At 48.1% G+C, this 288,358-nt stretch overlaps 3 protein-coding genes and 3 pseudogenes across 7 annotated transcripts in view; 4 read left to right on the forward strand and 2 right to left on the reverse strand.

Annotated features, from left to right (window-relative positions):
- The window catches only part of LOC146205022 (uncharacterized protein C18orf19 homolog B), a 3,901-nt gene extending 3,215 nt beyond the window's left edge, over nt 1-686 (forward strand). For 2 of the 3 annotated variants that reach the window (XM_084589696.1, XM_084589695.1), the window contains exon 3: nt 252-686. In XM_084589696.1, coding sequence (XP_084445822.1) covers nt 252-507 — 256 coding nt within the window. In that variant the 3' untranslated portion in view covers nt 508-686. The remainder of the gene's footprint in view (nt 1-251) is intronic. The other variant, XM_084589694.1, reaches the window with a different exon arrangement.
- A 5,523-nt stretch (nt 687-6,209) lies between these two features.
- LOC146205023 (uncharacterized) lies at nt 6,210-9,293 on the forward strand (annotated as a pseudogene).
- Nucleotides 9,294-64,991: 55,698 nt separating this feature from the next.
- LOC146205024 (N-acetylgalactosamine-6-sulfatase-like) lies at nt 64,992-143,202 on the forward strand. Of its 2 annotated transcripts, none has more exons than XM_084586772.1 (14): nt 64,992-65,275; nt 76,861-76,984; nt 102,751-102,825; nt 104,062-104,164; nt 106,550-106,693; nt 113,584-113,650; nt 114,657-114,778; nt 115,585-115,721; nt 116,149-116,252; nt 135,209-135,351; nt 137,537-137,627; nt 142,317-142,438; nt 142,848-142,965; nt 143,026-143,202. In XM_084586772.1, the coding sequence occupies exons 1-14, from the start codon at nt 65,177-65,179 to the stop codon at nt 143,107-143,109; spliced, it is 1,533 nt and encodes a 510-aa protein (XP_084442898.1). In that variant the 5' UTR covers nt 64,992-65,176; the 3' UTR covers nt 143,110-143,202. The 2 variants fall into 2 exon arrangements, with proteins under 2 accessions (XP_084442898.1, XP_084442897.1); XM_084586771.1 differs by having other exon boundaries at nt 64,994-65,275; nt 143,023-143,194.
- A 17,158-nt stretch (nt 143,203-160,360) lies between these two features.
- Nucleotides 160,361-166,001, reverse strand: LOC146205025 (uncharacterized; annotated as a pseudogene).
- Nucleotides 166,002-166,011: 10 nt separating this feature from the next.
- On the forward strand, nt 166,012-168,207 carry LOC146205026 (uncharacterized; annotated as a pseudogene).
- A 2,852-nt stretch (nt 168,208-171,059) lies between these two features.
- LOC146205027 (N-acetylgalactosamine-6-sulfatase-like) lies at nt 171,060-240,909 on the reverse strand. Of its 2 annotated transcripts, XM_084589698.1 has the most exons (15): nt 240,766-240,909; nt 237,739-237,862; nt 236,496-236,570; nt 236,307-236,409; nt 233,704-233,847; nt 229,945-230,011; nt 223,244-223,371; nt 214,023-214,159; nt 207,131-207,234; nt 200,525-200,685; nt 200,079-200,181; nt 198,510-198,644; nt 197,280-197,290; nt 194,069-194,186; nt 171,060-171,175 (listed from the first exon to the last, which is right to left on the reverse strand). In XM_084589698.1, exons 1-15 carry the CDS (start codon nt 240,874-240,876, stop codon nt 171,089-171,091), a joined length of 1,608 nt encoding a protein of 535 aa, XP_084445824.1. In that variant the 5' UTR covers nt 240,877-240,909; the 3' UTR covers nt 171,060-171,088. The 2 variants fall into 2 exon arrangements, with proteins under 2 accessions (XP_084445824.1, XP_084445823.1); XM_084589697.1 differs by lacking the exon at nt 197,280-197,290 and having other exon boundaries at nt 198,523-198,644.
- Between the last annotated feature and the right edge of the window lie 47,449 nt (nt 240,910-288,358).

Raw genomic sequence — 288,358 nt, forward strand, 5'->3', positions numbered from 1 at the left:
ATCGTCTTGGTGCCATATATGTGGTGTGCATTTGTGAAGCCATACATTAACCATTACGAATGCATGCTCTATTTTAACAGTAAATGATTAGCAGTGAAGTTTAAATTCGCAAGTTTTGTGCCTTTGTAAATACTGTTTGATATTTGGTGCCATATAGTCCACATTGTGCATTACAGTGGAAAGCAACTGAGATCACAGCTGCAGTGCTACCTTGCTTAATACTTTCTTTTTTCTACTTTTTCTGTGTGCAGTGGTGTTGACGTTGTCCCATTATTAGAGTTCCTTGGACTTCCGGAGTCTGTCATCAGTCCTCTGCGGAAATCTGGGCTCAACTACATTGCCACAGCATCAGCCATGTACAAGTTGGCCACACCAGCCCGATACACTGTTACGCTTGGAGGCACATCGATAGCTATCCGGGTGCTTGTAAAGCGAGGTCTCATTAAACCCATGCCAACAAGTGGCAAGCTGAGACAGATGCTGCGAGACAAGATGAAGCCACAGTGACTGATGTAGCCCTTTGCACTGCTTTGTGGAGATTTTAAATAATGTCAAAATGGCATCATGGCCTGCAGTGAGTGCAGTTGTTGTCTTTGACATTGAAAGCTCGTTGAAAAATAGTGATATGGCTGTGACAGCCTGAAATAAAAAAAGGAAACTTTCATTTTAGCCTTCACTGTGTTGGCAAGGCATATTGCATATTTTTGTGACAAAGTTATTCGCCGAGAATAAGCCATTATGAAGGAAAATGTTTTACTAAGGGACGTTTTTCTTGCCTAGCCACGTTAAGCAAGGGATGACCTTGGGAAATGTAGCACAGGGGGCTTTGTGTTTTGTGGGAGGAGAGATCTGAGAGCGGATAGTGTGAAAACCCATTTCCATTATGCGAAAATCTGTTCTCATCGGCACTGCCAATATTTCAGGGTGTCTAGCAACCGGAAATTGTCAAATGTATTGCACCGGGAAAAATCAGGAAAATGTGAGGGAAAGCATGAAAACTTTCGCCAAGTCTGGGAAAATGGCACGGTATATTCTGCAGGGAATTTTCATTTTAAGCATGAATAGCAAGTATGCTAGCTATTCCTGCAGATTTTTTGTGTGTGCTGATCGCGCGGCTCCCGCCGCGGCTGTGCCGCAAGGCGAGGCGCGATATATTACTTTGACGCCAGCGCATGGCTGAGCTGCCACAATAGAAGAACCAATATGCACGTGAGGTGGGTACTCAATAAAATATGCGGAAGCGCTGCGTGAGAGTAGTACGCGACAAAAAGCAGGAATAATCGCGCCGGTAGCGATCGGCGAGCTGAGCTACAGTTGAGGTCCGTTGCGACACACTAGCGGTTCACCGCTCACGTCTTCGCGATTTTGCCGCAGGTTCCGCGCTTCGTGTGCGGAAAATGTCCACAATCACTAACTCTGTACTGGCATCGCATTCCGTGCTCACGCCTAGGTGAAACTCTTTAGGTCGCGGACTTTCCCGACAGAACGGACTTTGCGCCGACCACTCCGTAGAGTAGTACGCGGCGTGGCGTCAACAAGTGTACCGTGATCCGGGATGCAATTCGCGCTGTAATTTGAACCCGCGGTGTCATCGGGCAGCATGGTTGATCTCGCACCGGCTGTAACGACGGCACGCAATTGTGGCCGGCGTCTTCTGGTTTTTGTTCCATGCCCGTTTCTTACGGCTTCCAAAGGCTCGTTGCATGCATGCGGTTACAGTCTACTGTTTACTGGAATCTCGATCGCTACAAAAACTGCACAAAGCAGTGCCTCGAGAAACACGAGCGCAAACGGAGACGCGCATGAAGCGGCGGCCGCGGCGGCGAACGCAAAACAGCAAGAAAAAAAAAAAAAAAAAAAAAAAAAGACGCGCTGATGACGCCAGCCAGGGAGACGCGGAACGGCGCGGAACCAGGCCCAATATTACCAAGATGGCGGCAATCGGCCGGGTGTAACGCTATGTAACGCTAGTTTCCTAGCCACCATACGCTAGTAACGCTATGGTGGCTAGTAGTGGCTAGTATTGTGAACTATAGCGGTTAGTAACGCCGGAACAACAACGCCCGCAGCGCGCGCGGGAATTTCGAACAAAATCCCCCTTTTCGAAGGGCATTTCATGGCTGCCGTGCCGTTTTGAAAGCTGATTTTATCGTATTTCGTGACCGAATTCAGCGTTAATAATTTGAGTGGATGTGCTCGAAAGGATAAACGTATCGAAAATGATTTTTTTGTTTTTCAAAATTGATTTTCGCATGTTCTAAAACTCGCGTCTCCCCTTAATTAACTGTTCGGCTGTTTAAGAATTTTCGCTACTGCAAGTATTCAACTAATTTTATTTTCCAGCTGGTTGCGCATTTATCCACAATCTGAAAGTTTGCAACTTAGACGCAGACTACGCACAAGTATTGTAATGGGCTTGTAGATGCTATGTTGGGTTGTAGCGGTATGTACCCCTCGAAACAACAAAGAGCAAAGGAGAAGACGAGCTCAAAATCGCAAGATAAAGTTGGCATTTCAGCATCGTGCTCAGGTCCTCTGAAGCATCAGAAACATAAAATAAAACTAAGAAGGAAATTATGCTGTCATCAGTCCTGGGCAACAGACGACAATGAGGACTGACCGCCATTTCAGAAATCAGTCTATGTGTGTGAATGGTAAACGAGCCGATTTTGACATCATGTTTGGCTAATATATCTACGAAGCAAAAGCGTCAAGTGCCGCCTAGTTTCCGCTCTAATTCGCAATCTAAGGTAGCGATGGCTTAAAGCTCCTACGGCTGCTAATCAGAAACAGTGCATGCGCAAAAATCACTTTTCTTAAAAGTCAATTGGTCAACGAAGTGACTTGAGCGAAACATCGTCTTATATTATTGGCCATCAGCAGTTTTCATTAAAGGCCGGGAGATGTGACGCACGCCACATAACTCCTTAACACAATTCGAAATAGGAATGTGTCGGTAAACACACATTTGGAAGACAATGGCAAGAACACATAACTGAATGAAAAGATGTGAAAATAAAGCGTAAGCCAATAATTATTGCACGAACGCTTTCAACGCGTTTTAGTCTAATTTCAACTTCAGCGATAAAAAGCACCACGGATGCACCAGAACGTTTAATTATGTATATTTCCTTCGTTTTATTTTTCGTTTCTGATGATCGCTTTGCCCAGACGAAGACATGTCCACTTGTCGAAACGTTGGCTCGACCTGCGAACTGAGCCTTTCCCCCTCTACCCTTGTTCAGTGCTCCTACTGTGGGAGCCATCTTCTTCCTCTCGTTCTGCCTGATCATGGGTATAGATATATGCATTGTTTTTATAGAGGCATATGATACCAGATATGCACAAAACGTACAAGCAGTTATAAGAAATTTGCAAGTATTTACAATCTGTGCACGCTGTCATCGAAACGACTGCAGCCACATGCATGCCTATGTTTTTGCTTCCGCGTTCAGATTTGTCACTGTTGCTATTTTAGAGGTTTCATTTCTCACGAGGATCTGAAAGCGTTCTTTTCGCGAAAACACTTACAGTCTCTCTAATACCATGGCAGGTGGGGAAGCGATCAATACTAACGAAATACTGTCTTTTATGCGGGCCTGCAGTTGCGGAGCACCGCTTGAATTTTTGAGCAGCGCCTCTCTGCTACGGCGGGAAAATGTCCCAGCGTTTGTCCTCCTGTAATCAACTCTAGCTGAAAAACAGACTAAAAAAATTGCCGACGATTACGTTACTTTCCAATGCGAAATTTGAGCGCAGCTTATCAGCTGTTTCAGCTTTTCGATCGATTCAGGCAAAGAATTCGAGCAAGACATGCACAATTACAGGCAACGTTGAGGCAGGCGGTTCCCAGTGGCGAACGGCGGCGGCTATGCGTTTCGGCTCGGGCGGTGTACATATCGAGATCCGCCGCTACCGATCCGGCACTTTGATTGCCTGATTGCCGCCGCACAGGGGTGGAATTGGAGGAGGAGCGAAGAGGGCAATTAAGTTATCGGGAGGTCGCGGGAGGGAACGCGTAGGCTCATAGGAACGTTGCGCGGCGAAGAGAGCAACGACTGACTGATGCTGCTGATGCCGCTAGCGAGTCAAGTCAACGTGGCTCTGCATTTCAGCTTGGGATGTACGTACCGTGATCCGCTGATGCAGAGCCGGCGCTTCGGCAACCAGAGAGAAGAGAGAAGTGGTTCTTTATTGTGGAAGAAAAGGGGGATCGGCGCGTTCAACTGTCTCCTCAGGTATGAGGGATCACCGCCGTTGCGCCGAATTAAGGGGGAGGGGCGTAAAAGGAAGGGAGGATGACTGGGATAGTGGCAAGGAAGGAAGGTAAAGGGCAAGAGGATCCGGTGAGCCTTGAGCGCCGGGATAAGCGCGAGGCATGAAGACCGGATCACTGAAGGTCGGCCCACTGTTGGATGGGCGGACAATAGGAGAGAGCCGGTGGAGGGACCAGCAAAGGAGTCACTCAGGGGGATGGCGATCACTCTGGGAGGGCCACTGAGGTCACAGTCAGGGCTATAGTATAGTCAGGGCACAACACAGAGAACACCGTTGCCGCCACGCAGAAAGAGGGGGGGGGGGGGAGGTACACGCAGCGGCGAACGGTGGCGGCAGGAGTGCGTGCAGCAATCCGTGAATACGCACGGTCGCCTTCACGGAGGAAGAGGGGGGGGGGGGTATGGTAGACGCAGCGGCGAACGGTGGCAGCAGGAGCGCGCGCTGCCCCGGCTGCGGAGGTGCTTACGAGGACAACGGCGACGACGACGCGAAACGCAGTAACGGGCGCTGAACTTGCCCAAAAACTTGCCCAAGCTTCTGTTTAGCCAAACAGCTGCGCTCTAAAAGAAAAGTGAAGAAAAATTACAATCAAGTTTTTTATGATAATACGAGGGTTCAGAACCTAGTCGGTTTCTTCGCAGTGCGACTGCGGGCGATTTGCAGCTTGGCTTTGTGTAGTCGAGAGTCGGGCCAGTGGATGTAAACCATGGTTTTTAAAGCCCCTCGTGCTTGTAAGATGAAAGGGAAGTAGCACAAAGCTGATGTCAAATGAACGAATAGTGCGAGGAAAGTGACCGCAAGGGTGACGGAACGAAGCAAATCTAAAGCCGTCAATCAGGTGCAGGGGGCCCTTTGGCTTGCAACTGTGGCTTACGTCCGTTGGCCCAGCTGCATACCATACGTGGGCTCAAAAGCAACTCGCCCCCAGTCGCACCATGAAGTTATGTTAAGAATCGACTAGAAATAAGCGATTGCATTTTGTTGCATGGATTAAAAATCGAGAAATAACATCATTTTATTAGACACTGCGGTTATTAGAGAGTTTTAGTACTGCGTACGTAAGCATACGCAGAACCCTTGCGTACGTAGGCGGCCTGCGTGCTGCTTATTGCGCATGCGTCATACGCATCACGATTCTTGCGTACTGCGTATACGTTGCTCGCGTACGCAGAAATCCCTACCTCTGCGTGCGTTCGCTGAACCGTCTGCACGTTGCTCTCGCGTATGAGAAAGCTCGATAGACACGTTTGGCTATATGGCCCCGCATGATAAGCAGCTGTCAGCGCTACGCCGACTACGCCGACCAAAGCGCCCGTTTAGGCATTGTTTACCTTGACCATCGAACGCTGACGCCGCTATCCGACACCGTGCCCAGCCAAGGCTAAAACGAACTTTCTCACGGCCGTCGCCGCAGCACACGAAACCGTAGAGCAAGATCACGTGAGGAGAGAGGGCGAGCCGTCTCTGACGTGTGTGTGACTGGTGTACGTGCCGTAACCAGGATTCAACCGTGGGAAGAACGATGTGAAGGTGTGAAATGTGAATACCTAGAGAGTCAGTCGAAGCTGAACCGAGCTATAGAACGACACGCATCGCAACAGCGGAGTTCGCCAGGCGCGTTCTTCTTGCGGACTGACATCCGCCTAATTTCCTAATGCGACCTCAATAAATTAGTTCTTCTTGTTTACTTGAGTGTCTGCTAACATGGCGCAGTCGACAGGATGTCAGTCAGACGCAACCACTGAAGACGCAGCGGCTCAACGGCGAACACTCTCGACTCGCTCCGACTCAACGACCGTCAACTTTCCGCTGTCCTCGGTCGACCGCAACCGCTTGGGCACTGCTACGAAGAAGCAGCTTGCAGACGAGTTGAAAGCAAGACAACTGCCGTGCTCCGGAAGCAAGGATGATTTAGTCTCACGAATCCTCGAAGACAACATTGGTCGACGAGTCTCCGAAGATATGGACACGCTAACGCTAAACCAGGCTGCCAACGACTACGAGAGGCAGGCGTACCTGGAGGCGCTGTCTACAATCAAGGAGCTACGCGCCGAGGTGGAACTGTCCGAATGCTGCTTGCCCAGGCGACCACGGCTACCGCACCTGGAGTGCACGGGGGCGGCAACGTCAGTGCAGACGCCCCAACGCCAGCGCAAAACGTTACGAGTTCTGCACCAAGCCCACCACCCGCTCAAGTTCCAGCTGACGACACAAGAGCTGCAACTACGGAGATACCGATACCGATAAAGCCAACTTATGCCATTGGTGACGGAGGACCGAATATGGCTGCGATTTTAGCCATGATCGCCACCACGCAAGCACAGCTGGCCAACGCGTTGACGAGGACTCCCGCACCCACGGCACCAGTGCAGATCCATTCAACGAGCGACACATCATCCGCCATCCCTTTGTATGACGGATCGCCACACCAAAGTGTAAGCGGCTGGATTTCCCAAGTGGAGCGCATCGCTGCTCTAGCGCACTGGACGGAGTCACTAACGCTGGCTAGCGCGGCAACACGTCTAACGGGAGCTGCGAGAGACTGGCACAGCTCGTACGGGACAATGTGCAACACGTGGCCCGAATGGAAAGAAGCCTTCACCACCCGCTTCAAACGAAATCTCTCAATGCAAGAGTTCCTTGACCTCCAAGGGAAACGACGCCTTGAACCGTCCGAATCCATCGTGGAATACATGTATTCGAAGAACTCTGTCCTCGACAAGGCGCCGTACCCACTCGCCACCGAGGAAAGGATCTCCCTAATACTGAGTGGAATAGAAGACGACACCTGGGCGAATCCGCTTGCAGCGCAGTGTTGCACTACAGTGACGGAGTTGATCGACCGTGCAGCCCCACTTGACTCGCGACGCCTCACGACAACTTCGCCCGCTTTCAACGACAAGGACGCACGACCCCGCCTAACGAGTCAACGCAGTCAACTCTGGAGAACCAGCGGAGTGTCCAACGCTCCTCCAGATGACGGCAGGCCGCACGAAACCCGAAGACCTACGCAGTCGAGACAGCCTACCGCAAGGTCATGCTATAACTGCGGCGACACCGGCCACCTATCCCGAGAATGCAGCAAACCCAAAACCGCAGCTACCATCCGGGCGGAGCAGCGACGATCTGCCAGGTTCAACAGCGCCAACAGCGACACACCACCCAACAGGCAAGCAAACTGTTTCTTGCACTCCACCGGCGGCACATTGCCAATCGTTACGGGCCGCGTAAACAACAGGCCGCTCAAGATTTGTATTGACAGTGGAGCCAATGTGTCAGTTCTGAGTGAAGAGGCCCTTTGCGCGGACATTGATACGCACGCCCGGCACGCTACGGAGTCCATCCAGGTCCTAAACCAAACTATTAATCCATCACGCGCGGCAACGCTCAGTGTTGAGGTGGGAACAACGAAAGTGCTTCTCCGAGACGTAGTCGTCGCGCCGTTGCCGGAATCTATAGACCTTATCCTCGGATCCGACTGGCGCCGCACCGCCAACGTGGATGTGACCTTCCATCCAACTAATGATGTGACTCTTGTGCAAGTGACCGAAACTGCCAATGCGTCATCGAGCTCGTCAACCCAGCGTCCGAAATCCACGCAAAGAACGGGAGAGGCTCTGATAGTTTCATTCTGTCAGCAAGGCGCAGAGCCTGCTTCCTACGATAATGGCTTTGTGCGATTCAGTGCGAAGGACTGCGTTCCCGACGAAGATTTCAAGACTCTGGTAGAAGACGCGGTATCAAAAATGACCAAGCACGTAATGCTGGCGAAAAGGATGCGCTTAGATCTATCCTACACAAGCATCATGAGGCCTTCACGTCGAAAACGGACACTCTTGGCATGTGTCCCCACGCCGAACACAGCATCGAACTACGGGACAGTGTGCCAGTGACATCGAGACCATACAGATGCTCTCCAGCCGACCGGCAATTCATCAGAGAACAAGTGGAAGACTACCTCGCCAAGGGTATAATACGGCCAAGCGAGAGCGAATACGGAGCTCCAACAATCGTCGTGGACCAGCCGATGCATCCAACGACCCCACGAAGAATGGTGCACGACTATCGCAAGCTTAACGAGAAGACCATCGAGAACAACAGTGCAGGGAAGAAGCAATTTCCCAAAGCAACATTCGCTATTAACGCTGCCAAACACCGTCACGGAAACTACAGCCCCTTCTGGCTAATGCATGGCTACGACCCAAAAATTCCCGGAGAACTCAACATCGCTTCAGTTGAGAACGAGATCGAAGAAGCGGAGCGACTCCACGATCTAGCAAAGGGACGTGCGGAAACGAGGGACTGCCTTCTCGAGAGTCAACGAGAATCAACCGCCCGATATGGCTCAAGGCGACGGGCCCCAGAATTTCATCCCGGAGATCTCGTCGTGCTCGAAGCCGGCGCACGGAACACACTTGACGCGCGCTACGAAGGCCCCTTTGAAATTACAGAAGTGATCGAGCCAAACCTTGTAGTTATAGAAAGGCTACACCACGCACCTGGTAAAATCAACAGAAAAACAGTGAACGTTGAACAACTGCGGAGGTACAAGGAGCGCGACCTCGTCGCTAATGAGCTTATGCCATCTCCCCGAAATGCTTGCACCTGAGGACAGGCGCAAATTCGGGAGGGTCGTGTCAGCGCTACGCCGACTACGCCGACCAAAGCGCCCGTTTAGGCATTGTTTACCTTGACCATCGAACGCTGACGCCGCTATCCGACACCGTGCCCAGCCAAGGCTAAAACGAACTTTCTCACGGCCGTCGCCGCAGCACACGAAACCGTAGAGCAAGATCACGTGAGGAGAGAGGGCGAGCCGTCTCTGACGTGTGTGTGACTGGTGTACGTGCCGGTACCAGGGATTCAACCGTGGGAAGAACGATGTGAAGGTGTGAAATGTGAATACCGAGAGAGTCAGTCGAAGCTGGACCGAGCTATAGAACGACACGCATCGCAACAGCGGAGTTCGCCAGGCGCGTTCTTCTTGCGGACTGACATCCGCCTAATTTCCTAATGCGACCTCAATAAATTAGTTCTTCTTGTTTACTTGAGTGTCTGCTAACACAGCAAACACGCAGCGCGTGTTCGTTTCTTTTCTTTTCATTGCAGGCGGTTTGATGTTTCGCAAGAAGTAAAATCTTCTAATTCTTTTGTTGCTCCGCAGTATGCGTGGATTGCCTTATGCGACGCACAAATTGTTTTCTATGAATGCGCTGCGCGAACGCTCCAACTTCTAGCTGATGTATTTCGTCTCCAGGATATCTGAAACTTGAAGCAGTTAGTACCAAGTTTCCTGTGGGCTTTACACCTATAGACAAACGCCGTATTCACAAACAAATTGAGCGCTCGCGACTCCGCCGCAAACTGGGGTTGAAATGTATAGGCTTACCACCTATGAGAATATGTGGAAGCGAAAGATTTCAAAGCCATTGTATGTCTTCACGGGGGCACCTATGATTTTGTTTTTGGTATAGAGCAACAACAAACATCCTAGAACAGACTGAGAAAATATGAAATGCCATTTCAAAGGCGGAGTATCTATATAACGCTGCGTGACTTATAGGGGTACGAGCTGGTAGGGCCCTTAGAAAACATATAAACACAACTTACCGCAGTATCTTTCTTGTTTAGTACAGTAACAATGGAGGCTGCTTATCATTAAATGTTAGCGAGTGCTTTGAATAAATGTGTGACAAAGTATGCTGAGTCATTCCGCGGGTAATCTATTTATAAACGCCGCTAAATTATATGTTGTGAAGCCGTACATACCGCACACACGCTCGCTATGCGCTGGGTGCTTCTCCCAATCGCGGAAGCTTCTCGTATACAGCTGCCATATGTACTAAATTTTCTTAATACCTTTCATTCAAATTAAGCTGCCCATAGACAAAACTACATTCAAAAGGCATTTTTAAACTTCGGTGGGGAACGGTCCATTGCAGCAGACGGCGACGCAGCCGACGCTCTATTCGATCGCAGACGACGCCGACGACCGCGAATGACATTCGGGTGAGCAGACGGACTGTTCGTCGTCTGCTGTTGTGAACGGTTCGTTTTTCGTGCCAAGCGATGACTACTTTTAGCGTAAAAGCTTGTATCATTTGAGCGGCCGCCTTTCAGAGGGAACGTTGAAACTTTCGGAAGAGCAGACAGCTAAATTTCAGGCGTATGTAGGTTTTTACAACGCAGATTTATGGAGGCGCGTTAAATATTGTTTGGCTCCAAAAACACCGTAGCATATATTGTCATACTTTTTCTTCAAAACATTCGCTGACTGTTAACCATCTGCTGTGTTCATTGGGGCTGGCCTAAACCGGAAAATTATTTTGGTAAGTTTTCTTTGCCTATGGGCCATGGTGTCGACTTTTACGGCATACGTTTCGTGGCATTTTAAATATACTCCGCCTCTCTAATGAGACTTCGTATAGTGTATTCTCCCAGGTTCATAGTTACTTTGCACTGAATGATGACATCATAGGCGCACTGTTAACTCGGAAAACTGCTTTGGCATGACATTGTTTCTTTCGGAAAAACGGTTTGCGACTTCGGATTTAAAATTTGCACGCGGTTGTATTGTAAATTTTTGTTTTCTACTACGTTTGCTGGGGGTAGTGCTCCGATTCGGTTAAAGTTATTAATTATATCCTAATCCTCTGTAACAACGACGAACCAAATCAGCACCTTTGCAGCATGGGTTCCATCTCTCGCCTGTCGGAAAAACAAGGAAGCAGGAGTTCCTGCGCTGGAAAATTCAGTTCTTGAATGGCTGCGAGATGGCACTGTACAGGCCACTGCGCTTGCCGCGTTAGCTTTCAGACCCCTGCGTACGTATACGCTTCCGCCCTACTAAAAGTCTTTCTGTGGCATGTACGTGACCGTGGCGTAGCGTTCCGCAAAGTACGTGGGCTGTGCGTACGTAGCGCTCACTACGCAGTACTAAAACTCTCTATTAACATTTGAACGAATAATCTCTCTTGCTTGCGTCAACTTCGCATCTTCACAGCAGGCTTTTGTCGCTTTGGCGGCGGCCAATATGGAAACAAGATTGAGATCGATCGCGTTCGGTTTCCGTTTCTTTCATATATTTGGAGCATTTTCGGTCCAAATTGGTCAGCAGTAAAATGGAGTTAAGTGTGTGACTCGAAACCCACCGCCGGACACCCACCAGTAAAAATGGATACAAGCGTCCCCCGGCCTCGGCTTTTCCAGGGGTGTGCGTTTGGGAGAAGCCCCGTAAACCCCGCTGCGCGCCCCTCCTCCGCAGTGGGCCCAAACCCAGTTTCGAACCTCGCAGCCTGCAAAGGTGGTTCACTTCCTTTGAGCCTCACCTGAAGTGACGTGAATTTTACTTCACTCCAATTTTCCAACAAATGAAACTGAATTTTATAATTTTGCTTGCCATTTGGGGCTGGAAGTATAGTATACAATCGAAAGTTATCAGTGCTAAGGCAGCGCCGAAATCTAAAGAGCCAAAAGCAATATCTGACGCATCTGCTGTAAGACACGTTTATATATCCGCATAGTGATTGTCTAAACTTAAAGCAACTGCCCAAAAACCCAAATCTATGCGCGTTGCTCAAAATAGCTTTCAGAATGTAACCAACTATGGGGGCTTTTTGGTACCCCAAAGACATCTAGACATTAACGGCAATGTTGAATGCCACTCACGAATGTTTTTGCCGGAAATGCCTTTTCCTTAAAAAATAGCACAAAGGCCGGAAAAAAAGACGCTCCCTATGATTGAAATTAATCTAGAACTGCACTAGAGTCACAAAAGACAAAAATTTGTAGCTTTGTTACACTGATTGCAAGCTATAGTTTACCTGAATTTGTTTTCAACCTACTGCCTAATCCACCGTGGGATCAAATTTAGTGAAAATGGTCACTTAGCTATTTTCGTGATATAAGGAACAGAAGCAAGCGCGGTTAAACAAAAATAACTTGGTTCCTTAAATTTGGCGAGCGCTCTGCAAAAATAGTCTTTCGTCGGGACAAAGACTTCCTACGTTGTGCAGCCATTGTTTAGTACGCAGCGCGTCGCTTTTCGCTTGAGGAATTTAAAATAAAATAATTTTTCTGGCCTACCTGAGCGCCGAAAAGCACAGCCGCAAGGCATCAGGCACACGAAACAGTACGGGCGTGGGCCAGAGGAAACTGCCAGAGACAGTATAATGGCGACCGCTCAAAAATAAGAAACAAGCAAAACAAGTTTTTACTTTGGCAGAGGCAGGCGCGTGGCCATTACAACTTCAGGCCACGCGACGGCGCTTCGACACATCGATCGCCTCCAGCGCGCAGCGGACGGCGGATCGCTGTTGCAACATGGTTGCAGCGGTTGCGACAACTTCGCCACTCGGGCATGGGAGCGGCGCTGCTCGAGTACGAACAGCCCACCAGTGCAGAGCGGCCGTGGCAACGACCTCCTACGGCCTCCGCTCGCCCTGGCCCGCTGCTACGGAGGTTCAGCGAGAGATCGTCGGCATCGCGGGAAAACGCACCACACCGATCTGTGCAGTGCAGCAGCTGACCAGAGCGATCATCTACGATCATCTACACCGACAGCTCCGTGGCTATAGTTGCTCGCTAGCAGCGGCGGCTACCATCCCCGCCCTGCAACTGCACAGACAGCTGCAGCTGTCATTCCTGGGTTCTTCCACCATGGAGGAGCTGCTGGGTCTAGGCTAAGCTTAGATCTACTCCTTGAACTCACTCCGCCGCCACCCAGGTGTGCCGTGCTATGCGACTCCCGCCCCGCCCTCAGCCGCCTTCGAACCACCCGCCTTCGAACCAAGGCATACACTGAAGTTTTTTCTCGAAGCAACTTTGACCTCGGGCAATGTGGGGAAGTCAAATACCACATAGACACACGGGGCGCCTCGCCTCTTCTGTGTACCATAGGGCCTACCGCATTCCGTATGTGCAGCGTGAGATGGCCAAGCAAGTGCAGGATATGCTGAAAGCCGGAATCATAGAACATTCCAAGTCCCCGTGGGGTTCACCTGCACTATTGGTTGAAAAGCCAGAGGGGTCATTCCGTTTTTCAGTTGACTACAGGAAGCTAAGCAGTGTCACCAGAGTGGACCCGTATTCGCTGCCAGACATCCAAGATACCTTGCCACAGTTGGGATCGGCCAAGTACTTCTCGGTTGTGGACTTGGCCTCGGGCAAATCAAGATAGATCCTTCTGATAAAGAAAAAAAAAACGGCGTTTAACACGACCAGTGGTCATTATCAATGGGCGAGAATGCCCATGGGATTAGTAAACAGTCCTGCTGTTCGGCAGCGAACCGCCGACGTCGTGCTCGAGGGGCTGACTGGCCACATATGCCACGTGTACATGGATGACCTAATCATCTATAGCTCTACGATCGAGCATCACATGATAGATATTGAGGCAGTGCTGAGGAGACTGAAAGGCGCCGGGCTAAGTTGAAGCCGAGAAAGTGCCAATTTTTGAAGGCGAAAGTAAAGTACCTCGGGCATGTGGTGTCTGCCAACGGCGTGCGAGGAGAAAGTTTCGGTTCTTCGCTTTCCCAACCAAAGCGGCGTCAGACAGGTGCGAGAGTTTTTGGGCTTAGTAGGGTATTATCGGCGTCACATCGTAAACTTTGCGCAAATGGCTAAGCCACTGACATTGCTAAAAGCAAACATTTTTAAAAGCATATACATTTCGAATGTACGGCCGAGGCACAAGCTACTTTCGAGAATCTGAAAAGAAAGCTCGTTGAAGCGCCAGTACTCAAGTTATCCAAAGATCCAAAGATAAAGATAAGATAAAGAAAGAGTTTATCCTTCAAACCGATGCATCACAAAGCACGGTTGGAGCAGTCCTGTTACAAAGGTTAGAACAAAATGAAGATCCGGTGGCTTTCGCAAGTCGTCAACTAAATAAGGCGGAACAAAATGAGCGACAGAAAAAGAATGCTTGGCTGTTGTATGGACGGTTCGCCACTTTCGCTGTTACTTGTATGGTTACATGTATGTTACATGGGCAGGACATGTAGTGCGAAGAGAGGATAACCGATGGTCGCTGAGGGTAACAAACTGGATTCCAAGCGAAGGAAAGCGTAGCAGGGGGCGGTAGAAAGCTAGGTGGGCGGATGAGATCAAGAAGTTCGCAGGGGTCAAGTGGATGCAGCTAGCACAGAACCGGGTTAAGTGGAGAAATATGGGAGAGGCCTTCGCCCTGAAGTGGGTATAATCAGGCTGATGATGATGTATGGTCGCAAGTTTAAAATAGTGACAGACTGCCAACCGCTTAAGAGGCTTCTAACTAGCGATTGGCACGCTGGAACCTTCAACTTCAAGGCTATGACAGAGCATAGAGCGGGAAAAGTGCACGCAAACGCGGATGCCTTGAGTCGGGTGCACTCGGAACCAGTCCTTGAAGTAAGGACCCCAGATTTTATTCCGGTTATTGATGAAGAAACGCTGAAGCAAGAGCAGCAGAAGGACGCGAAATTTCAAGAAATGAGGGATAATCTAGCTGACGACCCAGAGTCTTCAAGGGGATACGCATTGAGCGCATCTGGCTTGCTCTTAAAGGTGTGCCCGTACCCAATGCAAAGGCCAGGCGCGGCTGCCAGAGAAGGATACATTGTACTGCACAGCCTGGTTAGAGATGCGCTATGTGCATACCATGACGCACCATATTCCAGTCATTTCGGGGCCAAGCAAATTAGACAGAAAATTGAATTGAAGTATTTCTGGCCAGAAATGAGAAAGTCGATTACCGAGTATTGCGCTGAGTGCGAATCCTGCCAGTTACGAAAAACAGGAAACGCACTCCTCTTCAGGAGTTTGGAGAGTTGAGCGCACCTTTTGAGAGAACGTCCATGGATTTTATCGGACCCTTACCGACAACCAGTAATGGGAACAAGTACGTGCTAGTATTCTCCGATCATCTGTCCAAATTCGCGGAAGCAATTCCAATGATTGACCAAAAGGCACCAACAGTGGCGAGGACTTTTGTTAAGAGAGTCGTTTGCACCACGGTGTGCCCAAACAGCTGCTTACTGACCAAGGAAGCAATTTCACTTCCAAGGTTACGACAGAAGTGTGTCAGCTTCTAAAAGTCAAAAAGCTGAAAAACAGCATACCACCCAGAATGTAATGGGGCAGTAGAACGGCTGAACCAGACTCTTAAGTAGCTGCTCACGCATGTTGTGGCACGCGACCAGAGAGTCTGGGATTTGTGGATCCCGTATGTAATTTTCGCATACAACACCTCCGTCCACGAGAGTACTCATGAGACGCCGTTTTCCCTAATGTATGGCCGAGACCCAGACATGCCGTAATAGGCATTTGAGGAGTGTCAGTTCAGTCGTTCAGTCGTGTCCGACTCTTCGTGACCCTATGGACCATGTCACGCCACGCTTTCCGGTCTCTCACTATTTTCCTAACATCACATAACTTCATCTGCAGTGCCTAGAGGATGCCATCTAACCATCGCGTTCGCTGCCTACCCCTTCTCCGGCGACCCTCAACCTTTCCCAACATCAAATCTTTCTCCAGCGACTCCTCTCTTCTCATCAGATGACCAAAGTAGCTGAGCTTTAACTTTAGAATTTGACCCTCCAATGAGCAGTCAGGGTTTATGGTCGACAATATTGACTGATTTGATCTTCTGGCAGTCCAAGGAACTCTCAAGAGTCTTCGCCAGCACCACAATTCAAACGCGTCAATTCTTCGGCGGTCAGCCTTTTTCACAGTCCAACTCTCGCATCCATACATCACAACTGGAAAGACCATAGCACGAGTTATACGGATCTTGGTTGGCAGACTAATGTCTCTGCTCTTTACTAGGCGGTCAAGGCTAACCATTGCTCTCTTTCCCAGAAGCAGGCGTCTCCTAATTTCATGGGTGCAGTCTCCTTCCGAGGTAATCTTGGAGCCCAAGAACAGAAAATCTGTCACAGCTTCCACTTCTTGTCCATTAATGCTCCAGGACTTGATAGGGCAAGACGCCATGATCTTTGTCTTTTTAATGTTCAGTTTAAGCCCAAACTTCTCACTCTCTTCTTGTACGCGCATCAGAAGTCTCTTGAGTTCCACTTCACTTTCTGCCATTAAAGTGGTATCATCCGCATATCTAAGGTTGTTGATACGTTTTCCAGCAATCTTCACTCCAGCTGAAGACTCGTCCAGACCGGCCTTCCTCATGATGCACTCTGCATATAGGTTAAATAGGCAGGGCGACAGTATGCAGCCTTGCCTCACTCCTTTCTCGATCGGAAACCAATCAGTAAGACCATGCCCAGTTCTGACAGTGGCCTCTTGCCCTTCATACAGGTTCCTGAGGAGACAGATGAGGTGAATTGGAACTCCCATCTCTTGGAGAGCTTGCCACAATCTGCTGTGATCTACGCAGTCAAACGCTTTCGCATAATCAATAAAGCAGAAGTAGATGGGTTTCTGGAACTCTCTTGCTTTTTCCATGATCCAGCGAAGGTTAGCAATTTGGTCTCTAGTTCCTCTGCCCTTGCGAAACCCAGCTTGCCCGTCCGGAAGCTCTCGATCCACATACTGCTGCAGCCTACCTTGGAGGATTTTCAACGTCACCTTGCTAGCATGCGAAATAAGCGCGATCGTGCGGTAGTTGGAACAATCTTTGGCACTGCCTTTCTTTGGAATGGGGATGTAAACTGACCTCCTCCAATCCTGTGGCCACTGCAGAGTTGTCCAAATCTTCTGACATAATGTATGCAGAATGCTAACAGCGTCATGGTTGAGGTTTTGAAGCAACTAAGCTGGAATGCCATCAATTCCGCTAGCTTTGTTCTTAGCAAGGCTGGCTAAGGCCCATTCAACTTCACTCTTCAGGATGCCCGGCTCGAGATCAGTAATCACAACCGTCTTATGTTGGGTTTGCACATTCGGGTCCTTCTTGTACAGTTCTTCTGTGTATTCCTGCCACCTCTTCTTTATCTCTGAGGCTTCAGTGAGGTCCTTGCCTTGTTTGTCCTTTATCACGCCCAGCATAGCACAGAAGCTTCCTTTGATATCTTTGATTGTCTTATACAGAGCTCTTGTGTTCCTTAATTGGCTGTTGTCCTCAACTGCTTGGCACTGTATGTTCAGGAAGGCATTCTTATCTCTCCTTGCTATTTTATGAAAATCCGCATTGAGAACCTTGTATCTTTCTCTTTCCCCCATAACTTTTGCCATCCTCCTTTCCTCAGCTATTTGCAAAGCCTCTTCAGATAACCAGTTTGCTTTCTTGCATTTCTTTTGCTTTGGAACTACCTTAGTAGCAACTTCTTGTATTATATCACGAACATCAGTCCACATCTCTTTGGGCTCTCTGTCTTCTAGATCTAATTCTTGAAATCGATTCCTCACTTCCACAGCATATTCTAATGGAATTTGATCCAGATCATACCTGAAAGGCCCTCTAGTTTTCTGCGTTTTCTTCAATCGAAGCTTAATTTTGGAAACAAGAAGCTGATGATCGGTGCCACAATCGGCCCCAGGCCTTGTTTTTACTGCTTGTATAGCGCTTCTCCATCTCTGCCGGCAAAGAATATAATCGATCTGATTCCTGTACAGACCGTCCGGTGAAGTCCATGTGTACAGGCGCCTCTTGTGCTGTTGAAAATGAGTATTCGCTATGGTCAGGTTGTTTTCTTGACAAAGCTCTACTAGCCTCTGCCCAGCTTCATTTGGCTCGCCAAGACCGAACTTGCCTATAATTCCGGATATTTCTTCACTCCCGACCTTAGCATTCCAGTCTCCTATGAGAAAAACGACGTCTGATGATGGGGTGCGGTCTAAAAGGCATTGTAGGTCCGCATAAAATCTCTCAACGTCAGCTTCTTCAGCAGCAGTGGTCGGTGCATAGACTTGCATAACTGTTATGTTGAAAGGGTGACCTTGGATCCGAAGTGAAATCATTCGGAGTGTGGGGGGTCCCAATTACTCCGTCATGGACGATTATCGGGCAGAGCGGGCGTTTCGACTGCAGCTTTTTTTTTTGTTTGTTTTACGCAAGCTTGCCATAAGACATATTATAGAAACTCATGTAAATTATTTTCGGTAAGGAACCGGCTCCCGCTCTTGTCGTTGTCGGTGAGCCATTTAGAGAAGTCCTCTTCCCTTGTTGTGGTTAGTCTCACTTCGCGCAGAATCTGTGTCCACAGCAGGTGGCGAACATCCACTTCTGCAGCTGGTGTGGAGCACTTCGGGCATGTGGTTGGTCCTATGTCTGCTTGAGATTGCCATCGGCATGCTACCGATGGGGTAAGGGCCGCCCAAGCTCTTATCCTTTTAAGGGAAACCTCCTTCAATCTCGTTAAGTTATGAGGGAGGGGAGGACACGTGTACTTTTCCTTAAAGAGGATGCTAAGATGGGAACAGTGGAGCGAGCATCAAAAGGGAGCCTGGTGGAGGGCGCATTAGTGTTTGGAACTTCGTGTGTGAGGTAGTCAACTTTTCTCTGCTCAGCGTTCTCAGCATCGTCTTGTGTCCAATGTATCTGGATGCGTACCTTTGTTTTGTTTTGTTTTTTTTTTTTTTTTGGGTGCGTGGATTTCCTGGGTTACACATAGCGTCTTTGTCACTTTTTTCAGTTGTTTTATGGCGGCTAAGGAGCCTGTATAGATGTGGACTTCTGTTATGGAATATATTTTATGGCCTCCATAGCATCGCGGATTGCATAGAGTTCCATCACAAGCGGGTCCGGGTATTTTGAAACATATTCTTTATGTACCTTTAGTTCACTGTGTGTTGGAATAGTAGCTGCTGTTTTACCGCCATTTTCTACAATTGATGCGTCCGTATATGCAATGCAAGTACCTGGAAGTCCATCAACCAGAGGTCGAGATGCCAGCTTTTCTTTGTGACGAAGCCGTGTGGTCTAATTGTTAGTCGTAATAGTCGTGAATTCCCACCGAGGGGGTCAGCCATTGGAGGTGTTTAAACTGCCACTTCGTTGTACAAGGATGCTATGGGCATAACGTACTTTCGCTTCATATCCCTTGTTGCCTCTCGTTGTTCAATTAATTCTGTCAACGTATTTATCTGTGCAAACTCTTGGAGAATAGGGACAGGGGTAAGTTTTGGTAAGGCCGTGATAGTGCGCATTGCGTTTCTATTTATTGTTTCCAATCTCGCCCTCTGCCGCCTCGTGAGCCTTTGGAATTGGGTCTGGTATAGTATTCTCGGTTGCATGCCCAGCTTTCCGGGACACGGGTCTTTAGTTCGGAAAACTGACACCACACGGGGTACCACCGTGAACTCCTCCTTTCCCTTTTCTTCTGCTCTTCCCTCTCTCGCCTAAGGGAGGACACGAGTAGCGGCCAGAGCTGCCGGGCTCAGCGGTGGGGCTTTTTTACGTCGCTTCGCAAACGGGAGGGCTGGGAGAATAGGAGACTCTGCACCACGCACTTTTTTTTTTCGCGCCCCCCCCCCCCCCCCCCTTTTTTTTTTGGACGCTCGACCACCGACCACCACCACCACAGGGGGTGGGATGCATGGGCACGGGGAGACGAAGCTCACGCGCGGGCACCAGTCCTTCGCTTTCTCGCCACTCGCATCGTCACGCGGTTGCTCGCCGCCGCCGTCTCCACTGTCCGAGCGGAGCAGCTAGGAAGTCGAGTCGGCAAGAAGGCTGGCACAACGACGATCGCGTCAGCGCTGCACTGGCGCGTTGTATGTACAGTCCCAGCCATAATAATATTGTAAAAGAAGGCTAGGTCGAGACGGCGAGGTCGTGACGGCAAGGACAGCGAAGCCTTGTCTAGCGTTTTTAATCCGATCACGAACCCAGGCGCGCGCCGGGGGCCGGCGCCGCGGGACGATGATGATGGTATGTACAAATGAAAGAAGAAGATCATGGCATGTACAAATGAAAGAAGGTCCACAGAAGGCTCACAATATGGAGCATGCCTCGGTGATAAAAACTCTCGCCACGCGTAACCTAGCGAATATTAGGAGGTATACAATTGCATATATTAGTACATGCCGCCGATGCATACACGGGAAAATTGCGTTTCAAAAGGAATAAAAAAAAAACAATGCCAAGTCTCAGATTACTTTCCAGTTATACATAAAAAACCAAAACGAAAACTAAGTGAACGAAACTACAACCACTCTCCAGATCGCATTTATTACCACTTTATTTAGCACAGTAGAGGCTTTTAAAACGTGCGTGAGGTGTGGAAAACCGCAGTAAGATATTTTCCGTAACGGCAATGAGCCGCCGAATCCATACTGCGCGGCAATATTAAAAATGTAATGCCAATTCAATAATGCCGCTCGATGTCCCAAGAATTCGTCTAATTTCTACTTCTAGCTTGAAATTTAGAGCTCACTGTTTCGAATTCCACAGCTTCCATACGTTTTTTTCTTATTTATAATAAGTTTTTCAATGACGCTGCATTATTTACTTCGCATTGATGAACTCACCCCCCACCCAAAAACACACACACACACACACCCCTTGTTTTCATTTGTGTGGGTAGTGGCTGTTGGCTCCCCTTGTATGTATCTCATTGCGAGCCCCTCATTGTGCTTTAATTTTCATCGGCGCACCATTGCATACAAACAAACTGGCTCTGTTTGGAGCTCCACCTGGAACCGAACTGCCATGACACTTTTTGTTGGGATACTATACGAGCAGTGGGTTCTCGTTTAATTTTGCTGCCCTTTATCGTGAACCGCTGGTATCTGAGCGCTGCGCACTACTTTTTTTTTTTTTTTTTGCCAACTTTGAGCCATAGGTCTAGAGTGCTGCGGACCAGGCCGAGCACATAGGGTGCCTGTTTGGAGCACAACCTAGTGAACCAACAAACAAACGAAACAAGTTGAGTCGCGTACGCAGAACTCTTTGTCAGTACGCCCCACGAAGATAACCGCAAGGCGAAAAGGGGCGGGAGGGGGGGGGGGGTAGAGAACGTAAGCAAACAAACGAAAAACGAACAAACAATTAAGCAAGGAAGAGAAGCGGACGCCACGCACGCGGAGTGCGCGTGGGAAAAAAAAAGAAAGAAAAAAGTACAGAAGAAACGAAACTGTTTGGGCGGCCATCAACACACGAAGGGCGCGCGGCGGATGTGTGTGCACACATATTCCTGCGGTGTTCATAGAGGCGATCACTAGGACACCTTTCAATTTTCTCTACACACTTTTTCCACAATACATCGGTATGCTATATGCCTCTGTGACCTGAAACAAATTGTTGCGAGTTAGCGCTCATGTGTATCCTGTCCTTCCTGGTCCTCACCTGGATGTGCGCTTATGATTCCATGTCATGTATTAAAAGCAAGTCCAAAGTGATAGTCCCGGAGCCCCTAACCATTTCATGCTTACATTTACTGTCGATTATGGGAGAGGCAGATAATTGTTGACGTCATCGTTCACATAATGTCGATTTTATAAAGTCGAACCCCGTCATAAAAGGCATGGATATAACAGGTAGTCGGATATAAGAAACACCGTTCACCCAAATAAATGGCACCCATATGAAATTTATTAATCGGACCTTTGCTTTATTAGACATTCTATGTAGAGGACAGTCGGCTATAAAGGACAGGCTAGCCTTGAATTTTGGTATACTCAGTCTCGCTTGTAACAGACATTTTTACATTAGGTGCGGCACCATCGATCGCCAGGTTCAGTTACAGCTATAGTGAAAACAAAAAAGAGAGACACGCTTGCGTCATGACGATTAATTACAACTTCAGTAAAAAAAAAAAAAAAAAAAGCAAGTCAGTCGCATATCAAATGACTAAAAGAAGCACCTGCAGTGGGAATGCAACGTAGATGAGCTCCTCAGGCTTGCCGCGAGGAGCACAAGCGCGACTGCACATGCGAGCTTCTGCGCAAGCTTACCGGGAGTGCCGTTGGGTTCTCCAATTATTGGAGCTTCCTATCAGGGATATACCGTAGATGTTGTGTCCGCTAGTTAGAAGAATACAGCGGGAATCGTCAGTTACGTTGACTTTCAGTATAAACAACAATCTATCCGAAGAAGGATAGACAATTGGGTATTGGTTCACATTGGAAAGGTGCAGCGCAAAAAGACACAAGGCGAAAAGAAGACGGATAGACGTACGCTGACTCGCAACTAAATTTCTTGGAAAGAAACACATTTTTATACGTCTTTCAAGCGATTACAAGAAGCCTATAGCACTTGCGCGAAGCCCATTGCAAGGGGTCAAAACATATCATACGTCATAAACACCGGATGATAGATTTTTGGGGGATGTTTTCCTCCCATCTCCCGTGAAAACTAAGGCCAAGATTATGAATTATCCAGGAACGACACCTCCTTATCTACTAATATAACCGAAGGCTGGCTTAAACATTGCGACTGTCTTTTTCGGATCAAGTAGGCTTCCATCAGCTCTCTTGTTTTATCTCGGTGTCGAAATAAAATCTTAGTGTTCACAACTAAAGGGCGGCAGTTTTTTTGTTTTCTTGCTCTTTTCATCTTTTACACAGTTGCGACAGTTCGTCTTGTGTCTTTTTGCGCTGTACCTTTCCAATATGAACAATCTATCCGGTAAATGCGAAGAAAGCGATCAGCTGGTGCTGCTGACGTAGACACACCATTGTGACTAGAAAGCAAGACATAGCCAAGCCAAATAAACAAGACAAATAAACTGCTCTGGTTACTATTCCACCATGGTTTCAACTTCACTCAGAAATGTCCTGTTAGCTTTTTATTTATTTTTCATCTCAGTAGCGGCATTCACAAGTTTGTTACTCACAGCCGATGTTACCCGTTGACAAACAAGCAAAACTTTCCGAGTGATATTTCTGCTGGTGATGTTTTGTAGTTCTGGCTACTTCTAGCACCTTGGTGGTAAGCTGGCTACATTCACAATAACGTGGCGCTTTTTTTTAGAGCGCAGCTCTTTGGCGTCCGTTCCTGGGTTTCGCGTCGGCGTCGGCGTCGGCTTCGTAACCAGCTCCGCCCCCATTTCATCCCCTCAGCGCTAGCAGCGACCGACTGATACCGCTGGATGCCGCTGACGCCGCTAGAGAGTCAAGATAACGTGACTGCATAGAACACCGTCGCCGCCATGCAGAAAGAGGAGGGGAGGGTCCCCCCCCCCCCCCCCCCCCGTTCCTGTGTGGCGGATAGGGTGCTCTTCAGTTGCCGACGCGCCGGTTATTTCACGTAGGCCCCGGCACGTCGACGAATACGCGACCACCTTCCTACGGCTAGACCTGGTTCTTGGCGCTGCGGAAGCGAGGGTATCATATTGTTTGCGTCGGCATCGGCGGCGTTGTCCCTGAAACCAACTCCGCAGCTGCGGTTGACTCACTATCGGCGTCAGCAGCATCAGTCAGTCGCAGCTATCCTCGAACTTAATTCCTTTCTTCGCTCCTCTGCTGCTGCTGCTGCTGCTGCTGCTGCTGCTGCTGCTGCTGCTGCTGCTGCTGCTGCTGCTGCTGCTGCTGCTGCTGCTGCTGCTGCTGCTGCTGCTGCTGCTGCTGCTGCTGCTGCTGCTGCTGCTGCTGCTGCTGCTGCTGCTGCTGCTGCTGCTGCTGCTGCTGCTGCTGCTGCTGCTGCTGCTGCTGCTGCTGCTGCTGCTGCTGCTGCTGCTGCTGCTGCTGCTGCTGCTGCTGCTGCTGCTGCTGCTGCTGCTGCTGCTGCTGCTGCTGCTGCTGCTGCTGCTGCTGCTGCTGCTGCTGCTGCTGCTGCTGCTGCTGCTGCTGCTGCTGCTGCTGCTGCTGCTGCTGCTGCTGCTGCTGCTGCTGCTGCTGCTGCTGCTGCTGCTGCTGCTGCTGCTGCTGCTGCTGCTGCTGCTGCTGCTGCTGCTGCTGCTGCTGCTGCTGCTGCTGCTGCTGCTGCTGCTGCTGCTGCTGCTGCTGCTGCTGCTGCTGCTGCTGCTGCTGCTGCTGCTGCTGCTGCTGCTGCTGCTGCTGCTGCTGCTGCTGCTGCTGCTGCTGCTGCTGCTGCTGCTGCTGCTGCTGCTGCTGCTGCTGCTGCTGCTGCTGCTGCTGCTGCTGCTGCTGCTGCTGCTGCTGCTGCTGCTGCTGCTGCTGCTGCTGCTGCTGCTGCTGCTGCTGCTGCTGCTGCTGCTGCTGCTGCTGCTGCTGCTGCTGCTGCTGCTGCTGCTGCTGCTGCTGCTGCTGCTGCTGCTGCTGCTGCTGCTGCTGCTGCTGCTGCTGCTGCTGCTGCTGCTGCTGCTGCTGCTGCTGCTGCTGCTGCTGCTGCTGCTGCTGCTGCTGCTGCTGCTGCTGCTGCTGCTGCTGCTGCTGCTGCTGCTGCTGCTGCTGCTGCTGCTGCTGCTGCTGCTGCTGCTGCTGCTGCTGCTGCTGCTGCTGCTGCTGCTGCTGCTGCTGCTGCTGCTGCTGCTGCTGCTGCTGCTGCTGCTGCTGCTGCTGCTGCTGCTGCTGCTGCTGCTGCTGCTGCTGCTGCTGCTGCTGCTGCTGCTGCTGCTGCTGCTGCTGCTGCTGCTGCTGCTGCTGCTGCTGCTGCTGCTGCTGCTGCTGCTGCTGCTGCTGCTGCTGCTGCTGCTGCTGCTGCTGCTGCTGCTGCTGCTGCTGCTGCTGCTGCTGCTGCTGCTGCTGCTGCTGCTGCTGCTGCTGCTGCTGCTGCTGCTGCTGCTGCTGCTGCTGCTGCTGCTGCTGCTGCTGCTGCTGCTGCTGCTGCTGCTGCTGCTGCTGCTGCTGCTGCTGCTGCTGCTGCTGCTGCTGCTGCTGCTGCTGCTGCTGCTGCTGCTGCTGCTGCTGCTGCTGCTGCTGCTGCTGCTGCTGCTGCTGCTGCTGCTGCTGCTGCTGCTGCTGCTGCTGCTGCTGCTGCTGCTGCTGCTGCTGCTGCTGCTGCTGCTGCTGCTGCTGCTGCTGCTGCTGCTGCTGCTGCTGCTGCTGCTGCTGCTGCTGCTGCTGCTGCTGCTGCTGCTGCTGCTGCTGCTGCTGCTGCTGCTGCTGCTGCTGCTGCTGCTGCTGCTGCTGCTGCTGCTGCTGCTGCTGCTGCTGCTGCTGCTGCTGCTGCTGCTGCTGCTGCTGCTGCTGCTGCTGCTGCTGCTGCTGCTGCTGCTGCTGCTGCTGCTGCTGCTGCTGCTGCTGCTGCTGCTGCTGCTGCTGCTGCTGCTGCTGCTGCTGCTGCTGCTGCTGCTGCTGCTGCTGCTGCTGCTGCTGCTGCTGCTGCTGCTGCTGCTGCTGCTGCTGCTGCTGCTGCTGCTGCTGCTGCTGCTGCTGCTGCTGCTGCTGCTGCTGCTGCTGCTGCTGCTGCTGCTGCTGCTGCTGCTGCTGCTGCTGCTGCTGCTGCTGCTGCTGCTGCTGCTGCTGCTGCTGCTGCTGCTGCTGCTGCTGCTGCTGCTGCTGCTGCTGCTGCTGCTGCTGCTGCTGCTGCTGCTGCTGCTGCTGCTGCTGCTGCTGCTGCTGCTGCTGCTGCTGCTGCTGCTGCTGCTGCTGCTGCTGCTGCTGCTGCTGCTGCTGCTGCTGCTGCTGCTGCTGCTGCTGCTGCTGCTGCTGCTGCTGCTGCTGCTGCTGCTGCTGCTGCTGCTGCTGCTGCTGCTGCTGCTGCTGCTGCTGCTGCTGCTGCTGCTGCTGCTGCTGCTGCTGCTGCTGCTGCTGCTGCTGCTGCTGCTGCTGCTGCTGCTGCTGCTGCTGCTGCTGCTGCTGCTGCTGCTGCTGCTGCTGCTGCTGCTGCTGCTGCTGCTGCTGCTGCTGCTGCTGCTGCTGCTGCTGCTGCTGCTGCTGCTGCTGCTGCTGCTGCTGCTGCTGCTGCTGCTGCTGCTGCTGCTGCTGCTGCTGCTGCTGCTGCTGCTGCTGCTGCTGCTGCTGCTGCTGCTGCTGCTGCTGCTGCTGCTGCTGCTGCTGCTGCTGCTGCTGCTGCTGCTGCTGCTGCTGCTGCTGCTGCTGCTGCTGCTGCTGCTGCTGCTGCTGCTGCTGCTGCTGCTGCTGCTGCTGCTGCTGCTGCTGCTGCTGCTGCTGCTGCTGCTGCTGCTGCTGCTGCTGCTGCTGCTGCTGCTGCTGCTGCTGCTGCTGCTGCTGCTGCTGCTGCTGCTGCTGCTGCTGCTGCTGCTGCTGCTGCTGCTGCTGCTGCTGCTGCTGCTGCTGCTGCTGCTGCTGCTGCTGCTGCTGCTGCTGCTGCTGCTGCTGCTGCTGCTGCTGCTGCTGCTGCTGCTGCTGCTGCTGCTGCTGCTGCTGCTGCTGCTGCTGCTGCTGCTGCTGCTGCTGCTGCTGCTGCTGCTGCTGCTGCTGCTGCTGCTGCTGCTGCTGCTGCTGCTGCTGCTGCTGCTGCTGCTGCTGCTGCTGCTGCTGCTGCTGCTGCTGCTGCTGCTGCTGCTGCTGCTGCTGCTGCTGCTGCTGCTGCTGCTGCTGCTGCTGCTGCTGCTGCTGCTGCTGCTGCTGCTGCTGCTGCTGCTGCTGCTGCTGCTGCTGCTGCTGCTGCTGCTGCTGCTGCTGCTGCTGCATTTCCCTTTTGATTTCGAAGCGCCCTAGTTAAAACCCTATGAGTCACAATAACCTCATAAAAATTATTGTACTAAACTCATACAAATCTCATATAATCTTATACTAAACTCATTTATCATATGAGAAATGTATGAGAATTAATGACATTTGTATCAGTTTAGTATGAGAAGTCACTATGAGGTTATTGTGACTCATACGGTGTTTTTCACTAGGTAGCTTCCCTCGATACAAAGGCCCAGACTGAATTCTGACCGAGTGCGAGTTCCGCACATACTTCCTATCTGTTTTATTCTTCCAGAGCCGCCGCGCACGTGAATACGCAGATTTCCTGGCTGTCCGGTTCTGAAGGTTCGTAGAAAGTATAGACGCGCTCCAAGTTTCCTTTCATCCACGCACTTATAACGGCCTGCTAACACTTCCCGGTACATTCTCAAGTCCTGCAGAATCAACATCGTCACCTCACCAAGCTATTAAAACCATGCAACGCGCAGGAACAATTGGCACTCCGCCAGCCGTTTTCGCAACGCAAAAATCTTTAACTTGGGCTTCTAACACCGAATACATTGGCGATGAGGTATGATGCTTCTCCTTTCACAAGCTTGACGCACGCCCCCGCGCAAGAAAGTCTGCGTCGTTTTCGTCGTTTCCACCCTCGTATCAGACATACAGTACATTGGATAGATTTAGATAAGGGCCCCCTATGCGTTACGGGAATATAGTATAATAGCGGGGCGAGAGTGCATGCGCATGCCCACAGTGATCGCCCCCCACCCCCTCCCCTTTGCCTATTCATCGCAGCACTCCGCGCGAGCCCATTGACGCCCCGCTATTACCCTGTCCCCCTAACCTAGCTCCCATTACCTCAATGCTCGTCTGATTGGCGGAAACGCCGGAATCGAAAATGGTGGCAATCGAACTGACATTCCAATGTTTCTAACAATCACACGACTCGAAGTCAGAGCGAAAACGAAACTTCTGAAAACGATCCAAAAACGTAAACTTCGAATATTGGCCCTGATGTAAGCATGAAATTGTTACGGGAATAGTGCGTTGTCAGCAGTGTGGAGCAGTCTTCTGCTGTTATGTATAACTCGCAAAGCGATCGCTTTCTTCAAGAACTACCTCTGCTTTCTTCAGCCTCCATGCTCGACTTAAAGCAGCTGCAGTGACGGCATTGAAATACAGAACACTGCAGAAGCGCGGTCGCGAAGAGTCGCTGGCCCGAGAAAACTGTAGGAGTTGTAGTAGCGTGTTCGAGTGCTCCTCAAGCGTGTATACTGTCATGTCTCGGTTGTAGAGGTCTTTTCAGGGTGGAGAGCAGGAATAACAAACGAAATAAGGCCAGTAACAGATTTAATCAGTGCTGGATGCCCCCGCTCACCAGACGATCTTGAGGCTGCGTCTGTACGCCCCTGCGGTGATCCGGTGCTTGAGGTAGGAGATGATGGCCATAGCTGCAGGCACCGCTGATGGCGACGGTTTACACGGCGAGCTCAATATACGCGCCGCCAGTACTAGCGAGCCGTCCCTCGGGAGACGAGGCTGGGTCGACCGGTTCTAGCGCGTCTCTCGTTCCTCTCTGCCCCACCCTCCTTCTGCTGCTTTCCTTGTCAAATCGGGTCCTTTCTTCACGTCCCCAGAACCCTCGCCGTTGCCTCAACAGCGCATGTGAAGCCGCCATTAGCACGTCGTCCCCACATTCCAGCGCGTCGTTCAGCGACCCTTCTTCGTATCCGGTTTTCGGACAAAAGGCTACATGAGCAGGTAAAATTGTGGAGAGGTCGGTGGTTCTCGGATCCCCGCGCAACCCGCATCGCAAGTTCCGGCATAGGCAATTAGCCATCGCATAGGCAATTAGCCATCATCATAGTTTTTCGAAAATAAAAACATTTTTTTTTCGAAGTCCGTGTACCGCCACATCAATTCTTGTGTCCATACGCCGTGGACCCTGAGCTGTATGCGCACTGCCACGAAAGCACATCACCGATGAGTTCAACCGCATCACCGTCCATACAAGAAGTCCGCATTTCACACACAACGGCGAGGTCATCCAGCTTCCTAACATCTGTTGAGAATCAACTGGCTCGACTGGTGACTATTTTACAATGAACAAGAAATGTGTGCACGCTCTCTTCTCTTTAGCAAAGCATTGCAACGGGTACACATTCTAAAAGGTGTCTGAAAATGGTATCACACAGGTTGGTATACACATAATTAAACTGAGTTCATAATATTCATACCTTAAGGGTACCTCATTGAAGCTCAGGTTGGTGTTCCGGTCGACCGTTTTACTAGCGCGTCAGTCTCTTGCGTCTTCTTCTTTGTCTACCGTCTTCTTTGTAGCACGCGCCTATCGACATACGCTCGTCGTCTTTGTCACCGTCTACAGTCACCGAGCGTTGGTGTGACACTACAATTATCCCCGGGAGAAAAAGGAGGCATCCTGCCGACTCATGGTGTGGACACAACAGGCGAGTCGTAACAGGGCTTGAGGTGGTCAACGTGCACTGCTTGACGTCCGCGGCGACGCATATCCGGTGTCGGTACAAGCGGTTTTATAACGCAGTTCACCGGAGAGGTCTGGCAAATAACCCGATATGGGCCATGGTATTTGGAAGCAAGTTTGGTAGAGAGGCCGGAGGGGGTGGCAGGAACCCAAAGCCACACGAGAGAGTCTGTGCTGTAAGAAGGAGCTGGACAAGGCGGTGCGCGAAGGAACTGCTGGTGACCTTGGTTCTGGGTTTGTAAATGATCGGGCCAACTGGCGACATTCTGCATATGCTGCTGCTTGACAGACGGTGGTCGCTTCGGAAGTGTCATGGCGATAAGGAAGTATCGTGTCCATAGCTGAGGTGGGTTCACGGCCGTATAGAAGGAAAAAGGGGGAGAAGCCGGTCGAGCTTTGTATGGCAGTATTATGAGCGTACGTGACGAATGGGAGAAGCCGGCCCCAGTTTGAGTGGTCGGACGCGGCATAGATGGCCAGCATGTCACTTGAGGTGCGGTTTAAACGTTTCGTCATGCCATTTGTCTGCGGATGGTAGGCCGAGGTAGAACGGTGGACAATGCGGCACTGCTGAAGAAGGGCTTCAATGGTCTCGAAAAGAAAAACACGGCCACGGTCACTGAGCAATTCTTTAGGTGAACCGTGGCGCAGAACGAGATGGTGCAGGACGAAAGACGCAATGTCTGGCGCCGACGCAGAAGGTAAAGAAGATGTTTCTGCGTAGCGGGTAAGGTGGTCAACAGCCACAATGACCCAACGGTCACCAGCTGGAGTGACTGGTAGTGGCCCGTAAAGATCAATACCAACACGATCGAAGGGCTGCATCGGAACGGTGGAGCGGTGTGGAGGGTTTTTGCGGCGTTGGCATTCCTGGCATGCGGGAACGTAATGACGCACGAAGCGGTACATACCCTGCCAGTAATAGCGGAGGCGAAGACGAATGTAAGTTTTCAACACTCCGGCGTGGGCACACTGAAGATCGGCGTGAAAAGCGGCGCATATTTCCGAACGGAGGTGCCGAGGAATGACAAGGAGCCACTTGCGTCCGTCGGAAAGGTAATTTCGGCGGTAAAGCATGCCGTCGCGGATGAAAAAATGACGAGCTTGGCGGCGAAGCGTTCGTGAAGCTGGGCGCAGAGAAGGTGTAGATAGAAGCCTGAGAAGAGAAGCGATCCAAGGGTCTTGCCTTTGTTCATTGGGCATGTCGGCAATTTCTAGCAAAGATGAGTCACTTATGGTGATAGCTGTCGAGTCAGAGCCGCATTGAAGAGGTGACCTAGACAGGGCGTCGGCATCAGAATGCTTACGGCCAGACCGGTGGGTGACCTGAATGTCGTACTCTTGTAAACGGAGGGCCCAACGAGCAAGACGGCCGGATGGGTCTTTAAGGGTGGACAACCAGCAGAGTGCGTGATGGTCCGTAACAACAGAAAAGGGACGACGTAGCGATATGGGCGGAACTTCCCAATGGCCCAAATGATGGCCAAGCACTCCTTTTCGGTTACAGAATGATTTTTTTCGGCCTTTGTTAAGGTGCGGCTGGCATAAGCAACAACGTACTCTGGGTTGCCGGGCTTTTGTTGTCCAAGGACAGCGCCGAGACCTACACCGCTGGCATCAGTGTGAACTTCGGTAGGCGCCGCAGGGTCAAAATGGCGGAGAATCGGAGGCGACACTAGAAGGCGCCGAAGCGTTGAAAAGGCTTCATCACAGTCGGATGTCCAAGACGAAAGAATGGCGTCAGCGGCGAGATATCGAAGCGAAATTGCGGACGAAGCGACGAAAATACGAGCACAGCCCGATAAAACTATACGTTTTATACGCAGCTCCTTTAGAGAAGTTGGGCGTGGAAATTCATCTACTGCACGGAGTTTCGCAGGATCTGGACGAACACTGTCTTTCGAAACAACGTGTCCCACTATAGGAAGCTGGCGAGCCCCGAAGCAGCACTTTTTCAAATTTAGTTGCAGGCCGGAATCAAACACTTTAGCATACGCTCGAGACGGTCCAAATGTGACGTAAAATCTTTTGAAAACACGACAACATCGTCCAGGTAACAAAGACAGTCATGCCACTTGAGTCCGCACAGAATTGTGTCCATCATGCGCTCGAAGGTGGCCGGCGCGTTGCACAATCCAAACGGCATGACGTTATATTCATACAGACCGTCAGGTGTCACAAAAGCGGTTTTTGGTCGATCGTCAGCTGCCATGGGTACCTGCCAGTAGCCCGAACGAAGATCCAGAGCTGAAAAAAATTCGGCACCTTGAAGGTAATCGAGATCGAGCGTCATCAATACGTGGAAGGGGGTATACGTCTTTTCGCGTTATCTTGTTCAAACGCCTGTAATCAACACAGAACCGTATCGAGCCATCCTTTTTCCTCACGAGAACAACTGGAGAAGCCCAAGGGCTGTGCGAAGGCTGGATGACGCCGCGCTGAAGCATGTCATTAACGTGCTCGGTGATAACTTGACGTTCTGCAGCCGATACCCGATAAGGGCGCTGGCGTACCGGGGCGTGCGTACCGGTGTCGATGCAGTGAGTGAATACGGATGTGCGCCCCAAAGATGTCCGAGGAAGGCCGAATGAGGAACGGAAGCGCCGCAGCAAGCTGACGAGCTGGTCGCGTTGATCTGCTGAAAGGCTGGCATCCAGACAGCCAGAAAAAGCTGCAGTGGAGTCGTCGTTCTGTACAGAAGCAGGCAAGCCAATAGTACCGAGCTGAAGTGGGGTTGGGTCTTCTGAGACGGCAGATGTCATAGCGTCATCAAAGGACTCGACATGACCAAGACGTTCTCCACGAAGAAGCGTTGACGGACAAGGCGACGGGTTAGAGACGTACAGTCGAGCGCGATTTGAAGGTTATCGCGCGAGCGTCGACCGGGAACATGAACAGCGCCATGGCCCAGAATTCTCTGCCGAGGCGAGGGAGGTATTAAACCAGCTTCCCTCACTCTTTTTGCTGTTCCTTCAGCAGCCGTCACTCCCTGCAGGGACGTCACTTTCTTTTTTTTCTTCTGTTGGTTCTGCGAACAGGCAGTGACCGTTGTGCGCACGACGTATTCTTCGGTATTATCTGAAATTGGACTCTTTATCGCAACAATTAGAAAGCTTAAAATAGAGAGAAAGGGCGGTGAGTTTGTTGCGGGGGTGATGGTTGTTGTATGGAACAGCGAACGAGGGAGAGAAGAGTGCGAAATGATAATTTTTCTTGTTCAAAACCCGGCCGCCAGGTGCCTGGAGTGCTAGGCTGGTCGACGCTCGCGCGATAACATTCAAATTGCGCTCGACTGTACATGGCGCTGTAGCCACCACAGAAAGTCAAAGGGCGAAAGGCAGGACTAAGCAATGGCGACGATTAGCGGCATGAGTCGGAGTGAAAAGAACTGTGGAATCAGAAAAGCAGGCGCAGGAAACGGGCACGAGGACGGTAGAGTAGGCGTGGATGTCAGTATCTTCGGCCACGGTTATCTTATCGACGTGGAGCGGTGTGTCAGACGAGGCGGCCGGTGAAAGCGGAGACAATTCGATGCTGGCTCGGGCACAATCAATAATCGCATGATGACTGGTGAGAAAGTCGCAACCCAGAATCAGTTCGTGAGAGCAGTGAGGCAGCACAAGAAATTCGGCGACGTAAAAAACACCCTGAATGAGTATTCGAACTGTGCACGCCGCAAGAGGTTGAATGCGATGTGAGCTGGCAGTTCGGAGAAAAAAATTTCGAAACAGGCGTCGTAACTTTACGAAGTCGGCGGCAAAGGTTGGCACTTATAACAGGCACAGCGGTGCCAGTGTCCACAAGCGCGAGAACTGCGACGCCATCAACAAACACTTCGATAAGGTTGGCCGGGGAAGACGGAGGACTTGCACAAGTAGAAGAAAACGCAGTTCTTGCCTCCGGAACTGCGGCTGTTAGTTATCCTCCGGGCCAGCAGGAGAGCGACGGCGCAGCGGCGAGAGGGAACGACGGCGGGGAGACGGTGATCGGCGGGAGGAGTGGGAGGAGCGGTCAGGATAAAATGAGTCCGTAGAAGTGCCAGCAGGGACAGGGGAAGGTTCATAGTTTGAACTGTAGTTGTAACTGTACAGGCGGGGGCTATTGCGGTATGACTGCGTGCGCTGGCGACAAAGCCGGGCGACGTGGCCAGGAACGCCACATGAATAACAGATTGGGCGGTTGTCGGAGGTCCGCCATGGATTGTTGACCGGACGTCGAGGAGGCAGATAAGGGCGGGGCGGAGGTGGTGGCGGTGGTAACGGCGCAGCATACGCGGCAGGGCAGGGTGGTGGTCTGGCGGAGACAGCGGCGTACGTTAACAGGGCTGTCACAGGCGTAATTTGAGTGCTTGGTGGTAAAACTTCTGCAATTTGCTCCTGGATGGTGCGTCGAAGTGCAGAATCTATCGACGGGGTGGTTGCGGAAGAAGCAGGGAGGAGCGACAGTTGGCGAGCCACTTCCTCCCGTATAAAGGCCTTGATCTCGGGAAGGAGGGAAGGTGGTTCAGAAGTGAGACCGCATGCTGTCGGAGGCACGAATAACCGATCGTTCACGAGAGAACGCCGGGTAGAAGCTCGTTGCCTCTTGAGGACGTCGTAACTCTGACAGAGCTGAACCACTTCGACGACGGTTTGCGGGTTTCTGGCCGTCGACATGTGAAATGCATCGTCGGAGATTCGCTTCAGGATTTTGGTGATCTTGTCAGCTTCGGACATAGAAGGATCAACACGTCTACAAAGATCAACAATGTCTTCTATGTAGCTGGTGAACGTTTCATCGGGATTCTGAGCGCGGGCTTCGAGGCGTTGTTCGGCGCGCAGTTTGCGCACAGCGGGGCTGCCGAACACCTCGGAAAAGCTCGTTTTGAAGGCCGACCAGGTGGGTAGGTCGGGTTCGTGGTTGCGGAACCATAAATTTGCTACATCGGTCAGGTAAAAAAGGACGTTGGCTAACTTGGTGGTGTCGTCCCACTTGTAGGCGCTTACGCGTTCGTAGGAGGACAGCCAATCATCTACATCTTGGTCGTCGGCGCCACTGAAAAAGCTGGGGTCACGCTGGCGAAGCCCACCAGAGCACAGGATGGTAGAGGAAGCGGTGGGATCAGTCGCGCGTGGAGTGGCGGTCTGGCTTGTTGCCTCAGGCATAGCGGATGGCGGAGCGAGTGTGCGGCTGCGAAGCTCCAGCGTGAGAGGAGGGAACGAAGAGCAGCCTCCACCAAATGTAAGGGTACGTCGTTGAAGCTCAGGTCGGTGTTCCGGTCGACCGTTTTACTAACGCATCAGTCTCTTGCGTCTTCTTCTTTGTCTGTCGTTTTCTTTGTAGCACGCGCCTTTCGACATACGCTCGTCGTCTTTGTCACCGTCGACAGTCACCGAGCGTTGGTGCGACACTACAATACAAGTAAAGCTAAACACAAGAGTACAAGAATAAAGGTTAGACAACAAAGCAGTGTTCAGAAAAGGGTATCATATCATGTTTTGTAAATGGATGAAACTTACTAGCAGGCTCACAGCGTTATCAACTAAGACGCAAGATAGATAGTACATATCCCACACATTGGGATGCACAATCAGCGCACGGTCTGGCTCTGTCGGCAGTTCGGAATATTCGTCCCTTTTCTCTTCCAGTGCCTGCAACCCTGTGGCCTGTGAATTATCCACGTCACCCTGGGCAGTGTTGCTGGTTTTAATATTACTGCCTTCATCATTTTGCGGCGGTAAATGTTGAGCATGTGTCAGAATGCCATGAACGATTTCGGATCTATAGAGCTGGTGGCCGCAGTTGGGATTAAGTCATTGCAACTGTTCTGATCCGGTGCGCTCTGTGTGCAAGCTTCGATTCTTTCCTGTTCTGAATCACTTTGAGGGGCCCTTTCTTGGTAGCGCTTCAGTCTGTTCGCATGCACGGTGAAAATTGGGTGCCAATTCCCTCACAGCTCTGGATACGAAATGTTACGGGGCCTAGTTTTTCCACGATGCGGTAGGGGCCTTTCCATTTTGGCGCCAGTTTATCTGACAGCCCCCTTTCACTGTGCTCAACTTTGAGCAAGACCCGATCTCATGCCATGAACTCTGCTTCCGCGGCTTTAATGTCATGTCTCGCTTTCCGGACCATGGAGGCGGAAGCCAAAGCTTTCTTCGCCATCTCGTGAGATAGCTGCAGTCTTCATAAGGTGAAAAAAGTAGCTGCGACTTCCTTAAACTTGATAAAACGCATTTCGTCTAGGAGAAGAGGAGCTCGTGTGGACATAGCAAGACGTCTTGTGCAATCGGTGTTACATGCCCAGCTTTCTGGGATGGATGGATGGAATGGATGGATGGAATATAGGAGCGTCCCCTTTGAAACGGGATGGTAGCAGTAGCTATCATGCTCATTTTTCTCCCTATATCTTAATTATTGATTTAGAATGGTTAACTAAACCATCATTCTATTTATTAAATTTTGTTCCTACATTACTAACATTAGTCACTTCTCTGCTTTTAAGCCACCAATCTTCCAGTCGTTTTTTGCTAGTTTCCACCACCGGTTTATTCACCCGGCCACTGTTATCTCTAAACCCCAGAGCTTCAGGAACAGTGATTGCGCCTGCACCGACTGGGACATGTACTACTCACGCCATCTACCGGAAGGTGGCGGCGACAGGGTGCGTCACTTAATGGGAACGGGTACAAAAAAATACGTAAAACATGAACAAAAGCACGTACGCAAAATGATTCCGGGATTTATATAATATATAGTTAGCCGAAGATTGTGCCGAAGTTTCAGCTCTGTGCTCTTGTTACACGAGCTTCCCAGCGCGTCTGAATATTACGCATTGCTTCCTATGGCAAGGCACCAAAATTTCCCTCTTTTTCAGACTTTGAAACTGTCTAGCGCCGTAACGCGGATAGATATCGAAAATGATTCCCGGTTTTAGGTACCCTAACATATGCTGATTAAACTATTTTGCGTCGATCTGGCATAGATTTAATCATGCAGCTTCCTGGGGCCGTTTTATGTGCAACCTGATGTCGCCTCACATATGAAACACGGCACCTGCAGTGGGCAGTTACGCAGAAGAGATGTTTGGGTGATTCCACATAATATGTATGAAAGCGTGGCTTGTCGAAATTTTTATGTGATGTTTCCTGATGTTTAAATAAAAAGATATCTTCAACTGGTTTTAATCCATTTTTGTTTTCTATAAGCACCGGGTATAATTAATGGTCAAGTGGCCTAGCGTCGCGATTAAATGCTCTGCTGTTTGGCTAAGTTTTTATGAATGACATAAAATGTTAAAGTTATGTAAATAAAATTGTTCGACTACATATCAAAATGTTTTTATTTCCGCTCAGTTATTTTTATTTTTGTTCTTTATAGCGAAATTTTTAACGAAACGTCAGCCCAAGGAAACTTTTTTTGCTATTTTGCGTATCTAAATAAAAAAAAAAAACGTTTATACAAAGCAGCAGTAATGCGCATTATGTTTCAGGGAAAGTTATCTATCAAACTGCCAGCGCTCCTATGTAACGTTTCCGATTAAGCGTTATGATCGGGCTAACTTCAACAAACGCTGCGCAATGGAAAATTCGGACAACAATGAAAATACTTTGTATTTCTTAAAATTTGTCCACATATTATCCTCTACATCAGCTTTCATAATCACTAAAAACTTATTGCCTAATTTCATTGCGCTAATAGTTACGGCTTCTTTAATGAGGTCCCTGCGCAAAGCTCAGTGCGCAATGCGGATTGTAGAGTCTACGGGGTCATTCCAAGCCAACTCATCCAGACTTTGCACACGACCATCTTCGATTTCTTTTTAAAAAATTATGGCCTGTTGTATTACTGTGATGAATATTATCCTGGCCTTGTTTTAGCGGAAAAACATTTTCCAACGTGGCCGCCGTTAGCAAACGGAGCGAAACCTAGCCGCACAATCAAATTTGTAAAAATTAAAGTTCTTGACGCACTTTTAAACTTTTTCATGCAAATAAAACAAACATGTTTCAAATGAGTGCGCATATAGATTATTTATTATAAATAAAACGCGCATAATTATGATTTACAAACATTTCAAGCTCTGAAAGTTACATTTCGTTCTATTGTATACCCTTTACAGGAGGCACTCGAAGCTGTGGAATAGGTCTCTGTCCAAGCCGTAGCAGTCAACCGCATCGCCCCTGTTACGCTAGCTGCTAGCTTTACTAAAAAAAGGCAGTTCGTTTTGAAAAAGGCAATATAGTGCGAACATAAAATATTTTATTACACACTGTCCTACGCAACAATCGGAAACAAAATTTGCGCAGTCAGAATCACCGCGTCATTACAATGTATTGCTGTTACATATACAACCTAAACAGTCCACTACAGATGTCGCTATAATGTGAATGTAGCTAAAAACATTTCACAACAGACAGGACACATAAAAGAAGCAATGCTTTAAGAAAAAAAAGGAAGGCAAACTTCTCGTCGGTTAGCAAACAATATCAGTCAGCAAAAGTTGACGTAATTTGAATATAAATATGCTCACGGTTTATACAGGCAATGCAGCTTATGTCAGGCAATGTAGCAATATCCTTGAGAGTTTCCAATCTTGTGGCTAGAGCTCCCCAGATGGTGCAGAAACAACGGCACAGAACGGCAGGACTATCACATGCAGGAACAAGCGGACAAAGGAGTCAGGCCCTCTTAAATAACCTCGGGCGTAGTTTTGGCGCCTTTTTTGCCTGACAGGAGTGCTTTCTTCTATTTTCAGTCCTGATGTGCCTGATTGGTGTATTTTCCCTCGCCGGAGACGGCTCCGCAGTCTCACTGACTTTAGATATTCAGCTTTCGGCATCGCAAGTATGCGTGTGTGTGTGTGTGTGTGTGTGTGTGTGTGTGTGTGTGTGTGTGTGTGTGTGTGTGTGCGCGCGCGCGCGCGCGTGTGTGTGTGTGTGTGCGCGCGCGTGCGTGTGTGTGTGTGTGTGCGCGCGTGCGTGTGTGTGTGTGCGCGTGCGTGCGTGTGTGCGTGCGCGTGCGTGTGTGTGTGTGTGTGTGTGTGTTGTGTGTGTGTTTGTGTGTGTGTGTGTGTGTGTCGCGCGGCCCTGGAGCCTAATATATGTATAAGTTTATTTATCCACTGCACAGACGAGAGATAGTTTCCTTCATGGTCTCAAATGTAGTGCGCCGCCTGTGCTACGCTATGAGCAAGGAGGGCAGGCATTCCCATTTCGTTTCTCCGTATGTGTACATGAAGCGCCCCTCTCCACCCACAAAAACTGGGCAGTAATCGTGCCTACTTAAAGCATTCGAATGCTGCACCCTTCGTTCTCTTCGCGCATTTGTCTTGACTCTTGGTGTCACACATCAATATGTCAGCGGGAAGGCCAAGTCAGGCAGCCATGTCAGTCACATAGAACTGACAAAACGAATGGCGATGCAGGGAAGAAAAAAGCGACAGTATGGTGCTCTTTGTTCTGGTGCCTGTGACGGGCTTAGCTGGGTTTTAAAGCGAAAAAAGAATAAACCAAGACCCGAGGATGAGCCCCTTTACCATGCGTTCAGCAGGGAATCTCAGAATGTGCGAATACGCTTCCAAGAAAAAAGCAATTCCCTTGCCCGCTGTGGCCCAAGTGTCCGAACTCCACTTTGCGGAGACAGACATCTCCGGTTTTTTTTTTCTTTTTTTAATATAGCCTTCGTGAAGTTAAGGAAATGCACGCGACCTCTCTCTGCAGCTGGTCGCGTGCTCGAATTCTTGGTAGCTGCAAGGAGGAAGTTTGTACACCAGTTCTGTAGCTTCAAGTCAAGCGCAGACGTTTCGGCCCCACATTCTTTACTTGAGCTTCCGATGTTTCAGGCTCGTCAGGCGAGCAGTAAGCTGGGCTTTAAATCAAGAGATGTCAGTTTTATTCCTGTCTCGCCTGCAAATGCTTTCTTCCTTTGTAGGAAGCACGAGGGGCGCAGCCCAGCGGAAAAGAGTCAGTGGCGAAAGCTTGGTCCCGCACAGAGCCAACGGGCACAAAAAATACAGGCAGCGAAGCTTCTTTAGTAAGAAGACTCCCCATTTCTTTCTCTTTCTGCCCCCCTCTTCACACTAAACGGGTGACTAGGGTCCCACAAGAGCAAAGAATTGTCAAGCAGAAAGAGGGTATGACCGTTTGGAGAGAGCGGCCGGCCTGCATCTTTGCTCTAGTGCTGAACAATGGGAGAATCTGTTTGTTCAGTAGCAGTCGCGACAATCAAAAGAGGACCGGTCCAAACGTTCGCTTTTTTACAAGCGGAAAGCAGAGTACATTTTCAGGGGAAAGCTTTGTTTAGAACAGGAGCTTAATTGGTGACTGACAGTCATTGCGCCGGCAATTCACTCACGGCACCGAAAGCCTCCAAAGGAGCCGCTGCAGGTTCTGAAACGGCTCTTACACAGAAGGATAAACATGAAAAAAAAATGTGTTTGTCGACCGTGGAAGCTGCTGTTTTACTCCGTAAGCATCTGAGCTGCGGTCAATGGTAAATAAAAGGGACTGAAGAGGTTAGTAGGAGAATAACACGGAGAAAAGCAAGCGCAGAACTATATGCACTAATTACGTTATTCAAAACTATGAGCAAGAAACAAGAACAAGCGAGGAATGCCACCCGCACACTGTGCTCGCACCCCTGTTCCACGCGGATGGAGGTTTCGAGCACTGCACATGCTCGGACTTACCCGAAAGCCTGAGCGCGGCCAGGCCCGGATCTTCAGGTAACAGCGCAAAAAACATGGACGGAACACAAGAGCAAGAACACACAGCAGCTCTCGTTGTCTGTTCTTGCTCTAGTGTTCCGTCCATGTTTTTTTGCACTGTTACCTGATTCTATAGCAAGTACAAAACTTCTTTGGCGTAAGAACTTTCGCCTTGAGTGGAGCGCGTGAATGTTGTTGGTCGCCATCAGAGCAGATATGGAATCTGTACGACGGTACACAGAGTGCATAAATGTCGACTTTCCAAGAATTCGTCTAATTTCTACTTCGAATGTGAAATTCAGAGCTCACTCAGAGCTCGTTCATACCCTCAAAGAATGAGCTTAAGCGTCCCCAATAATGTAGCACCTTACACTTACAAATCGTGATAGGCAAATAATGTAGCTGGCAAAAGAAGCTTCCGCCGTTGCTTTCGCAATTCAACTAGGGTTAACTAGAGCTAAACCGCTTTTTTTTTTTATTGGAGCTGCCTACTAGGGCGTACCGTAGATGTATCCGCTAGTTAGAAGAACAAATACAGCGGGAATGGTCAATTACGTTGCATTTCAGTATAAACTACAATCTATCCGCGGTAAATGCGAAGAAGGCGATCAGCTGGTGCTGCTGACGTAAACAAACCATTGTGACTAGAAAGCAAGACATAGCAAAGCCAAGACCAAAACAAACAACATATCAGAAGTGGTTCTGTTCTAGCCAAGGCAAATAAACTTCTCTGATTGCTATACAACCATGATTTGAACTTCACTCAGAAATGCCCTGTTGGCTTTTTATTTATTTTTCGTCTCAGTAGCGACATTCACAAGTTTGTTACTCAAAGACGATGTTACCTTTTGACGAAAATGCAAAACTTTCCGAGTGATAATTCTGCTGGTGATGTTTTATAGTTCTGGCTGCTTCTAGCACCTTGGTGGTAAGCTGGCTACATTCATAATATCGTGGCGCTTTTTTTTTTTCTTTTTTTACTTGAGTTCGTGTAGTGTTACTAGACACATAACTTTTTCCGTAGTTGGGAATCGCTAGCTGCGGTGCCACGTCACATCGCGATGGCACTTTGGCTTTAGCGGACTGTGGTAGAAACACGATCTTCAAGTTTAAGTACTCAGGTCGCGGAATAGCCGACAAACCAGAGTAAGGATAACCCCCCCCCCCCCCCCCCCCCCCCCCCATAGACACCACCAGCACTGCTTCCGCAGAAAGCTGCACAGAGCAGGAGTAGGATTATTCCTTAGTTCTTTTACATAGTTGCCAAACAGATGCATGTACCCTTGCTTGCGTTCAATTGTTCAATTTTAATTTGACGGTTCCAATGACAACATAAGCATGTAAACTTAATTCAGTATTCCCCTACGACATTACGCTATGTTCCGCTGAATCAAAGCATGTCGCTTGTATAAATGTGGGCTGCACTTTTCATGACTCTAGTGGTATGTAGTCCTAAATTTACAATACAAGGTTACAGTGAAGTTAATCCCAAAGCGGCGTGAGGCTATAGAAGTAATTTTCCCTCTCTTCAAGTGTCGTCCGGGGGTCCCTTGTTTCTGGGAAAAGTAGGGGGAGCAACTTGGATCGGAGTACAAAGCTCTTCCGAGCGCGCTGTCTTTCTTGGCTTGCGAGCGCCTTGTTCCTGCCGGTCGGTCTACAGATGCTCAGGCTTTGTGCGCGAGAGGCATCCCCCAGAGGGGGCGAAAAAAAAAAGAGAGAGGGAAACCTGCGAGCAGCGTTTCGGAATATGTGCATGTTGGGAAACAGTCTCTCTTGCTGGGCAAGTTGGTGTGACATTGCGTTAAACCAAAGGAAATACAGCGCTAAGTTTTGGAATCTCTATGGAATCTGCACTCCTCAAGTCGTGCTCTCACATGATGAAAACGAGCTTCCAGGGTGAGGTGAGCAGACTGCGCAAAGCAGGGTTTCCAGACCATGTTTTGGCTAGCGTGACCGAGGCATTGCTACAAAACCTCAAGGGCAAGCCAAAGGGGCAACGTCGAAAACAATCCTTTCGTGGAGCCAAGCCAGTGGTGATACCGTATATCCACGAAGTGTCCCACAATTTAAAACGAGTTGGCAACAAGTACGGAGTCGCCATGGTCTTCTCCGCCCCCTGCAAATTGGCCAAGATGTGCCCCAAGGTTACCAGTAGTGCTCAAACAACATCTGGGTGTGGAAAGAAACACTCGAAGCCCTACGTAAAGCGTGCCACGGGAGTGGTCTACGAGATCCCCCTTACGTGTGGCAAGGTGTACGTCGGTCAGACCGGACGCTGCGTTAACGAGCGTGCCGGCGAGCATAACAGGTCTTTAGGGAACGCATCAGACTCGTTCCAAAACCTACCCGCCCATTGCCGCTCTTGCCTTGATGAAAATAAAAAAATCTGTGAACCACGATTTGGAGAGATTAAAATTCTAACCAGAAGTAAAGACAGATTAGCTCGCGAGCTCGCAGAAGCCTTTTTTATCAAAGAGAGGGGGGGTAAGTGTGTCAGCACGACTTCTGTATCTTTACGGGAAAGTGAACACAGATTGTTAAAAAATACGAGATTATGAGAAGGTTTTACCTTAGGGTGTTTTTTCTGAATGGTTTTTTTTCTTTTTTTCCTTCTTACTTTAGGGACATGCGCAAGCGTTCACTGTCTTCGGGTTATATATGTGCACCTGAATCTTTCAATAAACTTAGTTGGAGTCTGCGCCTGTCCCGTCCGTCTTTCTGTGTGGTTCGTCTAAAACTTAGCGCTGTATTTCCTTTGGTTTAACGCATGTTGGGAAGGGCACGTTTCTTTTCAAGCGAATCATACTGGTGGGCGACGGTCGATGTTTTCGTTATTTTACTTTTGTTCTTTTTTGTAGAGTCTTGCTCTTCAGTGGGCGCACAGTAGGCGGTCAGTTGGCTGCTACTTTCAATATCTAGAGTACTGTTCGAATTTTCTTTGTGATGGCTGTCGCTGGTCTCACCTTCTTGCCCCAGGGCTTGCGCACGTGCTCCTTGCATGGTGTGCGCAGTGCGTGCTGGACGAGGTTGGTGCAATGGCTGTACTGCGTGGCTGAGAACGATTCCGTCATATATATAACGTAGCCCCGACGGACTTTTCTTGAAATTTGACGCTGGTCACCTTTCATGAGCTTCTGGTCGTGCGAGAGTCCGACACTGTCAAAGCTTGACTTCGGCTTTGCATATACAGTTAGAATGTTTAGTTCTCGTTTTCGATCCACGCGGTTCTATTTTGAATAATCATCTCATGTTATCAACATGTTGGCAGCGTTGTAAGGCCTGAGTGTTTTGTAAATGTTAGCACTAAGTCGAAATAAGTGCCAAGAGGGTGTGATTGAGAACAGGTAATAGGCTAGGTGGCAAGACTCATTGCTGCATCCATGTGCAGCGAGTGCAGCGACTGTCGTGCTATCTTTAATGACCGTCGCTGAGATTGCTAACTCGCAGATAAATTAAAACATGGAGCATGCGGACATTGTCCGCTTGATTGAGAGTGTAAGTGCGTGGAGAATTCTGACTGTGTGCCTTGGGCACGCTCCACCCCGAACCTTCGCTGCGTGAGTAGAAAGCATTTACACCTGCGAGGCGCTCATCATCAACATCAAGACGGTGTATTCTCAATATAATAGTATCTTGTTCTTTACCTGTGAAGTTCATGCAGTAAGAAAGTGTCCGATGGCCGTGCTACTTTCCTAGCAAGAAACGAAAAAAAATAATGGCGAAAAAAGGAAGAAGCAAACTTTTCTAGTGCAGTGTGGTGGGCAGTCGGGCCGCACAGAAGAGGCGAACTGAAGACTGCATGCCGGCCTATCTTTGGTATCCAAGTGGAAGTTGGCTCTTCACGCGGATTTGTTAGCGCGGCGCCCAGAGACATCTTCAGCGGGAAGCTTTGTTTCATTTTTTTTTTTTTTTCATTATTACTCACAGCCTGCCCTGCGTGACTCGCTTAAACGGCCCCAGCGCGTCATTTATACAGTTGTCTTTCCTGACCACAATGAAAAACCACGCCATTTTCAACCGTAAGCAACGTAAGCTGAAAACAAATGCCTTCATAGTACAACTCATCAGAGTGCTATTGTTATTTACTGAGCTCTACAGATCTATACAATCTAGAAAGCACCACCAATGACGCATCACGGAGAAATGAACGTTCAATTGAAATGAATGCAAATATGCTCCACAGACTAAAAAACGTAATCCAAGAAGCTCGGCATACTGTTTAAATTCCAAATTTAAAAAAAAAATTCTCCCGAATTTAAATGCCCTAGAGTGTATATTAGAGAGTACATTTCATGGAGAAGTCATATAGAATATGCAACTAGCAAAGCACACATGGTATTGAATATCTTGACGAAAATTTCACACAGCCTCACATGTAAAATATCTGCTGCACCTCACACATATATTACATCGATTGTTGAATATGTCAGCGCCGTGTGGAATTTACGTATGGCTACATTATCAGATATCTTAGAACGCGTAAACCGCGTAACCCGCTTTGTTCTACAATTTTCAGCAAAGCGTTTCAGAAGTTTGGCTGGGAGTTTCTTAGTAGATCTAGTAGCAGCCTACACAGCTTTATCAATCCTAGTTTTATCAAAACACAACAGATCCGCCTACTAATAGCAGTACTATAAAATTTCCAGCCAAAAGATTCCATCACTGCTGAAACGTGTTGAAAATTGTAACCATTTAAAAAAAAAAAGAAAAAAGAAAAACGGCTACACGGTTCTGAGTGCGTTCTAAGAGTCTGATAATGTTACCGTACGTGGATCTTAAACTGTGCTGGCACTATTTAATTGGTGTAATAAGTGGGAGGTACAGCAGCTCTTTCACATCTCAGGCTGTGTGAAATTTTCTGCCGAGAAATTCAATATCCTCTATGTTTTGCTAGTTAAATATTCGACATGAGTTATTCATGAAATATCATATTTTAGTATGCACGCCCATTAATTTAGATTCGGAAGCTTTTTCCAAAGGACTTGAATTTAAACCTTATGTTGAGCTTCTTGATGTACGTTTTCTAGTCAATTGAGTATATTTGCATTTATTTCAATTGAACGTCCATTTCCCCGTGACGCGTCAATTGGTGGAAGCTGTCTAGATCGTTTACTGTATAGCGCAAATGTTGTATTCGTTGTCGGGCTGCACATGATGCAGTCTTGTGCGTACAAGCGGATTTTGCTTGAAAGTTTATGAACAATAGTGTTGCTATGTATTAATAACAATAAAGATGCCAGAAAAGACCCCTGAGGTAGACTGTATGTAGCATCTTTTAAGGCGTAATGAGATCTACTAGACCGGTAGAGCTCACTAAGTATTAACAGCACTCTGACGAGCTGTATTATGGAGGTATTTGCGTTCAGATTACGTTGCTTACGCTTGAAAATGGCTGGGTTTTCGCCGTGGTAATTGTCAGGAAAGACAGCCCTGAAAAATTACGCGCGATAACCATCGTATAAGAGAGACTCGCAGGGCAGGCTGCAACGAATAATGAACAGAATGGAAGAAAGCTTCCCGCTAAAGCGGTCCCTGGGCGCCACACCGAAAAATCCACGTAGACGGCCACAAATAGGCCGGTATAGTCCTCAGTTTGCCTTTCCTGTGCCTGCCGAGCTCACAGCACCGCACTAGAAAGCTTTACTTTTTCCTTTTTCACTATTATTTTTCCCGTTTGGTTCTCGGCAAGCAGCATGGGCATCCGCCACTTTGCGACTACATGAATCTCATTGGTCAAGAACAAGACCCCTTTAGATTGGGAATGCACCGGCCTGATGGCAATGAGCGCGCACGCAGGTGTAAGTGTTTTTTACCCACACCGCGAGAGTTGAGGGCGGAGAGCAAGCCCAAGGCACACATTCAGAAGTCACCACGCTCTTATACTCTCAATCAAGCAGAATATTACCTCATGCTCCACTTCGTAAATTCTTCGTGTGTTAATAAGCACAGCAACGGTCGTTAAAGACAGCACAACACTCACTGCACTAGATGCAGCAATGAGCCTTGCCGCCTTGCCTCCGTTCTCAATGACACTCGCATGACAGTTACTTCGACTAACATTCACAAAACACTATGCAACCATCACTTCAAGCTGTACAACATTGTCAACATAACGATAACATGACAGGAATTACTCAAAATAGGACCATGTGCAACTAAACATTCCAACTCGTGCATGCAAAGCCGAATTAAAGCTTGTATACTGTCAGACTCGCGCAAAACCAGAAGCTCATGTAAGGTGACCAACGTCAAAGCTCAAAAAAAGTTCGTCAGGGCTACGTTATCTATCTGACGGAATCGTTCTCGGCCACGCAGTACAGCCATTGCACCAACCTCGTCCAGAACGCAATACATACCCCGGAGAACGTGCGCAAACCCTGAGGCAAACAGGCACTGAGACCAGCGACAGCCATAACAAATAATATTCGAACAAGATTCTAAATATTGAAAATAGAAGTCAATTCACCGCCCACTGCGAACCCGCTGAAATGTGAGACTCCACTTTACAAAAACGGACAAAAATAAAACTACGAAAACACTAACCCTCCTCCCACCAGGCTTACGCCCAACAGTTAGGATCCGCGAGAAAACAAACTAGCACTTGCCAGCGAGCGTACATGCCGAAGCACTGCTCGCAGGTTTCCGTCTATGTTATTTTTTTTTCTTTTTTTTTTTTTCTCTTCGCCCCCTTTGTTGGATGCTTCTCGCGCTCAAGGCCGGAACATCTGCAGACCGACTCGGCAGGGATGAGGCGCTCATAAACACAGAAAAGGGGAAGAAAGACGGCGCGCTCGGAAGGAAAGACATTTGTACCCCGACGCCAGAAGTTTCCCCTCCTTTTCCCTCAACCGAGGGACCCGCGGACGACTTGGCGACACAGTGCCAAAATTACTTCTAGCACCACGCAGCATTGCGGTTAACTTCAGAAAAACATTGTATTGTAAATTTAAGACTACACAGCACTGGAGTTATGAAAAGTGCAGCTTATATTTTAAACAGACATGTTTTGTTTCAGCGGAACAGAGTAATGACGTAATGTCTGTCGTACGGGAATAGTGAATTAAGTTTACATTCTTATGTTGTCGTTGGAGCAATTAAATTAAAATTGAACAATCGAACTCAGGCAATGGTACATGTGTCCGTTTGACAACTATGTAAAAGAACCAAGAAATAATCCTACTCGTGCTCTGTGCAGCTTTTTGCGAGAGCAGTGGTGGTGGTGTCTATGGGGGGATTATCCTTACTCTGGTCTGTCGGCAATTCCGCAACCTGAGTTCTTAAACTTAAGATCGTGTTTCTACCACAGTCCGCTAAAGCCAAAGTTCACGAAAAACTTCGGGAGTGTTCTTTGTTACTGCTGGCGGCTCATTTCACGAACGCTCAGCGTGCACAAAGCGAGAGACATCGTCTAACAAAACGTTGTTTCTTCAGCTTCTACCGGAGCGTCTCACCCCCGTCAAAAACTTCGTGAAGAGCGCAGCTATCCGTCATGATTGGTTCATATCAGATAAGTTCCAGACACGAAACCCATACTAGCATTACGTCGATAAAACAGCTAGTTCACTCAGCCACAGCAAAGGCAGGTGAAAGCAATTATAGAATATTAGCGGCAACCCGCAGCTCACCTGAATGATTTTTGATTTTGGTCCGTTAGACGCCCTCATTTCCTTCACCCAAAGATGCTGCCCCAAACACTCGGTATCCCTACTTTCAGCATCATTGACTGCATAATTATTTTTATAAGCTTTAATTTGGCTTCTGATCACGGGTGTAAATCTGAGTTTACTAAGGTGGCGCTTTGGGCTAGTTGGTATTACACAACGAAAATATACGCCCCTGCGTGAAGAGACATGGCACACTGTCACTGCGCCCTTCTTTCCCGGGGTGCATCACTTCTCAACCTCCTGGAGACTCCTTTTGCAAATCTTACGACTACAGTTGAACCCTTTTATAAGACACGTGGCCTATGGGGCTGAAACGTGGAGGCTAACCAAGAGAGTTCTACTTAAGTTGAGGACAACCCAGAGGGCTATGGAACGAAAAATGGTAGGGGTAACATTAAGAGATAGAAAGCGTGCAGAGTGGGTCAGAGAAATAACTCAAGTTAATGACATTCTAATGGAAATTAAGAAGAAGAAATGGACATGGGCAGGACATGTAGTGCGAAGAGAGGATAACCGATGGTCGCTGAGGGTAACAAACTGGATTCCAAGGGAAGGAAAGCGTAGCAGGGGGAGGCAGAAAGTTAGGTGGGCGGATGAGATTAAGAAGTTCGCAGGGGTCAAGTGGATGCAGCTAGCACAGAACCGGGTTAAGTGGAGAAATATGGGAGAGGCCTTCGCCCTGCAGTGGGTATAATCAGGCTGATGATGATGATGATGATAAGACACGTGCACTGGGGAGCAGTTTTTATCTCCAATATTAGAGGTCCCTTATAAGCAGGGTATACAATCCCATTTTCTAACCAGACCTTATTTCGACCTAGGCATCCTACGGGTAAAATGGCAAAAAGGAAATATATATCCTTTAGCATAAGCGTTATTATCGCTTTCATTTACATACTGCATTTCCCTGATGGACCACCACACACTGAACACACCTCGCAACTTTCTTGTATTATTTGCGAACGGCGTTTGCAGCGATTGCAAAGTGCCATCACGATGTGACGTGGCACCGCAGCTAGCGATTCCCAACTCCGGAAAAAGTTGTGTCTCGTAGCACTACACAAACTCAAGTAAAAAAAATTAACGACGATTGCGTTACTTCCTAATGCGAAATTTGAGCGCAGCAAATAAGCTGTTTCACCTTTTCGATAGATTGAGGCAAAGAAATCGAGCAACACATGTATGCGCTATCACAGAATTTTTTTTTTTTTCACACGTATTCCTTTAACAAAGACTCCACTAACAGTTCTTGACAGTTATGAAGGAAGATTTGTGGTCGGAGAAATAGACTGATATATGAGCTTCTGCTTCAGCCTCGCTTACTGCTGGTTGCTCTCGACGGCGGCGATGCGCCTCCGCTTCGGCGGCGCGAACGGCAGGGTCTTCTCGGCGGCGGCGCTTAGCCTCTGCTTCGGCGACGCGTACTCCTGGATCATCTCGACGGCGGCGACGGTAAGCTTCTGCTTCGGCGGCACGCACCTCTGGATTCTGGCGGCGACGGCGCTGGGCCTCTGCTCTGGCAGCTCGTTTAGCAGCAGCAGCAGCAGCAGCAGCAGCAGCAGCAGCAGCAGCAGCAGCAGCAGCAGCAGCAGCAGCAGCAGCAGCAGCAGCAGCAGCAGCAGCAGCAGCAGCAGCAGCAGCAGCAGCAGCAGCAGCAGCAGCAGCAGCAGCAGCAGCAGCAGCAGCAGCAGCAGCAGCAGCAGCAGCAGCAGCAGCAGCAGCAGCAGCAGCAGCAGCAGCAGCAGCAGCAGCAGCAGCAGCAGCAGCAGCAGCAGCAGCAGCAGCAGCAGCAGCAGCAGCAGCAGCAGCAGCAGCAGCAGCAGCAGCAGCAGCAGCAGCAGCAGCAGCAGCAGCAGCAGCAGCAGCAGCAGCAGCAGCAGCAGCAGCAGCAGCAGCAGCAGCAGCAGCAGCAGCAGCAGCAGCAGCAGCAGCAGCAGCAGCAGCAGCAGCAGCAGCAGCAGCAGCAGCAGCAGCAGCAGCAGCAGCAGCAGCAGCAGCAGCAGCAGCAGCAGCAGCAGCAGCAGCAGCAGCAGCAGCAGCAGCAGCAGCAGCAGCAGCAGCAGCAGCAGCAGCAGCAGCAGCAGCAGCAGCAGCAGCAGCAGCAGCAGCAGCAGCAGCAGCAGCAGCAGCAGCAGCAGCAGCAGCAGCAGCAGCAGCAGCAGCAGCAGCAGCAGCAGCAGCAGCAGCAGCAGCAGCAGCAGCAGCAGCAGCAGCAGCAGCAGCAGCAGCAGCAGCAGCAGCAGCAGCAGCAGCAGCAGCAGCAGCAGCAGCAGCAGCAGCAGCAGCAGCAGCAGCAGCAGCAGCAGCAGCAGCAGCAGCAGCAGCAGCAGCAGCAGCAGCAGCAGCAGCAGCAGCAGCAGCAGCAGCAGCAGCAGCAGCAGCAGCAGCAGCAGCAGCAGCAGCAGCAGCAGCAGCAGCAGCAGCAGCAGCAGCAGCAGCAGCAGCAGCAGCAGCAGCAGCAGCAGCAGCAGCAGCAGCAGCAGCAGCAGCAGCAGCAGCAGCAGCAGCAGCAGCAGCAGCAGCAGCAGCAGCAGCAGCAGCAGCAGCAGCAGCAGCAGCAGCAGCAGCAGCAGCAGCAGCAGCAGCAGCAGCAGCAGCAGCAGCAGCAGCAGCAGCAGCAGCAGCAGCAGCAGCAGCAGCAGCAGCAGCAGCAGCAGCAGCAGCAGCAGCAGCAGCAGCAGCAGCAGCAGCAGCAGCAGCAGCAGCAGCAGCAGCAGCAGCAGCAGCAGCAGCAGCAGCAGCAGCAGCAGCAGCAGCAGCAGCAGCAGCAGCAGCAGCAGCAGCAGCAGCAGCAGCAGCAGCAGCAGCAGCAGCAGCAGCAGCAGCAGCAGCAGCAGCAGCAGCAGCAGCAGCAGCAGCAGCAGCAGCAGCAGCAGCAGCAGCAGCAGCAGCAGCAGCAGCAGCAGCAGCAGCAGCAGCAGCAGCAGCAGCAGCAGCAGCAGCAGCAGCAGCAGCAGCAGCAGCAGCAGCAGCAGCAGCAGCAGCAGCAGCAGCAGCAGCAGCAGCAGCAGCAGCAGCAGCAGCAGCAGCAGCAGCAGCAGCAGCAGCAGCAGCAGCAGCAGCAGCAGCAGCAGCAGCAGCAGCAGCAGCAGCAGCAGCAGCAGCAGCAGCAGCAGCAGCAGCAGCAGCAGCAGCAGCAGCAGCAGCAGCAGCAGCAGCAGCAGCAGCAGCAGCAGCAGCAGCAGCAGCAGCAGCAGCAGCAGCAGCAGCAGCAGCAGCAGCAGCAGCAGCAGCAGCAGCAGCAGCAGCAGCAGCAGCAGCAGCAGCAGCAGCAGCAGCAGCAGCAGCAGCAGCAGCAGCAGCAGCAGCAGCAGCAGCAGCAGCAGCAGCAGCAGCAGCAGCAGCAGCAGCAGCAGCAGCAGCAGCAGCAGCAGCAGCAGCAGCAGCAGCAGCAGCAGCAGCAGCAGCAGCAGCAGCAGCAGCAGCAGCAGCAGCAGCAGCAGCAGCAGCAGCAGCAGCAGCAGCAGCAGCAGCAGCAGCAGCAGCAGCAGCAGCAGCAGCAGCAGCAGCAGCAGCAGCAGCAGCAGCAGCAGCAGCAGCAGCAGCAGCAGCAGCAGCAGCAGCAGCAGCAGCAGCAGCAGCAGCAGCAGCAGCAGCAGCAGCAGCAGCAGCAGCAGCAGCAGCAGCAGCAGCAGCAGCAGCAGCAGCAGCAGCAGCAGCAGCAGCAGCAGCAGCAGCAGCAGCAGCAGCAGCAGCAGCAGCAGCAGCAGCAGCAGCAGCAGCAGCAGCAGCAGCAGCAGCAGCAGCAGCAGCAGCAGCAGCAGCAGCAGCAGCAGCAGCAGCAGCAGCAGCAGCAGCAGCAGCAGCAGCAGCAGCAGCAGCAGCAGCAGCAGCAGCAGCAGCAGCAGCAGCAGCAGCAGCAGCAGCAGCAGCAGCAGCAGCAGCAGCAGCAGCAGCAGCAGCAGCAGCAGCAGCAGCAGCAGCAGCAGCAGCAGCAGCAGCAGCAGCAGCAGCAGCAGCAGCAGCAGCAGCAGCAGCAGCAGCAGCAGCAGCAGCAGCAGCAGCAGCAGCAGCAGCAGCAGCAGCGGCAGCGGCAGCGGCAGCGGCAGCGGCAGCGGCAGCGGCGGCGGCGGCGGCGGCGGCGGCGGTGGCGGCGGCGGCGTTTCAGTAAAAGTAAGGAGCCGTTTGAACCCCCTTAAAGGAGTATAGACACGTACATTTTCTGTTTCGGTATTTTTGCTTTAATCAATCCACAGTGGTCCAAAACAGAGGGACTGCGATCCAAAAAGCCCCAGCACAGATCAATTAATTTATTATCAGTGCATTTATCAGGGCTAGTTATGGTTTCGATCTCTCCGGACACGAGCCCGCGATGACGTCAAAGATACGAGAACACCGCACGAGTGCCCCCTACGGGCGGGTTTACGGGTGATCGCGTACACACAAAATCTGGTGACGCATTCGGGTCGCATTTTTCGTCTGCTTGCTGTCGTACGTGCAAGAAAATATCGTCGTTGAGCAGCGCTTCAGCGTAGCATAATTAGTACTGCGACGTTGTTTCGCCCAATAGCGTGGATGTTACATTGCCGGGTACTTTAATCCCGACCCGCTCGCCTGCGACTCAAGCGACGAAGCAGGAATCAGCAGCAGCCATGAAAGCTTGGTGGGTTGACGCGCAGGAAATGTCAACTGGTAAGAATGTTGAACAAAGGAACCATGAAGATGCTGCTTTATCAGTCCGGTTGGCCAACGCTGTGAGCCAAGCTGTTCTAAAAATGTTTTAGTAATGACGCGATCAGCCATTCGTTGGCGCTTCGATGTGAAACCTGCTAGAGCTAGCAACGTTTAGGGTAGGCGGGAAGCGGCGCAGTATGTTCCCGGCGCGCCATCGAGAGACACCGTTGCCGTAAGCCCTGCACTTGTGCAGGCATGCTGTTGGGGCCTGAGTTTAGCAGGCAGTCTCCATACGTACACGGGTGAGGTAATTGTAACATGCACCAACGAAGAAGCCATCGAGTAAAGCGAGCAGAAGCGTAGTTCTTTCTCAGGGCACGGCCGGCAGCGGCGGGATAAGACAAGGCTGATGGACAACTGCTGACGGAAGAGCGTCTTCGACGATCCGGGGTCAACTGAGCTCTGCTACGTGGCTTAGGGAGTGTGACGGCTCGTGCACATGCACGAGGCCTCGGACGCCTGTCAGTGACTCATGGACACTGCTGACCGCGCCATACCGGCGTCGAGTAGCCCAACTTTAGGCATGCCTATATTTGGCATCACGGAACGAAAATCATCATATATGGACAGCTACCGACTATTCTCGACGTGTGAAAGGGCGAAAGGGCAAAAGCCGCGGGGGAGCTAACAAGGGTAGTTGGCGGCCGCCGAAACCGGCCAACCCGCGAGAAGGAGGCGCAGCGGGGGAGCTAGGTGGCTTAAAATGAGGAGACGAATGGAGAGCGGGAACAGGATCGCTGGCAGCGGACGAGACGGTCGGACAGAAGACGAACAGGGCAGAAGACTGGGGCTGCGCCACGACCTGCGAGCCCGGGGTCTAGCCGCCGTTCCAGTTCGGCCCCTGTCATCCTGCCTCCACGCCTGGCAGCTCATCCCCCCGCCAGCTGGAAACAAGTAAGCAGCGGCAGCCCTCGGCATTACACCACCTGGTCGTGACGAACATCCAGCCCTTCGGGGCCCGTGCAGCACCACGCAGTGACGCAGTCAAATGACGGCGAGCCGCAGCATTCGGCATTCCAGCCCAGTGACGGCGAGCCGTAAGCTAAACTGAGCCAGTTGTTTTAATTAAATAGGTTTAAAATTATATAACGAGTCTGTGCCTCCATCTTCTCATGCCCAGTGTAGACCCAGGACCATGTTAAGTAACTTAAGTCATCACAGGAGCCACCTTCGTCACAGCGCAAAGTGAAGGCCAGATATGAACGCAACCGCTCAAGAGGCGATCTCGACGATCTGGCATCGCCGGACTTGCCAGCTCATGACTACGGGAGGCACAGGGGCCACCGCAGACTCTGGTTGGGTGAGTGCTGGAGCGACTACGTATTCCCAGATGAGCTAGATCTGGGTTCTGTTCGGGGAATAGACTTCATTTAATCACCACTGTGTGTGTGATTAAATCCACTGGGTGTGATTAAAGCTTGTCCTGTGTACGTGGTTCCTGTTTTCTTGTGTGTCTGTGTAAAGCGTAGCGCGAAAATTCTTAAAATGGTAAACCAACTAGCCCCCATTGCTGCTTTGCTTGTGTATGATTAGTTTGAAGACTTTGTAGTCGGCTCTCATCGACCATGGACATTAAGATGTTAAGTAAGGATGAACTGCTGCTGTTGGAAGCTGAACTTGATTTAGAGGTAAGCCAAAGTAGGCGGAAGCCAGAAATTCGCCTCACTATTGAAGAGGTCGGCTTTAAATAGGAGATAACTGATGCTTGAGAAAATATATGCCGAATGGAAAAAGAGAAAACTGGTGAGCTAGAGAAACTAAAGGAGAAGGAAAAGAGGGGAGCTGAGTTGGAAGCTGAAAGAGAGAGAGAGCGAAATGATTGAACTCGTGAATGGAAATACAAGACTCGAGCGGGCAGGGAGAGAACGCGGTGGAAGTGTCACACCTCAGGGAGGTAACATAAAGATAACTTGCTTTAGCCGTTCAAAGTTGGCGATGATCTCAATAATTTCGAGAGCATGCGCAAGCGACACTCAATTAGCCGTGACATGTGGCCGGAAAGGGTGATGGCGTTGCTTCCCAGAGAACCTTCACAGGTCGTGGGTGCTAGCGAAGCGGGTGACTGATCAGGTGAGATCGAGCCTGCTCGCGAAGTACAGGATATCAACGAAAGAGTTCCGCAGGAGATTTCGCACGTCCAGAAAAAACGAAGTTTTCTCGAACTTGCTTGCACATTAAGTGACAACGTATCACAGTGGGTAAAAGGCGCAAATGCTAGGGAAGATTAAAAAAAAGAAAAACTAAAGGATTTGATCTGTCTTGAACAATTTTATGAGACCTTACCTGAAAACATTCGTTTGTAATTAAGTCAGGGACAGGCAAGAGGGACTGTTCGTGGAGAGAGCGGTGCAGCTTGCAGATGAATGCGTGGCAAGCCGCAGCTTTAGGCCGCCTAAAGCTGATCATGGTTTGAGAAACAAGTATTATGGGCAAAAGCTCCACTCTCGAGAGCAGCAGAAGCCTCGTGTAGAACCCCGCATCAAAGACCGTGGTTCCCGATACTTCATTCAGAGCTGCAGGCAGTAAGGGGAATGGTCAGAGTCAGCAGAGTTTGAAAAAAGGACGCCCTTAATATGTTACAATTGTAAAGAGCCAGCGTTTTGCGCGAAACTGCACGAAAGAAAAGCAGTCATTCTCAATGAGAGACCACCCGAGTTATCTCGACCTCCTGAAACCGTATACTAATGAGTGAACAGTAAATGGTCAGATGTGCATAGTTCCTTACGGATTCGGTGGCAACTATGGACGTAGTTCACTCTAAATTTTTCGTAAAAGAAGACTATGTGTCTGAGTGCGCGTGGATACGTCAGATAGTGAGTAATTTGCGGTTTGTCTGCCAATGGCTAGCGTGAAAATTATGGGGCATTTGGAGCGCTAAACACAGTAGCGGCTGTGTTGAAAGAAGGGTCTGCCTGGAAACTGCCCTGATCAGTTCTCCAACAGCTCGGAATCATTCCTTAACGAAAGGGATTGTGCCTTCGCTAACGCCGAAGCCCAAATGACGGCTTTAACTCCAGCTAAAGCGCGACAATATTTGCAGAACCTAATGCACCAAGATCAGGAGAGTTCAACTGACACCAGAGAACCAGTTAATCCCGGAGTAGTAGAACAGGAGTAAAAAGGACCTTATGAAATGTCAGAACCTAACAAAAGGGGTTGACCAACCGCACGCACCAGAGAGCAGTCAGCGTTATAAGGTGAAAAGTGAGCTAACGACATCTTTAGTCGCTTCTACTGCGCGCGCGCAGCCTGCACGGGGCCTTGCTCAGATACTTGAGGTAAATGAACAGAAGCTGAGGTCCGAACAGAAAACCGACCCGACTCTAAAAGTATTTAGAGGCTATATGACAGAAGGTGTATCGTCACAGAACATTTCCTTCCGGGATAAAAACGGTGTTTTGTACCGGCATTACGAAGTAAAACAAGAAAGGAAATTTGATCAACTTTTAGTACCTGCCAGGTATCCCAAGGAGTCGCTAAACCTTTACCATGACAGTTCTTGAGCTGGACACCTTGGCATAAACAAAACGAAAGCAAGGTTGCTTGAGAAGTTCTGTTGGCCAGGTGGTTCCAGAGAATAACACGATCTGCTGGGTGGTTGCGATCCATTTGTATCAGTAGCGCGCACACAATCAGGCAAAAAGAGAAGGAAGAGAAGCGCTCTGTCATAGCCTCCTTTATACACTCTAAAGGAGGCCATGATTCTGTCTTTCTCCTCTTTTTTCCTGATTGTGTGCGCGCTGCAGATACAAACGTTCCAGAGAATTTTAGGATTTGGTCCGAACGTGCGAGACTTGCCAGATAGTGGGAAAATCGACAGACAAGTGGAAGGTTTCAATGGCGAGAGTACCGATTATTTCCGAGCGTTTCCATCGAGCTGTTGTCGACATTGTTGGACCGCTACCAAGAACAAAATCAGGGAATAAGTATTTATTGACACTGTTGTGTACTCTGGCGAAATTACCGGAAGTCATATCAATTAGGCAAGAAACGCCGGTTGATGTAGTGGATTATCTTTTAGCCGTATTTTCGCGTGTCGGAGTCCTTGCGGAAATACAAACTGACCAGGGTACGACATTCACTAGTGCACTGACCACCACTTTTCTAGAAAAATATGGCATACGATTTACACACAGCTCTGTTTATCATCCGTAGAGTAATAGTACAGAAAGATAGCGCGCAGTACTCAAGAAAGTATCAATAACTATATGGGCTCGGGGAGGAAGACTGATTGGGACAGTTGCATTCCAGGCGCGCTTCCGCCTTGTGCACTGCGCCACATGAAGGGACTGGATTTTCTTCCGCAGTATACGAGAAAAAGCTTTGCGCTCTGCTAAGACAAGTTGGTGAGATATGGGAAAACAAACGAGGGGATATAAGTGTTGTAGAGTATGGTGCTTCTAGCTACTCCAGAGGTTAAGAGAGACTAGAGAAATTGTAAAATCGAATTTGGAGACAGCTCAGAAAGTGGCGAAGCGCTACAACGACCGGAATGCCAGGAAGAGGTCATTCGAGGCTGGTGATAAAGGGATGATATCGCGGCCTAACAGGCAGCATAGGTTTGAGGTGCAGTGGGGTGGACCAGCTGAAGTCCTTGATCGCATCTCTGACATTCTGACGCATCTCTGACGCCCCTGACGCATCTCCTTCTAATGGGAGGGTGATATCACAATCAGCATATACCAAAACATTTCATTTCATGTTATCTCTAGGCCACGCAGGCACGTTCATGCGGCTGTGTTAAAGCGGGGCTTTATATGCTGGCTGGTAGCTTACGCTATCGCGTCATCGCGAAGGTGGGAGTGAAAACAGAGAGAAAGAGGTGCCGTAGCGGAGGACTTCGGACCACTGCGCGATAGAGACTTTCACCTCGTCGAACTTTAGTGGTCCAAAGTGCCCCCTATGGCGTAAATATAGCTTCAACCATAGAGTAAACTACTACGTGCAAAAGCCATGTATTAACTTCCATACCGAAAATAGGTGTAGCCATTTAGATAGCTCTCGCGTAACTCCAAGTTAAACCACAAGCTAAACCACAGTTACTTTTTTTATAACCTCCTTTGGCTGGAACCAGATCATAATATGGCTGAGGTAATTAACGGTAAAAGCTACTGGCCGGTCGAACCAGGGAAGATAATTTAACAAAGTGGCTTCTGCCTCTCAAAGGGCACTTATAGCGTTGACCTATTTTCGTGACAAGGCGTGGTGTTGCAGACGAAACAGGGTCCGCCGCGGCTTCGTGAAATTCGATGTACACTCTTAGGTCACGGACCTCTTGCGAGGCGCATTTGCCAATTTTTTTCTCGATTGTATCCGAATATAGCGTATACTTTGTGGGCGATTCCTCTGCCTGAGGCATGCGCATGACAAACACACAGTGGGCCGTATAGCAAACATCCTTTATCTCACGTTAAGCGCGGGCGTCGTCGAGGCTGTCCGGGGTCGTCGTCCGGGTGGCTGCGGGTCGTTTCCGTGGAGAGAGCCAGGAGCGAAGCAGGAGCGACGAGCCAGGGACCAAGAAGAGAGCGACGGCGGCGCGAGGCTTCCTTTATAGCCCCCTCGCGCGGGACCGGTTATCCCCGAACGAGCGGGGAGAGGAAAACAGGCACCGCGCAGGGGGCATTGGGATAGTGGCGCGGCCTTCGAATGCGCGGCGCACACGGGCCTTACAGACGACGTGGTGCAGGGCCCCACATCTTCCCCCCCCCTCAGCGTCCGTCCCGGGCTACGCCAACAGCCGGGCCATGTCCATGTCCGAGCCCGGGTCGGTGTAAAATAGGGAGGCTTGTCGCCTGGCTCTGGCGGGATGCCCTCTTAGCTGGTTCGTGTGACGGGAGAAGCAGCCGGCATGGCGGGACTGTTCCGACTGGTCCCTCTCCGGCAGCGGCCACATCCTCAGGGTCACAGCGCAGCTGGGCTCGGCCACGGATACGCCTGGCAGCGGCCCTGAGCTGCTGCTCTACATCGTTGACCCCTTTCCACGTGGCGCCGTGCTGGATGCACATTGCAGCAGGCGCCCCGGGCACACCTGGCTTCCTGAGGCCCGTACTCCAGGCCTGGGCAGCGGGCTCCACTCGTTGAAGACGGCTAGCATGGCCGCGCTGGTCACAATGATGGGCCACAAACCACTACAAACTAGGGGGGTACCCCCTGTTTATGTGGCCCCTCCTGGAACCATGCGCTGGGTGCGGTTTCCCGCCCCAGCGACGGTGGTTCATCTGGCTGCTGCAAAATCTTATCAGAATGCATTCTGAAAGAAGCAAAGACGTTAGACAAAGTAGTGCACTACCTTGACCTTAGGTTATAGCGTCGGTTGCGAACCGGGTTGCTACCTGTACGCCTTACTTTGGGGGAGATCGCTGCATCGCTTTGAGCTTCCCCGGCTTCGCAGTTATCGTCCTTGCGAAGGTGGTAAGCTTTCAGGTCTGCGACGTGCACCGGACCAGCGGTTTCACCGCTCTCCAACAACCGCAGCTGGTAGGTGAGTGGCGTAGTCCGTGCCGTAACTTCGAACGGTCCAACCCACTTGTGCGCTAGCGACGCGGCGAAACCACGCGCTGCGTTACTAAGCGGGTGCGTTCTTTTCAGTACCAAGTCGCCCGTGTTGAAAACGACGTGACGACGACCTTTGTTGTACTGATCCGCTTGCTCCATGCGCGCGACATCGAGGTTTTCACGAGCCGCGCGCTGCGCTGCCTCAAGGCGCTCGCGGAGCTTTGCCGCGTACTGCGTAAGCGGAGGGGGCGCGGGCGCCGCCGCGTCAAGTAGGGCGTTCTCTAGGGGAAAAGCGATCTCTTTCCCAAAATTCAAGTAAGCAGGTGTCATACCCACCGACCTGTTCACGGTTGTTCTAGTGGCGAAAGCCAGTTCGGACAGCCGTGCGTCCCAATCTCTGTGCTGCTCGGCCGTCGCGACCAGCATATTCTTTTAACATTCAGATTCACTCTCTCGGTTATGTTGCTCTGAGCGTGGCAGGGACTCGTTTTCCTGAGGCGGATTTGAAGCGCCCGAGAGGAATCAACAAAGACTTTGCTTGTGAAGTACGAGGCATTGTCTGTAATCAGGTCCGAAGGGAAACCGAAACGAGTGAATGTCTCCAACAGTTTCTCCCAAATTCGTTCTGACACAAGCTTCCTAAGGGGGAAACCTCAACCCACTTAGAATAGTGGTCCGTTATTACCAGGATATATTGGTGTCCGCGCGCGGAGCGAGGGAGGGGTCCCATGATATCGCACGCAACCACTTGCCACGGATAGTTGCTAACTACCGGCTTCATCATGCCAGCGGGTTTCCCCGCCCAAGGCTTGGCTACCTGGCAAACAGGACATGTACGGGCGTGGCCCAGCACATCCTTTCTCATACCTGGCCAGGTCGCGACGCGGCATAACTTGTCATAAGTCTTACTGCCGCTGCCATGGCCTGCCAGCGCTGAGTCATGGAAGTACTGAAGGAATCGCTTCCGCAACTTCCTCGTGAGCACGACTCTGAAGGGGGATGCAATCGCCTCTTCCTCATCAAGTTGGGGGATGTAGCGGAGCAGTAAGCCGTCATCGCCCAGCAGATACGCGTCGTACTTGCCCTCAGCGTTCCCGGTGCAAGCTGCACTACTCGCAAGCTCTGTCAGCACCCGCTGGCATAGACCGTCTGCTTTCTGGGCCTCAATTAGCTCTTCCCTACTGACCGCTACTCCCCATGACAGATTTCTCTCTGCCTCGCTTTTTGGCAGGCGAGTAGTCGCCGCCACCAGCTGCTGCGCCTTCTCTCTCTCGCAGCACCGCGCAGCAACTCTGTCCGCCTCCTTTCTCTCTTTAACTACGCAGGGCGCGACACTCGCGTCCGCCCTCTCCTCCTCTCCACTAGCGGCGACGCCGCTTTCAGCAAAGCTGGTCTGCGCCTCTTCTGCGCTTCTGCCAGCCTTCAACGGTGCGCGCGATAACGCATCGGCCACCTTATTCATGCTGCCCCGGCGGTACTCAATGGCGTACGCGTAACGTTGCAACGTCAGCGCCCATCTCGCGAGTCTGCCTGCGGGGTTTTTCAGCCTCTTTAACCACGAAAGTGCCTGGTGATCTGTCTGCACGGTGAAAACCGCTCCGTCTAGGTACATGTCGAACTTTGACAATGCGAACATTATTGCCAGGCATTCCTTTTCGGTCACGGAGTAATTCCGCTCCGCCGATGTGAGCTTGCGGCTAGCGAACGCGACAGGGCGCAGCTTGCCCTCGTGTTCCTGCAACAAAACAGCTCCTACACCGGCATCACTAGCATCTGTCTGCAAGACAAACGGCTTGTTCAGGTCGGGGAGGCGCAAGCTAGCGGTGTTCGCTATCGCGCGAGCCAAGACAACAAAAGCGTCGTTCCTTTCCTTGCCCCAGACCCACTTCGAGCCTTTCCGCAACAGCTGGTTCAACGGCCTAGCGAGCTCTGAACAACTAGAGATGAATTGTCTGTAAAAGGCAACCATTCCCAAAAACCTCTGCAAGCTTTTCACGTCCGTCGGGCTGGGGTAGTTCAAAATTGCCTGCAGTTTGTCATCGTTCGGTTTCAAAGTGCCATCAACCACAAATCCCAAGAGGTTCACTCTCTTTGATGCCAACTGCACTTTCTTTGGGTTGATCGTTATACCCGCACGTCTCATTCTTTCAAGAACGGAATTCAGATGAATGAGATGCTCTTCGAACGACTGTGAGAATATCACGACGTCGTCGAGGTACGCCATCGCGTAGTTGAACCTTGCATCGCCCAGCACGATGCCCATCAATCGCATGAACGTGCTCGGTGCATTAGACAAACCAAACGGGAGTCGAGTAAATTCGAAGAGCCCGCGGTGACAAGTGAATGCGGTTTTCTGAATGTCACCTTCCGCCACCTCAATCTGCAGGTACCCTCTGCTTGCATCCAGGACTGTGAAGAACCTTGAGATCCCTAACGCGTACATTACAGCATCGATCGACTGGAAAGGGTACGCAACCGTAGGCGTCAGTGAGTTGAGCTTCCGATAATCAACACACAGCCTGACCGAACCGTCTTTCTTTGACGCTAGAACCACTGGGGACGCCCAGGGACTTTGTGAGGGTCTCACCGCGCCGGTATCTATCATCTCGTCAAGGGCGCTGTTGAGAAGCTGTCTCTTATGCGCGCTTAACGGCCGCGGGTTACATCTGAAAGGGCGCGCATCACCCGTTTCGATCTCGTGCTGAAGCAAGTCGGTCCTGCCTGGTTTCTCTGTGAAACAATCCGAAAACGGGAGTAAAGTTTCTACGAGCCTTCGGCGCTGACTACCGGTTCCTGAGAAGGACGCGATAATTGCTTCTAATGGGCTACCATTCAGTGTCGCGGGGGAGCTGTCTGCCACAAAAGCGTGAACGCTCGCTCGCTCAGCGACGCATTCCTGTTTGGGTGCGCTAACAAAGGGAATGAGGGGGGTGAAGGGGCTGTAGCGATAGCCGTTCTCTCCCATGTCAAGCACAATGCCTTCGCTCGAAAGAAAATCTCTTCCCAGAATAACTGGTATGGCTAAGCCGGGCAGATAGACGAAGCGATGCCTCCGCTTCCTGCCGTCATAACGCAGGACCAGACGCACCACTCGTTCTGCTTTTGTCGTCCCTGCTGCTAAGCTCAAAGGGGTTTCTGCTGGCCTGACACGGATGTTACATCTACGGCAGGCCTCGAAAACATCATCACCGACCAATGACAGAGTTGAGCCCGTGTCAACGAGTGCCGAGTAGCTTTGACCAACTAACCGCACTAGCATAAAAGGGCTCGAGCGCGACAACATTCCTTTGCGCTCTACAGGCGAGGGGGACAAAAGCCTCTGCGCCCCCGGGGCGGTCTCCCAGTGACGCGGCGTGGGAGTACATTTCCCATTTTCCGCCGTGGCTACCACGAAATTCTCCCGCCGACGGTACGCGTTTCCCTGCATACGCCTTGCTTGACACTCTCGTGCCACGTGGCCCGGCTGGTTGCAATTCCAGCAAAGCCGATCGTTCACCTGCCGCGCGGTCGGGGGATGCCGCGTTCCACGAAGCGGCTGGGGACGTCTTTCCCCTCTCTCCGCGCCTGTGCGGACGTCGCTGGCGAGCCCAGCTCGACGCCGCTGCTCGAACGCATACGGGTCAAGAGCGCGAGGAATCGCGGAGCCTTCCGCTGGCCTTTCCTGCCCTACCGTCATTACGTCTGCGCCTCTGGCGCGCGGCACGGAGTCTTGGCCTCCGGCCCAGGCGCATCGCGGCTCTATCGATTCGGCTGGCCTGGGGGGTGGCTGGTAGCGCAATTCAGCGAGTAAATCCGCCTGTACTACCTTCGCTTCCTGTGCTAGGGCCTCGAGGTTTGCAAAACCGCGGCCCCGCAAATACGGCTTGAAGCGCGGATGGCATTGCCTCATCACGCGCGTGACCTGTTCTAGATCGGTTGCAGTGGGATCTGCCCTCTTGTAGAGCCCGTGCATTGCGCGTTCATACTCGAGGAGGCTCTCCTCTGGGTGCTGTGTGCGCAACGCTAGCTCCTCAAGCATCCGGCGTTCGTAATCGGGCGGCAAGAACTCGGCGCGGAAGCGATCTGTGAAGTCTGCCATCGACTGGAAGGCCGGCTGGCAGCGTCTCCACCGCGCCGCGCTCTCAACAAGTGCCACGGGGATTACCTGCGCTAGCACCACGTCGTCTGGGGAACCCAGTGCAGTCTGATAATCCTCGAGTTCTTGCAAGAACTCGTGGACTGACTTCACGTCCGTGTAACCGGAAAAGGAGGGAACCTCTACATTTATCCGCGGACGCGAGACTGCCGCCGCAGCTGTGGCTTGGTTGGCGCTAGCCACCGAACCGAGCTGAAGGGTGAACACCGACAACACTTCGTTCATCTGCCTCATCAGGGCGGCCGCATCGGTAACCTGCGCAGACTCTACCGCGTCCTTTACCTCACTTCCGGACGCACTGGCGTCCGAAGCGGCGGCCCTATCTGGCACGTCTTTTCTCGGAGGCATTGCACTCAACAATTAAGGCCGGCCGGGAGCCTACCGGGAGACTACCACCTAGCCCGCATCAAGAGGCTAGTCACAAAGGCTAAACACTTCATAAAACTAACATATGCACAAAAAAATTAAAACACCAACCGCCCGACACTAACAAACACACACCTAACCCAAAACAAAATAAAACACTGTACAAACACTACTATACTACACTCCGTGTCATCTGCACACACGATAGCCCTAAACTCAAAATGGCGTCGCGCCTAACATACAAAGGACCGGCCCGTCGTGTTGCCGTGCGCTGCCACGTTGGCAGAAAAATCGTCCACATGGGTGCTAATTCAGCCCCAGTTGGGTGCCAGCTGTGGGCGATTCCTCTGCCCGAGGCATGCGCACGACAAACACACAATGGGCCGTATAGCAAACATCCTTTATCTCACGTTAAGCGCGGGCGTCGTCGAGGCTGTCCGGAGTCGTCGTCCGGGTGGCTGCGGGTCGTTTCCGTGGAGAGAGCCAGGAGCGAAGCAGGAGCGACGAGCCAGGGACCAAGAAGAGAGCGACGGCGGCGCGAGGCTTCCTTTATAGCCCCCTCGCGCGGGACCGGTTATCCCCGAACGAGCGGGGAGAGGGAAACAGGCACCGCGCAGGGGGCATTGGGATAGTGGCGCGGCCTTCGAATGCGCGGCGCGCACGGGCCTTACAGACGACGTGGTGCAGGGCCCCACAACTTCGAGCAGACGAGCTTGTCGTCCCGTCTGTTCTTGCCAGGCGCGCAGGGACAGGATGCTCCGCGTGCACCCCCTTTGAGTGCAGTGTTTCGGGCGCTTTTCTTTCTTCTTTTCTTTGTCAGGAAAAAAAAAGCGACACTCATGCGGCTTGTAAATAGTAAGTGTTTGCACACATGTGTTCTAGCGCCACGCTTTGAGGGGCCTCGGATTAAGGAGCCCGGGCACAGCGCTATCTGTGGACATCCGCCTGCAGTGCTCGGACAATTGCGGCGAGCGTAGCGCTCATTTTGCACAATTTTATTTTCACTTATTTGGTTATCTCATTGTCCTTTTTACTGTCCTCGCCCTCTTTATTTTCTTTCTCTGTCTCCTCTCTGTCCCCTTCCGCTAGCCTGTTATACTTAGTGGCACGGGCAGAGGTACATTATTTGTTATTATTCTTGGGTGGCCTGACCATACTATTTGTCCCTTTGCGCTAGCCGCAGATCAGGAGCTTCGATCTCAGATAACAGACCCCGCGGCTGCCAACATCTTTCCTTTCCATTTTTATTTTATTTTGCAATGGCTCATTAACAAGAACATGTTTTTCCAGCCGAACTTGATGGTGGGTTTAAATACGCTCGGTGAGTTCAGATGTGGTTGCAAGGGAGACCCAGTAAGCGCGTCTTATTTTCAGGGTGCCGCAAATGAAGGAAATAATTTTATTAGGAAGCAGCATTAGGCGTCAGGAACATGCTGTGCCATGGTCCAGTTGTTGAGGCCATTGTGTTGTCCATGTTGCCCGGTGCACCTAATGCACCACGAGTACAGGGTCTGCGCATTGGTATAGAGAAGTCGGTTCCGAACGTCTATGCACATCTGAAAACACTGGCCTCGCGGTAGTGCACGGGTCACAGCGGCTACTGAGCGTGTTTGGCCTTCCGCGATCGGTGCACGCGCCACGTGACAACCGAACAAAACAGGACATGCTGGCTGTTCATTTTTCCACCTCACGCGAAGCAAGAATGAGTGCAAAATGCCCGTGTGTGCGTAGCTTATCTCGGCCGATACTAGCTTCCAGAGGGCAAGTGGTCGATGCGATAATTACGTTCTACAGGCAGTCTTCGGCAGCTGGTTGAGCGTGGTGTTGTAACCGACGCAATGTTCTGCGATGCACCGTGTTGAGACGCCGAAAACTGTGTGCAGCATCAAAGCGACGCTAGAGCCAATGTATACCAGAACACGGCCAGAGATTCGTCGCTATTTCTCTTTTGCATAACTGATCCACAGCGCGGAGCTGTCTGAGCGACGCTACCAACGATGAATGCTGTACGTGCGGTGCTCTTGGGTCTCCTGGCTACAGCGCAGTGGTCGAGCGAAGCCGCGAGTCCCAACTTTGTCGTCATGATCATGGACGATGTGAGTAGCGTCAGCGACCGCTTGTTATGCAACTTACTTTCAGAGATTACCTCGCTGTATTATGAATTTTGTCCGAATTGAACTTGCGGCGTATTCCTCGCTCTCAGGTTTTCAGCAACCACCACGAGTTACCGGTTAGAGAGGCTAGTTATGTCATCTATAGTCGGATACAGCTCAAGAATAGAGCTGCAGCTGCTCCTCAAAGGTTGCCACCCAGCCCATATGGCGTGGACCGATCATGATAACCCCGCAGTTATTTCGACTAGCGTGGTGAACCTCCTGTCATCTGCCACATCTTGTGCTGTGAAGCAGGTCCAACGGGGCTATTAACCAGAGTCGGTCCTAGTCATTGCTACAGAGGGGGCAAAATCCGCATTTTCTTGGTTCTGTCCACTGTTTAGGCAAGGCTGATTATCTGTATCTTTAATATTTAACATAATATCCGTAACATTCATACCCAGAAAATTTGCACATTTTCTTGTATATATATATTCCGGGCGTAATTCGTTCACCTACTGTATACTTCAAAATAACGATAAATATACCCCCGGGTCTTTCCTCGACCGGTTATTAACTTCCAAATGCGCGCCCCATTGGTTTCCTATAACAGTGTTAATTACTCGTGTGAGCGCAGGAATTTCAGAACCAAACCTTTTCTACGCATCGGAAGTTTAGAGCAATTACCTATATCAATATGTTCACAAAGAGTAGCTTACAGTATGAATATCCAGCATTTACCTCACGATTATTTTCAAAAAAGCAGCCCATTAGTTTTTTATGGCAGCTTTAACTGCTCGGTGCGAGAGCAGGAAAACATTAAAAGGAAATTTTTGCAACGGAGCACGAAGTGCAGACAGTTCCCATCAACGTCTGCATAACAGTATCATACAGTCGATCCCGGATATACCGAACTCGTAAGGGATATAAATGGTTCGTTATATCGATAACTCGATATATAAATCATGCCAAGAGATCAGCTCCTATAGAACACAGATGCGTCAATACGATGTACCCAAGCTAGCAGCCCGCTACCTGCAGCGATGGGCTGCACGTGAGTCGTGACGTATTGGCATCCCATCGCTCGTCTCGGGCGTGGAAACCCGCGTTCACCACCGCACCGAGCATCACTTCGTGCCAGTGCGCACCTTCACGTGTCGCTCCGTGGACGCGAGCAGGTGCTCTAAATATGTGGCAAACTCAGGTAAGAGCGTCGAAGCGCACGCATGTGCCGTTGGGGTTCACATCAAAGCTGCTGTGGATGGCACTTTGTGTGCCAGGAACAGAATTACACGTCTTATGATGAGCGGTTGGGCTTCAGAAAGCGTCACCGCTCACCATAAGATGTGTAATTTTGTTCCTGGCACACTATGAACGCTATAATAACTGAGTTAAAACAGGGAAAAGTTGATTTCTCCTTCTCCGTCAGCAGAAAAGAAGGCCGCGCGACAACCGCCGCAAACCGTTAGTCGGCTTGACTGGATTCACCATACCACAACTGGTTCATTGAACTCTAGTTTTCTCACATGACAACACTGTCGCGTTGAAGCACACCATACTGAAGGCCACTTTCAAGCGGTCTCGACGTTCACCTTATCAAGCGGTTGTACAGCGCCAACACTGTGAGAAGGTGTCCAAGACTGCACATGCGGCCCGGCTCTTTGACCGAGTAATGACAGTAGGAGCATGATTAATAGAAGCGCGTCTTGCAGGTTCGAGGCGCTCAGTACGATATATTGAGTGTTCCGATGAGCGAGAGTTCGATAAACGCGAATACTTTCAAGGTGATATTCTGAATAATTCGGCATATCCTGAATCGACTTGTTACCCCACAGTTACTTCATAATTTAAAGGTGGCCCAGAATTCTGGATTTGACATCTTTGCAATGATGCACGTTTCTTCACGTCCGATTCTTGTAATTCTTGCGCATTCTTCATGCCATTATGCATGAAGTGTTTGCCTGGCCGAACACGCAAGCGGCATGCTTTAGCGCACAAGAACTGACAACGTCGAACTTGCATTGTTGTGCATGGTGCTTGCGGGTGAGCTAAGTCGCGCAGGCTGTCAGGCCTAAACTAAACTTGGAGAATGAATATTAAGCTCGTTGCGAGGATAAGGACAGCGTGGTGAGCAGTGGAAAACAAAACGATAGTTTTAACGTTGAGGCAGAAATGGGGCATGCACGTTTATCAGACAACAAGCGCGAGTTGCATATACCCGATGAAGATCAACTTGAGAATATGTGAGAGAATATAGAGCTTGCAGAATAGTTGACTTGTGGTCTTGTGGAGTTAACAAGGAAGGAAAACGTAGTTGAGGGCTTTGAAGGGTAGCCTAATTGTACGAGGTGAGTAAGTGTGTAGGGGAATGACCGCCACGGCTGGAGCAAGCGTCAGTGGAAGAAACCATTGTTGTGCAGAGAACTATCCTTGGCTGAGTGCCATATGGTGACGATGATCAATTCAGACAATATCTGTCTCTGTAAAATAAATCCTTAAACCCCCTAATTTGATCTACATTTGTGTCCCTTTAGTACGGAACTTTACATGCGATCCACGAGTCTATTTCATTAGCAGAATCGACGTTAATACCGCAGGCACAGTGAAGTCATTGCAACTGTGGGGCATACTGCGGGCGTTAGACGATGGACTGCTGTAAATGTAAAAGCGCTGGCGGCGATCTGTTATCGCATTCTCATTGAGTGCATGTTCCGGTGGCTGTAGTTTTTTGGGCGCTGCGCCCTACTCCCTTCTTCCCATCCGCGCGACGGCGGTGGATGATTCGAGCGTTCTGATTGGCGCGCCCGGCACAATATTGGACCTGACCAGGCTGCCTCAAAACAGTCATGGCGTGGGCTGCGACGTTGGTGTCGGCCAAGTTTTTGCTCATCACGATGGCTCTCGTCCGCTGCCAAATTTGTACCTCAGCCGTAGAGCTTTTGAGCGTACACATGCCCAACACAAACAATATGCAGCTGGCCATTAGTCGAACAGTGAAGCCGCTAGCATTGCAGTCATCCATCAACAGCTCAGGCGCATCCGCCAGCGGCGTCGGCTTTCGTAGTCGACTTGGTGAGTACTTTACGTTAGTACTGCATGAGAGAAAACGGAACGCATCTTCAGGTACTTCCAGATGTAGAGGGTCGTCCACTTTTACAACATGGTTGCTGCTTTCAAACAACATTGCGGCCAACAAAGGCACATATTAAAACAAAGTGATAGAAAAACAAAGTGATCCGGAGGTAGTGTTTCGCATGGTCTGCCCTTTAGCTTTATTGGGAGGCCGGGTTGTAAGTATAATGGTGCTTTGAAAGCAGTGACCATGTTATAGGTAGAAGTGGACGACCCTGTAGATATAAAAGTAAAGTGTATATCTTCGTATCTTCCGTGCCTAAATTCATGCGTTCACGTTTAGGCGACTGTCGCGGCAACGACGAAGAGCGAGCAATTATTTATTTTTTTACTGCACATATTTGCACATCCCGTAGGCACAACAGAAAGGAGTGGTGGAATTACATTATTTGCAGAACGAAGGAAAATACTGAAGGAACTATAAGGCACTTTGAACAGCGAGCTTGAAATTGGTGCTGTCACGAATGGAGACTGACGAGGTGGGTAGGCGGTTTCATTCAGTGGCGGTTCTTGGTAAGAAGAAAAGATGGTATAAATCAGTGCGGCAAGATGGCACTTCATGAGTTTTCATCCGACATTACAGCCTAAAGACACTTTATAACAAGCCTGTTTTACTATGAAGAAATAAAATGCAAATCTTTTTTAGAAGCATCCACATTATTTGCTAGAAAAGAATGCTGTTCTGAATCATTCTCGTTCGGCTATGCCGCGGGGTTCTCCCCAACGGTAGGAAATGTCGATATATGTAACTTTATATGGAACATGCTCAGAATAAAAAATGCAAACGATCACCAAGCTCGTCAAAAGACCAGCAAATAACATCATTTATGGACCAGACCTACACAATGCTTCTACAAAAGAAACGTACTCAGACTATAGGATACTAAAGGTGCGTGAAATGTTTCTGTTTTTCGTGGTTGCGCGGCATTAATTCTCGAGGGATTTCAAAATAACTGTCAAGACAAACGTCACACTAAAAAATACAAAAAGATACGTTAAGCCAAGAGTTTTTGGAAACTATGGCAAATATACAAGGAAGTATTATGTTCCTGCCATATTTAGAGAACTTACCGAGAACATCTTTAATATTGAAGAAAAAATAACAATGATAAAAATCATTTGAAAATGGCACTTATAGCAACAATGCAGGAATAAAACTGTGCACAGCTTTGCATGGATGAGCTGCCTTTATTGTACATATTTGGATCTATTAAGTGATTATTATTACTTGACTTTTCACGCCCCCTTTTTTACCAAGTAGAATGGGATGTTGCTGTCTCATGTTTATTTTGTAAATTTATGCCTTTGAAGATGATGGTGTGTTCACAGGCTGCCAGGTCAGTCAACAAGTGGTATGTGTTTAGGCTGACCAGCAGATTATTTGTATGAGAAAAAAACGCGAACAAATTGTATTGTATTGTATTGTATATGCTCGGGCATCAGCGTGCATTTTACCATGCATTCCTTGTTTGTGGCTGCAACATACAGCTGTGGTGTTGCATTGCAGCACCTGCGTGCAAAAATGTGCTGAGTGTCATGCCAGTATCAAATTTTCATTGCAGAGCGAGGATAATAAAGTACAGTGATGTGTACTATAACATAAAAAGCGGATACTGTGGCAAATGGTTCCAACAGTACATGTTCGAAATTATCTGCTACGAATTGACTGTGTTCTCACTTATTCAAAGACGTTTCGAATAATTTCTCAGTTGTTTCGTATTCAGTTTGGTTTTCAGAGGTACTATTCGTATTCGAATTCAGCAGCAAGGGTGTGCGATTTATACTCGATTTGCAAAACTACGTATCATTTGCATGCGCTCAGTAGTTACAACAGTTTCTTCATCTCTCTTCCCAAAGCAGTCAATATTAATGAGTGGCTTCATGACAGATGCAGCATATAAACTTCGTTTTTGGTTTGTTTTGGCGTATGCTATTTGTTCTTCCTTGGCTTTAATTAGCAGTGCACAGTACTTTTGTCATTTCAAGCAATAAGAGCAGCAAATTAAATCTGCTGTAATTGAGTATTGGCAAGTAACAGTGAGTTACAAGCTATATACTTGGCAGTGACATGCACTTGAAAGAACCCAGGGAGCACTGGCCCAATATTGACACATGCATGTGTCAATATTGCTAATGTGTGGCAGTGTTCGGTCCGACATAAGACCAGTGCACTGCCAACGCGTGCACTACCAATATTAATCCGATGGTCTGTGCCCCGTGGGAATTATGTTCCCCATTGAGAGTTTCTACCAGCGAAATTTGGAAGGAAATATTAGCACTGTTAGTGCTGAGCACCAATAACTAGGCAGCATGGCACAACCGTACGGCTGCGCCATGCTGCCTGGTGCTGTAGCTGAGGAAGACTGCATATAGCAAAGCTTCTAAACATTACATGACATGCAATACCTTTCCAGGTTAGTTTAAATTTTTAAATATGATAGGTTTTGTGTGACAGGAGTGTTTATTCTTCTGGTAGCTGTATTTCATCGTTTTTCGTACTTAAAATAATCCAGCAAAGAGAAGCGCTTAAAAGTCGAGATGCTGCAGAACAGAACAATGGCACACGGCCAGTATTTTCGGTTGGCACCGGGAAACGTTAAGACCCTGCCCCCTTGCATTAGGTAAGGATGCCCACCTGTATAGAGAAACCGACTCTGGTTTAGTTGTGGTAAAAATGTGATCAAGGCTTAGTGTACTGGCATGAATGCCTCACAGCTACCAGCGCGGCACGTAGACTACAGTGAGTAGTATCAGGCCAGGGTCTCTACCACTGATCGACCTCTCCACCTTTCCTTTCATTAAATCACTTCCCCTCTCTCTCTCTCTGAGTTGGTTGTTGACATGAAAAACAATACTCCTGAGACTTGATAGTGTATCTTTCTGTCTGAGTCCGCTGCTTTATTTACATAAATACCTATATTGCAGGCTAATACATCAGGCTCATCCTGGAGTGAATACATCAATTCCAAATGCAGTTATAGGAATAACAGCCAATTTTAGTGGCACGTAAACACACAGTCAAGTTCTCCGTTCCAATTATTACAAAACTGTGCCTTGAGGTATCGAATTAAAATCTTCAAGCTGTCTGAGAAAGGAAACTGCACTTTCAGCTGTTAACTCGAATGGAAATGAAAGTATGCGAGTGGGTGTGGATGTTAGGAGTCTTCGCGCAGGTGGCTGAATGCCTTGCAACCTGTGGTGCTATGTGGGGGCGGCATTCCACCCCGCAGTCACTCCGCGGATGCAGCGTACTCAATCGTGATCCGCGTAGGGAACAAAGAGACAAGCACCAGCCGACACAGCGTTAACACTCGAGTGCTATTTTTTGCACTTGAATAATATACAGACTGCGTCGGCTAGCTTTGAAGGAGAAGGCTACGTAAGAAGGGTTAGTCAGCCCGTGCGCCCATATGCTTCGGGAAAAGTCATTCCACGGCGCGGGAGGAGGCGAGAGCGTGCAGTAATTGCCGGCCGCCTCGCTGCTTAGAACCACCCTTGGAACCATTGGAACCAAAAGACGGGCTTTTGTGCAGGAAGTGTTTTCTCGTTGGCACTGGTTGCTTAGCCATCCCTCGGCATGTGCCGTGGTAGGCGACGATAGCGTTGCAGTTACGACCGCTTACGTTGCCGACAGGACCCAGAAGACGCTTCTTATCTCTGCAGGACTCCCCGTAGAAGTCTTGGTAGCGCATCCATCGCTATCCCCGCTTTCGCCAAGGGGAGGCAATTACCTCCTCTTACAGCCGCGCTGCCCTGATGCTCGATGGGGTGGCGGTTGGCCGCGGTGACAGAGGACACTGGTTTTCCTCAAACCCCTGGCGTCTTGTGCTCAGTTCCTGGTATAACAATTATAACGAAACCAAAGATATGAGGTAACGGCAAATAAAGCGACATTGAATTGCAGTTAATTTACAAGGTCAATCTAAGTATTGCATACAATGAGAAGGCTGCTGGATGGCACTGAAAATGCAAGAAAAATGATTTTAATGACTGTTTACGTGTACCTGGTCCGTTTGAGGCTTATTCAAAAGATGCTGCCCATGCCCACTTACGAACTGTTTGCGAACTGTGGTGTATGCCCAAACGTGTGCTGGGGCGGAAGTTCGCAAGCGGCGCCTGGTGCGGTGCGCCAGTCAGGTTTTCCGCACTTCTCCCCGATTTACTTTCAGTCATATATTCCTAAAATAACTCAATTTTTGCATATGCCTACAAAGTTTTATACTCGTGAAATATTTTCAATGCTTTTTCACTTTCAGCCGTTTCTTAGGCTTACAAGAGTGTTTTCTCATCTTGTCTGCCGTGCCCTTTACCTCCCGTTACCTTTATTCAGATCGGTGCACAGAAGTGATGAGAGATGGGTAAGAGTGGGTTCTTTTCGGTTTTATCAGCTCCATTTAGGTCCTTGACAAAGATAAGCCTGAGAACTACTCAAGGCCCACATTCAAGAGCGTTTGAACTTCGGTGAAGGGCTTAGGATGATAAGATATGCACTTGACGCGACAAGATACGATGCGCTACCGCCGTAGCGATCGAGTGCAGTCGAGTCTAGAAGCAGCAAAGGAAACCGAGCGTGGGTCCTGTTTTCAACCATTCATTGATGCCGTCCGTGTTGCCTGATACAAAAAAGAGCAATTCGAGGCTGTCGTGCATAGATATCGAGCATTAGATCAGGGTACTTTACCTCTCATGGCACGACCTTCTTGGCTTTCTCGCGTCGTTTCTCGAGGTGAACCAATCAGCTGACCATATAAACGGAAACCATTCCGATGAGGTCCAGAAGGCGCCGACAGTGTCGATTTTGCTGACAGGTTTGTTTTGCGCCACGGTGTCCAAAAAACCGCCACCTACCGATCAAGACAGTAATTTCACCTCCAAGGTTATGACATAAGTGTGTCATCTTCTAAAAATCAAAAAGATGAAAACGGCAGCATACTATCCAGGTTGTAATGGGGCAGTAGGCCAGCGGAGCCAGACATTTTACGGGGTTTAACTTTCCGAAGCAACTCAGCCTATCAGAGGCGCCATCGTGAAGGACTCCGGAAATTCCGACCATCAGAAGTTCATTATCGAGCACTGTAATCGCACATCACACAGGAGCCGTGCTTTTCGCCTCCATAGAAAAGCGGCCGGCATGGCAGATTTCATCCCGTATCCTTTGGCACAGAAGTCGAGAGCCCTAACCGCTGCACACGGCGCGGTTCTTGTATGTTGCGGCGCCCGACCAGAGAGATTAAGATTTGGGGATTCCGTATGCACTTTTCGCATGCAACACCGAATTCCATGATTGTACTGAAAAAATGCCGTTTTTCCTCATGTATATATGGCTGAGGCCAGGTATGCAAGATAGATGTGAGGACTTTTGGTGTCCCAAGTATTCCATCGTGAATGACTACTGGACGGAGCTGGCGGTGTGACTCCAGCTATCTCACGAGGGGGCGAAGATGGCTTCACCTTCTGCCTGCATGATCCGGAAAGTAAGGCATGCCATCAAAGTCGCGGATGGAGAGTTCGTGATGGGAGATCGGGGCTTGTTTAAAGTTGAGCACTGTGAAAAGGGCTGTTACGTAAACTGGCACCAAAATGGAAGGGTTCTCGACGCATTATAGAGAAATTATATAGGCCCCGAATATTTCGCGTTCGGAGTTGAGAGAGAAGGCAGCCAGCCTCTACAGTGCATATACTAACAGACTGCTGCGCTACCAGAACAGGGCCCCCAAGAATGAGCCAGAACAGGACAGAATCGGATCTTGCGCACAGAGACAAATGACTAGTGTGACTCAGTGGTACTACCACGACAACCGGCTCTATAGATTCGAAAATCGCTCACGGCATTCTCACATATGCTCAGAATGTACCGCTACAGAATGCTGAAAACGAGGACATTCAGCCGAGCAGCATTGCCGAAAGTGACGCGGATCATTCTCAGGCTGCAGGGTCGGAGGCATGGAAAACAACAGGCACGAACATTTTGAGCTGCGGACAGAGCCAGAGCGTGAGCCTATTGTGCATTCTATTGTGTGGGGTATATATTGTTACGTGGCGACAAGCAAGAAGACGGTACAGCATGGTGACAGGGTGAAAGATGATTTAATGGCTGGCCTAGCGCGAGGGCTCCTCTCGCGCCACTGTCGACTTCCCGGGGCCACCGAGCGATTGTCCCGATCGGTTCGCTTGAAGTTGATGGTGACGTGACGATGAGGATGTTCAAGGAAAGACAGGAGTGAATGACTTGCTTGCCACCACGATGTCTGATGCGTGGGTGATCCGCCTCCCCTGGAGCTGTTCAACCATCCGTCACCAGAGTCTATGAGACCGATGGCTCGAGGTCACGTCGGGCGGCTTGGACGAGGGTTGCGTGTTCGTGTCCATCGGTTCCTTCGGGCCCTTCGTCTCCGTTCTGGTTGGTCTGTCTGTTCTCCTTGTCTCGGTTCTGGTTGGTCTGTTTGTTCTCCTTGTCTTCAGGTCCGGGCTGGGGACTGGGCGGTGGTAGTTGGTCGGGTCTGGGCTGGAAGGGCTGGGGCGAAGCTGCTCGGCGATGTCCCTGGGCCCTCGGTCGACGGTCCCGGCTTACAGATGGCGTCGATGCTCCAAGGCGAGGATAGGGATGGCGTACGCCGCACCTCCAACCAAAATGTTACGTGGTGACAAGCAAAGATGACAGCACAACATGGCGATAGAGTGAAGGATGATTTAATGTTTGTCCTAGCGCGAGGGCTCCTCTCGCGCCACTGCCGATCTTCTTCTTCGTAACAATATGAAGAAGCAGGACATGAAAGAAACAGCAGTGTTAGCCAACACGATTGATTTGGATCGCATAATCAGGGTACAGCTAAAACATACAGAATAAAACCTTGATGAGAAAGAAGTGATTAATTAGTATTCAGGTAAGCTTTTATTTCGTGTTTTTAGTTGCTTTAAAGCGCAAGATAGTGGCGCATTGTATTTGTTCTGACAATGAATCTGTTAAGGTGAACGCAGCAAGCCTATGCTTTGCTCAGGTATATTAAGCTTAGGACTTCATTCACAAATAACATGAATTTCTCTAAGAAAATGAAACATGCTGGTCTTGATGTCAGTGAAGGCGCATTACAGTGAATTTCATATTGATAGTGTTTATAGCACCAAAACCATTCCTCGCAATATTAGACGGCTAGTTGTGCAGTTATCAGCTTCAACGGTCTGGTTTTATGCTGGAAACAGTAAAGTGGGCTGGTAATGCTCAAAATCGGTAAAGGTCTTAAGTGCGTATTAAATAATCTTTTATAGGCTCCTCTGCAGCTGACGAAACAGGCCAGCTAAATGCGTCAGCAAGCTTCCATGAAAACATCAGCTTACCTCATCATTCCAGATGAGAAACGTTTGCTTTATTTTGTGCACGCTTTGCGCATAGTCCAATTGTTTTTTCTTAATTTAACTTAATGCTCGTTGTCTGTAACGAGCATTAACCTATTTGTTTAAATATACCTACTTAATTGGTGCTCATCTACGCGCGAGTCATTTATATGTGCGTGAACAACACTCATGAACATGTGCTTATCTACATACTCAGATATGTATATTTGAGCATCGAATACAATCAAGGAATTTTCAAAAAGACTGGTGTATACTGCTGGGCTTGCTGCTTGGTAAAATTGGGCAATATGGCAAGAGATGCATGCATAGCTGTCATCCTTTGTTTATACTTTTCTTTTAATGTGTCACTTGTGCATCAGAATATGTTGTGCTGCGCAAGTGGGCATATTTTCAAAAGAATAGAATAAAAGAATGAGAGCTAAGTATGTGTCTTTGTCAGGGCTGCATTGTGCCACGCACAAGTCACCACTCAAAATCCTGCTTGAATAAGCAAGCCTGCTAGAGATAGCCCTGCAAGGATACCGCGAAGATCCTTAAATTTATTCCTCAGGACATTCTGATCAAGTGTTTTGAATGGACAAAGGCTCATTTGAGGACTGACTAAGAATGTCCGAACATCCTTACTAAGGCTTCTGTGGACAACCTAGCGTCTATTTGGTTTCGACTGACTTGCAGATCTGCAGTTTCTGCATCCAAAGATGGGTTCTTTTTGGGTTCCTGGCAGGGGAAAGCAATGAAATATTATCCCTGCTTTTCCATCCTTTTGACGCACAAAAAGACACACGACAATGCTACCGAGTTCTCTTTTTTGCCACGACGCTCTCGGAAGAACATCCAAAATGTTTTCCACGCAGCAGCACGCAGTGCGGATCTGTCTTGCGAGCTGTCCATCGATCTGATGGCGGCCGCAATGGTGCGTCGCGTGAAAGCCGCCGATATTTTCACAAGGAAATTATGACAACAAGGTGTGCATGCGCCGTAAAGAACTCGTAAAGGAGCCACCAAATTGTTACGCGCACTGCCGATCCTATCCAGAGTAGTTCGCAGCGCCAGCGCAGCGAGGCGTCGACTTTTAAAAAATTTATCCTGCGCACGCTGTGCAGATGGGCTGGGGAGACCTGGGCGTCTTGGGCCAGCCAGCCAAGGAAACGCCGCACTTGGACAGGATGGCGTCGGAGGGAATGCTTCTCACAGACTTCTACGCCGCCAGTCCCGTCTGCTCGCCATGTGAGTGCACGCAAGACTTTTTCCTGCCCTCATGATGCACGTTGCCAAGGAAGAGGGCGGCATGTTCTGCCTTGCCCGCCCTTACAACCCAAACCCTGTAATCGAAGAGACAGGATTGTGCGAGGGAGGAGACCAGCTATGTAGCTCTTGTCGCCGTCAGTGGCGAACAAGGCGGCGGCGCTGCTGTCTCACACTCTTGAACGCCTTGTTTTGGCGTTGGAGTTGGCGTTTTAAACGCAGTAGTTAAATGCCCTGTTCTGCAGGAAATTCTGCGTCGGGGTTGGCGTTGTGAGGAAAGAATTACGAACGTGACTTTGGTAGGTGGTAGTTGGCAGGTGACAAGGCCGAGCGCTGATCTGTCGGCTGGGTGTGTGACGTCACGAAACTACATGACAAGGCCGAGTTGGCAAGAGCTGTCAGCTAGAACAGATTGAGGTGGAGATCGAACCTGGGGCTGATTCCGAGTCAGGTGCGCTATTTGGAGGCCACTAAGGTACGTTCGTGCATCTTTGTTAGGGCATTTTATATTGCTGATAAGAGTTCTTGCACAAATGTGGTAGCTTAATATGATAGATAGTGGAGGCACACGTTATAGGAGAATATTGATTAAGCGAGTACCAAAGTGCGTGTTCGCGATCGATAATTCACAAGGGGAGTCGCCAGGCTGGAGCTATTAACGCTGCCGCGTCATGCCTGGCGGAGCTTAAGTACATTCCTCACAATTTTCAAGCATCATCACCATCCTATTGTGTCACTATTCCCTCGCCATATTCATCTGCTTTCACAGTCGTCACGCTTCGACTTCTCGCAACTAAGCCAATCGCCCCCTCGCCCTCTTCTCTGAATTCAGTGCTTGTGTATGTATGGGAGTTCCATCTCTCCACTCTGCTGCCCGTGGCAGGTGGCGCTTTGCTCTGCTACTACCTACTACGGCTGGTAGGTAGTTAGATGCATCGACGACGCGCAATCCACGAACGGGCACTTAAGCGCTGCTCTCTAAAAAAAGCGACCACACCAACACCGTGATAAATCGCCTGTTTCCGGAGGCGTTCCAATTGGTCTGGCCTTAGTGCCTACCTATCTTTAAGGTAAATGTGGGCTCCCTAACTTTCTAGAAAATGGGTCGCAATTGGCGACGCAGCTGGTGACGCCGCTGGGAACATGCGAATACCTCCAGTCGCTACTGTCTAGTCCACTTCACTGTACTTGCGCCATTCTGCCTGTCTGCGAGAAAAAGCATCCGGAGAGAAGTTCGTGTCAGAAGAAAAGGCCGCCGACATAGCGCGCTTGTACCGCAAACGGGCGCCCTCATTCTTCAACGGCGACACGCGGAGACTGCTGTACGCAGCGGGAAGCGCATCTTTGAAAATGACAGCATTCGAAAATTTACTTTGACGGTAACTTGACTCACACTCACGAGTGTGTGCGTGTAGTGTGCACGGAGGGATTCATTGATAGGATAATTACCACATAAGTATCACCAACTGTAGGGCCGCCACGCACTTCCAGCTGCGTTCTATTGCATGATGCCGGCATCCGCTTATAAGTTGCTTCCTGTATTGTGGACACAGTCCAGCCCGTTCCCCTCTCCCCCACACACACATACACACAACGTATACGGGGTAAGCCGATGAAACCTCTGACCGCCGTCACCGTGTTCGCGGATCGTCCTGGAAATCTTCGTGGTGGCACTCAGCAACCTGCGCCACTCCGTGGGCGTTTTTCGGAGATAAGGATAACGAGCACTCGTATCAGCGCTCAGGCGGGCCTTTAGGACACCATGACCCAGTGCCGTGGGGAACGGGAGTTTTCCTTATTTTGTCCATGGAGGCGTCAAGAGGGCCAGAGGTATCAATTAGAACATCGCTCTGACATATTAGCCAAAGCGTGGTGTCCACCGACTTCCTTTTTCTCCCTCTCCGAGCCCTTGATCGCCTTCGATAGAGCAGTGGTACCGCCTTTTCCATGTTGTGGACGGAAGACAAGCACGGATCAGGGTAAAAAATATGACCAACTCTGATGGAAATCAAGTCTGCAGAGCCACGATACAAAATTCCTCCATGAGAAAGTACTTCGCTAATAGACATTTCTTGTTACCAAATCTAAGCTAACCACGGAACCAAATTATAGCGTCAAGGATTTTGATGCATGTTTACAGTCCAATATCAAAAGCTGATTTTATTTACTGTTTAGAGGAGCGATACACGCGCCGCGTACTGCGGTCTATAGTTAACTGCTGTTTTATTGCGAAAGCAATACCCCGACAGCTAAAGCGAGACCTTAGGTGGCCGCAGCTACGCCGTGAAGAGGTGTTGCTACGATCTCCTTATATATAAAAAAAAATAAGCCTGCCATGACATTCGAATTCACGTTACCCATATGCCACTGGCGGGAGCTGCCAACTCGGGTTGCTCTTTTCATATGGGAGGGTGATATCAGAATTAGCCTGCCAGAACCATTTACATTCTCGTTACCCCTAGGACACGCAGGCACGTCCGTACGGCTTGGTTGAAGCGCTATACTTTATATGTGGACTGGTAGCTTATGCTCTCGCGCCATACCCTTAAAGAATGAGCTTGTGTCCCTAATAATGTAGCACCTTACACTGACAGGGCGTGATAAGGGAATAATATAGCAGGCAAAAGAAGAGTCCGCCGTTGCTTTCGCAGTTCAACTAGGGTTAACCAGAGCTAAGCCACAACTAATTTTTTAAGTAGTATTATAGATAAGAAACGTGACTATGGAAAGGAACTGCAGTGTGCAAGATGGAAGTGGGGAGAAAGCCCCTTGACTTGCGACGGTGTGATATCCTTACCGGATAGAGAGCGTTGTCGTATTCATGTTACGCAATAGCGTCTGTGTCGCAGAAAAGCCGGTCTCAGAGTTGTTGTCGTTGACAGTTGTAACGAGAAAATTTAAAACCAATGAAAGAAATGAAAGTAAATAAACGTACTCCTAACATACCGGGATTCCATCTCCTTGCCTTCTGATTGCAAGGCGAGTACGTTACCGATACATCAAAGTTCCACACTGTTTCGTTCGTATAAAGGGGTGTCTTGTGTAATCTGCCGTACGCTATATCATGAAAAAGGAACTATTACGAAACTCAAATGAATTAAGCGAGTAACACACTACATTTCCGTAAATTTTGCGCTTTGCTAACATGCAACTTGATAGCGATATCATGCCGGCGGCAACCAGAACTGTATCTAGTACAACGCGTGGCGGCGCTGCTGGATGGACGTATGGAATATAGGAGCGTCCCATTTGAAACGGGGTGGTAGCAGTAGCTATCATGCTCATTTTTCTCCCTATATCTTAATTATTTTTTAGATTGGTTAACTATACCATCATTCTATTTATTAAATTTTTGTTTCTACATTACTAACATTATTTCACTTCTCTGCTTTTAAGCCACCCATCTTCCAGTCGTTTTTTGCTAGCTTCCACCGCCGGTATATTCGCCTGGCCACTGGTATCTCTAAACCCCAGAGCTTCAGGAAGAGTGACTGCGCCTGCATCAACTTCCGGATGGATACCATTACATTCGAGTATAATATGGTCAATTGTTTCACTGGAGTTATCACATACAGCCCATGCGTCATCTTCATTGTTAAATTTCTTTTTGTAGCTACGTGTTCTAAGGCACCCTGATCTAGCTTCAAAAAGTAGGGCACTGCCTCTTGAGCCAACGTTAATAGAACTAAGATCAGTTGCCAAACTGAGAGCTGTTTCGCGGCGCCGCCACCGCTGGCTGCTTTGAGTGGCGCTGCAGTTCTACCAGGCTCTCGTCGGCCCGAACGTGGGTTGAACACGTGCAGTGCGGGCAGCATGAGTACAGTGCGTTCCCGACTCGGCTGCTGCAGTGATCGTTTTTTGTGCTACCTGTGCTAGCATGCAAAGTTGAAGGGGCTACAGTAACCATGCCGACGTGCTGCGTGCCGGGCTGTGCGAGCGGTTACAAGAGCGACAACACTGATAACACAGCGAGGCGTTTTTTCTCGGCTCCGCGTGACGCGGATCTTCGTGCGGCATGGGACCGCGCGATTCCGCGTGTTGACAGGAAACTTTCTGACAAATCACGTGTGTGCGATCTTCATTTCTACGATGAAGACATACTGAAGACGTACAGTCATATCATTAATGGCAAGGAAGTAAAAATCGATAGGGGCAAATGGAACCTCGCTGAAGGATGTGTACCGAAGGTTTTCCCTAACTGAAAAGCTCTCATTTGCCCCTGGAGTGCTCAAGCACCCTTCAAGCTCCCTGACTGAACTGGTGACTGGCATCAAGTCAGTGGTCGAGCGACAAAGACAGAAAAAGTTTTTGGAAATCTGTTCTGGTTGATTGTTGACCTGCTTTTGAGCAGGAAGCTACCCCGAATAGGTTGTAGCCTGCACAGTTCACTGTGCAAGTGGCGAAGTTTTATTTGGTAATGCGGATGCATTTTTACACACGATTCCTATCCGAGAGGAGCAATGTGAGTAGTCAGGTTAAAAATGCAAGGAAGAATGTCTCGCCTGCTGTAATTTGTGCATTCAGTAAAGTGTGAAAACGTGCTGTGAATAAAATGTAAAATTACATTTACTTGTGTGTCTATATGTAGCCCACTGCGTGAAAGGTCGCAAAAAAAAAAAAGTACTTGCGACGCGGGCGCAGGCCAGTAACGATAAACCCACAGTTGGGAGTCCCAAAAAGACTAAATTTTATTGTCTCGAGTTGTTGGCGTCTAACCTCCTGTGTAAGCTTTCTTCTCTTGCTGGAAGAAAGAAACCGACAACTCAAAAAGCAGAAGTTCGCTCTTTTCGCGGCACAGATTGCGCGCGGCGCTCGGTTAAAAGTCACATGCATGCTTATTGACGAAATGAATGCAATGCGCAAAATTCGCTTATTCCGTTAAACTGCACCACAGACAATGCGGCTCTTTGCTGAAAAAGCGCTGGAATTTTTTTTTTTTTTTTGTTAAACATATGCACATGCATGCGGTTGAGCAGAAACTGCAGAAACATACTTCGAACTGACGATGAACCTTGCAGTGATCATATCTCTAACATTATTGCACGTTTCTCATATGCCACTTTAAGGAAGAAACTAGCAAAACAACTTTCATAAAAAAAAAAAAAACGGTAGCGTTGCCTGAGCAGCGCTCACCTGTATCGCTCGAGTTGCTGCAGTAAAGTTTTGCAGCATGCTCGCCACACACGGTTCAGACTTGATTGGTGACTGTGAGTAATTAACGATAAGTACGGTATTTAGGACACCAAGTAATTTAACATTCCCGAATGCTACATGCTACGCCGAACGGCCGGGCCCACAGCGTTTGATTGTGCTTCGACAGCGGCCAAGCAGCGGCTAGATAGAGCCTGTTTCGACGGCAGCGCCACCTCGCGTTAAAATTGACGCGCCGCTTCAGCAGCATGGAGAACCCGGAGAGTTTGGCAACTGATCTTAGTTCTATTAGCGTTGTCTTGAGCTGCTCCTAGCGGGAAGCGTCATCTATGGCAGAAAAATAGAAACTGGGAATATGGCGCGCTGCATCTCTCGCGCTGCATCTGCTTGATTGACTTCTATTTTCCGTAAATCGAGCTTGAATAAAGGGGAAAAGTTAATTGACAATGTGTACTCTCTGAAGCAGACATTAGACAAATACGATAAATACTAGATGGCGCTTCGGAAGTCAACGATCACATTGCAAACGCCGCGTTATTTGTGCTAGTGATTTTAAACGATACCTTATACAGCTCGTTCCCACGAAAAACCGCCGACGTATAGTAGTAGTAGCCGCACCACGTGTCGGAATTATTTAATCGAAGGCTCCGTAAAAAAAAAAAAAAAAAGAATGTATCGTATCCAATGACACACAAATAATTTGTGGTTCTAGTGACTGATGATTGATTGACAGGCGGTAAAGAGTTTATTAAAAGCCGGCGAAGCAGTAGTGTAGTAGCCGCACCACGTATCGAAAATATTTAATCGAAGTCTCCGTAAAAAAATTGTGTCATTGTATACAATGATACCAAAAAATAATTCGTGGTCCTAGTGACCAATAATTGATTGACACGCGATGATGGGCTCATGAATTCACTGTAATTAGTTGATGAATGAGAGGAATAAAAGAGATGAAAAAATGAAAAAGGGGGATCAAAGGTGTCAAAATGCTCAGAATGAAACGCCATTTCTTCGTGATGCTTATTAAAAATGTAGTGAAAACGTGAAAAATGTGTGACTGATTATCAATTATTTCAAGTAATAATAGAAAAAATACATTTAAAGGTGTCAAACTGCTGAGAATGGTAAGCTAGGGTTTCCCGATGCTAAGTATCGGCGTTTAAAATTAACAGTAAATAAAAATAAACGAATAAAAATAAAAATAAAAAATAAAAAGTGGAAAACACCCTCCGTGTGTGTGTGAAATGCTATCGTGTCATACTTTTAACGGCGGAGCTTAATTGTTCCATAATGATTGGTTGGTTGGTTTGGTTTGTGGGCTTTAATGGGCCAAAGCGACTCAGGCTATGAGAAACGGTGTAATAGAGGGCTGCAGAAATTTCGACCACCTGGGGTATTTGAAGGTGCATTGACGTCGCATAGCACACGGGAACGTTGGTTTTCTTTTCTTGTGCATCGAAAATTTAATTTTCAGAATATGCTCGAAATTCTCAACGCTCTATAAACACTACCAATCGAAGCACTCAGTGGGGCGCTCGATCGATCGTGCTGGAGACACTTTTCTGTGGAAGTGGTATCTATCAACTGAAAAGCTTTGGTAGGTAATAAACACGCGTTCTGAATTCATTGAAATATTCCGCACTGAATAATTTGTTCATGAGGCAGCGGAACGCTTAGGCTCTGGAAAGGTAGGCTAGATTTGAAGCTAGGCGGGGAAGCTAGCTCTGAAGAAGCTTGTCTCATCTATTTCGGTCCTCACGCCGTGTTCGGACTTGAATTTTGTGAGAATATGTGTTATATTAGCCCAAGACTGGCTTTGAAAACGCAGTGTTTGGTGCCGATGGGGCCAAACCAGTGCACGCGATGAACGTGCGTAAAGAGCTAAAGCGCAAACACATCAGAAATGATGTTAAGAAAATTTGTAACAAGCTTTGTAGTGCTTTATGTTTATTTGTATCCGCTCCCTGAGGATTGGACAGGGATGCTAACAAGGGTAGCAAAGTTTGGGGAGCTAATAGCACCCTTAAGCGAGCGATAAAAGTCAACTTAGCTCACATTTGCTTATTCATAACAGGCATGGTCATCCTATGAAAAGTGAGTGTTTTTCTAGGCGGAAGATGCTCTTGCATCTTTCTATGCTTTAACCCCCCGGCTGTAACTGTAATGCCTTTGGGCGCTGCGGGGTAACCTCTAAATAAAGAAAAGAAAAAAAGAGAAAAAGGTGGAACTTACGTTTTTTTCAAATCGAGGCTAAATTATTGAGAAGTAAACTCATCCACTATGTGCGGCAAGCGCCAAGGCTTCGATATTTTCATCTGCGAGTTGTAAAAACATTCATGCTATAAATGCAGGGATGCTTTCAGGCGAGCAACAGTTCATTTTTATTTTAACGGGCAGCTTCCACTGCCTGAACGAACCATTAGCCTGTTCACCTCTCATTTCACCTTTCATAGCTGGCAAGGAGACCTCCATTCTTGAATGGATACCTACTGAATCAAATCTTTTTATCTTTTTGTACAAATGCATCCACTGAGACAGCACGCATTCCAGGCGCCACTTCCCTCCTACTCTCCGCTTCGGACTGAAGTACGCACGCGAGCTACTGATGCTCCATAACTACAGCGCAAAAGACAGGGCAAAGATGAAGGAGGGACACCACACGTTGTAGTTATGGATAATCGAAAACACCTACTCGCCCAACAACTGCTTTTGTCGAACTACTGATGCTACCACCGGCGTCTGGCCGACAGCGCAGTATTGCCCTACCAAACTTGAGCTTGGGTTCCCTTCTCTGTTTTCTTTGGGCCGTTTCTGCCATCGCGAAAAATCCGCTTCTACACCGCTGTCGAAGCAACACACCAGACTACCCGTGCGGAGACTTCGCTGCGCCCCAGCTTGAGCCCGGGTTCCCTTCATTTTGCTCGCGGGCCGCGCTTTGTACTCTTACCGCATGGTGGCGTTATCAGCTGACACTATCTAGATCAATAATTAAGATATAGGGAGAAAAATGAGCATGATAGCTACTGCTACCACCCCGTTTCAAAGGGGCGCTCCTATATTCCATCCATCCATCCATTCATCCATCCATCCATCCATCCATCCATCCATCCATCCATCCATCCATCCATCCGTCCATCCATCCATCCGTCCGTCCGTCCGTCCGTCCGTCCGTCCGTCCGTCCGTCCGTCCGTCCGTCCGTCCGTCCATCCATCCATCCATCCATCCATCCATCCATCCATCCATCCATCCATCCATCCATCCATCCGTCCGTCCGTCCGTCCGTCCGTCCGTCCGTCCGTCCATCCATCCATCCATCCATCCATCCATCCATCCATCCATCCATCCATCCATCCATCCATCCATCCATCCATCCATCCATCCATCCATCTAGAGTTACTGTATATGCTACTTTTTATACAATAACTCTAACAATATCCCCTGCCGGCTGGCCAAGCGCCTACGCTGTATGCTGGCTGGGCAATCGACGCGGAGCGGACGCGTCTCTGTAGCTACATGTGTGATGGATACGCTGCCGACTAACCCTGGGGGACGTTTGTATGTGTCATCTTCCGCTTCTACAAGTGCGGATGGTGTATCTATGCCTGCTCCTGCTCGGGAGCCTTCTACGAGTGCGGACGGTGCATGTACGTCTAGTCCTCGGCGGCGGGGTTGGTCAAGTAAGTCTGAAGCCGAGAAGACGGGGACGAAGGCTAGGCGAGCAGAGGCGATGAGGATTAGTCGGCGTGAAAACGTCCAGGTGCGGGCCCGAAACGCCGAACAATGAGACAGAAGTGTACCCGAGATGCGGATTATCGTGAGACCCAGGCTGAGGAAAAGCGGCACAAGCGGGCCGAAGATGCTGACTACCGAGCGAGGGAGGCGGACGCCATACGCCATAAGCGGGCCGAATTACGTGTCACAACAAACTCTTGCAATGGGCAAATAACAGTGCTGTGTCGTGAGTGGTACACTCTAAGAAACAAAGGACTAAAAGGGGTAGTGAGGTTAGTCCTTTTGGGGACCAAGTGGTTTGCCACAACCATTAATCCTTTCGGGGACCAACTGCAAGGGGATAAATACTTAGTCTCCAAAGGATGAATTGTAGGAGGAGGAACTGTTGCTCCTTGGAGATGCTCCCCAAGAGACTAACATTTGATTCTCGAAAATGATCCTAAGGAGAGCACATGTGGCACTGTTCGCCCGGACAAAAAAAGACGCCAGATAAAAACTAGAAGCTAAAAAGTGACGAAACACCTCAAGAACATAAAAAAAGGTAAAAAGCATAAAAACAAAAAATGAACAAAAACCATCTGCACTAGCGCGCTTTCAACTCGGTACCTCATACTCAGTAGCTTGCTACGCAAACCACTCGGCCACGCCGAGAAAGTTTTGTTTTCTTTATTGCATGGAAAAATTTCCGTAAAAAAAAGGAAAAGCTTCACTTACTTAAACTTGTCCTTGTCTAACGTTACCGGGCTGCTTAATACGAGCCCGCCATATCTCTAGCCCGACAATGCACCCTCCTCAAAACATCAAAATTCTGGGAGCCAAACACATGCATCTAGATACGGCATCCAGTTTGGAGGTTCTTCACGTGCAGCATACACACTCCTCACCAAAGCACACTGCTCCCGAAAGACGGATTTGGACGATCTTGGTGGCTCTGCATGCCTGTCCATTATGCGGCTTTTCCAAAGGCTGAACAGTCCCTCCCATCAACGCAAATAGATCGTAAGGCACGACAGAGTTTTTGTCAGGAGACAAAAATCTAATTGTATATGGTGTAATTTCAATGTCATTTTTAAGAGTTCTTTGTAGTATGTCTCAAAAGAACATAGCATCACGGCACAGAATAAAGCAAGTGATATTGTCTCAGGCACGTTACAGAGACAATTCACCGACCAGGGCACAAGCATCTCCTTATCAAGAAGAAATGTCTTGACAGGCAACGTCGTAATTTGAAAAAGAACGTTTTAGCAGCTGCCTGAATGCACATTTGTCTAATACGTATTAGAAGAACAGCGGTGTCCAAAAACCCCAGATAAGGCTGCCGATACGACGGTGTAGGGAACAAACACTCAGTGAGAGCCTGGGTCATCTGCTTTCTCGAGAGGCTGCAGGTAATCTACACAGAAACGCACAGTGAAAAAATTGAAAGTGTCAGCAACCTCCTTAAGGAATCCCCATAAAGGCCCCTCACGAGTCTGCTAAGTCGGTGCGAATAAGTAAGGCAAATGAGGACTAAGACGCCTAATGAGCACAGCAACAAGAAACGGATGGTTTGCCGATTTGAAAAAAGAATAAAGCTAGTTGGTGTAAATGATTTATTTTTCAAAACTGCGCTAATAAAACAAGAACGGAGCGAGAAACACAGGAACACACACAAACCGCAGAACTTCCAAGTTTTACTCGAAACGATTAAGGCAGTCTTTTTATACCCTTTGATGCACAAACAAGTGAACAAGGCCCACTCCACTAAACTCTAAGGGAAGGAACAAGTTGTCACGCCGCATGGACGCCCATTGAGAGCGCCACACAAATGTTGCAAATATTCTGTGTATAACTTGTACCTTCCTCTTCGCACAATGCAGGACTCTGGGATTGTTTGAAATATTTTTTGCATGTTATGTCTTTACTGCGTTTATAAGTTTGGGACTTCATGTTTCGAAGTGTACAGGCTATAGCTGCCACTCTAACAATTGCAACTTCTTGACAACTGGAGATTGCTGCCTGCTTTCACGACTTGCATTCGGGAGGTACGGGGTTCGATCCCCAGTGCCGCTGGGTACCCACCGGTTCCCAATGGATACAAGATTTCCCCCGGCCTGGTGCTCGGCTCCTCTGGGGTGAAATGCTTGGGAAAAGGGACCGTGAACCAAAATGCAGGTTCAAGATGCCGTTCTAGATGCCTATGCGAACTATTTTGTGCACTGGAATCACTTTAACATGTGGAGTTTGACATCGCTGGCAAATATACCAGCGCCGACTCTTTGGTGATGCTCCGCTACCGTGGGCGCAATTTTCGCTGAACACGGAGCTGTAGCAGAAACCTTCAAGGAAAAAAGTGCGACCAAGCTTCAATACCGGTAAGCGCAGCAGCGACTACACTATTTACCTGGTAAATAAATCTTATTTGTATGTAAACATTTCGAGAAGCGTTGCGATTACCGAGGGCTCGGCTGGTTATACGCAGAGCAAGAAGGAGCGCAAAAGCTAGAGAAACATGCAAAATATTATGCAATGCAAGCATTCTAAGTTGTTTTTTCTCTCGTGGACCCATCGCTCGATAAACTACTCTCCTCCTTGTTTTATGTTTTTATTTCTGCTGTTTATTAGGCCGCGGTGCAGGCTACGCTCGGTAATGCGTAGGCCCTGTTTAGAGCCTGCGAGTGAGCCCACATTGAACATTTTGTCAGTAATCATTGTGTTAGAGTGCCCTCAGGGTCAGCTGTGAAGTTTGTTATGCATGGTAGCCCACATTATTTAATTCCAGTTTTAGTTGTACGTTAATGGTCAGTGTCATGAGATATCAGAGCGGCGATCGTGGTCTCTCTCGAAACGCTCGAAATGACCTATCGAAACATGGAAATTCTGAAAGAAAGATACTGCCTTTGTTTTCTTAGAGGTGCGCAGCGACTTCGTAGCAAAAAAATGCTTACTTGAACCATATTTTTCATATGGGCATTATTTCTCGCCTCTCAGTTTCCGGACTTCCGACTATTTCCAAAGAAGAACGAGTGTGGCCTCAGCGCAGCACTTCTCCCAGTGCATCGCGGATGCCAGCGACACACCCAGAGTCAAAAAGCTAATTCCAGCACGTAGTATGCAATTTCAGGCACATAGTATGCACGTTTTGTCCACCGAGCCAGAAACACATTCCCTGCACCTGAAACGCGCGACGAAAGAGGCGGGAAGGGAGGCCGGGGATCAAGTGAACAGCTCGTCTTCCCGTTCCTCCTCTTTTTAGTCTTTTTCAAGCCAGGACTAAACATTAGTCTTCCAAATTTTCACACGGCACGCTTCGCGCCGCAGTTGCTCTTCTCGCGAAGTAGCGGCCCGATTTGAGGACCATAGTGGACGTTATTCACCACTTCAGCAGGTTTTTTTCTTAGAGTGTAGGCCACTGGGAAGCCTACTACTGCAAGCGGGGTCCGGTAACGCTATCACGTACCTTTATTAAAAGCGGATGTTAAGCGTTCTTACATTTTTTTTATGTAGTTTGAATCGCTAGCGCACTCCTGGTTTTGAGGCTGAGTCCAACTCACGCGACAGTGTTCACTTCGCATGCTATTTTTGGACAACTGACACGTGGGGTAGGCCACTGAAAACCATCGCCTCTATTTCTTTGTTAATCAAGATTTCTGAGTGTTCCAGTTTTACTCTATATCTGTCTCTGCACGCACGCACGCACGCACGCACGCACGCACACACACACACACACACACACACACACACACACACACACGCACGCACGCACACACACACACACACACACACACACACACACACACACACACACACACACACACACACACACACACACACACACACACACACACACACACACACACACACACACACACACACACACACACACACACACACACACACACACACACACACACACACACACACACACACACACACACACACACACACATGCATTCTCCCCTTCATTTATCTACTTATATAAGTAGATAAATGAAGGGGAAAGAGGGTGCTCGTTATAATACATGAAGGAAAGAAGCCAACAGTCGGCGAGGCCAAGGAAAGCATTGGGGATTGCACTTTATGTATTTTTTTTAATTTTTACTTCGGTAATCACATAAATTAGTAATGTAATCTGTTTAGGGGAAAGATAAATAAACACAAAGTAGAAGAAAAAAACAACGTGGCGATGGTGGGAACCGAACCCACGACCTCCGAATATCGCGTCCGGTGCTCTTCCAACTGAGCTACATCGGCCGCTGTAGCTCAGTCGGCCGCTGTAGCTCAAACGCGACCACCGCATTAGTAGACAGATTGATTACCACAAACCACGGCTTTGCTCTTATATCACATGCATACCTCCGCACCTAAAGAATAATCGGATTCCCTCCAGGCTGGCTGATATTTTTAAGCAAATCCTAAGCCTCGCTGTGCCATAATATCAGTACATTATGGCATGTTTCCTATTTTAACTACACCTGTAGTATTCGCAGTGGTATGTGCATCAATTACTGCAAAATCGCAGCTTACGTCCCACCTCACTTCCCTATGTCACCCACACGGAGGGAATGCAGGTCGTACTCGCCGGCAATTTTAACTCTATACTCAGTATGGGGTCCGGAGCAAAGCGATGTGCGCGGCGGAAAACCTCTCCAATTTACCATGGCTTCCGGGCTTACTATCATGAATGATCCTGCATCCCCTCCCACATACACAACGCCGTACACGGACAGTTGGATAGATGTCACACTAGCATCTCCCTCACTAATACTGATGGATGCAACATGAAACGTGTCGGACACACAGACATTTTCAGAACACAAACACGTCATAGTTACATTTGGAAGTGGGCGTACGAACCGTTTAACGCACCTCGGCACAACTAGACTTTTAAACACAATCTTTAAATTACAATATTTCGACGCAGTAATTGGAGCACACTTGGGTTCCCCGAAGTCACTTTATTTGGTAACTACTAAATGTTACGGCATATCTGAGCGCTTAAGGCGGAAGATTTATCCTCCTGGCCATTTCTTCAAAATTCAAAATCCAAAACCACATGCAATTGGTGGACAGACGAATTGGCAATAGAGAAATAAAAAAATCAGAGCATTACATAGAAGATACCAACAAACAAAGGATTATTTGTTATGTCAACAATTCGGACAGCAATATTACCAAGCATTATGAATGTATCGAAATAACGTTGCACGAGCTCGGAACTCTGAAATCAAAATATTGCCAAAGATTCTTCCAACAAATATTACCAAAGATTCTTCCAGCAGTCCAACATATTCGGACACCCATTTAAAGTTGCATTTTCGAAATTACAGGCACCAGTAGTCCTCCCTCACTGCCTCTTCTGCCACCGCCGCCACAGTCCTCTTTGTGCCCTCTAACGTTGCCTGCCGCCGCCGCCACTTACCGTTGCCGTTTGCTGTCCATGACATGAACAACGGCGCTAGCACACTTCTGGTAGCCAATCCTCTTGCGTCTCCCGCTATGTTGATCGAAAGGGAGTGCCTCGGCCGCATCGAGCCCGTGGACCTTCTGTTCGCCTTTGATGATGTGTCATTCCCTGTTTGCCAGGTTGACGCCTTGACTCCAACTCGTGTGGCTTCCGATCCGCTGCAGCAGGACCTTTTTGACCATTCTGTAGACAGCGCTTCTTGACCTTCTACACCAATTCCGCTCCTCCTTCGACACCCCGCAATCTTCCTTGGGCCGCACGACGACTGTTTCCCACCTCATCGACACTGGCGCTCACCTACATCTTCATCAGCAGCCGTATCGCGTGTCCCCAACTGAGCGCCGTGTTATTGCCAACAAGTCGACGACATGCTGCAAGCGGAGTAATTAGAGAATCCTGTAGTCCATGGTCTTCTCCTGTGTCCTAGTTAAGAAGAAAGATGGCTCAATGTGATTTTGTGTTGATTATCACCACATTAGCAAAATTACTCGTCTTGATGTGTACCCCCTCCTACGAATCGACGATGCCCTAGACTGTTTGCAAGGCGCAGAATTCTTTTCCTCCCTCGATTTGCGCTGCGGGTATTGGCAGGTGCCCATGACAGCGACGGATCGTGCGAAGGCCGCCTTTATTACTCCATACAGACTATACGAATTTAACGTTGTGCCATTCGGACTCTGTAACGCCCCAGCCATATTTGAAAGAATGTTGGGCACCGTACTGCGCGGCTTGAAATGGAACATCTGTTTATGCTACCTGGATGATATTGTCGTGTTTTCAACCGTCCCACACACCTGACTCGACTTCGCCAGGTCTTCACCTGTCTAACCCGCGCCGGTATTCATCTGAACCTCAAAAAGTGCCGCTTCGGTGCCCGCGAGCTCACAATACTCGAACACGTTGTGTGCAAAGATGGAGTTCTGCCTGATCCTGAGAAGCTGCGCTCCGTTGCTGACTTCCCGAAACCGACCATTTTGAAACAACTGCGAAGCTTCGGGGGCCTCTGCTCGTACTTTCGTCGTTTTGTTTTCGCATCCATCATAGCCCCCCTTACACAGCTCCTGAAAGGCACTCCTAACCTCTCCTCTTGGACGTCAGCCTGCGATGATGCATTCGCGACGCTGCGCCATGTTCTGACGTCAGCGCCAATCCTTCGCCATTACAACCCTACTGCACCTACAGAACTTCACATCGATGCCAGTGGTGTCGGCCTCGGCGCCGTCCTCGCCCAGCGCAAACTAGCTTCTTCGAATACGTTGTCGCCTACGTAAGCCGTGGTCTTACCAAAACAGAGTCCAATTACTCCGTTACCGAAAAGGAATACTTATCTATTGTGTGGGCTATTACGAAATTCCGCCCTTACTGATACGGCCACTCCTTCAAGGTAGTTACGGATCATCACGCTCTCTGTTGGCTCGCGTCTCTCAATGATGCGTGATTCCGTTCCCTCAATGGTAGGGTCCTCTGAGCAGCGTCACCTGGCGACAGATAGTGGAAATACTGCAAAAATGAATAATAGCGGGTTTAAAGCATGCTGTAGTCGTTGCTTCAGTGGCGCAATGGATTGACATTATACTTACCTCAGCACTAAGCGACTAAAACATCTGTCCGATTCCTGTAAGGGCAACTTTTTAACTTAAATAAAAAAATTTTTCACCGTAACATTAAAATAAGCTACCAAGATTATTCCTGGGGAGTGTTCCCGTTTAGGTCGCAATATGTAGTGTTTTTATTTCTTAATAGCCGCAAAAGCAGCCGTGAACAGAGCCACGAGGTGATGGCATGACAATGGTAGCACTAATCAATTACCTTCACCAATTTCCTGCCTTCAGTGAGTGTATGTTACCTTTAGGTTGCATTCAGAGACACCTTTCGGTAACTATTGCCATTTAACCCGCTGAGAGGTAACCAGTGAGGAGAAAGAAATTGCGGGATCCTACCGTTGAGGAGACGGAATTACGCCTGAATGATCCGTCTGGTCATCTCGGGCGCCAGGCTCTCAGGCTTCAGGAATATACGACATCCGTGTAGTGTACCGCTCTGGCTTCAAGCACTCTAAATGCCGACGCTCTTTCTCGGTCACCGGTGTGCTAGCCTGACTCGTCGTCCCCTCCTCAAGCATCCTTGACAGCACTCACCATTGAGGATATACCTTACGAGCAACGACAAGATCCTTGGGTTTCTAACCTGCTAGATATCCTTGACACCACTTCCACGGCTACGCATCCTCGGCCACTCCACCGACAAGCCTCTCATTTCATCATTCGGGATGGCCTCCTCTACAGAAGGAACTACAATTTAGAGGCAGAAAATGGCTTCTTGTCATTCCGCGCCACCTCCGCTCCGATGTTTGTGCCCACCAGCATATTGACTCGCAAAGCGCTCATGCCGGCGTCCTGAAAACCTATGATCGAATTCGGCAGAGATATTACTGGCGGGGAATGTGCAATTTCGTACGTCGCTACATTCGCTCTTGTACCGCCTGACAATAACGGAAGACTTCTCGCCACCCCGCTGGCCCTCTCCATCCTTTACCGTGTCCAGCTCGCCCGTTTGATCGCGTGGGAATCGACCTTTATGGTCCGCTATACCATGCAGTGCCGCTGGTAATCGATGGGTCACCGTCGACCACCTGACCCGTTAAGCGGAGACTGCCGCACTTCCCACGGAAACAGCCTGAGAGGTTGCCTATTTTCTTCTGCATAACTTCATTCTTCGACAGGCGCCCCTCGCGAGCTACTGAGTCATAGAGGTCGTGTCTTTATTTCCGAAGTAGTGCAAGAGCTCCTGTCGTCTTGCAAATCGATACATCGTGCTACAACCGCGTACTGCCCGCAAACAAACGGTCTCAAGGAGCGCTTCAATCGTACGCTTGGGGTCATGCTCGCAATGTATGTTACATCTCATTCTGGGAGCTTCAACTGGGACCAGGTATAGCCATTCGTAACGTTCGCGTACAACACTGCCACCCAAGCAACAACTACTTTTCGCCCTTCTTTCTCTTATACGCCCGTGAACCATCTTGTACTCTTGGCACGATTTTCCATACCATCCATATGCCTCTGAGTACAGTGCTTTGTCAGATATTGTACAGAAGGCTGAGGAATCCGTTAGCTATAGCTCGCACGTTTATCTCCAACACTCAAGGCTATCGCAAATATCAACATTATAGCAACACACCTGCTCCGACGTTCCTCGCCGATAGCTTCATTTGGGTATGCGTTCCTGCCTCCAGCAAACTTGAAACCAAGTACCATGGACCTTATCGCGTCTTGGAATGCCCATCCTCTGTAAACTACGCCATCGAGCCACTCACCCCTTCTTCCGACCACCGTCGTCGCGGCCGTGAGGTTGTCCATGTTAGCCGCCTCAAGCCGCATTACAACCCTCTTGTCGTCTCTTCCCCGTAAGTCGCCAGGATGGCGACTTCTTCACGCGGGGGCATTGTAAGGAAGGTAAAGAACAGACAGCGCCGCGACATCGCCATCACCATCGCTTGTCTCCGGCGCCCATCTCTCGCGCTGAAGCTGTGCCCTGCGGCTGGCAATTCTATCCTGCTTTGCCCAAACTACTTGCAGCGCCAGACGTTCGACCAAGCTATTAAATTCACATTTCAATGTATATATATATATATATATATATATATATATATATATATATATATATATATATATATATATATATATATATATATATATATATATATATATATATATATATATATATATATTGTAGTGTGGTAATCTTCGTCTTCATAGCCACTGCCATGCATCGCATGCTGGCGCGCTCGAGGACGAAGAAGTTGGTCGCTGCCTTGCTGATTCGCCACGCCTGACGCCTGACGCTAGCCAAAGTGATTCCTGTACGGAAACACAATGGTGGTGGCTATACTTTGGACAATATCAGACCAATATCTTTAACATCAAACTTGGTAAAATTAATTGAAAGGGTCGTACTCAAACGGGTTACCGAGTCTGTCGAACAAAAGCATATTCTTAGTCCCTGTCAAATCGGATTTCGAGCAAAATTTTCAATATGGAATGCACATACCGACCTTGAGAGTCGAATTCTTCTTGCGCGGCGCAAAAAAATGCATGCGGCATTGGTGACTCTCGGTAAAGAGAAGGCTTATGATAGTGTAGAGCCCCGAATTTTATTGCACAGATTAGAATCTCTAGGTTTTCCACAATACTTAATTGATTGGATATCTACATTCCTACAAAACAGACAATTTTACTGTTCATTGAATAGAGAGCATTCTGGCAAATATCAACAAACCAGAGGTGTCCCTCAAGGGGCAGTTCTCTCGCCCGTGCTCTTTACCATTTTAATGAGTTCAATTCCCACTCATCAGTAGGTTCGCACGTATCTCTATGCGGATGCCATCGCATTCTTTACGGCTGCACCTGACATTCAATCCCTCAACAGGCGCCTGCAATCGTACCTAAGCTTCCTTCAAAATTGGTTATGTGACTTAAGATTTACATTAAACATTAAAAAGTGCGCGTTCCTTGTTTTCCGAATTCAGGATCCGGTAAATCTTTCTCTAACATTTAAGCAGGAAATGATTCCTGGAAATATCAGGAAATATCTAGGGGTGATTTACGATGACCATCTGGCATGGAGGATAACATTGAGCATGTGAGCACGTGCTGTGGGTATGTTGCGCAGGTTAAGCAATCCAAGGTCTGGGATGCGGCGAGACGCACTTTTAATGATTTATGTTATGTATGTCCGCCCAATTATAGAATTTGGATCTGTGTTATTTTCTGGTTCACCTGCTTACAAAATTCGTCCGCTTGTTCTCTTAGAGCGGGAAGCGCTTAGATTATGCCTTGGGCTCCCCAAATTTGTGGCTAATAATGTATTATACCTTGAAGCTCGAATACCACCGTTGTTAACTAGATTACAATTCTTAACTGTTCAGACGTATCTAAAGATATATGAATCACAATTCCACCTCTCCATATCAATTTTTTGTTGCGAGCCAGACTCCTTTTTTTTGGAGTCGGATGGCCTCGGTTTCACACCCCGCAGGTAATTCTAGTGCGAAATCTATTACAACCTTTGCACGTAGTCCTTTCTAACATCCTTCCAACAAAAGTAAGTGCTTCGTCGGTTCAAATTGTCTATGATGACATTTTCCCAAATAATGCAAAACACTTATCACCTCACATTTTAAATGGATTATTAGAAGATCATTTACAAAGTCTTCCCATTAGCATAACGATAGCAACGGATGCTTCTCAATTTAATGAAAAAGCCGGCGTTGGAATATACCGTCCGCTTTTAGACTGGGCTTTTTCAGTCCGTTTTCCGGATTTTACTCCAATTTTCCAGGCGGAGTTGCTGGCGGTGGTGCTTGCTCTGCGCAAGCTAGACCCAACATACTCAACAGTGGCTGTAATTACAGACTCCTATTTCTTGTGCTTGTCACTTCTTCGAATATGGATTCGCCAATTTTAAACACCTTTCTTTCATTGCTCCCCTCACATTTGAGCCTCATACATATAGCGTGGGTACCAGGACACAGCAATGTGACAGCCAATGAGGTTGCTGACAGACTAGCTAAAGATTCTCTGAATGGCCCTGTGTTGCCCATCCTCCCGGCAACAGCGTGCATAACAGCAGCACGATTTCGGCGGCGTGCCTTATTAAGCACGCAGTCTGGATCTATTTTATCATCGGATGACTACCTGCATCTCAAATATTCCTGGAATAGGAAATCATGTCAATCAAGGCAGACTGAGGTCTCTCTAACCAGGCTACGCTGTCGTATTCCGCCCCTAAATTTCTATATGCACAGGTCTGGTTTGGCGCTTTCTCCTGTCTGCGCATTCTCCTGTCTGCGGAAACAATAGATCATTTCTTGATATTTTGCCGCCGTTTTACCATGATAAGAAAACGGTATTTTGAGAAGCCGTTACAACAGCTGGGTCTTAATTTGAGCAGCCAAATTTTATTATCGGATGGTGCCACCATGCTTGGGTACAGCTACAGGCATGTCTTTAACGCCATTCAAAACTTCTCAATAGAAACAAAACGTCTACCTTGCTAATATGCTTTGAAGTTTTATTCTGTACTTATAAATCTTACTATTCGCATACTGCGTGCGTTAGTATTTACTTTTTTATATTTTGGTTTATCATATTTACATTTCCTTCTCTATTCCCTAGCATTTATTTTTTTTTATTTTTGCGATGTAGTTATACATCTCAAAATCTAATATCTCTGCACTCCAATTCTTGGCCGATCCCCTGTGTGGGTATGTGCCATCACATTAAAGGAGAACAACAACAACAACAACAACAACAACGACGACGACGCTCCGCTGCGAGTTCCTCCTGAGCGGCTATATCCATTTGGGCTTATTGAATAAACACACCCCTACAATTGGTGCAGGTGCTGCGGGTTACGTTCCCAACCACCCTGGAACTCAGAAGCCGCACATTGCCCTCTGCTTCCACCATGCCGGACTAGACCACTTCGACATTGCCGCCCATACCAACCACGGTACTGTGTTCTGGCGTTCTACGGCAGCGTGATCCATGCCACTTCAGTGGCACGGCTCATCAAGACGTCGACGACTGGTTGTCGGCGTATGAACGTGTCAGCAGTTACAACAGATGGGACGACATTATCAAGCTAAGTAACGTAATCTTTTACCTGACCGACGTGGCGAACCTCTGGTTTCGCAACCATGAGGCAGACCTGCCATCTTGGTCTGCATTTAAGAAGAATTTTGCGGAAGTGTTCGGCCGTCCTGCAGTTCGCAAGCTCCGAGCAGAACAACGCTTGCGTGAGCGCACTCAGCATGCCGAAGAGTCATTCACAAGTTATATAGAGGACATTGTTGACCTGTGCAAACGTGTCGACCCACTAATGTCCGAAGCGGCTAAGATCGGACACATCTTGAAAAGTATCTCCGAGGACGCGTGTCAGATGCTCTGGGTGAAAAATGCTGCCACCGTCAGTGACGTGATTAAACTTTGCCAGAGCTACGACGAGCTTCGAAAGCAGCGCGCTTCTACCCGGCGGTCCGGTGTTAGAGACGACACCATCTCTACACCAGCACTGGGCGGCTCTACTTCATCAGAGGACAGCCCTTTGATTCAACAGATCAAAGCCTTCGTTCGCGAAGAGGTCGCCCGCCAGCTATCCCTGGTTCCTCAATTACAAAAGACACTGGTTGCCTTGTTCCTGACATGGCTCCATCCTTGGCCCTCTTCCAACTACTTCCGCTGGAAACCGGTGGATTATCGTGGCAGTAGACCATCTTACTCGCTACACTGAAACATCACCGTTACCCTCTGCCTCCGCAAGAGGCGTTGCTTTGTTCCTTCTCAACAACTTGATTCTTCGCCGCGGGACCACGGGACTCCGAAGGAACTGCGCAGTGACCGCGGACGCGTTTTCTTGTCCGAAGTTCTTGAGGCCCTTTTAAAGGATGCCGCATCATTCACCGCACCGCAACTTCTTACCACCCTCAGACGAATGACCTGACCGAGCGCTTCAACCGTACTCTGAGTGACATGCTGGCCATGTACGTTAACGACGCTCATTCCAACTGGGACCGGGTTCTTCCTTTCATAACCTACGCGTACAATACTGCTATACAGACCACCACTGGATTCTCTTCCTTCTTTCTTCTTTACGGGCGCGAGCCAACCTGTACAATGGACGCGCTCTTTCCCTACCGCCCTGATGACTCTGAATCGACGCCACTCTCGGACGCCGCCCAGTACGCAAAAGAATGCCGTCAGCTCGCCCGTTCGCTTACAACGGAAAACCAGTGGCAACAAAAACACCACCGTGACACCGGCTAGCCTTCTACATATGCACCTAACTGCCTGGTGTGGCTCTGGGTCCCTGCCACAACCACCGGCCTTTCAAAGAAGCTTCTTGCTCGATATCACGGTCCATACCGAGTCCTCCAACAAACATCTCCTGTTAACTACGTAGTTGAGCCTGTTACGCCCTCTGCGGACTTGCGTCGCCGTGGACCAGAAACAGTTCATGTGAACCGAATCAAGCCATACTACGATCCGTCTGTTCTTTCGGCTCCATAAGTCGCCAGGATGGCTCCTTCTCTACCCTGGGGGAAAATGTAGTGTGGTAATCTTCGTCTTCATAGCCCCTACCATACGGCGTGTCGTGCAAGAGCATATCGCTGATGTCCTTCTGTCCAGCCCTGTGCTGCCGCCCAGCCCTGTGCAGGCGGAAGTAACGGCACCATTGACGTACGCCCAAGTTACAGCCAGGCCGCTAATGCCAACCGCACCTGTTTCCTACCAGGCCGCCCCTTCCAACCATCCTTCGCCTTTGCCTGGGTCTGCGTTCCATGTCCCTATTCCAAGGGTACGCCAACGCCTTGGCGTACCGCGGACAATCGGCCAATCTGCTACTCTTGCGGGCTGCCGGGCCATGTAGCCTGTCTTTGCCGCCAACGCCTTCCACCTTCTCGCCCTGACCCCTGGAACTACTCGTACGACACCGACCAGCCCTCGCCGAGAACTCAACCCGGTTTCGACTTCGTTTCTTCGGACAATCAAACGTATACCTCTCGCCGATCATCTTCCCCTCGTCGCCGTTCACCATCCCCGCTTCCCCGACGTTCTACCAGCGCTGTTGAGGGAAACTAACAGTCGCAGTTTTCGGGGCAAGAACTGCGCTTGGTTCGAACTCTTCAAGTCCTCCGTCTTCTCCCGCTAACGTAATACAAGTGTTCGTCGACGGTGTCGCAATACTCGCTCTTGTTGACACGGGCGCTGCCGTATCCGTCATCAGCGAATCTCTTTGCCGTCGTCTTCGAAAGGTGACCACCGCACTACCCGATTTTTTTTCTCTTCGCACCGCTTCATCCCAGCTCATTCATCCCTCAGCAGCGTGCCCGGCCCGTGTTCTTATCGAAGACGTCTTATACACCATCGAGTTTATTGTACTGGTTCACTGCTCACACGACATCACACTGGGCTACGATTTCCTTTCCACTCATCGTGCCGTTATTGACTGCGCCCGCGCGGAAGTTGCCTTTGTTCCTGTGTGTGATACTGTCTTGTGTGACGTCCCTACCCGATCTGCAAAACTCCCTGTCGCCAATGACACAGACATTCCTCCATTTTCTGCTGCCCGATCGTTCCACTCTTCTGTGAAAGTGTTACTACTTCGACTGTCTTCTTCACACCGTCCGATGCCGCTTCACGCCATCCGTGCCCCTGCTTCCATTTGCTGTTAGTTCGAAGAAGGTCTTAGTGCAATGTACGTCTCAAATCCATTTTCGTGCCCATCCGTCTTGCTACACGGCGAGTGTTTCGGTCGTATTGAAGAACTTGATCCCGCGCGTGTAAATACTCTTCTTGCCACGCCTACTTCATTAGACGTTAATGTTCTCAGCTCTTGCGATATAGCGACCGCTTCGACACTACCTGATGTTCTTCAACAAGCTGTTGACGCAGATCTTCCACCAGCGCAACGCGATGCATGGCAGTGGCTATGAAGACGAAGATTACCACACTACAATATATATATATATATATATATATATATATATATATATATATATATATATATATATATATATATATATATATATATATATATATATATATATATATATATATATATATATATATTTATATATATATTTATATATATATATATATATATATATATATATATATATATATATATATATATATATATATATATATATATATATATATATATATATATATATATAGGGGAACCTTCTGCAAGGACTCGGGGAGGCGCAGTGCTTAGGAGGCTAGACTATTGGCCCAAGGATGCGGGGTCGAATTCTAGCCTCGGCGGCCGTTTTTCGGTGCGGCTAAAAGCTTGCGTCCGTGTACTGTGTGGTGGCAGTGCACGTTGAAGAACCCCAAGTGGTCGAAATGTGCGGAGTCCTCCACTACGGAGTCCCTCATAGGTTTACGGGGACGCTAAAACCCAGAAACTAAACCAAACCTTCTTCAAGCGAAACGAACATCATGAATTCTGCTTTAACTATAGCTTAAATGCTCGAATTTTCTGTAAGGGAAGGATATGCAGTATGCGACGACCGAGGGCTCTTGCCCTATGCTTCGTTTCGGTAAGTACACAAACGGGCCCTTCGCAACGTAGGACCGACATGTTATGAACAACCATTACGAGTTGTTCTGAATGTACTGGGGCGGCGCCACTGATCGAATGCAAAGCCCTGTGTGTTTCTTTGCGCTGCATTCATCTGCATAAAATCTCATCCCTGAGGGCATATATGATGAGAACTATTTTTTTGCGTACACAGCTGATGTACACTGCAGTCCTCACGTAATGGAAACGCCTTTGAAAATTACTAACGCAGTGATTGGCGCTCACATTTAACATGAAAACTGACATACTTATCAATTGACAATAGATGTGTCTATGAGGAGTCCGATTAACGGCCACTGGTTTTACAGTAATTTGAACAAGTGCGCGTTTGCTGTTAAATTGATTTGGACAAAAATTAACTCCCATTTGCTTAGTACGAACTGTGTTGTGTCTATGTTCTCATTTGGGAGTGCTTATCTACTAATGCGAAAGCATTACTTCGTTATGTTCACAGATTTCTGTCCGCAGGCCGTGTCCGCAGACCGTGTCCGCAAAATCGTGTCCGCAGCGGTTGTGAGCAATTGAGAAGTGTTAGAAGTTAATGAGTGGTTTCAATCGATAGAGGGTGACGTGACGTTATGGCTGAAAAAATAATTAGGCAAAGAGTTAATTAGGCAATTAATTAAAATAACTGGTTCACAGGAAAGGAAAGGCACAGTATCTGCCACACTTGTTCTGTGGAGACCTGAACCACGCGTAAGGGAAGGGAGGAAGGTGGGAGTAAAAGTGAAAAGAGAGAAAAGGGTGCCGATAGTGGATATGACATCAAGGATGTGACGTCATGCAACCGGAAGTAGAGCAAAAAAAAAAGGGCACAGGAAGGGATTGGCGCGCAATTTGAAAGTATCAAAGACTAAAAAAAGGTAAACAAGAAGTGAATTAATGTGAGGTAGAGGATGTGACGTCATGCAACCGGAAGTAGAGCCGAAAAAAGGGCATAGGAAGGGATTGGCGCAATTAAAAAGTACCAAACACTAAAATGGGCAAACAAGAAGTGAATTAAGCAACTAGAAGCAACCAGAAGCTACCAACAGCAGCATCCGTGTTTTCGCATTACTCCAATGCAGATTCTGCAGCGCTCTTTAATTTTTTATTTCGTTCTTTGTTTTCCGTGTTTTTATTTGTTTAAAGACCGGTTTAGATGTATATATGAATATCCAGCTCTCGGCCAAGCAGCACCTATTTCCCCCTCATCATCAATAGTAATTTTTGATTGTCCGGCGTGCGAGAAATTATCATGCAGGGTATCCTAACCATGGCTTCTCGCAGCCAGGGCAGCACTGCTCACCGGTCGTCTGCCGATCCGGAGTGGGTTTTACACGAGCAACAACCACTCCAGAAATGGTACGTACATCTAGTCCACAGTCATGGCGCAGGCATTGTATATTGCATTTAATCTCAATACATGTATATATTTATCTGGACATGTAGTGTGAAGAGAGGATAACCCATGGTCGCTTAGGGTAACAAACTGGATTCCAAGAGAAGGAAAGCGTAGCAGGGGGCGGCAGATTTCAGCCATTGATGCAGCTATCTCAGGGCCGGTTTAATTGGAGGAATATGGGAGAGGCCTTCGCCCTGTAGTTGAGGATGATAATGACATTTCTCTAGTAAATCTTATCTTTCTCCTAATTGCTATATTTCTCACTCGAAAATCTGCACAGCTGGCTGCCATAAATAAAATTAAGTCACCATTTCTAAATTACTTTACTGGTAGACTAGTTTATTTCTCATCGCCTTAATATGCTAGCCCATATTTTTAACAATACAATGAAAAATGTCACGCACGTGCTTGTTTTTTATGCCATGACTACAGCGCCTACCGTTGTAAAACGGTTCACCTATTTAACCCTCCTTGAAAACACTACAGTGCAAAGATGACAACACAAAAAAGAATACACCACATGCGCATGTGGTGTCGTATTTTTTCTTGTGTTGTCGTTTTTTTTTCGCCGTAGTGTTTTCAAGTCATAAACCAACTCACCCCACAGTCCGTCATTCTTAACCCTTATTCTTCCCAAACTGGAATAGGCATGCGCAATCTGGGATCCTTGAATGCCAACTCTTCCTCTCCCCTCAAATCAATGCGAAATCATCCGGCAAGGTTCATCCATTCTTGTTCCTGCTTTCACTCAAACGTCAGCAAAAGGCAAGAATATGGTTAAAGTGGTAGTCGCGATACTGCCTGCGAGGTTCTCCAGAAGTCGCAACAATTGGGTATTCACTTCACACTGGACGGGCTTGGTCAGCTTCCAGTTAAATAATTCACACTCGCCAATGATGCCTTTTTGTATATCGTCTTTTACAGGCGAAACGATGGGCAATGATCGTCACTTTCAAGTGCCTAGTCTTAACAGCACGTGATTGTGAAAACAGGAATTAGAAACAGTGCAGTTTTGCTTCGCTGGCTGCTCAATCCACATAATTTGAAAACCATGAGCGGGCGCGGATGACGGTGCTTTAGGGCAGCGGGTTTTGCGTTGCGCTGCTTCTGCGGCTGGCGCAGGAGCATCGCGGACCGCGCTGCGGCGAGTCTTCCATAGGCGTCCTGTTTTCATGAACTTCGCCTGCTTGGTGCAGCGTACGTGTCGCAGAGTGTAATGGGAGGCATACCGGACAAGGAGCTGCTCATCTCAGAAATCCTGGCCGAGGTGGGCTACCGAAACATGATAGTCGGCAAATGGTTGGTACGCCCTTTGTCATCCGTCCCATCTTTGTGCATGTGCATGACATCTGCATGGAGTTGACAAGGGGCATGGTGGAAATATACAGGGCTTAGAGAGGCACGATGTTTCCCCAGCAATTAAATTGCGGTGGCTGCGCTTAGAGGGCAAATTCTAGCGAGTTTTCGGTAGTGTTCACCAGACGAACGAGTGACCTTGTCGGGTAAAAGGATGGACTAGAAGGACATCTTTTTTTTTTTTTTTTTTTTTTATTCAGCACTTAGGGTAGGAAACATCCAACGATTATCATGCTACTCGCGAATATAATTGTAACGCATCTGTGAAAAAAAAATCACCTTCTTATATAAAATCATCTTCCGGTCAATGCTTTTGGGTTTTAAATCTGTGCCCTTCTGCGCCTTTCTATGCTCGTAAGCTTTAATAACTGCGTGCAATACATATTTGTAATCATGGCCATGTATATGGAAAAAGAAACAGTGAGGTCGCCTTTTTGCGCGCACTGTCTTCTATAAGCAGTTACCGAACCTTGCACTCCAGTTTGGTTTGGTTTGGCTTGTGGGGTTTAACGTCCCAAAGCGACTCAGGCTGTGAGAGATGCCGTAGTGGAGGACTACGGAAATTTTGACCACTTGGGTTTCTTTAACGTGCACTGTCATCGCAGAGCACGAGGGCGCCTTGCTTTTGGCCTCCATCGAAAAGCGGTCGCCGAGGCCGGGATTCGATCCCGCATCCATGAGAACAGTAGTAGAGCGTCATAACCACTGCGCCATCCCGGCGGAGCGCATTCCAAGTTTGTAAGAAGTGGATGGCAGTCGCGAAATGAACGTAAAGCCGCTGAGATGTCATTCTTTTTGTCAGATTCCATTCGATTTGTACCATCTGTGCGTCTGTGTTATCATAGTCACAGCGTAGGTATGGAGCAAAAGGAAAGGGTAAAAATAATGACAACGAAATGCATTTAAAATGATGTCATTACATCACCGCTCGCCCATTGCTCTCTGTGGACGAAAAGCACCATAGATCGCCATCACGCATATACACATAACAAGGCCTGTCATTAGAGATACTCTCATTCACCTACCCGTAGCGCTTTGCGCTTGAAATGATATGCGCGTTGCGATGATGTTTTACAAATGGCACTTCATATTTACGTTCTTATTCCGGGCAATCAGCTTTCTTGAATTATATGCTCGATACCTAAGAACTGCCTTATAATTAGCCTGCAAGTGAGCGTGAAAACTTCTGCACGGAAGCTTTCTTCTCCCATGCTCTCCCTGTACTGCTAGCAAGAAAGACTCATGCAGAGGGTCTTCTAGGGGCTTCTACCGAAAAAGTATCTGTGTAACAGCGCTCCCAAAATATATTTCGGCAGCGAAGCTCGTACAACAATGTCTCAATGCTCCTGCGCACCACTTATTCGGCAAAGCAAACAACGTGGTTTTTTCGCGCGGCGCTCATCTTTGTAAGTAAAAATTGTAATAATAGGTCGGTCTCTCAACTCCTTAGTTTAGAAAAGAAGTGAATGACAAAAATACCGAAAGACTCCCTCACCTTGGAACAGATGTGACCTAATCAAATGGCTGCACAGTGAGGACGCTATTCATTATGATTTACATTTAAACGCAAATGAGAAGAAAGCGCTTTTTTATTTATTATTATTATTATTTTTTTTTACGAACGTTGATTAGCTTAGTTCTAAAACGAAGTGAAATAATGGTCGCTGATCGCGGTGAAGGTGGAGACGCTTGGTTTTAAAGAGTTGGGTATGGGCTGATCTATCGGGTTTATCAGGGAATCAGGCTCTTTTTAACACTAAACTCTGGTGCTTTCATGCAAAACCTCAAGTTTATCTGGCTCCGAACCTTTGACCTTGACTTTCACGCTGTGCAGCAAACATCGTCGTGCCCAGGCTGCCTAAGCACGAGGGCACTGTGCTATCACCGCTGCCGATCGGGCTTCGTATAAAATTAAGCTGTTGAGAGCCGGAATTGAGCAAAGCGAAAATTCTTCCTCTCTTCTTTTTTTTTCTCTCAAATACTTTGGAATTGTTGCAAAGCAAATGCGACCCAAGCAGGAGTGGATACAGTACACATTTCAATAAAAATACAAAAAAAAAGAGAAGCGGAGGAAGCGAAAAACATCGGAATTAAAGAGCTGAAGACACAAACCACGGCCAGTTCATTGAAAAAAAAAAAAAATAGCTATTGCAAAACATGCATGAAAGCGTGACGCTCACCAGGCAGGAAATTGAAGCGACCATCTTGAAATGGAACGAGGGCATTCTTCAGTGATTTGGTGTCCAACGCCGGTGCGCCTGATTTTTTTGTGTCCCATTCGTATGCGTCATGTGCCTTATGAGAGTTATGACAATGCCGGCGGTGCAGGCACCTGGGTCACAGAGCTCCGTTTCTGCCGCTGCGCCACGGCTTCCACGAGTTCCTCGGCTCCCCGTCGACGCACCCGGGCCCCTTCGACGACGTCAGGCAGCCCAATATCGCTGTCTTCAGGGACGACCACATGATCGGCAGGCGAGTATAGGGCCTCACTCGAAGCGTGTGCATAACGAAGCGCTCAAAATAGTCGGGGCCTGTGCAGTAGCATTGCGAGATGTGTGAGCCGTGTTTTGTAGAAGCCTCGACTCATTCCTTCACTTCTGTGCAGTTGATGAGCATCGCCTTGGAGACCATAGCCGCTGTAATCATTAGCCATTACAATTTATTTATTTATTCAAATACCTAACGGGCTCCGACTGGAGTATTAGGTGAGGGGGGCTACATAACTGGGGTGCGAAACAGAAGCAAGTAGAAGATGGTAGGTTATTTTAACATGGTTATTTTCAAATCGTTATCGTTATAGAATGGCAAGCAACCAACAAAAAAAGAGAACAAAATTGAAAAGCACACTACAGAACACACTTTAGTAAAAACACACTTCAGAACAAAATGCTGCTTATTTTTTTTTTTTTGAAAATAACAATCTGAAATGCGAACAATGTTGTCAGGAAGACTATTCCAATAAATGATTGCACGGGGCAAGGCTGATGAGTTGAATGCAGTGGTTCTTCCCGAAAGGCGTTTAAAACTGATGTGATTATGCAATTGCTGAGATGTGCGGGCCAATTTTGTAAGAGGTAGTGTGAAGGAATGATGGCTGTAAACAATTTTATGGAAGAGGCATATAAGTGTTATTGTTCTGCGAGATTCTAAAACAGAAGGGATAATGACGCCTTAATGTTAGCTATGCTGGAATGTCGGCAATAGTTGCGAGCAATGAAACGAGCGGCACGATTTTGTACGCGCTCTAGGGAATGAATTAAGTAGTGTTGGTGGGGTGACCAAATTGATATCACATCACTAGCGAACAATGATGCACGACCAGAGACTGAGTCAAGAATACAACTTTCGCTTCTGAAAAACCTACGTGAAAGGTTTTGTGAAATGGATGCTAGCTGGTGAATTGGAAATACGTTCTTTTTTTTTTTTTTTTTGAAGCTATATTTTCTCGGCTTTTCGATATTTAAGGCACAATGTGGAATCTATTTCCACCCCGGAATTTTTTACAGCCTTTTATTTCGCCAGGAACTGTATGAAACAGCGACTTCTGAGTCAATTTTAAAAACTACACATTGTAAAAGTCACTTTATCTAACTTTTCACAACTCTCACATTGTGTGGGTGGTCTTGAATGCGGCGCTGTGATGAATTATTTTTAAACATGCGTGGTTTTTCACGAGAAATCTTTTCACTGTCCATAGCGAATCTGCCCACAATCTTTTATTCCAGGCGTGACCGAATCTGGTCACGTGTCATATTGTTGTAAATATAGGACCTCAGAATCAAGTGCAGATTTGTTTTAATTCAATCGCATAAAGCCACAAGCCAACAGTTTAAAAAAAACCAATTAATAGCTGCTGAGAGTCGACCGTCCTAATCGTAATCTGCACTGTTTTTTATCCACCAACATTTATTAATTGGTTAGTAGATACTGATTAGCTAAATTTTATTTAATGACTTGAAGGAGAAAGTGAAAAATCCATGCGTTGTAATTCGCCTTTTAAAAAAAGCTGGCCACGCTGTTTCTACGAAGATACGATTTCTGGCGCCTAGTTTATTGGCCTTCAAGGAAAGCTCTCATGTGACCAGTTGCGACCTTAGATCACTTGTCTCGCGCGCACGCAACGCCAATTGCCGCCACGTACCATGTGACATGCGGCATGTGACACTTTATTCTTTATGCGAAGCTTACCCCGTATTGCCCGAAGGCGTATAGCAGAGAGGTTACAGATTGGCAAAGAGCACACCTTCATTTACAGTGCACACTTGCACTTCCGAAAGCCGATTTCACTGTTGCACAGTTTTGACAAAAAATGAACCCGAAAACAAATGAATCCGCAAACATATATACTATTTGATGCTGGTGAGTCGTCCTTGATGTCTTCAGACAGTGGCGAGCAGGACTCGCCATTCAGACGCAAATTAAAAAAAAAAAAAAAGAATAACAATAGCGGTACTCGTCATGCATGGCAAATGAGGGCTGAACGAGCGAGCGATCTTGAATGCGGCTAAATTATTGCCGTATGAAGCATCAATTGCCTAGAATTTTTAAGCCATTTGTGCACTCATAAACCCCATGCAAGTGGCCGGCATATATGAGGGCGACAGATCGTTACTACTACTCCAAATTCCTATTCTTTCCTCAATACCAACCCAAATTCTGCCTCGCTGCAAGTGAGATTATTGCCCCAGAGCAGCAGCACGCCTTTCACATGGCGAATTGAATGAAATTCTCACCAAATGACATTTGTTCAATTTAATGTCATTTTACCACGACCAAAACTAACGTCTTTTGCATATAATGGCAATTGCGGTGGATAAAAATTGTAACATACACAGATATTTTTGTACATTATACATATGTCGCGAAATTGATTGCGCTGTGAACGAAAGCAGCTTTCAAATTAATATCCACGGGTTTCATGCCTTGTCACCAACCTGTTGATCCCGAGTATCAATTACGAATTTCAGCCAGTCCTGCGGCGGTGTCGCCGGTTGTTACGGAAGGGTACGGAAGATGCGCGTCCGAACCCGGGTGAAAAATATAAATCGCACGGGCTGTGCAGTTTCCACTACGTACACTGCACTACGTCGTCTGCACGTTTCAAAAGCAACGCGTCATACAAGCATTGTCTAGTGCGACGTCCGACAGATACAACCTTCGAGTACGCGACCGACCCCGTTCCGTCCTCGGATCGTTTACTCGGCGTAACATATGCTAGCGGTACATCGAAAAATGGCCGACCCCAGCCGCATAAAGAAAGTAGACCACAAATTCGCAACGCTTGCCGCACTGGATGCAGCGAGCTTACCACAACGGTGCTGTCCGCGAGAGCGGCGGACAAACGCCCTCCGGTCGGCCACATATCGGCAGCCATGGCCACCGCATTGTCGCCGTCGTCTGCTCGAAATTGCACGACTGTGACTTCGTGAAACGCAGTGTTGGCGGTAAAAATTTCCTGTATGGCAGCGCGAGTCGCGAGGTCGGGAGTCCCGGAGCGCTATTTTTAAAACTATTTTGTGAGAAAACTAAACCGTCCTTAACTGTACTTTTTGGCACACGTAATCTTGGCGTTGAGAAGAACTGATGCGAATTTCGTTGATATCTATGAGCATCGAAAAAATTCTAGATGGCACTTTGGACCACTAAAGGGCGGTGAGGCCATTATAGCGCATTGGCTCGTAGCCCTCCACTGCGGCACGTCTATCTCCCTCTCTTCTTTCACTCCCCTCTTCCTGTCTTCCTTTACGGCGTGGCACATGCATCCGCGCAGAATCGTGACAGATACTGCGCCTTTTCTATTCTGTGAATCAATGTCAAATGCCACTGATGCCTGTTGTACCAACGCCTCCTAGACATGTGGGTTTGTTTCTGTTTGCTGTGTGGTTCGAGGAAGCGGCAAATGAAAGGCGCCGCACGGACGCCTGGATCGGATACCCGGCGGGGTCCACTTCGTATAATCATGAATCGCCTGGTGACGTCATGACCTGTCGTGAAGGTATGTACATCGGAACACAACCAGCATTTCATTGAACGCATCAAAGTTCACCGACGTTCTATGCAGGAAAGGAAAGGAAAGGCGCAGTATCTGTCACTCGCGAAATCCCGCTGTCATCCTCACGGTAGACAAGGGAAATTATGAAGAGTGTTTCACGATCAGGGGCGGGGCGCAGTTGGTAAAGCGCTGGGCTGGGGATCCAAGGGACGGAGGTTCGGTTCCCCGTGGAGACAAGGTTTTTAATTTATTTTTGACTCTCGTTCTCGAAAGCGTCACACCTCTGCTGACAACCTTCTGTCGACAATGATGAGGCGTTAAAGGCTTTCGCCTTATAAATCGCCCCTCTGTGGCCGATATAGACAGGCTTTATTTGTGGTGAATGCGGGCATGCTTAGAGATGATTTAATAATGGTTTTGGAGGCAGGGTATGAGTGGCTGTAACACTTTCCGTCCATACAAAGCCCCTAGTACTTAAGCTGATATGAGGAGCCGCGAAGCTTAGCAAATTCCAGAGAGCTATTTGGACAGCCTTGCTGAGGTACAGAAATCTTTGCTGACTGAAATCTTACTGGGTTTTAACGTGGCGTAATTCGACAGATACAGATATTTGGTTCTGAAGGAAGAAGGTTAAGCGATAATTGTATGGCATGCACGAATTCTCAGCGGCACTTCCGAGACGATATGCGCACGCTCAATGGCATTGAAGCTTAGAGAATAAATAATAGGTAATAATATTGTTACGGAGATGAAGTCTCGAGCAGGGCGAAAAAAAGGCAGAAGGAAGAGGAGACCGAAGTGTGCGCGCCCCGTTGGACCTTGGCTTGTGGCACCTACGTCACTGTCCGCTGGCTGTGTGAACCTCGCTTGTCAAACTTTTCAGGTCTCCGCGGTCACATTACGGGCGTAACAATATAACATAACAATATATTATCTAGCGCAATACTAAATAAATGAATTATATGAAGATACATGCAGTACATTACCATCTTTTTCTGGAAGCACTCTGCAGCATGACAGCTTGGTGGAATATTACTGTTTTTATGTCTGAGTTAAATTCTCACATTGGAAATACGTATAGATATAGTGTGTGTGTGTGTGTGTGTGTGTGTGTGTGTGTGTGTGTGTGTGTGTGTGTGTGTGTGTGTGTGTGTGTGTGTGTGTGTGTGTGTGTGTGTGTGTGTGTGTGTGTGCGTGTGCGTGTGCGTGTGCGTGTGCGTGCGTGTGTGTGTGTGTGTGTGTGTGTGTGTGTGTGTGTGTGTGTGTGTGTGTGTGTGTGTGTGTGTGTGTGTGTGTGTGTGTGTGTGTGTGTGTGTGTGTGTGTGTGTGTGTGTGTGTGTACGTTCCGCAGTATCTTGTTTAGAGAACATGGTTTGACTATGGGCCATTGATAGCCCTATGCACGCTCGTTGAGTTGATCGTGCAGTGCGTATTGGGCACCTGGTGGTACATTACAAGCATGTTTTAAAACAAGAAACCACCAATGCACATGATGCAAGATTCAACTCCCGCAGTCGGCGATGAATCCGAGCTTCCGTTTCCTTATTCTAATGGTACTTCGTAAATGATATACTGCCCGTGAAAAATCACCCTTAAAATGGGCACTTATTGAGTATTATTAAGACTATTATTATCATGCACACACACTTAATGCATGTTTTACAGATGCTTCACTTAGTTCATATAACCCGTTATAAGGATATGAACAGTGCAGAGGTCCATCATAATGTTCTAAAGGTTTATTTTTGGGGTAAATAGAGCGATAACATTTTATAAAGAAAACCGCAGTCATCAGCATCATCAGTCTGAATACACCCACTGCAGGGCAAATGCATCTCCCGCATCCCTCCATTTTGCCCGGTCTAGCTGTGCCAGCTGCACTCCCCGAATCACCGCAAATTTCCTGATTTCATCCGCCATCTGCCTCCTGGCATTGCTGCATCTTCCTGCTACGTTTGGGTTTTCTTAGCGCTTATCTCGCCTTCGCATTATATGTCCTGCCCATGCCCATTTATTCTTAACGATTTCAACTAGAAGGTCATTAATAGACGTTTGTCCCCTGACCCACTCTGCACGCTTCCTGTCTCTTAAAGGGCCTCTGACCAAGGTATGACATTTTAAACAAACAAGCCCAGTATATCGGTCAGTCATCTTAGAGAGTTTCTGTATACCACACCGATGCGCGCGACAGAAAGCTACAAAAATACAGATCAACTATCTCACATGTTTCCTTGCGGAAAGTCAACCTCCTCGTTGTCTACGTTGGCCCTCTGTGACGTACCTGCCTCAACGGCATCTAGTGGCCCATCACTCTAACTGACAGTGCAGGATTGAGGTAGAACACTAATGGAAATTTACACTGGTAAGTTTTCTTGCTCTGGGAGGAGAAGTTCGAATTCCACACCGCTGGTCGCCTGAAGTAACCAAGGCCATGGAGCAACTCGGAGCACTCTAGCTCGATCCGCCCACCGGATCGCCTACCAAAAAAAGTGTCTACAGCGTGCGAAAGCAAACTGCGGAGTCCCGCACCGTCGCCTATATATTTATCGGTCGCAGCACATTTTGGCGCTGGGATGCGACTTCAACGAACTTCCAGAACCGGTTAAGCATTACTTCCGGCGCGCGCTCTGCATGTTCCGCTGCTCAGCAAGGCTGAGAGCATGGTGCTCTGAATTCGTTTTAACGGCTATAATTCCGCTGAATCTGTGTAAAATATGTTTTCGGCTGCTCGTTCAGACAGCGAGGCCTCTCAGGAGCACGGCTTTCGTCCTTGGGGTGGTCAGTGGGCCTTTAACATTACACCTATGCGTTTTCCTCAACTTAAGTAAAACTGGTTAGCCTCCACATTTCTGTCCTATAGATGAGTAGCGGTAAGATACATACATCCTTTCTTCGTGAGGGTTACTGGCAAATTCGTGATCTGAAAGTACTTGCTAAATAAATTCTACCCCGATCTTATTCTATAGTTCCACTCTCGTGATCCGGATCTGCGGTCGCTATTTGTTCTACGAGTTCATATTTTCTATCCAATTCCAGCGCTCCGCTACCTTTCTTAATTACTGTTCTAGTTTGTCTGCATCTAGGTCCCTGATCGTCTTTTTGCGATTCGATCCCCTAGTCACACAACAACTTGGTAAGACGCGGTAACATTCTTACAGTCTGATGATTGTGCGATGCACGGAAGCTTTACTTACTGCGTTCTCTTCAACAAATATTTAGTCTCAAAAACTAGGCGCGAACGCTGCCAGATTTTGGGGTTTACAGTGATGGATTGTGTCACCTAACACCGTAGATGATTACGTGCCGCCTAGTGGAGTATGAGAGAAGAAAGCATGAATGAATGCCTTTTTAAAGTATTCTCTAATTTCAGGTATTACGAGGACTTCAAGATTGATATCAAGACAGCGACGTCCAATATTACAGTGATGTACACGGAGGTATGTACGCCTCCCACTGCAAAATGTAATGAGCCCCGACGGGGTGACGCAGTGGTTCGGGCGCTCGACTACTGTTCCCAAGGATGCGGGATCGAATCCCAGCATCGTCGGCCGCTTTTCGGTGGAGGCGAAGAGCAAGGCGCCCGTGTGTGCTGTGCTATGTCAGTGCACGTTAAAGAGAACCCCAGGTTGTCGAAGTTTTCGAAGTCCTCCACTACGAATCTCTCATAGCCTGAGTAGCTTTGGGATGTTAAACCCCACAAACCGAACCAAACCATAAGGTAAAGAGAGAGGAGTAAAAAGCGGGCATTGATTATGAGGAAAACTGGGTGCTCAAGGATGAAGAAAAATCACGAAGTTTAGTGCAGTATGGAGTAAACACATGTATGCCGTATTCTGCATTTTGTTCTGAGCAAAGAAGAAAACATTGTTTACGTTTCATCATATATGTAGGACATGAAACACTAACGTGTCTTTTCGCCTCACTTATACTGCGCGCATATATAAACGCAAAAAATCATCATTTGGGACATAACCCATTCCTCTATCCCAGGGATGAGAAGAAACAAAATCTATAAATGGATCTATGTGCGCAAAAATTCTCTGCTGGCCAGAAAATTGTTAGTAAAAGACGGACCTCCTACGCATAGGACATTCCTCGAAAACTTGCACACACTTCTCGTTAGCTAGCTGCATGCTTGTCAGCACATTACTTTCATACTCTGTATTAATTAAGAATTTGCATTGTTTAGCTCATGGCTTTTGGCTAATGATATTTTTCCACAGGTCAAAGCAACGCTGTGGTTTGTGATGCATGCTATATAGTGGAGGGATCCGGATTAATTTCTGAAGATTCCTTCTACTCAGTAGTCTCCGCATTCGGGTGTTCTTTTTCTGCATTTCTTCGCCCTGGAAATGGGGTGAGGAAGGAAGCCAGGCATATCATTTTGTGCCTAGCAGCCGGACTGCTTGGCCGCTGATCTACGCGCTGGGGTTTTCGTTCCAGGAGGCCGTGTCTTTCGTCAAGCGGCAAGCGGCGAAGCGCCAGCCCTTCTTCCTGTACTGGGCGCCAGACTCGACGCACATGCCCGTGTACGCCTCCGTTCGTGGCCGGAGCGTCCGGGGAGCGTGAGTGGCCGTCCGAGGGAGGGAGTCCCAAAAGAGGAATCGCTAAGCTTTCTCTACACTTATGGGGAAAAACCGTCGACCCTCCACCACAAATGTCCAAACAGCTCTCCTTTTGACTTGGTGTTTTTGACAGCAACATGGCACCAGTTATAAAAAAAGCCTCTATGCAGTTTACGGCGCACAATTTGAGGAACTTTCGCTGCCGCAGTACTAATCCACGAAGTTCCATGTCGCGCGAAATCCGTGTGGGACACATAGCGGCTGTGTATGCTGTATATACGCAGCATATGGATTCTAACACAAGCATATGAGATACTTCTTAAGTTCGTCGGGAATCGTTCCTTAATATAATTATGAATACGACATGTTACCCATACTGAACGTAAAAAGGAGTCTGTGTTCTATCCGGAAGTGGTTTTGGTGTTTCATTTTGGCGCAGTAATACAGCATTGTCTGTAATTCGTGCGGCTCCCAACTTTGGATGGCCTATATACGCAAACGCATAGTACCTCCTCCCATCAGATGGTCCAGTATGTTAGATGGCGATCGTGAACTGCATGGTCATGGTCTTTACTACTCTTTGCACGAGTACAGGTTACGGACCCTTAAAGTCCTGACTGATGCAAGGAGTCTGCTAACGCAGGACTAAACCGTTGACAGTGAAGTGCATCACCTGCCTGCGCGATCTCTTTGGGTGCAATAGTTTGAAATTGTTTCCGTTTCTTTTCTTTTTGCGATGCGGCCACTGTTTATTTGTGATCGCTTTGCACCGGCGTAAAACGGAGCGTGCGCGATAACTGGTACAGCTACGGAGACGCTGTGATTGAGCTCGACCGTGGTGTGGGCGCCATCCTGGACACCCTGAGGAACACGGGGATCGCAGAGAACACGTTCGTCTTCTTCACCTCGGACAACGGAGCGGCCACCTACGGCAAGGAAAATGGTGAGTCTCTGCCCTAAATTTAAAATGAGAAGCCGTACTAATGGTGTATAAGCCCAGCGCACGAGCTTAATTAATGCTAATCGGGACGAATGCACCCGTTTCACATGCATGCAATGCAGAAAGCCATGCATTTTCCCACACTTGTTTATTTTGTCCCCGTCCGATCAATCGATGGGCCTCTGTCGGAGCAGAGCATGCGAGACAAATGTGCCTGCTTCGTGCATGGGCGGCGACACATGCTTTCATCTTCCACCCATATCACGGTTCGTTCCTGTGTCGCGGCACATAGTGTATACACTATTCTTTTAAGTATGCAAACGAATGAGGAGGTAGCATTACGACCTTCTACCTCGAGACACGCAAGTGTACGATGCAGTGGAAGGGCTGATCATCCGCGAGTGGTGCAGGCTGTAGCTGCTCTCTGCAGGCGGAAGTAACGGTCCTCTTCTGTGCGGCAAGCTGACCACCTTCGAAGGAGGCGTCCGGGAGCCTGCTATTGCCTGGTGGCCAGGAACCATCCCTGCGGGCACGGTAAGCCGAAACGGCACCTCCCCTACTCCAAATCCACGCCATAGCGAGCAGTAAGGTAGAAAAACGAAAAAAGCTTTAGCGGGGCGATTTCATCTCATCTGTTTCGATTGCTTAGTCCTTCCACTGCGTGGCCTGATCAGCGATTGGACCATTCTTTCATATGAGGCTGTGGGAAGGACTACTAGTGGGAGCAGTGCGACTTTATTATTTTATTTAATGAGGATTGTACAGGCGCGGATGTGGATCGAACGGTGTTTGGCACTAATCAATATTCTGTACGCCTCTGGGTAAACCTCCAGGTTGCCAGATTTTACATTCGCGAGCGATCTCAGTTGCAAGTGGCCGCGTTCAAGACTTCCTGCCCCCACTGCATCTTTTGCGAGTGTAATAGCAATAGCAAAAAACAAATGAAACTTCTCACCTTTTTTATTTTCTTGACAATTTTGGGCACAAAATGTATACAACTGTCTGAAATGTGTTTAAAACGATGCGAGAGGATCTGTATTTATTGGTAGTATTGACGAAGTCATCAAAACGAAAGGAATATATATATATATATATGATTGACACGTCATCTGCTTTAGAAAAAAATGGTAAATGAAGTCTTGCGTATCCCTTTGGTAGGACTACAAAACACACTAGCCGCACAGCATAGGAGTCAAAAATTTCGGGGACCACTTCACTGTGTACTTTAGGAGCAATATCGACGCTAACAAAAAAAGAAGAAAACTAGAACTGATTTGGAGGCGCCTTAACCCTTGCATGCTCTTCAATTACTTGCGCAAGATCAAAATCAAAGGAAATGGTCAAGAGAATATCAGTTGGAGCAGTTAACATCAGGCACATTAAAGACCCAGTCTAAATAAGCCCGTCACTTGACTTCACATATGGGCTCGGGTATTCCAGTAAGTCGAATAAAACGCTTGTGGTAGACCTAGGAAGTATGTACATCGCTCCCAAAATGTATCCAACATTATCATAATAAGGTTTACTGAAAAAAAAAAATGGTGTGCTTGGTACGACTGACATTTTAGCAAATTTCAGTTCAGTTCAGTTCAGTCGTTCAGTCGTGTCCGACTCTTCGTGACCCTATTGACCATGTCACGCCACGCTTTCCGGTCTCTCACTATCTTCCTAACATCACATAACTTCATCTGCAGTGCCTCGAGGATGCCATCTAACCATCGCGTTCGCTGCCTACCCCTTCTCCGGCAACCCTCAACCTTTCCCAACATCAAATCTTTCTCCAGCGACTCCTCTCTTCTCATCAGATGACCAAAGTAGCTGAGCTTTAACTTTAGAATTTGACCCTCCAATGAGCAGTCAGGGTTTATGGTCGACAATATTGACTGATTTGATCTTCTGGCAGTCCAAGGAACTCTCAAGAGTCTTCGCCAGCACCACAATTCAAACGCGTCAATTCTTCGGCGGTCAGCCTTTTTCACAGTCCAACTCTCGCATCCATACATCACAACTGGAAAGACCATAGCACGAGTTATACGGATCTTGGTTGGCAGACTAATGTCTCTGCTCTTTACTAGGCGGTCAAGGCTAACCATTGCTCTCTTTCCCAGAAGCAGGCGTCTCCTAATTTCATGGCTGCAGTCTCCTTCCGAGGTAATCTTGGAGCCCAAGAAGAGAAAATCTGTCACTGCTTCCACTTCTTGTCCCTTGATGCTCCATGACTTGATAGGGCAAGACGCCATGATCTTTGTCTTTTTAATGTTCAGTTTAAGCCCAAACTTCTCACTCTCTTCTTGTACGCGCATCAGAAGTCTCTTGAGTTCCGCTTCACTTTCTGCAATTAAAGTGGTATCATCCGCATATCTAAGGTTGTTGATACGTTTTCCAGCAATCTTCACTCCAGCTGAAGACTCGTCCAGACCGGCCTTCCTCATGATGCACTCTGCATATAGGTTAAATAGGCAGGGCGACAGTATGCAGCCTTGCCTCACTCCTTTCTCAATCGGAAACCAATCAGTAAGACCATGCCCAGTTCTGACTGTGGCCTCTTGCCCTTCATACAGGTTCCTGAGGAGACAGATGAGGTGAATTGGAACTCCCATCTCTTGGAGAGCTTGCCACAATCTGCTGTGATCTACGCAGTCAAACGCTTTCGCATAATCAATAAAGCAGAAGTAGATGGGTTTCTGGAACTCTCTTGCTTTTTCCATGATCCAGCGAAGGTTGGCAACTTGGTCTCTAGTTCCTCTGCCCTTGCGAAACCCAGCTTGCACGTCCGGATTTAGAAATTTAGATATCTTTAAAAAAAATACCCACGTCACAGCCTTTGGCCGCGGTCTTTTATAAACAGACTAAATCCAGGCGGGCCAATTCATTCTCATAAATAGCATCGGTCATACACGTGTCTGTAAGAATAGCAATGTCGGAATTATGCTCCGAGAAAAGTACCTCCAATTTCAAAGCCTTATTTACTGTGCTCTGACAGCTAACACTGAGAATCTTAAGTCAGCGCACGTTTGTATTCATTTGTTAATTTTGTCTATTTACATTTAGACGGTAACGACAGCCATTTTCTTCATTTCATCTATACATGACGTCACCAACGCTTAACCTATCATTTAGGAGCTGAACCTTCACATCGTTTGCTTTTTCCTCCGTTGCGCTTTCTTTAATTGTTTGCGTACATCACAATGTTTTTGTAACCCACACACGTTAGCCACGCACTTTCTGATCTGTCAGCTGGGCGCCGCACCTGATTCACAGCTCCACATGTCTCCCTAAACGTGCATAGAAAAGCACCTCCGGGGCCATTTTTTATGCGGAAGTACTCTCACATGCAATAAGAGGCTGCATAAAAATCTAAAGATAATCGAGAGAGGTGCACGTAAACATAAAGATCAGAAAGACAACAACTCACGCGAGGACAGAACTGTAAGCAAAATATTTATAAACAAGGGACCACTTACAGGCGCGCTATCGTCATTATTCTTTCTTATGAACCCTGCCAGGGCTATTGCTTAGTGGGTACTGCGTTGCACCGATGCTTAAATATATCATCATCATCATCATCATCATCATTTCATAATCATCAGCCTGATTATACCCACTGCAGGGCGAAGGCCTCTCCCATATTTCTCCACTTAACCCGGTTCTGTGCTAGCTGCATCCACTTGACCCCTGCGAACTTCTTAATCTCATCCGCCCACCTAACTTTCTGCCGCCCCCTGCTACGCTTTCCTTCCCTTGGAATCCAGTTTGTTACCCTCAGCGACCATCGGTTATTCTCTCTTCGCACTACATGTCCTGCCCATGTCCATTTCTTCTTCTTAATTTCTACTAGAATGTCGGTAACTTGAGTTATTTCTCTGACCCACTCTGCACGCTTTCTATTTCTTAATGTTACCCCTACCATTTTTCGTTCCATAGCCCTCTGGGTTGTCCTCAACTTAAGTAGAACTCTCTTGGTTAGCCTCCACGTTTCAGCCCCATAGGTGAGTACAGGCAAGATGCAACTGTTGTATACTTTCCTCTCGAGCGATACCGGTAAGCTGCTAGTCATAATCTGCGAGTACTTGCCAAATGCGCTCCATCCCAATCGTATTCTTCTTGTTATTTCCTTTTCGTGGTCCGGATCTGCGGTTACTACCTGTCCTAAGTAGACATATTCGCCTACTACTTCCAGTATTTCGCTACCTAATGTAAACTGCTGTTCCTTCCCGAGGCTGTTGAACATTACCTTAGTCTTCTGCATATTGATTTTCAAGCCTACCTTTCTACTTTTCCTGTCTAGGTCATCAATCATTATTTGCAGTTCATCGCCCGAGTTGCTTAGCAAGGCAATGTCATCAGCAAATCGCAGATTACTGAGGTATTCTCCATCTACCATTATCCCTAACTGCTCCCATTCCAAGTTTCTGGATACTTCCTCTAAACAAGCTGTGAATAGTACTGGGGAGATTGTGTCTCCTTGCCTAACACCTTTCTTTATGGGAATTTTGTTACTTTCTTTATGCAGAACTATGGTTGCTGTGCAGCCACTATATATATCTTCCAGCACTTTCACGTACGGCTCGTCTACCCCCTGATTTCGCAATGCCTGCATCACCGCCGAGGTTTCAACTGAGTCAAATGCTTTTTCGTAATCAATGAATGCTATGTATAAGGGCTGGTTATATTCCGAGCATTTTTCTATCACCTGATTAATGGTATGGATATGATCGATAGTAGAGTACCATTTCCGAAACCCTGCTTGATCCTTTGCTTGATTGCAGTCTAAGGTTGTCCTGATTATAGTAGCGATTACCTTAGTAAATACCTTATACGTAACAGACAGTAAACTGATTGGTCTGTAATTTTTAAGGTCCTTAGAGTCCCCTTTCTTGTGAATGAGGATAATGTTTGCATTCTTCCATGGTTCCGGTACCGTCGATGACACCAGGCACTGCGTATACAGGGTGGCCAGTTTTTCTAGCACGATATCCCCCCCGTCCTTCAGCAAATCTGTAGTTATCTGATCCTCTCTAGCTGATTTCCCCCTTTTCATAGTTTCTAGTGCTTTCTTGACCTCGTCCTTCGTCACTGGTGGAACGTCTGACTGTTTTTCCCTACCGCCAATCTCATTACGGTCCTGACTACTTTGGCTACTGTAGAGATCTGTATAGAACTCCTCGGCTACTTTGACTATCTTTTCCATATTAGTGATGACGTTGCCCGCCTTGTCCCTTATCGCATACATCTGGTTTTTGCCTATGCCCAATTTCTTCTTTACCGCTTTAAGGCTTCCCCCTGTCGTGACGCTGGGGCTACGTCGACCCGGCCTTCACTTGGTAGCGTGCAGAGACTCGGGGTTGAGTAGGATTGAATCTTCGAAGTTGGTGAAATATGTACAAGCAGGTTTAATGGCACTTTGAGAAAACTTATTTACAATATTTACACGAAAAAGAAGGGTACATCAGCAAAATGGCAAGCGTTAAGAGTTCATAGCGAGAAGCGACTGGATGAGCCGTTTACCCAGGGCCCAGAGCGACATTTCGTGCTCTGCAGCGTCCTTAAAACCCCCCTATGTCCAGCCCCTCTCTGAAGATGTTGACCAACCAAATCCAGGGCACGCCCCTCAGGTATCGGCATCCAATCGAACACATCACTGCACTGATGGTCTGAAGCACTGACTGGTCCGGCATTCATTCGTTGGGCGTGATCACTTGTTGGCGGGAAAAGCTTGGGAACGGCGAGGAGAGGAGGTACATTTCTATTCTTCAGCAAAGAAACCACAGGCTGGTTCTGACAAGTGGTTTTACTTCTCAGAAACCCGAGTGCACGTGGCGCCGCATCCGCTCCCAGCATTGTCCGTTTTCGACAATTGCAAATCTTTCCTGCATTCCTGGGAAATCACTTAATGGCTGTATGCGTCATGCTCCTTTCTTGTCCTGCACGTCAGCGGACATGTCACTCTGTCGTCTCCTTTGGAAAGTAGGCATTCCTCACTGGACGATAGGGCTTATCGACTGGAAGAGTGAACAAAAGAAAGAAAGCACTTCCTCCATTTCCCGCAGGGGGACGTTTCTTTGTGTTTTTCCAGACGTTCTCTTGACAGGGTCAATTTGGCATTTGCAGGTTGTCCACAAAGCAAAACAGGCTTACAAAACAGGATTCCTGGAAACAGGCTCACTTAGAGCCATTGGACCATCACCACATTTTCACAATACTTTTCCATGCCCACAGGCGAACAATAGAGCGCGCAAATGCGGATGCTTGGTCGTAACAGCCTCCTCCCCCGCCAGAAGAGTCTCGGAGGGCAGCAGTCCCAGCTGCTGCATGAAGAGACGACTTAATGGCCTGCACGCGAACGCTTGAAGCTCGCTGTTGCTTGTCGCGTTGTCTTGATTGTTGTAGGCCAAATTGCTCGAGCTGTCTGAAACTCAACCACATGTCGAAGCAAGCACTCGGCTCCCGTCTGAAGAGACCAGGTTAAAAGAAAACTGCCATTGTTGTTCGAGAAAAGCCCACTCTCAAGACGTTCATGACCCACGTATTCCTAGAAAACCAAACGTGCTGCTTTACATAGCCACACATATACAAGCGCACGAAAAAAAAAAAAAAAAAAAAAAACCTGATTATCAATTTGGATACATGGTGAGGAACATCTCGGACCGCTTAGAAAGAGCGGCTAAGCGCGTCCGCATTCCCATTTAACTTCCCCTTTTTGTATCTTATTTCAAAATTGTACTGCTGTAAAATCAAGCTCCACCTAAGAAGGCGACTGTTCTTCGATGTCGCAGTTTGCAGCCAAGCCAGGGGACAATGGTCCGTCTCTACGGTGAATTTGGCCCCTCCAAGATAGCACTGCAATTTTTGAATGGCCCATACAATGCAAGCGCACTCTTTCTCTGACGCGCAATAAGCCCTCTCTCTAGAACTCAGTTTTCTGCTCAGGTAGAGCACGGGGTGCTCATTACCGTCGTCATCTCTCTGGCAGAGAACAGCACCTAACCCTCGATCACTGGCATCACACTGGACCGTGAATTCTCGGTCATAGTCTGGAGCTCGCAATACCGGACGGCTAATCAGCACAGCCTTCAGGTTTACGAAGGAGGCTTCCTTTTGTTCGTCCCAGACTACATTTGTCGGTTCTGTCTTGCGGAGAGCGTCGGTCAGAGGGCTGGCCAAAGCTGAATAGTTAGGGATGTAGTGATTGTAGTACCCAGTCAGACCCAGGAATGCTCGAATTTCCGTCTTCGTGCTCGGCCGCGGGTAGTCTGCTACCGCAGAAATCTTAATCTCGCTGGGTTTCCTGAAACCTTGACCTACATTGTGACCCAAGTAGTCCACGGTCGCCCTTGCCAGGCAACATTTCTCGGCCTTTACGGTTAGTCCAGCTTGACGCAAAAGGCTCAGTACAGCTCTTAGATGTACCATATGGTCCGCCCATGAGTCGGAAAAAACCGCAATGTCGTCTAAATAAGGCACCGCGAATGTTTCACACCCCTTTAAAACCCTATCCATGAGTCGGGAAAAACAAAATGGAGCATTTTTGAGCCCGAAACTCATCATTGTTGGCTGGTAGCTGCCCGTCGGAGTGACGAAAGCCGCGTATCTGCTGGCGCGTTCAGTGAGCGGTACTTGCCAGTATCCTCGAGTAAGGTCCAGCGTAGTCACATATGCCGCTCTACTGACCTGTTCTACTCTCTCCTCAATATTCGGAATAGGATACACTTGATCCCTGGTGAGAGAATTTAGCTTTCGGTAGTCTACCACAGGCCTAGGGTCTTTACCTGGAGCTTCTACTAAGATCATAGGCGAAGCATAATCGCTTTCCGAGGGTTTTATTACTCCCAATTCCAGCATGCGAGTTACTTCCCTATCCAGAATTTCTCTTTGCCTTGGAGAAAATCGGTAGCACCTTGATCGCACTGGCACGTCTGAAGTCAGCTCAATATCGTGCTCAGTCAAATCAGTTCTGCCTGGCCTGTCCACGAAGCAGGCCTCAAACTGTGTTATTATCTCGCCCAGATCGGACAGCTGGGATTTCTTTAGTTCTCCTCTCTGCTCCGTCTTTTTGAGAAGCTCCTGAGCGTTGCTTCCTTTTCCGCTGAGGCAAATCAAGTTGTCCCCCATCTCCTCGGGAAGGTTTAACGTTAGATTTACCACGGCTTCCCTCTGCACATAAGGCTTCATAAGATTGCAATGATAAATGCGCACTTCTTTACGCCTACCGGGAATTTTCACTGCGTAGTTAGTGTTAGAAAGCTTTGCAACGACTTCAGCCGGTCCTTCCCACTGTACTTCGAGCTTATTCTGCCTTGAACTTCTCAGCAACATCACCTGGTCCCCGATACAAAACGTCCTTTGACGGGCTGTCTTATCATTACACCTTGGAACGAGCCTGGGCTGACTTCATGCTGGCCTCAACGAGTTCCTTAGTGTTATGTAAGCGATTCAAGAGGTTCAGAATGAATTCTACTACTGTTGGGTCTTCTCCGCGCCCCTCCCAGGCTTCGCGCACCATTCGCAAAGGTGAGCGCAGTGACCTTCCGTACACCAACTCGGCTGGGCTAAATCCAGTGGATTCGTGCGGCACTGACCGCAAAGCGAAAAGCGCTGCAGGCAGGCAGGTATCCCATTCGCGCTTGTTTTCATAGCACAGTCCCCTCAGGACTCGTTTGAGAACAGAGTGCCATCTTTCTACGCTGTTGCTCTGCGGATGATGGATCGAGCTATGCACTACCTTAATGCCGCATCGCTCGAGAAATGAGGTGGTGAGGACACTCGTGAAAACGCTACCCTGATCACTTTGGACCTCGGAAGGGAATCCAACTCGTGCAAACACTGACAGCAGCGAATCCACTACACTCTCGGACGTCACCTCGCGCAGCGGAACAGCCTCTGGAAACTTTGTGGCTGGGCATAACATAGTGAGGATATAACGGTACCCTGACTCTGTCACAGGAAGTGGCCCAACTACATCTATTACTAACCGGTGAAACGGCTCGGTAATGATTGGTACTAACACCATCGGAGCTTTCCACTTATCTTGCGCCTTTCCAACCCGCTGGCACGTGTCGCATGACCGTACAAAATTTTCCGTGTCCTTAAAACATCCAGGCCAATAGTATTCTTGCAACAGCCTCTGCTTTGTTTTCTTTATTCCAAGGTGACATGACCACGAGCTGCCATGGGAAAGTCGCAGTAAGTCTCCGCGATACTTTTGGGGAACGACTAATTGGTCCCGCTCTACTCCGCGCTTATCCTTGAATAAGCGATACAGCACTCCCTTTCTCATCTCGAAAGAAATATTGTTTGCTGTCTTAGTGGCGCGGTGGCGCTCCCTTATCTCCTGTATCTTGGGATCATTGGCTTGCTCTATAGCTAAGTCCTCTCGGGTTCCACTTAAAAGTCTCGTGAGATTACTAGACACTGGCGGCAAGAGGTTACTCTCAAGAACGTCCTCATTCCGCGTCTCATCAAGCTCCCTTTCAAGTTGACATATCTGAGATGCCTCGCTCTCAAAGTTTTCTGACCTGCTATCTTCCGCATTTACCACTGTTTTAACTGCCGTTTCCTCCGCTGTGGATTTTTCTGGAATGAGCAGTGTAGCTAGTTCTGGCGCCTTTGAACGTGTTAAGGCTTGCACAACTCTGTCTCCGAAAAGGATGCCCCTCTTTCGCAGCAGCATGTCCGATTTGTTGGAGAACAAATACGGATAGCACTTAGGAAGCTTTCCTGAAACGGCAGCCTCGGTTGTTAATTCGCCGAAAGGGCCCTCGATGACCACGTTCGCGATCGGCAAGCACACACTCTGTTCCTCAACTACCTGTCGGATCCATGCACACTGTCCTGTATAGTCGGAAGGCGATACATACGCCGGATGGACAACATCCATCGTTGCGGCCGAATCGCGCAGTACCTTGCAAGGCTTCCCGTTGACTACTAGGTCATGCAGGTAGGGTTCTAAAAGCTGCATATTTTCATCGCAGTCCCTGACATACGAGAAAGCAATCTTTTCTTTCCGGCAGTTGACGGCGATGTGACCCTGCTCATTACACCTAAAGCATGTGAGCGGCTTCCTAGCCTCAAGCTTATTCTTTGTGTTCTGCACGTTGGTCACTTCCCCACTTTTCTCACTGCCGTCCTTTCTAGGGAATTTGCCTGAAGAAACCTTCATTTCTTCGTTTCCAACTCTAGCAAAGTGCCTTTCCTGACGGTTTTTCACACTGAACTTGGGATTGCGGGGCCTATCCACTGCTGGGTTGCTGAATTGTCGGCGCGAAGCATACTCCTCAATAAGTTCGGCAGCTTCAGTTGCCGACTTAATTTCGCCTCGGTCCTGTAACCAATTTCTTTCTTTTTCTGGGAGGCAGTTATAAAACTGTTCCAAAAGAATTCGCTCGACTACAGCGTCCCTATCACTGTAGGAATCTGTGCTCTTTAGCCACTCGCCCAAATTTACTCTTAAATTGTACAGGAATTCAGGGTAACTCTCGTCCCTGGACTTAGTAGCGTTCCGAAAACGTTGTCTGAACGCCTCGGCGCTAAGCCTATACTTTCTCAGAAGGCAAGCTTTGACCTTCTCGTAGTTGTCCGCGTCCTCCTTGCTTAGCCGCGCGACAACCTCCGCTGCCTCGCAGGGCAGAACCGTCAATAATCTCTGAGACCACGTGTCTCGCTGGAAGGACAGTTTTTCGCAAGTTCGCTCAAAGTTAGCCAGATACAGACCGATATCCCCTGATATCACATATGGCTGCATGTACTTTGACATCTTGAAATCTGCCTCCTTGTTGAGACGAGGTACCGCTAGCTGGGGACAATCGCCCGACCTCTTGCTCAACTCTAGTTCTAATTTCCGGAGCTCAATTTCTAGCTCCAGCTTTTTTGCCTCTCTTTCAATTTCACGCTCTTTCTGCTGTCTGAGCTGTTCCTTTTTTTGACCGATGAGGTTCCATGCTTCACTGAGCTCCTCATCATCGGTTCCCAGATCAGTGACTGCCTTTATAATCAAGGGTTTTCGTGCCAAACCACTTGTATCAATTCCCAATTCCTCACACAATAGCAACAGGTCCGGTTTCTGCAGCTTTTGTAGGTCCATGATCGCTCCGAGTGTCGGCTACTTCCAAAACAACTGTGCAAACTACCAACCTAAAGGCGTTTCCACACTCTCTTTACCAGTTCTAAAATCTAACCCTGTTCTAGAACCTGGTCCACATCAGAAGAAAAGCCAAGCACTCACCCACACATGCGATCGATGTTCCGAGCTGCCCTCTTGTTGGCCGATTGTTGCTCCTGCTTGTTGCTTGAGATGCCACCTCCGATCACAAGGTGTTGTGGCTTGTAGCTTCAGATCCACCTCCAATCACCAGATGTTGTGGCTTGTAGATTCAGATCCCACCTCCAGTCATCAGATGTTGTGGCTTGTAGATTCAGATCCCAACGCTGGTCACCAGTGTTGGGGCTTTACCCCACCGCTGCCACCAGTTGTCGTGACGCTGGGGCTACGTCGACCCGGCCTTCACTTGGTAGCGTGCAGAGACTCGGGGTTGAGTAGGATTGAATCTTCGAAGTTGGTGAAATATGTACAAGCAGGTTTAATGGCACTTTGAGAAAACTTATTTACAATATTTACACGAAAAAGAAGGGTACATCAGCAAAATGGCAAGCGTTAAGAGTTCATAGCGAGAAGCGACTGGATGAGCCGTTTACCCAGGGCCCAGAGCGACATTTCGTGCTCTGCAGCGTCCTTAAAACCCCCCTATGTCCAGCCCCTCTCTGAAGATGTTGACCAACCAAATCCAGGGCACGCCCCTCAGGTATCGGCATCCAATCGAACACATCACTGCACTGATGGTCTGAAGCACTGACTGGTCCGGCATTCATTCGTTGGGCGTGATCACTTGTTGGCGGGAAAAGCTTGGGAACGGCGAGGAGAGGAGGTACATTTCTATTCTTCAGCAAAGAAACCACAGGCTGGTTCTGACAAGTGGTTTTACTTCTCAGAAACCCGAGTGCACGTGGCGCCGCATCCGCTCCCAGCATTGTCCGTTTTCGACAATTGCAAATCTTTCCTGCATTCCTGGGAAATCACTTAATGGCTGTATGCGTCATGCTCCTTTCTTGTCCTGCACGTCAGCGGACATGTCACTCTGTCGTCTCCTTTGGAAAGTAGGCATTCCTCACTGGACGATAGGGCTTATCGACTGGAAGAGTGAACAAAAGAAAGAAAGCACTTCCTGCATTTTCCCGCAGGGGGACGTTTCTTTGTGTTTTTCCAGACGTTCTCTTGACAGGGTCAATTTGGCATTTGCAGGTTGTCCACAAAGCAAAACAGGCTTACAAAACAGGATTCCTGGAAACAGGCTCACTTAGAGCCATTGGACCATCACCACATTTTCACAATACTTTTCCATGCCCACAGGCGAACAATAGAGCGCGCAAATGCGGATGCTTGGTCGTAACACCCCGTTCTTTACATCATGCTCAATTTTGTCCATGTTATACTTCCTTATATCGGCCACCTTGCCGCTTATTGATTAGCTTTGATATCTCGGCCAATTCGATCTGGTCTGTTGGATTTGAAGCTTTTATACTCTGGCGTTTCTTAATCACATCTTTCGTCTCCTTAGACAGCTTGCCCGTATCCTCTCTAACTATCCTATACCGCCTACTTCTACCGCGCACTCAGTAATGATATGTCTGAAATTATTGTTCCTTGCCTCTAGGGTAATGTCGCCATCCTCAGTTAGAGCTGAAAACCTATTCTGTAGCGAGATCCTGAACTCTTCTGCTCTCCCCCTCACCGCTAATTCGTTGATGTGTTTCTTTCTTACTAATCTGTTGCGTTCCTTCTTCAGGTTTAGGCTAATTCGGGACCTCACCATCCTGTGGTCACTGCATCGCACTTTCCCGATTACCTCTACATCTTGCATAATGGCGGGGGTTGAACACATTATGAAGTCGATTTCATTTTTAGTCTCTCCGTTAGGACTTTTCCATGTCCATTTCCGGTTCTTCCGTTTGCTGAAGAAGGTATTCATGATTCGTAAGTTATTGCGGTCTGCAAACTCAACTAGTAACTCGCCCCTGCTATATTCCTAGAACCAATGCCATAGTCACCTACTGCCTTGTCTCCTGCCTGTTTTTTCCCTACCTTGGCATTGAAATCGCCCATTAGTACAGTATACTGCGTCTTTGCTTTTCGCATTGCCGATTCTACATCTTCATAGAAGCTTTCAACTGCCTGGTCATCATAACTACATGTAGGTGCATAGGCCTGTACAACCTTCAGTTTATACCGCTTATTAGGCCTAATTACGATGCCTGCAACCCTCTCATTAATACTATAGAGTTCATCTATATTGCCCGCTATATACTTATTGACAAGGAAACCTACTCCTAGTTCTCGCCTCTCCGGTAAACCTCGATAACACAGTACATGCCCATCCTTCAGTACAGTATATGCCTCATTCGGCATCCTAACCTCACTAACCCCTATGACATCCAATTTCATGCCCTCTAGTTCCTCTAGCAGCACTGCTAAGCTAGCTTCACTAGCTAGGGTTCTAGCATTAAACGTTGCCAGGGTCAGTTTCCAATGGCGGCCTGTCCAGCGGAGCCAGGCTTTCTTAGCACCCCCTGCTGCGTCACAGGTCTGACCGCCGCCTTGGTCAGTTGTTCCGCAGCCGCTGGTGACTGAGGGCGGGGGTTTTATGGAGCTTATCATGAGAGGTTGCGGCCAATTACTGCACCAGGGAGGCCAACTCCTGTTCTGGTGAGGGAGTGCGTTGCCGGAGATGTTCACCGGCATCAGGTCGCACCCCAAACCTGTTTATGCAATTCCATCAACACGCGGACGTTTTTTTTTTTTCTTTTTTGGTCGTCCGGTGTAGAATTGCGCGGCACCGGGATTTGAACCCCGGTCCTCTTGCATGCGAGGCGGATGTGCTACCGCTACGCCACCGCTGCGCTACCAAATCATCACACATAGATCACACATAGAAACAATAGATCATCACACATGTATTCCTGCCATGGGGTAGTAGTCTAAGCGTAGCATAGATTACACAGCTCCTTTTTTACTTGCTGGGACTGCATGAACGTAACTGCAGCGAGTTGTCATCCTTCGGAACTCGTTATCGAAATGCCTTTATTGCAAAGCTTTTTCTGGTTTATCCATGCGACTGCTGAGCACCATATTTCATTACACTTCTTTTTAAGGATAAGCAGGTCAAACAGCCTGTGCATACATTTGTGTATACATTTATACACTCTTTGCCATGTAATGCACAAACTTTGAAAGCAGTGCAGTGCTCCATCTGCACAAGTCCAATAGCCCAAATTGCAGTTGGGTACAAGGCACTTGTTACCCTAATCACAATGAGTTCGTTTCTGTATCTTGCTAGGATTCACAAGTGTTCCGCAACAGCAATCAATACATCACAGCCACCATGGGTTGAGCTCGCATCACACTGAAGCTTCTGCTGTAATCACCAAGCAGCGACGCAAATGTCTAGAACTTGGCGAAACTTGTATGTGCATGGTGCCCATCGTAATAATAAAGCAGAGAACCTAACTTTCACATACTGCGCTGCACTCTGGCAGCAGAAGACATTGATAAACACAGCTTGAAATGGCACTGAAGGCCGGACATTATATCTTGTATCATCTGCCACTTCACATTGGTTGCAGCTTCGCACTGCAGATGATGCAAAACGGCAGAGAGCTGCCAAACCACAGCGCTGCAGTGCCATACCAGCACTGCTGCGGTCAGCACATGTAGTGTAAAATATGGACAATATCTGTGCACTCTTCGCCTTGGTAAGCAATGAATGTATCAATATCTATACAGTCGAACCGGGATATATCAAACCAGAAGGGGATCGCGAAATAGTTCGATATATCGATAATTGGTTATACAGAAATCGGCTTGGGACGGCACTTACGATGCGAAAAAACGATACCGCATTTGTCACATAATCAACTCACTCACATAATGAACTCACCCTCCACTTTTGCACTCAAGAATTTTGAAAAAAAGGAAAAAAAAGCGTGAAGGCCAGCTCCCTTACATGCAAGCGATTAATCGATCTCAACGACGAGCGGCAGCGACAGAGCAAGAAATTGGAACTGGGTCCCTCTGCAGTACAAGCCACCGCAGCAGCTCAAAACAAGGTTTCTGTGTCGCCGTGGCAGAAATCAGAAATCGCCAGCGTTATCGCTTACATGTCGCACTCTGTTTCGGTCGTCTCATCCACAGCTCGTTTCTTGGCAGCGTGCCAAGATGCTGGGCAGCGATAACGTCGGGGTGTGTTTATCTTTTGATAGCTCCTGCTGCAGCGGGAAGCGAACTTGGCAGACTGCCCGTGATGGCTTGATTGCACAAGCCTGGTTGATTTATCACGCCGCGCTTGGGGCGGGCGTAGTCTACTGCCACAAAATCATTGGAAAGCGTGATAAAGTAGCTGCAAACGCTGTTTGAAGTGAGGAATGCTAAAAGCATTCTTTTAAAGAAAAGGCGTCATGATCGCAGCTGACCGCATGCTTTCGTTGATTCATACATGCGAGGATAAACGACTCCCGCAAAAAAAAAAAAGAAAAAAAAAGAAAAGAAAAAGCCGCTTCGTAACGCGTATCTTACGCTACCCCGCGCGTACAGCACAACGATAAAAACACCCTCCCCCCCCCCCCCCCCCCTCTTCAGAACGAAGGCCGGGAAAGAGGAAGGAGAGAGATAGCTCGGCAAAAGAATGGGCGCACTCTTGCGCTTCGCTCTATCGCGTTTTTCCCCTCTTGTCCCGACCGGTTCTCTCTGGTTCATTCACTCACATGGCTTGCAAACGTCACGTGCTGGCGCGCAGGAAGCGATAACCGCAGATGCGCTCACCTTTGGGGAATGGGCGCCGCACTACCCTAGACCAGCCGTGCTGAACTGTCCCCTCTCATTCCTTCCGCGCGTGGTTTGAAAACGTCACGCGGCAAATGGCCGAGGGTGATGCGATGGTCATTGGGGAAGGCACACTTTCCAGTGCGTGGTGCGGAGTTCAATATATCGAACGACCGGTGAAATTGAATTCGATATATGACGCGGCTTTCCTATACTTTTACATGGAATTTTCAAGTGGATATTCCGTGAGTTCGATATAACCAAAATTCGATATATCCGGGTTCGACTGTATAGCCTTACACCATGCAGAGGACCTAATGGAACGGAAAGGAAATGAATCGTTATAAACTGCAGTCTCTAGTTTGCAGCTTCCACATTTTGAAAAATGCCTTTTTATTCTGTAGGTAACATCAAAATTGTGAAAAATAGTTTAATAAAGGAGAACCCAATGGACAGTTTGAAACAAGCATGCGAGATGTCATTACATGCTTCTACAGCACAATACCAGGTATATATTTGTTATAGGGCACACAAGGTGCCAGCTGCCATGCCTCCTTCGCCTAGGCTCAGGTGAGTGACCTGTCATTTGGAGCAGCTGCGCCGTCCAGTGCTTTGGCTGCTGGCTCGGCGCTCGCAGGCTGGGCACCTGGAGTCAACTTTGGGGGATGCAAAGCAAGCCTGCGTTCAATCTCCTTCTGGATGGGCACAGGAATGCGTGGGAAGAGGGTGGCAAACCACTCCAGCTTGGTGAGCGGCGCAGCATATCGCCAATGCGTAGCACCTGGCCCCCACCAGCCTTCACATCCAGCTCCTCTCTATATATAGGCTGCTATTTCGTCCTCAGTGCTGAAAAGCGCGACGTGAATTGCCACTGCTACTGCGATAATATGCTGTGCAGGCGTTATTTCGATCGAATCAATCAGACAGTCAGTGAATAAATAAGTCAATCAGTCCCCGCAATGGATCATCCATCACTTTATTTCAACATCATGTGTACAAACGTGGAGGTCCAAGGACAAAAGCAACACAAAGTTCACAGCGTATCTTTTTTTTCCTCTTGAAAAGCAATTGAACGATGCTCGTTTGGTCAAACCCATAGAAATACTTGACAGGTATGGCGTCATGTCTTTCTGTGGAGTGGTCTAAAACGGTAGCGTCGAAGTACTTTTCAAGAAAGAAAAGACGCATCGCTAACCCGTTCCCTAAGAATGCGCAGGTCTCTTCTGTGCAAGTGTTCTTTAAATTTGTGATTAGCGTGCGCTGTCGCCCATGAACGTCGGTACATGCTATGCATGACTGCTCTGATTTCTTTCCCTGAACCAGAGAGTTAGTTCTACAGCTATTTGGAGTGCACTGCTCACTCGCTAACGCGATACCCGTGCGTTGTGCACCAGGAAAGTTAGCAACTGGAAATCGTGGTTTATACGCAAATTGATGGGCTGGTGCGTTTTTCAATTCTTTGCGTGTGTTAAATGCACGTCTGGTTATTTTATCTCTTTTTGTTGTCGTTGAGAATGCAAATTTATTGATTTGACTCGATGATGTTAGATGTAGTCATATCAGTGGGCTGTGGGATGCCTATAGGCGGACCATGTGTTTTCGGTCACCAATGGTTCGTTTTCACCTTCATTTCACTGTTCTTTACGGGAATATAATCACGACTCCCAATAATACGAGTGGCATTTCCTTAGAGCAAAATCGCCGTGTTAAACAGCTGAGGCATAGTGACTTTTTGCTGTTAGTACCTGCAAAAAGAGCGAAGGCCGATACAAATTAAAAAATTAAACACAATTTCATTACATTCTATGGCACTGGCCCAAATTGTTAAGCGAAACTTTCACACACAGAAAGAGTTTTGAAATGAAACGTACTCATCCTCTGGCGACGCAAGTCCTGTTAATACTTTTTCTAGTTGACGCAATGAGCGAAACTTTTTGTGCATACATAGGTGGGTCAGTCGACTTCTAAGCCCAAGGAGGCGAGTTCCACTCCGTCCGCGACGGCCGCGTTTCGATGGAGGCAAAACGGAGGGCGCCCGTATAGTGTGCGATGTGAGTTTATGTTAAATAATCTCAGATGCTGGAAATTTCCTGAGCTCTCCATTATCTCATAGGCGATGGAGCTTCGGGACCCTAACCCCATGTGTACCATATGAAAACTGGTTTATGCTCCAACTAGCACCCGTTTGCTCTTCTTTTGGCATGAGCTGGATTTAAACATATGTATCATATTGTGATATACAGCTCCAAGTTTGATAGGCAATACTTGTTCCGATAATGAAAAGAAACAATCGTGATGCAGCGCCGTTTATAAATAAAGGGCAACAAAACTCGTCTTTGTAAGCCGGTAACTCAGACGAGCATACAGCGATAATTCGTTAATTTGACTGGTGCACCATCACGCAGTTGAAAACGATGGCTAATCTGTTACGTTCGCTGTACCTCGCAGGTGGGACGAAGAACGCATATGAATTATGTTTGCCGAACACATACGAGTAATGCTTCTAATTGTTCAAAAATGTTTCTAGACTGTTGGGTACAAAACGGCAGCATTAGCACGACTGCGTGCTGAACGCTAACTCATCTATTAACGTGACTGCCCAATTAAATTTCGTAACTAACACTTTATTCTTAACCTTGTGAGGCCCTGCGCCACATATCTTCAGTGCCCGTGGCGCGCCGCGCATTCAAAGGCCGCGCCACTTCCCAATACTCCCTGCGCTGTGCCTGTTTCCCTCTCTCCGCTCGTTCGGGGATAACAGGTCCCGACGAGGGGGCTATAAAGGAAGGCACGCACGGCGTCTCGCCCTCTTCGCTCCTGGCTCTTCACTACCGAGACGACACGCGGTTCGCTTGCCTGCCCTTCCGGTCGACGAACCCCTGCTGGAATGAGATAAAGATCTTTGTTACACGACCCGTTGTGTATTTGTCTTGCGCATCCCTCGGGCAGAGGAATCGCCCACAACCTCTGACAACGCAAATAAACTTTCTGGGACACAACCTTGCGATGGAAGGCACATTATTTGTCGCATTTCACGGTGGACACTTACCCTTACAATGAACGGCATGCATTGGAAGGTACACATGCGACCAGTTCCAATCCCTATCGCTGATTATAGGCTCCAACTTGATTGACAAATGAATGTCAAATGGTAGGCGAAATGGTAGGACACTACCCTGAACGCTGCACAAAAAACAATTGCATCACTGTTCCGATACGAAATTTTTTCCGACATGTTTTTATCAATTCTTGGCAACGGTGACTCCTATTCGAAAGAAAGAGCTGTATACGCTACAACGTGAAATTACTGAGGACACATAGGATACTATATCGGCTACGTGCCGTGGACACAAAAACATGAATTCCTCGTTGTTATTTATGCTTGTTGTCGTGGTTTTTTTTAAGGTTTCATTTTTTTCGCTATCACAGTGACTGGCTCCTTTGCGAATTCACATTATAGGTCTATTTTTATTCGATTTGGACAAATATATGACCCTTAATGGCCATGTGTAGCGTGCTCGCCTCCTCTACCTGAAGGATTTTTGAGACATCTGGCATCAACCGACGTCTTTTGACCGCTTTTGCACGTTGGTGATGAGGCCTCGGCGTGCCGTTCCTGCAGGTGAGCCGTCTGCCGGCCTCCATCATGGACCTTCTGCCCACCATCGCAGAGCTGGCGGGGGCCACGCTTCCGCCGGGGCTGGTGCTGGACGGCCACAGCCTCATGCACGGCGTGTTGCTGGGCCAACGCAACGAACCACCCAGGTGCTTCCCCTCGGATGCTGGCCTGCGCCAGCTCTCTCGGAGTCAAAACTGTGCACTCAAAGCGGAACAGCCGGCAATGCGGCTCTATTTAGAAGACTGCCGTCCTTGTCTCAAGGCTACCATGACAATGACAAAGTATAGGCAAAGAGGGGGGCGGGGGGTGTTAAAATACAAAAAAAAAATTGCGAGAATTCAATAAGGTGTTCAATGCAAAATTACACACACACACCCATATATATATATATATATATATATATATATATATATATATATATATATATATATATATATATATATATATATATATATTAAACAGAGAGAGACAGATGGATGGATGGATGGATGGATGGATGGATGGATGGATGGATGGATGGATGGATGGATGGATGGATGGATGGATGAATAGATAGATGGATAGATGGATTGATAGATAGATGGATAGATGGATTGATAGATAGATGGATAGATGGATGGATAGATGGATAGATGGAAGGATAGATGGATAGATGGAAGGATAGATGGATAGATAGATGGATATATGGATAGATAGATGGATAGATAGGTAGATAGATGAATAGATAGATGTATAGATAGATAGAGAGGATAAACAGACAGACAGAGAGATATATAGACAGACAGATATACAGACGGATAGATAGACAGATGGGTAGATGGATGGATGGATAGATGGCTAGATGGATGGATGGATAGATGGATAGATAGATGGATGGATAGATGGATAGATAGATGGCTAGATGGATAGTTAGATGGATAGATGGACAGATAGATTGATAGATGGGTAGATGGATAGATAGATGTATAGATGGATAGATAAATAGAGGGAATAAACAGACAGAGAGACAGATAGATAGACAGACAGATAGACAGACGGATAGATAGATAGACAGATGAATGGATGGATAGATATATAGATGGATGGATGGATGGATGGATGGATGGATGGATGGATAGGAAGATGGATAGATGGATAGATAGATGGATAGATGGATGGATAGATAGATGGATAGATAGATGGATGGATAGATAGATAGATAGATAGATAGATAGATAGATAGATAGATAGATAGATAGATAGATAGATAGATAGATAGATAGATAGATAGATAGATAGATAGATAGATAGATAGATAGATAGATAGATAGATAGATAGATAGATAGATAGATAGATAGATAGATAGATAGATAGATAGATAGAAAGAAAGATGGATAGATAGATAGAAAGATGGATAGATAGATGGATAGATAGACAGATGGATAGAAAGATGGATAGATAGATGTATATATAGATAGATAGACAGACAGACAGACAGACAGACAGACAGACAGACAGACAGACAGACAGACAGACAGACAGACAGACAGACAGACAGACAGACAGACAGACAGACAGACAGACAGACAGACAGACGGGCGGAGGGATGGATGGACGGGCGGAGGGATGGATGGATGGGTAGATGGATGGATAGATGGATAGATGGATGGATAGATGGATAGATGGATAGATAGATAGATAGATAGATAGATAGATAGATAGATAGATAGATAGATAGATAGATAGATAGATAGATAGATAGATAGATAGATAGATAGATAGATAGATAGATAGATAGATAGATAGACAGACAGACAGACAGACAGACAGACAGACAGACAGACAGACAGACAGACAGACAGACAGACAGACAGACAGACAGACAGACAGACAGACAGACAGACAGACAGACAGACAGACAGACAGACAGACAGACAGACAGACAGACAGACAGACAGACAGACGATGGATGGACGGACGGATGGATGGATGTACGGAATTGTCGCGATAAATTAAATGTGAAGACTCCCGTTGCAACCGAGTGCATTCAAGTTGGTTAAACCATTTATTAAGTGTGGTGTAAACTGTTTTTGGATGTGAGTGAAATAGAGGATATAACAAATCATATTTGGCAAATATGACAGCCGAACGCCAAAGCCACCGCGGCGGGATGATGGTTCCAACTTTTCGGCGCTCTGCATTCATAACTGTATAAGCTCTACTTTACCCATAAGCATGGACAGACGAAAATGCAGCAATGTTAAATGCAAATCACGCTGGCACCTGCCATGTCGAGCCCGTGGCGCTTTTTCTGCTTGACGCTCATGGCTGTGCATCCAACCTTTACGCAGGCCTGTCTTCTACTACCGAGGCAACGAGCTGATGGCAGTCCGCAAGGGATTGTACAAGGCGCACTTTTGGTGCTGGACAGATTTCAAGGGGGTACGCTGCCCTTACATTGTTGTTTTCTCTTTTTCAGGTGCCCGCATACACTGCAGGACACAACGTTTGTACGATGACTCCCCTTGGTCTACAGTCAGTGCTTACAGTCGCCCCTGGTAGTCAAAAAGAGGAAAAGAAGTCTCAGTTGTAGGGATATCACAAACATTTATGGTCCATTCATCAAGGCCAACAAGCAGATTTAGAAAACAGATTTAGAAATAAAAATCCTTCAGGTTTTTGATTGACGCCAAACTGCGTCAATAAAAAAGAAAATCGCGCCGAACTGCTTCAAACGCATCCTTTGGAAAGGGGGAGGGGAGGGGGTGGCACCGTGGCTGACCCCGCCGGTTTAAAATGTTAGCATCCTTTGAAGCCCACTTATAATAATCATGACTATCTCGCGGCAAAGTGGACTTGCGTAGTTATAGTTTTTATGCGCGAGCCTGCGATTTGGTGAAGTTTCGGCGCCAGTTTCGAGCCGCTGTCATTTCATCAATCATTTAAAAAGCACGAGCTGCACTCGTGTCGAGATGGAGGACGATCGACACGACTCACGCGAAGGAGATTGCGGCAAGTAGGGATCCCTAGTGGCAAGCGACGAGCGGCGCCCTCGCGCGGATCATTTTGCCCGTGTCGCTTCCATCGTCGCTCGAATCTGCACCCGCAAAACATTTCGTCCGTCGTCCGCATGTCCTCTCACAATTACAAAATCGTTCAATTCGCCATACATTGCGGTTTGTCTCACAGCTCACCTCCCGAGTGCGACAATTTATGATAATCTTCGCCTCAACGATTTCGTCGACTTGGTCATCGCCGCTGCTGCTGCACCGACCGCTGTCGCAGAGATTTCGGGTTAGCTGTAAAGTTGCCGCATACGTGAAATGAAAGGGTCAATCTGCCTATCCGTAATGAAGGGCTCAACATAGGAGCGGGCTACGAGCGAGGTTATCACGGCTATACGATAGTCAGGCCGGTACGGGTGCTCGATTCGCAGAGCCCTGCGCTCCAGGTGTTCGCGCGATATCACTCACGGCCGTGCTCATAGTTTGCTCTCTCACAGTAATATCAAGGAATATTTTACGGGTACTAAGCCGGAGGGCGCTTAGTACCCGTAAACCGAGGATTCCATGATCTGTCTGCGCCTCCGCAAATGCGCCTACTTCATCTTTGCCATTGTCGTTAACACCGCTGCCGTAGAACAAATAGTTAGTTCACCCTTGCTAAAACATAGCCTAGAAGAAAAATAATATGACCGATTTGAATAGTTAATCAAATATGAAATAGGTGCGTAGCACTGCTTATCCCCGCTATGCCTTTCATGCATTTTACACTTTGTTATGCTTCGTTTTGCGTTATACTAAACGCAGTTAGTTTGTGATGGTTTGCAGTTCGTCATGGTCTCCAAAATTTCTCGGTTCCCCAACGAAGTGCCGAATAAGATGCAGCCGAACTGCGAGGAGAAAGTTTTGCTGTTTCCTAATCAACCAACCACATTCGTTGACTAAACCCGCTCACGATAAGGCGGTGTCTTCACACTCTCGCCGGTCCTCCAACCACGACGCTGATCGATTGATGTATCATCCCCCCTTGGAATGGGAATTCTTCGGAGCCGACGAATGTGATCTATGCTCGTCCACTGCCAGCTCGCTGTCAGCCTTGCGTGAACTTGAGGGTCCAAACGGCCGCGTCTCCGCCGACTGTCTATTTATGGGCCTCCGGCTTTCCGGTTTTGTCGCTCCACTTCTTTTGACGCAGCCACCGTTTTCCAAGGCAGAGGTCTGCGAGCAGTGTCGCCTGACCGAAGCGGGCGGCGATGGTTACGCGACCGCAAAATGCGCCGGCCGCTTCCGGACCGCAAAAAGGTTGCGCAGGCGGCATCTGAACCGCAAACGAAGGGGCAATGGGCCGTCACAGGAAATGCGTGCGCGACACTTCTTCGAAAGGAAGGCCGGCTTGTAAACATGCGCACACACTCTGTCCTCCAGCAAACGGCCGCTCTTCCCATAATTAAGTCGGTTTGCCAACTGTCCAAATCCCAGACAAGTCGAGCCCAACACTTCCCCACCAAACTGTGCTGCACAGTCTTCGAGCTTGTCGCACACAACAAGTTACAAGAGCTCAACGCTTTTCCACCACTTCACTTGTCGACAAGTACCCCTCGGCCCCCTGCCGACACAGTGAGATGCGGGCGTCGCCACTTTCTCTTCCTCTTCAAGTTTTCGGAGAGATGGATGGACAGAGAGAGAGAGACTTCTACTACAGCTGTGCGGCCGCTCTACCCTCAATACTAAGCCGCGAGACGCGCGCGTAGCTTCCTTCTTTTTCTCCACTTAAAGTTCACGAAGAGAGAGAGAGTGAGCGGTTTCGGACAGACAGGCGAAATCCGTGATTGCGGCTAGTAGTGCTACGCACTAAAAACGGGACTAGGCCCATAAACCTTTAAAATAGAGAATAAAAAGCAGGTCACGGGCGTGTCCACGAAGGCGCGGAGTGGCGCAGACATGCCTGCCTGCCTGCCTGCTTTGCGGGCACACGCGCTAAATCATTGAAAGCGCTATTTCGGAACCCTGTCGTAGATATTTGTAGAAAGCTGATACTATGCATTAGATGTAGTTGCCACGCGCATGTGTACATTCCTCATCTGTCTGTTTACGAAAACACGTACTAACGTCGGAGGCGGGCGGGAACGCCCGTAAGTTAACATATCTAACATAAGCTCGGTTGCTAAATGAATTTCAAAGACCACTAATCTTTAACTACAGTACGTCTTCTGCTTCCAATATCTGCTTAAAACTTCGCATAGCGATAGCGTTAAAGTAGCGAAACAAACGTGTTAAACATTTCCTCGCTTGCATTTCACAACCATGCTCCTTCGAGCAGGACTCAACTCCGTCATATGAGTGGCTCTAATTTATTTCTATATTAAGAACCTCTTCCTTTTTTTTTTTTGTAGACAGCACTGCTCGCAGGGAAAGTACAAGTGATAACTCCTCACGTGCTCCACGGCACGGATAGAGCGTTTGTTTTTGCTGGCAGTTAAAAAGAAGTTATCCGAGTTTCCTGTGATGATATGCAGAGCGTATTTTTGATTCTTAATCTTTTACCTAAATTTGTAGTATCCACTTGCTTTCTGACAAATTCTTTTTTTTTTTCTGGTGCCAAACATTGTACTGCCTGATAAAAATGTCCTTAGGGCTCATGTTTCCGAGCGCCTGAGTAAGCTCTAAGCGAGTTTGTAGAAGGTTTTGTAAGGCAGTGGAGCCTGCCATGAAGGCTTGTTAGCAGTTATCTATACAAATCCAAATATTTTTTAACCATCTCCCTGGCGTGGTGGCTTTTGAAGATTGAAAAGCTCTCCCGCATACCTCTATTGCGGTGCCCTTCCAGCCTGTAAAACAAAAATGTTTGCTTGAGTATCTGCCCTGCGTGAACGGGATGGTTGCTATACTCGCGAACAGCTTTCTTTAGCTCTGCAGCGGATGCTAGGATGGAAATGGTGGGGTTTTTGCTCCCGGCGCGTGGTTTGTATTGTTCGGAGTAAGGGAGAAGTGGGGGGAGGAGTAAGTTGGATAAACAGTGCGGATTGAGTAGTGCTCAGGTAGCCAATTATCCATGGGATGGGAACAAGTGCCCGTCACCTTCCCTTTCTTGCCTAGCCTTCTCTGTAGAGCAACAAAAGTTATTTGAACACAGCCGGCCAGAGGGATTTTGCGACTTGAGCGTTGGCCCTGACTACATGGTGTCACTGGACAATTCAATTGAACTACGATGGAAGCCAGCGGGAAACTGTATGGCTTTTGCGACTGCAGTAGTCCAGTAACTGGGACGTCCGCTAGTCCGCTCAAAGAATACACCTAGCACAGCATTCTAAACGCAAATAACCCTATATGGAGTAAAAAGAGAGCAACATCTCCTCTAACGCACTCACTATCATAAGCAGGATATCCTGACCAATCCCTGGGGCACCTTAATATTTTGTAATGTGTTTAATGTCCATGATTGCTAATTACATCAAACTAATTATTGTTTGCGAATGAAACACGCATTTGTTTCCAACAATATAGGAAGTATTCAAGCGACGCAACGGGCGCTAATCTGAAGTGCAGGGAATAACTTCATAGCAATCGGTAGCAAGCGATAATAGGGCGGTTAGAGTTTAGCAGACTGTCACTTAGTACCTGCTCCAAAAAACTTTGACGTGGATGAACACTACCTATATCATTCCGTATATTTAGTGAGAAAAAATCTAGCCTATAGCTTGAAAAATATCTACCTCCTACAGGAGTGTACTCAAGGACAAGGTACTCCATCTTTAGCCCCTTTAGGGTAATTCGCGTTTAGAGTGTGGGCTCCAGCTTCGCAAAACTTCTAACGCTATGTACAGCGCTGGTACATGATCGCAATCAAATATACTGCACTATAAGTGGCTTGCTGAGCTATACTAACTGGTACACTGCCTTTTACATGCGGATTTCTTGGTAAAATTGTCGCTGATCAAACAACTTGCCTGTCTCTTAAGAAGATCCCCCCGCGTGCCGTGCGGGCGCGTCCCCCTCTTCGTCTTTCCAACTGGCCGCTAGGTGCCAAGGATAGTGGCGTGTCCCTTTGCAAACGAGCTGGAAAGGATTTTCCCAACGTGCAGTCCATTTCTAGTACTTGCTAAGAGTGAGTCAAACCTCTTTCTTGCAGGACCTCGACTTATGCCCAGGACAGCATATGAACGACGTCACCAGCCACAAGCAGCTCAACTACACGGAGCAACCGGTGTTGTTCCACATGGGTCGGGACCCGGGAGAGAAGTTCCCCATACCGTACGTGCGCTTGCTCGATGTGTCAGACTTAATTTGCTACAGACATTCGCTCTAACGGACGTGGATCACTTTCGCTATTCGTAGAACCAAAACAACGATCAAGGAACTATTCGCTGTATTGCACTTGGGTGACCGCGCTCAGCATTTTTTGTTTGTGTTCGATGCTCGTGAAAAGACTGTAGTGGCAAAATTGCCCTTGCGATGAATAAGCATGACAACAAGTAATCGCCGAATGTGTCAGGGCCACTGATTTCAACCGTGTGATCGGAGGACCGCACTGGAGTGCAGCGGCACTGTTGATGCCGTGCACGCCATGAAAGGAGTCTCGGCTCTAACTCCACGCCCATCGTAAATTCTGTAGCCTCTTTCATAGCACGTCAATTGCAGGGACAATGTCCTTCTTTTCCAGTCCACACCGTCCTGAGTATCGTAAGAACATCAGACCCATACTGGCCGTCTACCGCCACCACAAGCGCAGTGTGGTTCCCGGAAAGCCACAGCTCGACTGGTGCGACGTCGCCGCCATGGTAGGTGCATGGACTAGCTCTTCGTAAGTACCAAACTCACTAGCTCTTCCTCTGCAGCAGTGGGCTCCTCCAGGATGCGAGAAGATCGACCGGTGCCTGCCGGTACCGCCCTCAAAGCCGTATCACTGCCCATGGAGTCGCTGAGCTCGTATAACGTAAAGCGGATTGTATGAAATAAAAGAGACATTTAAAATGTGATTTTATTATTTTGCACGGACTCAGCGTCCGCTAATATTAGACGACCGTATAACTGTTATGGGCAAATGCCGTAACAGTCTGTGGGAAAATACAATAAATGACTGAACTGCAGTTGGAAGCATCTCGTGAGATGCAGAGAAGGTACAATTTCTGTTAAAAGTGTAGCTGCACTTTTGACAAAGGTTGTACCTTCATGCCGGTAAATTCGCTGCCCGTACAAACGAAAATGCTATGTTTTTGTGTTTTCCGGCAACATGATGGAAGACAACCCTAAGTACAAGTCTAGTGATCCGCCTTTATCGACTTAGTGTCCTCCAAGCCCATGTACGTGGACACCTTTATAGGCTTCCCTCCGCCTCCCCTGGAAGACGTCCTGTGGTAACCGCTAGAAACAACTTATGCACGTAACATAATAAAACGCTAAACCGAATAAATTTTACAAGACTGGAAATTTTATACAAAAATATATAAGAAAATGTCCGGAAACTAGGCATAACAGGACCAAGGGACGTAAGTAGTCCCGATGGAACGCTGCACACCTCAAGTTTTGCGCCGTTCTTTCTAGCCGCTGAATGATGCTCGTTGAACTGGACCTTTTTTTTACAAACCTTTACTAATTACCTTTCTCGCCAACCAGTGTCCAAGCTCTAATAACTGCGTAGTAGGGCCAACAGTGCGTTGCAGATAAACAGTTATTCGGTAATTGCGCTAGGATTCAGTATGATGTTTGCGTGTTTAGATAAGAAAGGTGGCGTTAAGCGATTGGAGGTGAGTTCCATGATCACTGCTTGCTACAGTTAAGTATAATTATGCTACTAACTTTCGACATATCCTTCACGCCCAGGCATCTGTGACATTATAAGCAGTACATATGTTACACCACACTTCAGCCACTTCAGCACGCTACATGGTACAGCCATATGCAAGGTATTTATATTTGATGCAGATTTTTCTTTTTGAAGCCATGAAATATGCGCGAACGTGGTATGTGCATGCGTGTAACAGACTGCAAATAGAATACAATTATTTATATAAAATTAACTGCAGCTTTATAATTTTTATATTAGGGGAAAATACTGTTCTAATTCAAAGATCATTAACATCAGAGACGATTCCAGTTTCTAAAAATTTCGAACCATCGACCGACTCGAGATAACGATCACGAAAAAGATGTTTTCAGGCGCTCATAAGTTGGCCAACTTCGCATTTCACATTTATCAAATGGCACCGGTGCACGCGGTATTGTCACAGAAATCTTCATCAGGCTAAGTCGTAAAATACACGAATTTCTCGGCTATTTTGTGCATTAAATATCAAATAATGACATTTGATCAATGTGCAGCCTGAGAAGGCAACCTAACCTTGAAAACCCGAGTCTCTTTTATGGCTTAAAAAATGATGTGCGTCGAATAATTTGCAATATCTATATAGTCGAGGCTATGCACGCGTTACTAGCGAGAAAGCTCTGAGTGATAGTAGGGAAGATTATCGGTAAAACGTTATGGCAGACAGCTATAGACGCTGCGGATTAGAAAACAAAACTGAGGATATTTTGAGGATTCAAATAAAGAATAATGGGGCGTGGCCAGGGCGTGTGATTAATGATAGTGATAATTGACGACCTAGCTATTAGAGTGACCGGGTATGCCAAGGCAAGAAAAACGTACCGAGGAACAAAGCGAGTCGACTGTAGTGGCGAGCTTAGACGACCTGCAGAGATTACGCGGTCGCGGGTCGCTCAAACGGGAATAATTACAGATACGTTTTTCTACTGCGATAAGCTCAACTCATATGATGATGACAGATATGCGCTGTGTTACAGCGAATAGAAATACCGCCATTACCATCATTTTTTTTTTGCGTCGTATCTTTTGCATACGTACTTGAATGGAAAATCCTTGGGAGTTGGCACGTCTGGCAATATATTCTTTTGTGCAGACGTGCGGATCTTATTCGGACTTCCTTCAGACGTCATTGGCCACGATGATAGTGCATGTGTCCTTAATGCCAACATGGCCATGTTGATACTTCATCTGCCCTCAATTCCAATGTGGCATTGAGAGAACAGCCATCATCACTGGCGACTTCCCAGACCGGAACAATAATTTAGGGATGTCAGTTGGAAGTCGGGAGTGGGGCATCCCAGGTAGTACCGAAACATTACAGCAATATTGCATTTTTGTTTCAGACGATAGCCACTTGATGTTAATGGCGTTTTGTAACGTTTTAGCAATTTTGCATAAAATATAATGTAATGTTTCAATAAATATTCAAACAACATAAATCTAACACCTATGCAGCATAAATGTAACACTCCTGAAGATTATAAAGAAATTTTGTACAAGCATGCCACCAGTCGTGATGGTACATGACTTGAACGCTTTGCAAAGATCTCAATACATCACAATTAGCGCAGCACAAATCCCACTCATCTCTGAACAAATACCGCTGCAAGGACGATCTGAATCTGTGCTAGTCGGTTCATATCAAATGTGAAACTACAGCCTAACAGAAAAATACGCACAAGGAAGACAACAGGACACGAGGCTGAACTTCACTTCAGTTGTTAGTCAGCCTCATGTTCAGTTGTTGTCTTCCTTGTGCGTGTTTTTCTGTTAGGTTGTAGTTCCACCTTTGACCAAATACTATACAGACACGCTTCTATATCCATCAATGACGGCTAGGCTATCCCATGAGTGATAGTGGCGAATGGAAAACAAGCAAAGCTTCCTTTCAAAATAATAGGGCTAGCATGCACTCAACGGCAGGCATCGTTCAAAATTTAGTCGCTAAGTGTTGTCTAAAAACATATTTAATAGAAGAAAAAGTTTAAAAGTGCTGGGACTCGGGCTTTGAAATATGTTTACTATGTTGTTTCATATAGTTATAATTCAAACGTTATTTTAACGCAAGATTCTATTAAAGCGCCATTTCTTTGTAACAGTGAAATAATGTTTACGTTACAGCATAGACATTTACAACCGTATAGTAACATACAAACGTTTACATTAGTATAATGTCTATTTCAGTGTTCTACTAATTTTATTTTTATGTCTGAAAACATTAGGCAACCTTCATAACACTTTTATAACATTATTCTAATGTTATGTGCAACCTGGGATTACGCATGCCCTGTGGATGTGCGGAAGAAGTTCAGAAAAAGTGAAACTTAAGAAAATCTCACCCGGATATCCGAAAGCGAGCATTCTGGGACACCACCAGAGTTTCAAATGGATGTTTAATCTTTTACCTTTGCCAAACTTCTCATGCTCAAAAGTAAACAAAAAACACATTTAAAAGTTTTAAATGCCCGGATGATGAGCACACCTTTACAAGCGACAGTACCCAGGTAACAGCGAACATTAGAATAATGTTATAAAGTGTTATTTAAGTTACTTGACCGTTGCTTAACGTTGTTGTGACATAAAACATTAGTAGAACCGTCAAAAGAAGCATAATGTAGACTTTTATGTTGCTGTTAAGTTATATAACGTTTATGTTGTATTTTTAACATTTTAATGTTCCAAGAAAATTTTTAAATATAACCTTGTACCGGTTAAAATATTGTTTAATTTATAACTATAAAACATAGCAAATATATCTCAAGCATTGAGTCCAAGCACTTTTGAACTCTTAACGCGATAGCCTTAAGGGCCCCGTGTCGAGGAAAAGTCGGTGTATGCTTTGGTAGGAACAGCCTTGCCATTAAAAAGGAACTATTGCTGAACTAATAATTAAGCGAGTAACTAAGTACATTTCTGCTAATTTTGCGCTTTGCCTGCATGCAATTTTAGCGCAACCATGCGGCGCCCACAGGAAAACCGGGATCGTACTTTCGCTGCCGCAACGAATGACGTGCAACCAGTATAAAACCAGTATAAAACGTGCAACCAGTTTTGGTATAAATAGGCGCGGAACGGACGCGTTTTTTCAACTACATGTGCGATGGACACGCTGCCCTCTACCAGTGCGGGACATTCGTAATGTGTTTTCCGAGTGCGGATGGTGCATCTATACCTGCTTCTCCTTGGCAGCCTTCTACGAATTCGGACGGGTGCATGTGCGTCTGGTCCTCGGCGAAGGGGACGGCCAAGTCTTGAAACCAAGAAGAAATAGACGAAGGCTAGGTGTGCAGAGGCGATGATGCGAGGCGGGTACGAGAGGGGGGCAATGCGACAGAAGCTGGCTGTCGGCGCGGATTATCGCAAAAAGCGAGTTCTCCTGAACGCGCACAGACACATCGTTTCCAGAAGCGCGTCCGAGCTTAGCGGTGACGTCATCCCCTGGCAGGCAATAAGAGAAAGAATATAACAAATGTGAAAAATAAAGTAAAAAAAACAACATCGTTTGTGTGTGTATGTAAACGCTATGGCATCATGTCCTGTTACGACCGTGCATCATCCGCACTTGCGCGCTCTATTGTTCGCCTGTGGGCATGGATAAGTGCTGTGGATATGTGCTGTTGGTACAAGGGCGCTAAGTGAGCCTGTTTCCAGGAATCCTTTTGTGTAAGCCTGTTTTGCTTTGTGGACACCCTGCAAATGCCAAATTGACCCTGTCAAGAGAACGTCTAGAAAAACACAAAGAAATGTCCCCCTGCGGGAAATAGCCGGAAGTGCTTTGGTTCAATTGTTCACCCTTCCCATCGAGAAACCCTATCATCCAGTGAGGAATGCCTACTGTCCAAAGGAGACGACAGAGTGACACGTCCGCTGACGTGCGGGACAAGAAAGGAGCATGACGCATACGGCCATTAAATGATTTCCCGGGAATGCAGGAAAGATTTGCAATTGTCGAAAAGGGACAATGCTGGGAGCAGTATGTGGCGCGCACGTGCTTGGGTTTCTGAGAAGGAAATCCACTTGCCGGAACCAGCCTATCGTTTCTTTGCTGAAGAATAGAAATGTACCTCCTCTCCTCGCCGTTCCCAAGCTTTTCCCGCCAACTAGTGATCACGCCCAACGAATCAATGCCGGACCAGTCAGTGCCACAGACCATCAGTGCAGTGATGTGTTCGATTGGATGCCGATATCTGAGGGGCGTGCCCTGGAACTGGTTGGTCAGCATCTTCAGAGGGGGACTGGACAAAGGGGGTTTTAAGGACATTGCAGAGCACGAAAATACGCTCTGAGCCCTGGGTAAACGGCTCATCCAGACGCTTCTCGCTATGAACTCTTAACGCTTGCCATTTTGCTGATGTACCCTTCTTTTTCTTGTAAATAATCTTGTAAATAAGTTTTCTCAAAGTGCCATTAAACCTGCTTGTACATATTTCACCAACTTCGAAGATTCAATCCTTCTTCAACCCGGAGTCTCTGCACGCTACCAAGTGAAGGCCGGGTCGACATAGTCCCAGCGTCACGACATCTGGTGACCAGCGGTGGGATCTGAATCTACAAGCCACAACATCTGGTGATCGGAGGTGGCATCTGAATCTACAAGCCACAACATCTGGTGATTGGAGGTGGATCTGAAGCTACAAGCCACAACATCTGGTGATCGGAGGTGGCATCTCAAGCAACAAGCAGGAGCAACAATCGGCCAGCAAGAAAGCAGCTCGGAACATCGATCGCATGTGTGGGTGAGTGCTTGGCTTTTCTTCTGATGTGGACCAGGTTCTAGAACAGGGTTAGATTTCAGAACTGGTAAAAAGTGTTGAAACGCCTTTAGGTTTGGTAGTTTGCACTGTTGTTTTGGAAGTAGCCGACACTCGGAGCGATCATGGACCTACAAAAGCTGCAGAAACCGGAACTGTTGCAATTGTGTGAGGAATTGGGAATTGATACAAGTGGTTTGGCACGAAAACCCTTGATTATAAAGGCAATCACTGATCTGGGAAGCGATGATGAGGAGCTCAGTGAAGCATGGAACCTCATCGGACAAAAAAAGGAGGAACAGCTCCGACAGCAGAAAGAGCGGGAAAAAGAGGAAAAGAGGCGTGAGCGTGAACTTGAGAGGGAAAAAGAGGAAAAGGAGCGTGAACTTGAGAGGGAAAAAGAGGAAAAGAAGCTCGAAATTGAAAGAGAAGCAAAAAGGCTGGAGCTAGAAATTGAGCTCCGGAAATTAGAACTAGAGTGGAGCAAGAGGTCGGGCAATTGTCCCCAGCTAGCGGTACCTCTTCTCAACAAGGAGGCAGATTTCAAGATGTCAAAGTACATGCAGCCATATGTGATATCAGGGGATATCGGTCTGTATCTGGCTAACTTTGAGTGAACTTGCGAAAAACTGTCCTTCCAGCGAGACACGTGGTCTCAGAGATTATTGACGGTTCTGCCCTGCGAGGCAGCGGAGGTTGTCGCGCGGCTAAGCAAGGAGGACGCGGACAACTACGAGAAGGTCAAAGCTTGCCTTCTGAGAAAGTATAGGCTTAGTGCCGAGGCGTTCAGACAACGTTTTCGGAACGCTACCAGGTCCAGGGACGAGAGTTACCCTGAATTCCTATACAATTTAAGAGTCAATTTGGGCGAGTGGCTAAAGAGCACTGATTCCTATAGTGATAGGGACGCTGTAGTCGAGCGAATTCTTTTGGAGCAGTTTTATAACTGCCTCCCAGAAAATGAAAGAAATTGGTTACAGGACCGAGGCGACATTAAGTCGGCAACTGAAGCTGCCGAACTCATTGAGGAGTATGCTTCGCGCCGACAATTCAGCAACCCAGCAGTGAATAGGCCCCGCAATCCCAAATTGAGTGGGAATAACCGTCAGGAAAGGCACTTTGTTAGAGTTGGAAGCGAAGAAAGGAAGGCTTCTTCAGGCAAACTCACTAGAAAGGACGGCAGTGAGAAAAGTGGGGAAGTGACCAACGCGCAGAACACAAAGAATAAGCTTGAGGCTAGGAAGCCGCTCACATGCTTTAGGTGTAATGAGCAGGGTCACATTGCCGTCAACTGCCGGAAAGAAAAGATTGCTTTCTCGTATGTCAGTGACTGCGATGAAAATATGCAGCTTTTGGAACCTTACATGCATGACCTAGTAGTAAACGGGAAGCCTTGCAAGGTACTGCGCGATTCGGCCGCAACGATGGATGTTGTCCATCCGGCGTATGTGTCGCCTTCCGACTATACAGGACAGTGTGCATGGATCCGCCAGGTAGTGGAGGAACAGAGTGTGTGCTTGCCAATCGCGAGCGTGGTCATAGAGGGCCCTTTCGGCAAGTTAACAACCGAGGCTGCCGTTTCAGGAAAGCTTCCTAAGTGCTATCCGTATTTGTTCTCCAACAAATCGGACATGCTACTGCGAAAGAGGGGCATCCTTTTCGGAGACAGAGTTGTGCAAGCCTTAACACGTTCAAAGGCGCGAGAACTAGCTACACTGCTCATTCCAGAAAAATCCACAGCGGAGGAAACGGCAGTAAAAACAGTGGTCGATGCGGAAGATAGCGGGTCAGAAAACTTTGAGAGCGAGGCATCTCAGATAAGTCAACTTGAAAGTGAGCTTGATGAGACGCGGAATGAGGACGTTCTTGAGAGTAACCTCTTGCCGCCAGTGTCTAGTAATCTCACGAGACTTTTAAGTGGAACCCGAGAGGACTTAGCTATGGAGCAAGCCAATGATCCTAAGATACAGGAGCTTCTCCAAAGGACGGAGCAGATAGGAGAACTAAAGAAATCTCAGCTGTCCGATCTGGGCGAGATAATAACAGAGTTTGAGGCCTGCTTCGTGGACAGGCCAGGCACGACTGATTTGACTGAGCACGATATTGAGCTGACTTCAGACGTGCCAGTGCGATCAAGGTGCTACCGATTTTCTCCAAGGCAAAGAGAAATTCTGGATAGGGAAGTAACTCGCATGCTGGAATTGGGAGTAATAAAACCCTCGAAAAGCGATTATGCTTCGCCTATGATCTTAGTAGAAGCTCCAGGTAAAGACCCTAGGCCTGTGGTAGACTACCGAAAGCTAAATTCTCTCACCAGGGATCAAGTGTATCCTATTCCGAATATTGAGGAGAGAGTAGAACAGGTCAGTAGAGCGGCATATGTGACTATGCTGGACCTTACTCGAGGATACTGGCAAGTACCGCTCACTGAACGCGCCAGCAGATACGCGGCTTTCGTCACTCCGACGGGCAGCTACCAGCCAACAATGATGAGTTTCGGGCTCAAAAATGCTCCATTTTGTTTTTCCCGACTCATGGATAGGGTTTTAAAGGGGTGTGAAACATTCGTGGTGCCTTATTTAGATGACATTGCGATTTTTTCCGACTCATGGGCGGACCATATGGTACATCTAAGAGCTGTACTGAGCCTTTTGCGTCAAGCTGGGCTAACCGTAAGGGCCGAGAAATGTTGCCTGGCAAGGGCGACCGTGGACTACTTGGGTCACAATGTAGGTCAAGGTTTCAGGAAACCCAGCGAGATTAAGATTTCTGCGGTAGCAGACTACCCGCGGCCGAGCACGAAGACGGAAATTCGGGCATTCCTGGGGCTGACTGGATACTACAATCACTACATCCCTAACTATTCAGCTTTGGCCAGCCCTCTGACCGACGCTCTCCGCAAGACAGAACCGACAAATGTAGTCTGGGACGAACAAAAGGAAGCCTCCTTCGTAAACCTGAAGGCTGTGCTGATTAGCCGTCCGGTATTGCGAGCTCCAGACTATGACCGAGAATTCACGGTCCAGTGTGATGCCAGTGATCGAGGGCTAGGTGCTGTTCTCTGCCAGAGAGATGACGACGGTAATGAGCAACCTGTGTTCTACCTGAGCAGAAAACTGAGTTCTAGAGAGAGGGCTTATTGCGCGTCAGAGAAAGAGTGCGCTTGCATTGTATGGGCCATTCAAAAATTGCAGTGCTATCTTGGAGGGGCCAAATTCACCGTAGAGACGGACCATTGTCCCCTGGCTTGGCTGCAAACTGCTACATCGAAAAACAGTCGCCTTCTTAGGTGGAGCTTGATTTTACAGCAGTACAATTTTGAAATAAGATACAAAAAGGGGAAGTTCAATGGGAATGCGGACGCGCTTAGCCGCTGTTTCTAAGCGGTCCGAGGTGTTCCTCACCATGTATCCAAATTGATAATCAGGTTTTTTTTTTTTTCTCGTGCGCTTGTATATGTGTGACTATGTAAAGCAGCACGTTTGGTTTTCGAGGCATACGTGGGTCCTGAGCGTCTTGAGTGTGGGCTTTTCTCGAACAACGATGGCAGTTTTCTTTTAACCTGGTCTCTTCAGACGGGAGCCGAGTGCTTGCTTGGACATGTGGTTGAGTTTCAGACAGCTCGAGCAATTTGGCCTACGACAATCAAGACAACGCGACAAGCAACAGCGAGCTTCAAGCGTTCATGTGCAGGCCATTAAGTCGTCAGCAGCTGCGACTGCTGCCCTCCGAGACTCTTCTGGCGGGGGAGGAGGCTGTTACGACCGTGCATCATCCGCACTTGCGCGCTCTATTGTTCGCCTGTGGGCATGGATAAGTGCTGTGGATATGTGCTGTTGGTACAAGCGCGCTAAGTGAGCCTGTTTCCAGGAATCCTTTTGTGTAAGCCTGTTTTGCTTTGTGGACACCCTGCAAATGCCAAATTGACCCTGTCAAGAGAACGTCTAGAAAAACAGAAAGAAATGTCCCCCTGCGGGAAATAGCCGGAAGTGCTTTGGTTCAATTGTTCACCCTTCCCGTCGAGAAGCCCTATCATCCAGTGAGGAATGCCTAGTGTCCAAAGGAGACGACAGAGTGACACGTCCGCTGACGTGCAGGACAAGAAAGGAGCATGACGCATAGGGCCATTAAATGGTTTCCCGGAAATGCAGGAAAGATTTGCAATTGTCGAAAAGGGACAATGCTGGGAGCAGTATGTGGCGCGCACGTGCTTAGGTTTCTGAGAAGGAAATCCACTTGCCGGAACCAGCCTATCGTTTCTTTGCTGAAGAATATAAATGTACCTCCTCTCCTCGCCGTTCCCAAGCTTTTCCCGCCAACTAGTGATCACGCCCAACGAATCAATGCCGGACCAGTCAGTGCCTCAGACCATCAGTGCAGTGATGTGTTCGATTGGATGCCGATATCTGAGGGGCGTGCCCTGGAACTGGTTGGTCAGCATCTTCAGAGGGGGACTGGACATAGGGGGTTTTAAGGACATTGCAGAGCACGAAAAGAAGCTCTGAGCCCTGGGTAAACGGCTCATGCAGACGCTTCTCGCTATGAACTCTTAACGCTTGCCATTTTGCTGATGTACCCTTCTTTTTCTTGTAAATAATCTTGTAAATAAGTTTTCTCAAAGTGTCATTAAACCTGCTTGTACATATTTCACCAACTTCGAAGATTCAATCCTTCTTCAACCCGGAGTCTCTGCACGCTACCAAGTGAAGGCCGGGTCGACATAGTCCCAGCGTCACGACAGTCCTCAACGATGGAGCTTAAGTATTCTCCTAATTTTTCTACTATTAAACATGTTTTATAAAAACACTGTTTGCAATTAAATCTTTGAGATGCATGATGCCTGTAATACAGTGCACACGTAACCGTATTATTTTGTTAGGAAGCTTTGCTTATTGTCAATTTGCCACTATCACTCTTAGGACACCCCTCGGCGATGGATATAAAGTCTTGACTCTATGCTATTTGTTCAAAGGTGAGTGTTGGAGTTGGGATGTGCGTATTATGTTGTGCTATGTTGTGGTCTTTGCAAAACGTGCAAGTTGTGTACCATAATGAGTGGCCCTACGTGCTGATGCAAGGTTCCTCTACCATTTTCAAGATGTTTCATGTATGTTAGATTCATGTTTAATATAACATTATACCAACCCTTATTTATGACATTGCAAAAACATTAGAAATAAATAACAGCATCAGAATAAGGTTTGACTGGAACAAAAATGCAACATTGCTGAAATGTTTCGGTGCTACCTAGGTATATATGAATGTGCACACACTAAATCGCTGTAGCAACCTAATCTTAATGCAGAAGCGAATATTCCAGAAAACACCCCGACTTCCAGAGGCGTCCCACTGAAATCAGGACCTCCGACATTCTAACAAGGCAACCCACAGGATGTCCCAGCGAGCTCCCTTCTGATATGATTTTCTAGCATCCGAAGGAGGATCTTATTGGGACATTCCGTTCACTTCCCCTTTAGGACGATGCTAAATTTCCTAATTCCGGACGGTTTCCATTGGTATCATGCATCACGTCGTACGAAAGCATGTGAACGAAAATCAAGTCACACTGTTTGTCATTTCATCTATTAAAATAAAATTCAATTCCTGTGATGGAGAACGCTTTTTGAGCATTCGGTTAATGGTTAGACCACTGTACATGTACGAGAAATAAATTCAGCAGTGGTTTAGCTCAGCTAGGCCGGGATATAGACCACTTTCGTGGCGAGGAGGAAAATAACCTCGAGCCGGAACACGCAGCGCCGCTCCTCTCTGGTATGTAGGGACGCGGTGCAAAAAGCGGGGCGGCAGGGCATTCTGCGGAGAAAGCGCACGCGTCGCACAGTCTTTTGCACACAAAGTGTCTAGAATGTCTTGAATAGTCGCAAAGTGTCTAAGCTGGTTAGCTGATGCGAGCGATGTGCTATTTTTACAGCTTTTTTATATTTTCTACGCTTTTTACCCAAACCATTCCTGTTCTTTCTTCTGTTCGCCCCTTTCTTTCCTTCCTTTCCCTGATCGTTTTATTACCGCCGGCCGCAGATTAGCTGCTAAGAGATGCCGCGGATAGCAGAATCTTTTTCCTTATGCTTTTGTTAGAATTAACACAACAAAACAATCGAAAACAAATTATTAACAGGAGATAAAAAGATTAACGGTGGTGGTATGCGCGCGTGTAGTTATATGCTGTTACAGTTACAATTCTTGCAATCGGGCGAAGATGAGCGGCCTTTGAATTTTCAGCAGCAACCAAAAATGTTTCGCCTTTTCAACCTTTCCTGCGAGTTCCGAACACTGTGTTTGTAGGAAAAACTGAATACGAGAGAAACAACGGCAGCCTTTGGGCAACAAGCGGATGATATTCCTTGCGGCAAATATTTGCGAGATGCCGTCTCAGATAGAAAAAACTATTTCGAGGCAGCAGTCACCTGAGGTTTATGAAAGTATGAAAGAACATATCCCACTTGAAGACAACAATGCCTAATCAGTTGGTTGCCAAATTAATATTCAGTGAAATGGCGTTATATATATTTTTTAAACACGCATCCCGTAAGCTTTTTCTGCCGATAATAAATGGGGATATGGTCATCAAAAAAGCAGCGATTTCTTGAAGTAAGTAAATCTTGCGTCGACCAATGGGCTATATAATTGTTGGTAAAAGCAACGTTCGCTGATTTAAGGTCACTATTCAATAAGTATCAATTGTCCATTTTCTCTTTCATCTGGACGTCAGAATGACGGCCGCATCAGACAACCGCCACTAGCAACCACTCAAGGGAATGGCAGAATAGCAGCTCCCGTCGTTGACAACAGTCATCGCCACTCCCCGCACATGCCGGCAAACCGGTGGTTGAGTCATGTGGGCAATGCTGTAATCAGATTGCCTGGTAGTGGTTGCTTGAACACCCCCCGCCCCGGCTTTGTCACCCAACAAAAGTAGCCTGGGGCAGAGTAAATGGTTCCTTATGAATAAAATCCCAGTGGAGGTGAGGACTCCCGCAGTATCCGCTCAAATCCGCTGACCCAACAAATGCAGTGCGATTAGCATTGCTCCTAAACTTGACATGAAACGGCTACATTCGCTTGCTGTCATTGCTCAAATTGTTACAGTAACCCCTAAGTATAAAAAGTAGGCAGTATACATGTAGTCCGAAGTGGACAGTACAAGTGAGGAGGACATGTAGTGCGAAGAGAGGATAACCGATGGTCGCTGAGGGTAACAAACTGGATTCCAAGGGAAGGAAAGCGTAGCAGGGGGCGGAAGAAAGTTAGGTGGGCGGATAAGGTTAAGAAGTTCGCAGGGGTCAGGTGGATGCAGCTAGCACAGAACCGGGTTAAGTGGAGAAATATGGGAGAGACCTTCGCCCTGCAGTGGGTATAGTCAGGCTGATGATGATGATGATGATGATAATAAAAAGTAGATCGAAAGCAGCCCTGCTTTGCTTGCTTCACCGCCCTCGCGGCCAGTGGGGCCCCACCTCCTCTCTGTGCCACATAATAGTTACACAGTAATCGCAATCAGGCGACGCGCGTCTTTCTCTGCCTCTTATTTTTATTTTCTCTTCTGTCCGCACGAGGCAGCGGAGGTGGCTCAGCTACAGAGCCAGTAGCAGGCCCATGCATTTTCTTTTCCTTCTTCCTACAGTCACAACAACAACAGGCTTGTAGCCGTCGGCCGACACTATCAGGAGCATAAATTTTGGTCGTTTCTGACAGAATGCCTTGGCTGCTGCTGAAAAGCTTTTATTCTTTCAGCCAGATACTTTCATAAAACAAAAATTGGCATGCGAATGCTCCTAAATACCGATGTGCGCTACTTGTCGCCGGTTCTGCGCACGAGACCGCACTCATTCATTCATTCATTCATTCATTCATTCATTCATTCATTCATTCATTCATTCATTCATAAACCTTTATTCATGAGGATGGCCTGAGGCCCAGGGGGGAAGGGGGTGGGTTAGGTGAGGTTGAGACCACCAGACTCCGACATGAAGTCTAGCAGGTCACTAAGCTTGCGCTTAGTGCATGGCGGTTGTTCTCAACTTGGCCGCTAGATGGTGCCACATACATAAGATGGCAGCGCGTCCTGATAAAATGGTCTATACATAGCCAAATCTACATTTGGCTTGGTTTTGCTTGGTTTATCTGAGAGAGCCTGTGTAGTTTTGGCTGGTATAGTTAAGCTTTGTTTATTATAGAGCTCGTCTGTTTTTGGCCGGTTAAGCAATTAAAAACACTTTTGCGAATCGGTATGTATGTCCGTAAAACACTTGTTTATTGATTCGTTGCTTTGATAAAGACGAAGACTGATAGTCTATCGCCCACGCTGCACGCAAAGACAAATTGGTTATTCACAGTCACACTCGAACGTTCTCGTTGCCGAATCAGTGGCCGTCAGCGGTATAGTGTAGTCAGTCACCCGGCTCGTCTTTCTCTCATCTGGTTCTTCCTGCACCATCGGACGTTCTTCTTCTCGTAGTTGGGCAACGACGATCGGAATCTCTGCCTCCAATTCGATGTCGCCGACATGCGACTGTCATCCGCCGCTGCTAATTACAACGACGGAGCCACCATGTGGTTGGCTCCAGACGCTGGAAAAATCTATGGCAAATTTGGGCGATTGTTTTGTTCCATTATTCAGTTTGTTCGCTCAGGGATATATGTACGTGTATATATATATATATATATATATGCAAGCCTTGCCCTAACCATAGCAAACGAGCTCACCTTACAATAACGCTCGTTATAATCTCGGTGGAGTCTGCGAGGACTGATCCTGGAGCTACGCAGTCGTACCCTCGCTACCGCGATGCCAAGTGACGCCATCCAACCAACCGCTTCGCCACCCACAACCTGTTCCGGTGCGCTTCGTCAACGGGATCCTGCCAGTTTCAGTGGCACGGATGACCATGATGTGGAGGACTGGCTGTCCTCCTACGACCGGGTGAACGCTCACAACCGGTGGGACTACAGCATGAAGCTGACAAATGTAGTTTTCTACTTGACGGATGTGGCGAACCTTTTGTTCAAAAACCATGCACAAATCGGACTTCGCCACCTGGTCCGCTTTCAAGACATCCTTTATTTACATCTTCGGGCGTCCGGCCGTGCGGAAACTTTGCGTTGAGCAGCGTCTTTCCTCTCGCACCCAACAGTTTGGTGAAAGCTTCACCAGTTATATTGAAGATGTCCTCATGCAAGCGCTTCAGTGCATCAATTACAGAGACTGAGCGCATCAAGCATGTGCTTAAGGGCATAGAGCAAGACGTCTTTCACATGCTTGCAGCCAAAGGCCCCACCTTTGTCAGCGAGATCATCAATATTTGTCAGAGATATGACGAACTGCGCCGAAAGCGAGTCTTCACTTGGCTGCTCTCAACACAGGCCGCGACTCTAAATAACATCGACGTAACGAGAGAAGTCAACAGTTCTCTCCTACTCCAGATTCAACAGTTCATCCATGAGGAGGTGGCCCGGCAGCTGCCGCTGCTTCCCTCTGTTCCGAACATGCCATTAAATCTGGCGCCGACACTTCAACATCTGATCCGAGAGCAAGTGTCCGAGGCCATGTCGTCAGTACCTGCAAGCTTAGAACTAAGCAAACGAGCTTGCCTTACAATAAAGGTCGTTATATATATATATATATATATATATATATATATATATATATATATATATATATATATATATATATATATATATATATATATATATATATATATATATATGAGAGGCTACCAGGTGGCGTCGCCCGGAGCAGCAGCATCCGCGTCGAGCTCCGATCAAATCCGCACGCACCGCTGTTCTTCGCCGCCAACCCCTGAAAGTTTTCAACCGGCGTGTAACCTCATCACCGCGCACCGACTGATACAAAGTACAACCCGGTACCGTTCTGTATTGCGTGGCAGCGGCTGTTCGAAAATCCGAAGCGGCCGCCGCCCTAGTAAGTCTCGTAGCCCCGCAGCATAACATGGACTCCTCGGCCCCAGCGGCACTCCAACCGCAGCCTGCCCCTGGAAACATCGCCGCCATGCCTCTCACCGCCCGCCGCCACCTCGAACGATGCCCTCCTCGACTCCGCGGACTTTACCCCCGACCCCGCAGACGGATGGATTACACCCGCCGCCCGTAAGACACGCACTGAGCCTCGTTCCCGGTATGCCCTCTGTTCCAGCGTCCAACAACGAACAAGCAGCGTGGAAGCAAGAAGAAGAAGAGCGTTTATTCGAGATGCATGCTGGTATTTATAGCCTACAAACGGCTGCATGGTAACGGCCAGAGCGCATGCGCGACTGATACATTACATCTTCCTCGGTGTAATCTTTAAAAGTCTGAGAGCACAATACGCGACACTTGTTGGAAATTCCGGTCGTAGTGAAGACGATTGGGCTGTCTGTTGTCGGGTGGATCGCCTTGGCACAAATTGAATGGGCTGTATTGTAGACTGCGACGCTTCCACGTTTTCCTGGGAAATGTCTTCGCTGCCAGAATCATCTTCCGTTAAGTCGCTTCGGAATGGCTCACGTGTGGCTAGAAGATGTTGTCGGTTGCGTCGACGCACTTTGTTGTCCTCTGTAAGGACGCGATAGGACCTTGGTGCTACCATGCCCATGACTCAGCCTTGCAGTCCCATGCATTCCCTCGTACTCTTACAACTGCATCTTTTTTTAGCTCAGGCAGATTTTTCCCTTTTGAGGGCCTTTGCTGGCGTGGTTGGCGCCGGGACTTCTGTTGACTGGAGCATGACACGAAGTCTGGTAGCCGAGTGCGCAACTTTCTGCCTTGAAGAAGCTCTCCAGGGGACCGGCCTTCGGCTAGTGGAGTCGAGCGATAACCGAGAAGGCCCAACCAGAAGTCCACGTTGAGTTCGCCAGTCTTCTTCATGATTCTTTTGACAATTTGGACTCCCTTCTCGGCTAGGCCATTGGACCGTGGGAATCGCGGACTGGACGTGACATGCTTGAAGTCGTATCTAGAGGCGAACAAAGCAAATTCATGTGATGAAAACTGAGGACCGTTGTCGGTGCAGACTTCCAACGCAATCCCATACCGTGCAAAAATTGAGCTAAGCTAGCTTAGCAATGACAGTGCATGTCGTTGTGTCAGTAAGCTTTTCGACTTCAGGGAAGTTTGAAAACGCGCCGAACACGCACAGGTAGGAGTTTCCGCCGTACATAAAGATGTCAACACCCACCCTGTACCAGGCATGGCCTGGGATCGGCCTAAGCAGCACTGGTTCGGTTTCTTGTTTGTAAGCGTATTCTTGACAAACAGAACAGGTCTTCACCATGGTTTCAATGTGCGTATTCAGTCTCGGCCAGAATACCAAGCGACGGGCTCTCGCTTTGCACTTATTTATGCCTAAGTGACCTTCATGAATACGACCCAGTATTTCAGCTCTCATATTCCTCGGAATGACGACCTTTGTCCCCTTCATAATAATACCCTTCACTTCTGATAACTCAGGACCAAAAGGTCTCATCGAGCCTTCAATTTCTTCTCCATTCCTTAGTTGCCGCAACACTGTTTGCAAGTCTGGGTCAGAGGCTGTCACTTCTGCCAGTCGATCAAACATTTTCTTGCTCACCAGCTCTGAAGTCACGCTCACTGCATGAACGTCGACGTCTTCAGTGAAGTCATCACGTTCGCTTGGAACGGCTGGCGACGATCTTGAAAGCATATCGGCCAGGAACAGCTGTTTGCCTGGAACAAAGGGAAGAACGTAATCGTATCTTAGCAAGCGCAGGAAAAATCGTTGCAGTCTTGGTGGCATGTCACCAATGGCTTTCGAAGCAATTTCCATCAACGGTCCGTGGTCTGTTTCGATGGCGAACTTGCGGCCGTAAACGAAATGAAAAAATTTTTCACAGCCGAAAGTAATGGCCATTGCTTCTTTCTCGATTTGCGCGTATCGTTGTTCTGCCTCCGTCATTGTGCGTGATGCATAGGCGACCGGCCGCCAACTACCACCGTAGTTCTGAAGAAGGGCAGCACCAATCCCATTTTTCGAAGCATCAGCAACGACTTTGGTCTCTTTAGCAGGATCGAAAATAGCTAGGAAAGGAGGACCACTCAGTGCGTCACAGACAGCTTGCCATTCCTTACAGTGGTTTGCAGACCATTCAAAAAGGGCGTCTTTTTTAATGAGGCTTCGTAGAAGCGTCGTCCTTTCCGCTAGATGCGGTATGTAGTTTCCGAAGTAGTTCACTACCCCGAGCATTCTGTGGACGCCGGCTTTGTCCTTTGGCTGAGGCATTTCACGTAATGGTGCAATCAGTGCGGGGTTAGGTCTTATTCCGTCTTTGTTTAGATGTCACCCAAAAAGTCAATTTCCGTGACACTGAATTTGCATTTCGCCGCATTGAGCGTCAGGCCGGCCTTTTTGGCTAGTTGAAAGGCTGTGCGGAGGCGAGTATCGTGTTCTTCCCTTGTGCTCCCCCATATCAATATGTCATCGACATAGATTCGGACCCCTGGAGCCTGGTCGAATATTTCATTCATAGTTCTCTGGAAAACCTCAGGCGCCGAAGCAATGCCGAAGGGAAGTCGCAAGAAACGGTAGCGTCCGAAGGGTGTTCCGATTGTGCATATCTTTGATGTAGCTTCATTTAAGGGGATTTGGTGGAACCCCGAATGCGCGTCGATGCCAGAGAAAAAGGAGGCCCCGGCAATCTCAGCCTCAATGTCATCTCGCTTAGGCATTTGATAATGTTCTCGCTTTAGGCACTCGTTAATTCGTCTGGGGTCAATACATATGCGCAGTTTCCCATCCTTTTTTCTTGCTGCAACAAACGGACTCACCCAATCAGTGGGTTCGGTGACTTTGGCCACGAAGCCAGCCCGCTCCATCCGATCCAACTCTTCTCGCAGGGGCTCGAGCAACGCCAAGAGCAGCCGTCGCACCGGCTGGACTACCGGTGTTGCATCCTCGCGCAGAATCATGTGGTAAGGGCGTGCTAGGCAGCCGATGCCCTGAAACAACTCGGGAAATTCCTTAACCACTTGGTCAGTGCTGTTCATGTGCACAGTGTTCACAGAACGCGACCACAGACCTAACGCTTCACTTGCAGACAGTCCCAATATGGCCTGGTTGCCCTTTTTCACAATGAAGAAGTCGAAGTACCCACTTTGGTCGTTCACAACCACTTGGAGCGTAGCCACGCCGATGTGCTTTATAACGTCACCGGTGTATGAGCGGAGGACGGAGCGGCTTGCTCTTAAACCAAACTTCGCTTTGAGCCTTTGAAAAACGGAGTAAGGCAATAAATTCGCTTGCGAGCCTGTGTCTACTTTCAGAGACACTACTTGGGAAGCCACTCTCGCGTGAATGACCCAATCAGCTCTGTTGCCTAAGCAGACGTCGAGTATTCAGAACCTTCCTGCTCACCGCGTACTTCGCTTACTTGAGAAACGTTTTTGCAATAGGCCGAAAATTGGTTAGCGCCACGGCACCGGAAACATGTTTTGCCGAACGCTGGGCATCTGCCGCGTTCGTGGACACGGTTGCACTTGGAGCATTTGAACTGCCGGCGTGTTTTTATACGAGCAACTTCCTGTTCTCGTTGAGCCTCGTCCTGCTTTGAACATTCTGCACACTGTTCACAGGCTGAAAAGTTGCCTTGCTGGCGCGTTTCAATTCGTGTTACTTGCTTCTTTGCTTGAGCCCATGTATTGTTTTGTTCGGCGCATACCTCTTCAGCCTTGCAAATTTCCTCCGCCCTCAGTAAAGTAAGGTCTTTAACTTTCAGCATATTTTCGCGCAATTTTGGATTATTTGTGCCAAAGACGACCTGGTCACTCAAGGTTCCAAAATTGCAGCTTCGTGCAAGTTTCTTCAAGTCCCGTCAAAAGCGTTCGAAGGGTTCGCCCTCAGCTTGCGTTCTTGAACGAAAGACATAGCATTCGTACACTTCGTTTTGCTGCTCTTTGCAGAGTTCCTCGAACTTCTTTGCGACAGTTTGATAATCTTCCTTGCTTTCGTTCTCCGAAAAAAAAAAGTTGTTGAATACCTCTAGGGCGTCTTCCCCGGCTACGGTGAGAAGCAGTGCGGTTTTGGCTCCTTCCGTCCGTGGTTCTTTCGTAGACTCAGTGGCCTGCAGGAACAGCTCGAACCGCTGCTTGAAGAGGCTCCAGTTCTTCGCGGTGCTACCGGACAGCACCAGCGGCTGCGGTGGCTTCACTAAATCCATCGTGCAGTGCACAGTGACACCACCGCTTCGATCAGCGCGTTACTGCATACGTGAACACTATCCCACTTCTGGCACCATGTTCCAGCGTCCAACAACGAACAAGCAGCGTGGAAGCAAGAAGAAGAAGAGCGTTTATTAGAGATGCATGCTGGTATTTATAGCCTACAAACGGCTGCATGGTAACGGCCAGAGCGCATGCGTGACTGATACATTACACCCTCTACTCCGTGTGCGTGCAACTCCCCGCCGCCGCCTTTGCGCCTACTGTAAAGCCCTACGCTCTACTCACCGCCTTCTCCGCCGCGGCTCAGCTCCCTGCCGGTGCCTCTTCCGACATTTCTCTCGATCTCCGGCCCCAACAACGGATTGCCATCATCAAGACCTCATCCCAGCTGACTGCATGCTTCACGCCTGAGTGCTATTAATCACATCACCCTCAACAAGGAAGAAATGCTCGTGCACTCATACATCGCACCCCCCACCAACTCCTGCCGTTGTGTGACACACGGCGTCGACGCTGGCCTCTCCACAGCTGCTCTCATGCAAGGCCTTGAAAGCTACTCTGGAAACATCCTCAACGCCCGCATGATGGGCACCACCGAGTCCGTCCTGATCACCTTCGAGGGCTCAGTAATTCCAAACACAGTCTATTTTCGCCGCGCCGCGTATCGCTGCCGCCCACATCACCCCAAGGCATATAAATGCATCCAATGCCTGCAATACGGGCACCGGACTTATACCTGCACCGAGCGTAACCTCCGCTGTAACATCTGCTCTACTCAGCTTCAATCAGCTGACGACGCCCATCCCTGCTCGCCATGGTGCTTTCACTGCAAAGCAGATCATCCACCTTTCGACACCGCATGTCCCATTCAGTACCAGCAAGACCAAGCCCGGGCCAAAGGTTCCTATGAGCAGCGTATCAAGTTACGCAGTGCTACGTCGATTCATACGGTCTCACCACCTACGGGCCCGGATAGCACTGCCCTACATTCGAAGCCGCAGTCATCTGCGCAATTATTAACTTCTCTACCTGCCACATCTACCTGGGGAAAGAACCAGCATCATCAGATGCCTCTTCAACCGCCATCTACAGCACCGACCACATCGTTCCTGCGTCCTGCCACTGTTCAGTTGACAGCCCAACCTCAACCTCAAGTCACGGGACCAAGAACCCACCCCGCATCAGTCCACCTCCGCAGTGAACCAACAGGCGGCCACTCAGGAGAGGTTGCCCCCGGTCAAACCACAGCTGACAGCAACTTCCCAAGACACCCCTTCGTGCTCAGGTACGCCAGGCACTCTCCCATCCCCCCCTCTCCACCCCTCCTCCGCTAAACTTTTGCAACAATACACTGATCTAAAAAACCGTCTTCTCCCGTGTGAGCAACAATTGACCGAAATCACCCAACGTGTTTCCACCCTCGAAACCCTTGTTTCTAATGTTCTCTCCATTGTCTCCCCCCTCGTCTCCCGAATCGAGGAGCTCACCTACAGCGTCGCTTCCCTCGAAAAAACCATCCACCTCAACAACCCCACCCTCATGCAAGCCACCTCCCAGTCTCTCAAACGTACACACCCAACTCCGGCGGCCGAGGTAGGTCATCTGCCTCCACCCCCGCCGTCTTCGTCGTTCTCTCCCACCTCTAACGCACTGTAATGGCTAACACAACCGCACTCCAAATTGTGCAATGGAACTGCCGCAGCCTCAGAACAAAGAAAACACCTCTGTATCAATGGCTTCTCACTCTTCCTTCTCTACCGGCTTTCCTGCTACTTCAAGAAACACGCCACACTCACAACATCCCTGGGTACCGGGGACTGCACACCCCCAACTACCAAACCCCTCGTTTCCTCTTTCATCCGTACAGACCTCAAGTTCGAACACATCGAAATCCCGACCGTGCTACAACCCTATCTCATTGCTTTCGTATTTTATCCCTCACCAAAACAGCGCCCTATATGCTTCCTCAATCTCTACAACAGACCCACCGAATACTGCCTTTTCAAACCACTCTTCTCTTTCACAGCATCCCTAGCTCCCACCCACGAGCTGCTACTGGCAGGAGATTTCAATGCTCCGCATGTCAGCTGGGGCTACCCGACAACATTACGGCCTGGCCGCATACTTCACGCATACATTACGCAGAATCACTTCACCGTACTCAACACTCCTGACACACTCACACGCACAGGCACAAGCACATAAAAACCGTCCACCCCTGACCTCGCGCTCTTCCTAGGCTCCACACAAATAACCTGGCAAAGCACGGACGCACAGCTCATCAGCGGTCACTATATCATTCTGTTATCTCTCGATCTCTCTCTACGCCACCGGAAAGGTACCCGACACCTCACAGACTGGGAAGCATTTCGCAAAATCCGCACTTCCACCTCATCCCAAGCTCGACCGTATCCAGATTGGCTCCAATCTCTTCATTCGGCACGACAATCTGCAACTACGACAGAAAAGTCTTCTGCACCCACTGTAACTCCTGACCCACACCTAATCCGCCTGTGGAAGCGGCGCAAGCGACTGCTTAGAAGAATCAGACAACAGCCACACAACCTCTAACTCAAACACTAGACCGACTACACTCTGACATAACACACTACTGTTCGACCCTTGAGGCATCTAACTGGGATGAAGTTTGTAACCGCATAAATGGCACCCTCCACCAAAAATCCACCTGGCATCTCCGCTCCCTTCTCAGTCCCCACCCCCACCCCACCCCCACTATCGATAAATTCCTATCCCTGCAAGGTCCCGCTCAACTAGAGCAGACTCTATCGAACCTCCACATTCCTCCACTTCTTCTATCAACCTATCAAGCTTACGCAGGCGCCTCTCAAGCAGATCTCGACAAACCCTTCTCTCTCAACGAGCTTGATTTTGATCTCGCACAAAATTCCCGCTCCCCGACACCAGGTGAGGACCTCGTCACCTACACTCTTCTAAGAAACCTTCCTGACCCCGACAAAGAAACTTTTCTTTCTTACATCAACGAACACTGGTCTGAGGGCACTTTTCCCCACGAGTGGAAATCCTCGACCATTGTTCTTATTCCGAAACCAGGTAAACCGTCTACTCTCCAAAACCTTCGTCCCATCTCCCTTACCTCATTTGTGGGAAAGAGTATGGAACGGATAGTTCTGACCCGCTTTCAGGATCATCTCGACGCCATCGACTTCTTTCCTCACATCCTAATCGGGTTCCGTTCTCACGTCTCGACGCAAGACCTTTTCTTCCTCCTCGAACACACATTCCTCCAGCCCCCCTCAGCTCAGGTACATGCCTTGGTCACAGTTGACGTTCGCAAGACATTCGACAACATCAGTCATGATCACATGCTCGACTCCATTCAGCACACTAACTGCGGGCATAACACATATACTTATCTCCGTAACTTTTTGCAGAACAGGACGGCCCAATTTCGACTACAAGATACTCTTACTGAACCAATCTAACACGTGGCACTCCACAAGGTGCTGTGCTCTCCCCGACTCTCTTTAACATCGGCATGACCGCACTAGCCAGAAAGCTCACTGCCATCCCCAATCTGCATCATATATTTTACGCTGATGACAGAACACTGTGGTGCATCCGCGGGTCCCCCGGAGATGTCGAAAACACGCTACAGCAAGGCCTTGACCTCATCTCCTCTTTTCTTTCTTACACTGGACTTCAACCAGCACCGGAAAAATCCGAACTCCTTTTCCTCACGCATACACAATATCAACGCTCCACCCAGTCACTCATATCACTACACATCGATAACCAACCAATACCCCGAGTCAATTCATGCCGGCTTCTCAGTATGCACCTTCACACGAAACAAAGCACGCCCTCCGTTCAACAGGCCATTAACACATGTCATCAAGTTAAGCAATTGGTTCGGCGGGTAGTTAAACGTCATGCTGGACTAATCGAGTCACGTGCCACGCAGCTAACACACGCATTGGCCCTAAACAAAATCCTCTACTAAATACCTTACCTTAAGCTTACACAGCAACACCTTACCAAGCTCAGTGCCGCACTCAACACTCTATACAAAGCCGCGCTGCATCTCCCAGTTCACACGTCCAACCAACGACTCTACGAAACAGGACTTTCCTGCCTCTTCCTGCACTCAACCTCCATCGGGAGCACCAGCTAGCCAGCTTGTCCGGCACGCAACAGGGTCGATGGATTCTGCGGGAGGCTGGAATGCCCCCCATCGATCTTCCTCTTCACATACCCGGTCATGCACTCCCTTCTAACCTCCGTATTGCACCCATCCCTCGGCACATGCAGCCGGGGCTACATAACGGTCGTCGACAGGCACAAGCTACCCACCACAACCCTCCTTTCTCTACTCATACAGTGGCGTATACAGACGCCTCACGCCTTTCAGACACTGGCACCGGCGCATATGTCATCCATTCCCCGCATCTTCCGGACCTCATATGCCAGACGTGTGGACCTTTAAGCAACCCTCCCTGCTCAACCACGCTTGAAATCACGCCCATCGTGCACGCCGCTCAGACATTCATGCAAATGCCCTCCACAAACAACTACCATTATATACACGGACTCACAAAACGCTCTTCGATCCATCCACAACCGCACCATACCCGTTGACTTACGAGACAGTCTCGATAAGGCCCTCTTCGCCTTACGCCCAGCCACTGTCACTCTAAAGTGGATCCCTGGTCATTCAGGGATCGCCGGAAATAAGCTGTGTAATCAGATAGCCCGCGATTTCCATAACCGGGCTCCGGTGATCCCCTGGGTCAGCCCACCGACAAGTGACGAGGCATACGCTCTAAAACACACCCTGAAAGAGCATTATACGCAGCTAAAGGAAGATTTTGTCCGTCTTCCGGCGCCCCACCCAGCCCTCACTATCCCCCAAGCCAGAGTCCTCCGTAAAATTCAATCAAATGCCCTCATTACCCCGGCGCGACTATCCCTTTATCACAAAATAATGGCTTGAGGGGCTAGTTGGTGCTGCATCGTATTCAGAAATGTGGCGCAACAAACACAAACACAAGAGAAGATACACAACACACGCGCATCACATGCGAGCTGACCCCTCGTGCCCTAACTGCCCCTCCATCTACGCGAATTTTGAACACTGTCTTTTCCTCTGTCCTGCCGCCATACAATCCTCACACTATCCATACCCCGCACCTGTATCCTGGCGTGCCTGGCTGGAATCTTCTTCACCGAAGGACCAACTACCCTTGGTACAACAGGCAGCCGACCTGTTGGACGCTTAATTTGAGTGCTGAATAAAGTGCATTACTTATATATATATATATATATATATATATATATATATATATATATATATATATATATATATATATATATATATATATATATATATATATATATATATATATGTATGTGTGTGAAGGAAAGAAGCCAACAGTCGGCGAGGCCAAGGAAAGCATTGGGGATTGTACTTAGTCTTTTTTTTTTAATTTTTACTTGGATAATCATAGAAATTAGTAATATAACCTGTTCAGGGGAAAGGTAATTAAACAAAAAGTAGAAGAAAAAACAACGTGCCGATGATGGGAACCGATCCCACATCCTCCGAATATCGCGTCCGGTGCTCTTCCAACTGAGCTACATCGGCCGCTGTCCCCCCTGCTACTTGCTTGGGTATTTATGTTGTCTGTATACGAACCTTGAGAGTGTTCACCAGCGCCACCCTCAACTATAGCGGCGTTCCACGTCCGCCGCTATAGTTGAGGGCCTCTTCACGCCGATACTTGGCGTCACTACCTCGGGCGTCTCCGACACGCGCTTAGCTCTCCGCGCTTCATTCTTACGTATACGTACAGCCTTCGGGGCCACCAGCCGCGTCTTCCACTGCGCCTTCACCCAAGGCGAGCAGCCGCTCCGCGACTTATATCCGCTGCTGACTAGCCTAGTGTAGGTATCGCTATACAAATCGTGGAAATCTCATTGGGCCTTTCTCCTGGCGTTTCTATGGCGCTACCAGTAAGCACATTTGACCATAAAAGCAACAACAACAAAAAAAAAACCGTGTCTGGCGAAGATAAGGATATGCCTACGCCGGGCTGCGGGAACGATATATAACCAATGAAAAGTCTGGCGCTGAGCTAACACGTATAGTTGGTATTGGCCGAGGGCGCGAATTAGATGGAATGTTGGTCTTGTATGTAGTTTGCGTTTCTGTATGGGTGAGCGGTGGCCATTTATTAAGAGACTGATTGTCAAAAACAATAATACAAACAAATGCTTACGAAAGTGAACTAAACGAAAAAATTCAGGACAGGTCCGTACACGAACGACATCGCCTAACTCTGATGGTCTGGGGGGGATGGGTCTGAGGGGATGGTTTCTTGACACCCATCGATAATTGCTGGGGTTCCTTAAGACAAAACAGTTTGAGCACCCCTGCTCTAGTTGCAGGCTATAAAAATTGATTGTTTATTGTAATCACACGTAAGCAGAATATAGGCCCGACTTCGGGGTGCTTAAAACCGAGCCTGGGAACCCAGTCCGTCACTTTGGGCTGTCTTGTTGCTCTCCGTCTAATAGACTATGCCGAGGGAGGAATATTTCCCAGTCAGTTCCGTCCTGTTTATTACTCCGCTTTAGTGTTGTAAATCTGATGCACATAAACCTTTCGTTTCTTCGCGTCACTTCCCATCTTACATACCGTCGTATGCCGTCTCGAACGGGGCACCTATTGAGCAAGCAACTTTCAAGCCCAACCTAATGAGACAGGCTTGATGAAAGAAGAGCCGTTAATTTTGCCAAGAGTTTTTCAAAATTACTAGAAAGGAAAAAAAAGTTATCTAGCACAAGCGTCTATTTCACACCCTCGGAACAGTTGCCGAAAAAAAGTTACAGACGGTAACTTTCTGTTAATCATGAATACAATGCAAAGCATTCTTAACAACTTGTTTAGCAGCTTCGTTTCACATCGATTTCAGTTGGAATGAACAAATAAGGTATGCATCTATTGATTTAAAATTTACTGATATATTACATTAGCAATCATGGCGACACAATTATCATATCATTTATAATTGGTACTAATTATATGTTACTCCTAATTCGTCTTATTAGCCTTAAATAGTACAAATTAGGGACATGGGACACCGTTCGTAAGCATGGCTAGCCTTAAATTAGCCCTGCTTTAATAGTTTCTAAATACTCTTTATTCTTAGTCTTAAGTAACCACGGCTACTCCTAATTAAACATTATTGGTTATGCATAGTACACCTTCGCCTGTTAAGCTTAGCTGTAAATAAAGTCACTTATATGCCTGCCCAAGAGTCTTCACCTCTATACGGGCGAGGTCCAAAATATGCGGATAGTAAAGCAATCCGGTTTCCCGGAACTCATTTGGTACCCTGTCAATAAGGCCAAGAAGTGAACCGCTAAACGCAGCGAGTTCTTGGTGAGCGTGCGAACAGAGCACGAAATCCCGAAAGCAGATAAGCCAAAGCTCTAGGGTGCCTCGATGCCCTCTGCAGGGCCCCGCGCCTCACTCTTTCTGCCTGCCTTTCCTGTTTCGGAACCAACATAACAAGTATCAACGTGCTTCGAGCCTGATTTCAGCGCTTATGAAAGTGCGCACGCCTTTGAGGCAACAAGATGAAATAAGGGAAGGATGAGATTTTCTGAGCTTCATTATTTCTTATGAAGAGTTAATTATTTCATTCACAGAGTGAATTTCTTGGCATTGACATCGCAAATCGATTGTTTCGGCGAGCAATGAAACGTGCTTCTTTCCCGAATTTTCTACTTGCCTGCTCCCCTCCATATTACTAAGATAGCGTGAGGAATGATATGAAGGCTGACGCTAGTGAAGGGTGGGAGTGAGTCTGATTTCGGGAAGACTCGTGCCCTCCCCGGATCTCCTTGGCAATGGGCCGGGGACTGATCTTACTGCGGCCGCCATGATGGCAAAGCAGCAGCATGGCGAAGCCTGCCTGTGTCGCCGTGTGGAAAGCATGGAAAGCATATGCTAAGCTACGTATGTTGTGCTGCCTCTCCATGTGAGTCACTTGGCTGAGGTTATACCGGGCAACATTTCTTTGGTGTGGCGCAAGGAAACATATGGCTGTAAAAAAGGACAAGTAAGCACAGAATTGCGCCTCTTTATTGATATTATTAGTGGGGCCATTCGCACAGGTACGGCCTGGAGGGCGGTCTCCTGAGGCAGCGTCCGATTTCATCGCAGCCGGGAGGCGCCCAGTGCTGTAAGAAGCAGACAAATAAATATGACCGGGAAACGCACAGCAGCACAGAAAGAGAGAAAATGTTTATTGCTGTGATTACCCTGCGCTAGCTTCCGGTTTTCATTTTTACATGTTATTGTGCACCAATTTGTGTATAGGCGAAAGTGTTTTTACTGTACTTGGTTACAGGGTATTTTGCTAAATCGCACTGTAATAAATTCATAGCTTAATAATGCTAAAAACATGCATCAAAGTTAACTTTCTCGCGCCCTCACTTGTTGTGATGACTGTGAAATGCTGGTGATTGTCATGAACTGCTTTTTTGTTTCAGTAGTGTGCCTCCCTTCAAACACTGTTTTGTTTTTGTTTTTTATAATTTCTCAAGCATCTTCAATGAATCTTTGAGTGCAGTCGATTACATAAAATGAAAGTTGTTTTTACGAGGGACATTGATATTCTCACAAATTCCACAATGGCAAATGAAACAAAAGGGCTGTTCCAAAGTTTCGGGTTATTTATTTTATTTTTTATTTTCCGATACTGTTGGCCGGTGAAGGCTATGTTACAGGATGGGAGGCAGACAATACACTTTTTAAGAACAAAACGTAAATGTTTTTAGAAAAAAAAAAACAACGCAACAAACAATAGAAACATGAATAAAGTTACAGCGTAAAAACTAGAACTGCGCTACCATTCGCGCATTTCGCAGTGCCTGAAAAACAGCGACAGTGCGCATGCGCCGTTGCCATGGCCACCATACTGCGCCGTTCCACAGGTGTTCCGCTGTTGCGTTCGCTACGCACCCCAGCAGATTCGCGCACCGGCGTGGAGAGGGGGGGGGGGGGGGGGTAGTTACCGCCCTGCGCTTGCGCGCGCCGTCATGGAGAGCTGACCGAGTGGAGCAGGAAAGCGTCTGCCGGCATGGCATGCGCAGGGCATGAAAGTGTATTCTGCCTAAAACACCGGTATACTTTGGTGCGTTAGACGCAACGCTGGTTGTGTTCGATGCAACGCTCGGCCGCCCGCAGTGAAAGCTTCCGCTTCATATTCGGTTCAGCAGCGTTGAACCCATTTAATTTTGTTTCTTACTAGTTCCACTACAACAAATACAAAAGTTGGAGTTTTATCTTTTGATCTGAGCAGTCATCTTCCGATATTTATGACCCTTTTAGATCAATGCGACGAACCTAAAACTGTTATACTAATGCGGGTCATTCTCCACAAAGACTGGAAAGTTTCCGACGAGGAAGTAGTATACTTGTCTTCGGTCGACACGGTAAGCATGAATGATGACAATGAGGTGTTTGACAGATGTCTAATAAATTCGCTTACGCAAAATACTTCTTTAAAAATGCAAGCGGTCACGGGGTCACTTTTCAAATTTGATTGCGTGACAAGTGGTCAAAATTCGGGGTGGACTCTGGTCCACCCTGAAACCTAGTCGGGTGTTTGAAATCGCTTGTCGCCACCAGCTGCAAACTCAGGCTGCCAACTTTGAGGGGCGAGTCAAACTCATCGGGAACAAAGCGAAAAGTTGGGCATGTTAGTACTGGTTCATCTGAAAGAAAAAATAGCGCAGAAAAAAACGAGACACTTGAAGGAACACACCACGAGCGCTTACAAACAACAAAGGCGTTTATTCAAACGCATCGGAATAAATACGGAGCAAGAAAAACAACACAAAAAAAAAACAAGGAACGAAATCAGAAGATTAGCAGACAATCTAGAAAATAAGTTTCTTTCCCCGTAAGCGCAAGAGATGGCTCACTGATAAAGTGATCTGTCATGAGAATGTTGTAGGCTTCAGCAATTTCCCGAGCCCTCTCACCACGATTAGTAAAGGTTACAGTTGTCTGGTCCAGGTGGGCTTCGCAAGATTTATCAGTTTTCCGGTGTTTTCGCACATGGCATGCGAGATGTGTGCCTGTGCCATTCTTAATATATCTACGGTGTTCCGTGAGCCGTGTATTTATGTGACGGCTAGTTTGGCTGATGTATACAGCACCGCATGACACAGGAATCTTGTAAACTACATTTTGTTGCGGAAGCAGCACTACGCTAGATATGAGCGATTTCGCGGAGCCCCTGAGAGCCCCAACTGCGTATGTGCGAGGAGCGAGTGACGTCACATGGCACACATCTGGAGAGCAGCGCGGAGCCGCCGCCGACGCCTATGGTGCGCGGGTGATTCCGAGGTGCCGCCGTCGCTGCGCCAGCTGTGCATTCTCCAGGAGAAGTGACGTTACACGGCGCACAGCTTTGGTGCAGGTGCCACCGCCGCTGCGATTCCCGTGCCGCACATGCGCAGTGACGTCATTGCTGTTCCAATAACATTTGAGGGTTTCAACGCTGCTGAACCGATGGTGGAGCGAAAGCTTTGGCTGCAGGCGACTGAGCGCTGCATTGAACTCAACCAGCGTTCCGTTAAACGCATCAAAGTTTACTGGCGATCTAGGCAGAGCTCCCGGGCTCGAACCCGACCGCCGGCTGATGTGTTTCGATGGAGGCAAAACGGAGAGGCATCCGTGTGCTGTGCGATGTCTATGCACGATAAAGATCTCCAGGTGGTCGGAATTACTCCGCAGGAGAGGTGTGATGAACGCTGCGCGCTTTCCATAAAGAGGAGTGGCCCTCCGAGCGTGACAGCCGCTGGAGCTAAACGAAGCGCTGCAGTCTGGGGCGCCGTCAGCTTTCCGGGGAAGACGAGTGCGTCTAAGGAACGCCGATACGCCGGAGCCACTGCGCATGCGCGTTGTGTATATATGTGGCATCGCGCCGGTACCGGTGCAGTCAGCCATGGAGAAGTTCAGTCAAGCAGAGGCTTATCGCCTTAGGCGAGCAAATCTTCGAAATTCGTTACTTCCACAATTCTACTCGGTATGGCCATTGGTCAAACCACAGCCAAATCTTTCCTGCAGGTTACCATTCGCTTGGCATGCTTAATGTCGCATTTTCTACGCGTGCTCGCACTTTCCTTTCGGCGGCGCGACAAATTCGGCTGAGTTTGTTCGACGCTGAAAACAAAACGTCTACCTTATAGCGTGCAGCCTCCTTCTTAAGCTCATGAGCAGTGCGCTGAATATAAGGAACAATTGCAAGTTTTCTGTGCTGTCTATCCTCTGGGGGACAGACATATTTCGCCAATCATGCCATTTTCTCGCAGGCCCAGGTAATGACATGATGTGGATAACCAGCGGTTGACAATCGGGAGACCTGTGCTTCGAGACTTGCCTTTACTACATGGTGACAGGACTTGAATAATGCTCCTCTGATGCATGACTGAGCGATGCCATTCTTGACAAGTTTTGAGTGCCCTGAGGAGAAGTGCAGCACTGGTTTAACCGACCTTGGATTCCCTTGGTCTCCCGGCTGTCAACCGCTGACTATCCACGTCATATCATTACCTGGGCCTGCGAGAAGATAGCAAGATTGGTGAAAGATGTCTGTGGAAAAACCAAGCGTTCCCCAGAGGATAGACAGCACGGAAAACTGGCAGTTGTTCCTTATATTCAGCGCACCGCTCATGGGTTCTACGCTACAATGTTGACGTTTTGTTTTCAGCACCGGACGAAATCAGCCGAATTTTTCGCGCCGTCAAAAAAAAAAAAAAAAAAAAAAAGCCGCCGAAAACGAAAGCGCAAGCACGCGCAGTAAACACGACATTAAGCATGCCAAGCCAATGGCAGCCTGCAGGAAAAATGTAGTGTACAAAATTCCTGTGTCATGCGGTGCTGTATACATCGGCCAAACCGCCGTTGATTAACTACACGACTCACGGAACACCGAAGAGATATTAAGAATGGCACAGGCACACATCTCGCATGCCATGTGCGAAAACACCGAAAAACTGGTAAATCTTGCGAAGCCCACCTGGACAAGACAACTGTAATCTTTACTAATCGTGATCAGAGGACTCGGCAGATTGCTGAAGCAAGCCACATTCCTGAGACAGATCACTGCATCAGTGAGCCATCCCTTGCGCTGACGGAGAAAGAAACTTATTATCTAGATTGTCTTTGCTAATCTTCTGATTTTGTTACTTGCTTTTTGTCTTGTTTTTCTTGGTCCGTATTTATTCCGATGTGTTTGAATAAACGCCTTCTTGTTAGTAAGCGCTCGCGGTGTGTTGCTTCAAGTGTCTCATGTTTTTCTGCGCTATTCTTCCTTCAAGATTACCGGGAACCGCATTTGGCCGATGTGTATGTGAAGCTCCCTGGCAGGAATCGGCCTGAGCTGGCAACTCAGGCTGCCAACAATGAGATGGAGATTGAACTCACGGCAACCCGAATCAGACGCGCTACTCCTGTAGGCCATGCAGGTAGGATCTTACGTTCGTACGGCTTGGCTGTAAAGCGGGGCTTTCTATTTATGTCGCCCCTGCAAACTTGAACTGCATACATCACGGCGCTCCTAACGAGCATGCCTCCTCTGGTAGTGGTAGTTGGCAGAGGTATTTGTGATGAGTGAAAACCGACTTGGCCCACCCCTAAAATTGGATCGGAAAGTCCACACATGTGGATGGACAGTCAAGATTTTGATGCGTTCGAACGATACTGCGTGAATGACGGAGTCAAAGCGTCTTCTTTTTTTTTTCTCAAGCCCCCGCTAACCTAGCGCTGATTTCTAATGCACTGCCATGGCTTGGAAATTCTCGCTTATCGAGCTGCAAGCTATAAAAAAAAATAAGCACACACACACACAAAAAAAAAAAAAAACAGCAGTATATGCGTACAGTGCAGCTAGCGTGAAAGAGTGATAGGAATGGTATTGAAGGGAAATCACACAGAATTGGGGACGCGAGAGTGATGCTCTTAGTTAAAAATTGACCAATGTTTTCTTCCTGCTCATTATTTCAATGTTTCTTCTTTCAATGGTAGTTTCGAGAATTCATTCAACTGTCGCTGGAAAATGTGTGATCTTTCCAACAATATACATTTCAGAGCCCATCTGCAGGAATTTGAAACATGAATCTCGCAATGTTGCGCATGCAATCTTTTGTGCGGTGGGGTAACTGATACATCTTAGTCCAGTGTAGATCATCCCTGCCAAAGCTTTTGCGTACCCTAACGATGCTAGCGCATACCATACTTCTAATTGCATCGTTGAAATAATTATACTGTCACAGCTCACAATGACTAAACCTGGTGTTGATGAAGGCCTTTTGAATACTAATGGAATCGCGGTGCTTCTGCAGGGGCGGCATAAGCTCAGCCTTTGTTGAGGTTAAAAGGAAACTTCGCATGGCTGATGGGAGCTGATTTCTTTGTTCCAGAACGTTTCTATACGCAAGGGACCGCTTGATAAGGTTAATTCGTTAAGCATTCTGGAGTGTCCTGCCAATCAAGTTTCTGCAGAATTGCTTCTATAAGGGAGTAATTACTTCCTTATTATATTCGATCAACAACATTCTCACTTGGAGGGAGTGATCAATTCGCTCTCGCCCTACCATCTGATCTGCTGGCCGTCCTGCATGGGTAGCTCAGTTGGTAGAGTGACTGCCCCGGAAAGGCGGTAGTGCCGGGTTCGATCCCCGGAACAGGACGAATTTTTCTCTAACTATGAGGTTTCTGTGAAAGCTGTTTAGCTTTTCTTTGTAGCCCTATGACTGCGCTTGGGTAGATGTCAATGCGTAATTACTCCCTTATTGCAGATCTACTCCACCTTGGGAGATTCTCCTAAATATTTGATCAGATTGAGTCCGTATACCTGCATTGTTTGTTTAATGTCATTAGCGGTTGTGGACATCGCTCCCGGCCGCAGCATGAATTTAGTGTGGTTACCGATTCGGTTTCATTCCTCCATCCTGTCCATCCTCCGGAACTCTCCAAAAGGAAAAATTGAAACACCTAGCTCTTCCCGCTACTCAGCGAATCTTGCTTTCCCTTTGCAATTGGCCGCTGTCTGACGAGTTCGTTGACATCGTTCGTGATTCGCGCTGCTTCTATAGCCTCGCCAACTTTTTTATACAGTTTATGATGCCTTCTGCATCGTATGTCGATTCAGCCAGCCTCTCGTGTCCTTGACCACTAAGTCTTCTTTCCCGCAACTTTTTGTAAGCTCGACATCAGCAACATTCATCGCTCATCTCATAGCCTCCTTCTTACATGCTGTTTTTGCGATGTCTGAGCCGCGTAGCCTACGAATATAGCCATGTCCAAGTTACGTAGCTACAATAAAGTTATCTGAAGTCCGGCTTTGTCAACATCGGCGGCAAACCACAATTCGTTTTCTATGGTGGAGTGCAGGCTCAAAGCTGCTTGCGGCCGACGAAGTTGACACGTCCTCTCTGGACAGAACAATCAAGCTACCAAGATAAGGATTTTTGGTCCTTTGAAACGAAGCTTGGAACCGCTAAGCTGGATAATCCAGACAAAGTGAGGTCCAAATTATCATATTACAGTTACTGATTAAAATAGAGTTACCTATTAATGCTGAATAAAGGAACCTTGAAACGATATATGGTAACATTGCCACAGAGGTGCTTTTTCAAAGCTTGCATATTTGAAAAGCAAATACACTAGGAACAGGTTGGATGTGGGTGAAGGTTATGCAATTCTGCTTAGGCGTGACCGCACCAAGTATTGATAAGCTCTCCAGATTGAAGTGACGTCACATTTCTTGTTCACCATCCTTATAGCAATAAAGGTACCTGCACGCAACACTTCTCATGCCATTGTTTTAATTTATGTATTATTTAATTATAGTATCCATCCAGATCTCGATGCGTACACAGTCACTCTGGTCGAGGCCTCGGAGTGTTAATAGAAAAAACAAAGGAAACATGACTGCATCTGCGGCAGAGTTTAGCAAGAGGCGTTTGGAAGATTGGTGCTGCTAAATAGCAGGGTGGGGACACAGGGGTGCTAAACCAGAATTAGAAAAGGGTAAATATACAAGGTCTAAAACTAAAGAACAACGGCCTGGGGGGCGAGTTGGTGCATGATGGAATTGAACGGCGGCGCAACAGGGCGCCCTTCTTGTCTGTGTCCGTTTCCGTGTTGCGCCGCCGTTCAATTCCGTCTAAAACTAAACTTGTCAAATTCGACGGGTTGCCTAAAGAAGCACAAAAATAAAGGTTGAGCATGGTAAAGACTATCGCCACTTTATTTCAAAGGGAACGCTCTTAACTTCCATCCGTCAATCCAGGAGCGCGGCAGCAGTGTGCACAGTGTGCACGCGAGAGTAAAAAAATCTGGTCGTCAGCTGCAAGCAACAGGCCTCTTGTCAGCACCCGAGGAAGGAGCCGCGTCGGCTCTGAAACGTCAGGGTTTTTAAAATAAAACAATTGGCAGGTGCTACCTCTCTTAAACCGGTAATATTGTGAAAGTACGGGAAGCTACAGTTTTAGCAGTACATGTGGCGCCATCTGGGAGCCTCCAAGTCAAAAGGAGGAGGTTTAACTGTGTCCTCTGGGATCAACTCCGGTGCAACGGTGCGCTTGATGGCGGATGCTACAAATATGTGACGCCATTGAAGAGCAGCCGTGTCAAATGGCGTATGCTTTGCACTAATTAAACCTGGTCATAATGAGTGAAAGCAGCCACCGCGGTGGCTGAGTGAGATGTTCGGCTACTGAACCAGATTTCGAACGCAACCGGTTCAAATTAGTTCTGATGATTTTTCCATTGTGAAAGCACTACAAAATATTGTAGTAATTGTCAGTCATATTTTAAACTGATATCTCTGTTGGTTGGGGAACTTGAGACCCGAGCCGCTTCACCCGGCCTGGTTTTGATTTACCCGCGCGGGACCATGTGGCTGTGACCTCGCGAAACAGCTTAGCCATTCGGAGCGACGGTACAAGCAGCGTTCGAATGAGATTCTTAGTCGGTGGTGGTGGGCGTATGAGTGCTTTCCCACTAATAAAGTTTGTGGTTGCGCCGATAGAGGCAAAACGCTGATGAGAAGAGGTTGTACACAGTGTCCTCGTTGTCGGCGAACATTTTGCGGGACGCAGCACAGACGGGTTTGCTGCACGTGACTTGGAAGTCATTTTGGCCAAGGTGAAGCACAGCAGAGGAGCCATCCAGAGACAAGTGTAGTTAGCTTTGCGAGAACGTTTCCCCACAATGTTTATTCGCTTCCTCCCTTCCACTCTGCTAAGGAGTCAATCCGCTCCTACAGTGCTGCAGCCCGAATAAAAAGCTTTCTGGTATTTGAGGCGTGTCTCCTTCAAAATAGTGGTTCGACGGCACCACTCCTCCATGTCACGTTGCGATGTGTGCTGGATTCCCTCACGCAGAAAGTCTGGATGCTCTGCCGCGTCTAGCGTTGGTGCCCCCTCCATAGAGGCTCTGAGCCTCAGGTTACAATGCGATCCCTATTGGTTTTCGTGGAAGAAGTTCTGTACTGTCAGCGACCAGCACTTCTTTGTCGGCACGGAGACTGCCTGCCGCTGGCCCATCATTTAGGCCCGGAAAAGCACTTCATCCAGTCAACCGACAACTTTGAGGTCCAGCCAGGACTCAGCGCTGCCGTCACAGCATCCGCTGAAAGTGACTGAATGGGAGGCTGCTGTACGTCTTTAGAGCAATTCAGCGTAGAGCTGACCAATCAGCGCTATGAAAACACCCGATGCCAGTGTCCGGTAAAAATCCTCTTGACGGGAGAAAGAATTCACGAAGGCACTATAGAATGGCCTATTTATCCCAGCACGAGCATTTGTCCTATGTCTTCATGGCTAAGTTGTCGATTTGTTCACTTTGCGTCTATCCCTGTATCGACTGCTATACAACATCGTGTTCATTCTTTCGGGAAAACTTGCCTTTCATCTCAAGCCGCGACTATGGGCAAATACAAGAGCAGTCATGGTTCGACAGCCAGAAACCGGCAAGGTGAACCTCACTTCTTTCCTAACGTCAATCTTGCTCAAGTGCCAAAACTAAACGCCGAGGTTTGTCATTGTTGATTATAATAGTACTGTTATTGGCCTGATGGTGAAGCCCTTAATAGCTGGCACTTAAAACCGCGGAACTCTGAGGGCGATATGACGTAATATGCACACGGAGAGCGGCAGACATTTCCGATTGACCGAACATTTTTATATCATTCCACCATAATTAGGATTCGCAGAGCACTTTGCGGTATCGTGCGTGAACATTTGCGGCAGTAATCTCGAATTACGAGAATTTCTTTTTGCGGGTGTTCTAGTACTATAGTACGTGCAGTTCATGTAGATTTTTAAAAATTGATTTGGTTTTCCGAGTTTCGCAGACTCAGTTAACTGTTTCCAACTGCACTATTTCATAGAAAACTAAGAAATATATCCGCAGAGATGTAATGCTACATTCGGTGTAACGCTGCGTTTTGCATTGTATTATAAGCGATCTGAAATTTTCCGAACAACTAGCGATAATCATATATGACATTGTCTATTCTGCCAGCAGCCACGAGAATTGCAAGGTTGGGTTGAAATTCATTTATTTCCTGGAAATCGCTACTTCGAGTGACATGAACAGAACTATTTTCTTTTTGCAGGGGTTCCGGTTCCTTGCGAACTGTTAATGTGAGAAGTAATAAATTTTGCTTTCACATTTTGTTTTACTTTGCTTTAAAGTTACTTTAACTGGCCCTCATGCCTGGGGCTAATAGATTCGCGGCTGAGCGCATGTGAAACGGACGGGTTAAGCCTGGCCCACATGGCTCGTGTTTCGCACGTGAAATTGTGCCGCGCGCCAAACGCCCCTGTCGGCGTCGATCGGCGAATTTAACTCCCTCTTGGTGCAGCAGCAGAGTGCCTTTTATATTTTTTCTTGCCGTCCAGCTTGGCGGAAGCCGGTGCTCGCTGTCACTGCGAGCTTCGCACTGTGGTTTTGTCTTTCTCCTGGGTCACGTGTGCCAAGAAAGCATACGAGAGCATCCCTTCTAACAGCTATGGCTCCAAATACAGAAACCATTGCACAAGGATGGCGTCTGAGGTCCACTGGTAAGGCAAACAGCTCATTAACCAAGCGTGCTCAGAGGTGGTCCACAGGTAGCCTTCACCAAGCTCTTTCTCATGCAACAAACTGGATGCTACTGTGACTTGAAAATGTCATAATACTGACCCCCTCGACAATGCGTGAAGTGCATGACTCTCATGCACTGTTCTCCGGAGGGGGTCCCTTCCGTGGAGGCGCTCCTCGCTACCATTACCATTTCTATATATATATATATATATATATATATATATATATATATATATATATATATATATATATATATATATATATATATTTAGCCTTGTGCAACTATCTTCGAGGCATTTAGTGGGGTAGCGCGTACTACTCAGGCTACTACCCTACGCTGAACATTCATGCATTCTTACTTTTTGTTGTTTTCTAATGCATTAATTTTTTTAAAAATAGAATTTGCTGCCTGTTGCCAAACTTCCGGTCCCGCTTTCCGTGTTTGCCTTTGTCAAATAGGAGGGAGACTTGGCACCCTAAAGTGCCTCGTCCCAAGGCCACACATAACCTATAACTCGGGGCCAAACAGACTGCGTTTCTGGATTTTCAGAAAGCGTTTGACACTGTGTCACAGCCATTCCTTCTCTATAAACTGAAAATGGTAAATCTGAACACAGCTGTAATAAAATGGATTCAGAATGATTTGCTCGACCGCCGCCAACGTGTAGTCCTGAACGGTAAATGCTCAGATTATGTTGATGTGACATAGGGTGTCCCACAGGGGTCGGTCGTGGGGCCACTCCTGTTCTTAATTTATATAAATGATATTTCACTCGGTATCTCTTCAAGTATACGTCTGTTTGCAGATGACTGTGTTTTGTACAGGAAAATTAACAATGCCAATGATATTGCTCTATTCCAAACTGACTTAGCACTTATTCACGATTGGTGTCTTAAGTGGAAAATGTCTTTGAATACGGAGAAATGCGCTCATCTTTGTTTTTCACGGAAAAAAAAATCAAAGTCCAAGCTCAGTATTGCATAAGCAATGAATTGATCACTCAGAAATGTACATACAGATTCTTAGGTGTTATAATGACAAATGACTGTTCCTGGAATGCCCATGTCGACCAAGTGGTTACCAAAGCCGGTAGGGCACTAAATTTTATACAGCGAACTTTAAGGTGTTCGCAGCCAAAGCTCAAGAAAGCTGCTTTTCTCCTATTGTAGACTGGGACAAGTTCCGCAAAATTAGAGACCAAAACCCGGCACAAGAAATTCATGACTATATGGACTGGGCTTCTCAGCTCCTACGGGATGTATCCCTTAGCGAAAAATTGGCCCCGGCAGAACATATTGGCGATCCAGTTGACAGCAGATTACTCCACCTCTGGGAGGCCTATCAGAATTTAGAGGAACGATGGCTCAGGCAAAAACATAATCGCAAATTAAAACGGAAAATGGCGCGAACGCTCCAGCTCATCACCGAACACGCGGCCGAGCTCTCGTCACAGCAATGGAATCAGTTATGTAACCGATTAGACGGCACTCTACACAACAAGAACTCGTGGTCCCTCCTCCGCCATATGCTAAACCCATGTTCCTCACGATCAGAAAATAACAAACAAATCACCAAACTACTGCACGAAGCGGAGAAACAGGGGCAAGACGTTGAAGCAGCTCTTAGAGCCACATACTTCCCCGACCTAAAGCAGGAACCATTACCGGCTTACAAAGGAACCCCCAATTCAGACTTGGACGCTCCCATCACAGAGGCGGAGGTATGGGCTGCCCTGGGTAGGCTCTGCACCACGTCCGCACCAGGTCTTGATGGAGTAACTAACAAAGCGCTACGAAATTTAGACGCCAAATCACTAGCCTCTCTCACTAGGTACATGAATCAACACTGAGACCAGGGCATGCCGCCCCCGGAATGGAAATCAGCCAAGGTAACTTTCATACCAAAACCTAAGAAACCTTTAGACCTTAAGAACCTGAGACCAATCTCTCTCACCTCCTGCACAGGTAAAGTCATGGAGCACGTAATCCTAAATCGACTTAACCGATACATGGAGTAAAACCAGCTCTTCCCCACCACCATGCTTGGCTTCCGCGCGGGCCTGTCAACTCAAGACGTCATGTTACAACTTAAGGAGGATGTGCTCAATCCCGTTTTTCCTCACATCACCAGAGCTATCCTTGCATTGGGCCTGACGAAGGCCTTTGATAATATTGCCCACTCCTTCATTTTACAATCACTGAGCGACCTAAACGTGGGCTCTCGCACGCATGACTATATTGCTGCCTTTCTCAGCAACCGATCAGTCTGCCTACAATTAGGCGCAGTAAAAACTTGCCCTTTCACGCTAGGAAGTAAGGGAACGCCCCAGGGAGCAGTTTTGTCCCCATTTATTTTTAACATTACTCTTATCCCGTTAGCGAGGGATCTTGACAAAATTCCTTCCATCTACCACTCCTTGTATGCGGATGACATCACCATCTGGGTCAATACCGGCAACCATGGCGAAATAGAATCCAAACACTGTTGCTACGCATGCAAGCAGCATTGGTCTAAGCTGCTCGGCAGCTAAATCTGAGCTCATAGTCATGGACCTAACAGAACGGAACCTTCCTAATATTCAAGTCAAACGACACCCCCATCCGCAGGGTCAATAGAATCAAAATGTTAGGTCTCAGTATTTCTGACAACAGCTCCAACGCTGAGACCATAAACTTAATTCGTGCTGCCATTTTGAATACAGCCTCACTAATTAAGCGTATCGCCAATCGCCATCGCGGCATGAAGGAAGCAGACACACGTCGCCTCATTCAAGCATTTTGCCTATGCAGGATCACCTACTCCATCCCTTACCTCTACCTCACACCCACGGAGACCGAGCAACTGAACAGACTTATCCGCACAGCTTACAAAAGCGCTCTCCTCCTCCCTAAATCAACACCTACTGAAAAACTACTTCAACTAGGGGTTCACAACACCTTAGGAGAGCTGGTAGAAGCTCACCTCATTAGTCAGTACCACAGACTCTCACATACCTTAACCGGCCAAATTCTTCTGTGCCGAATTGGGATAAACCTACCCGGTCATACCTCGGCCACGCGCAATCCTCCCACCGCTGTTAGCAACAATCTTTACATTCCGCCTCTTCCCAAAAATACCCACCCGGAGCATAATCGTGAGAGACAGAAAGCTAGAGCCAAGGCTTTGCACAAGCACTACCCTCCTGGCGCTCCGGCAGTTTACGTAGACGCGGCCGAATATTCAAACCGACCAGCATTCGCATTAGCCATCGTGGATGGATTCCACAACACGATAGTCAGTGCGTCCATTCCAAATTTGCAGGATTCCCAGCAAGCTGAAGAAGCAGCAATTGCTCTAGCAATCACACACTCCTCCGCTGAGTATATCTTCTCAGACTCCAAAACAGCAATTAGTAATTATGCCCATCGCAAAATCCACTCCCCGGCCGCAAACATTCTAGCATCATCCCCTCCACCGAATCACCTCATCACCCTCCTCTGGGTCCCTGCGCACAGCGAACACCCAGGCAACACGGCCGCTCACTCCCAAGCCCGAGCACTCGTCAACCGGGCTGAGAGCGACCTGGTGCCTTCGTCTCGCAGTGCCAGAGATCGGCTTCTTAAATACCACGACCTCACCGTATTTTATAGAAATTCCCGCCTGCTGTACCCTCCTACGCATAAATCTCTTCCCAAAACCGACCAGGCTCTTCTGGCGCAGACTTCAGACGGCCACAGTCATGACCCCTTTCCTTCTCTTTATTATAAACCGTGGCGAAATCTCTCCTCACTGCCACTTATGTCCTAGCGCCAGAGCCGACTTTACTCAGGTCTTCCTGAACTGCCCGAACAAACCCAAGCTCCCGTGGCAAGGGCCAAGACATCAGGAGCGATGGGAGGCTGCTCTGCGCAGCTCGCTGCCGGAGGTACAGCTTCTGACAGTGAGCTGGGCCCGAGGGGTCGCCGAAGCTCAAAAGTGCCCGGCCATCTAGAGCGGCCTGAGGGCCCATCGTCGTCCTGCTCCCTCACTTCCCTTTACCCCCCCCCCCCCCCTCACTTGGTTCTTTTTTGAATCATTAAAGTTGCTACCTACCTACCTCTCTTGTGTTCGATCCATCATGGAATATGCGTGTATTGTATGGGACCCTGAACATCAGGTATTAATTGACAAACTCGAGAAAATTCATAATAGAGCAGCAAGGTTCGTCTTGGGGAGGTACGGGCGAAGGGATAGTTGTACAGCAATGAAAGAAGAATTGCAGTGGGAACCAATCGCTTCTCGTAGATGAAAGTTGAGGTTAAAATTGCTGTACTTAATAATTAACGGAAAAACGGGGAATAATTTTGAAAGTTATTTAAAACAGCCGTTTTACCATTATAAACGACATGGCCACTCTCTCAAAATTAGAGAGTACCGTATCAGGACGAACCTCTTTGCAAATTCATTTTTTGTTAAAACAGTGCAACAGTGGAACCGGCTTTCCGAAATGCAAGAGTGTTCTGCAAGTGAAGATGTATTTTTCGCCAATCTGTAACCCCCCGCTATAACGCCTTCGGGCAATGCGGGGTAACTCTTGAATAAAGAATAAATAAATTATCATTCATCCCATGCCTCGGTGATGCATGGCGGGAGAGCGGCTTCTTCACTGCCGGAGTCAAGGTCAGAAGTTCCACACTGGTTGCGTCCCAGCGCCGCGGGCAGGCGTCGAGGCATCCTCCCTGACCGGTGTTGCTCCACCAAGAATCACGTGAAGGCCCCTCCGCCTCTCATGGTTGGATGGATGAATTATAAGAGCGTCCCGTTTGAAACGGTGTAGCGGCAGTTTCCCCCATACTCCGCTTTTTTTTTCTTATATCTTGAACGTTATAAATTCGTTAACTATTTCGTCATTTCAGTTTCTAAATGCTTATTTTTACCCTTCTCAACCTTATGCCATCTTTCTGCTTTTCAGCTGACAATCTTCTAATCGCGTTTTGCTAACTTTCGCTGCAGGTTCATTCACCCAACCACTGGTGTCACTAAGCCTTAGTCTCTATGGGCCTCAGAAGAGTGACTGCGCCTGCATCGACGTCCGGATGGATACCATTACATTCGAGTGTGAGATGTTGAATTGTTTCTACGGATTTACCACACACCGCCCATGTGTCCCCTTCTTGGCTAAATTTGTTTTTGTAGCTGCGTGTTCTAAGCCACCCAGATCTAGCTTCAAAGAGTAGGGCACTACCTAATGAGTTATCCAAGAAATGCTCCTTCCTGGTTTGCCTTTACCAGTTTTGATATATTTCTACTCTGGTTTTTTTTTTTCCTTTGAATTTATCCTATCTTTACCTTGTGCGTTTTTATCTGTTTTTTAACGCTTTTGAATTATCGGTCTTTGTGCCCTGCATACTTAACTGGCTAGTTTCCTTGTTCTCTTCTTCCATTTTGAGTCAACGCTTTTTACGTATAGGTACTTAAACAATTTAGCTGCTTTTTTGTTATTGCTTATTTTCCTCCGGCATTCTTCACATAATATTTTACTCTGAGATTCCCGCGCTTCGAGAGATGCTCAGCCAATATCTCTCTTTACCGCCTCGTTTGTGGTTTTGCTCGGGCGCCTAGTGCTAATTGACTAAGAACACACTGATTTATTCCAAATCTCGACTGTACCTCTGCATTTAGGCTCAAAACCGCATTCCAGAAAGTAAGCACGGGACATTATTCATTCCCCTCCGCCGCTGCCCTTTCCTGGCGGCTGCGCGGGCGTCAACTTTATTTTTTTTTATTTTTTTTTTCTGTTCCGCCAGAACCTAGCCTTTTCGCGAAAACGTCCTCTCCGGACGCGGAAAAGACGCTCCGCTGCTGTCGAATAGCCCGGAAAAACGCCCCATTTTCTTTTCAATCTGTGGCTCACTAGCTTTTAAAGGCGAAAGGCTGTTTTCGCTCATGAGTGGCATGAGCAGAGCGAGTCGGAAGAGTGCGTCGGCAGATAGTGTCGGCAGACTGAGTGAACAGAGCCTGTCATAAAAGCGCAACCGAAAGAATTGTCAATAATTCATTGCATGGGTAATATTAGTATAATACAACAAAATTTGGTATCCTGTGTAATTAGAGTAGCCAACTCGAAGGTGATTTCCAAATTTGGATGGGCCACCGATTTGGCCCCTCGACTCCGAAAATTTGACCTCATTCGTATTGGACCACAATTGGTCTCTATTTCAAGTACGGCCAATTCAGTGGTGATCTCCAAGTTCGAATGGGCCACCTCGAAAATTTGGCCCCTGGATCCATGAAATTCGGCATCGCAAGGATTTCTCCAAAATTGACGATGAACTTATTCTGAGTATGACAAATTCAGTTTGAACGTCCACATTCGGATGGGCCACGTCCAAAATTTGGACTGCTGGACTCCCAAATATTTAACTTGTCAGAACTTGACCAAAATGGATGTCGAACCTAATTCCAGGATGACCACCTCAGCAGTGACCTCCATTTGGAATGGACCACTCACAAAATTTGGCCTCCCGGATCACCATATTTTGAACTCAGAATTTGACCAAAATTGATGTCAAGCCCATAATTCGAGGATGACCAGTCCAGCGGTTACCTCTAAATTGGGATTGGCCACCCCCAGAATTTGACCACAAATTTTGAACTCTCCGGAATTTGACCAAAACTTGATGTCGAATCTGATCGAGTGTGGCCAGTTCAGTGGTGACCTGCAACCTGGAATAGGCCACCCCCAAAATTTCGCCCTCTGGACTCCCTAAGTTCAGCCTCGTAAGAATGAATTTGACCAACACTGATGTCGAACCTGACCCGAGTGTGGCCATTTCAATGTGAGCCTGCCAATTCCGATGGGCCACCTCCAAAATTTGGGCTCCTGTAGCCCCAAATTTGAAAATTCTCAGAATTTGACCAAACTTGATGTCAAGCCTATAATTCGAGGATGACCAATTAATTGAGTAGGAACAGGTCAGTGGGGTGCACCAAATTCGCATAGGCAACCTCCCAAATTTGGTCTCCTGAGCCCCAAAATTTTGACTTTGTCAGAATTTGACCAAACTGCGCGGCTAACCTAATTTGAGTGTCTCCAACTAAGCAGTGTCCTGCAATTTAGACGGGTCACATCCAAATTTTAGCCTCGCTCCCGGAATTTGACTTCGAATATGACTAAAATTTGTGTCTCACCTAATTTAAGAATTACCAACTAAGTGGCGGCTTGCAAATTTAGGTGGACCGCCTAAACAGAGAACTCACTCAGAGAGAAGTCACGCTTCTCGCAATGCTTCCGCATTTTTCAACGTAAGCAGACTTAAGTGGATTCCTGTAATTTTCCTGTACCGCTTGTCCAGCACTCGCAATATTTAGCGTGAAATAATGCCCAGGGCACCGAATCCCGATTCAGTGGAAAAATGCGAAAGCGTTATTATTGCTGCTGATGATCCTGACTCACAAACACCTGGTTACGTGACTGCGATGCACCGTCATATCCTGAATCGTTTGTAACTATACTTCGTCACGTGACTCCGGTGAGAAGTCATTTTTTCGCAAGTCATCCTGAATCACGTGGCCGCAGAGCGAGGTCATCCTCCCTCATCCCTACTACGCACCTGACTAATAAACGACTGCGTTGCAATTGTGATGCGCTCAAAAATGGAAAGACTACGCCAACCGCTGTGGGCTGTTTTTCTGCGCAAAAAGGCACGTCTAACAAAAGTGCTTGCGCAAGAAGTGTTCCATGAAGTTTACGCGGAGAAGGTTGAAATCACTGTCGCGAGCTAGTCTCTAACTTGACTAAGAAATGTAGGCGATGTGCAAATGATATCATATGACACCACGACGTTCCAGGTGATGTCTTACGATTTCTCCGTAACTGCTTTAAGTTAGAGGCCACCTGGCAACAGGGATTACAGCACATAAACTCACAATGAGACAGTCATGATTTCATCGTCACGGTACGTAAGCAGTCATCTCCCTCCCCCTCTCTCTCTCTCTCTCTCTCTCTCTCTCTATATATATATATATATATATATATATATATATATATATATATATATATATATAAGGACAGTTGGCTTCTTTCCTTCATGTATTATAACGAGCACCCTTAATTGATCTGCTTATATACATATATATATATATATATATATATATATATATATATATATATATATATATATATATATATATATATATATATATATATATATATATATATATATATATATATACCGGGTGTCCCAACTAACTTGAACCAAGGGATACAAAATAGTACAATTGAGGTAGGTCAGTGAAACCAATTGCATTCAACTGCCAGCCTCCTTGCGCACTACAGGCGATTTTTGTTTTGCAATTACTTAATTAGCTAATTATGTTAATTTTTCTAATTGATTAAATCTCGACTTTAGACCAAACATGTGAATTGGAAACTTGTACAGCACCTTCAGAAACCCCCATTCCATTAATTGCAATAAAGAAAGTCTCACGTCTATCTTTTTTTCTGGGCTCAAAAGAAAGCCCGCGAAATACAAATAATACCCCGTGACTAGTGCATTTGTGCGCCGCGATTGTGGTGCTCTCAGTCGTGGTTTGAGCGAACGAAATTAGCTGCGGCCGTGTCTCCTTTGCCCCGTTAAAGCGGCAGGCCGATATGCCTGCGATGGCTTCTTCGCCCGCGTCCGACAGCCGGCCCACGTGATGGTGCAAGTAGCACCGAGAGCGGCGAGCCGACACCACCGGGATTCTAACAAACCCTCCTTCTCTCCCATCAGCGAAATTCACGACAAACGGATGATCGATAAGGTATCAGCGACTGAATCTGCGCATACAGGCTTGGGTAAAGGGGCGAGATGACATCATGTGACTCGACTAAAATTAGCGCTGCACCTTCATTTGCCGGTTCTTTATCGTCATCCGCCTGTCGTGATGTAGGCTGCTGCGGTGCACAGGCCTGGACAAGATCGCGGTGACGACGGGCGAGCTCGAGCTCGCTCCAACCATCGCCAACATTTCTGCCTGCCGCTGCAACGGGACCATCGGGTCACGGCTGCAGCTGATTTCGTTCGCTCAAACCACGACTGAGAGCACCACGATCGCTGCGCTCAAATGCGCTAGTCACGTGGTATTATTTGTATTTCGCGGGCTTTCTTTTGAGCCCGGAAAAAAAGATACACGTGCGACTTTCTTTATCGCAATTAATGGAATGAGGGTTTCTGAAGGTGCTCTACAACTTTCCAATTCACATTTTTGGTCTAATGTGAATATTTATTAAATTAGAAAAATTAACATAATTAGCCAATTAACTAATTGCAAAACAAATTGCCTGTAGCTAATTGCCTGTAGTGCGCAAGCAGGTTGGTAGTTGTATGCAACTGGTTTCACCGACCTACCTCTAATATATTATTTTGTAACCCTTGGTTCAAGTTAGCTGGGACACCCGGTATATATATATATATATATATATATATATATATATATATATATATATATATATATTGTGAGCTCTCCACGGATCTTCTTTCATTTGTACATACCATGATCTTCTTCTTCCTCTTGTACATACCATCATCATCGTCCCGCGGCGCCGGCTCTGGCGCGCGCTTGGGTTTTCTCCATCAGATTAAACGCTGACACAGCATACCTTGCCTTGCCTTTACGACCTTGCCGTCTGGACCTGGCCTTCTTTCACAATATATATATTGTAGGGGTGTGTTTATTCAGTCGACGCAGATGAATCCAGCGGCTCGGGATGAACTCGCAGCGGGGCGTAAGGCATAGCGAATCACACAGACAACGACCAACATCGTTCTTGAGAGCGGCAGCACGCGACGCATGTCAGTGGCTCTAACGATGAAGATTACCACAGAAGATTATATATATATATATATATATATATATATATATATATATATATATATATATATATATATATATATAAAGGAAAGAAGCCAACAGTCGTCGAGGCCAAGGAAAGTGTTGGGGATGGTACTTTATGTCTTTTTTTTTTAATGTTTACTTAGATAATCACAGAAATTACTAATGTAATCTGTTAGGGGAAAGATAAATAAACACAAAGTAGAAGAAAAAACAGCGTGCCGATGGTGGGATCCGAACCCACGACCTCCGAATAACGCGTCCGGTGCTCTACCAACTGAGCTACATCGGCCGCTGTCCCCCCTGCTACTTGCTTGGGTATTTATGTTGTCTGTATACGAACCTTGAGAGTGTTCACCAGCGCCACCCTCAACCATAGCGGCGGACGTAGTACGTCCTTTGTTACCGCCAGCGTCACGTAGAACGTGATCAAGAGCGAGGGCGAAAGCTGTGCTAGAACCCTCTTACGCTACCTATGGCTTCAAGACTGCCAGAACCGAGACCTCCGTGAGCTACAAGCAGATCAATTAAAGGGAAAGGAGGGTGCTCGTTATAATACATGAAGGAAAGAAGCCAACAGTCGTCGAGGCCAATGAAAGTGTTGGGGATGGTACTTTATGTCTTTTTTTTTAATGTTTACTTAGATAATCACAGAAATTACTAATGTAATCTGTTAGGGGAAAGATAAATAAACACAAAGTAGAAGAAAAAACGGCGTGCCGATGGTGGGATCCGAACCCACGACCTCCGAATAACGCGTCCGGTGCTCTACCAACTGAGCTACATCGGCCGCTGTCCCCCCTGCTACTTGCTTGGGTATTTATGTTGTCTGTATACGAACCTTGAGAGTGTTCACCAGCGCCACCCTCAACCATAGCGGCGGACGTAGAACGTCCTTTGTTACCGCCAGCGTCACGTAGAACGTGATCAAGAGCGAGGGCGAAAGCTGTGCTAGAACCCTCTTACGCTACCTATGGCTTCAAGACTGCCAGAACCGAGACCCCCGTGAGCTACAAGCAGATCAATTAAAGGGAAATGAGGGTGCTCGTTATAATACATGAAGGAAAGAAGCCAACAGTCGTCGAGGCCAAGGAAAGTGTTGGGGATGGTACTTTATGTCTTTTTTTTTTAATGTTTACTTAGATAATCACAGAAATTACTAATGTAATCTGTTAGGGGAAAGATAAATAAACACAAAGTAGAAGAAAAAACGGCGTGCCGATGGTGGGATCCGAACCCACGACCTCCGAATAACGCGTCCGGTGCTCTACCAACTGAGCTACATCGGCCGCTGTCCCCCCTGCTACTTGCTTGGGTATTTATGTTGTCTGTATACGAACCTTGAGAGTGTTCACCAGCGCCACCCTCAACCATAGCGGCGGACGTAGAACGTCCTTTGTTACCGCCAGCGTCACGTAGAACGTGATCAAGAGCGAGGGCGAAAGCTGTGCTAGAACCCTCTTACGCTACCTATGGCTTCAAGACTGCCAGAACCGAGACCCCCGTGAGCTACAAGCAGATCAATTAAAGGGAAATGAGGGTGCTCGTTATAATACATGAAGGAAAGAAGCCAACAGTCGTCGAGGCCAAGGAAAGTGTTGGGGATGGTACTTTATGTCTTTTTTTTTTAATGTTTACTTAGATAATCACAGAAATTACTAATGTAATCTGTTAGGGGAAAGATAAATAAACACAAAGTAGAAGAAAAAACAGCGTGCCGACGGTGGGATCCGAACCCACGACCTCCGTTGGTAGAGCACCGGACGCGTTATTCGGAGGTCGTGGGTTCGGATCCCACCATCGGCACGCTGTTTTTTCTTCTACTTTGTGTTTATTTATCTTTCCCCTAACAGATTACATTGGTAATTTCTGTGATTATCTAAGTAAACATTAAAAAAAAAAAGACATAAAGTACCATCCCCAACACTTTCCTTGGCCTCGACGACTGTTGGCTTCTTTCCTTCATGTATTATAACGAGCACCCTCATTTCCCTTTAATTGATCTGCTTGTAGCTCACGGGGGTCTCGGTTCTGGCAGTCTTGAAGCCATACGTAGCGTAAGAGGGTTCTAGCACAGCTTTCGCCCTCGCTCTTGATCACGTTCTACGTGACGCTGGCGGTAGCAAAAGACGTTCTACGTCCGCCGCTATGGCTGAGGGTGGCGTTGGTGAACACTCTCAAGGTTCGTATACAGACAACATAAATACCCAAGCAAGTAACAGGGGGGACAGCGGCCGATGTAGCTCAGTTGGTAGAGCACCGGACGCGTTATTCGGAGGTCGTGGGTTCGGATCCCACCATCGGCACGCTGTTTTTTCTTCTACTTTGTGTTTATTTATCTTTCCCCTAACAGATTACATTAGTAATTTCTGTGATTATCTAAGTAAACATTAAAAAAAAAAGACATAAAGTACCATCCCCAACACTTTCCTTGGCCTCGACGACTGTTGGCTTCTTTCCTTCATGTATTATAACGAGCACCCTCATTTCCCTTTAATTGATCTGCTTGTAGCTCACGGGGGTCTCGGTTCTGGCAGTCTTGAAGCCATACGTAGCGTAAGAGGGTTCTAGCACAGCTTTCGCCCTCGCTCTTGATCACGTTCTACGTGACGCTGGCGGTAACAAAAGACGTTCCACGTCCGCCGCTATGGTTGAGGGTGGCGCTGGTGAACACTCTCAAGGTTCGTATACAGACAACATAAATACCCAAGCAAGTAGCAGGGGGGACAGCGGCCGATGTAGCTCAGTTGGTAGAGCACCGGACGCGTTATTCGGAGGTCGTGGGTTCGGATCCCACCATCGGCACGCTGTTTTTTCTTCTACTTTGTGTTTATTTATCTTTCCCCTAACAGATTACATTAGTAATTTCTGTGATTATCTAAGTAAACATTAAAAAAAAAAGACATAAAGTACCATCCCCAACACTTTCCTTGGCCTCGACGACTGTTGGCTTCTTTCCTTCATGTATTATAACGAGCACCCTCATTTCCCTTTAATTGATCTGCTTATATATATATATATATATATATATATATATATATATATATATATATATATATATATATATATATATATATATATATATATATATATATATATATATATATATATATATATATATCTGACTTACCATGACAGCGGCGTCGCACCAATCTAGTTGTGGTTTGCCCGGAACTAATGCCGCCTTGTGCTCGTAGTAAATGTGAAGAATAGACTCCATGCTTTTCCTGTACTCTTCACTCTTCGGACTGCAGAATGGAAAAAGCAAGAACAGTACACGGTGCCTTATTACTGGGTCGGGCATCTTACAATAAAATCGGAAGAAAACTTGATTGCTTAACTGTTTAGCGCAGCAATTACGCCGAACAGGCCCTTCGAATGAAGCGTGAAAAAAGGGGCTCCCATTATTTTTTTTTAATAGCTTCCCACAGTCCAGTAACCACTGCGACCACTTCACTTCGCGCAAGTTTATCTCATCACTAGTCTTTACAGTCACTGCACACAGAGAGTCTACCCAACTGCAAACATGATCAGGCTGTTCGACGTGAGCACGCATTCTCGCCAGTCTGTCGAGTTTCTGTGTTGGCTCGGAAATGAGAAAGCGTTGTCGTTTAACATCGCTGCTGCCAAATATTTTGCAGAAAGTGTGCCTTTCATCTCGCTTCAGTTCTCTTGAAATGCGCGCTGCGCCTTGCATTCGGCCAGTACTGCTGTGGTCGCTGGCGAGAATATAAGTACCATCATCTTTTGTTGCCGTCCTATCCTGCGCCGTAGTTTTACATGTGCTTCAATTCGTTGGTTAGTCTCTCATCTGGTGCACTTCACATGAAAGGCGAAGCAGAAAGAGAGGGGAACAGAGAACACACAACGGACAAGCGCTAGTTAACTTTCAACGTCATTAGGAAGCTGCTGAAACGCCCAATTTGTACAAAGCAACACGTTTCCTAAACATAATAATAATTGATAATAATAATTGGTTCTCAGGAAGGGAAAGGCGCAGTATCTGTCCCACCTGTTTCTGTGGGTCCCTGAACCGCGCCGTAGAGGAAGGGAAGAAGGTGGGAGTGAAAGAGGAAAGAGAGAAAGAGGAGCCGTAGTGAAGGACTACGGAGTAATTTCGACCACCTGGGGATCTTTAACATGTTCTGACATCGCACAGCTCACGGACACCACTTCGTTTCTCCTTCATTGAAACGCAGCCGCCGACGATCGGGATCGAAGCCGGGAACTCCGGCACAGTAGGTGGGAGTCTTACCACTGTACCACCACGGCGGGGCCCCCTAAACATGAAGAACACAATTCGCGGCAACACGTGGAGGCGAGTGTGATAAGAAACAACATCTCGCGCGTGAGCAATAGATCTGCTATCAAGCAAAGAACGGGTCATCGCACCTGGGAAGCCCTTTGGTGTAAAAAGCAACACCCTAAACAACATAATACGAATGGACCATAAAATGCAAGCCAGCAAGGCGAGAAAAGCGATAAGAAATGTGGACAAACAAAACAGCAACAATATGGCACTTCATTTTTAACCTAAAACCCAGAGACAAAAAGAAATGTCAGCTCAAACAACTTGAGCATGAAAACCGGCATGGAAAGGAAGAAATTAGGCACCGCGACGAGATTAACAGGGAAGCGGACCACCAACAATACACGACAAGACATGATTAATGAATTTACAAACCACCGTTTAATAGCGTGTCGATAAAACCAAAAACTAAACAGGCAACAAAGAAATGGCAGAGGCACAAAAAATTGAACCTGTATGCGACGAGCCCTAGACCTTGTACGAAAGGGCACAAACAACCCCTAATGGCGACTGCTACCTTGAGACCGCTCACGTCCGGCCAAGAAACTTAGTTCTTTCTTCGAAAGGGATATCGATGAAACACTCACACATTCTTTGTATGCTCTTATTATTTCACGTGCCTCTATTAATTCAAATGTTAGCTGGTCACGGTGCCCGCAGATGATGGAGCATTGAGTAGTGCTCTGCACTTGCAGGACCTGCAGTGCTTGGAAAGGTTGCCATCAGTTGCCTCAACTTCCGGCGGTGTTCACTCAGACGCTGATTAATGTACCTTCCTGTTTGACCTATGTAGCATGCACTACACGTCAGCGAAATATTGTAGACAACTTCTGAGCAGGTCACAAATCTGTTGACGTGTTTGATGGTGCATTGCGGCTTGGCTTACTTGCCGAGGCTGGAGTCCTTGCAAAGCTTTAAAAGCTTGACGGGAACCGAGCATACCATTCTGACTTTCGTGCGTGATTCGATCATTTTTATATTGTGAGAAACCGCGTGTATATCCGGTACCACTGGCACCTTAGTTTTCTTGAGCTCCTCGCGTTTCTTCGCCTTGAGTTCATCCTTAGCCTCGGCGCTCAAACATGCCTCAATTTTCTGTTTTCCGTGCATGCTTTCGGCTACTGAAACTAGCAAGTGGCCAGGGTAGCCCGCGGAGTTGAGATGCGTGATTTGAAGGCCTAGGCTCCTTTTCATCGAACGATGAAGCAATGTTGCCCAATAGCTCTCTTTACCAATTTCGACTGAGAAGACTAATATGGTAAAATGCCATTTAGCCCTCGGCTCGAAACATCAACACGTGTGGTCCTCTGCGAACGTGAGACGGAGGTCCAGAAGCCTAATAAAGCCTTCTGAGGAAAGTTCATGGGTCAATTGTAGTTGTTCTAAGCCCGTCCTGAAGTTTTCGAGAGTGCTGTCAACAATAACCTCATTCTGTGATTCTACTGTGACTAGGTAATTATCGGCGTATCCAAACACTTTCACGACACCGGAGCCGAGCTGCTTAGCCAAGATGGAGTTTCGATTGGCCAAAACAAGGTCACAAGAGCCGGGGCTATGCATCATCATCATCATCATCATCATCATCATCAGCCTGACTATCCCCACTGCAGGGCAAAGGCCTCTCCCATAGTACTCCAATTAACCCGATTCTGTGCTAGCTGCATCCACTTGACCCCTGCGATCTTCTTAACCTCATCCGCCCACCTAACTTCCTGCCGCCCCCTGCTACGCTTTCCTTCCCTTGGAATCCAGTTTGTAATTACTTTGGGCTATGCATGATCCGATGCATATTCCCTGCTTTTGTAAGATCGAATTGTCGCAGCAAACAAACGTAGAGGTGAGATATAAGCTTTGAAATTCTAAAAAGGCTGTCAAATTAGCACCTGCGGTGTTCTGAAATTTTACCGATCTATGCATACTTCAACACAAGACAGGATTTCACAATGAGGCAAATAGTAATGCGCAGGTCCTTAACGTCAACAGAGCGTGCCCAGTACCTTATGTGGCCTTGCGATTGCAGAAAATCTATGACCGAGAATGAATCTCTAGACAGAAAGGGATATTCAACTGCTAACATAGCCAGGTTACTTTGAAGGTACTGCGCTACACACTTCTGCCAAGTCTCTACTTCTGTGACGATCACACCAAAAGGGCAACCAACTTTATCTGTTTTTGCTGAGAAAAACGCTTCCAGGTTATTAGAGTCACTATTCTCGATGCCCTGCACCAAGCGATCGAGCTTGAGGTGGTTACAAAGCTTTTCTGCTTGAGATTTCATTTTGGCTAGTGATACATCAGTACGTTGAATAAAAATACTCTAGGGCAGACGAGGCTTTTCCTTTCTGTACAATTCGCAGTGGTCTGCCGTGCCTCTACCATGTCTTTGTTGCCTTTTGTGCTTTTGGTTTTATCGACACGCTGTTAAGCGGTGATTTTTAAATTAATTGTTTACATTTTGCCATGTTACTGTTAGCCTTCCACTTCACGTTTTCATGCACTAATCTTGTCGCGGTGCTTTCTTTCTTTCACGCCGGTTTTTATGCTCGCGTTTTTTAAGTTATTTCTTTTTGTCCCGGGGATAAGCGGGTGGTAGGTTAAATATGAAATTTCATATTGTTTCTATTCTTCTGTTTGTCCATATTTCTTATCGCCTTCCTTGCTGGCTTGCATATTGTGGTCCATTCGTTTCATGTTGTTTCGGGTGTCGCTTTTTACACTAAAGGGTTTCTCAGGCACGGTGATCCGTTCTATTTGCTTGATAGCAGATCTAGTGCTCATGCGCGAAATATTGTTTGTTATCACATTTAGCTAGCCTCCACGTTTTGCCCGAATTGTGTTCTTCATGTTTAGAAGACGGGTTGCTTTGTATAAATTGGGCGTTTCGGCAGCTTCTTAAAAAAGTTGAAAGTTGACGCTTGTAATTGTGTCTTCTCTGTTCTCGTCTCTTTCTGCCGCGCCATTCATGCCAAGTATGCCTGGCCAACTAGCCCGAACGTTCGCGCTCCTCACTGGTGCAGCTTATCAATTTCGAAGTCAAGGCTGACAGGAAGCGTTCAATGCATGCAAATCGCTGGTGCTCCGATGTCGAATGTGGGACTAAATAAGAAACTGCTCACGAAATGCGCATCTCCCGGCCCGCATCCGCAGCAAGAACGCTCCGTGATTAGCAGCGACGAAAATACCGGCCGCTCACGAACAGCATGCATCGCAAGATTTGGGGCTCTCACCAAGTTAGTGTCTAAACACAGGCCAGAAAATAAACCCGATATACGCACTTGACGGGGTACTTCTCGCCAGGGTCGCGTCCCAAGTGGAAGAGGACTGGCAAAGCCGTGTGGTTTTGCTGTTCGTGCGACGTCACTTTATCGACAACCACGCCAGGGCAGAAGTCGATGCCCTGCGTGATTGCAATAGTCGTAACGACTCAGGAGCTACCTTGATCGCCGCTGCGCATTGTCTATAGTGGATATAAGTTGAGGTAGGGAGGTTCATCGCCAAAGCGAAAACCATTCATAGGAACACCAAGATAGTCTCTATTTTTGAGATGAAAAAAATAAAAGTTCAATAAGTACATGATTCAAATGTAACACTCAACCCCTTCCTTTTGAAGCCTGACACAGAAAAAATTTGGGCACGAATAAGCTCCGCCTTTAAAGGTACAACACCATTAATGGCTCCTCTTGCGCGCCGCGCTTCGAAGCATACCGCTTGAGTTGTTGGTTCAAATTGTGCATGCTTGCGAGAAGGCGCTCAATATATTGCAGTTTTGTAATCTGGCGGATAATACTGGACCTTATTATTTTATTTTCGAAATTTGAGCATCCTAGATAAATTCTTTATTCTCAAACAAGTGACTGAAGCAACTGAAGCTGAGACCACGAAGCTTCTCCCTCTGATCTCCATGTTGAGACGATTGGTGACGTCACACACTGACTCCGCGTCGTCTGCTGCCGTTACACTACTCTGTTCGGGCTTGCTCAAAACCAGCATGACTACCAATGAGTGTGCTCAGCATGTTTCTGAGAACTTAACACAGACTGTAGTGAAGCGCGATTTAGTTCTTGCCTACGCATCCACCTTCAGCGCGACCGCCGCCATCGTCCGCGGCAGCCCTACGCCCACCCACCGTAAACACCGCCGCGCCGGCCATGCCCTTCGAGCCTTCCGCAAGCTGTCCGCGCCAACGATACGGCATATCCATCGCGCCTGTGTCAGAAAAGCATGCTAAAGTTCCTTTTTCTAGTAATAACTTTAGGTTTGGAAAATGGAAATTAAAAATAAATGCTTTTTGAGCAATGTTGACCCATACGATGGGAGTTCTTGCTTACAGCCGCATAGCAGTTTCCGATGGTGCGGTGAATGTGTTCTTGTACGCTAACTCCGCTGCTAAGACGTCGCCGGAAATAGTAATTTGCTTCGCTACAAAACAATGGGGTTGAGAAGAAGTTTTATTATCGAGTGGCCCTTTTAATTAAACGCCGAGTTCTCCGCTGTCCGCTGTGGCTTCGATGCGCCGACACGCAAATAGAATGCTTTTGAAAGAACTGCCTCGCTGAATTGTTGTGGAAGCATAAGAACGAATAAAATCATTTATATATTTTTTTTTTGGAATGCGCGATGGTGAGCACACCTGATAATGCACGATAGGAGTCCTGCGCCGATATACTGGAGGAGAGCGCATGCACATTTTTATTCCCCATGATGCCCTCATCGTAATCACAATAACAAAATGCGACGACTGCCTTCTAGCGTACTGGAGGTGGCCGCACCAACTTACGAAACGCGGACACTGAGTGTTTGTGAGCTATGCGAATTCTGGCCCGACGCATACCTGCTTGAATTCCTCCCAGGAGTTTGTCCACGTCCAGAAGTGGGCCTTGTACAAACCACTGCGCACAGCCATGAGCTCGTTGCCTCGGTAGAAGAACACCGGTCTGCACACACGTCACATCTGCATCGAGGCACTCCATGCGTACCGCAGTCTCCGCTTTGTAAGATAACATTTGAAACAAATATAATGTTCGCCTAGTTCCACGCATGCATGCCTACTCGAAAACCTAGAGCCTTGAACTATAGAGCCTTGAACCTAGAGTCATGCGCTTAGCCAGCAGTTCTTTGCCGTAACCGTTTTTTCTGTCTTCTGTCAAACCAGCTGTCTCGGATGTTTTCTGGTAGTTCTGAGTCCTGTCAGCAGGCCTTGAGTTTTCACCTCTGAACGCAAGGGCGAACCTAGGGGTATCAAGACAGTTGTAAGCTTTCATATGGGATGTGACCTGCCTGTCGCGCTGCAACTGCGTGTCGGCCGGCGACGATCCTGCGCGCAGCAAGGGTACCAAGCTGGCGCCGTCCAGAACCAGGGTCGGCGGTAGCGTCACGCCAGCCAGTTCGCACATCGTCGGCAGCAAGTCCAGCACCGTAGCCGCCACACCGCTCAGCTGCTGCGAGGACAAACCATTCCAACACGTGCGTACTTTGACTTTTCGCATTTGGAAAGAGGTCGACCGTTGACAGCCGTATACAAACTACTGTCATGAAAATGCCTGGAACTTGACGTATAGTGTTTAAGACACCTACGCTGCAAACAGGTGAACAGCTGACTGGCATTGGTCACACTCCATTTCAGGGCTCTTACTGGCACCTCTTCTGTTGCAGAGTGTAACTGCTGTTGTTACCTGACAACAGATTACACATACCCACACTGGGGGATCGACCAAGAATATGGAGGCAGAGAGAGTGTTCCAGATGTATATAGCCAAACCCACTTATAACAATATCGCAGTGCCAAGAAATGTATTGCTATAACCAATACTTTTTACAGTATTAGGGCATCTTATAGCCGCGGCGGGGCACCCCAGCGAAGGAGACTTGAGAAAGTCGTAGCCCTTTGCCTTGACCTGTGCCGCGCCGCGGCATGTAAGCGTCCTCGGCGTGTATGCCATTTGTGGGCATGGTCACGTGATGTTTCCATTTTCACAGTACCCGTTCGATCCGTCGGTCGGCTCCACCAGCCCCTAATATGCATCTTTCACGCTGCGCGGCATGGTTTGGCTGGTGTGGTTGTAGCGTTTCCGTGTTTTTGTCTCTCTTAAGGTTGGCGCTGAGTGAGCAGGTTTAATAGTATAAACGATAATGCACAATGATATAATCGGTTTACTTTTCCATAGAAAAAAAAGAAGAGCCGACGCTGCCCCGGTAGTCCACTGATATGGGTCAGACTGTATTTACATGACAAAAAAAAATCATGACTGGACGCTCATGCGGTGAATGCCGAACTGTCACCAATAACGCCAAAAACAGCGGCGTCTGTGTGTCAGCTTCGCTTTCAGAGACTACATCGCGCTTTGCATTGCTTGCAAAAAAGAAAAACTAAATGGGCACGCTGGTAGGTGAAAAGAGGAGTTGAGTTATGGGCCTCTGTAAAGATGCAAAAGAGCCACCTGTGAGGGGAGTAGCCTGTCCTTTGTTGGGCAGCGCGCGAAAGTAACTGAGGATACAAGAAAATATATAAAAAGAAATACCAAGTTGATGAAAGTACAAATAAATGCTGCACAGTAATAGCAGAAGAGGACAACTCACTTTTCATAGCATTTAGTAATGTATTTCTCAGTTCTAGCGTGTAATCGGTTTCATTCAAGTACATTTCAATTCATTGCTACAAAACGAATGTTGGAATATATCGCCTCATATTTGACCCCTAAATTTTTCCTTTAACTGATTTGTCCGTCTTGAACAGATGGCAGCGCAAAATGGGCACACCCAATCTGTCACATTAATTTGTCCGTCTAGACGCAAAAAAATGTAGAGCCAAGAGCCATCTCGATCATTTTTAAGAGCTCATAAAAGCATATATGAAAACGCTTCTGTTCTTTTTTTCTACACATAATTAAGAGATTCCAAGAGAGGCCCGGCATTTTATGAGGTTAACAAATTCATTAACCTCCTCCTTTTTCCTGCATTGCTTGATTTCCCTCAGATTCGAGAGATGAACAATCGATCTTCGCGGATCACAAACATTTTTATTATTGCTTTACTGTACAAGCATCACAGCTTTCTTTTGTTTCTTCATTCTAAGTACACGCTTGTCAACGGCTGCTTTCCTATATGCTAACTGCGTCTTATAAGCTCTACTGTTCACCTCGTCCTCATACATTTTTTACCGCTATACTGGGTACTGGTTATGTAAGGAACGCTATTATACTTTATCTCATGCTGCAGTGTTTCGGCGTTGCAGTTGTGCTGGGCCACTTGTGAATAGATAAGAACGAACAAGGAGCACAAGATTAAGGATAAGTTGTTCAGGAGAATATAAGAACACAAATTTACAGAACCGGAATATCGAAAGATAGCGTTATGATTCGAAAGGGAGGACCTAGATAAAATGCTCAGACTGTCTCGTGCTGGTTTTCCTGGTTTGTTCGCGATTTTCTTTTTTTATGTTTTGTCAATATTACGTTCTCTAACGATTCCACTGCACGAGTCTCTGTTATGTCTCCGTGTAATAATGCATAGCGGGATCCTTCTTAATCGAATTTAAGGCAGCTAGCCGTGACGTCAGAGCCATGAAAACGGGCATGGACATGACAGAGTACTGCACTCGTTCGCGCAGAAACGTTTTTATTGACTTTGCGGCATCGGACAAAGGTACCGCGGGTCACCGTGAGTTACGTGCTTTGCGCGCTCCTGGGTATTTGAGCCGGCGGCAAGCATCTGCACCAACAAGACAGGGGCAGCAGGAGTGGGGAGACTCAAGGAATTGCAGAAGAAACACTCCTTCCCAGAAGACCAGGGGAAGCGTCCGGCTGTGCGACTGCGTCCATTACAGTGGAATAGTGAAAGCTGGGAAGAGGCTGCGCATCCGGTCGCCCAACCGGGGGGTAACCGAACATAAAGAGTCTCTGCATGCACACCGCGGCCGCGTGCTCGAATTCCGCGTCAGCAAGGGCGCACTTCGCAGTCAGCCACGGCAACAGCAATTCTGGATCTCACAATTTCGACCTCACACATTGATGACCTCACTCAACATCAAACGCGTGAGGTAGAAGTCCAATTTTGTGACCTCCCTCAAAAAATTTCGAGCGGTCGCCGACCTCACCTCAGTCTCAGCAGAACAGAAAGCTGGGCGAGTTGGTTGCTATTCATTATTTAACAGCGCGAAAAAACGAGGACGTTAACACACACAACAACACGAGCCGTGAGGTTGAGGTCATTTTGAGGTTGAGGTCAACCTCATGAGGTTGCCCATCTCTGGCGTCGACATTACCTTAAATTACCAATCTCAGTGCGTGCGTTATAGCCAGAGAAAACAAAAGTCGCAAAGGCGCAATGGGGAAAATTAGTTGTGGTTTACCTCGGGTTAACCCTAGTCTAATTGCGATAGAAACGGCAGAAGCTTCTTTTGCCTGCTACATTATTCCCCTATCGCGCCCTATCAGTGTAAGGTGCTACATTATTGGGGACACTTAAGCTCATCCTTTAGGACTATGACGCGAGAGCGTAAGTTACCAGTCATCGTCTTCGTTTTCGTCTTTTTCTTCGTCTTCTTCTCCTTCTGCTCCTCCTCCTCCCCGGCTGTTCAAGGTCAAGCTCCGCCGGGACTATGCGACGGCTCGAAACCTGGCGCAGTATTGCTATCGCAATAAAAACAATACCAAGACCAGCAACCCAATACTTAACCGATCGGCGTGTAAGCAGACCGAGGAGCTACACAATGCCACGTCAGTACAACACGATGACGGTCAGTGGCAATCAACGCAGAAACGATGTGTTCTGTCTTTCTTAATACTTCACCAGAACGACGGTAGGCGCCAGTGGACTATTCGATGACTGGACGACGTCGTCACGAAGCATTTCATCGTCTTTTTCACGGATTGCTTGGTGTTCTCGCGGCGATACACGGTAGCGGCTTTGACGAAGAGGCCGGGCGTATTCGTCTATGATAATTCAGTGCTTTGCCAATGGCGTCTGTCGCCCCTTGACCCTGACGAAAAACACAGGCTGTAGCTTTCAAGCTGAGTGCGAATCTCATCTTGTCTCCTCCGGGGTAGTGGTGGGGTGATATCGAACGTGGGATGCTGGCTTTTGTCAGTTTGGTCTTTAGCGGACTCGTCGGAGAGGTAGAAGACGTCTCTGAGGTCTGCAAAATCATCGAGGAAGGCGACCTTTGTTCTCTTGTTGAGATGTCAGTATCCTTCGGCGAAGTTAGTTACCGTCGCCTGAGCTTGTCCATTCTGGAAATGGGCGATGCCTCTTGCGATGCCAAGTCCTTTATCGAGTAAAAACTGGGTGTTTCCTTCGACGACGCCTTTGGAGATGGTGATTTCTTTTGCCCCCACAGAGACGATGACGCTTGGTCTGGGCGGTACGGTCGATTCTCCGTGGAGGACATTGAGAGTGACGTGATGCGTTGAAGTTGTCGTAGTAGGTATGGCTTTCTCCGTCGAGAACCTAATGAGCTTAGATCGGAGGTCGACGATCATCCGATGTTCATTTAGAAAATCCAGGCCCAAGATCACGTCGCGCGAGCATTGCTGTAGAAAGACGAAGCTGGCAGGCTAAGTACGTGCATTGTTACCACCAGCGGTGCGGATGAGCAGGCCATCCCAAGTGGCCAGCGCCTTGAGCTGGGCGGCGAATGCTTCACTGATGACAGAATAGTCAGCTCCGGTGTCCACTAAGGCAGTAATCGTGCGACCGTCAATATTCGTTTCAAAGTCACTTGTTCGAAACATTGCATTGCATGTGGGCCTTGGTGTCCGATCTCGGCTCCGTCATGCACTGAGGTCACAGCCAGAGCACACCATTGTCATTTGGCTGGGCGGCAGTGTCAGCTTGCAGTCTGGTCGCGTCGTCGTGGATGCTGTCATGGTGGGTAGCGGCGGTGTAAATCTTGCAGCTTCGTCACTCGTCGTCGGAGGAAGAGGATCTTCGTTACCATATATAGTAACCTCACTTCCAAAATTTGCTGCCTCAGTTTCCTCTACGGGGGCTAGGGGACTTTCCTTTGACATAACTGCGGCCTGGCGACGCAAATTGAGCGCTGTATGGCGGTGGGAAGCGATAGCGACGGCTTGGTGAGTGCCCTGCGCAAGTATAGTTCTCGATTTCACCTGGTCTTTCACCTGGACGGGGTCGTGGGGCGTCGATGGCGAAGCCGCGCAGGCCGATGCGCCTGTACGGGCAGTGGCGTAAATATGTGGCCGGCCTCATCGCAATGGAAGCACAGCGGGCGATTTCTGGACGTTGCATTTCCTGGGGTTGGAAGGCCATTCGTAGGCTTGGCTTGGCGTTCAGGAGCAGCTTGTTCGCGTCGAGGGGGTTTGGTGGGTCGCGTCGGGGGGCAGGACGGCGTGCGGCAGCGGCATAGTTCATAGCTTGGGGTTGTTGCACTGTCTCCGTCAAGGTAGGATTCCCAAGCGCCTCCCGCACTTCAACCCGGACGATGTCCGTGAGCGTCGCTACCTAGGGCTGTTGGGACGAAGGTTGCAACCAGAGCAGTTCTTATCGAACCAATAAAATCCAAGGCATGCTACAATGTGCAATATATACTGTCTATCGCTAGTGCGTAACCCGCCGTGTTGATCCGACACCGACCCTCGTCATGACACAAAAACCGGGTCACAACAGCCGTGAACGCGTGTCCAGTAGACCGTTTGCATAAGCAGCAACGCGGGATTGCTGCCGGGTACTGCGGCATGGCTGTCAGTTGTCCCGAAGCCTGGGTATTAGCGCTCTATCACTCTTGTCATAACCGTTCGAGCACCTTCCTGATTCAGAGCAAAAGCGTGCAAGGAACGCTGACTTGCTTCAGTTTGTTCCATGACTCGGTCTTGCGTAATGTTGGATCACCTCTTTTTTATCCTTGCTCATCTTCTAGAGAACGTCCCTGCTGCGTCTTCTGTGTCCCCTTTCTTTTTCGCTGGTATTTCAAAAGGTGAATCACCAACTCTCGCAAAAAGGTCCCACCCTGGCGCAGTGGCTCAGTAGTTTGGACGCTCAACTGCAGAGGTGGGAGACCGCGGGTTCGATTCCGGCCACGGCGACAGCGTTTCGATGGAAGTGAAACGTAAGGCACCCGTGTAGTGTGCGATTGCATTGCGCGTTAAAGAACCCAATTTGGTTAAAATAATCCAGAGCTGTTTGGCGTCAATAGCATAAAGCGTGATATCTCGCCGGAATTTTGCTTACGTGGTAGAAGCAGAGCTTTCCAACAGCTAGCGAACCATGGCTTGTTACTGTTAACGCTATCCTGTGATTCCTGTCAAGGCAGGTTCTATCGAGGCAGGTTCCTGTCAAGGCAGGTTGCTCGATTAACCTCAGAAAACAGGCGCCATGGGTAACTGGCTGACACGCAAGCAGTTCAAGGGCCGAACATTGCGTATACATGCACCCAGTTGTTGACAGCAGACATAAGGCTAACCTTAGCCTAGAACTATTTATTGGCAACCTTATGCATGTGAACATACACAGCTCGGTGACTTGTGAGGCAAAAATCGTGTTCAGCAGTTGACGCGGAGGTCAAAATTACTGTCGACCGCTCGAAAGGTGACGATGAACTTTCTAGGTAAGATATCTACGACGATCTCGAAGATCGCTTAAACGGTTACAACCACTACTGGCAAATCAGGTCGCCTCTCTCGTCACTGGCGAAAAGGCTGCTTGGCTGTGAAGATATAGCATGAAAATAAAAGCGTTCACAATGCAGCATCATTAGCGCTTACTCAACTGTAAGCTAATGTTAATCCGATCGCAGGGGAATTTACGCTAACATGATTCAGAAACGCATATAGTATATGCGTATATACACAGGCGTGCCTAATTTCATCTGCCGCGCGCAGTGCAAATGCAGGCATGAGGTCGCAGAAAGCGCTTTATTCTGATACTCACTTTTCCAGCCGGGATGGTGCCGGGCCACCAGGCGATTGCGGGCTCCCGGAGGCCCCCTTCGAACGTGGTCTGCTTCCCACACAGGAATGGTCCGTTGCTGCCCCCTGCGAAAGCATGCGACCTCTTGGCTCACTCATCTAGCAGCACTCGTCCAGCACAAGGCTGCCATGCACTAAAGAAAAAAAGTCTCGGTCATGACAGCTGCTCATACAGCATTCCAAAGTGCCACTCAGTGTAAACAAACATTTTAGCTCTTCGTACAATATATTCTACGAGGGTGATCGAGTAATAAGGTTCTGTTCAATTTCATTATTATACAACACTGTTTATTCTCACAGAAACTTACACCTTTGGAAATATGAAGCTTTTTCCTATTTTTCTACGTAATCGACATCCTTTTTTACGCATTTTTTGTAGATGGTGCTCTAATTATATATGTATCCCAATGTTGTAGAAGTCCGCCACCAACCCGTTGAGGAAGCGTTTCCCCTCTTTTTTGATTTCATCGTCCCTCTGGAAGTGTTGGCAACTCAAATATTCCTAATTAACTTGGGGAACAAGTGATAATCACTGGGCGCGAGGTCTGGACTTTACTGTGGGTGGGGCATGATCGACCACCCAAATTTTGCCAAAAGTTCCTTGGTTTGACGAGATACGTTAGGTCGGGCGTTGTCGTGAAGCAGCGTTGCACCGTCCATGGTCCCTGGACCATGAAGACCATACGTTCTTAGAAATTAAATAATATATTCTCCAGTCCGGCTTTAAATCTATAAGGCATAAAAATATATAGAGGCAAATCTAATCCATAAATTTAGAACATTGCAACCAGCAGGAAGAAACATCTCTATAGGAACTTTAGAATCCCTTGAATATATTCTCTCTGCGCCATAACTAGTAGGGAAAACAATCCCATATAGCATTAATTGTACAGTTTATCCACAGCACGTGCACACTCTATCCCCCGCAATAGCATAAGCTGCGCGTGTTTCTCCAAACACCTTTCCTTTTAATCACTTCCTACTTAAGCTGGCCCTTGAACTTTTCCTTTTTTTGGCACGGAAGGTGTGGTTCACTGTCCTGTTATTATCCTATTTCTTTGTCCTTCTCCCCCATTTGCGGAAGCTTTTGAGAATTGTTCCCCTGCAGTTGTATTCTTTATCAGGACCCTTTGGAATGCCTCTCTTCTCAAGAAAGGTGTGTCTGCTCCGAACCTGCTTTAGATACTGACTAATCCTCCACCCCGCATTGTAGCTTTTCCTGCTACTGCCACTTTTTATTTCTTTTTCGAGGCACAGGATCACCGGTTGCAGGCTAAAAAATATATACTGAAGAAACTATTTTTTTCACTCCTTGACCTACTCTCTTCTCACCCACCCTCCCTCTCCCCAGCTTTCCTTCTTCGGAAGAAAACGCGTATTTAAATCCCTGCCAGTGATGGTTGCTCTGCCCAGTCAAAGACAAGTCCGCTTGTCGAAACGTTGGCTTGACCTGCGAACTGAGGCTTCCCTCCTCTACCTTTTTCAGTGCTGAATTACGCACCAAACACATAAGATCACCTCCGAGACACACTACGTGACCGCCGAAATCATACATCACACACATATGTATACCATTCATTTTTGTTGTCAATATATACAACCCTCCGTCCCAGCCGATGCCTTCATTGGAAAAGCTACTACAGGGTCTCCATCGCATTGCAGGTAAGCATCCGTTAATAATCGGAGGGGATTTCAACTGCCAATACTGACTGGGGCCATAGCACTACGAGGGCTGGAGGCCGGTGACTGGGGTCCTTGTACAGGAGCTCCGTATCACCACAGAAAACTTCAACATGCTTACGAGAAAAGGCAACAGCGTCAGCGCGGACACGAGCTTAGACTTGACGGACGCTGAATCGCTGCCTCACAGGTATTACGGAACAGAACATTACATACATTAGGGAGTAATCATTATGTTCTCTCCATTACTGTACCATACAAAGACTAATCTTACCCACAAACTCACGAAATGGGATGCGGTCTGAACCGCACGGGCGAGCATATTTGTCGCTTCCATTACAGAGATCGATCGATGGGTAGCATCGCTCATAACCGATGTCTCCACGTACGCACAAATCATCGCCACAACATCAGATGTCCCCAACCTCGACTCCAGGCTCGCCCATCTTTGGGAATCCCACCATAGGCTCGTAGAGCGCTGGAAAGGACAAAAACTCAATCGAAACCTTAAAACGCGGCAGGCCGTACTGCAAACACAAATTACCGAACGCGCGAAGGAGCTTTGTAGATCAAATTAGGGATAAATTTGTGATATCTTAACTGGAAATATGCCCTCTAAACGCAGCCAGCAGCTCCTCCGTCACCTCACCAACCCCACGCAATCTAAAACAGCCACAAAACGCCATATTGCGCGCCTTGTACACAACACCGACCTTTCCCCCTCCGCACTCATTGACACACTTGAGAATACTCACACAAACCCCCGTTCCTCACCCCCCCCCCCCTAAACGTGTGCCCCAAACCGCGACCTAGATGCCGAGATAAGAGAAGTAGAAGTCAGAACGGCTTTGCTGACTCTGCGTGCTAACTCCACTTTAGGAGCTGACCAGATCTCTAATAGCATGCTGCGCAATTTGGACGATCCGTCGATCGTGCAGCTCACAGAGTACTTCAACAAATGATGGCCGGAAGGAACTCTCCCCCAGTCCTGGCGTCACGCCAAAATTATATTCATTCCCAAACCCCACGAACCTCTCACACCAGCAAATCTCAGTCCCATATATCTATAGCCTCATGTCAGGGCAAGCTCTTCGAACACGCCCTACTCGCCAGACTCACTAAACACATGGCGGAAGAAGACCTCTACCCGTACAGCATGGGCCGGCTTCTGTCCTCGCCTCTCGGCATAGGGCATCATGCTCTAACTACCAGAGAACGTTTTCAACTTTCTCATCCCGGGACTCACAAAGGCTCTCGCAGCCTTGGCTCTCTACAAGGCCTTTGATCGTTTTGACCATCGTGCGATCATAGCAGCTCTCCCTTTCTTGAACATAGGAGAGCGTATGTGCACCTATGTTGAAGCATTCCTTACTAATCGCACTGCCGAAATTCACTTCGGCCCCGACACATCCACCCATACACATCGACCCATGCACTTTTAGTGGGGTTGACACGCCCAGTCCTGTCCCCCTTTTTCCAATCCTCTTGAATGTCACTCTGATCCCCATTGCCTGCAAACTACAAACCATCCTCCACATTCGGCGTACCCTCTATTCTGATGACCTGCTATGGACCACCCATAACAATGGTGGAGGCATAGAGGACACCCTACAGTCGGTAACTACCCTCATTCATGCATACGCGCGGAGTATCGAACTCTCTTGCTGTCCGGAAAAGACAGAAGTCCTCATACTCCTATCCCTCGAAACTGCTCCGCAGTCCCATCACCGTCACACTGGAAAACCGGCATATCCCAGAGGTGCACACTCTTCATGTCCTGGACATCCACATCCAGAATAACGGGGAAACACTCACCATCCGGGAGCTAAAACAGACTTTTGCAGCGATTTCCCACCTCACCCGCCGAGTTTGCGGACATCATCGAGGCATGAGGGAGCTTAACTTGTGTCGTATCATTCATGCCTTGGTCATCAGCCGATTTCTCTGCACGCTCCTCTACCTAATTATATTGACCCAAATATCTGCCCTGGATGTCTGATACGAACAGCATTTAAGACAGTGCTACACCTGCCCCTAAATCACGCAACCGTAAAACTCCTGCAAATGTACCTACATAACACGATAGAACTTATTGAGGCCCATCGAGACACATACACACGACTGCCAAAAACAATCTCCGGCAGGAAAATCCTAATACCATTGAAATCCACATACCGGTCACAGATCCCACACTGCTCCAGGACCCCCGCGACATTCACCGGGAACTACCATCCCACCCCTCCCCGACTTTTATCACCAGACATTTTGGAGGCGCCTCCAAACGCACATCATACCCTTTCCCTACATACGCTCGCGCTATCCCCAGGTACGCACAAACTCCTTTCGTACGCGTTGCCACCACCCCAAGCTACCGTCGGTCATATCCTCTTCCTCCGCCCGGCGGACCCTCTCTAGCTGTGCCTGGAGCACTTTACCACTTGAGAGGCTTGGAGACCCTACTGCGCTCCGAGGACCCGGCCAAACAAGTCATCGCTACATATCGAACTGCCAACGTCATGGACCTTGGGGACATGAACGTTGAGTGTAGTGGGGCCGTGCTGGGGCCAATACACCTACTTGCCTCAAACTATCCTGCGTGCAACAAAGTTTTACCACCACCACCATTTCTCAGAATACAGACTTCGATGATCGTGGAGATTCCGCATGGCGGTCCGTCATACGGATCTTCCCCAAACTGAACCGCCAAATTAACATAAATAAGTATCTTAAGACCCAGCACAGTTTTTCCTAACAGAAAATAGTTTTTCTATCTGTTTTTCCTAACAGAATATGATGTCAACGGCCTTCTTCAGCGTTCTCAGTAATATGCCCTCCCCCCCCCCCCCAATCAAAAACAAAGAACACCGTACCATGGCACAAGATAAGACAATTATCAAAGGTTTCTGGCGTATCATCACAGACGGCAATTCACTGGCCATGGCACAAACTCTTTAGCTTGCAGCCATGCGTTTATAGAGAGAGTTGATGTGCGCAATTCAAAAAACGTTTTTGCAGGAGACTGAATGCACATGCGCTTGAAGCGCTTTAAAACGCTAGTGTGAAGAAACCCCAGCTACGGCTACCATTCAAAGGTATATTGAACAAAGACTCAGTAATGACCTGGGTCATTTAACTTCTGGAGAGACTATGCTGGTGATCTAAAGAAAAGCGAACACTGAGGAAATCGAAGGACTCCGCAACTTCCTTAAAGAATCCCCATAGAGTTCCTTCACGAACCTGTCCATTCGGAACGAATAGGTAAAGTAAATGAGCACTGAGACGCTGAAATAGCACCGCTACTAAAAAGGGGGGATTTGCCAATTTGAAAAAAAAAAAAACGCGAGACAAATTGATGCACAAACAAGTGAAGCCCTATTCCGTCAGATTTTATTGCAAGAAACAGGTTGTCATGACGCATGCGCACCCATTGAGAGCACCATACGAATGTTGCGAAGAATCTGTGAATTGCCTTCATCTTCTTTCTAGCAGAATGCAGAAGCTGCAGAACATAGGAAAATTGGCAAACAATGATGCTTTTCAGACTTGTGCGTGAGCAAATACCGAAAGTTCTCAACCCATCCAAACCTGAGTTTGTCGCCTCATATCCAACTACTGTGAATCCCAATATGCTCCACTGTTGCGACCTGGTGCAGTGGAACAACAAGAAAGGAAGGGGCCACAACTCCCAACCCCCCCCCCCCCCCTCTAGAAAAAAACAAAAACGACTCGGCCTCGTGCCTCACTGACCCAGCCAAAATCCTCTCGAGTCATCTAAATTAAGAGCTGCACCTGGTAACTCGCCAGACTCGATTTCAAGTACACTCTTTTTTAACAGAACAAAATCTAAAGCACTTAGGGAGCTGTGAGGGACCAAAGGGTCAGATAAGGTTACAGCTCCTTGCTCGGTGCTTTTCCTCGACTTGAAGATAAGTAGCGTTCTTTACTGGAGGCACAATTACTTTGGAGGAGATTAAATCCGCGATTTCTGAACTGCTAGGTACGAAATCTCCTAGCCTGGATGTCACTACTAGCGAGCTCTATAATTTTCACCTAGCCTTGCAACTGTTTTGCTGCAAGTTTTTCAGGCATCTTATGATGCCAAGTTTTGCCTCCCACGTTATATCTTCTGGGCAAACTATATCAATGCCAAAAATCGCAGACACTAATTGGATTAACACTGTTGAAGGGGATCATCCAATTTTCCTCGGGAATGTGGATTACAAACATTTGGTTAAGGCTGTTTGTGCCGTCATGCAGCTAGTAGTCACTAATTGAATTGAATCGAACCGATATGCGGCAATAAAGGCCGCAGTATCCAAACCCATATCCACTTTCGGCATTAAAGATCGTATCAGATGAGGCCGGCCTAGTAGCTCTAATTCAGACATCCCTCGAAGGCGTTTGACAGTCCGTCAGGATTTATTCGCGATCTTGCAGCACGCAAATATTGATAATATTTTGCTTAAGGACATAAGGCTGTGCTATAAGGAATTCTATAGAATCTGAATTGCTAACCAAGAGGTAACTAAAGCTATTCCACTAAAAGCATCTGTTCGCCAAGGTTGTCCTTTGGTGCCTTTGTTGTTTGCCCTATATCTGAACTCCTTTGTCTCAGCATAATTAACAGCAAAGCTATTCGTGGTTTCTCCCTGGCTCAACGTATGAAATTAAGGTTTTGGCATATATGCTGGCGACGTCGCCCTTTGTTTTGATATACTAGCGTCTTAACCGACCACGCCTCATGTAAAACTGCAACACACTCTTGAGCTGAGCAGTAAGCATCGTCGTCTTCATCAAGTTCCATCTGCAAAACATTCCCGCACTGTTAGAGTGCGTAGTAGAATATCTGTTCTATAAAACTAACGCTGTGTAATAGTCAGCATCGTAGTCTTCTTGAACTCTTAACATTGGCCACTCGTTCCTTTAGCATAGGCAAATACGTCATATACAAACGCCATCTGGGCGAATGCAGGCGAGGTCCGCGAGAGTATATTCGGGCAAATCCACCAGGTGCCGCGAGAGAACATATAAATAATGATAGCGATGCGCCTAATGCCACAACAGCAACTGCAACGTTCAGGCTTTCACATTTCAATAGTGCAAGTTCTGCGACGCTCTGAATGTTTCTTCACTGCGCTTATCATTCAAGTCAGGCGTGGAACTTGTGAACTTGCCTCTTGTTTGGCTGACCAGAGCCGCGCCGTTGTCAGAGGTGAAGAAAACGAGAGTATTGTTATCTGTGCCAGTGCGCCGAAGTGCGTCCAGTATGACGCCCACGCTGTGGTCCAGTTCCATCACTGCATCCCCGTACCTGCACAGACGATACTCAGAAAGACAACGGAAAACGCGAATTGCGGGCAGTGCGTCGCAGTGCCTCAGTTCGCACTCAGTTCAGTTTAGTTCTTGATCGCACCTTTGCGAAACCGAAATCACGAAAGGGCGGCATTGCCGCAGATCGGGCCACCGCTGGGAATCACTTCTGTGGTCCGAATTTGGGGTCATAACAGGGGCGCAATATATATATATATATTGCGCCCCTGTATATATATATATATATATATATATATATTGCGCCCCTGTATATATATATATATATTGCGCCCCTGTTATGACCGCAAATTCGGACCACAGAAGTGATTCCCAGCGGTGGCCCGATCTGCGGCAATGCCGCCCTTTCGTGATATATATATATATATGTGTGTGTGTGTGTGTGTGTGTGTGTGTGTGTGTGTGTGTGTGTGTGTGTCTGTGTCTGTGTGTGTGTGTGTGTGTGTGTCTGTGTCTGTGTCTGTGTCTGTGTGTGTGTGCGTGTGCGTGTGCGTGTGCGTGTGCGTGTGCGTGTGCGTGTGCGTGTGCGTGTGCGTGCGTGTGTGTGTGTGTGTGTGTGTGTGTGTGTGTGTGTGTGTGTGTGTGTGTGTGTGTGTGTGTGTGTGTGTGTGTGTGTGTGTGTGTGTGTGTGTGTGTGTGTGTGTGTGTGTGTGTGTGTGTGTGTGTGTGTGTGTGTGTGTGTGTGTGTGTGTGTGTGTGTGTGTGTGTGTGTGTGTGTGTGTGTGTGTGTGTGTGTGTGTGTGTGTGTGTGTGTGTGTGTGCGTGCGTGTGCGTGTGTGTGTGTGTGTGTGTGTGTGTGTGTGTGTGTGTGTGTGTGTGTGTGTGTGTGTGTGTGTGTGTGTGTGTGTGTGTGTGTGTGTGTGTGTGTGTGTGTGTGTGTGTGTGTGTGTGTGTGTGTGTGTGTGTGTGTGTGTGTGTGTGTGTGTGTGTGTGTGTGTGTGTGTGTGTGTGTGTGTGTGTGTGTGTGTGTGTGTGTGTGTGTGTGTGTGTGTGTGTGTGTGTGTGTGTGTGTGTGTGTGTGTGTGTGTGTGTGTGTGTGTGTGTGTGTGTGTGTGTGTGTGTGTGTGTGTGTGTGTGTGTGTGTGTGTGTGTGTGTGTGTGTGTGTGTGTGTGTGTGTGTGTGTGTGTGTGTGTGTGTGTGTGTGTGTGTGTGTGTGTGTGTGTGTGTGTGTGTGTGTGTGTGTGTGTGTGTGTGTGTGTGTGTGTGTGTGTGTGTGTGTGTGTGTGTGTGTGTGTGTGTGTGTGTGTGTGTGTGTGTGTGTGTGTGTGTGTGTAGCTCAGTTGGATGTAGCCGATGTAGCTTAGTTGGACGAGCGCCGGACGCGACATTCGGAGGTCGTGGGTTCGGTTCCCACCATCGGCAAGTTGTTTTTCCTTCTACTTTGTGTTTAATTATCTTTCCCCTAAACAGATCACATGCTCTTTATTTCTGCGTCCTGTCTTCCGATATTTACTGGTTAGTTTTCTTGTCCTTTTTTGCAACTGTAAGTCAACGCCTTTCGGTAACAGTACTTAAATGTCTTAGCTGCCCACATACGAGGTGTGACACACAACAAAAAAAGAGACTGGTCAGATAAATTATTGTAATTACAGAACCACTTCTCTGTGACATTATCACCTTCAAAGTAGTCGTCTTCATTATTCACACACTTCTGAATTCGGTGCTGCCCCTGCTGGTGACAGTTCTAGAACGAGGTTTTTGGAAGGCTTTACAGGAGATTCTCCGTTTTTGCCTGAACCTCTTAAACTAAGATAAAATGGGTTCCCTTTAAGCAATATTCAACTTTAGGAAATAAAAAAAAGTCGCATTGAGCCAAATCAGGTGATTAAGGAGGATGCTCCATCACAGTAATGTTTTTGCTGGTCAGAAACTGCTTGACAGATAGTGCCGTGTGATCGTGTGCATTGTCCTGCGGGCAACAGACATCCATCACTCGCCAACTGTAACCTTTTTTGTTTCAAATTTGTTCACGAACTTTGACGCAGTGGATCCCACGGGCTAATCTTCCTACAGTTCTCTGGTTTTTCTCGTTTCCAGAATGAACCTCTGTCCTTAAGCGTAAAACCTCGTTACCAAATGTAAGCACTGACACCGTTATTGTGTTTCAAATACCTCCCAGTGCTTCATCACCCCATAAAGCTCCGTGCTTCTTTCGCTGCATCTTTTTCACCCCTTCGCCCTGGTAGTCTGCTTATGCTTTTCCATGAATACCAGCCTTCGTTTATTGGCACCTGAGATATAACGATAACAGCAAATAACGGGCTGTTCGATACAGTGCGGTATTCGTCGCAGTACGGTACAGTACTCGATCGTTCGATAAGGTACCCGCGCTTAGATGGACGCATTATCGATAGCGCATTATACCCATTTCAAACAGTTCGAATTACCTGAATCTACGCAGCCCCACTATATTCCATTGCATTGTTGTTGCTACTGATATCAGTGCCAATAGCTGCAGGATTTTGCTTGAATTTTTTTCTGGGCAGTCAACGTTCCTGAACTACTGTGCCATTTAATTCACGCATTCGAACTTTGGTGGCAGCATATAGCGTTTCTCAGAGAGAAATTAAGTATATATGGTAACGCTGCCGAGTTGTGGAAGCAGCTGTTGATGTCATGTATGCAGTGGAAGGCAGTACCAACATATTTTATACAAGAAATGCAGTTTCGTGAACTCTGATATGGTACAGCGTGCATAAAGCTTTGCTTCATTTTTGAATTAGTATGCACCATATCTTATTCATAATGTCCATTGTTTATCCCAGCATACATATGCTAGGAGTTCCCAGACGTTAACCTTTCATACATAAAGAAAACAGCCCGGTGCTGTACCTTGAGCGTGAATTGAAATGATGCGAATACGTACCCGACTTTTTTTTCTCTTTAAGCAACTCTGACTGACTAGATTGTTGATTAGTTGAGCAGAACATAAAATGTGTTGACTGATCATGGCTAAGTTATCCAGGTGCAGCGGTGGCGTAGCGGTAGAACATCCGCCTCGCATGCAAGAGGACCGGGGTTCAAATCCCGGTGCCACGCAATTCTGCACCGGATAAAAAAAAAAAGAAATCCGCGTGTCGATGGAATTGCATACACAGGTTTGGGGTGCGACCTGATGCCGGTGAACACCTCCGGCAACGCACTCCCTCACCAGAACAGGAGTTGGCCACCCTGGTGCAGTAATTGGCCACAACCTCCTATGATAAGCTCCATAAAACCCCGGCCCTCAGTCACCAGCGGCTGCGGAACAACTGACCACGGCGGCGGTCAGACCTGTGACGCAGCAGGGGGTGCTAAGAAAGCCTGGCTCCGCTGGACAGGCCGCCATTGGAAAATGACCGTGGCAACGTTTAATGCTAGAACCCTAGCTAGTGAAGCTAGTTTAGCAGTGCTGTTAGAGGTACTAGAGGGCATGAAATGGAATGTCATAGGGCTTAGTGAGGTTAGGAGGCCGAATGAGGCATATACTGTACTGAAGGATGGGCATGTACTGTGTTATCGAGGTTTACCGGAGAGGCGACAACAAGGAGTAGGTTTCCTGGGAGGCTGCCCTTCTAGCCACGCAACCTGCAGATCAGTTACGGCTGGTCGAGCGGGCTAAGCTAGAAGGAACAGCCAGAGGGCTCCTGGACTAAGAGGTCCTCCTGGGAGTGTTTACATTTTTTTTTAATAAAGTTTTTTCCTCCTCCTCCTCCTCCTCCTCCTTGTCAATAAGTATATAGCGGGCAATATAGATGAATTCTATAGTATTAATGAGAGGGTTGCAGGCATCGTAATTAGGCTTAATAAGCGCTATAAACTGAAAGTTGTACAGTCCTATGCACCTACATGTAGTTATGATGACCAGGCAGTTCGAAGCTTCCATGAAGAGGTAGAATCGGCAATGCGAAAAGTAAAAACACAGTATACTGTAGTAATGGGCGACTTCAATGCCAAGGTAAAGAAAAAAACAGGCAGGAGAGAAGGCAGTAGGTGACTATGGCATTGGTTCTAGGAATAGCAGGGGGGAGTTACTAGTTCAGTTTGCAGAGCGCGATAACTTACGAATCATGAATACCTTCTTCAGCAAACGGAAGAACCGGAAATGGACATGGAAAAGTCCTAACGGAGAGACTAGAAATGAAATCGACTTCATAATGTGTTCAACCCCCGCCATTGTGCAGGATGTAGAGGTAATCGGGAAAGTGCGATGCAGTGACCACAGGATGATGAGGTCCCGAATTAGCCTAAATCTGAAGAAGGAACGCAATAGATTAGTAAGAAAGAAACCCATCAACGAATTAGCGGTGAGGTGGAGGGCAGAAGAGTTCAGGATCTCGCTACAGAATAGGTATTCAGCTCTAACTAAGGATGGCGACTTTACCCTAGAGGCAAGGAACAATAATTTCAGAAATATCATTACTGAGTGCGCGGTAGAGGTAGGCGGTAGGATAGTTAGAGAGGATACCGGTAAGCTGTCTAAGGAGACGAAAGATTTGATTATGAAACGCCAGAGTATGAAAGCTTCCAATCCAACAGACCAGATCGAATTGGCCGAGATATCAAAGCTAATCAATAAGCGCAAGGTGGCCGATATAAGGAAGTATAACATGGACAAAATTGAGCATGCTGTAAAAAACGGGGGAAGCCTTAAAGCGGTAAAGAAGAAATTGGGCTTAGGCAAAAACCAGATGTATGCGAAAAGTGACAAGGCGGGCAACGACATCACTAATATGGACAAGATAGTCAAAGTAGCCGAGGAGTTCTATACAGATCTCTACAGTAGCCAAAGTAGTCAGGACTGTAATGAGATTGCCGGTAGGGAAAAGCAGTCAGACGTTCCACCAGTGACGAAGGACGAGGTCAAGAAAGCACTAGAAACTATGAAAAGGGGGAAATCAGCTGGAGAGAATCAGATAACTAGAGATTTGCTGAAGGACGGGGGGGATATCGTGCTAGAAAAAATGGCCACCCTGTATACGCAGTGCCTGGTGTCATCGACGGCACCGGAACCATGGAAGAACGCAAACATTATCCTCATTCCCAAGAAAGGGGACTCTAAGGACCTTAAAAATTACAGACCAATCAGCTTTCTGTCTGTTACGTATAAGGTATTTACTAAGGTAATCACTAATAGAATCAGGACAACCTTAGACTCCAATCAAGCAAAGGATCAAGCAGGGTTTCGGAAACGGTACTCTACTATCGATCATATAAATACCATCAATCAGGTGATAGAAAAATGCTAAGAATATAACCAGCCCTTATACATAGCATTCATTGATTACGAAAAAGCATTTGACTCAGTTGAAACCTCGGCGGTGATGCAGGCATTGCGAAATCAGGGGGTAGACGAGCCGTACGTGAAAGTGCTGGAAGATATATATAGTGGCTGCACAGCAACCATAGTTCTGCATAAAGAAAGTAACAAAATTCCCATAAAGAAAGGTGTTAGGCAAGGAGACACAATCTCCCCAGTACTATTCACAGCTTGTTTAGAGGAAGTATTCAGAGACTTGGAATGGGAGCAGTTAGGGATAAAGGTAGATGGAGAATACCTCAGTAATCTGCGATTTGCTGATGACATTGCCTTGCTAAGCAACTCGGGGGATGAACTGCAAATAATGATTGATGACCTAATCAGAAAAAGTAGAAACGCAGGCTTGAAAATCAATATGCAGAAGACTAAGGTAATGTTCAACAGCCTCGGGAAGGAACAGCAGTTTGCAATAGGTAGCGAAATACTGGAAGTAGTAGGCAAATATGTCTACTTAGGACAGGTAGTAACTGCAGATCCGGACCACGAAAAGGAAATAACAAGAAGAATACGATTGGGATGGAGCGCATTTGGCAAGCACTCGCAGATTATGACTAGCAGCTTACCGGTATCGCTCAAGAGGAAAGTATACAACAGTTGCATCTTGCCTGTACTCACCTATGGGGCTGAAACGTGGAGGCTAACCAAGAGAGTTCTACTTAAGTTGAGGACAACCCAGAGGGCTATGGAACGAAAAATTGTAGGGGTAACATTAAGAGATAGAAAGCGTGCAGAGTGGGTCAGAGAAATAGCTCAAGTTACCGACATTCTAGTGGAAATTAAGAAGAAGAAATGGACATGGGCAGGACATGTAGTGCGAAGAGAGGATACCCGATGGCCGCTGAGGGTAACAAACTGGATTCCAAGGGAAGGAAAGCGTAGCAGGGGGCGGCAGAAAGTTAGGTGGGCGGATGAGATTAAGAAGTTCGCAGGGGTCAAGTGGATGCAGCTAGCACAGAACCGGGTTAAGTGGAGAAATATGGGAGAGGCCTTCGCCCTGCAGTGGGTATAATCAGGCTGATTATGATGATGATGATGATGATGAAGTTATCCACCTCACTAATTTTTCATTACTGTACACCAGCTCATGTCTGCTGCTGGCTAACCAATGATCGTACACTACTTTCTGTTGTTCCGCAGAGGAAAGTAAACACAGAATCAAAACACATCACTTCCAGAGGTTCCAGAGCAGTTCAGCCTAAAGTCGACACAATTTATGGGGTGCAGATTCGGTCCGCGCTCAATAGAAACTGCCACTATTCAATAATCGCTTCACGTGTCGTCCAGACTGCACCAACCAACATGTTCCTGGTTATCAACCAAACTTCAACATCATGCGGTGGCGCAGGTCGCATACAAATTACAACAAAACCGACCTCCAATTTCGTAAGGGCTAGGTAGGGTTTCCGCACCACCGGACCACCCTTTGCTTGAACTCATTTATTCATCGAACTGCAAATGATTGAAACCACCAACCTGCCTTCATTACTGCCATCACCGGTGTCGAACATTTCAAGAAAACTACTGCTCATCTCGTGTGTGTCGCTGCGTTCTGTGATGCCTTCAAGCCTTAAGAGCTTTGGAAATAAACAAACGCGAGCCCATTGAGCCTAGGGCACAGCGATTGGCGAGTTCATCGGCCCGGTCGTAGTGACTGGGGTGAGCACTGTTGAATGGTGCGTTCTAAAGGTGCCTTAGCAGTCCGCAGGGAAGGGAAAGCACCGAACGCCACCAACAATGTGGCGAGAAATGCAAGCGTTTCACCAATACTTACCCTGCGCGTCATTAACGTTCGCGCGCGTTGCATCAAACTCGCGCGCATATCCATGCAGTTTCCACTAACGCAAAGTGCGGAATATTATACTCTCGGCATCATCATCATCATCATCATCATCATCATCATCATCATCATCATCATCATCATCAGCCCACTGCAGGGCGAAGGCCTCTCCCATATTTCTCCAATTAACCCGGTTCTGTGCTAGCTGCATCCACTTGACCCCTGCGAACTTCTTAACCTCATTCGCCCACATACTCTCGGTATGCCGGGTCACTAATGCGACGTCGCGTTTGTGGAGAAGAGGTAGTGAGAGGTCTTCTGCAGTGTATACGGTATACACTGCGACCGCAGAGGAAGCGTGATCGGTTGCCCGTGGACAATGTTTCGCTTGACGCTGATTACTTGGTCCCCGTCATCGGCGACGGCACGAAACACAATAAGCACGACAAGACGAGTCTTATAGATTCGTCTTGTCGCGCTTATTGTGTATCTGCATGTCTTTGTGAGATATGCATTTTCTCGCGTGGCATGAAAACATGCCGCAGCATGCATGCGTTCCTGCAATGGTGTAGTTCACGCGCAGCATGGACTTAAGCTCACTTCATTTTCTTTGATTTCAAAGCGACAACTGCTTGTTGGAATTCCTGTGACGTAAGCGAGATCTTTGTCATGGTTTGCTGCATTAGCATCACGCAGTCTAGCATTCTGCCAACGTCTCATTCGTTTTGTTCAAAGCGTGGGAAAGAACTTGAAGAAAAATGTTTTCTTGGTGAAACTGCATCATACGCAATTTCGCTTTGTAGCTTTGCAATTGTACTCACCGAAATTCTCACGCGCATATCCCCCTATTCAGAACAAAAACCATACTGTAAATGCTGCTTAGATTTTCCGTATTAAAATTTTCAGGCATCACGTCAGAATCACGAGATCAAGATTGAAAGGCGTGTTTTCGATCAGAACCTTTCTTTGCCAACATCAAATATGAGCAGCGGTTCGAAAACTGAAAACATTTACGATGGCATTGTAAACACGGTTTCATTACGGTGTGATCTCGTCTAGCGAAAAGCAACTACACCGAAACTCGTGGCACAATTTCGCGACGTGCTAGCTGAAGAGTACACACACACGTGCCTGGGCATTAATTACAGATCCAAAAAAGACACGAGGCCCGTTTGGCTATATATAAACCAAACTGAGTCGTCTAAACTTGGTCTCAGAAATAAAAAAAATTTACCAGTTGTTTGCAGCACTGTCGGACATGCAGCTGTCTTGCTCAATCAAGAGTGCAGAAGAATAATAGAAATGTGTTAAAGTGTTTTCTAAACTTTTTTGAAGAAATTGGAAAGACAGTTCTGTCTTCGTATCTGTAAAGTACAACGCACGTTTCATTCTCGTTTGGTAAGTTCCGCCCGAACACAGCTCGGAGGATGCCTGCTGCAAGTGGTGCGCTGCCATTCGCAAACATGGCGTCCACAAAGTGAGCTCACGTCTCCTGTTGCCCATGTGCAACAGCTCACATTAATTATATTTCCTTCCATTGATGAAGCACCCAGTGGAGGGATGACGGGTGCAGAGGAACTTATTTGCGGACTGCACTGTTCTGTTTGGCTGAAATCTCCGTAGGTTTGAGTGCTGCAAACCATCTTGTGAGATGAAGTACAGTTTCGCTTTTCGAGCTGCCGTGCACATTCATGTATTTTGTTCGTTGCTCCAGCACAGTCATTTGTTTAATGCTTCACTGGTGAGGGCATGCGCGTGTGCTTATTTTAGGAGAATTGAGCGATTGCAGTAACTCCCATGAAGGATTAAAAGGCAAGCAGCAGGATCCTACCTTTGGTGCTCTTGTTTATCTGCTCTTAGCTCGTCTAAAACGTGAGAAAAGTCAAGTTAATCCTGCAGGACTTCGTGCAACGGTTCAATTGTGCACAAACCCTCCATCTAGCAAATAAGGCCTTCTCTTTTTGTTAAATGGCGACCGGCGGTCACTCACGGTCCTCTCAGGCTGCGACCCCTGAACTCCTCAGACGAGTAGACTGGCGCGTGCGAAGCGTCCGGTGCCCAGTACAGGAAAAAGGGTTGGTGCCGCACTGCCTGCTTCTCGATGAAGTCAACGGCCTCCTGCAAGGAACGGCAAGATGATCGCACACAATACTCCAGTGGCAAGCAATCTCTTTTGCATTTGTCCGGAGCACACACGCCATGCATATATATCTTTACATTACGCCAGGTGTTTCAGGGAAGCCGGCCGCTAATTTCAGTGCGAAAGCCCTAATCGGAGGCTATCGCCTCGAGCTAAATCTTGTCTTTCTCGCTTCTGGAGCAGCTCCATAGCTTCTGCTAGAGAAAAATCTTCTTTGATGCTAACGTCGACGCAAAGGCAACGGCAAGCTCCACTGTATGGGGCTGCTGTCGCGCAGCCGTGATGACGTCACCATGTAGCATATAAGTGATGAACGCAGCATGGGCGTTTTTTCCTGCCATATATGGCGAAATAACTTATCAAAGACATTAATATTACATGACTAATTCCTATTTGAAAATTGCGAAATTGTAAAATTGTTAATGATATTACCAATTAGTCCCACCGCAAAGTATTGACATTAGATTACAATTACTTATGCAATGTAATGCAATTACTCTTAAATTATTTTCTCGTTTTCATCTATGCAAAAGCAAGTAAACATTGAACAGAAAGCAAGCCCTCTTCCCGCCAAATTCTCTCCCACACAATCATCTCCGCCTTCTTTCTGATAGCACATGCCATTACGATTACCATTACCTATAAATGTCATCCCTAATATGAACAAGGTAGTCAAAGTAACCGACGAGTTCTGTACTGACACAGTAGCCGAAGTGGTCAGGGCAATAATGAGATTGATAGCAGCGAAGAGCAATCTGATGTTCCGTCAGTAACGAAGGACGAGGCTAGGAAAGCTTCAGGAGTTATGAAAAGGAGGAAAGAAGCTGGGATGGCTCAGATAACTATAGATTTGTTGAAGGACGGGATGGATATCATGCGTGAAAAGCTGGCCATCCTTTATATGCAATGCCTGATGACATCGACAGTACCGGAATCATGGAAGAACGCGAACTTTGTCTTAATTCACTAGAAAAGGGGCCCAAATGACTTGAAAAATTGCATACCTGTATAAGCTTACTATCCGTTACGTACAAGGTATTCACTACGACAATTACTAATAGAATCAGGGCAACCTTAAACTTCAATCAACCAACGACTCAAGCAGATTATCGGAAAGGGTACTCTACTATCGATCATGTCCACGCAATCAACAAGATTATAGAAATATCCTCGGAATATAACCAGCTCCTAAAGATGGCATTCACTGATTACGAAAAAGCAGTTGACTCAGTCGACTTCGTTACACCAGCCAACCTTGTTTTCAGTCACTTGACCATATCCTTCATATTTCATATCATTCCTTTTATGCCCAGAGGCAATAAATATCGCAAAAAAAAAAAAACATCTGCAGTCATGCATGCATTGCGACATCAGGGTGTAGATGAGCCATATATGAGTGTGCTGGAAGATATCTTTAGTGGCTACCCAGCAACCGCAGTTCTGCACAAAAAATTAATAAAATTCCCAGAAAGGTGTTAGGCAGACACGATTTCCTCAGTACTATTCACAGCTTCCTTGGAGGAAGTATTCATGGACTTTAAATGTGAGCAGTTAGAGATAAGGGTTGATGGAGAATACCTCAGTAATCTGCGATTGCGGATGACATTGCCTTGCTAAGAAACTCAGGAGATGAACTGCAAAGAATGATTGATGACCTAAACAGGAAAAGTAGGCATTAAAATTAATATGCAGAAGACTAAGGTAATGTTCAACAACCTCGGGAAGGAGCCGCATTTTACAATAGGTAGCGAAGTGCTGGAACTGGAATGTGAATATGCCTACTTAGGACAGGTGGTGACCACAGATCCGGACCATGAAAGGCAAATGACTAGGAAAATACGATTAGGATGAAGCGCATTTTTTTTTTTTTTTGCCTTTGCATTTGGCAACTACTCGCAGTTTATGACTAGCAGCACTTCGGTATCGCTCAAGAGGAAAGTATAAAACAGTTGCATCTTACCTGTACTCACCTATGGAGCTGAAAGGTGGAGGCTAACGAAAAGGGTTCTACTCAACTTGAAGACAACGCTGTGATTTCAACCAAGCATTGAACTGTAAGCACTAAAAAGTTAATTATCAAAAATAACCGTTGTTGTGCACCAACACATTTATTATGGCACTGCAGGGGCCGGCTTCATATCTTAAACAGCCTGCTTTTAATGATTAGTGGCTGACTTCACTTAAAAACATGGTATGAATCTTCTCTGTACAGCAGGGAGGACTAGCTGGGCACTTCCTGAGCTGTGCCTCGCCTCCTGGAAGTGAGCTCGGTGCAACTTTTAGTGCATTAATACACTTAACGGCTGCATTTTCATCTTCCTTTGACATAGCGAGGAAACGACAATCTCAACTGGCTAATATCACTGCCTGGTGCGGAAACGTTGAATTAGATGTGAACGAAAAGGTTGCATAAGAAAGAATTCGGAGGTTGCTTAGGCTTTGCCTTAAAAGTGGAACGCGATAGGGCCTTCTTTATACGGTACTCATCCAGAAATTGCAGTACACGACATACTACGCCACTGCCGTATACTCGCACGCAATTCTGCTATGGCACACACACAAAACATCGGGTTCATTACTCCCTCCCTCTCTCTTCCCCCTCCTCCAACGGGCCATTACCAGCGAGCCTTTAATTGTGGCCAACGTTTAGCACATCCATCTGGTGCGCAGAGGGTTCACAATAGAAACTGCGCCATTTTATTTTTATTTCTATTTTCACCTCTCGAAGTAATATTTCCGATGGACGCCATCGCCATTTGCGGCGGATCTTGGTTGCAACAAGCTCCTTAAAGCTATCATGTTAATAGGCCCGTCGCAGCAATCACGTACTCCCAAACGACTGCTGTAGCAACCTACAACGCTAAGTAACACCCCCTCCCCCCTTTTCCGCTAAGAAAAAAAAAAGATGAAAAGAATAAGTTCTGCGTTGCAACAATCGCGAAAACCGAGCGACTGCTTAAAAAAAAAAAAACTTATAATACTCCTAATAGCAAGCTTTCGCCTAGGGCATACATTTATTTAATGGTTACCTAGCAGTTAGTATTATGTAACATTAGTACTTCTAAAAACCGGCACGAGGTCTGCGCGCAACAAAAGCACCAGGACTGAAAGCAAAGAATTATAAATACCATGCGAAAGGAAAATGTCAAGGCTTACGAATGCACAAATGATGACGCTGCAGCTAAAAACACACTCCTTGCAAACATTGCAGCTTTCGTAGTATTTTGCAGCGTACTATGACCACGCGTTGACCCAACAGCGAATAAATAGGCAGCAGCTAGGAGCCAGGCACGAGTTGCGTTCAAGTATGGCCACCTTATGGCGACGAACTACAGGTATTAGGTGGTAGCTACATATGAGTGGGGGATGAACGCGCCTGATATTCACCTCGTGCTTTAAAATTAACTGCGGAGGACCCTCAATACCTCCATTACGCTCTCGAGAAAGGTCTGCAACACAGCCGAGGCAGGTGTCATTGGGTACGTTTGATTTTCAGTCCTGGGTAGTTCTGGACTACTTGCCGACACGAGCCCGCCGTTCGATTTTCCTCCGGCAGCTCAGAACCTCCGTCGACCTATACAGCTCCCGGAAAAAGTAGGGGCATGCTGACGGACAAACTGAGTTAGGCTCTGTGCGCATTCTGGGTAGTTTTCGTGTTTCTGCAGCCGATATTCTGCGTTAACCGTGACACGAGCTTCGTAGCTGGCCTATAAATAGCTATCAGACTTTTAAATCTTGCATCTTACTTATCTTGCCTTGAATTTCACTATACGCACGGACACGCCCGGAGCCCCGAGCACGGATTGATTAGACGAACTGTGCAAAAGTCATGTTTCGCGTCATCTGTTCAGCTCTCAGACTTGAAGGCATCGCAAGCGAGCCGCTGTGCGTTGGAGCAGCTAACATTTGTTGTAAATGCTTTTGCAAGCGCTTCCATCTGCTTTCGAGCGCAATGAGCTGGGCACTTGGAAGAACTTCGCGAGCAGCAACGGCAAGCAAAGTCTGTGAAGCGCTTCACATTCAGGCATATGCCACGTAGTATACGTTCGCGAAAAGCACACATTGTGCTTCGCGCCCCCATCTTAAGTGCTATCACGCACATGGGCGCGCGGCGTCACTGCGAAAGAAACGTGTCGTAGTGACTGATGGTAGGCTCCATGTGCAGGTCATGTGACCATAACGCTACTTCCTGTCAGAGTGGAAGCCGAGACTTGTCAGCAAGTAGTCCGGGACTGGAAAATCGAATGTATCCATTGTGGAAATGCGGTCCATATGCGGGAATCCGGACCCAGAAACGCACGGTGCGGCAATCACGACAAAAACTCACGAGTTAGTGTACATCAAGGAGAACAGCCTATTAGATGGCGTGCCCTCCAACATCGTAATTACAGTGCAACGCCCCTGTTCCTCTCCCGCTTCCTCTCATATTCACCAATCAGCGCCGCAGCTATACGGACGCCCAGCGTTCCCGGATATGAAGAATTAAAGGAATATATCAACGCTAGTGTCCTCTTCCCGTTTACCTGCCTCGCTGACCTAGGATTGACAGTGCACGGGAGCTAACCAAAATTAGGGCAAATGAGGAGCTCGTTATGATCGAGATTCATTAAAAGGGAGCCAGCAGCACTGACAGCAAGGAAAGTACGGGGTATATATATTTTGGTGCTCATAAACGTGAAATAATAATGTAATCATCGAGATAATTGACTAGAAAGAGGAACAAAAAAAAAAGAAAAAAACATAACACTGGTGGAATACAAACCCACTATAGGCTAAGGAGACAGCAGTTCCATTTCTTACTTTCTTGGGTATTTTATGTTGTGCGCAACCTATTACACGTAATACAAGTAATATAAGTACCTATAAAAACCAGGACATTTAACGTTCGTCACTATGGTTGAAGGTGGCGCTGGCTAACACTTTCGAGGATAGGTTGCATGCAACATAAATACCTAAGAAAGTGGACGCTTGAACTGCCATCGCCGTATACGTAGTCATGGCAGCACCGGACGCGAAAGTCGGAAGTCGTGGTTTTTAACCTTAGCGGCGGCATGTTGTTGCAATTTTCTTCTACTTTATCTAGTTATCTCCATGATTACATTGTTATTTTACACTAATCTACACCCAAAAAATTCCTTCTGGTTTTCATGGTGTCAGTGGCTGTCGGCTCCCTTCATATCCATCTCATGGCGAGCCCAATTGCCCTAAATTTATTTGTTCATTAAACAATCTATCAGCCTTTTGTCATAGTTAGCTTAAGAGGGTTTAGAACGCAGCTACCGCCTTCCCCTTTAAATCACGTTTGATTTGACACTCGCGGTTCTACGTCGGCCTCAATAAATGGACGAGGGTGGTGCTGGCGACTCTCAGGGATAGGTTCCACACAACGTGAAAATATCGGCCGATTGGTCAAATGTGAAGTATACACGCGAACATGTCACGTTTCATTCCGCTTTCGGTTCGAGGCTACCGCTTCATGATCAGGCTTCAGGAAACATATCGGTGAAATCGGTAACTCGGAATCTTAGCGGTAACGCAATATGCAATTTTGGGTCCACACAACGCAATGCTATAGCGATGTGCTCTGTATCAATTGCGCCCGGATGGAAGTTGACGGAAACGACGGCACGCAATGCACAGCGCGAGAGGGTCTCAGTAAAACACTCGATGTGAATGGTTGTGGCGATAGCTATTGCTCAGTAATTCGCCACCATAACTGCATCATAGGTTATAGCAGGCTTGCATTATGCAGGCCGGTAATTTGAGACATGAGCTGCTTTTATTCCTCGGAAGTTTTCCCCATGCAATAAAGAGAAGCAACTGCGGCAATAGCTGTGAGGTTCCATATACTGGCTTTACGAGGAATTCTTGGGTCCGAACCGCCACCTGTTTCTTCGTTTTTTTTTTTGTTTTTTTTTTTTTGAAGGCCAAAGGTCGGTGCTTCCGGCACGCACACACTGGTTTTTCTATTTGTCCCTAACAGTAGTGCTTTCGCTCTGGAATACTACGAAAGTAAAAAGGTAAACCTATCGTTATCGTAATAGCTAAATCAGAAGCGAAATTCTGAGGTTGTCGCTTCGGATCCTACCAGTGGCGTGCGGTTATGTTTTCTGCTTTCTAATCAATTATCCGCATGACTGAATGATTATTTATCATTGATTAGCACAAAAAGACGCTCAGCTTTCTTTGGTGTCAGTAGCTGCTGGCCCCATTGGTATGGAAAGTATCAAATATAGATAAAAAGCAAATGCTTACTCCAAGATTCCGAGAACAGGGGACGATTTTAAGTAGATATATCCCGCGCATCCTACATCATCGCTGCAACTTGGGTGCTTCGAAGCGATGAAACAAAAAGAGGTTAAAAAGGTGTCTTCGGGGAAGGGGAAAACCTTCCTCGTGCGGTCCCTTGTATATATAGCCGCGATGAAAACATTAAACACCATGCATGCATTCCTGCTGTGGGGCAATTTAGGCGTAGCACGGATTAGACCGCGCATTTTTTTTTTTTTTTTTCATCGGTTAGGAAACATATTAGAAATTCAAACGCTTACCTGAGTATAGAGCTGTGTCAGGTTCGATGTGCTCGTTGTCAAGTTTATTGTGAAGTCCTCGAAGTACCTGTAGAAGGTGGAGTGCGACAAATGTTTTCATGCCGTCAAAGCTAGAGCTAAATTACGGTGGTAGTACCAGTTACAGCCCCAATTTCGCTGCGCTATTTAAGGAAGTCTGTACGTTTTCACTTCTAAAACGGTTTCATCTACCTCACTAATCATCGGCAAACTATACTAATAATTGAACATTTGACGCGACGTGACCAGTATTTGATATCTATACTGTCTCTTGCACTAGCCCCGCTGGTGTGGCGCAGTGGTTAGGGCGCTCGGCTACTGTTCCCAAGGATGCGAGACCGAATCCCGGCCGCGGCGGCCTCTTTTCGATGGAGGCGAGAAGCAAGGCGCCCGTGTGCTGTGCGATGTCAGTGCACGTTAAAGAGCCCCTGTCTGTCGAAATTTCCGCAGTCCTCCACTATACGGCGTCCCTTACGGCCCGAGTCGCTTTGGGACGTTACAACCCATAAACATAAACTTCTCTCTTGCACTGCCTCCAAGCTCGCTGATGAGATAATCGGATACTTAGCATATGCCACAGTCAATGCATAAGTTATATACGGGCCCCTGAATGAATGTCTGCGTGTCGCTGATTTTGATGAGAGTGTTCGTATAGAGACGAAGGCATATATTGTTGTCGAAGACAAGACAAAGTTAAAAATACATTTGATGATCCATTATTTTGCCCCCTGGCGTCAGAGTATGCGCCTCTGGCACACTTGGCAGGCATCAGCAAGGATCCAGGACATGTCTGCGACACTTTGCTGACAAACGCCTAATTTTCACTGGCCGGGTGGAATACAATGAGGACCTTAAGGAAACGAAATCGAAAATGTAATTCCTGCCCCGTTCCTCCGTATGCTCACTTTTTAACGCGATAACGTTGAATTCCCCGCTGTGCTAAAAATGTGGCGTCGGATTTGTGAGCGAAAAATCACCACGGGCATGACTGGCAGGTCACATGGCCATGCCCTGACTAGTCGTCGGATGGGGACGCCACGAGACCGGTCGTCGGTCACCGACTGTTGGCTTCTTTCCTTCGTGTATCATTCGTGTGTCATTCCGAGACTATCATTTCCCTTTTGATTCCCTGCTCATATATATATATATATATATATATATATATATATATATATATATATATATATATATATATATATATATATATATATATATATATATATATATATATCAAAAATAGCAGAGGAGCGACAGGCCAATAAAACTCGTTCTTACTCATTCGTCAAACAAGCCGCTGGTTAATAACGTCCTATATACACCTATATACAATACAATATATGATGCATAGTAATACAGGCAACAAGGAGACAATAAAACAAGGATGCAAGTTAGTGAAACAAATCAAGTCACGGCAAACAGCAACATTGTAATGCTTATACAAACGTCACAGATCGAGGCGTAAGCAAAATAAGTTAGAGATGGCAGTAAAACAGTCTCATTGTCTAGCTTAATTGTTCCATTCAGTAACAGTCATTCGAAAGAAAGAATATTTGAAGCAGTTATTGCGAGTGGAATGAGGAACTATGGTTAAGGCGCGTCTTTGTCTAGTGGCATATACTGTAGAAAAAGAAATTATATGTGAAGCGTACAATTTATGATCATCTTTGATTAACTGAAATAAAAATTTAAGGCGCAATGCACTCTTCCTTTCGGTAAAGGTAGGAAGTTCAGGCTTTGCTAAAAGTGATGTCCTTGAAGTGCGCCCAAGGCTGTTATAAATAAAACGCAATGCTTTTTTCTCTACATTTTCAATCTTATCGCTATGTTTTTGAGTATACGAGTATATTGTGGTAGCTTATAGAACTGTGTAACATAATCGAGGCACACCGTAAAGTAGCAAAGAGCATGCACGCAAAAGAGGACCCGCAAGGGAACCTGCCAATAGAGGCCTTTAACGCTGTAGCATCATACGCTTAAAACCAGAGGATAACTGTTCTTCATAATCTTTTTCCAATTTCTTAACTGCGCGCACGTAAACCGTGTGGCCCTATTCCGATACGCGTGCGAGTTACTAAAGTACTGTATACGGTATGGCGCAGACTCTATACCTGCAGAATGCAAGCTGGCAGCAAGTCAGATGCCACTGCGTGCACTCAAGTGCTAACGACTACGTATATCAGGGGGACTCGTGTATGCATTTTTTTTTTTGCAGCAGTTGCTCTTCGCAAGTCACAAGAGACTTTGTGGTGTTATCGCAGTTTAACAAACTTAACATTTTTGATGCCTTTGAATTGCTACAGGGAATTGAAACATATGTCAGCAGCATCAAAATTACTTGGCTTACAATTTCGTTGTGTAATTAGTTTTTTTGTTCAGGTAACGAGAAAAGCTGTAACCACGGACAAACCTCTTCCTTATGGCCAAAGAACTGTGCATGTCGTCAGTCGTGAAGGTTGGAGGCGCTTCGGTATAGACAAATTGTGTAATTATACGGCACTGTACGTCTGTCACAAACCCCCGCCTTTACGGTCAACAGAAGCGCGGGATCCCCTTTACGGTTACCCGTCGCCCCTGTATGAAGTTTGAGGACACAGTTAGGCCGGTCAACCCGTGAAGTATGTGTGTCGGTGTGTGATTGAGGAATAACTTCAAGAAAGTTCCTTTTTTTTTCTTACAAAAATTGAATATTTATATCTAGTAGTCCAAGTTGCACTGCATAATAATGGAACAAAAAAAAAAAAAACGCCACGACACGATAGCGATAAAAGATGACTCGGTAAATAACAAGAGTTCCGGAAAACTCATGAACAAACACTGCGATAAAAAAAAGACTATAAAGATAACAAAGCAAGTATTCCAGATGCAGTAAGTAGAGGTAATAGTTACACAGAGAACACAGCTTAAAATACTAAGCCAGATCAAGGTTTAAACAAAGGCGAAAACAATATTCAATTAACCGACAGTCTGTGGAAAAAAGGTTTCTCACGGCTTTCTTGTTCGATGAGGCGTCGTAGTCGCAGAGTTGACCAGCAGCGCCGGCCGTACAAGAGGGAGAAACGATGAGTTGATCGCGGGCTCGGCGAAAAATAAAAGACACTTTCACAGAGCTAGCAGCCGCGAGGGTTGTTCGAGAGGCCGCAGGCGTGCTGCGGTCTGCCTTTTTATTTGGTTGCGCTGCGGCCCATCGTCAAAGACGCGCGCTGGCCGGTCGCTGTTCCCGAGAGTAACATCGAAGCATGCTCGGAGGAGCGGGGAGATCCCGTAACTTCCGCTTTATATGTGAGGCAGCTTGTGACAACGTCCCGAGAAGAAGTAAGCAAGCTTTACAACAAGTTCGGTTCGGGCACAACGCTGGATGTTGCTATTGTTTGGTTTGGTTTGGTTTGGTTTATGAGTTTAACATCCCAAAGCGGCTCAGGCTATGTGGGACGCCGTAACGGAGGGCTCCAGAAATTTCGACCACCTGGAGTTCTTTAACGTGCACTGACATCGCACAGCACACGGGCGTCTTGCTTTTCGCCTCCATCGAAAAGCGGCCACAGGATTTGATACCGCATCATTGGCTACAGGCGTCGAGCGTCCTAACCACTGCGCCACCGCGGCGGGGCTATTGTTAAAATTATTTTCTGTTCCATCCTTCACTTTCTCTCTTTTTATAGGCATACGTCTGCGCTTGTTTCAGGCGAATAAATGTTGATGCGTAAGAGTACGACTGTCCTGGTGGAACTACCGAGACCTTACCTGCCGATCATGCGGTCATCACGAAAGAACGCAATGTTCGGTGTTTGAATGTTGTCGTAGGGGCCGAAGTGGCAGTTGGACGAGCCGAACCACTCATGGAAGCCGTGTTTCAGAGGCAGGTACCGGTCCTGGTGACCAAGGTGCCTGCGACGTACACAAACGTATTCAGCTAGTGCACTCGAGGCACTGGACGCGCTCTTGGAATGCGGGATCTTTGGAGATTGGCTGTCTACTCACACCTGTTGTAAACTAACCAGGAATAAAAATTCTGTGGTGGTCAAGGAAGCAAAATTCGTTCAAAAATTGATAAAGGTTTAACCCTGGTTACACCAACGATCGAGCGGTAGCTGTACGATGATATATGTTTCCGGATTCTACACTGGCCGAAACCATTTATAACTATATGAAGATGTCTTAACAAAAAACTATTTTAAATCACAGTTACTTATTAAAGTTTATTAATCGCCACCTTCAACCAGTAGTACAACCGTAATTAATAAAAAAGTCATCCAGTGGTATATGACTTGGGTGTTGAGCATAAAGTTCAATTTTAATCATACTTGAGTAATGAACCATAATAGTAATTATATAAATTTAGTGAAAGCAGTTTTACTAGACTTAAGCTATCCAGCGATGTGTGTCCTGATGCTGTAGGAGAATGTTCCATTTTTAATCACATTAAAAAGACTGACAGTTAGTCTAGTACCAGTATACTCGACATAATCTAACGACATAACCTAACGTTTTTAATCATAACAAATTCGTGGTAATTAAGAACTGTGCTCAGCTGAGAGCAGTTATACTCGACACAACCTATCCTGCAATATATGACATGATAGTGTGTCGTGAAGTTAAATTTTAAATCACAATTAGGCGATTAAAGCTGATAAGGCACACATTAGTCTAATGCAATTATAGTCGGCATAAGCTATCCTACTATCCACTGAGATATGTCTCGAAGATGTACTGTAAAGTTCAATTTATTCACAAATAACTACCTAACTGTAATTAATTAAGGCGTGGATAATTAGTCAAGCTGTCAGTAACCATATATGGTTGCTCTGAAGCGGAAGCTGGTCAGGAAAGGGTTGGTTACGCGCCTTTGTCGCCCTGCCGTGGAGTGCGCGACTATTGTTGGGAATAGGGGTATATACGATGGGATGAAGGCAAGAGTTGAATAAACGGTATGGTAGAGCTGAGGTAGCCCGCTCCGTGGGACGGGGGAAAAAAGCGCGTCACCTTCCCTTTCCTGCTTAGTCTTCCCTTTCGCTGCAGAGCCACGGTGTTCGCCAGTATCACACACTACCAAACGAGACAGCGCCGCCAAATCGCCGTAGCAACGTAACCTCTCAAGGGCCGACGATAACGTGAGCATCGCAACATAGAAGTGATTCAGCCGGATATGCCGACATAGTCTCGATCTGAGCATCTGCAAGCTGATAAGCGCGCTGGCATCACAAATTCGGTCACCGCTTGCGTGCCTCCGTTTTACTTTTGGTGTATCTGTACCTGCAATTATATGCCACTCATCGTACGTGCAGGTGCCCACCTATAAGGGAGACAGATACTACCGTCTTCCTTTCCTCAAAAACTACATCAACTAAAACGTTTAACACTTAGCCAAGCCCTGTGCTCATCTGTCGAAGCTAAAAACTAGCGCTATAGAAAGGCGCTGTCGGGCTTATACCCTTGTCGCCGCCCGCGGGCACTTGTAAGGCCTTCGAAATTAAGGTTCATTGTTCTAAAGGTGGCTGACGTGCAGCACTCGGCAAATCCTCAACACCATTGCGAAAAAGGCCCGTGGCGAGGCGGTCGTCAGCGGCCTTTATGCTGCGTAAAGGAGCCGCCCAAACATGAGTGCCAGCGAGGGAGCTCGAAAAACAGAAACGCTGACACAAATATAGTTTTGAATATCATAATTCTATATAGAGGTTAATATTACGTTACAATGAACTTTAAAATTTTGGAGCGTTGAGAGGAGGCTTCGAATATTTTCAACAGCCGCATCGACGTTCACATGCACTGCTTTGCTCCTTGTTCAGTGTTCCTTCTTCGTTGCCTTTTTGTTGTGCGCGCATTTTTTGTTCGCTAGTGCTTGCTCGCTAATGTATAGTTATTTCCTATTGTCACGCTTTAATTGAACTGTTATATCTATTTAACGTGATTTTCCTGATCGACAGAAGGCACTCACGGAGGTTACCTGCATCCTCTTCCCCATCGTCATCTATCTCCTTTGCACTTTCCGTGTAGCTGCGCCGCTGCTCCGTTTTGGTTTTGCTCCTTTAGAACAATAAACCTAATTTGCAGTAAAGACCTTGGAGAAATGCCATGTGACCGGGATATTGCTCTTATAAGGTGAAACTTGAGCGTCCTCATAAGTTTTGCTCCGCAGTTCATCGTTTTTGGTGTCGAGTCGCGACCGTAAGGGCGATTAACATAACTCCGTTTAATTCAGTTTGCACCTCCTTGTGGGCTTAAATTTAGCGTCCTCGAGATTGAAACATTGGCTTGCACCCGCGCGCGGGTCCCGGGTCACGCTCGAAGTCTGAACAACCAAGGAGAAACACTGAGCCGCGGCAATGCGCGCATCGCGGGGACTGCACCATTTTCCGACGATCTTGTTCCTGTAGCCAACTTCGGCGAGGAGCTCGGAGATGAGCACTTCGTCGTCCTGGATGCCACCCATGATCTCCTGTGGCGTGTAGCCTGCGGAGGTGCATGTGGGACGCGCGCTGTGTCAACTTAGGTCCGGCGGTCACCACAGGCCATGCGCATATGTGGGGGGCGCGTACCGTTTCTGGAGTGGTTGTTGGAGGTGTAGAAGCCGTTCCTGATGGGCAGCCGGCCGGTCAGCAGAGCAGCCCTGGCTGGGCGAAGGAGAATATATGGCGCTCCGCTAGTCCGCATTTGTTTTTTACCCTGATTTAGTGACACATTTTCGCAAAGGTAAATAAGCTGTCCGATGCAACTCAATAACGAAGTGAAACTCCCATTAAAGGATGTCCTCCATCCAAAGGCGCCTACCTATTGTCAGATGTTGTGGTCAACAGCCTTGCCTCTGTGAATGCGGAATCGCAGGTGGTCGATGTAGCACGGATTGACCCCAAAATTTCCAAATTATCTTTAACCGCTATTCACCTCGTTCTTCTCGCATTACTAGATTAATTTCTTATATAGGGTATTCTTCGATATCACACACGTAATACACAACTATAGAAAGGAAGACACAGCTACACCTGCAAAAGGCGCACCAACAAAATCACACGTGCAGTGAACGTTTTCCCCACAGTTACTCCCCTCGTATGCATTGATGTTTTGGAGCAAGACTAGCAGCGATTTCTTGCTGTCCTTGCAAATGGTAAAATGAACACGTCGGCGAAGGGATGCTTCTTTGAAACGTTTAGTAAGAATCGTTAGCAAATTTGTAATTTCTTTTTTTTTTCCACTTATGCACGATACTGGCTCATTTAAAAAGAGTTTTAGCCTAGCGAAGGCGTACTATACACAGTGCGAAGTAGCACAGATGCGCAACCACATGATGGCACATCACCTGCCTGCGCAGCAAATATCCTGTAATCGAGTATGCACCCACAGTAATACGTCTGCGCTATGCTATAGTTGCACATTAATTAAAAGGGGGTACTGCATACAAAGAGACACGGACGAGAAGGAAGCACAACAAGCGCAGAATTGTGGAAGTGACCCAGCAATCAAACTGTATCAGAATGAAGGCAGGTTTTTGGACCGCACATAGTGTGTGATATGACCGTGTGAAGCTATAAAGGCGCGTCGTTTAGCAAATAGTCGCGAGTCTGCCCTTGTGTTCCCTTCTTGTCCGCGTCTTTTTGTGCACAAAGAGACGCGGACGAGAAGGAAACACTAGGGAAGACTCGCGACTGGCTTTATTTACAAACTTTTATCTACCATGATTGACCGGCTAGCCCAATAACGCCCGCTTTTAAACTAAAATTGCACACCACGAGTGAACGAACGTCAGAAAAAGCGTTGCATGCGCCACACAGTGAAACGACCTACAGGGCGAACACAATGGGTTGGCAGTGTAGAAGTCGGTCAGAAGCGCCCCTTCAGCTGCCATTTTGTCCAGGTTAGGGGTTTCCTTGGCCGGGTTGCCGAAAATTCCGAGGTCTCCCCAGCCCATCTGCGGAGGATAAGAAAGTGAACGTCAATAAGAGTAGGAACACAGTAATTCCGTGCCAGTCCTGGCCGCTGAAGCCGCAATGCTTTTGACACGCGTGTGGCTTCCGCTTTCGAGAAATACAGGAATAAATCCACTCATTTACATATGCGTACGTATAGGAGGTGCTGTAAGGAAGCCCGTGGTCTCCTCCTCCCCATTTCTAATAAACATGAGCGAAGGGCATTTTTATCCCAGATTCTTTCCAGCTATCTAAAGAGCAGAAGAAACTTTGCTTTCAACCACAGACTTTAATCCCCTATTTATGGATTGTGTCCACATATATTCTTGTACATGACACCTTAATCGAGTGTCAGAAAGTAACGTTGACTCCGGTACTCCTTGACAGATTCTGCTTCATGACATTCCTTCGATGGTGAATAATCCCATCTGAAACCCAGAAGCCGGCGGGAGCTGTAGGCATCCGTCGGCGGTCCCAGGCGCGAACTGCGGTCAGATCCGACGTCCCCAGGGGGACGCTCGAATCAGCAGGTGCCTGCGTTCACCTCGGCTCTTCGCCGCCTGTTTGCCGACCCCCTCTGCACGTTTTTACACTCGGGAGTCTCCTTCGCCCGTGGGCGCATGGTCAGGCGCACCGCACACACACAAAACACACAGCGGTGTTATGATAGAGCTTTTATCCGAGTACAGCCGAGGTTCGCGCGGCTCCTCCAGCGGTCGACGACGGGAGCCGAAAGGGTGCCCGGTATCGGCGAGCGTCTGACGCCCCTTGACAAGCCCCGGTGCTGCGCCGCGTAGCATCGGCGCATTAAGGAAAAGCATCGGCGTAGAACAAGTCTGGACAAGTTTTGCCAGGCTCTGTGGTGCCTCAGCCCGGTGCCGGCGCCTTAGCGGGATCCCTTTCTCTCCCCCTCAGCGGACTCCCTATTGGACCGCTTGGGCCGCCTCTAACTGCTACCTCTGAATAGGCCTATTCAAAAGACAATGGTTTCCCAACCTATGAAAGAAGGAGCTCTGCCGCTTGACGAGAGAGAGAGTAGAGAGCGCCGTTGCTTGCTGTGCCGTGGCTGTGCTGCTCGCCTGTACCGGACGTGGAGGAATCTCCCTGGCCGGTCGGCCTGCGAATAGAGCCTTGATATCCAGAACCGAGACGCGGCAGCAGTCCCCGCAGAGAGGTGTACACGGGCCGAAATTCTGAGCCGGCTGGGCTTGGCTTGGCCCGACCTGCTATAATTACTGCTATAATTACAGTACAATGGTACAAAAGAAATAATTGGAGATAATTTTATTCAAGATGTTGAAAGGTTTAGTTGACAGGTTTGTACGATATATAGACACAGCAGGTACATAGAATTATTCTTGTATGTTATTATGCAAAATCAACAAGTTATGCATTAATGAACGCTTGGGGAATTTTCGGCACTCCTTGATCATAATTTCCAAGGAGGAAGGAAAGAACTTAGGAGAGGCCCTGACGTCATTTTTTGAAGCCGGCGCGGCCACGCCGCGACCAGACGCTGCAACGTCTGTCCTCCTCCTTTACCCTTTCTCCGCGACGCTCACTGTACGTAGGGCCCTTAGCAACGCTGTTGCTAGTGGCCCGAGTTTTCATAGCAACAGCGTCGGCGTTGCTAATGGCCCGACTTGGCTAACCCTAATTTTTGACATCACTTCCGCCACACTTTCTTCAACGCATTGGGAATAGCAAGGGCCTCTCCTAAGTTGTTTCCTTCCTCCATGATAATTTCGATAGCGCTGAAGTTTTAACCGGGGGCTGGAATGACTAATACTTCGTTTGCAAGAAGACCCAGTTTTGCGGACACGACGACACGACTTCTTTGCTTCTCGAAGAGCGCGCTGGCAGGAGGTTGATTCTGTGGCCAAGTACTCGGTGAGCTCGTCTCGCTCACCGTGAGCTTTTTAAGGCGGCAGCAAGGCAGCGCCTCAACGTCGCCTGTGCCGGGAAACGAGGAAACTCAATGGCCGTGAATACTTAACTGTGTGCTATGTCCCGCTTCTACCAAGGTTATGTCAAGACCTGGAGCGCCACAACAGAGACACTTGAGAGGCGATATGCAATGCGCGCGAATTCAAAAATGGATACCTAAACGTTTGCGCCGATGTTACCAAAGAGGGAGACGTGAAGTCTAAACGCGATAGCTCACAAGCTGCGCTCGGCTCGGTCGTTTACGGCTAGCAGAGATCCGTTCACGATGAGGGCACGTGGAGAAAATAAATACGGATCGACGAGCGGAAAAAACTCGAACGCATTCGCTTGTGACTACGCTCGAAAAGAGTTATTGCATTGAATTCGAGACGCCTAGCGCACTATAGTAACATTCGCGCGTTCGCAAAAGTTGCGTGCACGCGGGATTTAATGTTGTCGGCCTGGGCCGCCTGAGACAAACACACCCGGCCCCGGTAAGAGCCCGGCTCGCGGGCCGGGTATGGGCTTTAAGACCGGCGCCCGCCCCAGTGCACACCTCTAGACCCCGCGTCCGTTCTCGTAGCTTAGTGGAGGGGATCCAGTAGCTACAGTGGTTTAATGGTTTTAGTGGAGAAAGCAGAAAAACAAACTATAATGGTCGGTCTTCCTGCTTCCTGACCCTGGCACTCATGGTCAAGAAAAACATAAAGAAAAGAAAACTGCAGAACTGGGAGGCATATGATTGGCCTATATGAGTGCGCGCTTTGCCACGTGTTGAGTGCTGTCGATAGATTTAAGCACGCCTTGTCAGCGCTGCATCGACGGGCGTCTTCTGTGAAGCGGATCATAAAAATACTTGGCAGCGAGGACGTAGATTTAATGGTGTAATTCGCTTTTATCCACTACGTCCATAAATTTAGTGTAAATGATATGGCTTTTAAGGCATACCACGAGATCTTAGAGAATAAAACGTACTCACGTCATCCATTAGCATTATAATGAAATTGGGCTTCGGAGAAGCGTCCGTGTAGGAAAACACGAGCATCGCAACGAGCGTCGCGTGAGCACAAAAATGCACAAACATCGCCATCGGAGTTGCGTCCAGGCGATGGTGTCACATCAAAATGTCTGCTGACGCTTCTAATGTTCAGGCAGTTGCTTGTCTTTCACCTTAGGCTGAACGTTTCTCTGCAAGTCTACTTTCTCCTCGAGAAGCAGTTTCCGTTGATGCACTTGCCTCTCCTGGCTCTTTATCTCTCCGAAGAGAGCCTGTTTATCTGATTAGCTATCTCCATTCTTGTATAGGTCCGGCTATACCTTTGAGCTCATGTGACCCGGCGAGGAAGGCGCTGACGGTACGAGGGAACCCTGCGCTTCATTGCTCAAAAAGGCGGCTAAATACCACGTTCCCTCCACAGCGGTCCATGACGTAAGCAAGATATAGCGGTGCAACTGTCGCCGGTTATAGGACGACTGAGGTTGCAAACTAGGGTTAGCACCCATAGGAATACATGTGAATGAAATGTTTAAAGCATTTCTCGGTTTCCACGGTGTGCCTATGGTGCCGTCTTTTCATGAAGAATATCCGAGCGCACCTTAGACCAGAGTTTGAAAGTAAGAAACGTAATTGAAAGTCTACATATTGTAAGGTAACGCGAAGTTCGGACTTGGGGGATCAGGTTTTATTGCAGACACGAAGCCTTGATCGCACACTGCAGCCAAACACACTCCGCGATGGCGATGGGTGTCTACAAGAGAGAGCAGAATGAAGATGAAGCAGCACGTTCAGCCGTGTGGAAGATGAAGCGCCACACAGTGCTCACACTATTTCGCCCGCGCAATTGAAGCGGCCAACCTGGCCGCAATTAGTCCGCGGGATTGCGCCGAATAAAAGGCTTCATGCGTGAAACGTGAACAACTTCAGTGCCACGGTAACGACTGTCCGGAGGAGGGTAAACAGGGTAGACGCGATAGTTGACCGAGGAGGTTTTTGCAAGAACCATGTAAGGACCAATGTAACGGTGCTGTAACTTGTCACAAAGGCCAGAAGTGCGTGATGGGGTCCAAAGTAACACCTCGTCGCCGGGACGGAACGAAACTTGGCGATGGGTTTCATCATAGCGGCACTGGCGGTCTTCCTGGCTAGCTTCCGTGTTGACGCGAGCAAGCCGGCGAGATTTGGCCACTCGGGAAAGGAACTGGTCAGGAAGAGAGGATGAGGAACTGGCATGTGTAGAAAGGAAAGAGGCATCAAGAAAGGTGGCGGGAGAACGGCCGTAAACGAGGAAAAACGGGGTGTAACCTGTGGTCCGCTGTAGAGCCGTATTGTAGCCGAAGTTAACAAAAGGAAGTATTGCGTCCCAGTTTCGGTGGTCCTGGTCGACGTACACAGACAACATGTCAGAAAGCGTGCGGTGGAACCGCTCAGTCAACCCATTGATCTGCGGGTGATAGCTGGAGGTCAATTTGTGATGCGTGGTTGAAGCCTCAAGAACTTCGGTTACAATCGTCGACAGAAATGTCCGACCACGATCGCTGAGAAGCACTTGAGGGGCCCCATGGCACAGTACGAGCGATTCCAAGAAGAAGGTCGCGACCTCATGTGCTGAGGCATTAGGCAGGGCAGCGGTCTCAGCGTAACGTGTTAGGCGGTCGACGGCGGTGACGATCCAGCGATTGCCTCGTGCGGACAATGGAAGTGGCCCGTATAAGTCTATGCCAACAACGGCGAAAGGAGTAGCAGGGCAAGGTAGCGGCTGTAGTAGGCCAGCCGGAGGAGAAGTGGGCCGTTTGCGGCGCTGGCATGGTAGACAAGAGGCGACGTATTTTGAAACGCTTCAGGCGAGGCCTGGCCAGAAGAAACGGGTTTTCACGCAGTGGTAAGTTTTATGAAAGTCTAAGTGACCGGCTGTAGCATCATCGTGGAAAGCCGCCAGGATACGGGTGCGAAGCGCTCTCGGAATAACGGGGACCCAACGGGTGCCTTCAGAGCAATAAATATAACAGGAGAGCACGCCGTTGTCAAGTTTCAACTTTTGGAGTTGCCTGCGCATCCTAGCGGTAGGAGGGTGAGAAGCACCGGTGAGAATATTGATTAGGGAAAGACAGTAGGGATCTGCTCGCTGGTGTGAAATAATGGCGTAGCGATCTGGAGCAGCGGCAGGAGTAGCACAGGTGATGTTTGAAGCTCTGGACAACATTGGGACGTCGAGGGTGCACGCAGGAAGGCGCGAAGAAGCACTAGGTGGTGATTCTGGGAGCGGGCAACGGGAAAGAGCATCGGCATCTCGATGTTTGCGACCCGATTTGTATGTGACATCGAAGTGGTATTCCTGCAAACGCAGAATCCAACGGCCCAGGCGTCCAGTCAAAGTTTTGAGGGTTGATAGCCAACACAGAGCGTGGTGATCGGTAACGTTCGTGAAAGGGCGGCCGTAGAGGTAGGGGCGGAATTTCTGAACTGCCCAAACGACGTCGAGGCATTCTTGCTCAGTGATGGTGTAGTTGCGTTGCGCTGGTGTTAGAGTTCGACTGGCAAACGCAATTACCTTTTCCCGAGAAGCGGTATCACGTTGCAGAAGCACGGCGCCGATACCGAGGCTGCTGGCATCGGTGTGGAGAATGGTGGAAGCAGTGTCGTCGAAGTGAGCGAGAACAGGGTCCGAAGTGAGGGCATTCTTCAGGGTTTGAAAAGCTTTTTCGCATTCTTCGGACCAATTGAAAGTAGTACGGTCGGTAAGAAGGTGGTGGAGCAATGGGAGCGAAATTGCCAATGAAACGGCGAAAGTATGAAGATAGGCCAAGGAAACTGCGTAGATCCTTAGTCCGCTGAGGGCGTGCAAAGTTCAAAACTGCAGCAAGCTTGTCAGGGTCGGGTCGAAGGCCATCGCGGCTGACGAGGTGGCCCAGGATCTTGATTTCTTTCTTGGCGAAATTACACTTTCTTGTGTTCAGCTGGAGACTGGCGGATGCCAGGCACGTTAATACTTGATCAAGGCGGCATAAATCATCAGAAAAAGTCGCAGAGAAATATAACTATGTCGTCCAGGTAGCTCAAGCATGTTTTCCACTTAAGTCCTCTAAGAACAGTGTCAATCATGCGCTCAAACGTAGCGGGGGCATTACAAAGTCCAAAAGGCATGACATTGAATTCGTAAAGCCCATCGGGAGTATGCGGTTTTTTCTTTGTCGGCTTCGCGCATCGGTATCTGCCAGTAACCGGAACGCAAATCCAAAGTGGAGAAATATTCGGCGCCCTGAAGACAGTCGAGGGAGTCGTCAATTTGTGACATAGGGTAAACATCTTTGCGAGTGACTTTGTTAAGTGCGCGGTCATCAACGCAAAAACGCACGGACCCATCCTTTTATTTTGACCCAGACGGCCGGAGATGACCAGGGGCTAGCTGAGGGCCGAATAATGTCTCGTCGGAGCATATCATTCACATTATCTTCTATGATTTTACGTTGTGATAAGGAAACACGGTAAGGGCGGCGGCTAACAATAGAAGTACTTTCTGTAATAATGCGGTGCTGTGCAGAAGTTCGGCCCAAGGTCTAAGAAGGGACATCAAAGCAGGCTTGGTGTTTTCGAAGTAATTCCTGCAAAGCTTGGCGGTGAGTCACAGGAAGGTCAGGATTGATGGTGCCAAAGAGAACACAGAGAGAGGCATCGGAAGAAGCTGCTGGTGAGGAAGAGGGGGCGGTGAAACACCGCGTCACCTGCGCAAGCAAGTAAGCAACAGCATGTCGGACTACGCGAGACATTTTCATGATCAGATAAACACGCAGCGGGTATAAACTCCTTTTGGGAGTATGTTATATTTGCTTTGTAACGCCTCAGTGGTACCATTGTAGTGGTTTATTATCTGTTCGTTCATTTTTTGATATACCCATCTCACCCAGTGTTCTGCGGGGCCTGGGAGGTACAAACATATAATTAAACAGACAGACAGACAGACAGACAGACAGACAGACAGACAGACAGACAGACAGACAGACAGACAGACAGACAGACAGACAGACAGACAGACAGACAGACAGACAGACAGACAGACAGACAGACAGACAGACAGACAGACGGACGGACGGACGGACGGACGGACAGACGGACAGACGGACGGACGGACAGACGGACAGCCAGCCAGCCAGCCAGCCAGCCAGCCAGCCAGCCAGCCAGCCAGCCAGCCAGACAGACAGACAGACAGACAGACAGACAGACAGACAGACAGACAGACAGACAGACAGACAGACAGACAGACAGACAGACAGACAGACAGACAGACAGACAGACGGGCGGGCGGGCGGGCGGGCGGGCGGGCGGACGGACGGACGGACGGACGGACGGACGGACGGACGGACGGACGGACGGACAGACAGACAGACAGACAGACAGACAGACAGACAGACAGACAGACAGACAGACAGACAGACAGACAGACAGACAGACAGACAGACAGACAGACAGACAGACGGACGGACGGACAGACAGACAGACAGACAGACAGACAGACAGACAGACAGACAGACAGACAGACAGACAGACAGACAGACAGACAGACAGACAGACAGACAGACAGACAGACAGACAGACAGACAGACAGACAGACAGACAGACGGACGGACGGACGGACGGACGGACAGACGGACAGCCAGCCAGCCAGCCAGCCAGCCAGACAGACAGACAGACAGACAGACAGACAGACAGACAGACATACAGACAGACAGACAGACAGACAGACAGACAGACAGACAGACAGACAGACAGACAGACAGACAGACAGACAGACAGACAGACAGACAGACAGACAGAGACAGACAGACAGACAGAGACAGACAGACAGACAGAGACAGACAGACAGACAGACAGACAGACAGACAGACAGACAGACAGACAGACAGACAGAGACAGACAGACAGACAGACAGACAGACAGACAGACAGACAGACAGACAGACAGACAGATAGACGGGCGGGCGGACGGACGGACGGACGGACGGACGGACCGCCAGCCAGACAGACAGACCGACAGACGGACGGACAGACAGACAGGTAGGCAGGCAAGCAGGCAGGCAGGCAGGCAGGCAGGCAGGCAGGTAGGCAGGTAGGTAGGCAGGCAGGCAGGAGGCAGGTAGGTGCGAGAATTTTGCATGATCAGAGAAACACGCAGCGGGTATAAACTCCTTTTGGGAGTATGTTATATTTGCTTTGTAACGCCTTAGTTGTACCGTTGTAGTGGTTTATTATGTCTGTTCATTCATTTTTTGATATACTCATCTCACTCAATTCTCTGCGGGGCCTGGGAGGTACAAACAAATAATTAAACAGATAGATGGACAGACAGACAGGGAGACAGAGAGACAGACTGACTGACTGACTGACTGACTGACTGACTGACTGACTGACTGACTGACTGACTGACTGACTGACTGACTGACTGACTGACTGACTGACTGACTGACTGACTGACTGACTGACTGACTGACTGACTGACTGACTGACTGACTGACTGACTGACTGACTGACTGACTGACTGACTGACTGATCGGACAAAATGCAGCTGCTGCGGACAAAGCAAGCTGATGACCTTGCCAGTGAACTCGCCGAGACGATTTGACAAGACCTGAACCCGATGTAGTGCACGCCCGCTGGCTGTGCTATCGGGTTCCTCTGGTTTCCGCACTGTCTCGCGTTCCGCTGTGTACTCATTGTTGACCGATCATACCCAGGTGATAGAAAAATGCTCGGAATATAACCAGCCCTTATACATAGCATTCAATGATTACGAAAACGCAATTGACTCAGTAGAAACCTTGGCGGTCATGCAGGCATTGCGAAATCAGGGTGTAGATGAGTCGTACGTGAAAGTGCTGGAAGATATACATAGGGGGTGCACAGCAACCATAGTTCTGCGCAAAGAAAGTGACAAAATTCATATAAAGAAAGGTGTTAGGCAAGGAGACACAATCTCCCCAGTACTGTGCATAGCTTGCTTAGAAGAAGTATCCAGAGAATTGGAATGGGAGCAGTTAGGGAAAAGGGTAGTTGGAGGATACCTCAGTAATCTGCGATTTGCTGATAAAATTGCCTTGCTAAGTATGAACTGCAAATAATGATTGATGACCTAGACAGGAAAAGTAGAAAGGTAGGTTTGAAAAATCAATCTGCAGAAGACTAAGGTAATGTTCAATAGCCTGTGAAAGAAACAGCAGTTTACGTTAGGTAGCGAAGCACTGGAAGTAGTAGGCAAATATGTCTACTTAGGACAGGTAGTAACCGCAGATCCGGACCATGAAAGGGAAATAACAAGGAGAATAAGATTGGGATGGAGCGCATTTGGCAAGCACTCGCAGATTATGACTAGCAGCTTACCGGTATCGCTAAAGAGGAAAGTATACAACAGTTGCATCTTGCCTGTACTCACCTATGGGGCTGAAACGTGGAGGCTAACCAAGAGAGTTCTACTTAAGTTGAGGACGACCCAGAAAGCTATGGAACGAAATATGGTAGGGGTAACATTAAGAGATAGGAAGCGTGCAGAGTGGATCAGAGAAATAACTCAAGTTACCGACATTCTAGTGGAAATTAAGAATAAGAAATGGGCATGGGTAGGACATGTAGTGCGAAGAGAGGATAACTGATGGTCGCTTAGGGTAACAAACTGGATTCCAAGGGAAGGAAAGCGTAGCAGGGGGCGGCAGAAAGTTAGGTGGGCAGATGAGGTTAAGAAATTAGCAGGAATCAAGTAGATGCAGCTAGCACAGGACCGGGTTAATTGGAGGAAGCTGGGAGAGGCCGTCGCCCTGCAGTGGTTATAATCAGGCTGATGATGACGATGATGATGATGACCAAAAATGATTGGTGTAAGGAGTTTTGAAACAGAGCATGCACAATAAAGGGATCTGGTTGCAGTTCTTTAGCGTGGCCTATCAGACGTCGATGTTATGGCCGTTACAGTCATTGTCAGGTATGTTTCATTTTCGCGGTATTAACGGCTAGCACATAACCCTGATTATGATCGGTTCATTTTGAAGAAGGAAATTAAATGAACTTGAAGGGGTGCACCATGTGGCTGGAATTCGATGCTTAGGCAGATGCCAGGAAATGCCAGGTCCGTCGATTACTCTGGCCCTAGCTCGTTGCCCATGTCGCCCGTGTGTAAAGCGGTATAGGGCGTCAACTGATCGGTTTGAGGAAGCGACCCGAATCAGGGTCAATCAGCAAGCACGTTCTCCTGTTTCTGAGTAGCTTCTCTCTCAGCCCATTTTTTTTTTTTTGTCAAAGAAATCAAGGCATTTCTTCCTCTGTTTTGCGCCCCCTTCCCCCAGCAATTCTGCTTGAACTTGAAATACTTGCCTGTGCTTTGTCAGGTGGTGTAATCAAGGAGGTATAAATGACGTTACTTCGATAGGCAAGTTATATAAATCCGAACAAACACGTGTTTGAGTCCTGAGCTACAGTGGTCATCTCCTTCTAAATTCGCATTTTACATTTTCTATGCAGGCTAGTAATCTGTTGTTTTTTCACTCAGTTAATCCAACTTTATCCCTTATGTTTGTGGCATGCCGCTTGAAGCTGGTTTTCTCTCCGTGCGTACTTACTGGTTAGCTTTCTAGTTTTTTCGGCCAATGGAAGCACAAGCAATTTCTGTCAAAGAACTGCCCACCTGTTGTCGTCCAGTTTACTCAGGGGTACAGTACATATAAAAAGTAACGGGGTCTTTAACGCTATCGCATTCAAACCACATAGAGGAAGCTGGCTGCGCAGGCGTGCCTTTCATGTTTTCATGGTACCAACGCTCAGCTTACTCAACTACTCATGGGCTTTAGACAGCGGTTGGCGGTAAAGGCTTCAAGTGTCTATGGGTTCCGGTAGGAAGTCACGTTTTCCGTTCGTTTCTATATGATGTGAAAGCGGAAATTCTCAACGAATTAACTACCGTTTCAGCTCTCATTTCGGTCAGCGTGAAGACGTAGAGAATAGATAAAAGGCAAAGTACACGGTCCTGCTAATAACTAAGAATATTGCCAGGGAATGTGCCATACTTTAAAATGTGCAAATATGCGTTGCGCATTTGCACATCCGCAGACAATTCCCATGATATAAAGTGTCACTGAGGGAGAAGATATTAAGGGGAAATTTCGTATTATTTAAATCAGTGTTTCCGCTGACAATATGTGGACATCCTGATTGAAACAAAGCAATGCGCACGAGTGAAATATATTACGAATTGCACATTTGGTTGCGAGTTGCGGTAGGTAATATGTCACTGACCTGGAAGAGAAATTTAGCTAACAGCATCTCATAAACAATAGCTGGTAACAATAATAAAGTCGAGAGAACCATGTAATTTACACACAGGTTATAGTTAGCGACGCCCAAGTGAATGTGTCTGTGTTACATGAGCGAATGTGCAATGTGATTCAAATCATAACGAAATAGAATTAGGCCGCTGCAGTGCGTAGTGGTTGAGTGAATAGAACCATGCTGTATGAATGTACGCCTGTATTTTTATCGCGGCTCCTATGTTCATATTTATTATGTATCGTACCAGCTTTCTGGTGCACTGCTGTAGACTGCTTAGTTTGTTACTGGAGCAGAGACCCTGCTAGGCAATCATGACTTTTGTCTCTGCCACCTGCAGGAAAGAACGATATCCTGAAAACAAAACCGACCGACCGACCGACCGACCGACCGACCGACCGACCGACCCACTGACCGACTGACCGACTGACTGACTGACCGACTGACTGACTGACTGACTGACTGACCGACTGACCGACTGACTGACTGACTGACTGACTGACTGACTGACTGACTGACTGACTGACTGACTGACTGACTGACTGACTGACTGACCGACTGACCGACTGACTGACTGACTGACTGACCGACTGACCGACTGACTGACTGACTGACTGACTGACTGACTGACTGACTGACTGACTGACTGACTGACTGACTGACTGACTGACTGACTGACTGACTGACTGACCGACTGACTGACTGACCGACTGACCGACTGACTGACTGACTGACTGACTGACTGACTGACTGACTGACTGACTGACTGACTGACTGACTGACTGACTGACTGACTGACTGACTGACTGACTGACTGAAAAAAGTGCAGGATGAGCGAAAATAATAGCTCATGGCACTGACGATGAAGTAGGACTACGAGGTACCTTTTATGGCCTGAACTTGTCGCGCCGAACGCGGTACACCCACACAGTCATACGTTTACTCGCAATCAGCACTTTGCCGGATTCAATTCTGTTGCGGCACCCGAAACGGCATCCCTTGCAACGCAGATATACCGCAGTATTCGTGTTTCAAGCCCATCAAACGACATTGAATGAAACTCAAGCACGCCGGACAGCCGCCGCGCGCCGCGGCTGGTCAACTACACGAGAGCTAACCATCCATGCTTGCGCCGGACCATGTCATCATAACTCATGGTGGCATGGTGGCAAAGAGAAAACAGCTGCGGTGCTTTCAGAGTTCGAGTGACCTCAAATTAAACGGATCACCTGCGGCATACACCGAAGATCGATGAGCATCCTTCTTGTAGCCTCGTGTGGAGTCGCTTTCTTATTCTTTCTGGCCATATGATTCGCTGCAGCTGGATATGGTAGGCTTGAAGAGATTTCCCTTCTGCCGTCTTTTGGTGAACAATTGCGTGCATACATTACTGACCCCAGGTTAGACAGCACAAAAATAGCAAAGGTCAACGTTCCAAAACCACATGTCATCGCAGTGCTCCAGAAGATCTTTCTTTTAGCGGATAAGGTAACTCCAGCTTGGCAACAAGTCAAAACCTCCCTGGGCGTTGTAAATGCGTTTCTAGGCACTTCAGACGCCCTAACCAAACTGTTCTTTAAAATATCCGGAAAAGTCTTCATGAAGCCGTGTTTTAGATCATCTGCACAATCATTTCAACATTGCTTTTTTTGTTGCCCACGTGGCTTCAGATAGCTGCATCCACATGCGTGACACCATATAGCGTCAGTGTACATTCACGCGTAATGTTTATTAAGACGACGTGAGCATAGTAACACGTACCCCCTATAGCAAATCCCATAACCAATGTGATGCCATTGGTTAGAGGGTTTTCTCTGAGGGATAATTGCAGCTGTGTCTTCCTTTGTATCAGACAATCGCTGTATTCTTTAACTGTCATCATAGTTAGTTTGTACCAGCAGTGTTCTAAATTTATAATCTTAGGTTATCCGTGTCGGGGACAATGACAGCCAACACTTAAGAAAGAGAACACAAAGGCAAAATGAGTTCCAAATCATACAGTCACACATCCGTCAAAGGTGTGCATTACATGGAATGTTAATTTATTTGGCTTGTAAGCAGACTTTGGAGGAGCCAAATATGGTCCTTTCACACGAAATATTTTTCCAAGTCGAATTGACGAAAATACGGTTCTTCCAAAAAAAAAAAAAAAACATTCTCTGTAATGGCAGCGCGCTTTCAGGTCCTCTTTACCGTACCCAACTTCCCCCTCCTGCCTGGCCATTGATTGTTCCCCCACTCATGCATTCCCCACAATGAACATCAATGGCAGTATTGAGGAGTGCGAGTGGGACTTATGTTCACTCAGGAACATAGAGGTCCCTGAAAAGTGACCACTTCCGTAGCAGATAATTTATGACGGATAAAGTTTCTTTAATGTATTACTCACCGTAAATGATTTCATGCTACTACACTAACACAACAAAAGGCAAGGGACCTTATCAAGGTACACTGGCGGCTGTTGCATGTTTATATATCATAAGAGCTTTTCCGGTCATCACATAGATGGACGATACAGAGATTCAATACCTCAATAAACAGCAACGCTCGTGTCTCCCTTTGATAGCAACAATTTGTGGAAGGCCATTTCATCGAGAGACGCTATAAAATAGCATATATCCAAAGAGGCGATGGAAACTTTCTTCACGAAGCAGAACCCACAGTTTTAGTCGCGTCTATCATGTCCTTTTTTCAGTGTCATTCCGGTTTAAAGCTCATTTACTGCGAGATTATTGAACGATATTTATATATCTTGTAGACCATAGCTAGACACCTCTTTCTCTTCAGAAACAGAAAAGAAAATTAGTTCTATGATTCTTCTCATCTCATCTCAGTGCATCTGCTGACAGGGAGGTGTTGCATGTGTCCAACTGTTTGGTTTCCAAGCACACCTGCTTTGTTTTCTTTTCATGTATAGTTAAGTCATTTCTATTTAAGTCTTAATGCAGTTGTCGAACACATCTTAAAGGCCATGTGTACTCGATCGAATCTACCTTCACTCATCTATCAAGCCAGGATATAACGAATCCGGATATTTGGAATGATTGGCTCCATCGAACGCACAGATCATCCCCTAGAATCGCCTGCCCAGAGGTATAAGAAAGTCGCACACAATATCAAACTCAAATTTCGCTGGTCCTTGCTTGTATCGAACTGCAGGCCGATTCCTGGTAAGTGGTTCTAACAGAACTTTTATAACACTTTTAGAGCGCAGCTCTTTGGCGCCCGTTCCTGGGTTTCGCGTCGGCATCGGCCGCGTCGGCCTCGTAACCAGTTCCGCCCCCCTTTCAGCCCCCAGTTAGAGCAGGCGCTTCGGCAATCGGAGCCTCGCAGGAAGAGGGGGGGGGGGGTACACTTAACGGCGAACGATGTGGGCAGGAGCGCGCGCAGCAACCGGAGGCAGCGCTATCAGAAGGCATCGAGGCTCCCTATGACTGACTGATGCCGCTGACGCCGCTAGCGAGTCAGCACAACATACTAGATAGAACACCATCGCCGCCATGCAGAAAGAGGAGGAGGGGGTCCCCTTTCTTCCGGCGTGGCGGCGAGGGCGCTCTCCGGTTGCCGAAACGCCGGCTCGCTATCAGCGGATCACGGTGCGTGCATCCCGTTCTCACTCGCTTCATTCACTAGCGGCGTCAGTGGCATGTCATTCGCTGCTATCTGTTCGTCGCGCAACGTTCCTATCGACCCACGCGCTGCCTCCCGCAGCCTCCCGATAACTCAATTGCTCTCTTAATTTCTCCGACCACAAAGCTTCTTTCATGACAGCCAAGAACTGTTAGCGAACTGTTGCTTGAAGGAATACGTGTGAACAATTAAAAAAAGTCTATAATTGTACATACGTGTCTTGCTCGAAATCTTTGCCTCAATCTATCGAAAAGGTGAAACAGCTGATGAGCTGCGCTCAAATTTCGCATTAGGAAGTAACAAGGCAGCTGCTTGCAGCGCTAGTACTTTGAGACCATGTGCCAAGGTGGACATGGTTGTGCTGCTCTGTGGCCCGCGATCTATTGTGCTCATTTCCCACGTAATTTTGCTATTATGCGGTAAAGCCACCCTGATATCCTGCTTCGGTTCTCTGGCTTCGCTGCAGAAGCGTTTCGGAAAGCGTGTTTATCCCAATTTTTACAAGGGTCATTATAACTTATTTTGCATTGATAATAAGAATAGCAATCTCATAGCAATAGTTAGGCAGTGGCTCGTTACAAAATACTGCACCCTGCGGCTCGATGCAAAAACGTTCAGGTTAGCGGAACCTATGCTGCAGAGTGCCTGTGGGCGGCACGCCACTGCAGTAAGCGCGTTCTAGGGCAGCTGTGATATACTCTGGCTTCTAATTTACAGACAGCTCGTCTATTAACTCTGTATTTTATAATGGAGCTTTTGGCTCCCGTTCCTTGGTGATCGTCCTTGGACTAGTTGGCGTCGTCGGCGTGACGTTATCGTCGTTCGCATTAAACGCGCCACCTGTCAGCCATACTAAGCCGAGCATACACGAGCGCTTTTTGTCCTCGTCTTCTTTGCGCTACGTTTCCTAAAATGCAAATGCACCAACTCGCCCAATTCAGCATTTTTGTGTAGTAGGCCGCTACAGTGCCAAACTCACCCGCCATGGCTAGAAACGTTTAAGAGGCATGGAAGAGGGAGGGGTTGAGAGGCAATAGGTGGCTCGGGCCACTGGAATGGTGCTGCTACAAGAAGTGTCCGGAGTTAGGTCGGAGAATATAGCTACCTGGAGAAAGGGGTATATGACTAGGGCCGAAGGATGCACAGCCTGAGTTGTGCTAGAGAAGAAAGCCGTAGGGTGAAAAGTAGATGCCGAGAGCACAGTAATGCGCCATGCAGAAGGATGAGGATGAACGGCAGATGAGGAGATTGCGAGTAAAGAAAGAATGAAACGGCGGAGGGAAGCGGTATCGCGCACAGTTAGCGCCGGCTGATTCGCAATGCGGGAAAATTGACGTTCCCTTTATGCGGAAAAGCTAGCGTCTGTGTTGTAGGCATATATATATATATATATATATATATATATATATATATATATATATATATATATATATATATATATATATATATAAGTGAAAAATAGCTTCATACTTTTTCGAATTTTATTTGGACTCGAAGTTTCGGCAGGAACCCTGCCTTTCTCAACATTTGGACATGTACATTAGTGTCGTCCAGAACAACGTAATCAGAGCTTATAAGGACTACAGACCAAGGAAGCAAAACCTTTCCAAAAAGGAACGTGACGCATTGAAGGCGCTCAGTAGACGGAAAGATGTTATTAAACCGGCAGATAAAGGAGGCGGCATATTGGTCATGGATAAGGAAAAGTATATTGAGGAAGGCATAGACAACACTCTAACACTAAATTCTATAAACACCTACGAGCGTACCCCACTCCAGAGCATCAAAACTTCATAGCAGGGCTCTAAATGAGCTCGCAAAAGGTGGGGACATCTCCCTGCGATTATGCAAATCCCTGGCCGCCTCACACCCGTCGCCGGGCAGATTCTACATGCTTCCGAAAACTCATAAAAAGGGTAACCCTGGCCGCCCTATAGTATCCGGCATCGGCACAATCACAGAACCAATCTCCAGTTACATTGACACATTAATTGGACACATACCTGAAACACACCCATCCCACATACGTGACACAAACCACTTCCTTCGCGAAATAGCAGGTCTAAATCTTCCTCAGGGGGCCTTCCTTGTAACCTTAGATGTAGTCTCCCTATATGCAAATATCCATTATTCCGACGGCATCAAAGCTCTGATTGAGGTCTATAATCAGAAAAGTAAGGAAGGATCCCCCACTCGAGAAGTCCTAGAGGTATTGACGAAACTAGTACTAGAATACAACAACTTTGAATTCAACTATGAACACTACTTGCAAATTAACGGCACCGCCATAGGTACAAAAATGGCCCCTATTTATGCTAACATCTTCATGCATAGCATTGAATCTGAATTTTTACTTACTTCCCCTATTAAGCCCATCCTATACAAACGCTACTTGGATGATATTTTCTTAATTTGGACTGACACAGAACAATCAATCCAGCATTTCATTCAAAACTTCTATCTCCTCCATCCTAACATATCCTTCACGCACACATATTCCCGAAACAAAATTAACTTTCTGGACGTTAAAATTGCGGTCCATGAAGGTTCGCTTACCAGCAGCGTATACAGAAAACCCACGGACCTGCAAAAATACTTACATTTTCAAAGCTGCCATCCTCATCCCTCAAAAAGAGTCTTGAGAAAGGCAGGGCTCCTGCCGAAACGTCGACTCCAAATAAAATTGGAAACAGTATTAAGCTATTTTTCACTTGTGTATAACCTCTAGCAACAAAGTACGTCTATTTACATATATACATATATAAGTACGTCTATTTACACAATTATATACATATATGAAGGAAAGAAGCCAACAGTCGGCGAGGCCAAAGAACGCATTGGGGATGGTACTTTCTCTTTTTTTTTACTGCACTGTAGTCTCCTTAGAGGAAAGATAAATAAACACAAAGTAGAAGAAAAAACAACGTGCCGATGGTGGGAACTGAACCCAGGACCTCCGAATATCGCGTCCGGTGCTCTTCCAACTGAGCTACATCGGCCGCTGTCCCCCCCGCTACTTTCTTGGGTATTAATGTTGTCTGTATACGGACCTTGAGAGTGTTCACCAGCGCCACCCTCAACCATAGCGGTGTACGGGGAACGTCCTGTATTACCGCCAGCGTCACGTAGAACGTAATCAAGAGCGAGGGCGAAAGCTGGGCTAGAACCCTCTTACGCTACCTGTGGCTTTACGACTGCCAGAACTGAGACCCCCGTAAGCTACAAGCAGATAAATGAAGGGGGAATGAGGGTGCTCGTTATAATACATGAAGGAAAGAATCCAACAGTCAGCGAGGCCAAGGAACGCATTGGGGATGGTACTTTGTCTTTTTTTTACAACGGTATTCACACATAAATTAGTACCGTAGTCTGTTTAGAGAAAAGATAAATAAACACAAAGTAGAAGAAAAAACAACGTGCCGATGGTGGGAACCGAACCCACGACCTCCGAATATCGCGTCCGGTGCTATATATATATATATATATATATATATATATATATATATATATATATATATATATATATATATATTAATTGTAAGATGGAGGTTTATTGATCAGATTAGCAGGACTCGATCAGCAGGACTGGGCAGATCAGCGGCGAGCACAGAAACAGCGAACATCGTCAGGTCCAACACGCGCAGCGATCACGATGCCACTGCCTAGAATGTTCCTCGTGTACTTCTTCCTCTTCACAATTACCCGCGGGACGAAGAGGAGACATCCTGGAGACTGAGCAAGATGGCAGGGTCGTAATAGGGTTTAAGGCGCTGGACGTGAACAATCTCGCGTTCGCGCCGGCGTAGATCATGAGACGGCGTAAGAGGTTCCACCACATAATTAACCGGAGAGATGCGCTCCAGAACTCGGTATGGGCCATGGTATTTAGCAAGAAAGTTTGAAGACAGTCCAGGAGCATTGGAAGGTATCCACAGCCACACCAGAGCGCCAGACGAGAAGTCCTGTGTCGAGTGTTGGTTGTCATGGTTGGATTTATGGCGGTATTGGATTTTAGCCGTGAATGCGCGGGCAATTTGTCGACAGTCTTCCGCATGCTGGGCTGATTGAGACGCAGGAGTATACTCTGATATGTCTGGCTGATACGGGAGTATGGTGTCGATTGTAGCAGAGGGGTGACGGCCGTAGGGGAGAAAAAAAAAAGGAGAGAAGCCAGTAGTAGACTGCGTTGCGGTATTGTAAGCGTAAATGACATACGGAAGGACGAGGTCCCAATTTGAGTGGTTGGAGGAGACGTACATAGAGAGCATGTCGCCAAGAGTACGATTGAAACGCTCAGTGAGGCCATTAGTCTGGGGGTAATAGGCGGAGGTTGTTCTATGAATAATGTTGCACTTGGTGAGCAAGGATTTCACAACGTCACTCAAGAAAACGCGTCCTCTGTCGCTGAGCAGCTCTCGAGGTGCGCCGTGGCGAAGGACAAATCGCTGCAAAATGAAGGAAGCTACTTCTGACGCTGTGGCAGATGGAAGTGCGGCGGTTTCTGCCTACCTCGTCAGATGATCAACGGCTACAATAGCCCAGCGGTTGCCGGCTGCAGTGTAGGGAAGCGGCCCATACAAATCAATGTCGACGCGGTCGAAAGGACGTGGTGGGTTGGGTAACGGTAGCAACTCTCCAGCGGAACGTTGAGGAAATGGCTTGCGACGTTGACAGGTGAGGCATGAGCGAACGTACTTGAGTACGAAGGTGTACATGCCCCGCCAGTAGCAACGCAGCCGGAGACGAGTGTATGTCTTGAAGACACCCTCGTGACCGGATTGCGGGTCAGCGTGGAAATAGTCACAGATTTGCGAACATAGCTGCCGGGGAATAACTAGCAACCACTTGCGGCCATCTGCGCAGTAGTTGCGGCGGTAGAAAAGGTTATCACGATTCGCGAAGTGGGGAGCATGGCGGCGGAGAGCACGCGATGGTGAAGCAGCTGTGGAATTGGAGAAAAATCTAGGTGCGACTTTATCCAAGAATCTTGCTGCTGCGCTGACGGCATGTCATTGATGTGAAGCGATGGCGGGGAAACGTCGGAAGAGGAAAGGCTCGCGACCTCAGCTGTAAGGGGGCAGCGGGAAAGTGCATCGGCGCCGTGATGCTTGCGGCCGGAGCGGTAAACAACGTGGACATCATATTCCTGAAGGCGGAGAGCCCATCTTACCAGTCTGCCGGACGGGTCTTTCAGTGAGGAAAGCCAGCAAAGCGCATGGTGGTCCGTCACTACGTCAATAGGGTGGCCATAGAGGTAAGCGCGGAATTTAGTAAGAGCCCAAATAATCGCTAAGCACTCTTTTTCCGTGACAGAGTAATTAGATTCCGCCTTCGTGAGTGTTCGGCTAGCATAGGCGACCACGTATTCAGTATAACCTGATTTGCGCTGAGCGAGCACAGCGCCGAGACCAATACCACTGGCATCCGTGTGGACCTCAGTAGGCGCTGTGGGATCGGACGTAGGACAGGCGGTGCCATGAGGGTCCGGCGTAAAGTATTGAAGGCATCGTCTCACGTTGGCGACCACGACGAAAGGTCGGAACTGCCGGACAGAAGGACTGTCAAGGCAGCAGCAATTGAAGCAAAATTTCTGATAAAGCGGCGAAAGTAAGAGCAGAGCCCGAGGAAGCTACGTAGACCTTTGATGGATGTCGGTTTGGGAAATGCTGCTACGGCACGACGTTTGGCACGATCTAGAGATACACCTTCTTTGGAGACAACGTGGCCAATAATGGTGAGCTGGCGGGCGGCAAAATGACATTTTTTTCAAATTCAGCTGCAGTCCGGCATCAGATAGGCAGGTCAAAATGTGCTTCAGACGGTAGAGGTGTGTATTAAAGTCAGGAGAAAAAACGACAATGTCGTCGAGGTAGCAGAGGAACGTCTGCCACTTTAGGCCACGCAAAATAGTGTCCATCTTCCGCTCAAATGTTGCCGGAGCATTACGAAGGCCAAACGGCATAACTGTAAATTCGTACAAGCCATCGAGAGTTACAAAGGTAGTTTTAGGGCGGTCAGCCGCTTCCAGGGGAACTTGACAGTAGTCGGAACGTAAATCTAGGGAAGAAAAGAGCTCGGCGCCTTGTAAACAATCGAGAGCGTCGTCGATGCGTGGGAGAGGGTAGACGTCCTTTCGCGTAATCTTATTCAGGCGGCGATAATCGACACAGAAGCGGATAGAACCATCTTTCTTTTTTACGAGGACAACCGGGGACGCCCAAGGGCTGCTTGAGGGCTGAATCACGCCATTCTGAATCATTAGGTCAACTTGCTCTTCGATAGCCTGGCGTTCGGTTGCATACACACGATAGGAGGGCTGTCGCAGTGGTGCGTGGATGCCGGTGTCGATGCGATGAGTGACTGTAGCAGTTTGACCCAAACAATTTTGATGGGAGTCGAAGTAGGAGTGAAATTGATGTAGTAGGTTCAAAAGCTGAGTGCGCTGCGCTAGAGGAAGATCGGCGTCGATGGAGCGGAGGAACAAGTCTGTAGAGGGAGGAAGCGGGCGCAAGTGAAGGGGGGCTGAGCGCAGTCACGGCAGAGTTCGACGCGTCGTCAGGTTCCTCAGAGATTAGAAGAGATGCGATTGGCTGGATGCTGCCGAGGCATTCACCATGGCGCAAAGCAGTAGGGGAGTTAAATGGGTTAGAGACCCATAACATGGAAAGGCCAGCGGAAATAGCGAGCACAGCGTAGGGCAATGGAAGACGCGGCGCAGGAAAGTATGGGCTGGTGTGAATAGAACGGTCTCATCGCTAACAGAGGTACAAGCGACACGAACAAGCACAGAAGAGCAGGGAGGAAGGTCAATACCTTCGGCGACGAGGGCTTTAGCACAGGAAGTTCGTGGATCAGCGTCTGGTAAGACATCGGGCAAAGTCGAAAATCCCACTTCAGCTCGAGCACAATCGATAATAGCAGCGTGACGCGACAGGAAATCCCAGCCTAAAATAACAGCGTGTGAGCAACTTGGCAGCACGACGAACCCAATGGTATAAAGGCAATTCTGGATAACTACTCGAGCGGTGCACGCTGCTAAGGGCTTGATATGCTGAGCGCTGGCCGTTCGCAGCGAAAGGCCCGCAATTGTCGTCTTCACTTTCTTTAAAGAGCTGCATAGTTTTGCGTCCATAACCGAAATCGCAGCACCAGTGTCAATTAGAGCCATGACAGCAACGCCCTCGACGAAAACTTCAATAAGGTTGGCAGGCGACAGATGAGGACTTTGAAAGTTCGACTTGGTCGCAGTTCTCGCCTCAGGAACTGCGGCCTCTAGTTTTCCTCACATGAAGCGTTTTGTCAACGTCGCATCGGAGAGATAGAGCGGCGTCGCGGCGACGGTGAACGGCGGTCGGTCATGGCTGAGCGGTCTGGGGAGAAATGACGGCTGACTGGAGGCTCAGTAGGCGCGGAATACTGAGGCGTCGAAGACGAAGACCAGAACCATGAGTAGGTGATGCCGGCACTGGGGGACGGTTTCGACAATAACGAGAAATATGTCCAGCCAGTCCGCAAGTATAACAAATTGGGCGGTTATCTGTCGTGCGCCAGGGATTGTGCGGTCTTGGGGCCGGTCGAATAAACTGCGCAGGTCCTCGAACAGGACCAGGAGGCGGCTGAACGTAGGCAGGTTGCGGCGGAGCATACGTAGGTGGTGGTCGGGTAGCAACAGCCGCATATGTCAAGGGAGCTGCGATAGACATAGGTTGAGGGGCTGGAGGAAGAGATTCAGCTACTTGTTCCTGAATAATCTGGCGCAAACTGGGAGCTAGGTGTGAGGAAGGCTCTTCGTGGCAGGACGTAAGGGAGAGCTGTCGAGCAAACTCCTTCCCGAATGAAGCTCTTGATTTGTGGCAGCAGCACAGAATGTTTAGCTGCATCTGTCAGGCCAGCAAGCGACTCAGAGTGCATGGTGTTCACGCGAGTTATGGCCCTTTGTTTGCGCAGTTCATCATAACTTTGACACAGTGTGACCACGTCTGCGAGGGTGCGGATATCTCGAGCATTCAGCATCTGGAAGGCGTCGTCATCAATGCCTTGCAGAATTTACTTAATATTGTCGGCCTCCGACATCTGTGCGTTTACGCGCTTGCACAAGTCGACGACGTCCTCGATATAACTTGTGAAATTCTCACCAACCTGCTGAGATCGCGCACGCAAGTGCTGTTAAGCGCGGAGTTTCCTCACGGCAGGACGGCCTAAAACTTCAGCGAAGCTAGCTTTGAACACGGACCATGATGGAATGTCCGCTTCATGGTTGCGAAACCATAGATTTGCTACGCCGGTAAGATAGAACATCACGTTGCATAACTTCGTTTCCGCGTCCCATTTGTTATAAGCGCTCACTCGCTCACAGGATGTGAGCCAGTCCTCGACGTCATAGTCGTCAGTGCCGCTGAAGATGGCGGGATCTCGTTGGCGGAGGGAGCCGGGGCAGATAATGGCCGAGCCAACTTGTACGGCTTGGTGGTTAACGCCCTCAGGCATCGCAGGAGGTGGTAATGTGCGGCTGCGGAGTTCCAGGGCGAGAGGATAGATCGTAACCGGCAGCTCCACTAAATGTAAGAGGGGGGTTTATTGATCAGATTAGCAGGACTCGATCAGCAGGACTGGGCAGATCAGCGGCGAGCACAGAAACAGCGAACATCGTCAGGTCCAACACGCGCAGCGATCACGATGCCACTGCCTAGAATGTTCCTCGTGTACTTCTTCCTCTTCACAATTACCCGCGGGACGAAGAGGAGACATCCTGGAGACTGAGCAAGATGGCAGGGTCGTAATAGGGTTTAAGGCGCTGGACGTGAACAATCTCGCGTTCGCGCCGGCGTAGATCATGAGACGGCGTAAGAGGTTCCACCACATAATTAACCGGAGAGATGCGCTCCAGAACTCGGTATGGGCCATGGTATTTAGCAAGAAAGTTTGAAGACAGTCCAGGAGCATTGGAAGGTATCCACAGCCACACCAGAGCGCCAGACGAGAAGTCCTGTGTCGAGTGTTGGTTGTCATGGTTGGATTTATGGCGGTATTGGATTTTAGCCGTGAATGCGCGGGCAATTTGTCGACAGTCTTCCGCATGCTGGGCTGATTGAGACGCAGGAGTATACTCTGATATGTCTGGCTGATACGGGAGTATGGTGTCGATTGTAGCAGAGGGGTGACGGCCGTAGGGGAGAAAAAAAAAGGAGAGAAGCCAGTAGTAGACTGCGTTGCGGTATTGTAAGCGTAAATGACATACGGGAGGACGAGGTCCCAATTTGAGTGGTTGGAGGAGACGTACATAGAGAGCATGTCGCCAAGAGTACGATTGAAACGCTCAGTGAGGCCATTAGTCTGGGGGTAATAGGCGGAGGTTGTTCTATGAATAATGTTGCACTTGGTGAGCAAGGATTTCACAACGTCACTCAAGAAAACGCGTCCTCTGTCGCTGAGCAGCTCTCGAGGTGCGCCGTGGCGAAGGACAAATCGCTGCAAAATGAAGGAAGCTACTTCTGACGCTGTGGCAGATGGAAGTGCGGCGGTTTCTGCCTACCTCGTCAGATGATCAACGGCTACAATAGCCCAGCGGTTGCCGGCTGCAGTGTAGGGAAGCGGCCCATACAAATCAATGTCGACGCGGTCGAAAGGACGTGGTGGGTTGGGTAACGGTAGCAACTCTCCAGCGGAACGTTGAGGAAATGGCTTGCGACGTTGACAGGTGAGGCATGAGCGAACGTACTTGAGTACGAAGGTGTACATGCCCCGCCAGTAGCAACGCAGCCGGAGACGAGTGTATGTCTTGAAGACACCCTCGTGACCGGATTGCGGGTCAGCGTGGAAATAGTCACAGATTTGCGAACATAGCTGCCGGGGAATAACTAGCAACCACTTGCGGCCATCTGCGCAGTAGTTGCGGCGGTAGAAAAGGTTATCACGATTCGCGAAGTGGGGAGCATGGCGGCGGAGAGCACGCGATGGTGAAGCAGCTGTGGAATTGGAGAAAAATCTAGGTGCGACTTTATCCAAGAATCTTGCTGCTGCGCTGACGGCATGTCATTGATGTGAAGCGATGGCGGGGAAACGTCGGAAGAGGAAAGGCTCGCGACCTCAGCTGTAAGGGGGCAGCGGGAAAGTGCATCGGCGCCGTGATGCTTGCGGCCGGAGCGGTAAACAACGTGGACATCATATTCCTGAAGGCGGAGAGCCCATCTTACCAGTCTGCCGGACGGGTCTTTCAGTGAGGAAAGCCAGCAAAGCGCATGGTGGTCCGTCACTACGTCAATAGGGTGGCCATAGAGGTAAGCGCGGAATTTAGTAAGAGCCCAAATAATCGCTAAGCACTCTTTTTCCGTGACAGAGTAATTAGATTCCGCCTTCGTGAGTGTTCGGCTAGCATAGGCGACCACGTATTCAGTATAACCTGATTTGCGCTGAGCGAGCACAGCGCCGAGACCAATACCACTGGCATCCGTGTGGACCTCAGTAGGCGCTGTGGGATCGGACGTAGGACAGGCGGTGCCATGAGGGTCCGGCGTAAAGTATTGAAGGCATCGTCTCACGTTGGCGACCACGACGAAAGGTCGGAACTGCCGGACAGAAGGACTGTCAAGGCAGCAGCAATTGAAGCAAAATTTCTGATAAAGCGGCGAAAGTAAGAGCAGAGCCCGAGGAAGCTACGTAGACCTTTGATGGATGTCGGTTTGGGAAATGCTGCTACGGCACGACGTTTGGCACGATCTGGAGATACACCTTCTTTGGAGACAACGTGGCCAATAATGGTGAGCTGGCGGGCGGCAAAATGACATTTTTTTTCAAATTCAGCTGCAGTCCGGCATCAGATAGGCAGGTCAAAATGTGCTTCAGACGGTAGAGGTGTGTATTAAAGTCAGGAGAAAAAACGACAATGTCGTCGAGGTAGCAGAGGAACGTCTGCCACTTTAGGCCACGCAAAATAGTGTCCATCTTCCGCTCAAATGTTGCCGGAGCATTACGAAGGCCAAACGGCATAACTGTAAATTCGTACAAGCCATCGAGAGTTACAAAGGTAGTTTTAGGGCGGTCAGCCGCTTCCAGGGGAACTTGACAGTAGTCGGAACGTAAATCTAGGGAAGAAAAGAGCTCGGCGCCTTGTAAACAATCGAGAGCGTCGTCGATGCGTGGGAGAGGGTAGACGTCCTTTCGCGTAATCTTATTCAGGCGGCGATAATCGACACAGAAGCGGATAGAACCATCTTTCTTTTTTACGAGGACAACCGGGGACGCCCAAGGGCTGCTTGAGGGCTGAATCACGCCATTCTGAATCATTAGGTCAACTTGCTCTTCGATAGCCTGGCGTTCGGTTGCATACACACGATAGGAGGGCTGTCGCAGTGGTGCGTGGATGCCGGTGTCGATGCGATGAGTGACTGTAGCAGTTTGACCCAAACAATTTTGATGGGAGTCGAAGGAGGAGTGAAATTGATGTAGTAGGTTCAAAAGCTGAGTGCGCTGCGCTAGAGGAAGATCGGCGTCGATGGAGCGGAGGAACAAGTCTGTAGAGGGAGGAAGCGGGCGCAAGTGAAGGGGGGCTGAGCGCAGTCACGGCAGAGTTCGACGCGTCGTCAGGTTCCTCAGAGATTAGAAGAGATGCGATTGGCTGGATACTGCCGAGGCATTCACCATGGCGCAAAGCAGTAGGGGAGTTAAATGGGTTAGAGACCCATAACATGGAAAGGCCAGCGGAAATAGCGAGCACAGCGTAGGGCAATGGAAGACGCGGCGCAGGAAAGTATGGGCTGGTGTGAATAGAACGGTCTCATCGCTAACAGAGGTACAAGCGACACGAACAAGCACAGAAGAGCAGGGAGGAAGGTCAATACCTTCGGCGACGAGGGCTTTAGCACAGGAAGTTCGTGGATCAGCGTCTGGTAAGACATCGGGCAAAGTCGAAAATCCCACTTCAGCTCGAGCACAATCGATAATAGCAGCGTGACGCGACAGGAAATCCCAGCCTAAAATAACAGCGTGTGAGCAACTTGGCAGCACGACGAAACCAATGGTATAAAGGCAATTCTGGATAACTACTCGAGCGGTGCACGCTGCTAAGGGCTTGATATGCTGAGCGCTGGCCGTTCGCAGCGAAAGGCCCGCAATTGTCGTCTTCACTTTCTTTAAAGAGCTGCATAGTTTTGCGTCCATAACCGAAATCGCAGCACCAGTGTCAATTAGAGCCATGACAGCAACGCCCTCGACGAAAACTTCAATAAGGTTGGCAGGCGACAGATGAGGACTTTGAAAGTTCGACTTGGTCGCAGTTCTCGCCTCAGGAACTGCGGCCTCTAGTTTTCCTCACATGAAGCGTTTTGTCAACGTCGCATCGGAGAGATAGAGCGGCGTCGCGGCGACGGTGAACGGCGGTCGGTCATGGCTGAGCGGTCTGGGGAGAAATGACGGCTGACTGGAGGCTCAGTAGGCGCGGAATACTGAGGCGTCGAAGACGAAGACCAGAACCATGAGTAGGTGATGCCGGCACTGGGAGACGGTTTCGACAATAACGAGAAATATGTCCAGCCAGTCCGCAAGTATAACAAATTGGGCGGTTATCTGTCGTGCGCCAGGGATTGCGCGGTCTTGGGGCCGGTCGAATAAACTGCGCAGGTCCTCGAGCAGGACCAGGAGGCGGCTGAACGTAGGCAGGTTGCGGCGGAGCATACGTAGGTGGTGGTCGGGTAGCAACAGCCGCATATGTCAAGGGAGCTGCGATAGACATAGATTGAGGGGCTGGAGGAAGAGATTCAGCTACTTGTTCCTGAATAATCTGGCGCAAACTGGGAGCTAGGTGTGAGGAAGGCTCTTCGTGGCAGGACGTAAGGGAGAGCTGTCGAGCAACTTCTTCCCGAATGAAGCTCTTGATTTGTGGCAGCAGCACAGAATGTTTAGCTGCATCTGTCAGGCCAGCAAGCGACTCAGAGTGCATGGTGTTCACGCGAGTTATGGCCCTTTGTTTGCGCAGTTCATCATAACTTTGACACAGTGTGACCACGTCTGCGAGGGTGCGGATATCTCGAGCATTCAGCATCTGGAAGGCGTCGTCATCAATGCCTTGCAGAATTTACTTAATATTGTCGGCCTCCGACATCTGTGCGTTTACGCGCTTGCACAAGTCGACGACGTCCTCGATATAACTTGTGAAATTCTCACCAACCTGCTGAGATCGCGCACGCAAGTGCTGTTCAGCGCGGAGTTTCCTCACGGCCGGACGGCCGAAAACTTCAGCGAAGCTAGCTTTGAACACGGACCATGATGGAATGTCCGCTTCATGGTTGCGAAACCATAGATTTGCTACGCCGGTAAGATAGAATATCACGTTGCATAACTTCGTTTCCGCGTCACATTTGTTATAAGCGCTCACTCGCTCATAGGATGTGAGCCAGTCCTCGACGTCATAGTCGTCAGTGCCGCTGAAGATGGCGGGATCTCGTTGGTGGAGGGAGCCGGGGCAGATAATGGCCGAGCCAACTTGTACGGCTTGGTGGTTAACGCCCTCAGGCATCGCAGGAGGTGGTAATGTGCGGCTGCGGAGTTCCAGGGCGAGAGGATAGATCGTAACCGGCAGCTCCACTAAATGTAAGATGGGGGTTTATTGATCAGATTAGCAGGACTCGATCAGCAGGACTGGGCAGATCAGCGGCGAGCACAGAAACAGCGAACACCGTCAGGTCAAACACGCGCAGCGATCACGATGCCACTGCCTAGAATGTTCCTCGTGTACTTCTTCCTCTTCACAATATATATATATGTGTGTGTGTGTGTGTGTGTGTGTGTGTGTGTGTGTGTGTGTGTGTGTGTGTGTGTGTGTGTGTGTGTGTGTGTGTGTGTGTGTGTGTGTGTGTGTGTGTGTGTGTGTGTGTGTGTGTGTGTGTGTGTGTGTGTGTGTGTGTGTGTGTGTGTGTGTGTGTGTGTGTGTGTGTGTGTGTGTGTGTGTGTGTGTGTGTGTGTGTGTGTGTGTGCGTGCGTGCGTGCGTGCGTGCGTGCGTGCGTGCGCGTGTGTGTGTGTGTGTGTGTGTGTGTGTGTGTGTGTGTGTGTGTGTGTGTGTGTGTGTGTGTGTGTGTGTGTGTGTGTGTGTGTGTGTGTGTGTGTGTGTGTGTGTGTGTGTGTGTGTGTGTGTGTGTGTGTGTGTGTGTGTGTGTGTGTGTGTGTGTGTGTGTGTGTGTGTGTGTGTGTGTGTGTGTGTGTGTGTGTGTGTGTGTGTGTGTGTGTGTGTGTGTGTGTGTGTGTGTGTGTGTGTGTGTGTGTGTGTGTGTGTGTGTGTGTGTGTGTGTGTGTGTGTGTGTGTGTGTGTGTGTGTGTGTGTGTGTGTGTGTGTGTGTGTGTGTGTGTGTGTGTGTGTGTGTGTGTGTGTGTGTGTGTGTGTGTGTGTGTGTGTGTGTGTGTGTGTGTGTGTGTGTGTGTGTGTGTGTGTGTGTGTGTGTGTGTGTGTGTGAAGGAAAGAAGCCAACAGTCGGCGAGGCCAAGGAAAGCATTGGGGATGGTCATTTATGTCTTTTTTTAAGTTTACTTGAATAATCACAGAAATTAGTAATGTAATCTATTTAGGGGAAAGATAATTAAACACAAAGTAGAAGAAAAAACAACGTGCCGATGGTGGGAACCGAACCCACGACCTCCGAATAACGCGTCCGGTGCTCTTCCAACTGAGCTACATCGGCCGCTGTCTGCTACTTTCTTGGGTATTTATGTTGTCTGTATACGAACCTTGAGAGTGTTCACCAGCGCCACCCTCAGCCATAGCGGCGGACGTAGAACATCCTTTGTTACCGCCAGCGTCACGTAGAACGTGATCAAGAGCGAGGGCGAAACCTGGGCTAGAACCCTCTTACGCTACCTATGGCTTCAAGACTGCCAGAACCGAGACCACCGTAAGCTACAAGCAGATCAATTCAGGAGAAATGACGAGCACCCTCATTTCCCCTGAATTGATCTGCATATATATATATATATATATATATATATATATATATACTGAAGAAAAGAAGCGTGATCGCTTCGACAAAGACGACGCTGCTGCCGTGACTCGCATACGTGCTGGTTCCGCTACTGTTGTGCTGCACTGTACCGTTGCCCTGTTGACCCGAGGTCTCTGCTGCCGTCGTGTCCCTGTGTGTCCGGAAGTGACATTGGTGGAGGTGCTGGGTAAGGATTCTCATGCAGTACACCCCAACACGAAATTCGAGCCCAGTATTAAGTCCTGGCCGCAGGATTGTCTTGGAGTCCGCAGCTGCACCTGAGATCCGCGCTAGCCGACGTCAGCAAGGCAAAGCGCCGGATTCGGACTCCTCGTCGAGCGGAACATGTCTCGGGCTAACGTCACCATGGCCTCCTAGTCGCAACAGCCTGACAATGCGACTGCGACACGAGTAGTCTACGTGCCTGTAACACCAAGGACTGTCTCCACTTTCCGGGGCGATGGCCTGGATGACATTGAAGACTGGGTAAGCCATTATGAACAGGCTGCTCGCCACAACGGGTGGACACCGGATCAATACCTGCAGAACATTTACTTCACGCTGGAGGCACCGGCCAAGTACTGGTTCGAGAACCACGAAGCTTCGTTGACATCTTGGGAGATGTGCAAGAGCGAACTATTACACATGTTGGCGAACCAATACAGACGACAGCATGCAGAGGAGCTTCTGCAAATTCGTATTCAGGGCCCAGCGGAGAGCGTGAGAAGTTTCGTCGAGGGCGTTCTGCGCTTAAGCTCTCGCGCCAACCCTAGGGCTACAGAGGAGAAAAAGGTACGCGCGTTGATGCGAGGCGTACGAAATGAGATTTTTGGTGGACTTATACGAAATCCACTGACTACAGTAGCGAGTTTTGTCACTGAAGTTACTACTATCGAGCGGGCGTTGGCCACGAGGAACACAAACTATCAGCGATTGGGCAACAACTTCTCGAACGTATCGAGCCTTGCCTCGCCTGGCCTAGGAGTTTTTGCCATCGCCGATATTCGCGATATCATCCCCGAAGTCGTGCGAGGAGAGCTCAAGAGGGTTTTTACTGCTTCAGAGCAATGTTCCCCAGCAACTATTACTACAGCCATTCGGGAAGAAGTGCAACACGCACTTGCTTCAGAAGGAGTACCCGTTGTTGCTCTAGATACACAACCGACGGTTAGCTATGCCACTATTGCCAGTCGGCAGCCTCCCGCCCCTCGCCAGTACACCCGGGTTGAGGATCTCGGCCCTCGGCGCCGCAAATATATGCCGCAGTATGAAGCAGCCACAGAGCCGCGAGGGCGAAGGAAGTCCAACATCTGGAGGACCGCTGACAGGCGGCCGTTGTGTTTTAACTGCGATGAGCCGGACCACATGTATCGTCGTTGCCCTTATCGAGAACTCGGCCTTCAAGGATTGAGCCGACATGATCCGCGCCCCCGCTACGGTAATCAGCCGCAGGAAACCCGAGTATCTTCGAAGTCCTCCATCGTCGCCAGTGCAAGCTTCACTTCCATCGTGCTCGCCGTCACCACGTCACCAAGTTTCCCCTTCCCGCGGCTCTTGCCGTCAGAGCCTGTTCCCTCTTCCTCGTCGGGAAAACTGAGTACAGCGACGCCTGGAGGTGGCGTTGCCGAAGTTGGCCGAAACAAAGAGCCTTCATGTACGTTACAGCGCAGCGCAACGAACGATTTCACCCTTGGGGACACAAACGGATCTGCAGTTTCCAGTAGCGTTGAGATAATTATTGACGCGGTCACGCAATTGCCGCGCTCGTTTACACTGGTGCTGATTATTCTGTATTTAGTGGAGAATTTTGCTGCCGACTGCGAAAAGTGACTACCCCGTGGGATGGCCCTCCAATACGAACCTCGGGAGGTCACCTGGTATACCCTAAAGGGAAATACACCGCCCGTATCGAAATTTATGGTGAGACCTGCCTTGCGAAATTCGTCATCTTAGAGCATTGCTATAAAGCTGTTATTTTGGGAATGGACTTTCTTCGCGAGTATGGCGCAGTGACCGACGTGGGGCAGAACAAATTGACACTCCGGACACGTTCTATTTCGCCAAGGCCTCATGTAGCGAGCCGAGCTGAGCTTCGAATAGACTCCGAACACGTAAATTTGCCGCCGCTGTCGACAGCTTTTCTGTCTGTGAGAGCCGAAACATCTGTTTGGGGCGAAGGTGTCATGGAAGGAAATGTTGAAATGCTGCTTACGAGGGGAATCGTCGTTGCGAGAGGGATAGGATACGTTAACGAAGGGCGGGCCAACGTCATCGTGACCAACTTTAGGAATGAGCCGCAACACCTGACGAAAGGGACAGTTATAGCCTACATGGAAGACATTAGTGATGTTCACGAGGCTGTTGCGTTTTCTGAGCACGGCTTGTCATCCGGACCACAAGAAAAACGGGAATTGCAACTGAACTTAGATAAAAGACTAGAGTTATCCCAGACGCGCGACCTTCTCGAACTTTTACATCGATACAACGATTGTTTTGCCTCGACATCCAGGTTACGCCAGACGTCTGTCACACAATACAGAATTATTTTCGATGACGCAACACATCCGATTCGCCAACCGCCATACCGGGTTTCCTTGAAAGAAAGAGACGATACAGGAGAAACTGCGTGAAATGCTGAACGACGACGTCATCCAGCCTTCCAACAGTCCGTGGGCTGCACCGGTGGTGCTGGTTAAAAAGAAAGACGGGTCGCTTCGGTTCTGCGTAGATTACCGGCGACTCAATAAAGTGACCAAGAAGGATATATGCCCACAGCCACGAATCGACGACACCCTCGATCGGCTTCGTCACACCCGCTATTTTTCGTCGATCGATTTGAAGAGCGGATACTGGCAGATTGAGGTAGATGAGCGCGATCGAGAGAAAACTGCGTTTATAACACCACACCAGATGGCCTCTATGAGTTTAAGGTGATGCCGTTTGGTTTATATACTACCCTTGCAACATTCCAACGAGTCATGGACACTGTTCTCGCCGAAATGAAGTGGCAGACCTGTCTTGTGTATTTAGATGATGTTATTTTTTCGAGCACCTTTGCCGACCATCTTGTGCGTCTCGAAGCGGTTCTCCAGGATATACGTAAGGCCGGCCTCACACTCAAGCCTTCAAAATGCCGGTTCGCGTACAGCGAGTTAAAGTTTCTTGGGCATATTGTCAGCCACGCGGGCGTGAAACCAGATCCTGAAAAAACAGCAGCCGTAGAGTCGTTTCCACGGCCTTCGGACAAAAAGAGTCTGAGAAGGTTTCTTGGTTTGCGCGCCTACTTCAGACGTTTCGTCCACAACTTCGCCAAGATCGCCGCACCCCTGATCCACCTTACAAAAGGTAGTCTCGCCTTTTAATGGAATGAGGAGCAAGAGTCAGCGTTCAGGCAGCTAAAACAAGCCCTTCAAACAACACCTATATTAGGACACTTCGATCAAACTGCCGACACTGAGTTCCACACCGACGCCAGCAACAAAGGACTGGGGGCAGTACTTGTGCAATAGCAGGACGGTGCTGAGCGAGTAATTGCGTATGCTAGCCAAGCTCTTTCTAAGGCAGAGTATAATTACTCCACAATGAAACAGTAGTGCCTCGCTGTCATCTGGGCAACAACAAAGCTCCGACTGTATCTATACGGCCGCCATTTTCGTGTGGTTACCGACCACCACTCATTATGTTGGTTGGCCAGCCAGAAGGACCCTGCGGGGCGGCTCGCTCGATGGAGCCTTCGACTGCAGGATTACAGCATCACTATTGTATATAAATCCGGCCGAAAGCATCATGACGCTGACTGCTTGTCTCGAGCCCCCCTGGAGCCGGCGCCAGGAGATGATGATGACGCCGACAGCTTTATTGCGGTATTAAACACGGCAGATATGGCGGTTCGACAAAGACATGATCCACAGCTTGGCCAGCTATAGCACACCTTGAAGGAGACGGCGATGTGGTACCTCGTGTTTTTCTGCGTGTCCTACCCACATTTAAAATTCGAGACGCCGTCCTGTACAAAAAGAACTTCAACAGCAGCCAGACATCGTGGCTTCTTGTTGTGCCGAAAGATCTGCGTAGCGAGATCACGGAAGCTTGCCATGATGGTCCTACAGCTTTTCACCTTTGTTACAGCCAAACACTTTCACGGATTCGCGAAAAGTATTACTGGCCCAAACTCGCTAAGTATGTACGTCAGTACACAAGAACTTGTCAGGAGTGTCAACGGCGGAAGACGCTACCCACACATCCTGCGGACCTTCTTCAGCTAATCGAGCCGCCGAGTGCCCCGTTCCACGCAATCAGAATGAATTTTCTTGGCCCATTTCCCACGTCCCAGTCCTGCAACAAATGCATCATAATAGCGACAGACTACCTGACGCATTAAGTAAAAAAATTAGCGCAAAAAAAGAACACAAAGGACAAAGAAGAACACATAAGACGTTTGACGAGCGCTATGTTCTTGTTCTATGTCTTAGCGCTATGTCTTATGTGTTCTTCTTTGTCATTTGTGTTCTTTTTTTGCGCTAAATTTTTTACTTAATGGATCACCAACTAGTCCGGCAACATGCTCTCCTTATACCTGACGCACTATGCGGAATCCCGCGCAGTTCGGTCTGCGACGGCTGCAGAGGCAGCCAAATTGTTCATTGAGTGTATTGTCTTGAGGCACGCCGCACCGGCAGTTTTGATCACTGACCGAGGTACCGCATTTCTGGCACAACTTCTACAAAAGATCCTGCCTCTAAGCTGTATCAGCCACCGTCGAACTACTGCGTATCATCCTCAAACCAATGGGCTGACGGAGAGGCTGAACAAGAGGATGGCTGATATGATCGCCATACACGTGGACGCCGACCATCGAAATTGGGACGCAGTGTTACTTTATGTTACGTTTGCTTACAATACTGCAGTCCAGGAGACAACACGTATGTCACCTTTCCAACTGGTGCATGGCAGAAAGGTCACTACAATACTCGATGCTATGCTGCCGCTCGAGCCGCCCAACGGCGTCGCCGATGATGCTGGTCTAGTATGCGATCGCGCGGAGAAGGCTCGACAACTGGCACGACTCAACATACAGCACCAACAACGTACCGGCGCTTATCGCTACAACCTCCGGAGACGTGACGTTGATTTTCGACTTGGTTATAAGGTCTGGGTTTGGACACCGTTTCGCCGTCGAGGCCTTTCGAATAAACTTATGAAGCACTACTTTCGACCCTACACAGTTATTCGTCGCATCGGTGACCTCAACTACGAAGTGCTTCCCAGTGGAAGCCGACCATCGTCACGCCTTTCCTCACATCCTGAAGTTGTTCATGTTGTCCGGCTTAAGCAGTATTACGTGTGACCCTGGAGGAACCCTTCAATGTTTTCTCTGCTGCATTTTTATCGCGAAACAACACGTGCAAACACTAACAGTGTTTTTGCTGATGCTTTCTTTTTTTTAGTTTAGCATCGAGACAATGCTTCTTTCGGAAGGGAGGCAGTGTAGCGCCCGAAGAAGAAGAAACACGATCGCTTGGAAAAAGACGACGCTACTACCGTGACTTACGCGCGTGCTGGTTCCGCTGCTGTTGTGCTGCACTGTGCCGTTGCCCTGTTGGCCCGAGGTCTCTGCTGTCATCGTGTGCTTGTGTGTCAGGACGTGATAATATATATATATATATATATATATATATATATATATATATATATATATATATATATATATATATATATATATATATATATATATATATATATATATATATATATATATATATATTGGTTGGTTGGTTTAGGAGGTTTAACGTCCCGAAGCTCTCAGGCTATGAGTAGTGGAGGCCACCGGAACTTCGGGAATTTCGGCCACCTGTGGATCTTTGACGTGCGCTGACATCACACAGTGCACGGGCTCTTGGCTTTTCGCCTCCATTGAAAAGATGGCCGCTGCGGCCGAGATTCGATCCCGCATCCTTGGGCACAGTATAGTCGAGAGCTATAACCACTGTTGTACCATAGCGCAGTGCATATATATTACACACACACACACACACACACACACACACGCACGCATATATATTGTCACGTGCTTCGGGGCATCAGGAAAGGAAGAAGAGGCTGGAGAGAAGAAGAAGAAACGGAAGACACAGTGGTGTGTGCTGGTGTTCCTTGCGTGACTCGCAGCGCTTTAGACTACCAATAAACACCCCCGTTACGTACTGAGTACGTAACAGTTGTGGTGGAGTTTGCGGTGTAGATCAACACGGATCCCCGTTGTCTTCGACGAAGCCGCCGGCTCACTGGTTTGCCACCCCTACCATCTGGCATAGCTCAAGACGGCGACGCTGACCGAACAACACCTGTGGTGAGCAACTGGCAGCGCTACCGCGAGCCGCGCACATTTGGTGGAAAATCTGACGAGGACGTCGACGAGTGGCTAACCAACTACGAGCGGGTGAGCCGGAACAATGGTTGGGACGCGACCGTGAAACTAGCGAACGTAGTGTTCTTCTTGGAAGGCACTGCCCTAGTTTGGTTTGATAATCATGAAGACTCACTTACCAGCTGGGATTGTTTCACAGAAGAGATGAAGGACTGCTGCTTTGGCGACGGATCCGCGAAGAAGGCGCAGAACAAACGTTGATGCAGCGGGCCCAGGTACCTGGCGAGACATGCACCGCATATATCGAGGATATTGTGAAATTGTGCAAGGTGGTAAACCCTCGGATGTCCGAGGAAGATAAAGTGGGGCACTTGCTTAAAGTTTTCGCTGTAGATGTCTATAATTTTCTTATCAGCAAAGACAATTTGAACTCTACAGCTGACTTCATCAGGCACTGCCGCACTTTCGAAACCTTGAAGTTGCGCCGTATCACTCCTAAATTTGGCGACTGGCCAACGTCACATCTGTTGCGAGCGTTGATGTCAGTGCTCCGGAGTCCATGGCTGATCTGATACGCCGGATTGTGCGGGAAGAATTGTTGCGTGACAAAGACTCTGCATGCCGGGACGAACACCAGTATGACGGTTGCGCGCTGCAAGCAGAACCCGCGACCCCATCAACTTCCTGGACTCCGGCTTTAAATGCATCACGCTTTGGCGAGGGCAGACAGCACAACGATTTAAGCACATCTCAGCCACGGATGGGCCGAAGAACCACCTACACACGCCAGGTGGTTCGTCAGCAACGTCGTCCCGATTACTACCGCCAACCAGAACCAGTTTCCGCCCGCATTTACTCGGACCGGTAGTGCCAGCAACCCGTGTGTTATAGCTGTGGCATGACCGGACACATCTCCCGGTATTGCCGTCGGCGGGGCCTGCTACCACAAGATCATCGACCGCTGCCCAACGTTTCTAATCATTTCGACACTGAATTTTATCCGCCACCGACTCTGGATACATACCCGGCACATATGCGAAACGGATCGCCTGCTTCGAACCGCAGCTTGACGCCGCCAACCCAAAGACAGCGACAATCACCGTCTCCTCGGCGCCGTTCTTCCCCTTCGGGAAACTAGAAGACGCGGCCGATGGGGGTGAGGTCGCCGGAAAATCAACGTTCCCAATACCTCTGCTTGTGTTTATGTTAAAGAACAAACTCGAAGTATCCATTGACGGCATCCCCACCATGGCACTAATTGACATGGCGCAACAGTCTCTGTTATGATTTTAGCATTCAAGAATCGATTAGGAGACATAAAGTGATGTTTAGCGTGAATCAAGCTGTGGCATTCCGTGGTGTTGGCGGTGAATCATTGGTGCCTTTGGGTGTGTGCTATGCGAAAGTAGTGATTGGGGGCCAAGCATTTCGAACCGAATTCACAGTGTTGCCTCGTTCCACGCATGAAGTAATTCTAGCTATAGACTTTTTGCAACAGTGTGGTGCAACGTTAGACTGCCGTAGTGGACAGATCTCGCTTAATGCTGCGTTGATTTCGGCCCTTGTAGAAACCTCGTCGCTCGATTTAGGAGCGTTTTCTGTGTCTGAAGATACAGTTGTACCTGCGATGTCCGGAGAATTCATTCAAGTTATTTCATCTACGAATTTGTGCGAGAATTTCGACGCCGTAGTGGAACCTACAACACTGGCCTGTGCAAAGAAGAGTGTCTTTGTGGCCCGTTGCATAGTTTCAGTCACCAGAGGCCACGCCTTGCTGTGGACTGTAAACTATTCAGACGAGCCAGCCGTGTTGCCTCGTGGCATGAGGCTCGCTCATTACGAGGAAGGTATGTCGAATTACGTGGCGGCACTAAGTAACCATGCTCCTGAAGAAAAAACATCTCATTTTGCAGAGTCTCGAATCCAGGCAATGATAAACACAGCATTGGGAGCACAGGAGGGCCGAATTTTGACAGACCTGCACTCCAAGCATGTTTCGGTTTTCGACTTCGCCAGAGATCATCAGCCACCGATTCCAAATTATCGCATCCAGCATTCGATTGATACTGGAATTTCTCGCCCGATCAGACAGAAGCCCTATCGTGTCTCCGGCCGAACGTCAGCTTATTGACGAACAAGTTCATGACATGCTCCAACGTGGCGTTATCCAGGAATCTTCAAGTCCTTGGGCGGCTTCAGTTATTCTCGTTAAAAAGAAAGACAACACATGGCGTTTCTGTGTGGACTATCGTCGCCTTAACGCCGTCACCAAAAATGATGTATATCCACTTCCACGTATTGACGATGCAATCGACTGTCTTCATTCGGCGTCATACTTCTCCTCGGTAGACTTGAGATCGGAGTACTGGCAGATACCGATGAACCCAAGCGACAAAGAAACGACGGCATTTGTGACCCCCGATGGTCTCTATGAGTTCAACGTAATGCCCTTTGGATTGTGCAATGCGCCTGCCACGTTCGAACGATTCATGGACACTATTCTGCGCGGACTCAAGTGGAAAATTTGTTTGTGCTATTTGGACGACGTTGTGATCTTCGGCAAGACCTTTCAGGAACACAATAGCCGCCTCGCCATCGTTCTTGATTGCATTGAGAGAGCAGGCCTCGTCCTCAACTCTAAGAAGTGCCACTTTGGCGAACGCCAAACAATTGTTCTTGGTTACTTGGTCGATAAGGATGGTGTTCGGCCGGATCCTCAGAAGATTGTGGCTGTAACCAGCTTTACAGCACCGAAATCAGTGAAGCAGCTTCGGAGCTTTTTAGGACTGTGTTCCTATTTTCGTCGTTTTGTGCCCAGATTCGCTGACATCGCATACCCGCTCACGTGCCTTTTGCACAAAGATGCACCGTTCAATTGGACTACTGACTGCGACTCTGCCTTCCGCCACCTAAAATTCCTTCTGACATCAGGACCTATCCTACGTCACTTCTGTCCTTCTGCCCCCATCGAAGTTCACACCGACGCTAGTGGCGTGGGCGTTGGTACTGTGCTCATCCAGCGTCATGGCACCGATCAGCACGTGATAGCTTATGCTAGTCGTTCGTTGAGCAAGGCGGCCGAAAATGCGTCAAGTCATTCAGCGCTTTTTAGCCAGTTGCGTCAAGTGCCAGCAGTACAAGCTCCCTACTTCCCGTCCACCTGGACCGCTGCACCCTATTGCGCCTCCGACCACACCCTTTGAGCAAGTGGGCATCGACCTCTTGGGTCCTTTTCCGCGATCTTCTAACGGTAACCGGTGGATAGTGGTATGTGTTGACCATCTCACTCGATATTCAGAAGCAGTCGCAATACCCTCAGCCACTGCTTACGAAGTATCCCTATTTCTTCTCAGATTTCTCGTCCTTCGCCATGGCCCTCCTCGAGTTCTGATCAGTGACCGCGGGCGCCAATTTACTGCTGAAGTTATCGAAGAACTCCTTTGTCTATGCACCTGCGATTACCGTCATACAACGCCGTATCACCCGCAATCGAATGGACTTGTTGAACGGACCAACCGCACTCTGACCACTATGTTGGCGATGTACGTGGACTCTGATCACAAGAACTGGGATGAAATCCTCCCTTTTATTACATTCGCGTATAACACTGCACAGCATGAGACGACTGGATACAGTCCGTTTTACCTCCTGTGTGCTCGAGTTCCCCGCAGTTGTCTTGATACCATCCTTCCTTTCTTTCTCCACAACGAGCCTTCTATGCTTTAACAGGAGCTGTTGGCGGGCTAGTTGGTGAATGTCTACTGTAGTCATGGTGAAATTGCGCAACAAACACGACACAAAAGTAAGAGGGACACGTAGCACGGACACGAGCTGGTAGTTTGCGCTCGTCCCGTGCTACGTGTCCCTCTTACTTTTGTGTCGTGTTTGTTGCGCAATTTCACCATGACTACAGTAGAGCCTTCTATCGCCACTACTTTATGTCGAGCCGAAGAATCTCGCCGCGTTCCCCGCCTCCGCATTCTAGACTCACAGGAACGTTCGAATGAGCGTTATGACAACCGACGCCCACATGTCTCTTATGTGCCCGGTGATTTAGTGTTGCTGTGGACGCCGCTGCGCAAGCGTGGTTTAGCCCAGAAGCTGCTGTTTCGTTATAGCGGCCCTTTTGTCGTTTTGGAGCGCCTGAGTGACGTGAACTATGTAATTTCACGCCGCACCGAAAGTGGCCGATGCTCACGCCGGACCCAGGTGGTGCATGTGGCTCGGCTAAAAAGGTTCCATCCCCGGCACCTTCCTTAAACTGCTTGTCCTGGGGCTTCGTCTGCGAGGCGGGAAGTGTCACGTGCTTCGGGGCGTCAGGAAAGGAAGAAAAGGCTGGAGAGAAGAAGAAGAAACGGAAGACACAGTGGTGTGTGCTGGTGTTCCTTGCGTGACTCGCAGCGCTTTAGACTACCAATAAACATCCCCGTTACGTACTGAGTACGTAACAGTATATATATATATATATGTATGTATGTATGTATGTATGTATATATATATATATATATATATATATATATATATATATATATATATATATATATATATATATATATATATATACACATATATATATATATACATACACATATATATATATATATATATATATATATATATATATATATATATATATATATATATATATATATATATATATATATATATATATATATACATACATATATATATATATATATGTATGTATATATATATATATATATATATATATATATATATATATATATATATATATATATATATATATATATATATATATATATATACACATATATATATATATATATATATATATATATATATATATATATATATATATATATATATATATATATATATATATATATATATATATATATATATATACCGGGTGTCCCAGCTAACTTGAACCAAGGGTTACAAAATAATATATTTGAGGTAGGTCAGTCAAACCAATTGCATACAACTGCCAGCCTGTTTGCGCACTACCGGCAATTTTTTGTTTTGCATTTACTTAATTAGCTAATTATGTTAATTTCTCTAATTTATTAAATCTCGACTTTAGGCCAAACATGTGAATTGGAAAGTTGTAGAGCACCTTCAGAAACCCCCATCCCATTAACTGCGATAAAGAAAATCTCACGTGTATCTTTTTTTCCGGGCTCAGAAGAAAGCCCGCGAAATACAAATAATACCACGTGACTAGCGCATTTGTGCGCCGCGATTGGGGTGCTCTCAGTCGTGGTTTGAGCGAACGACATAAGCTGCGGCCGTGACCCGATGGTCCCGTTGCAGCGACAGGCACAAATGTTGGCGATGGTTCGAGCGAGCTCGAGCTCGCCCGAGTCACATGATGTCATCTCGCCCCTTTACCCAAGCCTGTATGCGCAGATTCAGTGGCTGATACCTTATCGCTCATTCGTTTGTCGTGACGTTTGCTAATGGGAGAGAAGGAGGCCTTGTTAGAATGTCGGCGGTGTCGGCTCGCCGCTCTCGCTGCTCTTGCACCGTCAGGTGGGCCGGCTGTCTGACGCGGGCGAAGAAACCATCGCAGGCATATCGGCCTGCCGCTTTAACGGGGCCAAGAAGACACGGCCGCAGCTGATTTCGTTCTCTCAAACCACGACTGAGAGCACCACAATCGCGGCGCACAAATGCACTAGTCACGTGGTATTATTTGTATTTCGCGGGCTTTCTTCTGAGCCCGGAAAAAAAGATACACGTGAGACTTCCTTTATCGCAATTAATGAAATGGGGGTTTCCGAAGGTGCTCTACAACTTTCCAATTTACATGTTTGGTCTAAAGTCGATATTTAATAAATTAGATAAATTAACATAATTAGCATATAAGTAATTGCAACACAAAAAATTGCCTGTAGTGCGCAAGGAGGCTGGCAGTTGAATGCAATTGGTTTCACTGACCTACCTCAAATATATTATTTTGTACCCCTTGGTTCAAGTTAGCTGGGACACCCGGTATATATATTGTTACGGAGCACAGTATATCGAGACGACGACGACGTGCTGATTTGAAGCAGTGAAGAAGACGACGCTCAGGGCCCAGCTAACTTCGTTCTGTGGTGTGCGGTGTGTGGTGTGCGTCTAAGAGTGAACTAGCGTTTACCACTGCGTTCTTTCCATAACCTTTGGTGGAGGATTGCTGGAAGTACGTAAGTCGCCAAACCTGGATCTCCGTAGTGGCCGCCAGATTGGTACAATCACTGTGCAATCCGACGCGACACCTTCTTCAGCGGCACCATCAGCTCCCACCGTCGTCATGACGCAGCCTCGCGATCCAGGCACCTTTTGCGGCACCGACCACATCGACGCTAGAAGACTGGCTCGCCATGTACGAGCGGGTCAGTAAGCACAACCGTTGGGACGCGACCCTCATGCTCGCCAACGTAATCTTCTATCTGGCAGGTACGGCGCGCGTCTGGTTCGAGACGCATGAAGACGATATCACATCGTGGGAGATGTGCAAGAAGAAGGTTCGAGACCTATTTGGCAAGCCGATCGGACGCAAGCTTGGCGCACAAAAAGACCTCGAATCCCGTGCCCAGTCTTCGACGGAATCGTACTTGTCTTATATCCAAGACATTCTAGCACTATGCCGAAAGGTGGACAGCGCCATGTCCGAATTAGACAAGGTGGGCCACATATTAAAGGGAATTGCAGACGATGTTTATCATCTGCTGCTTTGCAAAGATTGTCCAACGGTCGACTCAGTTATCCAAGTTTGCTGCCAGTTTGAACAAGCAAAACAGCGCCGTATTACTCACCGCTTCGAACGCTTGCCCAGCACAGATGCTACGTCCTCGTGCGAAGATAGTCCAAACTTACAGCAGCCATCTCATCCCTCCAGCTTGACCAGGATTGTTCGTCGAGAGATAGAGGCTATGACACCCGTTGTGTTCGCTCCTCAACCAGCGGATGCTACTAATCCAATCTGTCGTTCGCCAGGAGTTCGCAAATGTGGGCCTCAACGCGAACGTGGGCTTCAACTCCGGCCAACCTTCCGCACAGCCCTCGCTCCAACCTAATGTTCCTGTCGTAGCTGCTGCGGCTCCTACCACGCCCTTTCAGACGCGGTACCGCTACCGCTACCGCAACCCAGACGAATAGCGAACCTCGGATGACCGACCAATCTGCTTCAACTGCTCACGTGTCGGCCACATTTCTCGCCATTGCCGCAGCCGTTGGGTTCCGCCACCTCGACCTCGCTACTATTCTGATCGCAGCGCCGAATATGTTCCACACCCAACCTATGTCCGTGATACGCACACTCGTGACTTTAACTCGCCAGCCCCGCGCATGCCCAGCCGCTCGCCGTCTCCTCAGACCCGGAGATCCCGCTCGCCCGAATCTCGTCGTTCCACATCTCTCCACTTCTCCGGCTCTCATCCGGAAAACTAACCAATGCAGCTCCCGGAGGTGACGCTGCATTGACGACCTGGCCCGAAAATCCTCTGCTGACCCTCGCTCATCGCCGCAACCTTCTAGACATCTATGTGGATGGTGCCCCTGTTACTGCCCTCATTGACACTGGTGTCCAAATTTCAGTCCTCAGCTCATCCTTTCGCCGCCGTCTCAAAAAGGTTGTCACACCCGCCGCTTCATCCGCCGTTCGTGTTGCCGATGGAAGCGTCGCTGCCGTCGTGGGACTGTGCACTGCGCGCGTGAGTATTTCCGGTCGCACTACCCCTGTCCTCTTCACTGTTATCGACCGCTGCCCTCACGACGTGATCCTCGGCATCGACTTTTTAACGGCCCATTCTGCCCTGATCGATTGTTCAACTGGTCTTCTTCGCTTAGACCTGCCCTACTGCTCCGAAAACACCGATGTCAAGCCCCGCCTCCGATCCGCCGAATTTGTTCGCCTACCACCCGAAGCTGCTATTTATGTCCCGCTGGCCCCGATCCCCGTAGTTCCTGACGGCACATACGTCACTTGCCCAATTACCGATGTTGTTCTCCGTCACAACGTCATACTCCCCCATACCGTCGTGACTGTCACTGCTAACCGCACCTATCTTCCCGTACTGAACTTCAGCCGTTCGACTCAAGTTTTACCCCATGGTATCGCACTCGTTGATCTGTTTCCTTTGGCGGACTGCGAAGTTGCGGCTCTAACCCCTCAGTATCTGTCGGAGCAGCATGTATCGGCTTCTTCTCATTCGAACCTCTTTTCAGGCATGATAGCCGCGGATCTGCCAGATGACCAAGCCAAAGCTCTCTCCGACCTTTTGCTGTCGTACAGCGATATATTTGATCTCGGTGACCGACCATTGGGCCAAACATCCGCTGTGACCCATCGAATCAATACGGGTGACACCAACCCCATCCACAGACGGCCTTATTGTGTTTCCCTTACTGAGCGGCATGTTATACTGAAAGAAGTGCGGGCAAGATGCTGGCGCAAAATATTATTGAGCCTTCCTGCAGTCCCTGGGCGTCTCCTGTCGTTTTAGTCAAAAGAAAGATCAAACTTGGAGATTCTGTGTAGATTACCGCCACCTCAATCAGATCACTGAAAAAGACGTTTATCCGCTCCCGAGAATTGACGACGCCCTCGACTGCTTGCATGGTGCAAGCTATTTTTCTTCTATCAACATGCGTTCAGGTTACTGGCAAATTGCTGTCGACGAACGGGATCGCGAGAAAACCGCATTTGTCACCCCCGACGGACTCTATCAATTCAAGGTGATGCCATTTGGACTCTGTAACGCTCCTGCGACATTCGAGCGCATGATGGACTCACTCCTCCGTGGCTTTAAATGGACAACATGTTTATGCTACCTGGATGACGTCGTCGTTTTCTCTTCCACGTTCGCAACCCACCTTGATCGCCTTTCTACGGTCCTGGGCGTTTTCCGCCGCGCCGGTCTTCAATTGAACGCCACAAAATGCAGCTTCGGCCGGCGCCGAATCAAAATCTTGGGTCATTTGGTTGACGCAAATGGTGTGCAGCCCGACCCTGACAAAGTTCGAGCCGTGCGCGACTTCCCTACCCCACGTAGCTCAAGTGACGTGCGAAGCTTCCTTGGCCTTTGTTCTTACTTCCGCCGCTTCATTCGGAACTTCGCAGAGATCGCTCGCCCACTTACCTCTCTTCTGCAAAAAAACGTACCTTTCACATGGGGTTCTGACCAAGCCTATGCCTTCACGACACTTATTTCCGCCCTCACCACCCCACCTGTTCTGGCGCACTTCGATCCTTCTGCACCTACCGAACTGCGCACCGACGCTAGCGGACATGGTATTGGTGCTATCCTTGCCCAGTCCCAGCATGGTTCCTCCCGCTTCATTGCTTATGCTAGCCGCCTGCTTTCGTCCTCTGAGCGCAATTACTCAATCACAGAGCGGGAATGCCTTGCACTTGTTTGGGCGCTGACCAAATTCCGCCCTTATTTGTTTGGGCGGTCCTTCTGTGTAGTGACTGATCATCATGCTTTGTGTTGGCTGTCCTCACTTGGACCCCACTGGCCGCTTAGGTCGCTGGGCATTACGAGTACAAGAGTATGAATTTGCTGTGGTGTACAAGTCCGGCCACTTACACCAAGACGCTGACTGCTTGTCCCGCCATCCCGTAGATCCTCCCGATTTGTCCGACCATACTGCTGACGACTATGTTTTGTCCATCTCGGACTTTATCAATATCGGCTCCGAACAGCGTCGTGATCCTGCCCTGCAACCAATTATTGACCAGCTGCGCAACATCCCCGATTCTTCCGCCAGCATGTTCGTACTCCATAACGAGATATTATACAGACGCAATATGCGTCCAGATGGCGCGGACCTTTTACTGGTCGTTCCGGCTCATCTGCGCTCTAGTGCCCTCGCCCAACTTCACGACGTTCCTACAGCAGGACACTTGGGAGTCACACGCACTTATGACAGTGTGCGACGCATATTTTTCTGGCCTGGTCTCTACCGTTCTGTCCGTCGCTACGTCGCCGCTTGTGAGCTGTGTCAGCGCCGTAAGATACCCTCGCTTCAACCTAGTGGGCCCCTGAAACCAATTCCAGTGCCGACAGAGCCGTTTTCTCGTGTAGGCCTCGATCTTCTTGGGCCTTTTCTGACATCCACTTTTGGAAACAAGTGGATTGCTGTGGCGACTGATTATACCACCCGATATGCTGTAACCAGGGCTCTCCCTACCAGCTGCGCCTCCGACGTTGCCGACTTTCTTCTGCATGATGTCACCTTGATTCATGGCGCTCCATGTCAACTGCTCACAGATCGTGGCCGCTGTTTCCTCTCTCAAGCGGTTCATGACCTTCTCCGCTCATGCGCTACTCGTCACCAGTTCACCACGGCCTACCATCCGCAAGCGAATGGTCTTACTGAGCGCCTCAATCGCACTCTGACCAACTTGCTATCTATGTATGTGTCCGATCACCATCATGACTGGGATGTCTCCTTACCTTTCGTCACGTTCGCCTATAACTCCTCACGCCATGACACCGCCGGATACTCCCCCTTTTGCCTACTCTTCGGCCGTGACCCTTTACTCCCATTCGACACCTTGCTGCCTCTTGACGACTCTTCCTGCAGCTACGCTTCGAATGCCATCGCCCGCGCTGATGCTGCCCGCCACTTAGCTCGAGAGCGTCTTGGAGCGTCTCAGCGCTCTCAAAAACGTCGTTACGACCTTCATCACCGAGACGTTCACAACCCTCCTGGTTCCCTCGTACTTTTTGGCACCCGGCTCGCCGTGTCGGTATGTGCTAAAAACTTTTGCCTCGTTACGTGGGCCCCTACTCCGTCTTGCGGCAAGTCCCCGATGTGACCTATGAGATCGCCCCTTTACAGCCCAAGAATCCTTCCACAGCCCCTCATCCAGACCTCGTGCACGTCGCCCGTCTAAAACCATATCATTCGAGTTCTCCTGTGTAGGACGCACCGGGACGGTGCTTCTTCGGCGCGGGAAAAACTGTTACGGAGCACAGTATATCGAGACTACGACGACGTGCTGATGTGAAGCAGTGAAGAAGACGACGCTCAGGGCCCAGCTAACTTCGTTCTGTGGTGTGCGTCTAAGAGTAAACTAGCGTTTACCACTGTGTTCTTTCCTTAACAATCATCATCATCATCAGCCTGACTATACCCACTGCAGGGCGAAGGCCTCTCCCATATTTTTCCACTTATCCCGGTTCTGTGCTAGCTGCATCCACTTGACCCCTGCGAACTTCTTAATCTCATCCGCCCACCTAACTTTCTGCCGCCCTCTGCTACGCTTTCCTTCCCTTGGAATCCAGTTTGTTACCCTAAGCGACCATCGGTTATCCTCTCTTCGCACTACATGTCCTGCCCATGTCCATTTCTTCTTCTTAATTTCCACTAGAATGTCGGTAACTTGAGTTATTTCTCTGACCCACTCTGCACGCTTTCTATCTCTTAATGTTACCCCTACAATTTTTCGTTCCACAGCCCTCTGGGTTGTCCTCAACTTTAGTACTCTTCCTTAACAATATATATATGTGTGTGTGTGTGTGTGTGTGTGTGTGTGTGTGTGTGTGTGTGTGTGTGTGTGTGTGTGTGTGTGTGTGTGTGTGTGTGTGTGTGTGTGTGTGTGTGTGTGTGTGTGTGTGTGTGTGTGTGTGTGTGTGTGTGTGTGTGTGTGTGTGTGTGTGTGTGTGTGTGTGTGTGTGTGTGTGTGTGTGTGTGTGTGTGTGTGTGTGTGTGTGTGTGTGTGTGTGTGTGTGTGTGTGTGTGTGTGTGTGTGTGTGTGCGCGCGTGCGTGCGTGCGTGTGTGTGTGTGTGTGTGTGTGTGTGCGTGCGTGCGTGCGTGCGTGCGTGTGTGTGTGTGTGTACACATATACATATGTGTACATATGTACATACATGTGTACATAGTGTACATATGTGTACATATATGTGTATATATGTACATGTGTACATATATATGTGTACATAGAGAGAGAGAGAGAGAGATTTGCAGGTATGGGTGCCAGTCAGCAACCCCCAAATGCCTAGCTTTGACGTCATCGTGCATTTCATGTAGACCAGACAGAGGAGTAGAGGCTAGCCGGACGATTATATTTTTTTTTTCGGTAGAGCAAACCAAACGGTCTCAGATGTCGGATCACGAAGTTCTTCACAAAAGGTACCAAGTCTTTATTTTTGCACAGTTCTCACTGGAATGTGGCAAGATCCGGAAATTGGGCTTTTTGATGCAGTTGACAGCTTCAGTATTCTGTGGGTCGGGCCTAACACCGTCTTTGTCAACCAGATGCCCAAGAAGAACGACTTGGCTTTCCCCAAAGCGGCCCTTAGAGTTCAGCACGAGACCGGCCTTCTCCATGCAGTTAAGGACAACAGTTAAAGGCTGTTATGTCCGGCGAAGGTCCTCCCAAAAATCACTATGTCACCTAGGTAACACATGAAAGTTCGCCACTTCAGTCCACGCAAAATGGCGTACATAAATATTTCAAAGGTAGCCGGAGCATTGCATAGGCCGAAAGGCATCACATTAAAATTATATAACCCATCTTGAGTCACGAACGCAGTCTTCTCTTTTTATTTCAGATGCATCAGGATCTGCCGAGCATACGAACTTGCCCGAACTAAGAAGAAATAAATTCCAATATGCAGCCTCCGGAAGCATAACCAGAAACATGGTTCACTAAAACACTAAAAAGGCTTGAGAATAAAAGAAAACGGGCATTTCATGCAGCTAAACATCAAGCGAACCCACGCGCGTAGGAAAAATACTACGCACTGAGCACAGATACCTTGCCGCGATTGCAAATGCGAAGCGTCACTTCTACTCGGTAGAACTGCCAAGGATGATAGCGGACAACCCCGAAAAGTTCTGGGCGATGATAAACTCAAATCAAACGCGTGCTGTCACCCTCACTAATGATTCAGGTGAAATCATGTCTGATACTGAATGCGCACACTTTCAACGTCGCATTTTTTTTTTCTGTTTTTACCGACGAACCCCAAACGCCATGTTCTACTTTACCAGTTATTATTACTACAGCTATAGAAGGCATAACTTTCAGTAGTAGCGGCATCTTGTGCGTGATTGACAAAATGAAGTATTCCTCGGCCAGTGACATAGACAATATCAATTCCAAAAAAGAAAGCTCATCTAGCCTGTTCGGATTTTCTGTCTTCTTTGTTCTCGCAATCACTCTCCAAAGAAGCCTTATCAGACGATTGGAAAGTGGAGAAGGTTGTTCCAGTCCACAAGGCAGGTACTGCGGATTCACCTCTTAATTATCGCCCCATTTCTTTAACAAATGTTCCCTGCAAATTCTTGGAACATGTCATTTACTCCAAGGTCATGCAATTTTTAAATTCCAATAACTTCTTCTATCCGTCAAAGCATGGTTTAAGCAAAAACGTTTCATGCGAAACTCAACTAGCCATATTTCTGCACGATCTCCACACCAACCTTGATATTAACCTACAAACTGACGCCATTTTCCTAGATCACGCGAAGGCATTCGACAAACTACCTCATCATCGCTTGCTTCTTGAACTCGCACAGTTGAACCTGCATCCAGACATCATCGCGTGGATCACTGAATTTCTCATGCATCGCTCTTAATCAGTCTTCATTAATGACCAGTCGTCTGACTCACTTCCAGTCACCTCCTGAGTTCCACAGGGCTCTGTCCTGGGTCCCTTATTATTCCTCATATACATTAACGACCTCCCCAACACGTATCCTGTCATATCCGCCTCTTTGCAGATAACTGCGTTATCTACCGTTCAGTAACCAACCCTTCTGACCAAGAATCCCTACAGGCATACATGAACCACGTGAAAAATTGGTGATTGCAGTGGCTGATAACACTAAACCCAAACAAATGTAAGTATGTGTCTTTTCATCGACGTCGCACTCCTTTCGTTTTCCAATACACAATTTCTAACTCCCCTGTTGACCTCGTCCAATCAAATAAATATTTAGGTGTCCCAATTTCTTGTGACCTATCCTGGTGCTTGCATGTAACTAACCTAATATATTCGGCTAACAGAACACTAGGCTTCCAAAAGCGTTACACCTCGCTCATCCGAACTAAACTAAAATTCGCATCAGCCATCTGGAACCCTCATCAAGCATATTCAACAAACACGCTTGAGGCTGTACAAAACAGAGCTACCAGATTAATTCACTCCTCATAGTCCTACAGCACTAGCATATCGTCCTTAAAATATCAGTCCGCCTTGTCTAATCTTTCTACTCGTAGCATCGCCAGTCTTTTTCTTTTTCATAAGTTCTTTTATTCACCGCTACGACAGGAACCATACATATGTGCACTCCCACCACGCAGATCATCTCGCATCGGTCATCCACTTC

This window comes from Amblyomma maculatum, chromosome 1 (genome assembly GCF_055883805.1).
Source record: "Amblyomma maculatum isolate TAMU_Amacu chromosome 1, ASM5588380v1, whole genome shotgun sequence".
Lineage (NCBI taxonomy): Eukaryota > Metazoa > Arthropoda > Arachnida > Ixodida > Ixodidae > Amblyomma > Amblyomma maculatum.

Bases quoted from the DNA above. Each gene is read 5' to 3' on its own strand.
- LOC146205024 (XM_084586771.1), top strand. From the start codon at position 65,177: ATGAATGCTGTACGTGCGGTGCTCTTGGGTCTCCTGGCTACAGCGCAG. The intron at 104,165-106,549 runs GTTGGTACGCCC...CCGGCGGTGCAG, and splicing joins AACATGATAGTCGGCAAATG to GCACCTGGGTCACAGAGCTC. The intron at 116,253-135,208 runs GTAAGCCGAAAC...CCGTTCCTGCAG, and splicing joins GAACCATCCCTGCGGGCACG to GTGAGCCGTCTGCCGGCCTC.
- LOC146205027 (XM_084589698.1), bottom strand. From the start codon at position 240,876: ATGGCGATGTTTGTGCATTTTTGTGCTCACGCGACGCTCGTTGCGATG. The intron at 207,235-214,022 runs GCAAGTTCACAA...ATGCTTTCGCAG, and splicing joins TCTGGTCAGCCAAACAAGAG to GGGGCAGCAACGGACCATTC. The intron at 200,182-200,524 runs GCAGGTCACATC...ACGTGTGTGCAG, and splicing joins ACGCAGTTGCAGCGCGACAG to ACCGGTGTTCTTCTACCGAG.